Source organism: Urocitellus parryii, chromosome 1, assembly GCF_045843805.1.
Source record: "Urocitellus parryii isolate mUroPar1 chromosome 1, mUroPar1.hap1, whole genome shotgun sequence".
In the NCBI taxonomy this organism is placed as follows: Eukaryota; Metazoa; Chordata; class Mammalia; order Rodentia; family Sciuridae; genus Urocitellus; species Urocitellus parryii.
The window spans coordinates 262,488,184-262,776,541 of NC_135531.1; the positions used below are offsets into that span (position 1 = coordinate 262,488,184).

Sequence of the window (288,358 nt, forward strand, 5' to 3'; positions counted from 1 at the left end):
GAAAACAACTAGGGCAGGAAGGTCATTGCTCACCTTCTTTTACTTCTTCACTGAAGCAAGTCATAAGATCCTCATTGGAGAGATGCCCTTCCAGTACCTAGAAGAAAGAAATATCCTTATTTCTGAAGACACAGGGACTCTAAGAGAAATCTGAACTACCAGACTCACCAAGTTCCCCCTGCTTACTACATTGGACCAGACCCTTTGGTCTTTCATTGTATTTGCCTGTTACAGTTCATCAAACCTAAGCATAAAAATACACAAGTGAACCTAATTCCTTGGGTCTTTATTTCATTATGAAATTTCCTATGTCACATAGTTTACATGAAATTTGAATGTTTTTCTCTTTTTTAAATCTGTCTTTTGTTATAGGAGCCTCAGACATAAATCTAGCAATGGGTGAAGAAAATAAATGTTTTCTTCCCTACAAATGTTTAGCCGGTAAAGATTAAAAAGAAGAGGTAACACTTGTTCACACAGCACAAGCTCTTTACCAAGTAATGTCCTAAGTGATTTAGCTGGATTAAGTTCCATTATCTTTGTAATAACCCTATAGGTTATATTACAATTTTATTCTGAGTATGGTGATTGTCAAGAAAAAGAAGGTGAATAAAAATAAGCAAGCACCAAGTAGACAACATTTTCCAATGTCATTAGGCATTGTTGGAGAAATATAAAAGTAATTCCTCCACCTAAATCAAATGCTGTCATAAGAAGAAAAAAAAGGTTATAACTTGTACCAAAGTTAAAACTAGACCTAACACAACTTCTTACTAAATAGAGAATGGACGAAATGATTACATGGACTGATATTGCCTCCTATTTGGGAAGGGCGGTTGCTTTTTTTGTGTAAGAGGCTTTTTTTTTTTTGAGTGTGTGTGTGTGGGGGCGTTTATTCCTCTGGGGTTCTCATTGAATGATTGGTGCTTACTGCCAGATGACTGCCTTCTGGCATTATTATCCAGTGGCTGCACATCTTGAATCTAGCCATCATTTCCAGGGTATCTGGGAGATTCCCATTGATTATAATAAGCCAAAACACTCTGCAGTTAGGTATTCAGGTAGTATTTTTCAGTAGGATCTACTATCCAATTTATTTTATAGCAAAATTCACTATAAAAGCATTCAGTAAATTAATCTGGTTCCACTATAAGCAGAGTCTAGTGTTATTGTATTTTCTCCTCCAGAGCACCCAGAGGAATTTGTTCATCTGCCATTCATACTATTCCCAATGTTTGTTGTTAATGACATGGCTGACCTCAGGCAAAAACTACAAACAAGTCAGAGTAAAAGTCTTACCATCTGTTTCTGCATACATGTGCCATTGTTTTTAGAAAGGCTGAATCATATTCAGTCTCCCAAATATCGAGATATATATTAAACTCTCTGGACTCTAGAAGTAATGCCTCATAAGATATCTTTAGATACTAAAAGTTGTCATCAGGCTTGAGTTGATCTTGCCATTGCTAAGACTATTGCTAAGTGATAGGTCCTTATTTGACCTGACTTATTGACAGCATTTGAGACAGCAGATCAGTTTTTCCTCATTATTATTATTTTTTTATTCCAACCCCTCAATTCTTGGACATCCTGCTTCTTGGTTTTCCTCCTCCCATTGATAACCTCCTTTCAACCTTCATCTGTGTCTCTTCTTTCCAAATTTTAACATTGGAGGGTTCCCCTCCTCAGGCCCAGGTCTTCTCTTTCTCTCCATCTTCACTCTCTTGATGATGTCATTTCAGCTTCATTGTTGGAAATATCATTAATATATCAATGGCTCCCATATATGTATCTGTTGTATGGATCTTCTTTCTGAACCTTAAGTTCATGTAACCTGTTCCCTACTTAAAAGCCTCCTTTGAATATTTAGTAGGTATATCAAACTGGAGCTGACTAAAATTGAACTCCATGTCTTCCCCAGAAAATATACTGTCCCTGAAATATTTTCTAACTCACTTGAAAGAAGCTTGATTATTCCAACTAATCCAGACAAAATCACTGGAGACACCCCAGACTCCTTTCTCTTATCATACATCAAACCTCATACATCTAACTTCAAAATACATGCAGAATTGAGTAATTCCTGACAACGTCCTATCACCTCCATTGAATTAAAAGATAAATATCATCACATTAGAGTTTTAAAGAATTTATTTGAGCAAAACAGTGATTCATGAATTGGGCAGCTCCAGACTGTAAGTTCATGGCTCCACAAAAAGGATAAGAAGGAGGGCTTTAAAAGCAGAATAGGGAAGCCCTGGGTTTTGCCCCAGCCGGTTGATCTCTCAATTAATTATTTTTACAAATGCTACCACTTTTAGCTATCATTATCTCCTGTCTGGATTACTCTAATGATTGTGTAACTACTTTTCTTGTTTCTGCCTATATCAACTGTCTTGGTTTAGGTTCCTCCAATAGCAGAACAAGGATTTAGACATAGCTTATTGAGGAGGTCACCAGAATGCGTTGTAGGGCATAGTGCAGAGAAAAAAGTAAGGAGAAAAGTCCATCTGAGTGAGTTGGTTGCTCTTATAGACACCCAGGGCTCCATTTTAGTTAGGATCCTTTCAGAGACTGAGAAGAATACACCTCCAAATTGTACAACCCAAGGAGCAAGAAATGTAAGATAAGGAGGTTGACTCATAGTGGGGTAGGGAGGGGGAGCATGGGAGGAATAGATGAACTCTAGATAGGGCAGAGGGGTGGGAGGGAAAGGGAATGGGGAGGGGATTAGCAAGGATGGTGGAATGTGATAGACAAAATTCCTGTCTTCATACTTCATCCAAAGTATGAAGACAGGAATTGGTGTCAACATACTTTATATACAACCAGAGATATGAAAAATTATGCTGTATACATGTAATAAGAATTGTAATTCATTCCACTCTTTTAATTTAAAAAATCAATAAAAAATGAAAAAAAAAGATAGTGAACCCAAATGATTGAATATCTCCAAATTCAAGGAGGCTAAAGCACCATGTCTTCTTTATGGTGGAAGATTGTGGTAAATAATTTGTCCTTTACACTGAAGTGATGTTTTGCCTCAGAACTTTGGACCAATGAGGTGTAGTTGCACATGCCTATAATCCTAGCTACTCTAGAGGTTGAGGCAGGAGGATCCCAAGTTCAATGCCAGCCTGGAAAACTTAGTGAGATCCTGCCTCAAAATTAAAAAAAAAATAAACAAAAACTGGGATTGGGGATATAGCTCAGTGGTGGAGCACACCCGATTCCATTTCTAGTACCATAAAACAAAACAAAAACATTGAGCCATAAAAATGTTACTGAGGTACCCTGTTTTTTTTTTTTAAAACTAGATTTATCTTCTTTCTAGTCCTCATATGACTAACCAGAGCATTCAAGTGTTTGCTACTTCATGCTCACTAATTTGATTGATATGATGTCATTCCCTTAGTAGATGAGCATAATGTTCTATGAAATGTCTATTGCAAAAAGAGGGAGATAATTAACATAGATCTGAGGCAAGACTATTGACTTGAACTGCTCTTCATCCAGGGGAATGTTGAATGCTTTTGATCCTATTTCCTGATGGAAATTTTTTTAAATGTATTTTCAACATCAGTTTTATTAAATTGTTCTAGCATAACATACATATGACATAGCAGCAATACTTAAGGATACCACTTGGTCAATTTTATGGTCGTCTTTTTTTGCTTTCTTCTTGTATTCCTGGGGATTGAATCCAGGGCACTTTACCACTGAGTGACACCCCCCAGCCCTTTTTATTTTTGTCTTTTAATTTGGAACTCACTAAGTTGCTGAGTCTGGCCTTGAACTTAAGATCCTCCTGCCTCAGCCTCCCAAGTCACTGGAATTGGAGGTATGTACCACCACGCCCAGCAGTTGTCTTCCATTATTTGTTGTGTTCCATCTGATTTTTGTAGGGGCCATGACATTGGACTAAATGAGACTATTATAGGGCCCTTCTTTCCTCTGTTTTTTGGACAGAGGATAGCACAAATTTTTGCCTTTCTGACTGAGCTTTTGATTTACTATTTTGACTAGATTGCAGGGGTGGTTTCAGGGAATTCCATTTGACCTTTCTTACTATGGGTCTTTTGAACACTTAAAGGAACTGTTGTAAGATTTCTGCTAGCTGCTAAGAATATCCAATTTTGCATTTATAATTAGGGAAATGATTTCCTGGGGGGTCTTAGACTCATTAGACATACAATTAGATGGACTTGGGATGGGATCCCCATTTGTCACCTGACCCCCATAGATCACCACTTGAATAGGGGCTATAAAGTCCTAGCATCAATGTCATCTTTGACACTTTTCCAGCAGCACTTGAAAGATCTAGGTATTACCCCTTTTCCAGGGTTCAGTGGAAATGATAAAAGGCCCTGAGGTTCTGTTGATGAAAAATTGGTGAAATATTTATTTTATATACTTGCTCTGGCAGTGCAAAGCACTTTGTGAAGGAAACCTGGTCTCCTCCTTCTCAATCAATGAGGCCTACATCTAAGAACTGGCTCAGATGTAGACACCAGGTCAAGGATCATGATTTTCTATTGCAATGAATGAAATCAACCATTTGCTCTTCAGCTTTTGATGTTTTTCCTTATACAAATCAAGCAATAGTTTTTACTGTTTTCTTATTTATCTAACTCCAAGGAATACCCTGGTTGATTAGCCAGTACCACATATCCCTTCAAGTTGGTTGTTTCCTGGATTATGAATATAGCTGGTAGCTGATATAGTAATTATGTCAACCTTACCTTTAATGGCAAAGTAACACATCTGACCTCTGTTATTCCAGAATCTTATCTTTGTTACTACTAGGAAGCTCGTTTTCAAAGTTGTTTTGTCTACTATCAACCTTGGCCAAGAGGTAACTTAGATCATCATTAGTTTTTTTGCCAATACCCCCTCACTGGTGTATTCTTTATGGTTTTAGTACAGAGTGCCTTCCCAGGCCCTTCTAGGTAACAGAATCCATTGATGAGTTCTCTTAGGTAATGAGCATTAAGATGCCTTCCTCAATATTTTGTCAAGACAATGTTGGCACCTCCACCACCATCCATCCTTATCTCCAAACTCCAAGGAGCAATTCAGAGTATATTAGGGCTGACTTCAGACATCCAGGTCAAGGTATTATATTCTAAATCAAAGATGACGATGGTCTCATATCAATACACTTTTCTTATTAAGTTTATACTTTGTCCCCCACCCTCACAATCCCCTTCCTATCCAATGTTTTTGAAATTTATTTCATATAATCACCTGGATCTTGCTGACTCATTGTAGGTTATGAAACTTTTAGGAAAAATTGTCTGTTTCTTTAAATGTATGGAAAATAATTTCCCACTTGAACCATTGTGAGACCTAAGCCTAATCATTTGTCCATAAGCAGTGAGATGAAGTCAAGGTAGATCTCCAGAAGGACAAACATCATTTTGTGACGTATCTGCCCTGGGAGAGATCTGTGTGTGGTTCCCAGGAATCCACCAGCAAAAAGGAGAGGGTTGCTTACATCACCCAAGAATGCTGGAGAGTTAGTGCCATTTGTAGCAACCCATACCTAAACAATGCTTGGGACTTAATCCTGTGTGTCACCATTCTAAGGTTTATTCAAAACAGTCACTCAGAAAGACACAGAAAGATGGAGTTCTGGTTGGTGATGTTACTGCTGTTGACCAGTGACGAGTCCTTGCTTCTCCAATGTTGAAAAATAACACCAGAGAGCATGCTGAGGCAAGGTCAGAGTAGAAATTAGAAGTTTATTAAAGGACAGCAGAAAAGACTTCTCCCGGAGGAAAAAGGGGACCCAAGAGGTGGAATCCGTGGAAGTGCAGTTGTCTCCCCTTTTTATAGTTTTGGTGATGGAATGTAAGGGGGAAGGCTTGGGACACAGGTGGGCCAAACAAGTAATCTGGGCAGGAAGGACTTCATTATCACTTCTTGGGATGGGCTATCTCCAAATCTGTTTCCTGGGTTCCATTAACATTCCTTTGGGGTGGACTTTGGCCTAGGGCCTTTCTGGGACTTGATTAACATTCCATAAGTTGTCCAGTTTCCTGGAATCATTCTCAGCATGGCCTCCATTTTAGATTTCACTGGGTATTAGACCCGATTTACCTAACTACACTGATTACCTAACTTTAAATCTGGCTTCAGTGACAGTACCTTGTCACCAAAAGATATCTTACAAGTAAGTGATAGGCACTTACAATGGTATTAAATAACAGATAAACATATGCCTGCCACTCCAGACATCTGTGCTAAACATTTGATAAGCATTACTTCTCTTATCCTCCCAAGGAAAGAAGGAAAAGTCAATAAAAAGTTCATTGCAAACATATTTGCTCCTAAAGACAAAAAAATTAAGGTGATTGTAATATGGCTTTTTAGTATATTTGAACTCATTTTTGAAAAAAAATTCATAATCTTATTTTTGGTTTCAATTTGAAGATTCAAGCTAGGCTGTAATCTCCTTAAGGGGAGTGTTTTATGAGTCCTCATCTGTATAATAGGTACCCCTTAACCTGGTTCAGAGGGTATACTTCCTTGCTGATTAGAAGAACCAGTTACTTTCACAAGATAAAGGAGGTAGAAGTTAGGCATTTGTTTCAATTTACATGTGATATCAAACTATTTCAACTGATCATTTGAAAATCCTAAGTAGAATGTTTACATGTGCTAGTGTTTGAAAAATCATCATTTAAATATATTTATTGATGATCTACTATTTGTCCTAAATTGGGCCAAACATAAGATATTCTCAGAATCTATGCCAATGGAAATTTCCAATGTAGCTAATCCTATTTGTTTTTCCCTTTGTAGCATCTCTCTAATAAGAAAATTACCTGTTCTCAGGAGATTCTGACAGAATCATTGTCTCCATGGCTGTGATATAAGTTTCAGAACTTATGAGAGAAAAGTCACCTCCTGTGAATTTTAGTTTTTCTTGCTGCATGTTTCTGAATTGTATTTCACTGGATTGTCATCCCTATGGCACACTGCTGGGGGATCAAGGACAGCCCTGGTGTTTTGTACCTCTCTTCTGGCATCGGCAGAAACCTGTGGCTACACATCCCTGAAGGGGGGAAAATTACCGGGGTGACTCTACTTGCAACTTTCCTTTTCTGTCTTGGACTCTGAAAGTCGTAGTTTAGCCAAGTAAACTTGCAGAGACAAGGGTAAGATGGGTGAATATGTCCACGCAAATCAAAAAAAGTCTCCAAAAATTTTCCATCAAATACTTTCAAAGAAGTCCTAGCTATAATTCATTTCTTGCTCTTGGTGTCCTCAAGATTGCCTATTTTCCTCACTGTAAAATGTGCCGGAGCCGGTTATTACTGCTCTTGTTCAATTATGTACAGTTTTTCCCACCTCTTCATTACCATTGGTGGCTTGAAATTGCCATAGGAGAAAAGTTTTCACACCATGGAAATCTAGGAAATATTAAAATTCTGGCCTTTTTTTTTTCACTTATTAAACATTTACCAGCGTACCACTGAGACCCCTTATTTAACAATTGAGTGGTTTTTGTTCCTTGAAACCTAAAACTCATTGGCAAGAATCAAAGTAACTTCTAATCAAAGTTACTTCTAATTTGGTCAATTTACCTACTCTGTGAACCACAGTTCCTCATCCACAAATTGGAAGGATGATGACAACACATTCATTTATCCATATCATTTTGTTGTGAAGAACTCAGAAAACAATAACTTGAAAAGATGGTGTTAAAATTATGAGTATTCATTCTATAAGCAATTTCTATAAGAAATACAAATGGCTGTATTTCTGAAGTCTTTTATTTTTCATGAAATGTACCAGTCAGGATTTTCCAAAGAAATAGAACTAATAGGACATATGTAGATACACAGAAGGATATTTACTATGAAGACTTGACTCACCTGGTTACAAAGTTGAAAATGTTCTGTGATCTATTGGAAAACCAGTGGTGAGATTCTGATTTAAGCATGAAGGTCTGAGAAGCAGCAGAGCAATGGTTTGAGTCAGAAGACAGGAAAATTAGGAGTGGTATGGAATTCACCCATAATCCACCTCTTTGTACTGTTGGAGCGCTAAATGGATTGGATAACACCACTGGCACTAGTGAGAGCAATAGTCTTCACTCAACATACAGATTTAAGTGCTAATCTCTTCTGAAATATCTTCACAAACACAACCAAAATGTTTTTACCAGCTCTCTGGGCATTCATTAGCTCAGTCAATTTGATACATAAAATTAACTGTCACGAGAGCTAATTCAAGTATCAGGCAGGTAATTTTTGCTCTGAGTTACTCTCATAAAACACAAAACTATGAAAGTATTAATGATAAATGAAAGCATTACAAGGTAATTTCATAATAGAAGTGGAGGAATTTTACTCTATATTTGCTGAATTTTACTGTCTTTTGCCCATGATTTAACAAGATCTTAGAAATTTCCATTTTCCCTAAAATCTGTAAGTTCAGAAATCTAAATGTGTTGGCTTCCTCTTCTTCCACCACCATCTTTCCCTCCTCCTCCTCCTCCTCCTCCTCCTCCTCCTCCTCCTCCTCCTCCTCCTCCTCCTCCTCCTCCTGTCTTTTCCCTCTCATTCTTCTTGGCAGTACTGAAGATTGAACCCATAGTCACTGTACCACTGAGATACATCCCTGGCCCTTTTTAATTTTTGTATTGAGAAGGAGTCTTGCTAAATTGCTGAGACTGGGCTTGCACTTGTGATCCTCTTGTCTCAGTCTCCCAAGTTGCTGGGATTATAAGTGTGCACCAACTATCACAATGAACCTTAAGTGTGTCGTCTTCCTTTTCTTCCTCTGTTTTATATTTTTGAGATAGGTTCTCACCGAGTTGCCCAGACTCAAACTTGTGACCTTCCTAGCTCAGCCTCCCCAGTATCTGGAATTATAAACATGAGCCACTGTTCCCCCACTTATCTTCTTTATGGAAACTTGTACCTCTTCGCTGCTAACAGCACTCCCCACCCTTCCCCTCTACTTCCTTCATATTACATAAATTAGTGCCCTTATTCCTCATAAAACTTGGATTCTACTACTAATCTCTCTCCAATGAATCTGCATCTTTTCCTACAGAGAATTCTCCTACCAGTTGCTGAGGAAGGAACATTTTCTCTAGGTACTATATATTCCCCTGAGAAAATATTTGTCATCTTGACAAATCGTTTATCAACTCTATCCTTTCAGGTTGAGTGAATGGAAGAAAAACACAAGATTTATTTGTGGTTCTCAAGTCTCGTTCAACTCAGGGCTGAGCTACTCAGCTTGGGTGAGAGTGTGGACACAGGAAATATTTTCATCTCAGGCATCTTCCTCACCCCGGTCCACCCCTCCCTACCAAGTTTGGAGAGTTCCTCTGTGGTTCTTGAAAGGTGGCTAGTCTAAGCTTTGATACTGATTGATCACCAGCACCCCAGGACAAAAAGTTCATGGAAGAGTAGGTGCAAAGCCCAGGCTGGGTCTTGAATCACCCCAAAGACAGGACACTTATCTCTGTTCTTCATTCCCCCACCCCAACTCTCATTGTCTTTGAGGAATACACTCTGCTTATGTCAGCCCCTTCCTCGACCTCCCTTTGTCCAGGAAGGGGAAGGTCTTGTCTTATTTCCAAGTCTTATTTCCAGGTCTTGTCTTATTTCCAAGTCTCAATTTGTGGAGGAAGAGGGGACAATTTGCCTCACATATTCACTCTACTTCGAGATAATATCCTTCAGAAATAGCTCCGATTTTTACTCTCAACAGAGGCACCAGAACTCCTTTGTTTTCCTTAGAATGCCAAGTGTTAAGTGCTAAATGTTGCTTCCCTCAAATTTGTATGTTGAAATCCTCACTCCCAGAATGATGGTGTTAGGAGGTAGGGACCTGAGAGGAAACTAGTCATAAATGGGATTAGTGCCTTTATAAGATCAGATATGAGAGCTTTCTTCTATTTTCTAACATATGAGGACATGGAAAGAAGATGACCATTGGCAGGCCAGACCCAAGGCCCTCACCTGAACTGGACCTTCTGGGACTTAGACCTTGAACTTCTCAGCCTCCTGAACTGTGAAAAATGAATATTTGTTGTGTAAGCCACCTGTTCTGTGGGAATCTATTACGGCACTGAGTTGACAAGGACATTTGGGGATTGAAGTACAAGTGGTACCTGCCTTGCTTGTGAAAGCTGGTCTGTACCAATTGTCCCTTGGTGGGTGAGGTCCAGCCAGGGCCCAGGGCTGCTTCTGTGTATCCTCCTGAGGAATATTTTTTTCTCTTTGGGTAATTTTATTTTGAGGAATTGGACTGAGGCTGGGGGAGCTAAATGCAAGCAACTATAGCTTCCCAAGTCTGAACTGGAACTTTCCTGTGCAAACTGCCATTTTGGTTTTGTAATCTGAAAGCAGACAAACTCTTCCCTATCTTCACTTTCCAAATTATCTTCCTCAATAGTGACTTTTGTGCAAGCTTCTTTCATATATTGCTTCTGTCTCATAGGAAATCAGAGCTTCTTCAAACAAACAAATAACAAATAAAACAAAACAATGACCAAACATTAAGTTGACTGTAAAATGCTCTTATAACCCACAGCAATTGGGATTATCCTTCTGACTGTCTCATGGCATCTTGTTTGAATCCATATTGGCATAGTCTCTCTAGACCCTGTACATGGGTTGAGGCCTTGTCTCCTTGTAATTCTGTAGCCAGAATTGAAACATCAGCTCTTGGAAATCCCTGTATTACTTGATGTACCTAGATAACTCTTTGAGGTCACAGGAAACAGTTGAGGGCTGAGACCCTAAGTAATTTTGAATGTTCGGCCTTGTCATTTTGATTTTTTTATCAAAACATCCTTCCATCTAGTCCTTGTCACTGAGTGCCTTGAAAATGCTTACATTTTATAGTAATTTGTAGCTTTGTCTTGATAGGAATCTACTGCATATTCCTCCTTGAGCAGCTGAAAAGGATGAGTCAGCCCAGCTCTCTGCTTCTGATTGCTAATCTTCCCACAGAAACAGCTTCACTTTTGAAAAAAGTATCCAGGTAAGCCTGGGTTAACCATCAGTTTCTAGCCTTTTACTACACGAAGTTGTTTCTTAGGCATACCCAACCTCTTTACCTGATGCTGCAGTTGTCTGATTCCTAATCGGATTAATATTATCTTGACCCTTTGTTGTTCATCCAAAGATAAATTACCAATTGCTGTGAATTCTTCACTGCTGAGCTTGGAGTTTAGCTGGTCAGGGTACCTGACCCATTTTCATGAAAATGTCAGGAGCTATGAAGTAGAGAGGGAAACAATTCTATCAGAGAAACAGGAAGATTTAGTTCTAGCTTAAGCTTTATCACTAATCTAATGGCATAACTAAGAGCACATCACTTAATTTTTTGGTGACTCATTTTCCTCATATAATATCTAAGTTGTCGTGAGGCAAAACTTAATAAAGGGAAAGCACTTTGAACAATATAAAACTGTACCAATATGAGGTAATTTTATTATCATATTGCCTAAGTTGTTTTGGTGTTTGAATTTCAGTTGTTATTAAGCAATTGAGATAAAACATCAACTTTATGGAGGAAATATGGAAGAATGAACAGTAGTAGAAAGCTCAATTTAATTTAGGCTTCATATTTTTATTATGTAAAATCACTTAAAAAGAGATGGCATCTTTACTTATAATTTTGTTTAAGAAAGGAAATATATAGCAACAATTGCAAGGAACTGGTGGGCCATTGATTTGATTAGATTTTTGATGTCATTTAAATGTGTTTCAAAAAGAGTTTCATGTTTGCTTCATGCTACAGATATGATACATTAAAAAATGATGACCCCATATAAGCAACAATTTAAAGAGGTCCTCTCTTGAAAAGCATTAATACTGTTGAGATCTTAACAACTTTGCTTGTGATCTCTTACAAGTCACGAAAACAGCAAGGAACGATGTCTGCCCTTGTAATTCATTATGACTAAATAATTTAAAATTCAATTTTGTATTCTTACAGTTAGAAATTTCAACTGAGCTTTTAACCTTTTCCCCCCTTCTGGTTGCTGCTCCAAGTTTGCAAGCCTGCAGTCAAGGTGATCCAGCAACTCCTCTGCTTGCTTAAAATGATTTGAATTCCATTCACAATCACCAGGGTGAACAATCACAATATAAAGAAATCCCCAAACAATCTTGTTTTCAGGCAGCCTTTCCAACTTAATGCCTTGTATCGCTGGGATCAGAATACCTCCTCGGAACAGAATGGTCACGTTATGTTATGCCAGGGCTTTTCTATCAGACAGGTTATGGAAATGGCTTGTTTTTCCAAGTGAAATTTAAAGTTGTTTCCAAATTTGATGTCTAGAGTGCTGGTGTCTGAATGAGGTGAATAATAAAAATATTAAGATGTTTATAATGATTTGTAATAAAGAAAAATTAAGCTTTATTAACAATAAAATGCCATTTGACACTGATGTGCTCACATCATCACCAGTAGCAATTCATATGTACCATTTCCTAACTAGAAACACACACACAACATACAAGGGGCACACCCATGTGTTTTAGTAGGTAAGACTCTGCTGTCCACGTATTTGGAGTTTATTAGGGAATTACTTTCATTTGGAGAATCACATGATCAGCTTTATTTGTAGAAAGACTGCTCTGTCATTTGTGTGAAGAGGGGATTGGAAGAGGGCAAAACTGAAAAGTAGATAGAGAAATTCACACAAGATCTAGGATGCAGAGATAGATGAAAAGAACTATCCAGGTCCTTCTAGTGGGTGGAAGAAATTTATCTTCCCAGGTCCCTCAAGGGCTGCTGACAGGCAGTTTTCAATTCTCACCCTCTACAGAATTGCTTTGGTTGAAAAGATTTGTCTTTCGCAAGGTCATTCTCCTTTCCCATGACATATCTAGTAACTTGTTGATATGAGGAAATGAAGCCCTTTTTCCTTGCGTCTGTAGATGGCAGAATTCGAAGATGGCCTCCAAGAGTCCCGGGCCCCCTGATTGTACAGACACCGTCTTCCAGCTCTTCAAGCAAACAATGATGTAAGTATTGCTATGAAAGAATTTTGCAGATATAATTAAGGTCTTACATCTATTGCCCTTAAGACAGGGACCTTTTGGGGTGAGTCTGACTTATTCAAATGAACCCTTAAAAAGGAAGTTTTCTCCAATTGGTTGGAAAAGAGTAAGTCTGTGATTTAAAGCAGCGGAGGGATTAGACACATCTTTTAGACCCTTATAAGATGGAGGGATCTGTATGTCAAGAAATGCTATAGGCTTTTAGTTGCTGAGAGGTTTCTGGTTGGTGGCTAGCAAGGAAATGAGAACCTATGTCCTAAAATCTTAAGGAATAAATTTTGCTAATAGTAGTAATAAGCTTGGAAGAGATTTTTTTCCTCTAAGTCTCTGGAGGAGCCTGACACCAGGATTTCGTATTTGTGAAACCCTGAGCAAGAGGGTCCAGTCATGAATTGCAAAACTTCTGACCTATAGAACTCTGAGATAAAAAGCAAGTAGTGTTTTAAGCACTAAATTTGTAGTAATTTGTTTTGAAACAAATAGAAAACTACTGCAAACCCCAAATTTCTGTAGGATTTAACCAAAATATACCGACAGGGGTTGGAGAATCCACATGGGAATGGATTCCTATAGTCTGGAATTAAAGAGGGCAAAGCATAAAGTTGTTTATTGATTGAGAGTTCTCTCCAATATACAGAATTTAATACTTGGAAAAGACTCCAGGGTACAGCAATTTTTCCTAGAAGCTTGGAAAAAGTGATGACCCACAATAAATGAGGTATTAAATACCTGAATTGCAATAGTCGATGGTGGAAGAAAGGCTTTAAAAGACTCAGAGAATTGGACATATTTTGCAACTGTCCCCCTCTACAGTCAATATAATAAATCAGAAACAATATTGCATCCCAAGGAAATGGCAAAGAATATTGTGACTCTTTAAGAGTGCAAGAGTGAAGTCCTCCTTCAGATTTTCACTTAATGCAACAGTCTGGTCCCTGTAAAAACTAGACAGATTCTGGAGGATGATAGTTGTCTGTCACAAACTCAACCAAATACTATTGTAGCTGTGTCAATGTGGGATCTTTGCTGAATATATTAACATGCCTGCTAGGGAAATTATATGTAGCCGATGAGCAAGCCAATATATTTTCCCTTTTCCTATCCATAATGGAAGAAGAAAACTTTCTATTCATTTGGAAGAGACAAGAGTATATATTCATAATTTTTCTCAAGGTCTATGTTCAACTCTTCTCCCTTGTTATAGTGTAGTCAGAACACACTCCAAGTAGCTGGACATTCCACAGAACACCACACTGTTTCACTTCTACACAACATTATGAAAGCTTTGTAAGACATGTTAACATTGTTGGCAATCCAAACTGGGCATTGTAGCACATGAAGTAATCCTAGTTAATCTGGAGGCTGAGGTAGTTGGATCACAAATTTGAGGCCAGCCTCTCAACTTAGTGAGACCTTCACACAAAATAAAACTTTAAAAAGATGTAAAGGCTTGCAGCTACAAATTATTAGGAGTACAGACCTCTGAAGCACGCATAGGGTAAATCATTGCATTTTGAGCTTCCTTTTAACTTTTGTTAAAGTTTTCAGAATCAAAATGCAGTTGCCCGTGTCAACCCTAATGAAAAATAAATTAAATGAGGTTAGAAGGAACAGATCTCAAGCAGCATTGCCTGAGAGCAACTATCATAAAAGACCCTCCCTGAACCACAATCTTGCACTAAGGTCACTGCAATCTTACACAAAAATGTCCTTCTGCAAGGACGTCTGCCCAGCAATTGTCTGATTAACCTTGGACTGGCACCCCTGTTATTAATCCTTAAGGCTAAGGATTGTTGTTAAAAATACCTTATGTAACTCATCTTTTGCCTTTTAAAGAAACTCCTCCTTTCCTCAATCTCTTTGAAAACCTGGGTAATTTACAATGACACATGTCTTATTGCAATGTTCAGCAATCCCCAAATAAATATCATTATTCTTCAAAGAATATCTTTCTGAATTTTAAGTTGACATTGATATCAAGGAGGTAACACAATGCTATGTAACCCCTCCCTGGGGAAGATTTCCACAGCTGAAAATACTGATCCACCCATATATCAGGTAACAGGAAAGGCTACCTATTTAGGACAGGAAATAGCTTCACAGCAGTCCAGGCTGTAGTGGTAGTAGCCTACATTTTTGAACATACAATCTCATGTTCCTTGTTGAATTTGAGGCATCAGAAACCTCATCTGTGACAAATTACAATTGAAGCTAGGACAGTGGCTTTAGCAATGGAGTTAGTGTAGATACCTTAGGATATGTTAAGGAAAAAAAAAAGGTTCATTACCAAATGGATATAAAAAGCAGTGCTCTATGAGATGTCATCTTCCAGTATATATTTCCAGTGTATACTTTAATCAATCATTCTCAACCATGGGCAATTTTGTGCCCCAGGGAATATTTGGTAATGTCTGCAGATATTCTTGGTTGTCAAACCAGGTTTTTGCAACTGGTATCTAGTGAAGAAAGGGCAAGGATAATGCTGAATATCTTATAATTTGCAACAACCCCTCACAAAAACATAATTATTCAACCCAAATTATGATAGTTCCAAAATTGAGAAATCTGGCCTTAAATCAATGACCTTTAAATGACACTATTTTCCCAGAGTTTAAATACCTTGGTCTGGGAATCATGATTTACAAGTTGAAGGAAACTCTTAACATAATTGCCATTAACCTACTTGAGGAGGGTTCTAGTTTCATAACTCTAAACTTATGAATTTAGAGATTGGGTTCTCAAAGTGAGAACTCTACTGCAAAGATACACAACAGTCCCGTTGGCCTAGAAGCTATAGCTGCTGGTAGGCTACCTCAGACTCCCAGTATCTAGGGACTGGCAGCAAGAAAATGATTCACTCTATTTACAGGTAAAATTGACCCTAGTCCTTAGGAAGATTTAGGACTGTTTTTACCTGGTGGGCCAGAAAGGAATACAGTTGGCATCTAGATATCCATTTGGACATCTTGCTAATTTTTATGTTCAAAGGGACATACACAATGCTTGGGGCTTGAGAAAGGCTTAGTTACCATAGGATGAGCCCTCTCAGAATAACCACCTGGATCACACCAGCATCAGACGATGGCTAGCTGAGGGTGAGAGAAATGTAGAATGCACGTAGAGAAGAAAGACATCAAGTGTCAACATGGTCTGGAGACAAGTTGTGGAGGTGAAGCTTGTATTTTTGTTCCACTGATCTGCCTCTTATAAGTTATTTCAGGAAAAGTTGCCATGGGATCTTTCAAAGGATGGACTTCAGTAGGTGCTGTGATATGCCACCACACACTTTCTTTAGAACTGAATTTTTTTTCTCCCATTTAGAAATTCCTAAGGCTGAAGAGAATGGCCTTCCCTAAGGCTGTGCTCCTTTCCCAGGCCAATTTCTATGAGTGTGGAGGTGAAAAGGTCTCCTTTCCTTCCTCCAATTTGGTAAGATTCACAGTGGCCATCTCAGCTGCAGAACACCCTAAAGGGTTTGCTAAAGCTCTTCCTGAGGGCACCACAGCCCAACTTCTCCCTTTGCTGAGTCCCACTTCCCTCTCTTTCCCTCAACATGCTGCAATGGAGAGGGCGCTCCCCAATACATCACTTGCATATAATCTCTGACTTACTCTGCTTCCTCAGAAACCCCAACTGTGATAAATTGCAACTGGAGTCAGGGTAGTGGCCTTAGCAATGTAGTTAGCATAGAAATCTCAGGATATTTTAAGAAAAAAGAAGGTTTGTTACCAACTGGATACAAAGAGAAAGGAAGTCGAAAGACTTAATTATCATTTCTAGGTTTACTTGGACAATTGGGTAGTCAATGGTACATTCATCAAGATGAGACATGCAGAAGTAGGAGCAGGGTTTAGAGAAGAAAATGGCCAACTCGTTGCACATTTTTGACACATGTATACTGACAAATGAAACAATATATGTGAGATTATTTGGTTAAGCAAGTTACCATTTTATAGGTCAAAATTGTTAATTATTGGGAATTTCACATGGATCAACCCAATAATTATACATTATCTTCTACATGGGAAAATTTACTATTTTTATTAAAACTTATGTAGGCCATATAAGATTTTTAGAAAGGTAATATCTGTCAGACTCAAAAGATAATCTTTGGGATAATGATATATCATTTATATTTAAGCTTCTGGAGCAAGAATGTAAGTCACATATTATTGCTTTAAGGCACATTAGGGGATCTTGATGAGATTGGGAACTTTGATTTACATCAATTTTCTTGTAGAAGTTGAGACATAATTGCCATAAGTGGAGCCAGGAAAGGTCACAGATAGCTTAGTTGCCATGCCAGAGATTTCTAAAATAGGCTTTTATCTATAATGAAAAGGAATCTAGGAATAATTTGTTATCCTATGCCAATCATTGTCTATCAACAGGCTGATTTGCAGATCCAAAATGTTTATATGTAGTTTTTAGGTGAGATCAAAACCATGACCAGTACCGCAACTTCACCTGCGGACTGAAGCACATGTCACTCTGACATGACAAGTACATCCAATATGCCAAGTTTGCATAATATACCAACGTTGTAGCATTTAGCACAGGTTGATTATGGGCATCTAATATTACTGATGAAACTGATTTGAAATGGTATTAGAGGAGGGAGAGTTATAAAGAGCCTCTGTGGTGCTTCTGAACCTGGGAATTGGCTTTTCATTCCTTTAACTAGAGAAGCAATCACTGTGTGTCAATCTGATCAAAGGCAGGCAAATAGTTGTGAACAATATCATGTTAAACTACTGACCTGGAGAGACTAAAAAATTAGAATATTTACATGAAAAATGAAAAACAATAAACATCTTCTTTTAAAAGGTAAGTTCCCAGGACAGAGTTTGACACCATCCTTCTGGGTAGTTGAGAGTATATAACTGAGATGTCTGGAGAGAAATATTAACACAAATATCAATTGGAAAAGACTAAGTTATTCTGAAGTAACAACAATAAAAACCTGAAAATCTTCATGACTCAGATACAAAGCTGATTTCTTACTTCTATTATAATATGTCTATTGCAAACTTGGAATGTGGGCTCTATTCCCCATTGTTCTTGTTTTTTTGTTTTTTTTTGGTTTTTTTTTTTGGTACTGGGGATTGAACTCAGGGGCACTTAACCATTTAGCCACATCTCCATTCCAGATTTTTTGTTTAGAGACAGGATTTCCTTGCACTGTTTAGGACCTTGCTAAATTTCGGAAGCTGCTTTGAACAAGAATTATAGTAGATGGGGTAGAGAGAGAAGATGGGAGGAGAGGGGAGGGGAGGGGAGGGGGGATAGTAGAGGATAGGAAGGGCAACAGAATACAACAGACACTAGTATGGCAGTATGTAAAAAAGTGGATGTGGAACCGATGTGAATCTGCAATATGTATGCGGGGTAAAAATGGGAGTTCATAATCTGCTTGAATCAAATGTATGAAATATGATATGTCAAGAGCTTTGTAATATTTTGAACAATAATAATAAAAAAAGCAATCCTCCTGCCTCAGTCTCCCTGATCCCTGGGATTACAGGTGTGCACCACAGTGTCTGGCGCCCCCATTGTTCTGAATTCAGAGTCCAAATTGAACAAATTTCACTACTGGAACATGGTAAGTCACCAAAAGGGGAAGGAACTTTGACTTTGAACGATTATGTTCACATTCCTTTTCTCACTACTCACCCTTTATTGTCTAACACAATTTCAAGGTCACTACTAACTCAAGTGGATGAGGAAGCACAAATATAAGATGAACCTGGGTTTGGGAAGGAGACAATGAAAATACTTGATGAACAACCCTAATGACAAACTAAGCCCTCTATTTTTCTGGTCTGTGGTTGATATCAAAGAATTACAGTGTTGCAATAGCTAAATTGTGGAACAAACCTGGATACCCTTCAGCAGATGAATGGATAGGGAAGCTTGGGTATATATACATAATGTAATTTACTCAGCATTAAAAGAGGATAAAATCATGGCATTTGCAGGTAAATGGATGGAGAATATAATGCTGAGTAAGCCAATCCTCAAAAACCGAAGGCCGAATATTTTCTCTGATATGTGAATGCTGATCCATAATGGGGATGGGGGTAGAGCATGGGAGGAATAGAGGAACTTTAGATGGGACAAAGGGGAGGAAGGGGTAGTGAGCGGGTAAGGGGGTAGGAAAGACAGTGGAATGAGTTAGACATCATTACCCTATTACAGTATATGTATGAAGAAATGAATGGTGTCAAAATACTTTGTGTACAACCAGTGACTTGAAAAATTGTACTCTATATGTGTAATATGAAATGAATTGCATTCTGCTGTTATATATAACAAATAAGAATAAGGAAATAATTTAATAAAAAATGAAGGCAAAATAAAGATGGTTTTAGACAAGTGAAAAAAAAGAATTACAGTGTTGGAAGAGGTTACAGAATTGATAAATATGTTGGATGGGGTCAATGAAAAAGATAGAATAAAGGTAGTGGCATGAGGGTAAGACATTGATCAGGCTGTTGGTAGAGATGTGAAAGGACCATTTCTCCAGTACAGGGCATAACTTCCTAGATATTCTTATAAACATTTCTCAGGTATTTTGGCACAGTAACACAAAGCAGACTAACATATTCAAAGAGGAGAGAAGAATCTAGTTTAGGGAAATTAGAGAGTATGACTATAAGCTATGACTTGTGGAATCAATTGTTCTTTTGGTAATAATGAGTAACTTATAATATTTTACTTATGTCTGAAGAGCCTGCATTAGACTTCAAATCATTGCTTAGTGCTAACTTATTAAGACATAATTTTTAAAAATACATAAATTTACAAGTATTTACTTACTAAAAAATGCTATTTTGCATTAATTTAGTATTTCTATTGGTTTTCTGGAGTTTATATATTTGACCATAATTTATTATAATAGTTATTTTTTCAATCAGTCACTGTATTAATTTTTATAATTTTAATTTATAGGGTTTGAAACTACAATAAGGTAATCTTTTTTTAAAATTTTGTTTTATTTGTAGATGGACACAATATCTTTATTTATTTACCCTTATGTGGTGCTGAGGATTGAATCCAGGGCCTCATGCATGTGAGATAAGCGCTCAACCACTGATTGACAGCCCCAGCCCAATAAGGTAATATTCATGGAAGCCTTTGAACAAATTTAGACACATTTTGAGTGTAGTAAATAATTATGTGGAAATGGTATCATTCTGCAGATTATCTACTATTTCTCAAAATTTTTCAAAAAGAGATGAAGATCACTTTCTATCTTCTTCAGTTTTATATTTGATTTTAACAATGAAATTTACCCCAAAGCAAACTTATGTGGTTATAAATCTTACACTGTTAGATTTAAGAATATTTGTGAAAGAGATTGTTAAAAATGTGGCTACTGTATGTGTTGATCAGAGCCATGTCAAAAATTATATTAGAAACTGAATCAGGTGGTTTTTAAATTTTCAAAAAATTTTACAGTCTCTTTTAATACTTGCTTCAAAACTTAAGCACAATATTAAGTTCTCCACTTTATCTTGCAATTAAAATTAAAATAGTGTCCATGAAGCAGATAACAGTAGAGCCATGCCTTAAAGTGGGTAAATGTGTAGTTGCTTTCATCTTCACACTTAGTGTGGGGGATTTTTTAATAAAAGATTGAAAGGGCATCAGACAGGCAACATAGAATGTATGTGTTTTTATAGTCTCTGAATTATTCCAGTATCTAACACAATACCTTATACACATTAAGTCCTAAATATTTGTCAAAAGAAATTTAGAGTTGATAATTATATATTCAAAATTCTTTAATTACACTTTAATGGAAAATTAAAGCCAAATTAGGAGGCTTCATGCATTAGTTAGTTTTCTGTTGCTATGACAAAATATCTGAGAAAATCAGCTTAAAAGAAGGAAAATTTATTTAGGTTCATAGTTTCAGAGGTTTCAGTCAATGGTCACTTGGCTCTGAAGTTTCTGGATATTCTGTAAGGCAGAATATCATGGCAGGAAATACATGGTAGAGCAATGCTGCAGTCCAGCTGGGCAAAATAACCGGGAGGTGACAAGCAACTTGAAGGTTGAAGGGGGAACTGCTTTAATGCAGGGGAACTCAGTGGGAACTGAGCAGGAACTCAAGGTAGGGGGAACCCAAGGTAACGGGAACCGCTTTATTGCGGAACCACAGAGGTATATATACCTAACTGATTACACACAGCTTGACTCAATTAGCATCATCTAGATACAGCAATCAGTCAATAAGGAATCCCCACCAACTTAATGGCTCAGTGGCATTGCCTCACAAACCACTCCTCCTGGCAAATTGCCAGGCGCCATCTTGACTTGGTTGCAGCCCCCAACAGAGCAAAGCTGCTTATTTTATAGGCAGGGAACAAAGAGAGAGAGGAAGGTGGCGTAAGGTTCTAATATTCTCCTCTAGGGCAATCCACCAGTGATTAACTTCCTCCAACTGGGCCCTACCTCCTGAAGTTTCCACCACCTTCCAATAGCTCCATTGCTGGGAAGGCACAATCCTTCAATACACAAGTCTTTGGGAGGTATTTAAAAAACCAAATCATTACACTTAAGTTATTTTATTTATTGAGGCCTAGTTTTTCTTCTATTAGATGCAGAGTCTCTGGTTTAATTCCTAGGTCCTTGATACACTTTGAGTTGAGTTTTGTGCATGATGAGAGAGAGGGGTTTAGTTTCATTTTGTTGCATATGGATTTCCAGTTTTCCCAGTACCATTTATTGAAGAGGCTATCTTTTCTCCAATGCATGTTTTTGGCAACTTTGTCTAATATAAGATAATTGTAATTTTGTGGGTTAGTCTCTGTGTCCTCTATTCTGTACCATTGGTCTACCAGTCTGTTCTGTTTTGGTGTCAATACCATGCTGTTTTTGTTACTATAGCTCTGTAGTATAGTTTAAGGTCTGGTATAGTGATGCCACCTGCTTCACTCTTCCTGCTAAGGATTGCTTTAGCTATTCTGGGTCTCTTATTTTTCCAAATGAATTTCATGATTATTTTTCTATATCTATGAGGAATGTCATTGGGATTTTGATTGGAATTGCATTAAATCTGTATAGTGCTTATGAACATATAAAATGTGTTATAGAGTTGTGTGCCTAGTTGTATGCCTCATCTTGTAAAATTAGTTTCCTACTTCTATTTTCTGAAGGGTTTGTGTAAAATTGGAATTATTTCTTCAGTAAGCATATGTTGGAATTCACTTTGAAGCCATTGTAACTCAGAGGGTTTTTTTTTTTTTGGAACAGATTATAGTTATGAATTCAATTTATTTAAGTGACATAGGCTACTCAAGTTTTCCATTTTTTCTTTAATCAATTCAGGTAATATGTATATTCCTGGAAATTGTTCATTTCATTTAAGTTGTCACATTATTGACATTAAATTATTTATAGTACTTTATGCATTGAGTTTGTAATTTCTAAAGTGATGTTCATCTTTCATTCTTGATATTGGTAATTTTTGTCTTCTTTTTAACTTGTATATAAAAACATAAAAATTATACATACTAGTGAGATAACAGATTATGTTTTAATACATGTAGTTTCTGGAGCCCTTCGGCCATCCTACCACATGTCCTTGAAGTCTAAGGTGCCCCCTGCCCCAGGTCTGTCAGTTCACAAACAAGGAGACCAAAATAGAGGTGGAATTACTTGTGTGAAATCATATTGCTGTTCCCAGGTCCCCTCACCATTTTGAATGGGGGAAACCTGAGGCTCAGAGTGGTTAAGTAACTCACCCAGGGGCACACAGTTTATAGGTAAGTGGAAAAGGTGTCTGGTCTAAAGCCCATGACCATCCCCACTAGGTTCTCCTACCACATGTATCTCTGTAGCTCAAAAGCACGGCAGAGAGGACCAGGCACAGGCACTGTCCATTGGACAGTGAGGTGGTTCTCAGCTTGCCTAAGAGCACACAGCTGGTAAACATGGGAGCCAGGATTCAGAAACCCAGCTCCCTCTGATTCCCAGGCCAACAGAGTAAATACATATATCTTCTCAAACATTTGTAATTTTTCTGGGGTGAAAACTTTCAAAATCCTTTCTTCCAGCTCTTTGAAATATATAGTCTGTTATTGTTATCTGTAGTTAAATTCCTATGCAAAAGCACACCAGAACTTCTATAGCTTCCTTGTTCTAAGCAGAAAGGGATGAAGGGAATGAAGATGGAGAGGTCCTAATTTGGTGATGTCTTCATTTTTGTCTGATCCCTTTTTGGTTGTCACAGTAGTGTGTATAACTTGTATCCAATGGTTGGAGGGCTGGGATACTGTTAGTCTCTCTCAAAACAAAGTATACAGTCCAATATATCAAGAGTATTGAGGCTGAGAAACCCTGATCTAGCTAGAGGTTTATCAATGTTATTGGTTCTTTTCAATAAATCAGTTTTGAAGAATTGAGTTTCATTGATTCTCTCTGGCATTATTCACTTTGTATATAGCCAACTTGCATTTTTATCTTTGCCGTTTCTTTCCTTCTGCTTATTCTAGCTTCAAGTTGCTCTTATTTTCCCAGCTTCTTCGGGTTAAAGCTTATATTGTTGATATTAGATGATTTCTCTTATCTGTTATAAGTATTTGTGGCTATGAATTTCTTTCTAAGCACTACTTCAATGGGTACTAAGATTTTTTTTTTTTTTTTACCTGATGATAATGAAACTGAAATTGAGTCAGGTGAACACACCTGTAGGCAAGCTTTAGTGGGGTTTCCATCTAGGAAGGGAGAGAGCTCCAACCAGAAACCATCAGAATCACTCCCTGAACAAAAATTGAAAAAAAAAAAAAAAGAAAAAAGGAAACTCATTTTACTGGTTACTGGCAGGATGAGAATATTAGTTGGCTTTAGGGGCACTTAACACAAGCATTTTGGCCTGTGCTAAAGACAAGTTATTGCAACTCTCCAAGAGAACAAAAACAGGGCATCCTGAGCTTAACACTGCAAAGCTGACACTATTGAAATCCCCAAGCACCTGGAGTTTTCTGTGAGGCCCTGAACCTTGGGCCACAAGTGCATTTCTTCTTTGTCCCTATGTTGGTCCTTGTCTCACATCTACATGTTTTGCAATGTTGTGTTTTCATGTTCATTGAGTTCAAAGTATTTTCTAGTGATTTCTTCTAAGACTCAGGAGATATTTTGAAGTGTCATTTAATTTCCAAATATATGAGGATCTCCAGACATATTTCTGTTCTTGGCTTCTAATTTAATTCTATTGTACTCAGAGAACAAACTTTCTACAATTTTAATCCTCAATTTAATAATAATTGTTTTATGGGTCAGTATATGAGCTATCTTGGTGAATGTCCCATTTGTGCTTGAGAAGAATGTGTATTATGCTATTGTTAAGTGGATTGTTACATAAATGTCAATTACATGGAGCTGGTTGATAGTGTTACTCAGATCTCTGATGTTCTTATTTCTTTTATGTCTACTGCATCCTGGGAGAATTGCAGAAGACCTAAAAGATGCAGGGATTGTGGCTCCTTCATTAATTCACTATTTTAACTCCTTAAAATCTCAAGTGGATCTGGAAAAATGAGAGTAAATCACTTCAAACTCAAATAGTTGAACTAATTGTTTTTTTGCAATTTCAGAAAAGGTATCTTTATTAGAACAAATTAATATAACTCCAGGTACATAGATGTAGTCGATAATCTAGAAAAATTATCTTTAAAATGTCTGTATCAGAAAGGAGAAACAAGAAGAGTTTTTATTGATATGAAATAAACATTAATGATCTTGTTCCATTACTATGTCAACATTTATACCCTCTGTCATTTTATTTTCTGAAGAGACCTGGACAGTTCAAACATAGACTATCACATTGATCCATTATGCTCATGACATCATATTGGATCTGATGATCACAATGTGGCAAGGTAAGTCCATTTGGAGACTAGTTATGACATGCTCCTTGGAGCTGGAGTGTAGTTCAATGGTAGGTTCAATCCCCAGCATACACACACAAATGAAACCAAAGAGACATATGCTCTAGAGAGTAAGAGAGGAATACTGAAGCTTCAAATTTAATAAATAAAATTGTTAAGGATGCCCTGATCTGAGTCATCCAAGGATTATTGTGTCCTCACAACTTTCATCACTGCCAGAAAGCACAAGTTCTTCAGACTCTGAGGAAGCTTAATTCACACTTGGAAATACTACAATGAACACTTTGAGTGGGACCTGGAACAGGCAAAATGTGAGTGGTTTCAGATACAGCAGGTCCCAGGATACCTGGATACCTGGATACCTGGATATCTGGATACCTGGATACCTGTGGTAGGATAGCTGTGAAATTTACAGCAATAACATAATCACAGAATCCCTAGGGTTCTAGAGCAAGGCCAGGCCAAATAGAATTGTGAATTATGTATTCTTAAAAATATATATATTGACATGCTACTAGCCCTAGTACAAATGTACAGGACAGGCCATGGGATACCTGATATATTAATGATTTGACTGTACAACGTTTTTTAAAGAGCCATAACCAGGTAAGATTTATTTATTCATCCACACAAAGAACTCTTTAAAGAGATTGAGGGAATGTCCCATAGATCTTCTTTGAACAACAGGACCTCACTGACGCTTAATAAGTGCCTTCGTCTTCAGGCATCTCAATAGGAGCTCAAAGTAGAGAAAGACTTTTTATCAGTTGTGTAAGCGTGGCTTTCACCTACTCGGTGAAACATCAGGAAGTGTCCCAGAAGATCCACAAAGTTTTTGAGAAACTATATCAGAAAAAAAACATTACCAGCATAGACTAAAATAGAGAGAGGCAGTGAAAAATTCATGCTCTCTCCCATTTTCTCCTTTTTGAGTAGGAATGTCTCTCTCTCCTATCCTACATCTGTTTTCCCATTCTTAACTGTATGGAGGGCAGATAACTTGTCTTTCTTGTTGCACAAGTTTTGTGGGTTTTGTGGAGGCTCAGACCTGGGAGACAGATCAGGGAGTCTGGCAGTTGGAAGAAGATGGGAGGCTTAGTTGGGATAGTGGACATGCCTTATTTGGAGGCAGCAGTAGCCCCCTCATTAGCTTCAAGCCTTCGATTTCAGCCCCCCCCCTGGTCTTTCCATAGGCCCTTTTTTATATGCAGACCAAACAAAGAATGCACATTGTCAACAGGTTACCTTAGTAGGCACATGCTGACAAGGAACCGTTTATGACCTTGAGTACATAGGCTGAATCAGGGTGTTCATGACCTTAGTTACATACTAAAAACACAGACTGCTGGGAGCTTGGTAAAGGAGCCTAACTACAGCTATCTTGGGCCTGACAGGAGGCTCTTCCCTGCTCTGAATTACTCTGTGGTGTATAGAACAGTAGTTTTTATGCTGTGCCTAGCCCTGGGTTACTCTATGTCATAAAGCAGTAATTCATTTTGAGTACAAGTGCCAAGGAAGAATGACTTCACACCTTGTTTGTCTGAGAAAATAACTACCACCTGTATAGCACAATCATTAGGAACAAATTGATAAATAAATTGTGCTAATAAAAATGTCCACCTGTGAACTGATCAAATTAAACCAGAAGCACACGGATGTAACGGACGTACTCATATCAGAAAAACCAGACCTATGAGCTTATCAAACACACAATAACGTTGAATGAAGCAAGCTCCTCACCTGAGATCCATCAAGGAGAAGCTCCCTAGGACTGGGTATGGCGCCACACACTGGCCTGCTAGTGGACCATCTGTTGAAAGTATCACAAGGTCAACAGGCACCAAACCTCTGGCTCTCTGCCCCTGGGCTTCAGCTCAGCTCCCTGCTTGATATAGCTCACTTCAAAAATGCCTGCCATCTGGACAGATCCGGCCTAGAATAAGTTCTGTGCTCTGATAGCTCTGTGCCCTGAACAAGCTCTTTGACTGGGTCTCAGTCTTATCTGACCCTTTTGCATTCTTATCTGCTCTCTGCCTTTGCTCTCAGTACGGCCTCCTGAATCCCTGTGGTCACCTTAGCCCCTTCTTAGACACCCACACACTTATACACACAAACACATGTGAAGTGTGATATTTGACTTAAATTATTAGTAAAGAAAATTGGAATAAAAGATCCTGTGACTGCCCAGTTTATAACTACCAAGTAACCTCCAAGTACTCAGTCAACTTTAACTAACAAAAGTGATGTAGCTGGTGAATTTGTTATTCAATAAATTGTCACGTTGTGGAAAGACACAAACATGTGTGGTCTGTTAATGGCATAACTCACTCACAAGTGCACAATTATTTTACCCCTAAACTTTCTGGCATTGTCTCACAGTGGAGCTTTTGGGGGATACCTCATATCTAAACCATAACATCTGCATTTGCACATGATTCAGAATAGAAGGTACTGGGCTTTGGTTTCATGCTGTAATTGGAAGAGTTTTACAGGGGACATGAGAGAAGGTGAATATATTTTTTCCCGTGGAAGGAATAGGAATCATTGAAGCCCATAAAGGCTGCTTATAAGACAGATCCCTGTCATTCCTACCTTTCATTACTCATTCTCTTGCCTAATTCTTTCCCATAACTACTCATTTTTATAAAGAAGAGAATATGATAAAATGTCACATCTGAGATAAGGTTATAGAGATCATGACTTCTGTCTTGCTCATAGTCTCTCTCTGGCTCTTCTTGCTTGCTTCAATAAAGCAAGTTAATGTGTTAGAGATGCCTTAGAGAGAAGCCCGTGTGAAAAAGAACTGGGGGAGGCCTTCAGCTTGCCAGCAAGGACAGAGGCTCATGAATAATTGAATAGTACCAACAATTCAAGTGAGCTTGGAAGCAAATTCATTCCCAGCTGATCACTGGGATTACTGCAACCCAGATGACACTCTGATTGCTGCCTGAAAAGTCCTGAAACAGAGGATGCAGCTGATCAGGGCCCAGATTCCTGACTCACAGGAACTGTGGGGTAATACATTGTTATTTTAAGTCACTAAATTTTGTAATAATTTGTTATAAAATTATAGATAACTAATATAATAGCTATCATTGCACAGCTGGAGAGTCATCTATCCAACACCCTCCCTCAATTTATAGCAGAGGAAAATGAATCTCAATGACAATTAAGAAGATAAAATATGCCAGTATTTATGTAAGTGTGATCAGTGATTCCTTTAAGATAAAAAAAGTTTTCAGTCACATTAAAACTTGTCTTTTTTTTTTTAAACAGTGGTAAGTCTTTTAAAGGTTTTTAAAATAAGAATACTGAATTACAGCATCCGAGCTGGAAGGGAATTTAGAGATCAGCTAGTGGTATCCGCTTAGTTTGTGGAGGAGAAAACTAAAAACCTCCTTTAAAAAATTTTCCTTTTGTAATTGCCTTCCAAAATGGTTTGTGAGCTACATGAGAAAACCAGGCACACAGCTTTGTAGTTCACCTTATTTCTAAAACCCAAATAGTACAATCCAATTTAACCAACTACTTTATTCACTAGTCTTCACTTTTGGCAAGCTCTAAAAAAATCAAATCCCCTGTCAAAGGATGAAGATTTGCCACCATTGAGGATAGTCAAAGAAATTAGCTTCAGGCTCTGAAAGCAATTTCAAGAGGAGTTCTAAAACTATTTTAAGCAATGGCAGTACTGCTGGAATAAATGTATCTCCTGTCAGGGCAGCTACTTTGAAAGGGATATAGTAATTTGGATCTGTAATTTCTGCTTTGTTTCTTGAAGAGTAGAAGCATATTATATATCAAGTGTGCAGAAAATGATAGCCATCCATTCCACAGCCAAAACAACAAAAATTAAAATAGAAAGTTTCAGATAGTGCTTCCTTTTTTTTTTTTTTTTTTTTTTTTGCTTAAGAATCTACATCCATGATTCTGAACATGACTCTTTGCCTTTGTACTTACTGGCTATTTGGATCTATGATACTCTTACAGTGAGTTTGTCAGTAACTATTGATGTCATTAATATTTTCCTTCAGCATCATATATAGTGGCAAGATTAGATTTATAGTTACATATAGGTCTAGCATCTCTCAGTCCCAATCCTTTCATTATTTCACATACATCAGCCTTTCTTCATATTCATACATATTGGTTTGGTACTTAGAGTTTAATCATTAGAATTTATAACATCAATCATGAATTTTAAATAAGTTGCTTTTCATTCTGTGAAGTTATTTGTGGTTACCCGGAACATCAATTTTGAGGAATATTCTGTGGCTTCATCTGTTCTCGGTGGGAAAGGATTCCATGTTTTGTCACATCTGCCACCATCAAAGAGGAAAAGTAGCCACATATGTATTTAATAATCCTTTGTGGATTAATGCTTTGCTTCTTATTGCAATACAAAATAGAGTGGATAATGCTTTAATAGATTGTCAGTCACCTATACCTTAGATAAACTAAAAGTTTTCCATAGACTGGAAGGACAGTGCATCCACACTTGCTATGTACTGGGAAGGGGCATATTATCATGACAGAAAATGAAAAGAATGGTTGCAATGATGGTCTGGAGCTCCACATTTCTCAGTTTTATCCTGTTCAGCTCTAATTGATTTTAAGTGTTTCTTCAATTTGGTGTGATTACCTCTTATCATCATTCAGGAACACTGCAAAACCCTGAAATATTCATATTAGGATATTGATTTACTCTCTGCTCCATTGTGCTAAGACAGGTTGATTTCCCATGCTATCACTTGCCTGAAAGGAGGGTGGAATTTATCACAGTCCTAGCACATGTCAGAAATCCTGGGTGGAAGTACTTGTGGTAGGGCTGGATCCTGAATCAGGACATATCTCCTATCCTACTTACATCTGTGGTCAATGCCCAGTGTCGAATGTCCACTCCCTGCCCCATGTGTGGATTCCACTACCCTCTCACCTGTGTCTGGGATTTAGAGATTAGGAAATTGATTAAATATCTTTTCCTGACTGCTTTACATACTGGGTATAAGAAAAGAACAATTGACTCAGCTCTGCTAAAATCTGAATCGGTTCATGGTACTACAGGTTTGCCATAGTATTACCTGTTAGTTCTTCCCATCTTCCCCTTCCCTCTGTCCTCTTGGTGGTCTGTATCTTTTTTTCAAACCTCCAATTGATGCTCCTTTCTTTTTTCTTATTTTTCTACCTCACTTTGATGTAGTCATTCAGAACTAAATAGAGTGCCAACCTCTGAACCAATCTATAGTATATTGCTGTGACCTGAATCCCATTCTCTCAGTTACCAATAAATTGCAATTCATTCCTCACAGCTTCCTGACATAACCTCTGACTGGTTCATACTAAATCTTTACTGTATCCCAGAAATCTAACCTGGTCTCCATTCTACTCTCATGGTGACTCAATATGCCTTTCTAGGAAGAGAGTTATCCTACTTATCTATTTTTTTTTCTTAAACATAATATTCCTAAACTTGGGAGAAAATATATTAACAAGGGACAGAGATTTTTTAAAAATCTTTATTCTAATATAATTTCAGCTTGAAGAAACATGATACTTCTTTATACAATGGCTGAACTTTACTTTTTCTTTCATTCAATTAATAAAAGATTGAAAAACACCAAGTATGCAAATTTATAGAAGTCAAGATTTTGCTTTGGTGTGTTGGGAACTTTTGTGAACCCTTTCTATGAGAAGTAATTGGATGTGTGCATAAGATGAATTGCAATTCAAACCAGTCACTTCAAGCATACCAATTGGCTTAACTAAAAATATAACTAATTCATTACCGGCAAAACCTCAAAATTCAGTATGGAAAAGTGAGGAAGAATAAAAGTAACTGTAACCTCTCATACCACTGATTATTCAATGTATTTATTAAATTATATGTATAGTTGAGTATTAGTGACACAACTCAATATTTTATTTAACAGATTGGAGATATTATGCTGCTAAATGCTAATTTGCACCATGGCTACCACTGTCAATGAACAAAAGCACAGACCATCACAATTTTCCTTGAAAATCCTTTCTAAATAGAGAGCTTATTCTTAATTTTATACCACAATCTTGTTTCCAGTATTTGACATGGATCTCAGGTAGAAGACAGGCTATGAATTATCTGGATAGGAAATAGAAGAGAAAGATATATTGTAGACAGCTTATTCCTATAACATGGAAAGAGAATCTTTATCATCTAGTTAGTAGGAATGGTGTTAGGTTAGAGTAGCAAATTGGTACCTATGTATATCTATGTTTCCAGTAAAAACAGAATCCTAATGATTTTACCTGAGGGCTACATAGCTCCATTGGAAATTGTCTTTTTTAACCAGCTACTTGTTTCTAGTAAGTCTCAATTAGTGCACATTTAAAAATAGTTGCATGACCAGGAAAAGCTTTCAAAAGCATCCAAAATGGCATTTCTCTGTGTCTCAAAATGGAACATCAGTGACCAAAATGATGCTTTAAAGTGAATGAGAAAATAAACACCCTGACAGCTTTTCTAGAGACTAGAAAGTAGGGGAGCTTTAAGAAAGTTGGTTTGCTACTAAGTGATCACACCTCTTCCCATTACACCAAGAACTAGAGCTACTAGAAGAAAGAGCCAAATAAGAAAACATGTAAAAAACAAATACCAAATGTCTTCTTTGATATAATGAGAGCAACTATGAACAGAGCAGGGAGGAAGAGCAGGAGGAAAAGATTAACATTAAACAGAGTCATGAGATGGGAGGGAAAGGGAGAGAAAAGGGAAATTGCATGGAAATGAAGGGAGACCCTCATTGCTATACAAAATTACATATAAGAGGTTGTGAGGGGAATGGGAAAATAAACAAGGAGAGAAATGAATTACAGTAGATGGGGTAGAGAGAGAAGATGGGAGGGGAGGGGAGGGGGGATAGTAGGGGATAGGAAAGGTAGCAGAATACAACAGTTACTAATAGGGCATTATGTAAAATTGTGGATGTGTAACTGAAGCGATTCTGCAATCTGCATTTGGGGTAAAAATTGGGAGTTCATAACCCACTTCAATCTAATGTATGATATATGTCAAGAGCTTTGTAATGTTGTGAACAACCAATAAAAAAATTAAAAAAAAGACTTGTGCCTTCCAAAAGTATTTAGTAAATAATGCAATCAATTTATTTCAATCAGTATTGTATTTTATAATGATTTGGGTTAAAAAAGAGCACTATCTTCAAACCTTAAATTTCAGAAATATTCAATATATTCTGGAGTATGCTAGTTATTTGATCCTTTGTTTAATAAAAGAAAAAAATGTTTAAAAAAAGAAAACATGCAAAGTACAGCTTAAAGATCGATAGCAAGAAGTGGGAAAGACTTCAGGGAGAAAAGGAAATAGCAGGGAAGACAGACTACAGGAAAAAAACAAAAGCAACATGAGTCCAAGAGGTAAAAGTATTAAGACAAAAAGTAAGAAAAAAAAAGTGTAGAATTTGAAAAGTAAAGCAAACTTACAAAATTTTCACTAAAGGGAACAAATATATAGTAAAAATGATTCTATGTAGAAATTAAGATTGTTGCAGCGAATTTATCCTATCAGATATAGTAGAAGCTCTCCTAAAGTTAGTGGACAGATGGACCACTGATCATTCCCTGATTTTAGTCAGGAATTAGGATGTTGTGGGAGAAGCAAAATAGCTGGGCTAGTACAGAAGGAAGAAAAAGGAGACTTAAGATTCTTGTGAAAAATCTCCATTTGAAGTCTTGACAACCATTTTACTAATGAATAACACAATTTTTTTTTTTTTTACTGAGAACAGAAGGGATTAGAAGATGCTCAGTTATTCTCACACAAAGACTCTCCTTTTTGAAATGTGTACTAAATACTGAACCCAAGATAGTCTGAGTAACACCCACAACTCTCCTTCTTGAAGTGTCTCTGTTGGAGAGTTTGTTGTTCACTCTCTCTTTTTGATAGAGACACATTTTGTACTTTATAGCTATGCATGATTGTAGAGTGTATTTTGACATATTATACATACACATAAGTTATTCTAATTAGGACCCAGTTCGTGTGGATATAGTTTCACTGGTGTTGTATTCATATCGGAAAGTTATGTCTGATTCATTCTACTGTCTTTCCTGTTCCCATCCTCCTCCTTTACATTCCCCTTTGTCCAATCCAAGGATTCTATTCTTTCCTTCCCTACCCTTGTTGTGTGATAGCATCTGCATATCAAAAAGAAAGGTCAACTTTCCTTTCTTGTGATTGGCACATTTCACTTAACATGATAGTCTCCAGACCCATCCATTTCCTGACAAAAGTCATAAAGTCATTTATATTTTTATGGCTGAGTAATAGTCTATTGTATATATACCACATTTTCTCCAACCATTCATCTGTTAAAGGGCATATCGCTATGGCTCCATAGTTTAGCTATTGTGAATTGAACTGCAATAAATATTGATGTGGCTACACTCTTTCCTGAACATTTCATATATGAAGAAGAAATGTTCACCTTTCCATTCCCAGATAAGGTACAAGGAAGTTGTAACTGGATTTTACCAAACTCATGTATTCTGCTGCCAGGGTTTGGAGATTGAATATTCTCCAAAGGGCCAGATATAAACGCTTGATCCCTAGGGTGGTAGTATTGGGAAGTGCTATAAACGTTTAGGAGATAGGGCCTCATGGGAAGTCCTTAGGTCATTAGGGGAATGCCCTTGAACGAGACTGTGGTACTCCATCTTTCTTTCTCTTTCTGCTCTAATTTGAGAATGGACCATTTGTGTTTACATGTACTGCCACAAAGAAGTGCCACCCTCACCAGAGACCAAATCAATAGGGTTGTCTATTCTTAGACCTGAGCCTCTGTGAGCTAAGTGGATCTTTTCTTTTTATGAAGTTAGTTTCCGTGGGTATTTTATTGTAGTACTGCAGAGCTGATTAATACATCTGCCTTGAGGAAAGCAGTGAAAAGAAAGGGTCAGACCCCTTTATCTGGTGTGACCTCTGGTGAAATTGTGTCAAAGGTTAGATGGAGCTTCTAAGTAGAGGCAGACTTATTCAGGAGCTAATGATGATTGATCCTTAGTGCCCTCTCACTTGCATGGTTACAAAACAGAAGTTAATATATTTGGGTATGATCTGATTTTTTTATTGTTGCTTCAATTTTCTAATTGTTGTCAGAATGATCTTCATTATTTTTATCATTTTGCATCCTTTTGTTTCATATTCCATTATTTTTATCTGAATTTTCTCAGTTCTTTCTTTAGTAAATAAATTTATATGTGGCAAAAGAGGTACCATTAATACAGTCTGTCTGTATTTATAATTTATCATTTCTTCCACTGGACTATTTTAAAAATGACTATAGAATGGAATTCTGAACAAGCACAACTAGGGCATTTCTTTTGGTCCCTCACAACTATTTCTATGAACAAACTTTATTAAATTCTAAAGTAATCAGTCAATACCTCTGGCACCATTTATCTTGACTTTACTACTTGAGAGGGATTGGCCCTTTACCTTATTATAATTAAAAACAAACAAAACTCAAGTGAGCATAATGATTACTATTTTTAAGGCATTTGGAACTTAAGTGTGTTTTGTGATTTTATATTTTTTTTTTACTTAATGAATCCTCAAATTGAAAAAGCCTCAGGACCATAAGACTTACATAAGTTTCCAGGTGGGATTCTCATTGGAGACTTCTGAAGAGTTAAAAAGTGCTAGTTTAACTCTTCAGAGTAGTTTGAATGATTTAGAAGCCTGCCTTTTGCCAGATGACTGAAAGCATTTTGGTTATCATTTGGACATATATTGATGCCGAAATTGAAAAAGAATGAGGAGTTATGGGTTCTTGTTGGTCTTTATTTTCAATATTGTTGTAATGAAAAGACTTCAAGGACTGTCAACACTGGAATAGAGTGTCCTCAAATATTGGCAGATCTTAGAGCATTATGTCATAGCAATGTAAGGAATTGCTGCCAGGAGGAATTAGGGGCAGGGGAAGGAGGGATGGTAGGCATTCAATACAGGATTTATTACCATTAGAGAATAAAACTAATTTTGTTCTATGAGGTTTGGTAGGTTATGTGGACTAAATTTTTTTTTTTCAACTTGCAATGAGTTTATCAGATCACAACCCCATCAAAAGTCACAGACCATCTTTACTTTCTCAAAATCATTTTTATCAGCTGCTTCAAATTCAAGGTGGTAGCATATGAAAGAGATGTAAGTTTAATTTTATTCCTTCCTTAATTTTCTAAAAATTGGTCATTTGTCATATAAATTCAGATTTCTGGAGAGAGAGAGAAGGATATGGCAAAACTGTATTGCTATAAAACAGCACATGTTCAAAGATGTGGGACAATCGGGCCTTCCGTGACGGCGTGCAAGCTCATTCTTCTTTGCCATGGTCCCCATTTCTTCCCTAATGACACCGCTTCACTCATTACCTGCTTGAAGTCTGAATGCTTCAATTTGTGATTCTTAGTTTAGAATGTCCTATTCTCCTTAAATTAATGAGGTTCCTTGGATATGTGTTTTTACTTAAATGTTTTAATTATAGGGATCAGTTCAACTGCAGCATTTTCCAGAAAAGATACTGAATAAATCTCCATCAAGGAGGCTCCTGCTTCACCATTAACAATGGCTCAGAGCATTGCTCCTCACCTGTTCTATGAAACTTGGGTATCCACCTGCTTCCTTGACTGGACAGTCCAATGCTGTGTCTGCTGCTCCATTTCAAGCATCAGATGTGTCTATTTATTTTAAGGAAAGTGGATTTAGGAGGAAGTAGAGTGGTCTGTGAAGGTGAGTGGGAATGCAGGCAGATGAAGTGACAGGAAGATAGAGGAAGCCGAGAGAGCACAAAGAAACCCTTGAGGGGACGTTTCTTTGCATGGCCCAATTCTTGGGTGCTCTTGTCTATAATACTTATGCATGAGCTATTGCCCTGTATGTTTTACTTCTCTCCTGAAACTGCCTTAATCTTTTATTAAGGGAAATTTCAGACTAAAGTTTGGGTTTATCAAAGGGAAACAGGCTTCCTTTTTACTTTCTTTTGGCACCAGGGATTGATCTCAGGGGCACTTGGCCACTGAGCCACATCCCCAGCCCTATTTTGTATGTTATTTAGAGACAGGGTCTCAATGAGTTGCTTAGCACTCTGCTGCTGTCACTGAGGCTGGCTTTGAACTCATGATCCTTCTGTCTCAGCCTCCTGAGCCTATTTTCCATGCCTGGTGGAAAATAGGCTTTCTTATTTCATGATCTCTGGCATCAGTCAAGAGTAGCTCTTTTAGCTATGTCTTGCTGCATAACAGCCACCTCCAAAACCTAAAGCCATAGATAACAACCACATTATTGGGCTCAAAAATCTGCAGATTGGGCAGGACCTTGGCAAGGATGCTCAGATGACTGAGAGCTAAACCTTCCTGCTGTGTATGTCTGTCTCTCTCTCGGGAAGTCTCAGGGTCTTTCCACATGGTCTCTTTACACAGTCTGTAGAGCTAGATGGCCTCAGGAATTCTCAAATGTCACTTCTGCCACATTCCCCTGCTTACTATGTCTCTAAGGCCAGCAAAGATGGAAGAGTAGAGGCAGAAGATTATGCTTCCCAATGGGAGAAGCATTACATAAAGCATTTGAGCACATATGGAGCCTTACACTGTGGCCTTATAAGCTTCTGGGTTCACTATAACACAGACCTTGGATAGTTACTGGCATTTTGGAAGGATAGCTCCATGGCTGAACTGGGAATTGAGGGGGATGATCCACAACACTACATGAGAACCCTGCAGTGAGACCACTCAACAGAAACAACAAGACCACGCCTTCACATTTCTCCTAAAAGGGGATGAATGCTGCTGTTAGGATCGGGAATGGAGGGAGGAAAATGAATCATTTCTGTGAGACAGCTGAATAGAAATCTGGGAATGTATGGAAATAATTTCAACATCATACTTATTTCAACAATGCATAATTGGGTATCTCAAACATATGGTACAATGCTGAAGAAACCAGAAAAAAAATTCAGAGGAGCCAAAAGAGTAATATAAGTTTTAGACATTAAAGTGGATTTTCTTATTTATGAGAGGGCTAGTCCTGGTCTGACTCAGAGCTCATTTACTCTTACCTGGCATACAATTGGAAGAAAGGCAGTTTGTGGCATTATAGGGAAAAATGAATTTAATAATGAATTACCAGAGACAGAAAACGATGCTAAAGTAAATTCACTGATAGTAATGATAACTCAGGTATAAACCCTAAATGCTAGCCTCTCTCTCCTATTTTCCATAGCCTCTTTGACTACCCATAACCTGGGGGCCAGGTGGTCTTTTTCTATTGGCTCAGATTTATTTCTAGTTCTCAGGTCAATAGAAACTTAAACTCCTGAAGGACTATCTTCTGAGGCTCGGCATTAAGTTATCTGTGGTGTAGATCTGACCTGAAGTTTTCTCTCTATTTTAACAACTGAGAATCCTTAATTCTCCTAAACCCTCTAACTGAGCTTCACTCTCAGTTTCTGTTTTTAGGGGTGTTATTTTGATACCTGGGGTACAAATTCCTCATGGACTGGGGTCCTGCACTCCCAGGGGTTAGCCACTACACATGGATCACTATTTCACCTCATGAAGGATATTTCCCGTGCCCCCTTTCTGTCTGTGGAACTGTTAAGTATCCCCAGTCCAAGCTCCCCCTGTCAGTCTCTCCTCATGTCAAGATAACCTGACCCTTCGCCATGCAATCCTGTCCATTGTCCAGGCCTCAGCTGGAACTGAGGGGCTGGTCAAGTCTTGACCCTCTGCTTGTCAGTGTCAACCGTTTTGGATCAGCCCTATTTACTGGCTTTGAATGCTTCTCTCCTCTTAGTGGCAGGTCCCATGCTGGCTGACACCGATGATGCTACTCTTCATGCCTGCCCCATCTTGCACTGCAGGGTTGGCAGATAGCTATGGCCTGGATAGGACCTCAACCACCCTGAATGAAAGAAGAAAGAAAATAAAGGTCTATGAAACAGATCCAAAATAGTGTGGTATTATTTTGTGATAACCGTTACTTACATTTACTAGGCACATTTCTAAACCTTTTACATGCGTGGGCTCATTTCATCCCATGACAACTTGGTCATGTGGTACTATTACTATTCTCATTGTGGGTGTAAGGACACTCTACTAGTCAGCTTCCCATTACTTGAACAAAATATCCAAGATAATCAACTTTAAAAGAGGAAAAGTTTGTTTTGAGTTCAGGTTTCAGAGATTCCAGTCCATGATCAATTGGCCCTATTGCTTTAGGCCTGTGGCAAGGCAGCGTATGGCAGGGAGTGCATAGTGGAACAATCTTCTCACCTCGTGGTAGGCAGGAAGCAGAGAGAGAGGAGGAGAGGCCAGGGGCCCGATATTTTCTTTAAGACATAGCACTAATAACCTAACTGCCTTAACCAGGCCCTGCCTTCTAGAGGTTCAACCACTTCCCAACGGTACCAAAGGCTGGAAACCATCCCCAGGAGCCACTGGAAGAAATTCAAGACCCAAATTATAGCAGACATTAAGGCACACTGTGGAAGGAACTAGTGTAAATCCAACTATGCCAAGTTGAGGGAAAATAAATTTTAAACATGGTAATCTTGCCCCAGAATCTTGACTCTGACTTTCTAAGCCTTCTCGACATGTCAATATGTCCTAATTTGTAGCATTGCAATGAAGAATTCTTACTGTGTTATGTTCATTTACTTTTCATCAGGTTTTATTTAATGCCCGAGTCCTAGCACATCTTTGATTTAGATCTAAATTTTCACAAGGCGTAAGAACATACAGTAATATATTTCTGAAATATACCAGAAACAATTTTATTTATGGCAGCCAGGAAGTAAAGAGAGAGAAAAAGGAGAAGGTTAACAGAGTTTTTCAAAGTTAAGATGGAGAATAATCGAAAGCAGTATATTAGATCCATATTTAAAAGACAAGTCACCAAATGAAAATGATTTATAATTTTTCCCCCATAACATATATGTAGAATTTAAATATAATTACCAATTCTATTTTACTAAAAATTTGGCCAGGTAACTAAACAAACCTTTCCCCTACACCATATTTCTTTAAAAATGAATTTTAGTTACCTCATATTACGGCATAGTTAGATTGTTACAGGTCATGATTTAATTGTATCAGTCAGGAGTTTACTGCCAAATTATCTCCTTAGCATTCAGAGCCTTTAGGCCACTGAAAATCTAACTAAACAAAACATGCTGTCATAAATCTTTTCTGAGAAAGGGCAGGTAGGGGTAATAAAACCACACACACACACACACACAAAAAAAATAAAAATAAAAAAAGAAGCCACCTAAGACATTTAACAATTTCTTTTTAAGAAATGCACAACAATGATTAAAAGGCAAAGTAGTATATGTAGACTTTTTTTTTACCTGACATCCCTTGAAAATTATAGCCAGATCTTTTGACAAATACTTGAACTCTACTCCAGATGATTAAATGAAAGGCTCAGGGAGTAGGCTCTGGACATTTGTACATTTAAAAATTTCCCAGTGTATTCTGGTTTGCAGCAAGCTTGAAAAATTGACCCAGAGACTGGTTTAACTGGGGCTGCTGGCCTGGACAATTTGAGAATAAAATTTTATTGGAATGCAGCTAAACTGTGATAGATCTTTAAATTTACCCCAAATCGGCTGCCTTTATGGGGGCCCGACTGTATTTGCTTGTTCACAGATGCCAAAAGCTTGAGAAATACTAAAGAGATTTATTTGGGGGCTAAGGACTTTGGATGTCAACACAGAATAGATAACAAAAGGCATGTCAACAAGTCTTGGCAATTCTAATTCTTAAGATTTCAAAGTCTATTTCTTCCTATCAATCTTTTCCCTACCTCCCCATTGTTATCATTCTATTTGTGTTCCTTCTCTCCAATGTATCTATCACTCAAATCCATGCATGACCCTGTTCCAGAGTAAACTTTCTAAAGCACAAATCTGGCCATGTCAGTGTCCTTTCTAATATCTTTTCATAATTCCTCATGCACCCTATTGTTCTTCAGGATCAAGTCCAGATAGGACTATATAATTTGTGGGGCCATTGCAAAATGAGAAGGTGAGATCATTTGTTCAAAAGCAGAGAAACGATGCCATTTAGAGTAATGAAATATATATTTTTTCTTTCTGTTATGTGTCTTTCAACTTGGCATGGTACTTTAATCTGCCATTTAATGTCCATTTCAAAGAGAAAAATTAAAATCTTAAGTGATTAGAACAAAATTTATCATTCATCTTTATCTTAAATGTAAACACAATCATTTACCTTAAATTGTAGAATCATCAAAATTATACAGTTTGTGTTTTATGGCTTGTGTATGTATATGTGGAGATGCACCCCCCGCCCCATACAATTCAACTGCCCTTACTTCACTTCTTGGTATGTGGACATTCCTCTAACACTGTAGTGGCTGCCTGGCTTTTCCTTTCTCTATCATCATTTGCAACATAAAACAGGGAAGTAGCTTCTGTAGGTACGCCTACCTAGAACACCAGTGTCAGTAACAGAGAACCTGGCTCATGCCTGTTAGCTGGAGTCCTGCTGATTCAGATGCAGGTATTACACATCTATCTTATATGTGCTATGAGTCTTGTTGAGCTCCCATGCACTGTGGATCATCCAGAACTCTGTGGTCCTGGGGCATGAAGTATGTGTTATGGTTTGGCTATGAGGTGTTCCCCAAAAGCTCACTTATGAGACGATGCAAGAAGGGTGAGAGGAGAAATAATTGAGTTGTGAGAGTCTTAACACAATCAGTGAATTAATCCCCTGATAGGGATTAACTGAGTGGTAACTGAAGTGGTAGGTCGTGGCTGGAGGAGATGGGAATTGGTGGCATGGCTTGCGGGGTATTTATTTATATCTGCCATGGAGTCTCTGTTTCCTGATGGCCATGTGAGCTGTTTCCCTCTACCACACACTCCACCAAGGAGTTCAGTCTCCCTTCAATCCCCTGAGGAATGGAGCCTGCTGTCTGTAGACTATGACCTCTGAAACTATGAGCCCCTAAATTAACCTTTCTTCCTCTACAATTGTGTTGGTTGGGTTGTTCAGTCATAGCAGCAAAAAAGCTGACTAAAACAGTAATCTACCTGGGACTGGGACAGCAAGAGTGAACAGCTACACAGTCTTTACAGTCTTTCAGGATGGCTTCCTTTCCAAAATCTAAATGCTTTTGAAATTCACATCGTATGCAAATCAACAATTCGTTCCATTTTATTAATGAATAGAATTTGATTATATAGCTATGCCACTATTTGTTCCACTAATTCAAGATCAAATGAGGGGTTGATTTAAGTTGTTTCCAGTTTGGGGCTATTACAAATCCATTGTCTGAACACTTCCATACAAGTCTTCATGTTGATCTGTTTTCGTTTGCTGGATAACTAAGAGTAGAATGGCAGAGTCCTGCGGTAGGTGTATGTTTCCCTGTTTCAGACACTTAACCTTCCCAAAGTGCTGCTTCATCTTCCCACCAGATGTGTTTGAGGGTTGTTAATTCCTCCGTGTCCTCACCTATACTTTTAAAATTTTTTTAAATTTTCAGTTGTAAATTTTAACCATTCTGGTGGGTAGATAGTGCAATAATTATAGTTTTAATTTGAATTTTCCCATAACATTGAATTGAATTTTTTGTTGATGTCTTTAAGTTCTTGCAAATGTTTAGCTTCCACCCTGATAGTTTCTGCTCTCATGGAGATTACAATCTAAATATTTCTTTTTTCAAAAAAAAAAAAAACTTTTTAATTTCTGGACTTTAATATCCTTTGTTATTTTCTTTAAAAATATTTTAAATATTTCTAAGTTAAATAAAAAAACAGTAACAAATCCTCATGGACTCACTTCCTTATCCATGTATAAGAATCACCAAAGCAGGACTCCTTATATTTCATGTATCACCCCCACCATCAATACACGTTTATTTTAGAGCTTATTTGGGATTGTGTCGTTCTCATTCACATATGTATTTCTACTGTTTGGATCAATACCCCAAATACGAGGGGCACTTTATTAAATGATTAAATAGTCTACTTATGTTTGTTATTTTATCTTGTGGTCTTACCTCAAAGATAAACTATTACTTTAAGTTACAAAATGAATGGAATTGAGCTTCTGGCTTTTGTGGCAAATTTAAAGAAGAATATCATAAGCCTCTTTCAAAAACTATCAAATTGGCATCTGTTATCTGACTATTGTCAGAGGAATGGTGGAAGCTCAAAACTATTAAGTTTTTTTTTTTTTTAAGATGAACAATATCTCTTGATTAGTTGCTGAGATTTTTTTTTTTTTTTTGGTTGTGAAGCAGTGCCTCTGGGTAAATCAGCCATGAAAATGACCTTCAGCTGAGGTATATTTCCAGCCCTTAGACGCTGTTTACTGAAGTCTGTATTAGGTTGAATACTGAATAGTCCATCATACCAATAATGGGGCAAGAACGGAATTGCTTGACTCTGGTTCGATGCTACTTTAATACATGAGTCATAAAACTGGCTGTCAGGATGGAATAAACAATCAGAGTAGCCTGTAGCAGAACAGCATTCACAGGCTGTTGATTGGGGCAAAGTGAAGCAGATGCAAGTCAAATTTCTGGAGCCCACTTGTTTTGAAGGCATAATTCACAATGTGACAATGCCTCCAAGAAACTGGTTCTTCTGTTGGTGAAGAGATAAATAAGGCTGCCTGAGAAGGCAGACAGGTAAATACATCTCCCATATTATTCTAGTTTGTTCCCACAATTAATCCAGGAACTCAAATGCTTCTGAAGCTTCTGGACAGTTTTGACAAAATAAATGCCTTAAAGGAAGGACTTGTTGCCCAAACAATAGTTAATGTGGGATGACCATGCAGTGTGTCTCCAGAGAATAGCAACTGGGTGTCTCAGAAAAGCTTCATTAAGAGGTTCTATGGCTTGGTGACTTCCAGCTTGTTTCTCTTTTCCCCCCAACTATGGTGACTCATCCAAGGCGAGGTGTGTGCATTAGTTCAAACAATTCTCTTGCAGAGTTTGGCTTTTCATGTCATGGGCTCTGGTATATCTGACACAAAAACATCATATTTTTCAAAGTAGCAGTTTAACAATTTCGGTTAATCCTTATGTTGTGGTAATATGCCAATAGCTCCATGAAGGCTACAGTTTAAAATAGCAATTATTTTAAAGTATATCTCTTTTGTACACCACTAGTAAATTGGATTATGTCTTCTGAGCCTCCCAGGAGCATTAGCCAAAGCATATCTAAAGCTTTTCCAGTATTATAAATCATCTTTATAGGCTCACAGATATTTTATAATAAAGGTTGGGATTTCCCTAATCTTTTTAATGTGAAATTCATGTTTCTTTCTCTCCATTAATCCTTATCCCGTTTCTGTGACTCCACTCACACATTAAATTTATCTAGGCTATCAGCCAAAGTGGAATGCTTGTTTACCTTCTTCCTAAAGCCAATCTCTTCATCCAAATTACCCACAGTAGATTAGAACTCTATTCCAAACTCACTGCAGAAAAGCTGGTAACTCAGTTATTGTGGATCTTGAATAGGTTATAGGCTTATAAATTACCCACTTGGTTTGTTGGCATTAACTTAAAAGAGAAACCTTTTTTTTTTTTTAGAACACGTTAAATATGAGAAAAATAAGGTAAAATTTCTTTTCATATATTTGAACCAAACTAAGATTAAGACATGATGGAAAAATTATTTATCACTGGCAAGCTATAGTATACATTGTTGGATGTGTACCCATACAATTATACACTATCTTAATTTCAAGAATTCCAGATGCCTGTGAATTTTTATTTATGTGCTTTATTTGACTTTATAGGAACTCTCCTAACCTCATCCCAATTAAACAAAATGACCCAAACAAGTTAATAAACAGAAACTGCCCTTAACCAAGTTATGAATGCCATATTTAAGCTGGGTCGGGGAAGGTAGTAAAGATCATTAGGATCTGAAACACTTTAAAGATGACTCTTTGTACTTAAAAACATAATTACAGAAGTTCACTTTAAGAAAATGCAGAAATGAAGTATAGAAATGATCCCTGAAAATCAGGGGTGGAGGAAGAATAGAGGTATTTTGGACTAGACAGAGGATAATAAACAGAGGGGAGAGGGCACAGGGGTAGGAATGATAATAGAATGAGTTGGACATTATAACCCTATGTGCATATATGACTACATGAGCTGTGTAATTCTGTATCATGTACAACCAGATGAATGAGAAATTATACTCCATTTGTGTGTGATGTGTCAAAATGCATTTGTCAAAATGATGTGTCAAAATGTCATGTATAATTAATCATAACAAAATCATCAAAATAAAAAAAAATTTAAAAAGAAAGTACAGAAGACACCATTTCAATAAATGTAATTTAGGATTTTTGGTAAATATTATTTAGTGGAGATATTATTTTACCTTGCATAAAAATAATCACATTTCCAACAGTTATGTGGTAATTTTCTATTATGTTCTTTTCCCAGAAGTAAAAGAATACTCAACGTAAATGGCTTAACAAAAATAACATGTTATCTCCCAAAATAAGAGGCACAAAGTTAAGGTAGTTTCAGGATTGGTTTGATAGATTAGTAATATCACAAAGGTGTCAGGTCTCTATATTTTAGCTCTCAAATCTCAGAATATTTTCTTGAATCTTAGGTTTATTTTACCTCTTGGATATAAAAGTAGCTGTAGTTTAGGAATGATATATAGGTAATATCATCTGCCCTAAAGGATGGAGAGAGTCCTACTAAATATCTTTTTAATAGGAAGGAAAATTTTTCTCAGAACTTTCCTACTAGACTTTCCCTTGGATCTCTCCTACTAGGAGTGAGTCACGTATCTTTGAACTGGATGAGGAAACTTAAGAAAATTAGGTGTGGCACATTGAGATTCTTTAATTGAAAGACATCTGTACCAGAAAGGAAGAAATATGACATTTGGGAAGAGAAAGAAATATGACATTTGGAAAGACAACTGTCTGCCGATAATTTGTAGCACATTTTACCATAGTTTTGGTATATGTTAGTCAGCTTTCTCTCACTATAACAGATACCTGAGATCATCAATTTATAGAGAGAAATGTTTTGGCTGCTCAGTCTTGAGATGGAACATATTCTCACTTGTATGTACAACCCTTGCTTTCCTGAGTGAATCTCTGTGCCTCCAATTAAAAAAAAAAAAAAGTGAGAGCAGAGTTTTATTTGACCCACAGTTTTAGAGGTTTTAATCCATGATTGGTGGGCCACTGGTCCCCACATCTGAAAGTTTCCACCTGTTAACACCACCATCTGAGGACCAAGCCTTTGGGTACATTTCATATACAAACTGTAGCATAGTAAAATAAAGATAGTAGGAATGAAGTGTTACTTTAGTTTAATGAAACTTTTGTTTTCCATTAAATGATATATATGGTTTTTTTTTTCATTTTAAACAAGAAGTTTATTTAAACAACAAGACGCTTGACTTGAAGGGAAAACTATCTAGGAATCTTTTTTAAGAGTAATTTACCCCTACTTAAAGACAGATTGCACTACATGTAACAGCTACGTACAAAAAAGTTATAAAATTGTCCTTGGTTTTACAATGATAAATGAAAAACATTAAAATTCTCCAATCAAACAAGGTATGCAAGGATTTTTATGTTGTTCAGGGTTTTTTTTTTGTTGTTGTTTTTTTGTTAAAACAGTGAGAGCAAAATAACTTACTGGAATATAAAGATAAGAGCTGAATGAGCATGCCACTAATGGAGGAAGGGGATATTTTCACAGAACCAGTATTTTCCCCCATACCATCTCCATTTGATGTCAATCAAAACATATCATTGGCCATTTAGTTTTAAAAAAATGCAATACGCTTGTGCACATACACCAGTTACTTTATGTACAATAAAGGAATGGGGAAGGAAAAAATGAAAGAATAAAGAAAACTATACTGTAGTAGTCAGGATGTGGTGGAACCAAATTGCCGTTTTCTAATTGAGAATGTATTCTTGGTCTGTAAGAACAGAGTTCTGGAGTAAAGTAGCAGGTTCCCTTTTTAGTAGACACCTCCTGTCTGCCGCTGGAACACATCAATTGTATCTTCATCCTCCATTTCCAACTGTGCAGGTGTGTCTGTTTCATTAATTGGCTGCCCGTCAAATCGGAATCTGATCTGCCTCATCGACAAACCCTGTCGTTCACAATATGCTTTCATTAGTTTACTAAGTGGTCCTTAATCTAAAAACGGCACCACAGAACCCTCCTGCCCCGCCACCTTCAAGTTAATATGATCATTGTTCTGTCTTGACTCCTTCCTCGGGCTTTTCGTGGGCCATGGCGAGCGCCGGAGTCTCCTCGGCTGCTGCTTCACAAAAGAGGTACCAGGTCTGCACCGAAAGAGCCGATATATATGTTTTTAAGAGAGATCTTTAAATTAATTCTAATTAAACCTCTTCAGTTTCTCTCAAATACAGTTTAGAAATTCCCTTTAAATCTTTTTAGAAGGAAGGAAACCTTCTTGTGATGTTCCAAGTAATAAAAACAATAGGATGTGATGAATTGAGAAACGAAATCACACTTTTTTTCAATGGAATGTGGCAAAGACCAACTGGACTAGCGAAATGATTAGGAAATCAGACCCTGCGCACGGACAAAGGCACAATGGAAGCCAATCAGATTGAACAGACTGCAGGGCGGTAATTATATTCCACAGCAGATGCACCACTGAAAACCCGAGAGCACCTGTTCTGTTCCAACCAAAGCTAAATCTTATAGGCACAGTTTGAGAGGCAGAGGGCAACAGTAAATCATCTCTCTTTATTTGGCTTGATTCACTCAGGAGCCACATAGATTTTCCAGGAGTGGAACAACTCCATTCAGGAAAAAGTGGAAACAAAAAAAAGAATCCAGCAAAAACCCCCCCAATTTTAGCTTCTTCTGAATGCATGTTCCTAATCTGAAATATTCTGAAGGCATGTTTCTCTTTTCAGAGTTTTGTAGTTTTAACTGCAAAGAACATAGGTCTTCCCCTCCTCTAAACAATAAACTTTAATGTAAACTATTACTTGGGAACACTCCATCCACATCATGACTGACTTTCTTGTTTCTCTTTGGGCAAGAATGAAAACAACCCTGGAAGATGCAAAAGGGATTTCAGGTGGCTTGTTTAGTGTGTCCCTACCTAAAGAGCACAGTCTAAAGCCTCCAATATTTTCACTAAAGACAGGGATAGCTTCAAAGTTTCCATGAAGCACCCAAACAAAAGCAATTTTGGCTGCATTTAATTGAGGATTAATAGAGAATACAGAATTGATGACACCTGATTAAGGAACTATTCTATTCCCTGAAAGATAAGGTGCTTTTCTTACTAGAACAAGCCCAGTACATTGAAATTTGCTTTAAAAAAAAATAAAACAATCCATCCTAATGAATATACAGAAATGCCATTTTATTAATCTATTAATTTTTCAAGAATAAAGGCTTTTTATATTCTTCATTATCCTAAAAGTCAAAATCTCCATTTCAATAGAGTGTTTTTAAGGGGAAGTGGAGGGAGGATCTAATGAATATTTATATCTAAATCTACCTAGATTTGCTTGGTGACAGGACACAGACCCTTTTTATATGCTTTCAAAAAATGTGTATGGAGACCAATATGAAAACCAAGATTGGCATCACATTCAAATTGCTGGAGCTGGATGCATCCTAACAAGCCATTTCAAAGATCTTCAAACAAGCATTATTTTTCATGGGAACAACTAGCTTTCCCGCCAAGATACAATAGGGCAAAAACAGTCATCATTTCATTGCAGCCTAATTGAGCTGAAGATATTCAGTTTAAGCCTGTGAAATATTTGAGTTCGCAGAGCAGCAGTCATTAAGAACCAGGCGGTTGATTATTTCATCTATCAGTCAGTAAGTCAGCAAATATTTATTGAACACCTAGTGTACACGCTGATGGATATTGGTCACACCACAGTGAACAAATCAAAGGTTCTGCTTTCAACTTCCAGTCTTCTTTCTCTTTTATCTTCTTCTTTAGGGTCCAGTGGAGAATTCGAAGTCTGTTTTTTTGTTGTTGTTGATGTTGTTGTTATTATTATTATTTTTATTTGTTATACTTAGTTGTACATGACAGCAGAATGCATTTCAATTCACCATACACAAATGGAGTGCAACATTTCAATTATCTGGTTGTACATAGTGTAGAGACACACCATTCGTGCAATCATACATGTTCCTAGGGAAATGATGTCCATCTCATTCCACCATCTTTTCTACCTGCAAAACCCCTCCCCACCCTCTCCTCTGCCCAATCCAAAGTTCCTCCTTTCTTCCCATGCCCCCATGGCACCCCATCATATTTAAGTATCCACTAATCAGGGAAAATATTTAGCCTTTAGTTTTTTGGGATTGGCAGAAGCCTGTTTTTTTGAGACCTTCCCCAGTGATGTTAATGAATCCAGAAAAAGATAAATATCCACACAGCTGATATGCTATAAGATATGCTTCAGGATATCAGATATGCTTCAGATTTCAGCTTAGCAAAATATTACACAGAGAACCTTTCTTGAACTCGAATATCACTAACCCTGATCAATTTAAGTCAAAGTATTGTGAACTCTAATATAATGTTAATAGCATTTCCTTTCTTTTAAAGCCTTTAGTCCATTTTGAGTTAATTTTGTAAATGATATGAAGTGAAGATCCAATTTTATTCTTCATGTGTTTATCTTGTTTTTCCAATACCATTTATTAAAGAGACCGTGCTTTCCCCAATATGTGTTCTTGACACATTTGTCAAAAATGAATTCACCATCTATGTAGAGTTCATTTCTGGGATCTCAATTGTGTCCTATTGGTCAATGTGTCTTTTTCATGCTAGTACTGTTTTGATTACTATAAATCTGAAATATATTTTGAAATCAGTATGATGCATTTAGCTTTGTTCCTTGTTAAGATTATCTTAGTTAAATGGGGTATTTTTGGTTACATATACATTTTTGGATTTTTTTTCTATTCCTGTAAAAAATGACATTGAAATTGTAATAGGGATTGCATTGAATCTATAGATTGCTTTAGGTCATATGGAACTTTTAACAGTATTAATTCTTCTAGTCTATGAATATAGAATTTTTTTCATTTTTATCTTTCTTTTATCAGTGTTATAGTTTTCAGTGTTATAGTTTTCAGATCTTTTACTTCCTTGGATAAATTTATTCCTAAATATTTTATATTTTTAAAGGCTCAAAACTCTAAAACTACCAGACAAAAACATGGGAGAAGGGCTCCATCATATTGCTCTGGGCCATGACTTTTGGCTTTAACCCCCAAAGCACAGGCAACAAAGGTAAAAATAAACAGGTGCAGTTACATCAAACTAAAAAGCTTCTATACAGCAAAGAAACAAACTAACAGAGTGAGAGACAACCTACAGAAAGGGAGTAAATATCTACAAACTATACATTGGATAAGTGGTTGGTATTCAATTCATGTAAGGAACTCAAACAACTCCTAACCAGAAAACAACCCAATTTTTAAAAATGGGCAAATAGACATTAAAGAAACAGACATTCAAAAAGACAACAGGTATATGGATGCTCAATATCACTAATCATTAGAGAAATGCAAATTAAAACCACAATGAGATGTCACCTCACATCTGTTAGAATGGCTATTATCAAAAAAAAGACAAAAGGTAAATGTTAGTAAAGATGAGGAAAAAGGGAGATCACTGTTGTGGGGGAACACATAGCTATCATGATTCCTCAAAAACTAAAAGTGAATTTCCACATGACCACTTCTTGGTGTATACCTAAAGGACTTGAAATCTGAATGTGGAAAAGAGATGTTCACCCCCCATGTTTATTGCAGCATAATTCATAATAGCCAAGATATGAAATCAACCTAAATATCTACTGTATTTAGGCTGGAATATTATGTAGACTTAAAAAGAAGGAAATCCTGCTATTTGAATCAACCTAAATATCTATTGTATCTAGGCTGGAATATTATGTAGCCTTAAAAAAGGAAGGAAATCCTGCCATTTGTGACAACATGGGTGAACCTGGAGGACATTATTCTAAGTGAAATAAACCAGGCTCAATAAAGAGAAATATCACGCATTCTTTCTTATGTGTGAAACTTAAAAATCTCAAACTCATAAAAGTAAACAGCATGGTAGTTACCAGAAGCTGGATGGACAAGAGAGAGGAATGGAGAGACATTAAGAAAGAGTACAAAAATTTCACTTAGGAGTAATAAGTAATAAGCATAATAAGGATAGTTAACAACAATGTATATTCCAAAATTCCAAATTGCTAAAAATAAAATTCAAATGTTCCTAACACACAAAAATATAAGTATACAAGGTGATGGATATGCTAGTTAGATTGATTAGTCCTTCCACATTGTAAACATAAATCAAAATATCACTTGGGACCACATAAATATATACAATTATAATTTATCAATTAAATATAAAAAATAAGTTTAGAAAGAAACAATGTTTTATTAATTCAAACTGGAGGAAAGTACAAGACTAGGAAATTAATTCAGCTTGAAATATACCTATAATATAATATATAATATAATATAAATATACCTATAATATATAATATAAATATATAATATATAATATAAATATACCTATAATACCATAATGAAACCTCTGAATGATCTTCATTGTCATGCTAATCACCATCAATTTAGCTACCATTGTTTTTATATGCAAATAGTTAAATGACCAGATAGAAATAGAAACTTGGCCATTAGCCTGATAATTAAGATTATTCAGAGGTTTTTTACTGTGGACCACTGTAGATATGTTTCCAAATATATCAATTTCTCAGTTATGCTCTCCTCAGGTTTAAATAAAAATAAATGGAAGAAAATGAAAACTGGAGACATAGATTCCTTGATTTAATGAGGAAATAATATGTAGATGTTGTCATTAATGCTTTATAAAAATAAATTAAAATGCATGCTTTGTGGTAAGAAGCAAATTATAATTAGCCATAGCCATGCTCCTTTCTAACTTTACTTGGAATTATTTTCCATAACTTTTTTATCTAACTTCTCCTTCACATCTCAGTATAAATGTCAGACTTTGGCTATGATTCTTGGAAAAATCATGCCAGATTTTGTTAATGCTTTGCTGTTTCTAAGAGACCCTTTATTTTTCCAACCCTGAAGCATAGATAGTGTCATAAGCAATTCTTTGTTCACTTTTTTAAAAAAAGAATTAGCAATCTCCCCTGCATCCATATAATTAGGTGCAGATTTTTTTTTCATTATCTCCTTTTTATAATCAGATGATGATTTCTGAGATACTTGACTAAGTTTTATTTTCCTTCTAATTCTGAAACATTTCAGATCCAAGAAAACTGATGAAAATAAATTAGATTCTAAAATGCATTAAATAATTGAAAGTTTAAGAATTAAAATAATTGAGTAAAAATTATCCAGGATGAACTCTTTTGGAAAACATTTACATTAGGTCAATATTTAAAAATTAAAATGATTATACTATGTAGGTTTTGTAGCTTACAAAAAAGAAAAGAATATAAAGCTTTTTAATTTTAATTTATTTTTATTTTTTGGACTGAACCCAGGGGTGCTTAACCACCAAGCCACATTCATAGCCCTTTTATTTATTTTTTTATTTTGAGACAGGTTCTCACTAAGTTGTTTAAGGCTTCACTAAATTACTGAGCCTGGCCTTGAACTTGTAATCCCCCTGCCTCAGCCTCTTGAGTCAATGGGATTACAGGTATGTACCCCAGCACCTGGCCAAGAAAATCACTTTTTGAAGGAAACCTTTCTGAACTAGAGGACTCATTCACCAAAGAGACACAGTGTTGGAAAAGAGACTGACATCTTCCTAATGCCATGACAACAGTATTATGTAGGTGATGGGAATAAGAATTAGTATCTCCTTTGGGGACGAAAGTGAGATGTGAATTAAAAACTAGACTGTGAGAAATGAACACAATTATGAAAACCTGAAGAGTGACCTTCATTGTTTCTAGTTTCTTTGTTCTAGTTCACTGTTGTCACTTTCCATATTGTCATGGTCATTCTTATGGTCAGGAAAATAGCATGTGGTGTTTGGTCAGTGTATTTATACCCTGAATCTGACAACTCAGAAATTATTTGTGCTATTTTTTCTTTTTTTTCATTTTCATTTGCCAGTCTTAGTGAGTGTTACATCCTTTGAAGGACTTAAAACACATAATATCGATCCCAGAAGAAAAGTATCTTCTGCATAGCCTTTCTTTTCTAAGAAAAAGGAGGAAACTGCTCTTGAAGAATGCCATTTGACCTCTGTTTTATTGTCTACTTGGAAACATAATGAGCTATGAGCTGTTCTTAACAAGCAAAAGAAGCTTGTTTTGAGCTAAACTGCGGTTCAAAGACGGATTTGTGCAGACCATTAGGAGGTGCTGGGACTATCGAGGTTGAACCCTGGTTGTGACCTTGCATTACTGGATGGGTTTGGATCTTGGTGGTGGAAGCAGATCTTTAAGGACCTCTCTTTCCAATCTGGCATCGGAGACTGTAATCTGATTTCTTTAAGTCACTTAAAGAAAGTAAGCAAAGAGCTAAGTGAATCTCTCACCTGAGCTCCTGGACTTCCTGTGTATAGTTCCCACAAGTTTTCAGTAAAACCCCCTACAAGTTCTCATATTTAGACTACGAACATTGCCATTACCAAATAGCTACAAATCATTCCATCTCTGTTATATATCCTTCAGTATAAAATTAAAGCTCATCAATAACCTCAAATGATGTGGTTCATCCAATGTTTAAAACACTCCATGGAAGGAAATTCTGTTTCTTTCTTTATCCACACATTCTGGAATTAACTTTTTTCCTGGCAGTGAGTTTTTATCAACTTCAAGCCATATCCAAAGGAATGGACAATAATATAACCAGATGTCAGTAATTACAAAACTTCTGAAAGTATTTTTTTTTTCTTTTTTCTTTGTACCAGAGATTGAACTCAGGGGCATTCAATCACTGAGCCACACCCACAGCCCTATTTTGTATTTTATTTAGAGACAGGATGTCACTGAGCTGCTTAGTGCCTTGAGTTTGCTGAGGCTGGCTTTGAACTCTTGAACCTCCTCCTCAGGCTCCTGAGCCGCTGGGATTACAGGCTTGTGCCACTGGGCCTGGCCTGAAAATATTTTGTTAGTTCAAAATTAGAAAGTATTTCATGAAGGATATTTGTTATTATTAATATTTTATATTTGATATTTTATTGACCCCTAAATAATCAATGTAACCTTATAATTTAAAAAGTGTTCCATATAATTTAATATTTTAGGATACTTTCCATAGTCCTCCTAATAATGATTGACCATATAATTTTTGTGCAGTTTTAAGAATCTAAAGAAGCATTGTTAATAACTAAGCTGGGTCCACACATGTAAACCAGACCAGTCTTGCTTGATAAACCTGGATGGATGCATTTTCTCCCTACACCTAAAGCAACCATCTCGAAGATGAAAATGAGTTAAGTTTCCTTAATCAAGCCAGCAGCTTTCTTCCGCCCATTAGGGTATTTAGAATTCAAGAAAGCAAAAGATAAAAATTAGGAAACTCTGTGTAGTCAAAATTTTCAACATCATAATTTTCCAATGTGCACATGACAGAACTACACTTATGTCATTGATCCACCAAAACTTGGGGTATGCCATAATAACTTTCTGTTCTATAATTTCTGCACAAAAATACATCTACTGTCAAAGTCAAATATGCTAGATAACCCCCTGCTCATCCCACTGTCAAATCTCGCAGTTCCTGAAGCTGATAGGTAAAGAGGTATTGGTTCAAGAAAAGGTGCTAAAACATTTGTTAAATGAATGAACAACTGAAGGTTTATATGAAGTATTATTTTGTTAAAAGCTGAAAAGATTGGCAGGAGGAACCCTTGGCATGACAGTGTGGTAGGGCCATGATTTCAAATGTATCTGAAGGCAGATACAGGATTTCATGAACCCAGAAAGGGACAGATCTGTCTGTGTCCATGTGTGGGTGGTGGGGATGTACCCCACGGACACCAACACCTGTAGGCCAGCTCTAGTGTACTATTGGCACACAAAGATGGAGCCCAGTGACATCAGATATTGCCATTTTCCAAGATGAGAGACCACTGGTGTCCTAGGTTAAGTGTGTAATGGGGTGTTCTTCAAATTTACCATCATGTAAAACACACTGGTTATCAAAAGGTAATAATTTTCTGAAAGTTCTAGATACTTGCAGACACTTGAGAGAAATCGAGGCACAAGTTAAAAAAAGAGAGCTTATTTGGGCTACAGTTGCGACTTGGGAGAGAAATTTCAGGCTGGCTGAAATGTGCTCTGGGATCTTACAGATTCCAAATGTTCTAAAGGCAAAAACCATAAGTGGGGAGGGAATAATGTATTGTGTCGTGAGTTTGGTCTGGTGTGGGCTTGATTGCTATCCAGTCTTATAAGAAAAGAATTGAGTAATTGCATATTGCCCACAGTCACTTTCAGAAAGTGAGGAAAGGGCAAGAAAAGAAGAAATTCTTGGGAAAGGAAAGGAGTAGGGGTGAGATGACCCTGGTGGCTACCTGTGGAATTGGAATGCTCTGCTCTAGTGAAACTAAAGCTCTCAGCACATCAACTTTAGTGTGCAGCAAGTTGTATAGGGTCAAATGTTTATTTGGCAGTAGACCTAACTGAAGCCTGGTCTCCTGTATTTCAGGGTCCCTGATCTGCCTTGATCTGTTTGATTTTAATTTTTCCATAGAAGTTTGATAATACACTATTAAAACTCAGTAGTAACCACATCAGTTGTTTAGAACCCATACCCATGAACAATTTTTTTTTTTTTTCCTGGTTGGTATAATTGGTCATTGACCTTGTTTAGAATTGTTGATACTTGAAAAAACCAAAAACATTTTGTCCTACAGTTGGTTCTATTATTGCTTAAAAGTTGTCTACATTGTACCCCAATTTTGTCTGAACCCAGGTAGACAGATCTCACTTCGCCATCCTTGAGAGACCACAGGAAAGGTGTAGCAGACAGAGGAAAAGAAACACACTAAGAAGTATGATGAAGGAACGTGACTCTCCCCTGACACCCACCCACCTCCCAATCTCCTATTTCATTAGAGATATTTGCAAATTGTTATATTTTACTCTCTGGATCTGCTTTTACATATGCCAAGGTAAGTCACTGTTTTTATTTAAAGAAGAGAAGATTCACTGAGGGTGCTTAAGTAACTGAGCGTTCGATTACCCCTCATTTTATTTGGGATAAATTTAGTCCCCTTTGCACTCTGGGGTCTGAACCCTCATCCACCATCACCTGCTCTTGGAACCAGGGTCTCAGAAACCTATGGCTGATAGTTCAGCCCTGTTTCTGGCCCATGGACCTGCTTCTGTGTTTCTGAGTCCAGTTTTTTTTTTTTTTTTTCAATCTGTCATTTTGTTTTTATAGTAAAGGTGAGTCTTGCAGAGCCTAAATTTAGAGTCACTTTTGCTTCTCTATTTTCTGTTGGCATGTACACGTGAATAGACATGTGTAAGCTAATTTAAAACTCTAAAAAAAAAATCCTAAGTGAAATATACTAGACTCATTATGATGGTAATCTTTAGGGAGTTGAGAAGGGGTCCCTAAATTGGGAATGGTATCAAAAGTCACTGTAATTTTATCTTTTAAGTTTTAAGGAAGACTGTAAAAATAGTAAGTTGAAATTTACTTTAACATTAATGAAATAGAGCATAATGAGAACAAGAGAAAGCATTTTATAAATACCTGCTGCTTTAATGTTTTTAGCTTTTTACTTAGCACAATTTTTATAGTTTTTTTTTCCAGGTACCAAGCCACATCCCCAGCCCTTTTTATATTTTATTTAGAGACAGGGTCTCACTGAGTTACTTAGGGCCTCAATAAGTTGCTAAGGCTGGCTTTGAACTTGCCATCCTCCCGCCTCAGCCTCCTGAGCTGCTGGATTTATAGGTGCGTACCACCGTACCCATCCCACCTTAAATCTTAACCAATCTAATTTATGTGATATAGCTTTAATGAAGTTTTAATATATATATATATTAAGAATATACACTATATTGTTGCACTTCTTGCTTTAATTAAAAGATGTTTAAATTTTAAGAATTGAAAAACCAAACTATAAGTGGCTGAAATATTGCAAGGAGACAATTTATTTTCCATTGCTGAAGTGTACAGAAATAGAAGTCTACTTCTGTGTTGCCATATTTCTTAAAGCAATCAGTTTACTCAGAAAATTCATTTCTCCATGGTAGCTCTTACTGATACATAGCCTGATGCCTTAATGACTTAATTGGACGGTTAGGTAGGATTTAAATGATTCACATCCTATGCTGAGACAAGACCTTCTCTTTAAGAACAGCTCAACATGATTCATATTCTGTGCTATATTTTAAGACAACAAGAAAGAATAGAGAAACAACTACAATAGCAGATGGGACAAATGCTTTAGAAGCTGTTTGGGTACCTATAAGTATTGTAGAACCACCTGGCTACAAAAGCAAAAGAATGTTCATCATGATAGCTTTATATAGCATAGTTGCAGGGAAGAGCTTTTTTTCTGAAAATAATGACCCCGAATAGGCCCAGCTGTTTCTTCCTCTTGCATTAGTTTTTAAATATAAGTTTAAAAATATAAAGGCTGGAGCATAATTTGATTTTCACATCACTGAAAAGCATTATTTGATCTCTCAAGAGTCTCTTCTTTCAGATTCTAACTTAATGGTATGATTACAATACAGGTTTTCAAAAGGCACTAATACCTGGGATCTATATTGAGTCAGTACAATTTATAATTCTGTCTATAGAACCAAAGTTTCATATAAACTCAATAAAACTCTAAAGAGTTGTATGGCTGTTTTTGAGCTTACTTTTTCAGGGAGATATCAATTATCCATAGGAGATAAAACTGGATCTCAACCTTGGCCATGAATTAAAAATACCTGGGGATCCCCCGTGGCCATAGCATACTTTAATTAATTTAGATTTTCCAAGAAAGGGTGGAACTATGGAATCAGCTCAATATCTCCAAGTAATTTCAACTTGTAACCCAAATTCTGAGATAGAATGTACCATAATAAAAAAAGGTGTGCCTGAAATGATTTTCTTTTCCTTTTAAAATGTTATATTGTGAGGCTCAATCTTAGATTATATTGAAAGGGAAAATATGACTTTTAGAAATCATTACTCTTATTCTTTATTAATTTATTCATCCATCCATCCATCCATTTATTTATTCAATAGAACTTATTGAATTCCCAAATGTCCCATATTAGGCTGAGTTTATCAACTTAAATTATGGAAAATATCATTTTGGAAACAAGACTAATTTGTTTTTTTTTTACTCATGATAATTTAATCTGAAGATATAAAGTGACATGATAGTTTTTTAAAAATTGGAATTAAGAAGATGGAAACCATTTTGTCAACTAGAGACCTTGGATTGTGACTCTTCTGTTAAAGCAGAAAACTTAAAGAGAATGAACTTAATGAAATTCACCTAAGGGGATTCTTAAAATTGACAAAATGCAGAAAACTCATCATATGACTGTTATGTTAAGTAAAAAATAGTCATCTTGATCCATAGAAAATTTTCTTTTAGGATTTTTCTTTTGGAGGACACACAATGATATTCCTTCTGGCTTTGTTAGCTGAAACCAAAATATGACACCAAAATGTCAATGAGAGCTATCATTTATGCCACATTGACCATAGAGCCTCTTCTAAGCACTTTCAACATCCATGCAATCCTTATTAAAAACCGCAGGAGGGAGATATTAGTATTATCTCCATTTTAAAAATAGGGAAACCAAGTTATAGACAAGTTAAGTAAAATGTACAAGGTCAACTAGCCAGGGTAATGGGGAGTGAACCTCAAGCCGGGGTTGGGAACTTCAAAACTAAGAGTTGAACTAAGGCAGTTCGGACAAAGGCCAATCTGTAACTCTGCAACTCCAAGCGTGTCTGAGGAGGTGCAGCTGTGGCCACATCACTGAGTTAGAAAGACAGACTCCTGGGCTCCTCCCAGACCTACTCAATATGTGCATTTTAGCAAGATTCCTGGGTGACTCATGTGTGTGCACTTAAGTTTCAGAAGCAATTCTCAATTCTCTAAATCCCCATTTCAAATTGCCTTTTAGATAGGACTTAATCAGTTTCATGAGTGCTTATATATGTGCAGATATATAATGAGTATATGTATTTGTTGTGGTATGTGTTGGTCATAATGAGGAACTCAATCAAAAGCACAGAAATAAGGTGCCTTAAATTATTCTCTAACGAGAGTTCTTCAATTCTTTTGAAAACAAAAATCACAATAATTTTTGCAGAACAAAAATTATTCCCTACTCTTTGACCCACTAAATCAGAAGATGTATGTTTTTAAATAAAGGGCTTTAAGTGGTTCTTAGGAAGAGGATGTTTGGAAACATTGCTTTGGGTTAAGCTTTACAATCAATAAATAATGAAGACACAAAATCTCTACATCTGAAAAACTATATCTTGATAGAAAATGCTATATTATCATGTCTAATGAAATAAGGGTTTGTCAAAGGGAGGTTGGTTTGGCCAGAAGAGCATTTAAAAAGAGCTTCAGAGAGACAAAGGATGGCAGAGCTCAAGGCCTGTGCAGCAGTGTTAAGGAAAAAGGTTTCCTGAGGATGACACAGGATTGGCCTTTTGCAGGAACATCCTATGATGGAGGTGAAACTTGATGACATTAAATATTGGAATCATATAATTAACTCAACTTGCCCCGAGTCTCTGCTCAGCCAGAAACCTTCTGATTAAAGCTTGATTTCCTAGGTAGTGTGATCCCAGGGAGAGAAAATTCATTGGTGATTGGAGTGTTCAGTTCAAGTTTTCATTGTACATCGATAACCTGGCACTCAGATTTTATCCATCAGCGTTCGGAAAATTTAACGAGTTCACCCATGGGAGATAAATCCCCCTTGGTGTCGCTGAGCCGTTTCTGAGGCTGCACAGCTGAGGTATGGCCGAGAATTATGACTGCTCCTCTGGGTGCCTAGGCGCACCTGCCACAGCTTCTATTTCCTCTGATACTTCTCATTTGCCTTTTTGATTACTTTGCCTTTGCACTGTCATCCAAGGTATTTATTGTTGGGGAGGTTGGGGGTGGGGGGAGTGATGGAGGAATAAGTTAGAGGGTTGAAAAAGTTCCAGAAAGAATGTACCAGAAAAGACCAAGGCAATATTTAGTTTATGCCAACAAGGTAGTTTGCATGTGGTAGGACAGAATTTTTAGTCAGCTTTTTCATTGCTGTGACTAAAAGACCTGAAGAGAACAATTTTAAAGGAGGAATAGTTTATTTAGGGGCTTACGGTTTCAGAGGTCCGAGTCCATCGAAGGCCAACTCCATGGCTTGGGGGCTCGAGGTGAGGCAGAACATCATGGTGAAAGAGTGTGGCAGAGGGAAGCAGCTCACATGATGTTCAGAAGCAGAGAGAGGTCTCCCAGACCCAGATACAAATATAAACCCCAAAGCCACGCCCCCCCATGCCCCACCTCCTCCAGCCACATTTCACCTGTCTTCAGTTACATTCAGTTCATCCCATCAGTGGATTAATTCACTGATTGGGATAAGGCTCTCACTACCGGATCCATCTTTTCTCCCCTAAATCTTCTTGCATTGTCTCACACATGAGCTTTTGGAGGATATCCCACATCCAAACCATAAAAAAACAGTAACTAAAGGCCAGGGCATTATTTTAAGAATGGATTTGTGAAGTTTTTTTGACTTTCCTCTCTCTATCCTGTTAGTAAATTAAAGATCTTGCCTGGAAAACTAGACAATAATTTTAAGACCACAGAGTTCTCTTCAAACATAAAGAAAATGCACTTTGCATTTTAAAATTTGCTATTTGTTTGCAGAAAGGAGGTAACAAGTAGAGAAACTTACCCACTTTCTATCCAGAGAATTGAAAGACAGGAGAAGGGAGAGAGAGAAGGTAAGAGGAGAGAGAAGTGAACACAGTGTTAATTTTCTACTCTTGGGGCTTTGACCAGGAAGTATGTGTATCTGTGTATGTTGAATAACTGTTAAATGAGCCTAATGTGGAAGATGAGCTGCCACAGACCACTCTGGGACACATCACATTTCAATAAATTAAACTACACAACATGGTATAGTAAAGGAGGTTTCAGTGTAGCCACTAGCTGAGTGTGGCATGGTCACTGACTCAAGAGCAGTCATCTACCACAGTATGAACTCTGACAGAACTAGGTGACTGCTGAGCTAGGGAGAGCCACTGTACCCACGAGAAAAGGGAAGATGTTACCAACTTCCAACAGCAAGAAATAGTCAGGAAGCACCATTAGACTCTAAACCAATAAAGAGACAAAACCACAAATTATGTCAGTCAAGAGGGAAGACAAGACCCAGGGAGCAGGGGACATTCCTATTTCAGAGACCATCGGAAGTAGAGGCACCATGATTGGAAAACCTGACCCCTTTCTGTCCCCACTAGAAAAGGTAAGAACCCTTGTCAAAAATATCTGGTAACTCCTCCAACTGCCACCTACCTTTCTTTTTCTCTTTCTGCTACTTCCTTGAAGAAGTTAGCTATACACTTCATTTCCATTTTCCGTCCTCCTATATTTTTATTGAATATATTCTTGAGCCTTTCTTCCTGTCATTGCACAGAAACCTCTCTTGTCAAGGTCACTCGTGAATATGTCAAACCAATGGTCAGTTTTCCGTCTTTATTTTAATCCAGCAAGCAGCTGCTTAGACAAGGTCAGCCACTCCCAGCCTTTTAGGAACAATTTCTTTTCTTGGTTTATGTGTTATACATTATTTCTGGATATTCCTTTCAGTCTTAAAAATATTCCTCCTGGGCGTTCTCTTTAGATTTTTTTTTTTTTGTCTGCTTTAACCACATTCATCTCCCTGAATAATTTCATCCAGACTCAGTGGCTTTGATTTCTATCTCTATGCCAAAATCTTCCGTATTTTTTCCCTAGAGACTTTTCCCAAAACTCCAGACATAAAGATCTAAGATCTCTCAAATTAATGCCCTTTAAACTCAGCCCTTGACTTCTTTTCTAAAAATTGTCTTCTTGGTCTCGCTAGTTTATCCTTTCTCCAATAAATGATAATTCCACTTATCCAGTTGCTTGTATTCATTCTTGACTACCTTTTTCTTATATACCCATCACTAATTTGCCACAGTCCCATCAGCTTTACCTTCAAAATATACCCAGGATCTGACCACTTCTTACCATTTTCACAACTCCCAACTTGTTCTACTGCACTGTTTTCCCTAGCTGGTTCTTTCTTCTGCAGGACCCTACTGTCTGTCCTCCATATTTGCCAGAGCAGTCCTTTAGGCATGGCTTGAATTCTATGCTTAAAAAATAATCAGCAGAACTTAGCCTATCATTCTGCTTGTTAGTTCTGCTTAATTTTCCTTGACTTCATTCAGTATGGAAATTCTTTCTATGTTATGGAGAAGATGTCAAATGGAAACCCTAGACTCATCCCCAACCCAGTTTAGCAATACCTGAAATTTATCTCTTCTAAAATTTAAATATTAATTCAGGGATGATGGGCTAAATTGTTCTGAAATATTTAAACTAATAAGAGTGGTTAAGAGAAATAAGTAACTCTGATCACCCTGGGTCAGATGCCTATCCTTATTCCTGGGATGGGAAGAAGTCAGCATAATTGACAGTATCATGGAGAAAATCTGGAATAGAAACAAGGGAACCACAGAAATCAGAGAAGAGAGGTTAGACAAGAATGGAAGGCAGGTAAAAAATATAGCTTACTACTAGATTTGTTGCTTTAAGTCAGTTATCTAATTCCTTTGAGCCCATTTTCCCCATCTAGGGGAAATATATGCTTGACAGTGTTAATTTGAAGTCCAAATGATTTTATGTGTATAAAGATTTGAGAAAAGGTGAAATGATATACTTTATTATATACATGTTAGATATTAAGTCTAATTAAGTCCATCAGTGGCTGATAAATATGAACAGAGGAGACCTTTATAACAATAGTGAAAGTGTGGACGAAAGTTAACCAAAGAAACTTTCACCACTTCTATTTAATACAGTATTGGAAGTTCTAGCCACAGCAATCAGGCAAGAAAAATAAATAAAAGTGATGAAAATTAGAAATGAAGTAAAATGATCTCTTCTTAAAGACGATATACTTCTGCAAAATTTAAAAAAACTCAACTAGAATTAATAAATGAATTTACTAGAGTAGCTGGACATAGAGTCAACATGCAAAAATTCGTTGCATTTCTTTACATTAAACAATGAATAATCTGAAAAGGGAGTTAAGAAAAAAATTACTTATTATAACATCTGCTATGGTCTGAATGTTTGTATGTCCTCAAAATTCACATGTTGAAACTGAATCCCCATTGTGATGTAGACAGGCGGGCAGCTGGGAAGTGATTAAGTCATAAGAACAAAGCCCTCACAAAGGGAGGAGTACACTTGTAAAAGAGGACAAGGAAACTTTTATTTCCCTCCCCAGGTCTTCTTGTTCATTTCAAAGATATGTACTAGAGATAACTGCAGAAGTTAAGGGAGCAGTAATCAGGGGGAAAAGGGTTAGTGGTTTTCTCTCCAAGTGAACACAGACAAAAATACAACTTACCACTAAGTTATTAGTGCATTTTGTGTATCTATATTAACATATTCAAATGTTTTTGGGTGTGGTCTACATCTGGATATGGTGTGTTGAGTCAAATTTATTTTTTGGCTAAATGATTTTAGGCAAGATAATTACATTTTCTTAAACATCAGTGTTCTAGTCAATTAAAGGGTCTATATGAGTTGGAAATTAGCTGTAGAATTTAAAAAGAATAAAATAGGGCTGGGGATGTGGCTCAAGCGGTAGCGCAATTGCCTGGCATGCGTGCGGCCAGGGTTCGATCCTCAGCACCACATACCAACAAAGATGTTGTGTCCGCCGAGAACTAAAAAATAAATAAATAAATATTTTCTCTCTCTCTCTCTCTCTCTCTCTCTCTCTCTCTCTCTCTCCTCTCTCACTCTCTCTTTAAAAAACAAAAAGAATAAAATAAGGGTGGTGCATTTACCCCAATGTTTCACAATGATGTAACACCAGTAAATGGTAGCTGCTGTTATTTTAACTATAACGATGCCTTACTTTGCTTTTTCTACTTGTATAACAGAACTGATTAAGCATAGCTCTATTTTGATGAAAGTATTTGATTTAAATACCATCTTCAGTTTCAATATCCTTGGGTAAACACAATCATAGGCAATACTGTTAATAAAATGATAGTATGTCCAATGCTTGGCATTTTTAATGGATGCACATTTTAATTTAAAATGTCAGTTATCTGCACATTTCCCCCAGCAATTAGCTTTAAAGTTTAATAGTCTCTAAAACTAAAGCAAACATGACTGTGAAAAAAAAGTTAAGGAAAAAAATTATAAAAATATTTCTAAATTGAAATAGACCTGTTTCTTCCTTTAAAGATTTACTGAGCAACAAGAATGTATTGATATTGTACTGGATATTTGAGATACAATGATGAGAAAAGTCTGAGTCACTACCCTTATGGAACTTAGAGTATAATGGGAAAAGAGAGACATGTACAACAATTTATGGAGATGATTCTGTAGAGGTATACACAAAATTGCAGAAAATAGAATGCTTCGTTTCGCATGAGGCTCTCTGGGAAATTTTCCTTAAAGAAATGACATATCAGAAAGGTGGCAAAGAGAAGATTCTAAATATAAGCTGAGAGCAGAGGGAGAAGAAGTCTTCCAGGAGGAAAGTAGTTTGAGAAAAGTCACATGGAACTTGGAAAGGATCTAACGTAAATAGGAATAGGAAATTCATGTAATCAGAGCAGAGACTACATAGGAAAGAGAGATGGAAGAGTTGAGAACAGATTATGAAATACTCTGAGAATCAGTTAAGGACTCTGCATTTCATTTTTCAGATTGTAGAAAACCAGTCTGGATTTATAAGTAAGGAAAGATAGGATTAATCTTGTAATAAATGATGCCAAATGAAATATTCTTTTGTGCCACTACCTTGTGTTGAGAAGCTTTGGTTAATGAAGCAAGCTGACTACTAGGGTAAGAGAGTGCGAGCCCACTCCCTCTCCATCATCTTCACACAGGTTAGCATTTGCCATTTGTCCAGAAGTGGATCAGCCAGGCAGAAAGCATATTTGGAGAAGGTAGTTATGTGTATCATTTTCCCATTCTTCTGATTTTATATATAATATTTTAACATTAGGAAAATTGGGTTTTATAGATGAAGTGAAAATTGCCACATTCCTCAGAGGTAATTCAAATAATGCACATTTTAAAAAAGGAGATTCTGTATGTGTTATCTAGAGTGGAGGCAATCCTCTGAGAACTGGGAAGTCTCAAAACACTTTATCTATTACAGAGAAGCCCAAAGGGAGGTGAGCTCAAAGATAGTTTTTCATGTGTGTTCCTTACTTACATGTAAAAAGGGCCCAAGAAACTCATATATAGTACATCCTAACAGAAAACAAGACGGAGTAGAAATAAATGTGCAGAAATGTACAAAAGCAAAGCATTAGAATTCTAATTCCAAAAAGGAAATCAAAATCCTCCCATCTCCGTGGATTCACCATAATATCTATAACATGGAATCAACCATCATCTTTCCTTTTTCTTTTCTCTGAATAAGATACCTCATGGGAAACTGCCTTGCATTTCAGAAATTTAAACAAAATAAGGATGCTTGGTTACCATATCAACTATGCCAGCTTCTCTTTTGTTTCTCATTCATTTATTTATTCATTTAACCAACAAGAATTCATTGAGTGCCACAATTACTTATTGTGTGTGCAGATATCGCTGGGAGGGTGAGGAAGATCAAAATAGATCTCAGTCCTTGACAAATTCCAAATCTCACGAGGGAAAGAAATACTACCCATTCAAATAAATGTGCAGTTAGAGTAGTCCAGAGACAATTGTGGCTCTCCTGCCCACAGAGAGGTAGATAAGATTATCTGGAATCTTCCATCCATGTCCTGGGATGGCTAGAAGCCCTTCTCAGCATGTCCCAGGGCGTCCCTTCTGATTCTGAGATGAAGCAGTACTGTTCTGCCCCTCAAAGGAAGAAGATGTGAGCGGATTTCTTCCTGTTTCCACAGGACACTCATTCATGTGAAGTCTTTGCAAATGTGATTAATGAAGATTTGATGGTAATAAGGCCTGCCCACAGTAAGGTCACAGAGTGAATAAATGTGAAGAAAGTACTTGGATATTCCTAGTTTCAAAAGTCCATTCAACCACTTCCCTCTCTTGCCAGACTTTCCTCTCTCTTCAGTATTCAAATGTCCATTATCTCACTAATTCCTCTTTCCTCAATGTGCTTTCTGTACTGCTCCTTCCCACCATTGCTCGGAAGGAGTCAAGCAACCAATCAACCAGAACAGAGACAAATTCCAGGAAGCAGATTCCTTTTCTTCTTTGAGAGCCTGGCCATCTTTTTTTTTTGTCTCTTTGGTCCCTGAAGACATCCACATTATTAAAGCTACACTTTTACTCCAAAAAGTTTATCTATATATTATACTCACTCAATGCATTTTGGTATCCCAAGATAAATCATGTTGCCATCTGTTAAGATATGTATTCTTACTCTGCAGAGATGACAAATTACTATGCATGATTTGACAGAAAAGCAGGAGGCACAAACAAATATGGTAGTCGAAGAGTGGGGAGTCAGATTTCAACAGAGAAAGCGGGGCAGTAAAGCTTCTCTGAGAAAGTGTCACATTTCTGAAGACTGTTAGATGGGCACAAAAGGTGAGGGAAGAGCGTCTCCCACAAAGGAACAGCATGTGTGAAGGTCTGGAGATGCAAAGGAGCTTGAAGCATTAGAAAACCTGAAGGAGTTCAGCATGACTAGATCCTAAAGAGCCAGGGGAGATGGCTGGAGTTGAGGACGGAGAGGAAAGCGGGGACAGAACACACGGGACTTGTGGGCCACATGACCTATATTTTTAGTTTCTTGGCTCTTCTCAAAGAAATGAAATGACAACACAAATGTTTTTTTTTTTTCCCTAAACTTGGAGTTTATTGGTTTTTGAAACAGAAACAATTGTGCCCAAAATGGCAAACGTGTACATATACACACACAAGCATGCACACACACACATACACACACAGTACATACAGCAGCTTCCTTGAGGATTACGTAACTCAGCATTGTTATGAAGTCTATCCACAGCCATTCACACAATTCTGGGTCAGCAGGGCAATCAGCTGAAAATTATGTTCATATTCATTTTCCCTCCACAGAAACATTTCCCGAGGAGAAACGTGGACTATGAGGGTTTCTGTAAGAGTTTAAAAAATGTCGCCTGCCAGCAGCACATGAACTCTTAATCAGTTTTCAGGGTTTGTATCTGCCCATCTGAACAATTAGTTTCTGTCTCCACTTGAGCCTTATGATTGGCAAGGCAGGCCAGGAAGGAACTCAGGTTCTGCTTACCACCAGGGTAAACTGTCCCTCTATGGCATCTTGTAGAAAGGCACTTTTTTGGGTTCAGTGTTGTATTCACATGATACTAACCATGAGCCCCCCCCCCCACACACACACATACACACACACACACACCTTGTAGACATTGTGCTCTCAGCTTACTGCCAATGTTAATCTTAGCATTTTACATATCACAGTGGACTCGTATTCATGATGATGTGTATCCTGTTATTTTTTAGAAATAAATTATTTTGTTTGTTCACCAACCTTATCTACCCCAATCCACCTTACTTTTCTTCTTCACTCTTACTTTCCGCCTACTAATATACATGCCTTTTAGGCTATCTTAGGCTATCTTTTTATTGAAAGTAATAAATTAAAACATTCATCAACAGGTAGTCTCGCCTTTGCATAAGAACACATATGTTATGCTCACAGTGTTGAATATACAGAATTCCATTCCAGTAACAATAACATTCATTGACCTCAGGAAAATAAACTTTTCATTTATAACTTTTAAGTCTTACACAATGGCAACTTGCTGGGTAGTATAACACTTGAAAAATGAAGAGATTTTGAGGAAGTGCTGTCTTCTTCAAAACGCATCCATTGGCCATTTGCTGAAATTGAATGAGTCAAGGATGCTAAGACTCTATCCGGTCATCCTGTGAGTCTAAACTTATGGTGGAACCTTGGCTACTGGTATCAGCATTTTCATAGGACTTTTGGTCTTTGGCAAAGTTGATGAAAACCTGTTATTTTTTTAAAGGAAAATAAGGCCATTAGTGCTGATAAACCAAAGGAGACAATAAGGCTAATTTCTGTCTCTCTCTTTTCTCTCTCTCTCTCTCTCTCTCTCTCTCTCTCTCTCTTACACACACACACACACACACACACACACACACACACACACACACACAGAAATGGAAAAGCAAATCAGAAAGCCAGATTTTGTAGGCTCATGCCCATAAGTATATACATATCCTCACTTGAAGTCCTTTTATGCAGTCAACTCTACCTGGAGTTTGAAAATAACACATCTGTGACTGTATTTATGACTGTGATTACATCTATAATAATATCTAATCTAAAGCGATAGCTGAATATCTATAGTTACATATCTGTATCCATATGATTTATATCAATATCTCTATCAAGTATAAACAAGGAGCCCAGTTCAAAAGTCCTAGCAAATGTTTATATAGAAATGTTGAGAGAGATGTCACTAGTTTCAAGGGATAATGCACCAACATAGGATTTGTATAGAAAGCCCATATTCTGTTTAGTTAGCCAATTATTTAACAGGAAGTCCTTAAGTCTATTAGACATCGATTCATCCAAAAACTATTTATCAAGTGTCTAGTTTTTGCCAGGCATGATGCTGGTAGTTGGTCACAAATCAAAGACTAAATCTTTGTGTTAGGAAAGCCATAATTATCTTAAGTCCCTATTAAGATGCCTAAAGCCCCATTAAAAAGTTATTCATAAAATGCAGCATGATACATTGACACAGAGGCCTGTCAGGACTTATTTTCAGACCCTTTTCAGTGACAGACACAATCAAACATTCTACATGTCACGTTGGCTGGGCTGAACTAGTTAAGACAGTGCAGAGGTGTTGATGAATGACCTACTCAGCCTCTAGCTGTTGAATATAAATGTAATTAAGACAGATGTAAGTAGAAGAGGATTCTGCAGTGGCTGCTTTAACTGTGTGAATTTAGTAGACATAAAGTTCTGCAAATTCTCTCTCGCTCTTCTCCCATCCCACCTAATGCAGGAAGCCAATGAAATGTCCTTATTAAACCTATCAGAGAGAGTAAGGACAGCATTCACAGCTATTTTTTTTTTTTGTAGGTCAAAAAGTACGTTTTGTTGCTTCCCATATACATGTAAGCTTATGGACATAGAATAGAAAAATCTTCATTTCTCCTTTAAAAAATAGTTAATGCCTTTCACATCTTTTTCTTTTTTTCAATATCCCAAAATAAATGAGGCTCTTTGCTAAGTTTTTCAGGTGCAAGATTAGATGTTGCTTCAATTAAAATAAATTGAATGTCATTAAAAAGAAATAACCAGGATGCATAATAATTAATATGTGACACTGTGCACATGGATCGTAGCATACCCCTTACCTCTTCTAGAGTGGTCTGACTCACTAGGAAATTTGTGATATTTAAAGCAGCCTTGTTGGTTTCCAGCAGATCAAAAATGTTTGCTACTCCTCCCGCCGTGACTGGCACATGATACTCTAGCATGCTAAGGTGCTGATCCTATGGGAACCAAAAGAAATAAATCATTTTGCAATGTTAGGTAATATTGACTTGATTAGATATTACTTCGTTGAGGGTTAAGAAAAATATTGAAATGCATTCCACTGAATCTGACGCTACTGTGTAAATAAGGGGTGTTTTCAAACTAACAGCTTGTAGAGATGAGATGAAAAATTTTATGAACATTAAAGAGAAAACAAATTAAAAAGTTAATAAAAATTCCAAAGCATTCTGCATTCATATTCACTTCTAAAGTCATAATGTTGCCTGAAAAAAAAAAATTTGCGGAATGGTACCTCACACATCAGCTTATGCTCCGCTCACATAATCTTTCTCTGAGATCAATTTTAGAAATTGCATTTTTATGTTACAATTGTTCTAAAAGGCTGGAAATGAGCTTCTCGATTTCTATTGGCTAAAGAAGTTACATTTCAAAAGCACTGTAGGAGAGACTCATCTAAATGACACCATATTCGTTTTCAAGTCTCCTTAAGATTCTTTTCAGTTTTTAAAATTTTAGTCAACGGTATCACTAGTACTCTATTCTTACTGCCCTGGAGTATCAATAACACCACTTTTCTGAATATTGAATCGGCTAGTATGTCTTTCATTTTTCTCTAAGATGTCTTTCAAATTGAACCTTTCCTCTCTGTTTGCATCATTGACATTATTAACTTGATACTAATCACTCCACATCTGAGTTGCTGTAATAGTCTCCTCAGAACCCTAGAAATGGACACTGATTTATTCTGGCATGGAGCAGCTACAGCAGTCTTTCTAAACACCATGATTGGGATGGTTTCTTATTTCAGAATCTACCCCTGTGGTTTCTATGGATCAGGTCGGGATGGTGTGTTTCAGCCTGTTCCTCAAGATCTCTTTTTCTTCACTCCTCTGCTCAGTGCCTGACCTCCCTGATGGACTCTTTTTGCATTATGCCTATCACGGTTATCCGACCACTTTCCTTATTTCTACCTTTGATTGTTGCTCTGGCCGTTTCCTTTCTAGAGATGTAGAAACCACTGCAGACTTGTAAAGCATGGTCTGCTCAGGGAAAAATCAAACTTTTATCATCACTTCATTTGCCATGTATGGCACTGGTCTCCTGAGGAACAGACCAGGGAAAATGTAATTTCATCACTCAGTAAATAAAGATTTCAGCTCAGAAATTTACCAAAAGAAAAAGTATATGACCAACAAAATTTGTGCATAAAGTATCCTTTAACTTTAAAATTTGATTTAAATTTAAATGATAGAAAATGGGTCTTAATAACAATCATGAAAGCTATTATTTCCTGCAGAAGTTAGCCAAAGCCTGTGGAGGCTGAGGCAAAAGTAATTTGTAAAGATACAAGAATTAATTTAAAGATGCATTGTTTTGTTCTTAAATATCAGTTCACATTAATATTGTGCTTTATAGAGTATGAAGTATCTTTATGGACACACAGATACTCTGAAGCACACTTAATATGAACAAAGAATTTCAAATGATTTATTTTTAAGACCTATTTAAAGTTAACATCAATGTTGTGAAGTAGATGTTGATTTTTGTTTACATATGAGAAAAACAGGGATCAGAGACTCAATGTCTTGTTGGGTATCACCCAGCACAGCTGGGCTCAGCCCATGGCTCTGTGGCTTCTTTTCATTAATCCAGATCTGATTTTTTTTAAAGGACTATTTTCCATTTCATCAACTTCTATAAATTGCTGTTCCAGAAGGAAGTGCATTAATTTTAAGAACACGCTGCATATAATCTTATGTGTCCATCCTGTGGCTACACAATGCACATGTCAGTTAAAAATCAAAGCTATACTTCAACTACTGTGGGACATGAGGATCATACAAATCTTTGTGGGTTTATTTTTATATTTATTAACAAAGGAGTTAACCTCCTCCAGCTATAACATTCTGGAACTCACTAACATTTTTTTTCCCTAAGAAGTGCCCTTGGTCATGTAATACCTGTCATCCCTCAGTTCCCAAACATATGTAACTAGTAAACTGGCACTGTATAAAACTTGAAAACAAATATTGTATGGTCATGAAATTTTTGTTTGAGAGAGAAATAAATGCCTGTATATGAAAGGACTATGTTAACTTTAAATAGGTATAAAAATAAATCATTTGAAATTCTTTGTTCATATTAAGTGTGCTTCAGAGTATCTTATGCAACTTGAAACTAATGTGGTGCACATTCCTTGTGATGTCAGATATTCTGAGTGTCAAAGCTGGCCAAGCGCCACAGGCAGGTTACACTTACTTTTAAGTACGTTTTTGGAAAGTGGAGCTGCATGAACCTCGTGAGGGTCTCCATGCTCACTTTGTTATTCTTCAAGTGAACCTTGACAGTAAATCCACGTCCAAACCTAGAAAGAAAAAGTGCAAAATACAGTATGAGTTACATTTTGCCAAAATAGCTCCCCTGAAATTCTAGATAATGAAATAGGACCCGAGCCGACCATTACAGCCCCATTTCTTATATAAAGACTATCATTTTGCCATAAAAGTTCAGGGCATGTTGCAAACTTGAAATAAGTTCACTGCCTTGGTTTCTTATTTATTTCTACCTCTAAACTAAGTCAGATTCTTTGGGTAAAAGCAACATTAGAAAGAAAAACATAAAATCTTGACTTTCTTTGACATCAATAAATTGGCAAACGATGGCAATTTCTGGGGTTAAATACTTTATAATTTAAAGTAAGAAAAGCTTTGAGAAGTGGGGCATTGGAGATTCAGTATCAACAGTGAAGATCAAAATTACTGGGGGTTTAAAAATAAATACTAAATAAATATGCTGGAATTAACTATACCAAGAGTAGCATTTTTAAACAAGTTAAAACAAACTCCCTAAGAGCAACAAAAGGCCTCATTTATCTTTTTTTCCTTATTTTGGTTAATACTATTTTATAAGACAGTCAGGTTGTCATGCAGAAAGGAATGAAGTATCATCCTGAAGTTTGGAGATTAATAATCATGGATATGTATAAATGCATATACACCCTGATGAATAGAAACTATTAATTTAATTTGAATTTGATGATAATATAATATTTATGCACATTTCTCCATGTATTCCTGATTAAAAGATTTTCAGTGTGTTAAAAGTCTCACATAGCTTAGTGAAAGCCTGGGCAAATGGCAAATGAACATGCTAGATAAAAATCTGTGCCTTCATATACTTGTCAAGGTCTAATTTATTATTCAGTAAACTCTTAAAATAGTTACTCAGAGTATTTCATTTGTACATTATTTGTTTTATATTATTATTAGCTTTAGGCCTTCAAAGATTGGAGTTATTAATAAAAAGTATAATAAACCCTTAATAAAATAATGTAAATTTAAAGTGAGTCAATGATTACTTACAATGATCAGCTTTTTCATACCTGTTTTACTACATGCAAAACAGGTTGCTGACATACTCTTTGAAACTAACTGGGACACCATTAGATTGACAGTCCTACACAATGTGTTAAACAACATATTTGTTCTTTACCTGCTTTTTATGTGCTGCAAAGATCCTATGCATTGGAACCTCCCATTCACCATAATGGCCAGCCTGGTACAGAGGGCTTCACATTCTTCCATGCTGAAAGACAGAGCAGAATCACATCAACATTCAGAGCATAGAAAACTAGGTTGAAGTTCATAAGCACAAGTTTAATCATTTCATTATAGCACCTTAGAAATCTCTCCTGGAGGAGAATAAAAAAAATAGAATCTCCTAAAATATAAATGGGATGTCTTCAGGTAGGGTTTATTAGTGTTTCCTCTAAAACTCAAGGCCATCTCTTTCACCTAGAATGCCCTCTCTATCAAAAACAATATTTCTTTCAAAATCTTTTAGGCTCTGACTCAGGATGTACATTTCCTAAGAAAGGTTTCTAAAACAACCCCAAGCTTTTTCATTATGCCTCATACTCTGGTTGGCTTTTATGTTTTGGATTTATAACTAGTTAACCTGTACTCAATTACATGCTCTCTCATTTCATGGACAATGAGAACTGGAGGCAATCTTACGCATCACCCTGTCTACTTCATGCAAATGTTCATGGAAATGAAATGATCGGCTCTGGTGTGCTGAGGACAAAGTTAAGATATCAATAAGTCTCTTGGTAATAAACAAATCCAATACTTTTTCCACTATAGGATCATTATAATGCAAGGTGAACTTGATCCAAATTACAACACAAGGCCAACCTCATAAGAAAGCCACAGATAAAATGCTTTAGTACCTCTTATATTTAGCTGATTCAGGGGGACTACTTCATGGGAGGAAAGGCCAATGAAATGGTTCCGGAAAAACTGGTTAAGATTAGAACCCAGAGATAGTTGGTGAAGAGACTATTTCAAGTAGAAAGCACAGCTGAAGAAAGGAGATAGGAAAGGGCAGTGTGAGTTCACTGACAGCAGAAATGTCGCAGGAAAAAGAGGCTGGAAATTAGATGAGGCCAGGAGGCCTTGCACACTAAGCCTAAGGATTCTGAACTTTATTTGATAGGGAATAGGGAGCCATCGTTGAGTTAAGAGGGATGTAGGTCCATGGAAAATTGTTTTCAAAAACACTGCTTAGATCTTACACTCTGCCTCATCCCAATATTCTCACCATGAAACCTGCTTGACTTGCCCGTAATCTACAAACATGAAACCCTTCCATACAATTGTGGTGCTGATCATCTAAATAGATGACATGGAACTGCTTTTTTCAGTTATCATTCTAAAATGGTGCCCTTTGACTTTAAAGGTCCTGCCCTCGAATTACCTGTGAGACGTGAGGATGACAGAACATTTGTTCTGTACCTCTTCTGAAATGATCTTCCAGAGGTGCCTTTTCGACTTAGGATCCATCCCAGAGCTCGGCTCATCCTTAATAGGGAGTTACAAGAAAAATTTATCAAATTAATTAAGTTTTGATGAGGTTCTTTACATGAATCACTGCATCTCAATTCCCTAGAACAGAAATCTGTTTTCGAAGTCCTGTGACTAAACTTGTTTTATACTTAATAGGTCTCTTTCTGCTGCCGTCAAAAAGCTCAAAATTAACTATATAAAATTGTCAATCTGTTTAAAAAAAAAAAGTCTCAGTAAAGTTGACACCCTGTGGCTTTACATCCATCTCTTAGGTTTCTTTGGAAAAAAAATTCTGCTTCAGTTACTGACAAGGCAGGAGTTTTACATTGAATTCTACATTGTCACATATATATAGGGAGCTACATCAACAAGATTGCTATCTTGCTCATGAAAGCAGAATTGTGACGGCGAGTGATAACGTGCTATGCGAAGCAGAAAAGAACACAATTTGACATTTCAGTTAATATGTTGGAGGCATATTTTTAGTTTTATGTTATTAATTGAAATCTAACACTCCTTGGAAAACAAAAATAAGATTTGCAGAAGTTACCAAGTAGAAATAAACATTATTTCTCAAAGTAAATGATGCTTTCAAAAGTGTTCAGACACCAAATTCAAAATGCAACAGCAGATAATCTAAATAAGCAATAATAGATCCTGACAGATGATTAAAGAAACAAAATATAGGTCAAGAGTACATAAAAATTTAAAAATGTATCTGAAGTGGAAAATACGTACATGGGATAATCAGTGGCTTATTTTTATAGTAGTATCTTAAATTAAAAAAAAATTTGTAGTTGTCGATGGACAGAATGTCTTTATTTCATTTGTTTATTTTTAAGAGGATCAAACCCAGTGCCTCACACATGCTGGGCAATCACTCTGCCACTGAGCTATAGCCCCAGCCCCTAACATGTTAAATTTAAAGAAAGGAGTGAGTGTTAATTTGGGGAAACAGTAAAAGATAGACTGTCATGGTTCCTATTTTTGAAGGAAATAGCTTACATAGTAAACAAATGTAGAAGGAGAAAACAGGGTCTTTCTCTCAGAACTTATATTTCTTTGGGCTCATTACTATACAGCATTTAAGTAGTGCTTTTAATATTTTAAAATGTTTTACATGTATTATCTCACAAGGGTGCCTAAGGATTGTTGTGTTCAATTTAAGGGACACTTACACAATAGAATTCTATTATAAGCATCGATTGGCAGGGATGCGATGCATTAGAAGCTGCCGGTATTACAGAAAGCTAGGCTGTGCATCATTCTATCTGGGCAATTTCAATGATTTGATCCGCTGTATGACTTAACTCTGGAATAATGTGGTGATTTATAACTGGATTTTTATTGCATAAGTTAATTCTTTTTCAGAGTTTGGAGGTCACTGAATGAAGGGGATCTTCTAAAATAAGGGCAAGTTTGTTTCTCTGAAATAAATCCTTCTTCAATATTGGGCCTGGAGGACAGAATACTATATCTTCCTAGGTGCAATTTTTATTTTCAGGTGATCAATTTAATTTTCCAACTCTTAATTAAAATATGAATGTAGAATAGGTTTCTTGCTCTCCCTCTCCTAAATTCAGACAAAATAGCATGGTATATTATCCATCCCATTTCAGGTTAGGTAATTCATATTTTTAAGCTTCAAAGAAATAAAATCATAGCACAACACATTGTTCTAAAATGTGCCTGTCCTCCTAAGAAACGGAAAATTCCAGGTTATCCCATCAGTTCCCAACAGATAATGATTTTGTCAATAAATGGGAATTAATTTTTTGTCACGTTCCATAACTTCACTTAGTGATTTGAATACCCCGAATTTGTCTCAGTTAATTCCCATTCCCATGCTAATCATTTTCACTGAAACCCACATTGCTTCAGGAGACAAAAAAAAAAAAATGTTTTCTGAGGACCTATGTGGTCATAAGTTCTGTGCTGATATAAATTCCCTTAATTCCATGGTGCATTTTTGCACAATAGCTGGCATGTGATAAGATGTCACTAAATATTGACTTGAATAAAGATGATGAAATTGCTAGCATGTACAAGAGGATATGGTGTTTAAACTACTTAGTAGCCTTTTTCCTAATGAATCTCTTACCAGCAGTAGAATCGAAGGTTTTCCTATCAAGGCCAGCGCAGTGGATAATTTTCTTTTTGTGCCATAACTGCACATAGAGGTAGCTCTGTCCTTGTAGGGCATCAAGTGAAGTCTCCTAAGGAGTTTATGAACAGTCTGTGGATAATAAAAGAAGAATTAGCTTGACCTTTCCCTGCCCAAACCCTTAAAGCATCAAATAGAAGAAAATCGGCTTGTGGAAAGAAAATTTTGTCATGGACAATATAGATGTAGAAAAAAAGAAAACATTTAAATTCAACATAGATTTTTATTTCCATTTTCAAAGACCCATTTCAAAATTCATGGTTTATTTAAAGAAATAAAAAGCAATTCCTCAGAGACTCATTTTCAAATGGGATTCTTTTCCCCAAATGTGTGTGTGTGTGTGTTTACAACTGCAAATTATACTTTATGCTGCATTACCACAGGATTCTCCTATAAAGCTTAAAAGCTTAAAAGAACTAAAAAAGAATTCAAAGGCAGGTTTCTCATTGATTGTCATCACTGCTCCATCTTTCTTCTTACTGAGAGGCGATTTGTCACAAAGGTTTTAAGTCTATTTAAAACTGACCCACTATCAAAACTTTAGTGCATTAGGAATCATGGGTTCTTGTGGTTATTTCTGTAGTTAAATAGCCCTGGCAAATAATGAAATCCTGGTTGGACTTTATACAGCAGGTCTCCAGGGTTGTGAAACAGAGGAAACTGCCCTAAGGGTTAGCCATCCCATTACAAAGGCAAATAGCTGCAGTGAGATAGACTCACAGATTAAAAGTCAAAATGGGGGACTGGGGACACAAATCAGTGGTAGGGCGTGTGCTTAGCATGTGTAAGGTCCTGGGTTCAATCCCCAACATCAAAATATAAATAAATAAAAATGGAAGCTGTTCTGTGTCACTCAGGCATTTGGCAGTTAATTGTAGGTGTCAATGCTTATTTGGACACCAAAGGAAGTACAGGCATCAGCATCCAAGGCCCAACTCATAGCCTAATGCAAGCATGATCCTCTGTTTGACAGTTCTTAAAAGGGTAACTGAACAAACACGGCTGAGGAGTTTCTAAAGCTGAGTTCATAGGTGTGTATGCAGGACACATAGTCAAGCTAAGTCGGGTTCATTGTCATTGCTAGGAGGAAAATGTCACCGTTTTCCAGATGTCAAGTTAGTTTCCTGGGGGGTAGAGTGGACTGAGAAGCAGGAACAGCAATGGTCTTCAAAGGAACGAGTTTTTCACATGTGTACTCACCTCTTTAATATCTTTTTCTGGAATTCCATGCACCCTGGCGTAGAAATACAGATGTTCTTCCACTGACATCAGGTCATCTAAGGCATCTTCCTGAGGGCAGTAGCCAACAAAGGAACTGTGAGAGTCCACGAGGCCCAGCGATCTGAATGGAGAAGATCAAAAGCATGTGAGTTTCAAAAGACCTGTCTTCCTTGGTCCCCAAATGTTGGGAAGGTGGCTCTATTTTGGTCATGGTGGTTGGTAATTTTGATAAAAGGGGATAAAATAATCCCACTATCAAAGTCATACTTTAAGGTGTAAAAATATCCTTTACTTCAATAGCTTTTTTCCCTCCCTGTAAAAGTTTAATAATACAACCACAAAATTGCATAAAACGTTTGATGAAATTGTTTTAATTTTGGTGCTTTTCAGTAAATGAAAGCCTTAGCTTTTCATACCCAGTCTTATTTCTTATCAGAATGTTTCCGCTGGAAGGAATGATGTCCCCAGTCAGCATCTTGAATATGGTGGTCTTCCCTGCTCCATTCACCCCAAGAAGGCCAAAGCACTAGTTTGAGGGAGAAAAAGATGAAAAACTTAAGATACACTGCTATTGTTGTCTCTTTCCCTCTTCCCTAGAAAAATCTTTTCCAAGAAAAATAAGCCATTAGAATTATTCGTGGTGTTTGGTAGTTTGGTAAATCTTTCTCTTTTAAGAGAAATGGGTATGTGTTTTTTTTTCCTTTTGCCATCTGAACATTTGTACATACAGAGGATCTGCTTTACATATTGCAATAGCACCCCTTTCTGTGACACCCATAAAATACCCCACCAGTAAGATATGCTCACCCAATGATGTAATTACATTTATAGATTTGAACTATTCACACAAAAATCACAACTTTACTGAATAAGCTGCTAAAGCTATTTTTTAATGTTTTTTTAATAAATTGGGTACATGAAGTTTGCAGTTCTTCTCAGAAAACTAAAGGAAATAGCCATATTCTTTTTTTTTTTCAAGTTGCCTTCATATTGTGTCTGTGAAAATAGCAAGAATATAAATAGATGCTGTTCTAGGACCTTTTTTTTTTTTTTTCGAGAACTTCTGATTTCCTCATGGTATTTTTTGGAAAGGTCTGGAAATGAAATATTGAAGAGAATACCCTGTCTGAACAGTCTCTCTGCAGGAAAGTCCACCCCAGAGAGAAGAGGAATTTGGGTAAGGAATCGGACTTGCTATAGGATTGCTATTAATGAATCCCCCTGCCAAGAGGAAAGATTCCCAGGACAAGTACTATAGACATGTAAATTACACACACACACACACACACATACACACACACACATACACACACATACACACTCACATATCTCATGGAAATATTCAGAACTTAAGTTTCATATTTTAAAAAAAATTGAAGTTAAATAACTGAAGATTTTTGTAACTTATGCCACTTAAAAGAATAGAAACAAGACAGTTCCTTACCTCTCCAGCAGGTATCCCAATGCTTATGTTGTTTACAGCAATAATCTTTTTGTGAATGAGTTGGTAGGTCTTTGTGAGACGATGGAGCTGGACCAGGTCAAACTCAGCAGCACCATTCTCCACCCTCAGTCTCTCAGCCCGCACATCTTCATCTTCATCTATTGTCTCTGCCACAGGCGAAGAGCTAAATTTTCTGAAGAAGAGTCTAAGAAATGGACCCAGTGATTTTACATCAATGATTTTGAAAGATCAGCACTTAATTTTGATATGTTCTAATGTGTTTTCACTTTGCTGAAAGTATAACATCCATTATTATGCTTCTTTTAAATTTTATCATGTACTCTGTGATGCAAATAACTAAAAAAACTAGTATGAACTCTCTTCACCATATTCACCATGATATTTAGGGAGTGGTTTTGTTTTCCATGCCTTAAATGTTTACAGATCCACTGTTAAAATTCTGAACCCTAAATTCAGTAACAAGGAGATAAAAATGTGTCTTAAGTTATCTCCAAGAGGGGTTCAGAATTATTAGTAAAATCAACAACTACCAGCCCAAGAACAGCCATCATGTTTTTAAAACAATAAACAAACTAACAGAAAAACCCTCCTCTTCCTCTTCTTCACCTCTCTCTCTTTCTCTCAAAATTATGGTAACACAAAACATGAAATCCATTTTCTAAACTAAGCTTTAAGTATACAATATGGTAGCGTTAACTATATGCACAATGCTATAAGCAGATCTATTTTAAAATTATCAATAATAGGGCATCATTCTTCATTCTATATGCTTTTCACTAGCAATGTCTCACTCAGGATCTAGACAAAATTTTAGGGTTATCAGCTCTGCAAACTCACTAAGTTCCAAACCCACCTCAATATCTTGCCTAACAAATACCAAAACCAAACCAAACAAGTAAAATGTGAAAATCCAACACATCAATCCAGGTCTTCCTCATAATATCTCTGTTTATTTTAATGATAGGTCCAGAGACTCTAATTGTGATGTTTTTTCTTTGAATCTTCCCTATTAGAAAATCCATTCAGAACAGTGCCTTATACTGTTCTGCCATGAATCATTTCTATTTCTATCCTCATGGAGAGCTTTTGCTCCCCATCTAGATTGCTACAGGAGCCTCAAGCTGTGCCAGTGTCTGACTGTCCCATTCTGCTCTGCACTAGCTCCACAAAATGGCACCCCCCAAAGCACTATTTGATCATGGCACTCTCTGTTCAAGACATTTAATGAACTACCATTTGTTTTCGGAATAAAGTCCAAATCTCTTCACCAAGGATTCAAGATGCATAATGTTGTATTTCTGAATATATGCCCATAATTTAATTAGTCTTTAAACAAAGGACATTCTGGTTGTTTCCATTCTTTTGCTGTTAAAGATGGTTACTATGATGAGCAGTTTTCTTATATATAAATAATCCTGCATTTATGAAAACACGTCTGTACAAAAATTTACTATAAATAGAAGTGCTGTGTCACTGTAATGGGCACTTCTTTTCATTTATGGTGCTATCCTCACTTTATTTCGACTTGTTTTTCCCAAACTCATTGCCTACATGGCACATACTCAATCCTCTTTCTCATTTCTTCCCATGAAAGTGTTTTCTATCCTACTAAACTCAATTTGTGTTTATGCATGTATTTTCTCTCTGCCACTGAATCTTACTCTTTAAGGATAACAATTGTACTTATTTAATTTTTTCCTTATTCTAGAGCAAACCTTGTAGAAACATAGGAAGGTGAGATAACTACTTATTAGAATGAAACAAATAACAAATTACACTACAAAATTTTTAAAGTTTTTGACCAAAACATTCCCATACTACTAATGGAAAAATGGGCTATTGACCCCCTCCCTGCCTATTTGAAACTGAACTCCATCATGGATGTCAAAAACTGTGCTTTCATTATATTTACCTGAACTTTTTTATTAGCCATTCGTTGATTAAAAGTCGCAAGAGAAAAAACATGGTGCCCTGGGAGACCAAAGCCACAAACATTGCACCAAGTTTGTTCATTTCAAAAGTTTCGCTTGGGTATTGCACTCCATATGCTTTTAAGAAGTCCAGGACTGACTGTTGTTGTGATAGTTCAATCAAACCATAGCCAAAACAGAATTGAGGAAAAATCAGGAAAATTCGCTTCAGGGTTTCAGAAATAAGCTCTAAAGTCTAAAAATGAGAAATAACAAGAAAGCTCAGTGTCAGAACTCCAACAAATGAACAAACATGTAAAGTTAGATGTAGACAAATATTGAGAATTCTGTCTGGATCAGCCATTATTTCTCATGTATGCTGAATTTGCATAAACATATTTACTATAACCAAAGTTTATTATTGAAATGCAAGTAAAGAGAGTGTTTTCCTTGAGGTGACCTAAGGTGTTAGGCCCATGTCTAGAGGCAAAATCACTTCTAGATCTTCCTCAGACTTTGGGAATGTAGGACTAGCCAGGGTCCCCATAAGGGAGGGCTTGGTTCAGAACCTAAGGTGATATCCATTTGGAGAGGGACTAAAAAGGCGAAATGAGATGGGAGGAGTGTCAACATCTCAAAAAAGGAGCAAATGGCTCATTTTCAACATTATTCACACTTGAGGCCAACTACTTCCACCTCGTGAATTTTCCTCCTCCTGGTGTGTGCTTGTTGGTCCCTCAGTTCACTTCATTTCCTCTCTATTCTTTTCTGTTTGTGCTTCTCACTAATCGTAACTCTCAGCTCTGAATGGAAAGTGATGCTTACCATGAAGTAGATTCCAACACGTGATTGAAAGGGAACGGATTAGGTTTTTCCCATATGAATGTTCCCATGAATCCTAACCCACAGTCACTTAACTGAGCCATTCTCCTTGACACCACCATACGATAAGGCTTTGTTAATGAGGGAAATGTCTAGCTGACCAATTGGTGGCATGATTTATGAACTACCACACAATATATCTGATTTCACCTCCATCACTCCATTCAAGACCTAGCCAATGTCAATAGTTTTTGACTCTCAGGAAATACAATAATAAGCATTAACCTAGGTGGAGTTTATAGAGAAGTTTTTAAAGCTGTAGCTTTAATAGAAGCAAATAATATTTCTTTCTATTTATAGAAGACAGAAGAAAGAAAAATCTTTCCACCTTGAACATGTTAAAGCTTCTGATACATTCACTGAACTTGAACAGACTAAGAGGGACCTCACCGGATCATTAGGCTTTTCCTTGGATAGGAAGTATACCACCGACAGGGAAACGATGGAATTGATGCCAAAAAACAGGTTGACACAGACGTAAGTGATGAAGGCCATTCCTGTTTCATGAAAGAGACCAGCCAGCAAGTACATCCAAGAAAACGTGGCATACCTACGGGTTCATCATACAAAGAATTAAAATTACACCTTAATTATCCCATTTTATAAAGCAATAAACACCTAGATGGGTTTCTAAAGTAAAAGCAAACATTAGGGATGAGCTGCCAAGCCTTGTAGCTAGATCTCATTTTCATTCCTCTTTTTGACAAAAAAAACAAACAAACACCCAAAGGATGTTTTTTAAATGATAGCAAGAAGCCTCTTTTTGAAAAGGAATCTCGAACAGTCAGTCCTATATCATTACAACTACAAATTATTCCCCCGTGGGGGTGGTTGTAATCCTTTCCAGGCAAGACTTTTGTTGCTCAGAATTATGAGTTCAATCTGTATAAATCTTATAATTTAAAGTTGAGGGGAAAGAATGGCATCATTGTAGGTCAGCTAAGCAGATAGGACCTGGTGAAAAGCTGGGAAGCTTGTTTTGAGCAAACTTAAACAACACTGGAGGAAATTAAATAACACTAGACACACAAAGGTCTTGTATTAGTGACAATAGCTAACCAAGGGATACTACCCACGAATTCAGAGCAGGGAGACTGCTATGCTAAGCACTGATTATGTCGCCTTGTATTAGCCTAATGTGAAAACAACAATGTTATGTGTGTCCTGTTAGGCATCTCTAAAAAGATAAAGTCTATGTAAATTTATACACCTTATAAATGCTATATGTATTCATATAATTTGTCAAAACCTTTGTATATGCATTTCCCTGGTCATTCTAAAGCCTGTGTTTTTGTATAGATTAGATTATATATGTAAATTGGTAAGTATAACACTTGGCACCCAGTAAGTGCTCTTTAATAATAACAACACTAATTTTCAGAGGCATTACACTTTACAGACTATGGACTAGCAATTGTAATGTATCATTAGTCATCACTCATGTCAAATGAAACCCCAAGACAACTGCAAATTAGCTAATGAGGTTGAGGTCCTATTTGTGTCTAGGAGCATTTGATTCTGTTAGTTCTTTCATTGCTCAATCAGCAGCTTACCCAAACAGCAGAAGGAGGAGAGAAACAGCACCTAGGTTGCTTTCATTGTAGAAGGCAGGTAATTTGAAAATTGCAATGACACCAATGGAAAATGCTACAGGGACCAAGTAGAAGACCTATGGGAATATGTAAAACAATATTTAATACATGGCAAATACCTTTTTTAAAAATCAATAAGCTATCTAGTTTAAAGCTTCAATAAGTTGACCTAGATAGATTTGAAGGAATGAATTTTTATTTATGTTCCTGTTGCTTGTAATGTTCAGCTTATTTTACATTGATTTTACTTGAGAATTTGTCTCCTCCAATATGAGGTAAAACCAGTTTCTCTCTTTGTAGATATACAAGAAGTCCCAGGTGTTCCTGCCTCCAGGCTTTAACACTTGGGATCATTCAGTGACAGAGGTTCAGTGAAAAAGATAAGACAGCCAGGTATCTTGGTATTAGAGGCAGCCCTTAAAGTATTGATTTCAGTTTGAATGCTGCAGCTCTCAGATGGTTGATTTCTAAGGCTCGGTTATCTGTGTGAGACACTCTGTGCAAAACAGCAGGGCAGTGGGACCCACACATTCTTGGAATCACAGGTGTATGAACAAAGAACTCAGTATTCTGTTGGCAAGTAGAAATGCTAAAAGTGGAAGAATTTGAGGCAAGGTGCAAACAGTGGTGGTGGTAATTTACTTTGGGGTGTTTTGGGGTGGAATGGGAATGGAAATCTCCTAAATTGGAATGAGCACCAGATATCAGACCACAGAATCTCAGTTGTAAGTAGACTTTCAAAGAAGGATATCCTTGAAGCTTTCTTAACATGAAAGTGTCTACGAAGTCCGGAGTACTCATTACCATTCTCTTGGATTTGGCTTCTAACAATGAACACATTTCAGACCTCACTGGATACATTAACAAAATAGATATGCGGTTAATTACTCTCCAACTCTTCAACCCAATGATCTTGACAACAACTCAGGCAATTTCACCATAATCACAGGCAAATGCATCCTCATCCTGGGCTTTTGGCCAACACTGGCACGTTTCAAGTCAAGAATAACCATCTGAACTTTGGGAACATTTTTATGCAAATGAGACAGACATCAATAAAATACATTCCTTCTTTTCCCTGATAATCTTCTCTAATGTGTCATTCAGTAGGGACTGCTACTCCGAATTTTTCACGATTACTTGATTAAATTTTTATAATCTTGATTACTTGGCACAATTAGATAAGGCTGTTTTACTGCTCAGCTTCTATTTCTCCACAGTAGTGGTTCTAAGACTTCAGTGTCCTTAAAGTCACCTGGGGGAATCTTGCTTAAAATGCCTACTCTCCACACTCCACTCCCAAGATACAGATTTAATCCATTTGGACTGGGGCCCAGGAACCTACATATTGACAAGTGCTCTTAGAATCTGATATAACCCAGAGATGAGCAAAGGCAGTTTTCTCTGTCCTCCAAACACTGGACTCAAAATTATTTTTTCCTAATTTACTGTCCTTATGCTAATAATTCCAACAACTAAAGTAAATAACTCTTGAATATTAAACTCTGCCAAATGAATCCTATCTTTCTTGCAATGACATAAGTTACTCACCATATCGTAAATGAAGTTTGTTACCCAGTAGCATGTCACACCAATGCCTGAAATGTGCTGCAACTGCTTGGCTTTGGTCTGATGTTCCCTTACGACATAGGTGACAAAGCTGGCGGTGGTGACAGAATAACCCATCAGGATGGACAGTGCCACTAAAATATCGATTAAACTGCTGATTCTATGGTGAACAATGGGAAGAGGAAAGCACACATAAGTTTTGGAACTCTTTTCCTTTCAGGAAGATTCATGACTCAAACCACCAACAAAACAGTACAAGAGTTGGCTATGACACAAATAAGGCCTCCTTCAAGACAGCCAGATAATATCTTTGACATGACTCCACTGTGACCCTGGAATAAATGTAGTTCCAACGCATCTGAATTGACTAAGGATATTTGATAGAAAAACCTCGGTCTCCAAGGGTTACAGCATGTATGCAAGGGATGTATGGATCTGGGGCATAGAAACGGGACTTGCCTGTTAAGCATCGAAGGCAGAATGATGAAGCCCTTATGCACCTGACTCGGAAAAGCAGCAGACGGAGCTCATCTGCAGTCCACAAGCTCTACTTGGCAACCCACTCTGCACCCTTTCAGAAACTTCCTTTTAACCCAGTCAGTGACTTTATATAACCAGCCCTTCTAGACTGACTTTCATTCGGATGCAACTGTGATTTCCAATTAGAGCACTTTTACAGAGTCTCAGCCATGCCAAGGAGAAAGAAGTCATAGCAGAGATATCTACTCACGTGGCCTGTTCCTGATCTTGCACACCTGGATAAGGATGGCTATACATGATAATGCCTGAAAGAGGAGATGATTCATCCATTAGTAACTATTCAGTTCATCAGAAATCCCAATTTTTAGATGAATAATATATAATGCTTTTCTCCTTAGACTCTAATCTAAAGGATTTTACTTTGGGGAATTTTCTTTTAAAGGAAATTAATTTCTCCCCAATCCTGTGAGTGCTATGATTGGTGGCACTTTTGTAAAAAGAAAAGTTGTGTCTTGGAAGGAACAAGCATTTACATTTCTCATAGAGCATGTCTTCTTCTACTACATTAAAAAATTGTTTTCTACTTTCTTCTCCTTTTTCATATGTATGTTTGTATTCAGCAGCACTTCATAAACTGGAATACATTTAAATAAGCAATTCAAAAGGGTACCAATTACATGAGAGTCCCCTAGAGAACAGACCCAACTCTGGAACACTCCTTCTCACTCAACTACTTAGAAGATGCTTCATTCTAGAGTTCTATCAGAGTAGGGGTTGGGCGCTCCAGCCATGCATTTCCATTGAGACAGGGAGGCCCAGAGAGATTCAGAGGTATTAGCTGGCTCCAGAAAGGCAGTCATTTAATTCAAACACAGTCCCAAATTATTGGAATCTCCTAGGGTTTGTTATACTTTCTGAGTTAGAAGCAAGTCTGCCTTCAGTCCCCTTCCTTACAGGACCTTGATTGGCCAGACTGAAAAATTGGACAGACATTAGATTCCCAAAGACCACCACATGAAGACAATGTCTATGCTGTCTGAGCAAATATGGGAAAGAATGATGGGGAATGGAGTGTGAATTGTCTCCTAAATACGTCTTCCTATGGGTTGTAAACTGAGCAAGAACTTGCTCACTTACTGCTCATCTACAATCTGCTCATGGCATTAGGATACTCAGGGGCAGTGCCCAAATATTATAGATGATTCTAAAGACGATTCTCTTCCTCAACTAAATTTATAATTTTTATTAAAAATAATGTGTCATATTTTGAATTTGAGTCCTGCAATGGATATATGTTAAAGAAAAAATATATATGTAGTTAAAGAAACTAACAGCAAAAACCAGTTTGACCAACAATCTTAATCACAACATGGAATGTATTTTTTTTTTTTACCTTTTGTGTAAGTTAATGGGCCCTTTTTTTCTGAGGTTATATTTTCATTAGGGGCTCTGCTTAAACCCTGCTAAATTATAATATAGACAAGGAAAACTTGCCTTTTATTTCTGCTTTGTAGTTCAGAATTAAGAAATATTCTACTTCAGGGCTAGGTTTTAGCTCAGTGGTAGAATGCTTACCTAGCATGGATGAGGCACTGGGTTTGATCCTCAGCACCACATACAAATATAAATAAATAAATAAAAAGGTATTGTGTCCATCTACAACTAAAAAAATTTAAAAAAAGAAATACTCTACTTAATCAGAGGAATCTTTGCAAGTACATTTTCCTTTACTATATAAAATCCTATGGAACCAGTTGTTTTCATACATATCTTTAGCAATATCAAGTAAATGCATCAGAATTAGAATCCTATATCAAAATTGTTTCTGTAGGTCCTACACAAAGATTGGCTGATGGATGCTCACTGAATCAAATCAAATCTTAAAATTTCAATTAATACTTTCCCTACATACAATATATTTACTAAGAAGAAGGCATCTATACTACTGCAATAAAAACAGACACATAGACCAATGGTACAAAATAGGAGACAAAGGAACAAACTATACATCTACAGTCATCTGATCCTTAACAAAGGTGCCAATAACATACACTGGAAAAAAAAAGCAAGCCTCTTTAATAAATGGTGCTGGGACAACTGGTTATATGTATGTAGCAGAATGAAACTAGACCCTATTTCTCATCCTGCACAAAAACCAACTCAAAATGGATCAAAGATCTAGGAATTAGGTTAGAAATTACATAACTCATAGAAGAGAAGGTAGGGTCAACATTTGAGCACATAGGCACAGGCAACAACCTTCTTCCCAATGGGACCCTAAAGCTCAAGAAATAATGCCAAGAGTTGATAAATGGGACAGCATCAAATTAAAAAGCTTCTGTACAGCAAAATAAACAATTAAGAATGTGAAAAGAAAATCTGCATAATGGAAGATCTTTGCTAAAGGATTAAAATCTAGAATATATAAAGAACTCAAAAAACACTAGAACCCCTCCAAATCACCCAGTTAATAAATGAGCAAACAAAATACACACTTTTCAAAAGAAAAAAAATACAAATGGCCAACAAAGATGTGAAAAATGTTCAATATCATTAGCAATAGGGAAATGCAAATCAAAACTATACTGAGATTTCATTTTAAACCAGTCAGAATGGCAGTCATCAAGAATACAAACAATAGATGGTGCCTGAATGTAATCCCAGCGGCTTGGGAGGCTAAGGCAGGAGGATCAAGAGTTCAAAGCCAGCCTCAGTAAAAATGAGGCTTGCTAAGCAACTCTGTAAGACTCTATATCTAAATACAATGCAAAAAATAGGGCTGGGGATGTGGCTCAGTTGTCGAATGTCCCTGAGTTCAATCCCCTGTTACTCATCCCTCAACAAAAAAGAATACAGTAATAAATGCTGGAAAGAGTGTGGGGGAAAAGGAACACTTTTACACTGTCAGTTGGACTATAAATTAGTACATCCACTATGGAAATCAGTATGGAGGTTCCTTAAAAGATTAGGCATGGAACCACCATATGACCCAGCTATACTAATCCTTGGTATTTATCCTAAAGGATTAAAGTCATCATAACTATAGTGACATATGCATACCCATGTTTATAGCAGCAAAATGCACAATAGCTGAACTATGGAACCAGCCTAGATGTCCATCAAAGAATAAAGAATGGATAAAGAACATGTGATGTGTGTGTGTGTGTGTGTGTGTGTGTGTAAATATGATGATAAATATATGTGGTATACACACACACAAATGGAGTTTTATTTGACCATAAGGAAAAATGAACTTATGTCATTTGCATGAAAATGACTGGAACTAGAGACCATTATGTTAAGCAAAATAAGCCAAACTCAGAAAGTCAAGGTCAGATGTTTTCTCTCATGTGGAAGTATAAAGGAAAAGGAAAGGAAAGGTGTGTGTTGGGGACGGATCTCAAGACAAGCAAAGGGACAGAAGTAGAGGAAAGGAAAGAGGGGGAGAGGGAGGGGAGGGGGAAGTGCTGGGGAGTGATATTGACAAAATTATGCTGTATATTGTGTTCATGTCTATAACAACAAATCCCACCGTTATGTGCAACTGTTATGCCCCAATTAAAAAATATGGTGAAGAAAATATTTCGAAGAAGAAAGGTGGCATGTTATGCCATGTCTACAGATGCAAAGCTAAAAGGAGATGTTTCCATTGGCCATAGCTGCGAACACTGGTGTGGAAGGAGCAATGAAGACTGAACACTGGTGTGGAAGGAGCAATGTGTTAGTGCTTTTGAGAAAAAGAGTTTAGTTGTATAATATTTGTTTGAGAAAACAAACAAATCAGGGCTCTTTGGGAAGAAAGACAGAATTTCATGAAAAATTAACCACTAGAGGGAACCACACGAATATAATAGATATTGACATTGCAAAGAAAAGCTAATTAAAACATTTTTATTAGCATGCTAGAATTTTTTAAAAAATCAATTTTATAGCTAAAGTAAAATCCCGATTCATGCAGCATCCAGCGAAGGTTTCTTTGAATATGTAATGTGTTAGGGGCAGGTGGTGGGAGAATAATTGGGTTCACTTTTAAAGACAAGTCCTATTACCATGGTAGGCCACGTCCATACATTACAAAACAATAAAAGTATTTTAGGATGATACAGATTTCTTTTTTTTTTTTTTTGAAGACATGAAACTCGTTACAGAGAGAGTAGAAAACTACCACTTTCATATATCTAATTAAGAAAAATTAATAAGAACTAAAAGTCAGACTATTATTAACCTCTTTATAACTCAACTTGAACCCTACATTTAAATAAAAAAAAAATAAATTTCAGCTTACGATCCATACAAAGTTTATGTTCTAGAATTCTTACTTTTTAAACCCTGTAACTTAAAAACAATGGTAGGAGCTACAACAAGACTGCCAGAGTCTAGAAAGGCTTGGGTTATCTTGTTCTAAGTAAATAACTCTACTTATAAAGGAAACCAGAATACTGCTTTTAAAAAGCGAGTGCCACGGACATCCTCTTGTTCTCTCTAGCTTTGCAATACTCTCCCCTAGTCATTTCTTTGGCTGTTTTACTTTCATTATCTGTCACAATATCTGTCTTTTGCTCTGAATAAAACATCCGACTGAAAGTCAAGTTTTCAACTTTACTTCAAACCAGGCTATACCAGACTTACCCAGCTTCAGTAGTACCATTTCATTTAATTTACCACTTTTGACTATGCCTTTTATTGATGCTCTAGATCTAAAGACTATCAATCTTTTTATTTTCTTTATGGTTCCTTCTGCTAGGAAAATGCCATAGCAGTTGGGGAAAAAAAAAATACTGTTCTCTCTGAAATAAAGACTCTTAATGATTCTGTTGCTGGGATGAGAATTTGATGCGATGGTTTACTTCTACAATCACCAGTCCATCTGGCAGGCCCCCTGATGCCCAACAGTAGGGAGATGAAAGAAAAGGGAGGAGTCAGCATTTCTCAAAGATAGTATGTATCTTTTTTCCTACTCAATAGACTATTTATTAGGCTCCTTCTTTGCCAGCAGATGTGTTACTTAGATTTTTGTTCTTTTTAATTATTATTTTTTTAGGATCAATATGGAAAAATAATTTGAGCAAGACTCAAAAAGATGAAATGGTCCAATGAACAGTAATTGAATTAGAAAAAGAAATAAATCAATTTCTTTTAGATTCCAACACTATTTTAAAAACTATCTGGGAGCCTTTTGGGAAATCCAGCTGAAGTAGACCTGAAGAGTTCAGAGAAGCAGTCTCAAGTCATAGTTTGAGTCTGGAATGACCCCCAAAGACTCATGTGCTTAAAGGAACGCTCCCCAAAGCACCAATGTTCAGAGGTGGGGCTTTCAGGAAATGATTAGATCATGAAGACTTGGAACTCAGCAGTGCATTCATCCTTTTGGGGGGTTGATAATTTGGATGGATCATTGGGAGGTGGGACCTAGTTGGAAGTCACTGGGGGTGGGAGGTACCTTCTTCTTTCTCTCCTTCCCAGCTGCTGTGAGCTAAGCAGCTTTCCTCAGCCATGCCCTTCTGCCATGATGTTTCTGCCTCAGAGCCTGCACACCATGGACTGAATCCTCTGAAACCATGAGCCAAATAAATCTTTTCCTCCTCTCAGTTGTGTTTTGGACACAGTGACAAAAAGCTGACTAACATAGCTAACACAGGAGAATTAGGAAAATGAACAAATAGGAGTCAGACAGCCTTGGGTTCAAATTCTACTTCTGGGAGAAATGATATCATCCTGAAGAGTGTTGAACAGATCAGCAATATTTTATATAAAGCATGCAACATATGGTGAGTGATCCATGGATCGTAATAGTTTGGGTAGGTGTAGAGGATTTTAGTTTAAAAGTTCCATCTTCGTGTTTAGGTTGGTGAATGATATTTATAAACATTAATTGTTTAGAAGTTTTGGCCTATAGATAAGTAAATAGTTTAAAGATATTTTCCTATGAGATATATCTTCTAGGTATGACTACAGACATGAGCAACAAGTTGGAGTTATTATCCTGAGTTGATAAATGAGAAAACTAAATTAACCTGAAGTTAAGGGAATTATCCAGAATGTTCCATCTGGCAGAAGTTACTACTTCTAAATTCCTCTTAAAGACCTGTGATTTAGATGCCATAAAATACCCGCCACTAGGAGGAAGTAGACATAATGTGCATTTTTATAGGGAGAGTAACAAAAGTTGCAGCAGGAGATGCCTTTGTGTAAGTAAGTTTACCATGCCGGGCAGCATCGTATTTTGACATGTTAACTCGCAGGAGGAAATTATTCAGGCTGTTGAGGTAAGCTGGAAGGGAATGATAGCCTTCTGGATCATACCACACCTGTTAAATTCCAAAACAAGGCAAGATCAATATTGTATTCAAATAAATTAGGCTGCCTTTAACATCTGATAGGCTAGCTTGTTCATATTTGAGGAGCAAGGACCAATTTCTCAATAACTTATTTCATCTTAGCAGATTATGAGCTATTCCCCAGGGTGCTGATCACAGACCCATGTTTCCAAATTAAAGATGGGCAGAGGTTAGGAAGACAGTTGTTCTGAGCAACAGCACAAAGGTATGAGCTATTCTAGAATCACAAAAATCTTGATCTTGAATCTTTTCTAGATCTTGAAATAAACTAGAGACATCACTGGTATCTCCATCTCTGCGGCAGATTCATGGGATTCTGAGTCTAGACTTATGTATTCTGACCCTCAAGAACAGTAGTTAAAAACAAATGGCATGTAAATCAGAATAGAAAAAGAAAGAAAGAGGAACATCCTCATCCCTGAAGCTATGTGATCATACCCTTAATGCCCTGCTTCACCATAGAGGATAGTGAAACCCAAAGTGGACTCCATGGAGGAGATGGCTACATTCCACACTGATGCCTATCTGCAGCATCTCCAGAAAGTGAGCCAAGAAGGAGATGAGGATCATCCGGACTCCATAGAATATGGGCTAGGTTATGACTGTCCAGCCACTGAAGGGATATTTGACTATGCAGCAGCTGTAGGAGGGGCTACAATGACAGCTGCCCAGTGCCTGATTGATGGGATGTGCAAAGTAGCCATTAACTGGTCTGGTGGATGGCATCATGCAAAGAAGCATCTTCTGACCGGTCCTTTCAGCTGATCCTGCCTGGAAACATGCCTGCAATGAATGTAAATTACTGAGTTTCTAGGGATTGCCTCAGTTCAGGTCTGAATTCCAGGGTGTTCTTGACACCTCTAGAACATCTCTGAAGATGGACTACAGGCCAACAAGCTTACATTTAACCAGCACTTCCCTATTATAATCACAATATTTGTTTAAACCTCTTCGTCCTCAAATACAGGTACAAATTCGTATATGCCATTTATTCATTGAATAAGCATTGATTAAAATCTTACTATATTTTAAGCATATGTTTATCATTGCTAATAAGCAAATATGTAGAAACTGAAGCAACATATATTTTTCCCCTACCAAGTTTGAAAAAAACTTTGTAACGAATATATCCAGGTGCTAGTAGAATTATAAGGAAAGTGGCTCAACCCTTTGGGAAACTTTGGAAGTGTTAAGTGTAGAAAAAAAATGTTTTTAACTGTTGACCTAGTAACAAGATTCTTGGCAATATGTTCTAAGGAAATCAAAAATCCTGCCCTCAAGAAATTCATATCTTAGGGATAAGACAGCAAATGATTTTATTTGAAAATTAAATAAGTGATTTTCAAAGAAAATTCTGTAAAAGGAGAGTAATAAAGAATGAATGCTAGTAGATATTAAACATATACAACTAGAATAACGAAAACATTGATACCACTAATATTAGATTAGACAGGTAATATGTAAGAGTTTATTATAAAAGATGAATTGCAAGTGAATGAGAATAGAAATGATTGTTCATAAATAATATTGTGACAGCTTGAAGAATTTATACCCTCATCCCCATAATAAACTAACATAAGTGGCAGTTGGATTGAAGAGTTAAATATAAAAAAGCTGATTATAAAAACTGAAATGAATGAATATTTATCAAGCTTCTAACAGGGACTCGTTTTCTAAGCTTAGGAAGTAATGGAGAATATTCTCAAAGGAAAAGATCCAAGCTGACTATATAAAATTTTAAAACCAGTATTACTTTTTAAAGTTTTTGGACCATTTTAAAAATAAAATCTAAACAGACTGAAAAAAAAAAAAGAAAAAGAAAGAAAGAAAACATGTATACAAGTACTGGGACTTTACTGACAAGGTTGACAACCTTGAAATCAGCCTACTAACTTCCTATTCCTGGCTATAACCCACAAGACAGTGAGTGACTTTACCTTCTACATTAATAACAGAATAGTTTAAAAAACTGGTGCACTCCAAATCAAATTGGTAATTCAAAATTGCAAATTTGATTTAGAGAGAAATTATTTCATATTAGAAACTCCATTGTTTTAAGCAAGAATATTTGCTCTGTGTGTGGAGAGGGAGGGGGAGGAAGAAAATGGGATATATTATAGGTCTTATAATATATATCACATAGGGATTTTGTGAGGAGGAAATTAGGTACTTTGTATGAAAGGTGATACTAATACTTGGCATATAATGGTCACTAAATTAAAATTAGTTTCCCCACTTCCTCCAGGACTGTATATGTCTCTTACTACCAAATGAGAAATAGGAGAAGGATAATTTAAAATCCCTATGACAGTCATTGATCATATAGGCAATCATATGTGCCTGATTCAATGACTAGCTGGTTTCAAAGCATAGATTTGATCTAGAAGAAAAAAAATATAACCAACATGATTATTTATCTCCACTGAGTTCTGTTAAATTTCCAGCTTTAATAAGAAGTGAGGCTAAATATATGTATGTACATACATGTACATAAAGAAAATAGTATGTAAAGAAAAATGCATAAAACATTAATGTGTGGTGTAACAAAAAATTACAGGTGGAGCGCACCATTTCAACACCCCATGGGATGAGAAATAAAATTTACTTGTGTCCAGAACTCCTTTTCCCCAGCCCTCTGTGTTTGTCCATTTCACAATCCTTTCTCTTTCCCCAGAAAAATATGGTTGAGTTTTGCTACCCTTAAAGTTTGTGGTAAAGGCAGTCAGCGTCTATTGCATATGAATAACGATTGGGAGTTTAATTCTACTTACTATATGAACCTAAGCGTTTTCACTTCCATAGCTGAATGTTTTGTTGAATGAATTTAAAACTATTTCTAAATTCTATTGCATATCAGCATTGTGGTTGTGGTTTTGGCTATTATGAGCAATATTCCTACACGCAGTTTTATCCCTAACTCCAGGTGCTTATCTGTTCATGTTTCCCTAGGGTACGTACACAGATTGAAATCACGGTGCTATAGGATATGCAAAATACCAACTGATTGTACACATGTTTTGTTTTTACCTCATAAAAATGTTTAAATGTGCCAATTTCCATCTTTATTTGTATGAGATCCTAGAAGAAAGACCATAATTTACCTTGGCAAGTGTTCTATTGGCAGGAACTCCTGTTATATCAAAACGGAGGTCATTAGTCAAACGCAGTCCAAAACTCCAACCTCCATATCTGCAAAGGGTAATAAGAGTTGTACTTGTTTTACTGGATAAAATCTTCATAAGTTGATCTCAATTACTTACATAGGAGCATGATTTTTTTCTTTCCATTAGGAACATATTTCCAGTATGAAATAAATGATGCCTGACATATTTTACATTTTCTTGATTCCTTTTATCATATTTTAGTCTCAAGTGTACATTATAAGTAAAGGTAGAAAGTCCTTCTAAACAATTGCTTATGTGCCATTCTAAAAATGAGAGGCAGTAATCCAATCAATTCCTCCATCTTAACTGAACCATGCACCATCTCAAAAGTCTTACTTTATATACAAACAGACATACAAAAAATTATGGTATATATGTGTAATAAGAATTGTAATGCAAAAAAAACCCAAAGTACATGTATAAAGACATGAATTGGCATGAACATAATTTATATACAAAGATATGAAAAATTGTGCTCTATATGTGTAATAAGAATTGTAATGCTAAAAAACCAGTAAGTAATACAAAATGATAATGTTAAAAAAGTCTTAATTTTAGTGCTTAAAACTCATTTATGGGGAATTAATAATAGAGCAATAAAATATCAGTTATCTTTTTTCAAGAGGCCCAATTTCTTCTATACCCCAAACTCTTTTTCCCTAGTTTATTCTCTGGTGCCATGTTTTTTCTCAGATGTTTGAAGGTGAGTTGAATTTATTTAACTACTTATCAGTTCATGGTATTCTAAAAACAAAAATGTTAATTTTTTGAATCCAAGTAGTAACTTCAAGTGTAGACCAATTTGGATGCCCATAAAATTAGGGTCCACCTACATAAATAATAGTGCAATGCAGCTCACATTTGAATTATCTTCTTGAAAGGGAGGTTTTAGAACTGTTTGTTTATAATAAACCTATTTCATTTATAATAAATATTTTATTGTAAGATATTCAAATATAGAAAATAAAAATATTTTATTGTTTATAATAAAAACTGCATTTATTGAAAACATTTCCTTGTATACCTATGCCTAAAAATTTCTGAAAGGATCTATATCAGAATATTAATAGTGATTATATCCGGGTGGAAGAAATATAGTGTTTTCTTCCTTTTGCTTATCTGTAGTTTAAAGTTATTTTACAGAGAATGTTAATTATTATCTTTAGACGCAAAGGAGGAAAGGAGAACATGACAGTTATTTGAAGCTCAAGAACTTTTCATCCCTGGTAAATGCTTAGGTGGCTTAGGCATGTGGCCTTGCTACACAGGTGGACACTTTGTCCACTCACAGATACATTTTAGGTTTTGAGATATTTTTATTGGAACTAAAGCCAACTGTTAACAAAAGTCATGCTTTCAAACATTTCAAATAGACATGATCCGGTCAACAATTTCTCTTTTCCTTTAAGAAAAACAATAAACAAGTTTATTAATATATTTTGAAGTCTAAAACAGCCAATGCTTTTTAGTTTGCTCAAATTAGTCTTAGAGACACTATTTAATACAAGAGACTCTTTAGACAACACTAAGAGCTTAACCATGTAAATCATCAATAGAAATTTGCAACTATCATCTCCACTGTCTCAAGTTTAGAAGTCAGTTACCATTAAAGTTACTAAGCAATAAATATGTCATAGAGTATTGTACCTTTTTTGGACAAACTCATTTGCAGTTGATATGAGATAATTTTCCATGTGGTGCCCAGTGAGATTATAAATTACTTGGGAAGAATAAGTTCTTCTATGAGGTGGAGAATAGTTAAATTTGGGACATTCCTGGAAAAAGAAATTAAAAATTAGTTTCCTTTCGGCTTGTGCTATGCAGATTAAGTAGATGATGTCAAGGAGTTTCAGTCTTCTGATTTGTCTATCACTGCAACTGGTGAAGTGTGATAAAATTGTCCTTTGACTCTAAAGAACTTTGAAAAAGAGGTCATCTTGCCTATGGCCAGGAAATTAGCATAAATAGTTATTATCACTGTAGAGCATATACATGTGTTTAGGGTTTGTGTAAAGTTAAGGACATAAGTTTAAAAATGTGTGACATTTCTTTCAGTTGCCACCAAGGCAGTGTTTTTGGAGAATAACACTAAACATAAAGATGCCACAAAATTCTCTCAAAAATTCAGAGAGTCAGGTACAGTAGTGTATGCCTATAATCCCAGCAGCTCTGGAGTCTGAGACAGGAGGACTTTAAATTCAAGACTAGCTTCAGCAATTTAGCAAGGCCTTAAGCAACTCAGTGAGAACTGGAGTGTTCAATCACTGAGTCACATCCCCGACCCTTTTTTAATTTTTATTTTGAGACAGGGCCACATTAAGTTGTTGAGACTTAAGTTGCTTAGGGCCACATTAAGTTGCTGAGACTGGCTTTCACCTTTTGATCCTCCTGCCTCAGTCTCCTGAGCTGCTGGGATGTGCCATCACTCCCAGCCTACTCACATTTCTGATGGGAACAAATAGATGTGTAATTGCAGGTCCCACAGGGTATGCATATTTTCCACACCAGTATGTACTGTCAAATAGTTTAAAAATTATTTGTACACAGTAAATTGACATCATGTTTGCCAACACTTGGAATTTTCCTTCTTCATTTTAGCCATTCTGGTGATTGTGGAATGGTATTGCTTTGTGGTTTTAATTTGTATTTCCCTGATGATTACCTGTTCATGTACTTACAGGCCATTTGGATATTCTCTTTGTGTAATGTCTATTTATTTTGCTATTTTCTACTACATAATCTTTTGTTTTGCTGATTTGCAGGAGTTATATATAATCTGAATATAAGTCCTTTATTGTATGTTGATACAACTACAATGTCACCTTCTACTCTACAGATTTCCTTTTTAACTCTCTTCTTTCAAAAATCTTAGGACTCGAGTTTATCCATAGAATATGTCTGATATACATAGCACCAATTATGCAAAGTGACACATTGTTATTAAACAGCTGAAAAAAACTGACATGTAGGTTAAAAATGTTTAAAGTCTATGTTTTTTGGATTAATAAAAATTACCCAGCTTCCAATTTTAAATATTAACTTAGCTGACTTTTACTGTGAATTAAAGAAATATATTAGGAATTGGCTAAATTAGATGAGGGATTAAAAAACTCTGACTGCTAAATGTAAGACTAATTTTAAATATTCAAGGATTCCAAAGGACTCTTATCAGATCCCAGCTCTTACTGTTAGTGGCTAACTTGCATCAAAATGGATTGCAGTCACTAAAATATGTCCAATCTAAAACATGGTAAACCATATGTCAAAGTTCAGGATACAACACATTTGTCACTTTGAATAAAATGTCACTAGATTCCACCTCTGTAACAAAATCGATATCATAATGATCCCTAGGGATTAATAGTGATATTTTCATCAATGTTCTTAAATTTTTAAAAATTTTTCAAAAGTTACTATGATAATTATATAAGCTTATGGAGTACAATGTTTGATTTGGATACATTTACAGTGATCAAATCAGGAACATTTAATTTCCCTAATGAACTTGATTCTCTTAGAAGTTGGGTGAATTAAATATGTGATGCATGCACAAATATAACACAATGAAACCCATTATTCTGTATAATTAAAATGCATTAATAAAAAAGTTTGGTGAACTAATAAGCTTGGAAAACAAAAGTCAGTATTCATAGGATATAGACAGAGTAAGTGAATGTTGGGTAATTTTTCCTCTTTCAGGAAGTGATTTCTTTCTTGCAGTCTGGAGGAGTTGCTTGGAAATATATGGACTTCCACTCTAGACCTACCCATAACTGACTTCCCCACTGACCATTACAGTGGCCGTCACACTGTATTTTCAAATATGACAGTTATGGTCTCATTTTGTCCCGTGAAACATACAGCTTTCCATTTAGAAGTGAACTGAGATCAGAAATTTATTTTTAGTTGGTTTCCACAAAGACCATCATAGAATTTGTTTCCTTTGGAAATTTGTCCTGAGTTGGATCTAAAACAGTGACTTGGAGCTCAAAGTCAATATTTTTGAGCTGCCCAGGTCCATATCTCTGAGCTCCTAGCTTCCATAAAATGAAATTATACGACTCCTTGGTAACCTGGATAGATCTTTCAAGGTTTGATATTTATTCCCTTTTTTTTTCTACTTTGCTAATACCAAATTCCATTTTACCTGGACATTTTCTGAGCAGGAACAAACACCAAAATTAGTGATAGGTTCTCCACTAGTGTTCCATCTTTCCAGACTGTCTTTCTTTAAACACCGTCTGCAAATAAAAATGAAATGTATGTATGTTTATTCTCATATTTACCTAGAAGCATATAAGAAGCACTTGGTATTAAATATAGGTGTGTAGTCTTATGTGCAATTTACCAGTTTTTATACTCCGAATATGACATTTTGTGGTGGTGGGGGTTGAGGGAGAGCATTTATTGATTAAACAGTGTTGGGATCAAAGCACATTAAATTGTCTTGCTTTGGTGGGATGAGGCTTTTTATTCCCTTTATTCTCCTTGCTCTCTTCATGCTCTCTTCTAACACAGGTAGGGGATGCTTTACCATAATAATCTACCAAGCTCAGATTGACATATATACTATTTTGACAGTTTAAATAAACAAATCAAATAGTGCAAAGACCAGGGAATTGGGAGTCAAGACTTAGGACTCAGGGTTAGCTATGCATCTACTATCTAGAGGTTTTTTAAAAATATTTTTTAGTTGTAGTTGGACACAGTATCTTTGATTTATTTATTTATTTTTATGTGGTTCTGAGGATCAAATCCAGGGCCTCGCCCGTGCTAGGTGAGCACTCTACAATTGAGCCACATGCCCAGTCCCACTATCTATAGAGTTCTTTAGGCAAGTTTCTAAGTCCCTTTGAGCCTTGGTTTGCAGAGCGGGATTAATAATGCACAGGGTCATGACTGTTAAATATAAGTGTGTATACAAAAGAGCAGACAAATTATAAGGCATTTGATGGTTCATTATTATAGTACAGCAAAGCCTAGGATCACTCTAAAGGAAATAGATAAAATATGTTAAACACAGATACCCCTGAGAGCAGTTCACAAATAAAGCACACATACATGCACGCACATAAACTGGGTTTGTTTGTAATGAAAGAAAAAGAGCAAGGACCACTTACGAATCCCTGGTGTTCAGACACACATTGTCAATGCCCGGGAAATCCCACATTGCTGAGACTAGTCCTTTTGTGCTTGGGTGAGAATTCCTGCAATATTAAAAAATGGACTCAAATCCATGGTCTTCTACTAGTCTCCCATATTAAATTGATGTTCATTAACAATTTGAAGACATGAAATGATGTCAACTGAAAGACTGTTTACTTAAAAATCAAAGAAAGTCTGTCTCCAGGGGTAAAAGGTCCTAGAAAAAAAATATGCACGTGTCTTATTATTCTTCTAATAGTCACATGCATATTGTTCTTCTAATAGTCACCTGTTGTACATGTCATGTTATATTACATAGAACTGTGATGTTCTGTATCATTTGTCAGAATAATAAAATGTTATGTGCTATATAATACAACAGACTTGGAGGCCACGTACAACATGGATTTCTTGATAATCATTAAAATACATATCTACTGTAACATTACTTTTGCAAAAATTTTAATAAGCTATTTGTTGGCAATTAAAGTTATGTATTGCAATAAGTCAAACTGTCCATTCTGTTAATAGAACCAGATACTGCAGCTCCTAAGTTCTTTATGTTTCTGCTTTCCATGGCATCCAGGAAGGTCCAGCCACACCCCTAGAAGCAGTTTGGGATGTTCTTTTGGTTTATGAAAAGAAACTCACGCATAGAAGGCGGTCTGTTCGTGGGTACCATACAGAGAGGGGGAGATCTGGATCTCTGGATAACTGTTGCTGGAATTTCTCAGCGTGCCCAGGCCCATGGCAGTGGTCACAAAGACGATGGGGAGAACAACCTGGGCAACGAGGCCTTTCCAGTTCCTTCGGGTATGGTGAAACCTCTTTATGAGAATAGCTAGGATCTTCTTCATTAACAGTCCAAACCCGTCCAGCCTCTCTCCTCTTGTCAGGACTTTGTCTGGTTGAGGAAAAGAGATTTGATTATGGTTCTAAGAGCTTTTTTTTTTTTTTTTTTTTTTTTTTTTTTTGCAGTGCTGAGGATTGAACCTAGAACCTAGTACATACGAGGCAAGCACTACATTCCCAGCCCATTCTGGGAAATCTTAATAAATCTAATAATAAGTCACTGCAGAAACTACGGATGGATGATAAGATGTGGTGTGGTAGGAAAAGCTTTTATTTTAAATATTTGGATTGGAGGTTTAACAATTCATTTGTCAGCCTGGGCCTTGAGTCTCAAATTGAGAACAGATTTAATATGCATCTCCTAGAATATATATAAAAGTACTTTAAAAATTATAATTCATGAGGCACAAAATAGTCCTAAATGTATGCATAGTAATTTTAGTGCTTATAAGTCCAATTGTCTCTAATTCTAACTTGAAGCTCAATGAATTTACCCCAAGTGTAGGAAAAAGGAATCCTCTTCTCTGAAGTATAATTCTAGTTCAACCACTTGTTCATCAAATTCTCTTTAGAAATTTGGAATAATTATGGTGTTTTGAAATTCAATTTTTATTTGTGTCTCAAAAAAAAAAAGACCTCACTTAAAAGAACGTTTTCTCCTCACTACCCCAAACACATTTTGAAATGCTCTTCAGATGCTAAGAAAATTCTATGGCTTCTGAGAATCAGGGCAGCTGTGGAGGCCAAAACTGTTGTTCCCTCTACGGAGCTCTTATGGCTAATATTTCCAGCAGCTCCTTCTAAAAAAAAGTAGGCTCAAATATTTCATTCTCATGCCTGCCACCAAGCATGCCTTCACATGTGATAAGATGACGGTATTCGTCAACACTGTGTATATTTTTAATTTTCCATCACAAATTATGCTGCACAAAAATCATGATCTTCATTTAGCTGATAAGAAAAAATACAAAGCTGCTTAATTTAAAATGAATTCCAATTAAACAGAGGGAACAAGTTTAAATGCAAACTCATATCTCTGCAAAAGGGAATTGTAGAAGTAGCTGAATATTTTGAGTTAATTAGTATGCTTTTCTGTTTCTTGAGAAATTACATGTGGATGACTTACAGGTGTATCAAATGGAGTAAATGTGCTTTCTCAAAGATAATGTCAAGGAGGGGAACGTTTTGACTAAAGAATAGTTTCAAATTATGAGACAAATGCAGAGGCAAATATGTAGCATTTACTTCCTGAAGCAGATGACCATTGTCTAATCAAAGTCCTCAATTCCGTGGACTCTACAATTATAGTCCACAAAAGGTGATAAACGAGAAATGTGTCAGAGGACAAATGAGACTCAAATTCCGGAGTTATACAAACATCAGAGATTATCTTTTCTGAGTTTTAGAGACAGGCGAATGTTTAATTAAAAGTTCTGTTCCTAGAGAATTTTCCCCATTTAAGCAAACTATTGAAATGACTACTCCATAATTTATATATCATTTTACTACTTTCTTCCATAAGTAAATAGTGTTTCCAGAGGTATAAATTAACTGTCAGAAAGAGACTAAGTGGCAATAAAAGTTATTTTTTTAGAAGAATTCAACCCCTCAAAATCATGTCAAGAAACATGTTTTTTTTCCAAAGATAAAAGAATTGAGGGGGGAAACCTGCTATTACAGATACTTAGCCATCAAGTCCAACTTAATCAATTCAGAGATATTCCTCCCAAAGTATTTTCTTGGTCCTTGAGGGACTCAGACGAGAGGATGTTAGATTTGCTTTCCAGAGAGGTGCTATAAAAGTGATGATTCTTCCCCTACCCCATTTTTATTGCCTCCACTGGTACACATCTAATAACTGGGCATGAACTACCTTACAAGATAACCTAGTACATTGATGGGTAGTACCAGTTACCAGAAGAATCTTCCCATATTGGCACAAATCTGAAACTGCAGTGAAAACCACTTGCCATGAATAGAAAGAATACCCAGCGCCACCCTTATCAAGGGCATTCTTCCGCATTCTTCAAAGTATTTTTGAAATAGAGAATTTGGTTTGTTCTGATTAATTTTTGTATACTAGGAAGGAAACTTGTGTTTCCTTTGGCAATTTTATTTTCAAATCTAAAATAAAACTTAAAAGTCAAATTTCAAGAAAAAATTCAAAATTGTCCTGTGATTTTCTCATTTCTAGGAATTAAGCAAAATATCTACTTTATATTTTACCATCTCTGTCTGTGAAGTTGCTGCTGCTCACAGATAAATCATCAGGAGTTGAGATGCCATTGGCACTGGAATTCCCAATTTTCTTTTGAGTTAGGTGCTCAAGACTCATATCACTATTTTTTTGTGATTCCTTAGTCAAGTTCAGAAAGACCTAGAAAAAGAAGCCAGATCACTTGATTAGCATAAACCATACATATTTCTTCTAGTTTCTAAGCTTAATTTTGATTGTAAATTTTTATCACATTTATTGAGACAACTATTTCTCATCTGACTTGAGGAGAATATTCTTGTATATAGAAAGATGGGTATTCTGTAGTTGAGGTGACATTTTAAATCAGTCTTCCATAAGAATCGTACAGAAAGCATTCTAAGCTTTTCTGATTTTGTGAAACATTTATGCTAAAATATTTATTTTGTTTTTAAAAAGCTGCATACATTTATTCCCAGGGGAGAGCCAGTTATAACAACTTTAAGAAATAAAGAAATGTCCTCATGTACCTCTTCTACAGTAGTGTCTGAAATGCCATAGCACCCGATGTTGAGGTCGCCCATGCCCTCATCCAGTGCTCTTAGGAGTGACAGGTAGGCGCCTGAGACTTTGGTGCTGAATGGAGGGAGCACATACACGAGCTCTCCCCCGATATCCTCCTTGAGGTAGGCTTCTGGGAGGTGCGATCGGATCATGGCTGTCACGGCCGAGGTGTTACATATTGCATTTGCATCCAGATTTGGACTCTGAAAGTAAAACAGAAGTTAAACACTTTGCTCCATGCACTATAGTGATCCAAGCCCCTAATCAGAGGGCGACGAGTTCATTGAGGTCATTCCAGAGCTGAGTTGGATGCCACACCACCTGGTGGGTCCCTGTCCCACCTGGGGACTCTGCAGTGGTCTCTAAGTCCCTATTTTGCCTGCCTCGTTCTCCCACCCCACGTTGCCCCTTCTCTAAGCTCACAGCCCATCTCCTTCCTTTCTCTTGCTTTACTCCAGTGGAGTCTTTTGAAGGTGTTGCTAGAGCACTTTTGCCTCCCATGCGTCCTGCTCAGGAGCTTTGTCACTGTCACGCAGAGCAGCATGTCCCCTTCTTTCTCCAGTTCCAACTCATGGCTCAACTGTTGCTTTCTCAGAAAACTCTTCTTTTACGGCCCCACTTCACAACTGGACCCCTCGGCATTCCCTCTTTCCCTCTCCTGGTTTATTTCTATAGTATACACAGAAATAAACATACTAAGTAATTTACTAATTACTAATTGATAATACATTTATTTACTTATTGATTGAATCAAATAAATTTCTCTGACTCCACTAGAGTATACACCCCACCGAGGCCACAAATTTTAATAGCCTCAGTTCAGTAATGAATCCTATTGCCGAGCACAGGATTTGAGGGCAGCATCAGGCATAATTTTGCCCCTACTACATGAATTTATGAATGAATTAATGAATATAATAATGAATTACTTTTCATATCTTGGAAGTCACATCAAGGTGATTCAGATATAAAATAAATAGTGGTAGTCAAATCATGCTTAATTGGCATTTCAGTTCTTACACATATCTTAATTCATTTGGCATTTCAGTTCTTACACATATCTTACACAGTATTGTGAAATCATATGCTCTGTGATGTGATGGAGGCATTCTTAGTCAGCATTTTTGTCCTCTAAAAAGTGTAAAAGCTCTGCCTGGACACTGTGGTGCACACCTGTAATTCCAGCAATTCGGGAGGCTGAGGCAGGAGGATCACAAGTTCAAAGGTAGCCTCAACAATCTATCGAGGCCCTAAGTGACTTAGTGATACCCTGTCTCAAAATAGAAAATAAAAAGGGCTGGGGATATGGCTCAGTGGTTAAATGCCCCTCGTTTTAATCTGTGGCACACATACACACATACAAAGTAAAACCTCCAAAGCTCCACTGACCTGTATTAGTCTTCACTCTGTACTCAAGAAGTCTTGATCAGAGATTTATTCATATTTATTCATATTCTCTTCATTTGCTTTTGATAAGCCAGAAAATTTAAACTTCATTTTACAGGTTGAAATGCTAAGGAAGGTAAAAGGCTAATATTCCTTTAGTAACCTTAAGGTGGAGATCAGTTCTTACCTAGACTTAGTTGATATTTTGTTGTTGTTGTTGTTGTTAACTAGGGATAGAATCCAGGGGCACCTAACCACTGAGCTACATCCTAGCCCTTTTTATTTATTATTTTGAGACAGGGTATCACTAAGTTCACCAAGACTTTGATACTTCATGTGCCATGTCCCCAACCACTACCAGCAGCATCACCTGGGAACTACTTGGAAATTTAGCAAATTCTGGAGTCTCAACTCATAACTAGTGAATCAGGGGTAGGACCAGAAATCTGAGGTCTTACTCAAGACCTCCAGGATTCTGATGCTTGTTCAATTTGAGCTAGTATCTTAATGGATTTTAGCAATGAGTAAAGTCAGTGAGAGTCTGCCTCTGTTTTGTATACAAATTAATATACAGTTCCTCAGTGTGGTATAATTTCTCTCATACCAACCTTCTTCTTGGTGAGTGTGAGGTGATACCCATCCCCAAATGCCTCCTTGAGGTAAAACGGGGACCCGCAGCACCGGAGTCCCCCCTGCTCCAGGAAGGCAATTCGGTCACTCAGCACTTCAGCCTCATCCAAGTGGTGCGTGGACAAGATGATTGTTCTGGCTTGAAAATAATACAGTCGAGAACAACAGAGAATGAGAAAGCAAGATACAATTCCCAATTAGCAAGAGTAAATTCTGTGACATGTGAGAAGAGTCACATTTTGCAAGATATTCGAAAAAAAAAATTGACTAGAAGACACTTCTAAAATAATCAAAAGAAAATTCAGAACAGATGTGCTTAAGTATTTTTTTGGGGGGGGGGTATTTTTCATACAGGTTGGCAGCAAATAAGCATTTATGATGCTATCTGGGTAAAAGTCCCTCACTGGCTGTACAGGCACTGGCAATTCTCTAATCTGTGTTTTATTCCTGTGGCTTCATTTGGCATTTCTCTCCCTGTCTCCCCACCACCCCCAACACCCTCTCTCTCCTTCACTTCTTCACTATGAAGAAAGCAATAATTTTAAAGACTTTTTGAATATTCCTCTCTGATTAATCCACTCCACTCTGATTACTCCTTCGCTTCACATCCTGTTAGCACTTATTTAGTCTGTTTTCAGTTTATTTTCATTTGTGTATGTTTGGTATCTCTAATTAGATTCTGAGCTCCTCTAGGCAGACCTTGGAACTTCTGTTGGATTTACAGGCTCTCAAAAAGGCCAGTTAAGTGCCCCACTCACAGTGGGCATTAGATAGATATAAACTAATTGACCTAGAAGTTTAGCTGAGAGGAGAGAAACCTTGGGAAAAAAGACCATGTCAGACGTTTAAAAGATATTACAAACAGAAAAGGCTTCGCCTTGACTTTGTGAATCCCAGAAGGCACAGTTATGACTGTTGAGTGGAGAAGTCACAAGAAAGTACTCATACCGGTTTTGTTCTTGGATATAACATCCCATATACTTCGACGAGAACATGGATCAACTCCTGTAGATGGTTCATCCAAAATTACTACCCTGGATCCACCAATGAGAGCTATGGATATCGATAACTTCCTCTTCATTCCTCCTGACAATGTTCCAACTCTCTTATGACGATGGCTGTACAGTCCAGTGTCCTTTAATGTTCTTCAAAAGTGATGTACAGTGGTTATATTTTACAGATAGGCTACTGGAATATTAGCATTCACTAAGCAGCTATCATGTGCTCAGGAAGATGTTATTGAGAATTCAAAAAGCTTATTATATATCATATAGTGGAACATCCAAAAATTGATATTAAGAGAAAACACAAGGCAATATATAGTTCATTCATTTGACAAATACTCAGAATATCTGCCTATTGTATTGAACAGCTTGTATTTTGTGCCAGATCATGTTTTAAGTACTGGAGAAAAGAAGTGAGTAGGTGAAGTTTCTACTCATAAGGAGATTGTATTCTAATACACATGAGTGTATCAGGAGGGATGGGGTAAATCCAGTCAATAAGCAAGTCTGTAATGTGCCACGTGGTGATAAGTACAATAAAAAAATAAAGCAGGGTATGTGAGATAAGGAGTGCCTGGGGCATGCTGTGTTAGGCATCTATTTTACATGTGGCTGTCACCTCAGAGAAGGGAAGGTTTGAGCAGAGAGTAGAAGAGTGGACATTTGACCAGGAGTAAGTCAAATGGCGGTCTGGAGAGAAGTGCTATTGGTTGATGGAAGAGTCAGTAAGCTGACAGGCCAGCACGCCAGAGCAGAGTGAGTGGGAGGCCAGTGAAGGAAATGAAATCAGAAGGGACACTGGGGGCAGGACATGCAGTGTCTCATAGGACTTAATAATGACATTATTGAGTGTTATGCTGAGCGTGACAGGAAGTCACTTCAGGGTCACACAGGAGTGACATGGTCTGATTTGCAGTTGAAAAATATCACCCTGTCTGCTCTTGAAAGAACAGCTTGTATGTGTGATGGAAGAGTCTGGGGACTGGGACCAGTGTGGTAGCCATAGAGATTAAAAATAGGATTAGGGGCAATATAGAAGTTAGAAGGAAAGAGAGTGAAACAATTTCAGTACAACCAGTTGGTGAAGTTAATGACATTAAATGGATATAAGCAGAGAAGTAGAAAAACTAGAAACCAATTGTTTGTGGGAAACATTTCCTATTGCTATGATCTCTAGAACCTGACCAAGCTCTATATCTGTGCGTGTTCTTGTTGCTGTCGTGACTCACCTTTTCACTTCCTCATGCAGCTGCTTTTTAGTCCAGTGAGGAACTTTGATGGAGCCGTATAAGAGAAGGTGTTCTTTAGTAGTGAGGTAGCTGAACAAGACATCATGCTGCATGCAGACCCCCATGTTCTTCCGAACAGAGTCTAGGTCTGTTTTAATATCTTTTCCATACACAAAGATGGTGCCCGCAGAGGTACCAAACAGTCCAGTCAACATGGAGCTGGAAATGAAGGAATGATAAATGAGGTATGGACCAGGCATTTACACACCACTTCTCCATGAAATGCCCTAGAGGGTCTTCAAAATCAACAGGATCTTTGCCCTCAAGCCTGCATCTTCAATGATCTTAACTATTTCCTTGTGTGATAAATTCATGTACAAGTTGCACCAGCCTGAAATCCATCACTGTGGTAACCTCCTATCTTAGCCTTCTTACTACACTCACATTTCTCTATTCTTACAGTTACTACCATGGAACCAGCCACCATCACCACATGCCTAGCCCATGGTTGTGAGCTCCCAACGTATATGGCTTCTTCCCATATACTTTGGTTATCTGCAGTCCCATTCTATACATGTGACTAGAAGATTCCCACCTTAGATTTTCCCCATTGAGCAATTACTTAATACCCATCTCTTCCTTCCATTATATGCAAACTCCACAGGGTCAGGGAAAGGACTGTCTTCTCACCATTCTCTAACCAGGGCCTTGCAATAAATGCCTTTGGATTAAATAGAGAACCAACAGAATATGCAACTTACCCATAAAAATGTATTGAGATACAAATAGCATATTAATTATTCATATTTAAAATTTTATATCCAGAACAATAAAATGGGGCAGCCTCAGTTTAAATCACAGCCTCTTTAAATGTCTTCTCTATTCTTTTTCCTCACTGGCCTCTTATTTCCTATTAGAAATCTTGCCTTTTAAGCCCTGTATTCTTATTAGAAAGTCAACTCTAGCTTTAAACAGGTCATGCAAATAAGAGAGGCTATATGTTCACTCTTTCCATGACCTTCCTCTATCCCTTTTATTTATGAAAAAATATCATTTGCAGTCTTTTGGCAGTCACCAAGATGACTTACAATGCTTGGAAATAAGATGTGCAACAACTGACACATTTTCTTAAACAAAGGCTAGAGTATCCATAGCACTGACTGAGCAGCTAAGAGCAGTGGAGGAGAATCAAACACACACACACAAATGTAAATGTCACTTTCACACATTTGAATCTGTCCTCAATCCTGACATAGGAAACTACAACTTAAGAGATGAGTGAGAAAAGACAGTCCCTGTACTGCCTCTGGCCTTTTTGATTTATATCTGATAGCGGGTGATTCTTCTGTTTCTTTATGAATCAAGTTAAGGATTTCCTGTGATGGAGCAGCAGGGGCTGTGTGTGTTCACACCAGGATGTGCAAACTCAATCTTACACAAGGACCATACTAGAAATCCAAATAAATGAAACAGACTGGATGGACGAAGCATCGAAGATTAGTGGAGCCCAAGGAACAACCAGAAAGCGAATGTTCCCTTTAAGAGAATAACCCTCAATGAGCTACAAACAATGTCCCTGCCTAAGAATGTGCACTTAATGTTGCAGAACTTCTTATTACCTAAGACATGCCAAGAGTATTTATCTCTGTTAGGAAACTCCTCATTTTGAAATATTTGCACCAAAATTAAACATTTTAAGCTGTATCGAGGAGGCCAAAACTAGGTGGAACAAATGCACTTATCTGGTGGGCCCAATCTAGGCTTTGAGTTCAGAGCTTAGGACCTCTGATTTAGATTCTATTCTATAGGATATAAGTTGGACCATCTTATTTTATCTAGAAAATGTAGTAACTTATTTTTTTAATAAAAAGACATTAATTTACAAAAAGAGCAATATGTTTTATAAAATGATCCCATGATAGTAACTGTTGGAAATAACATACATGGTAGTGGTTTTCCCAGCTCCATTGGGTCCCAGTAAAGAAGTAATGTGCCCTTCATAAAAGTTCAGATTGAGGTTGTCAACAGCGACTTTGGAGCCATAGATCTTTGTGACTCCGTGCAGGGCAACTCCTACTGGGAGATCTTTAGGTTCTGGCTCAATGTTGGAGGGGAACATGTACTCAGGACCTAAAGAGAAATCAAAGGAAGCGTTGAAAGTTCACAAATAAGAACATACAGCCAGAGCTAGACTTTTCTCAATAACAATTAGAGACTATATAAATACAATGTTCTGAGAAAGAAAACCCAGAAACAAGTGATTTATTACAGTTCTTACTTGGTTGCAAAATGAATGAGATGGGAAACCACATTCTCTAAGGTTTATATCTCTAAGGGACCTCTATTGGAAAAAAGCAATTCCAAAATGCAGTTTTATAATCCTAAATTCTCCTTCTTCAATGGATCCTGAATATTCAAAAGCTAAGTCTGAGGCTTTGTTCTCTGTTTGGGCGGGATGATACCAGTTTACAGATAAATGTCTACAAATTGTGATTTTTACAGATGCAAGGCTAGCTTGGATCTTTGGTTTACAGAATCCAGTTCATTAATTACTCCCTATTTCTTCAGGTGTCACCAATAGACAGGTTACCTGGGTCATCCTTACCTCATAAAGATGATACCACTCTTCCAAAGTCAGCAAGATATAAGCTTTGAATTATTTTTTAGCAATAGTGACGGGTTATACTAAATTACCCTTATTTTTTACTTGGTTACTCCTTATGACTGGTGGCAGATGGCTGGAATTAGGGGTGCAGACTGTGGCCAAGGAACAAAATTTTCCTCTGTGTGAGTCTAACTGGACCACAAAGGGATCTACAGTCTTGGCCTAATTAGCACCATATGCTAACCAACAGAGCTAATGAGGCCAGAAAAAGCCACAATTCAATCCCCATAAGAGTTCAAACACATATGTGTAGACCTATTCATCCATGACTAAAAGGATGATAATTTTGCCATTTATAAAAACATGATTAAAACTATTGGTCATGTAATTTTTATATCATTTATCTATGATAATGCATGTTGACCTACTTGTCTTACTGGCAGATGGGTTGGTGTTCTGCATCATGATGTTGGTAAACATAAGACCATTACTTTTCTCATGCTTCACCTCTGCACAGCCAAATCGCTCCTTCCAATAGGAAGGAAGGATTGGAAAATACCATGGAGCTGCCATACCATATGTCCCTGTAATAAGAATATATTAGGAAAAATGATTATTAATTGATTTTTAAGATAACTATCAGGAACTAGACAATAGAATACTATGTATGGTTCAGGAAATAACTTCCTTTGCATTTTTTAATTTTTATTTTAGTTTTCAGTGCTGGGGATTGAACCCAGAACCTCATGCATGCGAGGCAAGCACTCTGTTACTGAAATACACACCAGTCCACTTTCTTTTTATTGATATTATATAAAAACTAAAAGGTAGTCTTAAGATACAAAGTCAAGAATATAATCTCTCTTCATTTTTTTTAATTAAACAGCTTCATTGGGGTACGATTACATACCATAAAATTTACACAATGAAAGTGTACACTTAGGTGTTTTTTTATAAAGTTGTGTAAGCATCACCACAATCCAGTATTATTACATTTCTGTAATCCCAGAAAGTTCTGTGCTCTTCCCCCAGTCCCAGGCAATGGCTGATCTGCTTTCTATCTCTACATACTCATTACTTAGAGCTAAGTTTTATGCAAATGAAATCAAACTGTTTCATTCATTTCTAGCATTAAAATGTACAAATATAAATAAAAATTAATGGAAAAGCACTTAAGCATATTAGAAACAATGACCACTGGAGAAACAGAAAGGGAGCCCAGCTAGTCTTCCACTTGAGTCTGGTCAGTTGTCCTTAGAATTAGAGACTTGGCTTTTGCCTTTTACTATCTCATACATTTTTTAAAAGATATTTTTATTTGTTTTAATTAATTATACATGAGAGTAGAATGCATTTTGATACATCATACATGAATGGAATATAACTTCTAATTCTCTGGTTGTATGTGATGAAGAGTTACACCGGTTGTGTAATCATATATGCACATAGGTAATAATGTCCAATTCATTCTACTCTCCTTCCTACTCCCATACTACCTCCCCTCCCTTCACTCCCCTCTACCTAATCCAAAGTACCTCTTGTTTTTCCCTAACACCCCCTCTTATTGTGAGTTAGCAGCTGTATATCAGAGAAAACATTCCACCTTTGGTTTTTGGGAATTGGCTATTTCACTTAGCATGATATTCTCCAGCCCCATCCATTTACCAGCAAATGCCATAATTTCATTCTTCTTTAGGCTGAGTACTATCTCACACTTTTATTTGGAAAACTTGGGTTGATTTGCCACTGTTGCATGCTTCTTAATTAACCCCATTTAAAAAAGCCTATCAAAGAGGAAATTCAGCAGTACATTATCTCCAAAAATTTTAGTTAGTTTTGGGATTTGAGGATTGTTTTGAAGATTACATATGGTGAAAAAACTGTTAGAACATATACATTAGTTGACTTACAATCATGACAACCATAAAAGGCATATGTCTGTAGGAGCGATGTTCATACCTGGGAAAACATTCCTGACATACCAAGCAACGAGGAAATAAATGAAAGAGTCTGCAAGGATTAGACAGCATAGCCAGCCGAACGAGGTGGTGTCATCCTGGACAGGGGAACTGTACATATTTTCCCACTGAAGACCTACAAAGTGAACACAGATGTTTATTCTTCTGTGACACTTGTCACAGCTGTGAAAGGTAAAACCTAATTTTAAAGAAAGCGAACCTACCAACACCTTGCTCTTCATAGCGTGCGATATATTGGCTTGCATAGCTGAATGCTGTTGGGGACAGCAGGCTCTGGGAAGAAAATAAACAGCATCGATAGTTCATACACTTCACCCAGATGGACCTTAATAGACTTAAAATAAGGGACATTTTTATAGGTAGCATTGATGCTCACTCTGTAAGTACACTTAAAACACACAAGTTCATTATCAAGCAAACTACAACTGGGGGAGAAGGGGAGATGGGGAGGAGGCAGAGTAGCAGAAAACACATGAAGAAAATTAAGACTTGAAAAACATTTGTTACAAGTCCAAAAAATATATTCAAATTTATTAAATATGGCTCAGCAATTTAAAAAGTAGGTCATTACATAGTAACATAGTATTGAGACCAAAATTAAATGAAAATATTAGGGGCCAGAAGATGTTTTCACTTTGTAAATTTATTTCAGGAAAAAGAAATATCATGAATGAACGTTTACTAAAATATCAATTGGTTGGATACTGTTAACTGCCACAAATTACAAATTTAAATTCTGTTTAAATCCAAGGTATTCAATGATGGATGAAAGTTATTCATTAGTAGGTCCATAAACAGCAGTGTTTTAATATGATGAAACTTGCTTCTTCCTCCTAAATTTTAAACTCAATAATCTTTATTCTCAAATTAATTTAGTTCTTTTGAATGAAAAGGCAGAAAAAGATTTCAAAGTTGATACACATTGCCTATGCATTTGTCTTTATACCTATAAGCTATATTTTGTATTAAAAACCATGACAATTATTCATATAAGAATAGTTCCAATATCATAGGCTCCAAAACATTTCTTGATGATTCTAAAACATGATCTATTCCATTTTAATGGTTCTTTTTTTCAGGAACTTTTTAAAACAGCAATACTTGTTATGGCTCAGGAAAGTGTGGGGGAAAAGATTTCTTTTTCATAGTCTTATGCTTGTATTATATGCAACCACGTAGGAAAACTATCATGATTCTTAAGCTTACTTTACTATCAATGAGTTTCTAAGTTTAGATAAGTGAACTTCAAGCTTGAGAAAAAAAAGAAAGGGGTAGGGGGAAACCTATTCATCTCATACACTGGCCATTCAGACAGTTGACTTACCACGAATACTTTCACTACGTAGCTCAACTCATCCTCAACTGTAATCAGAACAATAAATGGAAAGAAAGCAATGACGTAGATGAGGCTTCCAATCAGAGCAGCAATATTGGTGTTGTTGAAGAAAACACTGATAAGATAGCTCATGGCAATAACTGAGAAGCTATAGTCCGAAAAATACAGGAACAAAATGAACCCATTTGTTTTAGGAAGAATGTTGCCAAACTTGAGTATAATGATGAGAATGATGATGGTAACCAGTAAAAATCCAACACTTTCTATAAGCCAGGCAAAAAAATGACTGCAGGAGTTCACACCCATCATCTTCATGTACTGTAAGAAGGAGAAAGTGTTAGCTGCCTCCAAAGATGAATGACTCCTAAGTAACGGTTGTTTTTGTATCATGACAAAATGTCCAAGTCTCCAAATACATGGAATGAGGCATTTTCATAATTAACATTAATCAAGTATTTATCAAGCTTACTATGTGAAATATGATTACTATACCATCCCACCTCAGACTGTATTTTTCCAGAGTATCCAACATGATGAATCATTTAGATGGTGGTTGCATTTTTAAAAAATTACAATTCTAGGTCTGGGGATATAACTCAGGGGTAGAGTATTTCCCTAGCATGTGTAAGACCTTGAGTTCCATTGCCCCAACACCAAAGGCACACAAAACAATTGCAATTCCATTTTATAACTGGTGTCTAGCTAATATCTCCAGTTTAGACTAATTTAGAATAGATCATCAAATTCATGGTGTCTCCTGCAGAATTTTACAGCATGAATTTGACATTTGTGCAGGCATGACTATTTCAAGCTGGTGAAAAACCATGCTGGTTTAACTTCAAGTTCAACATAGAGATGTAGATAATAAAAATCTACATTTTAAACTAAATATTAATGAACAACACAACTATTATTCTTGTTCCTGAGAGAAATAAATGGACCCAATTCCCAAGAGTTTAAAATTATAGCAGCACAATTCACAAAAGCCAAACAATGGAACCAATCTAGGTGTCTATCAATGGAGGAATGAGAAAGAAAATGTGTTATATATTATACATATGATAGAGTTTTATTCAGCCATAAAGAAGAATGAAATTATGTCATTTGTAGGAAAATGGATAGTACTTGAGAACATTATGTTAAGTGAAATAAGCCAACCACAGAAAGTCAAGGTTTATATGTTTTCTCTCATATGTGGAAGCTAGAGATTATAAAGAAAAAAAAGGGGGGAGTATCTTATGAAAATAGAAGGGAGATCAGTGGAGTAAAGGAAAGGGACGGGGGGAAGGGAGGAAGGGAGAGAAATAGGGAATATTGGGAACGATGTTGTCTAAAATTACAGTTAGATTGTGCACATGTATGAATATATAACAAATCCCACCATTATGTACAACCAATTAAATTCATCAATGACAAATATGGAAAATAAAAATTAAAAAAAAAGAATTCAAAACATGGGAGCTTGGAAGGGAGACCTTCTCCATCTGTAGCATTCACCTGGAATGGAGGTCAGGTTTACCATCCTGTTTTCCAAAAAGACATTGATACACCCATAATAAATTCAGCTATCTGAGATGTCCTATGTTTTTCCTTCAACTGACATTCTTCGATAACTCATGATATCCTCAGGGCCAGATGTTCTAGCAAGGCAGAAAGACGAAGCAGCAAGATCTGTTTGTGCCTAACTCAAAAGATTCTGAATGACCTAAAATCCGCTGGACCTTGTTTGTCCTAAATTTGAGGACATTTGGTATTCTGGAGGAACTTGGATATCCTGCTTTCAAGGTTTAACAATTCCTGATTAATGTTAAGTTTGTGAATCTAATATTCCATTTTTAAAAGGAGCAAAAGAAATGTTCCACTAACACCTTTATAACTTTTTTGTTATTGTGGTTGCAGAAACAAGGATTTTCAATGCTCCTTTCTTAAACCTGACTTGTCTAGGAAAATAATAACAATAGGAAATGCACTGGGTCTTTTGCTCTACGAGCAAAAACAGTGATTTTTACCATCTGGTTTTTGCAACTTACCACATTTTGATAACTCTGCTGCTCTTGTTGTTACCATGGAGACGGCTACCTGCCTGCCAACAGTCTAAGCTGTGGGCTTTAAGCTAATCACCGCTGAGAAAAAAACCTGTGACTTTTCCTTTTAACTTTGCCCTCTTCTTCACCTTCTTCTGTCCCTACTGCTTTTCTCTTCCTCAGTCTTGTCCCCCTTTATGGCTAAAACTCAACCTATGCCTCCATAGGAATGGAAGTCTAGGTCAAGGTAAAAAATTTACATAGAACAAAGATTCACTATGTAAAGTTTTCCCCAATTCCTAGGTTTGCTGTTATTGAAAACAAAATTACACTTGAGTGTGAAAAAAAAAGGCCTCATGGATCTTCTTACAGAAATTTTTTCCCTATCCTTTATTTTATTTGAGAAAATTACTGTGTCATGTTTGATGACTGCACTTCAGAGATATTTATCAATTCCAATATCATGATGACATGCTAGCTCTTTTTATTTGTCCTTTGTGTTATTTGTATTTTGAGGTTTTTTACTGAGCTTTGGACTGCTTGAATATAATTAGATGGGGGAGATATGGAACCCATATAATAATACCATAATTTTATGTGTTCTTAACAAAAAATACTCCTCCCCACTCCAAGTGCAATGTATGTGAGTAGAAGGCAATGTCAGTATATTTTTAAAGGTGAATATCAAATATCTAGGACATATTAAAGCCATGACATGAACTGATGTCAAGTGTATGAACAAGTTTTTCTTCCCTCCTGACTGAAAGCTGCAATATAAAACATGTGCATACCTAGAAATATTTTCCACTCAAGAACTTGTTGAAAGATAATCTGGTAAGATTGAAGAACAAGACTAAAGATGTTTATCATTGTCATTTGTAAACTTTTGAGAGTCAAGATGGTATTCCTATTTCTAAGAACATAAAAGTTGGAGACTGATGATTTTACTTTCTATTGAAACAGGCTGAGTTAGATGCTTCCAAAAGTATTTACTATTTAACACTCTAGCACAAAACTTCAGAGTTAAACTTTAGGATTGGATGCAGTGAGAACAGCTGCTATTCATAAGGAGAAAGAGCGATGAGAACATATAAGTCATCCATAAATTATCCAGATTCACTGCCAACTCTGTGATAACAAACAAGACCAAGCTTGCTGACAGAAGATGGCCTACTGAGGATGGATGGCTGTGCTTTCTCAGATGCCATTAGCTCCTCCTCAAAGTGACAGATGTCAAGTGCCAGCTTCGAAATCAAAGAATCACTTGTCCCAAGCCTCCTAAACTTGCCAGAGCAATTCATCAATATCTGATAAACAGTTGCTCAAGGAAAGCCTCTCTGCACAGTGGTCAAAGCTGGCCCCAGCTTACAGCAAAAAAAAAGAGTTAAGAAAGAGATTCTATAAGATTTGGGGTGAAGGTGTTAACACATTCACAAGAGGCTTATATACAGAGGTTGACACTAATACACAAAAAGAAGTCATAATGTTCATATATTTACATGACAGCAATGTTGTCATTCAACAAGTATGTCATGTACGATTCTTAAGTTATAATGACATCTTCAACTTCAATTTTTAAAAATTCTCTTTAACAATAGAAATTTTATTGATTGACTGATAAGATATAAAGGATGTTGTGATCATTCATTACTTAGAATATTCCAAATTCCTACTAGTGGGGTGGATAATGCATATCAGGAAAACATAGAAAATTATTTAATGTGAATCTCCAGAGGACTAAAAATTTTGCATAATTCTTGGTAACAGCTCACAGATATCTTAAATTCCCTGTGTAAATTGAGAGAACTTCAGAATTCTGTCTCCAATTGAATATAAGCACTGAAAGCCCTACGAATGTGCTATTGGATCAAATAGTTGGAGTTAACCCATAAACATGAAAGAGGTAAGAAAAAAGACTCTTCTCTCTGTGTTATAAAATTAGCATTTTTAGCTTCAAGATTTTATTTGTTAAATGCCAGGAATGTAGAACAAAACTTCATTGAAAAGCATTTTTAAATAGTTGTTTTTAAACTACAGGATTAATTTAAAAAATAAACTTAATGGTCATTAATATTTGTGCTAATTTTAAAGGTCAAAGATTCACTAGAATCAGACCATACAACAAGGTCAAAGATTAATGGCTTCCTTGAGCTTGCAATTAACTTGGTTTTCTTGCCCAGATTTTAGAATAATTACAGAAAGAAAGAGGTAAAATATTGATTTGATTTTTCTTTTCCTTTCTGGTTTAATCTGAATGAGAAGGAAGTAGAAAATGGGAAACTTTATACTTCAACTGGATATAAAATTATGGTATTAAAAAGTGATTTCAAGTTTCTGGTACCCTAACAGATTATCCACCATCATCCTCAAAATTCCTGAAAGGTCTATGCTATCAAAATAAGACCATAAGAGTAAATATTGCAGTGATATGGAAAAAGATCCAGTGGAAGTCAAGTCCCAGATGTGTCCAAGTCCCAGATATTCCATTAGCTAGCCCTGCAGTCCTCAGCAGATCACCTCTCCCTTGTTGTGCTCAGCTGTTTCCATCTTTGAAAAGAAGGAGGGTGGATGTGAACCATGGCCAGGGGAAAGAAGTTGAGAAGGGAGCACCATTCTATTCATCATACACCTACAACTTCCATCATTTTGTTTCATAAATGCACCATATTCTTCAAATTTAGGACACCATCAATTTAAAGATGTGCCACATTTTAAATGTCACCAAGAAAGAAAAATCACCGCCAAGTAAATCATGATACCCTATCAAATGTGCCGTAATTTCAAAGGCCTCAAAACATGAAAAAATTAGCATTTAGAATTGATAAAATGTGTATAATGTGGGTGATTGAGTATCTCCTCTGTTCTCAGAGATCTATACTCTAGAAGTATAGTACTGAGTGAAGTCTAGATTATAAGACTTTAGAGCATTGAAGGGATTGGGCCCAAGTGCACATGGATGGTAGAACTGTAACACTCAAAGAGTGCTACTCTGATTCCAAGTTCAGTGATTTTTCCACCATATGACTTTGACCTCAAGACCAGGTGGTTAAAATTTCAAAGTGAATGCCTATCATATGAAGACACAGAGCTATAAAACAGAAACTGGTTCACTGTTAAAAATATGTCTTTCCTATCTTCAGATGAGAAAGGACTCCATTATGCTCTGATAGTTTTGGGTAACACACATAGACATAGACGCAGTCTAACACAGGATAATAAATACAATGTGTGTGGAATATACACACATATATTATACACACTTGTATGTTTGCATTGACACACATCTGTATACATATATTTGTTCTTTCTACCACAAGCAATGTTTTTTTAAGGTAGATATTTATTTTGAAGAAAAAAAGAACTTAGTTTCCATCACAGTTTTTACTTCAAAGTTTTCCTTTTATCTGTGAAGATTTCCTTCTGAATACCAGGAAACCAAGAGAGAGATAAAAAATAGAAACTTGCAATAAAAAATCATGGTCCAGGATATGGGCTTAAATTTCTAAAATGGAAACCATTGCATACAGTCCTGATTATAGCAGGGATTCAAATCGGTCCATGAGATAGTTACCAAATTGTAACTAAAATATAAAAATGCAGCTATGGAAGTCAACCAGAGCTTAAATAGACAATGTCAGAACTGTTGATTCCAACACTGGGACAACCCAGCAAGCCTGATGCTAAACCAACCAAAACTCGAAGCAGTGACTTGTGCTTTATCGGGAGAAATAATCCATCGCCCAGGAGAAGTGACAGGATATGTCTGAACAGTCCAGTGGACAAACAGCTGACTCTGACCTTGTTATTTCAGATTTTCAGCCAGGTCTTGCAATAATCAGTGTGCCCCCCATTTTGAAACGTTTCAGCTTTGTTTTCATGATTTTCCACAATTGAGTAAGAATGGACTCATTATAGGACGGGCAGATAAAACAATTGCTATCTAAATACAATCTAAAAAGTACATACTGTTTTGTCACAAATTCTAAAAAGAAGTAACATATTTTGGATTGGGGTTGATTTTTATAAAGAACATGCCCAAGAAGAGACCATGCTTCACATAGCAAGTCCTACTTTCCACCGCTTTAGTAGTATTAACCCTATTAGCTACATAACATGAAATTCTTAATTTCCTTAAATTAGGGTCATTGGGAAATGGAAAAGAAGGTGACAAGGTATACTGGAAAGAAACGTTCCTTGAGAACCAGAATAAGCCACACGTCTGTATCCATATCTATAGCATGTACATTTGAAGTTGTTTAGTTACCATGCCAACAATTTTCTGCCTTAAAAGTTATTGTTGTTGTTATTTAAACTTCCTTTGTTAGATTCTACATCCTATAGGTAATTTGGGGGCAGAAAAATACTCTTAGGATCATAATTATACTCATTTTATTCAAAATTATTCAGATTGTTTCTCAGAAGTATTTACTAAATGACTTTTATGTTGATTTTTGAGAAAACAGGATAAGCTGCCTTTGTGATTTGTAAAATGTTTGTCTTTCCATTTTACTCATAAGGTATGGGTTAGGTTTTCTGAGTTTGGATAGGCGTGATGAAAATCGTAGTAATTAACTGTTCTATGAATAGGAAAGAAAAACATAATATGAAAACATTCCCAACATACCTCATGAAGCCGGAGGTCTTTCTCATAAACAAGCTTTTTTACAAAAGCAGCTATAAATACAATCCAGGCAACCATGAGCACAATTGGAAGAGAATAAGAGACACTGGTTAGGAAGCTGTAAAACAAAAACAAAAATAATCCAGTGACCAAAATGAATGTCACCCTTGCAGATTGTAGTATGTAAAAAATACACTCCCTCCTACATCGAAATTATTTCCCACTTGGAAATTGAGAATAATAATATGACTCCATTATTTATGAAACAGGGCACTAGCTTAATAGTAGGCCCATGACTTTCCTGCTGTAATGCTGCAGGACGAAAACACATCTCTGGATTGTTAGATAAAGTTGCCATATTATTTAAAATGTGTTTGAGTGCCCTGTCCGAGAAATAATTATTACATAGATGTAATTGCAAAGCTCAAAACTCTTCTGTCTAAACGAAATTCTTATCTAAAAGGCAGATTGAAAATTAGGTGATGATTGGTTTATCTAACTAAAATCTGTATCTTCCAAAATTACTGTATTTATCTACTCTTAGGAAGCTCATAGTTATTATTAAGCTAAATATCCCCAAATGAAATATAATGAAATCTAAAGCATTTGATTTAAAATACAAAGAAAAAACTTGGACTTCTCAAAGGAGCCCAAGGAGATGTTACATAAATAGTGTAGAAATGTCTTTTTTGGTAATGCACTACACTAGAGGGTCACTGGAAGACCTCATTAAGCACCGGGTGTATTCCTGAGTGGCCAGCTCATGACATTTGAAGGTTCAAACTCACGGTCTATTGTGCATCAGAAACACCAGAAAAGCTTATTAAAACACAGATTTCTGGATCCCTCCCATAAGCTTCCAGTCTAGTAAAACTGAAATAGACCAGGAGTTTGCTTTGGAAACAACCTCCCCAGTGCTGCTGCTGGTCTGGAAACCTGGTTTTGAGAAGTACACAGCCCTCCTGCAGCTGAGGCAAAGGCAGTAGTTTTCAATGAATTCTACATGCATCTGTTATGTGTCTTGGGCTCCACAGAAGCTCTCATTTGGAGAAAGGTCCCAAGGCCATTTTCTTTTGTATTTTATCAGACAAAAGAATTACCCCCAGGTTTCCCAAGAAAATGCAAATATTAATGGATCATGACATCACTATCATTCATTATCACTTTAGCATGCAGAAATATATCACCATCAGAGAGATGGGTGTTTTTCAGTGAGGGAGCAGTGGAAGGTTGGGCCATATCCATTTTATTTTTCTGGGTAAACTGGCACGAGATAAGCATTTATAGACCATTTGTCAGATAAATTTCATCTTGGACCAGATCCAGGCTTGATGCAATTTTCTGGCTCTAGAATTAGGAAAAGGAACCCATTCATTAATAACAACTCTCCTATAATGTTCCTTCCAAGTGATTGTGTATTTTAGATTTGGTCTAGTAATAAGGAGAAAATCTGGTCTGGTAATCAGAAGGACTAATGCAGTGTTCACTGCGTATCTTAGTCAAGTTACTTAATCTTTCTGGACTTCAGTTTCATCTGGATATTATGGACTAAAATACCTACTCTCACTTAATAAAACTGTAGGTTGTTTGATTGGACAAATGAAACAATATGTGTGGAAGCATTTTTGTAAAGAAGCCAAACTTTACATGTGCCCTTGCAGCTTATGATCATCCCCCATACAGAATGCAATTACTTTTATTTTTTAAAAAGACATCCAGGCACCCACCATTTTAGGTACTAAGCAGATAACAAAGGTTTGGTGAATATTTCCCCTGTCCTCTGATGTGTGTGAAGGAATAAACAGAAATGATTTCTCAAAAAAGTGGTTGGTCATTAAGAAAGGGCTTGAACATGCAGACTTACTTGTCCTTCATGAAGCAGGGATAAGGAATCGCTTGGACCTGGACAGCTATTTCCTGCGAGTTCCTGCCTGTTTGCAATTCAATGATTGCTCTTTCAATACTATCCTGTAAATAAATAAAGGCCCTGCCATAGATCTGGTTGTGTGATGGAGAATTGTGTGGCCCTGGGGCCCAAATCTTGGTTCTTATGCTCCTTGTGGTCTGGGCGGTCTTGAGGCTCATACGGATGGTATATTTTACGACAGGAGGAAGAGAGACATTTTCAGAGTCATAGCCTCCATCCCAGCTTCTGTTAGAAGGAAGCTTAAAAATAACACCTAAAAATAAAATAGCAACAACAGCAGAAAGGTTATTTTATGGGTGACATTATTCATTGTTCAGAGTATACATCGGGGGCAGCCAAGGAGTCAATGGAGTTAGAATGTGACAGTAGGCTCAGGACCCTGATTTACAGAAAAGACAGTTCATAGGGAGTGTCCATCTCAGAGATTCAAATTTGGGAATTTAAGAATATCATCACAAACTAAGTGAGGAGGCTAAATGTGACCCTCTAAGTTACTTATTATAATTTCTGAAAATCTGCTTTTTTAAAAAATTTTTTTATGTGGTGCAGAGAATCGAACCCAGTGCCTCATGCATGCTAGGCAAGCACCCTACCACTTGAGCCCCAGCCCCAGCCCACTGAAAATCTGTTTTTTAATGAATGACCTTGATACTATGAGATCTTTGATCATGGCCTCAACTTCATATTTTAATCACGTAACTTTTTATTCTTAATTTTACCTACACCAGTGAAATCAGACATGGTCAAAGCCCCTGTTACATAGACTATATGGTTAGTGCTGCACGCAGGGTTCCCATTCGTAAGAACATCAGAGAGAGTGAGGACCTCCTGACTATTTTTCTGAGTTCTAAATGAAAAAGGTAAGGAAAGAATTTGGCCAATTTTAGTACAAAGGAAATCTCAGACCCTAACAGAACAGCACTTACTTCCAAAGAGTTCATTGCTTTTGTAGAGCCTTTTGGCTTCTCTCTCCATTTCATCTATGGTTTTTGCTCCCTGAATACGGTCATATAACACACAAGAGGAAATATTTACTGTCAGGGAAGACAGTGTGTTAAGCTGATCAATGATGTCAATGTTGTTCTCTAATTTCAGCCTGAGAACATCTAAAAAAAAAAAAAGGCAAAGAGATTTTTTTAAAAAATTATAATCTTTAGTTAGCAGTGAGATAAAATACTGATTTTTTCTTGGCATATATTAAACATTACCTAGATTAGAATATGACATTGTAGAGTTTATTCTAAAAATAGCTGTCCTATACCTAAAAAATGTATCTAGCTCTGCAAAAAATTCATTGAGAACATTAGCTAGTTACAAACACAATAAATTTGGGTTCAAAGAAAGATACAAGATAATTTAAAAGTGTATTGTTATAATTTAATTAACAAAGGATTAAGGGTGGATATTTTTTAAAACTTGTACATATAATTAAGAAGAAAACTATAAACTAGAAATGACAGTTTAGGATAAACAGAAATGCCTACTTTGTACCAGGAATACGAAAGTACAAATTGAAACATAGGAAAGTCTTTTATAGAATGTCTAGAAAATATAAACCACATCATCCCCTAAACTGTGAAGACACATTTTAGGTGTTTGAGGATCTGAGCTACATAGAGTTAAGTCTTTCTAATATTGTTTGGTTTTAAACTTTATGTGAATCACCTCTATTGATATCTGTCCCAATCTAGAAAAAATTATCAAGACTTTATTTTAGGTAATTACTCTGGAAGAAAGAGGAATTAATTGTTCTTCAACATTATGATTTCTGAGGAAACCAACAGAGACAAAGGGTAAATATAAAATTGCAAGTTAACAAATCATTTTGCCAATTAAATTTTTACTAACTAGATAATCACGAATACTGAGAAAGCTGTGAATATCGTAAATTCCTCTTCACAGAATCAAACATGTCTTTTACATTGTCGAAAAGATGAGTAAATTTCTCACAGAGAGCAACTTTTTAAATGCATTCAAACATGAAGCAAAATGTACTTATTATTTGATGTAGATACTGGTGGGGGAGGGGCAAATTGTGGTGGAACAGTGGCCTCCAGCGGCCAGTGGAAATCAACTCAAAACCAAAGGATTCTTTAGAAATGCTGGTAGACCAAATCAAAGAAATGGTCTTGGAGCTAAGTACTCCCAAAATTTAAATTATAAAACCCTTTAGATACGAAGTTACGTGTGTGTGTGTGTGTGTATACATTTACATATACATAAATCTCATTGCTACATTTATTTCAATCATCAAATTCTAAACTTCATCTTATATTTTAGAAGTTATGAATGGTAAAGTTTATATAAGAACTTTATATTTTATTCCTGATATTTTATTCAAGCAGTGCCTCACTGAAATGATACTTTTAGAGAACAGATCCAACAATATCTTTTCTTAATCAAACCCAGTTGACTGTCCTAAAATGCACATGATTATATGTCATATAAATGTAACATAATTCCTCCTTGTTGGTTTACTATCTAAGCACTTAGGTACCAGCAGTATGGGGGGAAGGAGGGGCATTTGCTCTGCTACTGCCAAATTCTGATGCTCTCAATCCCTTCCTCATACAGTGGTTGCATAGCAACAGTGAATCAGACACAGCCTGAATTAGATGTCTTGCATCCTTTAGGTTGAAGGTAGGGATGTGGCAGAGGTAATGCAGAAGTTCAGACAGCTTCCTTTGATCCTCTGCAGCCTGGTCCTTTTAAGTGACCATGAGAGGAAGACCCAACCTTGAATACTGATTTTAGGTTTATTTTCCTTAAAGTCTGCACATGGCCTTTGTCTTGCTTTTGCTAACTTTTTAACCTCTTCCAATTACATTCTGTGTTATTCAAATGATACCAAGACCAGGAAACATAAAATGTTAAATGCAAACAGAAACAAATCATTTCATCTTCCCATGTCCTTAAGGACTTGCTTATCATCAAATTATCAAAAAAAATTTTTAAAAAAAGGAAAGGAAAAGAAAACAAAAAATAATGAGCCCTCTTACTTTTAACAACCTATGATTGAAGAAAAAACTGCACTTATTAGAATATATTGCAGTACAATTATTGAAACTAACTATAAATAAGTGATGTCCAATTACTGCTTGTAATTGTAAAAAACTAGGAAGAAGATGAATGGATATATCCAGGATCTCAATTTTCTTTGCATAACTAACTAGAAGCTACATATTTAGGAAAAGGGGAGGAACGTTTTCACATGGGACAACATTCTTTGCAATTTTTACATGACCAGTAAATGAAAGTATTGTGCAACTGGACTCACCGAGTTCATCTATCTGCTTCAGTAGTTCCACAGCATCAAGTCCCACCGAGAACTTGACAAAAACTTGCACAAAGGGGTTCCTTAAAGTATTCTAACAAATGATAATTGATAATCAGTTTTAATCCAAGAAGAAAACATGCTCAATCATTGTCTCTCTAAAAACAACCACAGTAAAATGTAAGCATAGGTGGCCTTATCACTAGACCACCTTGCAAAGGCTCCCATACAAATCCTTGGGAAAGAAGAAGTATACAGCTGGCTAGGATTAACTTGAAAGTCTGGGCTTTGATTTGTCCATAGACACAAACCAGTTAGCATGCTACAGTGGTCAGATATGATCATAATTACAAGATTAAGAAGTCATATGTAATTTAGCAGTCTTTTTCCATACAGCTATTACATAGATTTCTTTTTAACCAGACTATGGTGTAGCACATGGTGGAATTTTGTTCTCCTAAAATAAATAAAAATTTTCAAAAATCATGATGTCTACATGGAATCTGACACCACACTTGGTTTGTATTCTAGTTACTATTTCTTACTTTGAGGTTTTTGGTAAGCATCCAGCCCCTCCCAACACCAGATTGCCTTTCTATAAAATAGGGATAAATGACTCATCTCACCAGAAAAGTCAATGTTTTGTACAATAATAAGTACAGCACTGATGAACATGAAAAAATGTATTGATGTTAAAAACAATTGTTTTAAGATATAAAGATTTTTTCCCATTTTCCAAATTAGAGGATATAACTTCTATGGCTGAAGCATTATTACTAGCACTTTTTACTATGGAATAAGTCCTTTATCACTTATTTTTAAACCATATTTTATGGTAAGTACTATTATTTGTGTTTGTGTGTGTGTGCATGCGCATGTGTGCTGGGCCTTGTGCATGGTAAGCGTGCACTCTCCCAGTGAACTATAACCCCAGCCCTGTATTATTGTCTCTAGTTGACAAAGCTAGAACTAAAGGTATGTCAGTTCTAAGAACATACAATTAATAAGGGCCAAGGGGACAACTGAAGGAGAAAATTCAACTCAGCGAAAGAAATGCTTATTTATCTTATGTGTTAACTTCTGACCTAGTTTTTATGTGATCTAGGCTTACATTGGTTGTCCTTTTAGAGCACAGATTGATACTACTTATAATTCTGTCTTTCTTACCAATATCTTCTGTTTTATTATCATGAAGATGAGTGATTAAGCACAACATATATTATTGGAGCACATGTGCAATAGAATTACTTTGCTCTATCCATAGCTGCTAAGGGTTCTAAGGGTAGTTGGTAGCATTTAGACAGATGGGTATTATAGTTACATGCTGTGATAAGAGTCCTTTAAAATCTATTCACCAGGAACTAACTTGTGCATCATGGAAAATCCAAATCAGAGCATTACGAACAAGCAAAGCTGTGTGTTAGCTGCAATTCAGAAGTGAGCCATTGACTCCATTCTCCCATCACTCCTTGACAATCATATACTGTTTTCAAATGCTTCTACAAACACATCCTCACAAATTTGTCAGTTGGTTATCTCATTTACATACCCATCTTAGAGACTCATAACCCACAGTTCAAGCACTTTAAGTCACCTGCCTAATGGTTTACAATGGTAAAACCAGGCCTTGTGCTAAAATCTTGTAATGTCAAATTCCTGTATATTTACAAAACTAAATTTTTCCTCCAGAATGAATAGCAACTTATTTTGTTATAGAAGACAATGAAGATATTTCCATCAGATAATAATCCCTCTGTGATCATGGTCAGAGAGATTCTGCCAAATTACCATAGTTTAGAGCGATTACAGAGAATGTCCTGTGTTAATTCATTACTTTAACTAACAAACTTTTCCTTAATAAAATAATAGCTGTTTTTCCTCTTCACAGAAAAAAAAAGTATAAGAAAAAGAGCAATTTTCCACTTAGGACCATCCTAGGTCAATAAAGCTCTATATAAGATTTCTTATCTCAAACTCATTTTAAAAAGGCCACTTAAAATGAGCATGCTTAAACTTAGAACCCAAATGGAATAGTCAGTTGTGGAGAAGATGTTTGATGACAAATTTATACCATTTTATATATTTTTATTAAATGTATTATATATCTATTTTTGATATTTATTTTATAACTTATAAAATTCAGGTTGTAAGTAATAAAAACTGAGGGAAGTATTTGGGTATAATTTTTCTGAAAAATTTGTAAGATACAATCATTAATTTCATGCTTAATTTCCTGAGCATAATCATAAGGAAGACCTTTTTTTTCCTTTTCCCCAAATATATTCTAGGGCTACAACAGTTTTCCAGGGGCTTCTTGTTCACATGCAAACCATTCTTACATTATCCATCATTTCTGCCTGATTTCTTTTCTCCAATTGGTCACAGAGGCTAGTTTTGATGTTTCATCTTTAATTTTCAATATCTCTGCTTGTGATTGGAACGTTTCCCTACATTATTTCCCTTATCTTCAGAAAATCCTGACTCTTTTACGAAATTTTACTACTATGCGTATTTGAGTTGCAAATGTCAAATCTTTAACCTACACTAGAGTGAGCATAAAGATTGTTTGAGCAGGTACTAAATTTTGAAAGGGCCAATTTATTAGAACAGTTTTCCAGGTATAATAACGTTCACTTCCTTACATATCCTTGAATATACGGTACTTAGATAACTGGTCTGAAGAGAACATCTTGTGCATGATATGTTAAAATGAATTTGGAATTTGATAGTGCATGTATTACATGTTTCAACAACAAAATTCTCCAGATTTAACGCTCTCTAGATTATTAGTGTGTTAGAAATATTAGTTCAGTTAGGATAGCCAAACATATCTTAAAGGAGAAAAATAAATAGTGATTAAAAAGTATTTTACTTTTTAAAAACTGATTTACATCACTAGTTAGTTGTAGACCAATTTGAAGAATGTTTGATTGCTGAATTAGAGACAGGAGGTGTAATATGGAGGGGCAGATGATTATGGATGTGAGTGACAGATATGTTCTTCTGACTCGGATCTTTCTGCAGGAAAGGAAATTTTAATCTGTTGAATATGGATGCTAAATTACTATTTGTCTATCACATAACAAAGTGATCAAAATCTCAAAGAATTACAATACCCACTATGGTAAATGACAGAACCATCTCATACCTGGAGCATTGGAATTGCCTGGTTCAACAGGTTGAAAGAATTCATGAAAATTGGTGACTTATCCACCCACTCTTGAGATTTCTCTCTTAATTCCGCCAGCTGCCTCAGTGTTACATTAGACTTAATGACAAAGAAACAAAAGAGATATGGCTCATTAGCATTTTTCTATATTTTAAAATTATATCTTAAGGTTGGTTTGTTACATAACGTCAAAGATCAGTTCTAAAAGGTAGCATTAACAAAATACATTGTCAGAAATTTCCTATAAGATCAAAAGTTTTTAAAAAGAGATTTATAAAGGGTCAAGATCATTTCTAAAAATTCTGGCAAGTTTAAGGTTTGCTTCATGTCCATAATGAACTTGCAGCTAAAATGAAAGTATATTTTCTGAATTCCCACGTTTTTTTATTATTGTTATCAATACATTTAACTTACTACTGAACATTCAAGTTCAAGGACATAAGAAAGATATTCTCATAAATTGCTGGTTACAGCAATATATATTACGGCCTTTTTTGGAAAGGAATCTGACAACAGCTATTAAAATAATACAGATCAGTGTTAGAATTCTTCCTAGTATGTGCAAGGCTCTAGGTTTGCTCCCCAGTACTGTAGAAAATTAATTCATTAATTTTTAAAAATTAAAAAAAGAATCAAATGAAACATAACATCCTTCGATCCCTTAATTCTAAACATACATCTCACTGACCTAAAAATACCACTGTGTAAAACCACATGTACAAGAATATTGATGGCCATATTATTTAGTTGTTTACATTAGCCAAAAAAGCAAATGCAAACACAGTAAACAAAATGAATGCCCAACAACTAAGGCTTGGATAAGTGATTCCATGTCCTAAAAAAATTTATCAATCATTAGAAAGAATGTATTGAACTATCCCAATAGAGTTAGAAAATTTCTGCAATGTATTCTTTTGTGACAAAGCATTATATAGAAAAATATTGTAATACAATCTCCTTTTAATAATGCAAACAATGACCACAGAACTCTGCATATGAATTTGCATACAGCATAATAATCTGAGTTAGAGAAATGTGAATAAATTGTAGAACAGCACATATTTGAATGCTAACATACATTTGTCTACATGAAGGGAAAATTAAGATCAAGAGTGAAGAAAGAGGGGAGAAAAATTATATACAGAAAGTAAGCATGTGTATGATTGCATTTATGTAAAATTATGCAGAAACATATAGTCACTTAGTCAAAGAAAATGTTAAATCAAAAAGCAAAATACACTCAGTATTAACCTCTTGTTCATTTTTATATAGACATAAAAATAATGTTACAGTCACATTGGCTAGAGTTCATTGGCTGTAGTTAATGAGCAAGTAATGGTGAGCAGAAGTTTTTTTCACTTTTATTCTATCTTTTTAACATATTAAGTTTATAACTCAAATCATTAAAGTCAACTTTAAAATGAAAGAAGACACTATTATAGTTAAATGGTGTAGATGATAAGTATAGTCTTTTTTGGTACTGGGGCTGGAACCCAGAGATTCTTTACCACTGAACTATGTTCCCAGTCCTTTATATGTTTCATTTTGAGGCAGGATCTTACTAAATTGTTGAGGCTGTTCTCAAACTTGTGAGGTGCCTGCCCCAACCTCTTGAGTAGCTGAGATTACAGGTTTGTAGCCACCTAACCTGGCAGTATACTTGATATATATATATATATATATATATATATATATATATATATATATATATATATATATATATGTCTTTCTCAAAATTTGTCTTTTATATAAATATGAAATATTAAATTATACAAATATGAAACCAAGAATCTCTACTTCAGTGGTTGCTTTTCTTCAAACTAGTTATATATAAAATGACCCAAGTTTTTTTCCTACTATGATTATTTTTATGTACTTTGTAAGTTAAACACCAGTTGAAAAATTCTGTGCCTTTTGAGATAAGTTGAGAAGTCTGAGGTCCTGATTCATCCAACCTCATTCTCATATGTCCACATGGCTCATTTCGAAGGGTGACCACCTGATCTACATTGCTTATTCATATCTAAGGTAGCAGGTGAGAATTATCAAGATTTCAAAAAGTCAAAAGTAATAATAATAGTAGGTAAGATATAGAAAAATCAGAGTCAGCCAAAATAAATTTGAAGTTGACTATTGTAAAAAAAAAAAGCATCTTAATACTCAAAACCAAAATAAGGAGTTATCATAGTCAAACCTTTTCCATTATGGCCTTTGTGACTGGGTTATATGGTGCATATAAAATCCTTCCCAACAACATGGGTTTCAAGAAAGCCCAAATCACAGGTCCAGCAGGCATGTTAATGATGTCTTTGTAAAGGGAGAAGCAAAATGGTGCTGGAAGAAAAGGGAGAAACAAAATCATTAAATAGATGTATTTCCAATCTATTTCCCCATGGTAAATTAACACGGATTATTAGTCTCATATCCCCAAATCCAAGCCTTAGCATTTCTTATATTATTAACAGATGTGAAGCATCTGGTATCAAAGCAAGAAAGCAAATCTTTTTTAGGTAAGAAAGTTTAACCCAAGAAGCAGGCTCAGAATAAGTGATGGCATTTTGCCAAGAGGAGAAATAAAGATTGAAAACCACACTCTAGAATTGCTTCCAACAGATCCATTTCACCAGCATTTAATTTTCAAAAAAATACACACATAAAAAAACTGCTATTAGGATACATAAGACCTTTTCAATAAATGTTTGTTGAATGAATAAAAAGATGAATAAATGAGTCAAAGCCATTTATTCGAAACATCCATACATTATTTGGAAGAGCAGTGCTGATCATATTTTGCATCTCAAGGTTTATAGATCAAGTAAACAGCTTCAATGTGCCACTAAATGTTTATAGTTCTGCTGAATTCATGCAGCTCTACCATATGTGATATCAATTTCAAATGCTAGAAAGTTTAGGAAAAATATTGACCTGATAAATATAAGGCAAGTTTTTGCTATCCACTGGCAGGGAAGTCATAGTTCTAGGACTGGCAGATTCTACACCTTGCATCTGTGCTCTGCATAATAATGTCTTGGTCAACAATGAACCACAATACAGCTATGGACCCATAAGATTATACCATGTGGTGATCTTGTATCCATCTTCGTTTGTATTTGTACACTTTATAATCATTGCACAATGGTGAAATCACCTATTGGTGAATTTCTAAGACTATATCCCTACCATGAAGTGACTTATGACCGTGTAGTGTTGTGATTTACAATCTGCAGCAGATTGCCTGGGTTCAAATAACAGCTCTGATACTTCCAGCTGAGTGACCTTGATAGATTTGTCAGCCTCTCTCTGCCTCTTTTCCCCTTGGCCCGCTGTGAAGAGTGAGCCAATTTATATACTTAACATGCTTGACATGTGGTGAGTGCTGTGTAAGTGTTTTCTATTTTTATTCTTGGGGAAAATTAATACTTTGTTCATCATAAAAAGCTAAGACAGACTAGATGAAGTTCTTAATTATTAAGAATAATTATCATGCTTATTTTGGAGTACACTTACTGGTATGTAAGGGAACTCCATATTTTGCAGCAATTTGCTCTTTACTTAATTTATAAGTCAAAAAATCCTTGGTGTGGTTGCCTTTTGGTTTCTGGGAAGAGGGCAGCATCGCGGTCAAGTAATCAGTGGTAATTCCTTGGGAACACAATGCTTGGGAGATGGTACTAAATGATCCTTGGGGTTTGTTCACTCGGTTGCTTCTGTACATTCCCTGGGAGACAAAAATCTGAGATTTATTAACATTATGTGAGCTATAGATGCTACTAAATACAAAACAGAAAGAAAAAATGATAATGCTTAGAGCATTCTTTGTTTCCATAATTCCTTTAACATGTGCATCCCAAATGTAAATACAAAATGATAAATTCACCAATTTAAGAGGCAAAAAAATGTTGCTGAAGTAGTTTTCTTCTGGGTGATTTTTTTTTTCATGTACTAGATTGGTTGCTGAATGTATAATAACTAATCTTAAATAAAAGTTAGCATGACAGAAAGAATCTTTCAGCCAGAACGTTGCTGAGTGACTTTTCTACCTGTGTTAATGGAGTGCTTCTGGGCAGATGGATTTGTTTCAGGGATTTCATTTTGTCTAGCAGCGGATGTGTGCCGGAAGCCATCTGATTGAGAATCTCTTTCAGTCTTATGAAGAGCTCTATCATCTTTTCTACTGGTTTTTGATCTTTCCTAGGGAAAAACACCTAACAGAAACAGAGTAAAAATAAATGACTTATGTGAGGAAACAGGAACCTCTATGCATTGTTGGTAAGAATATAAAAAGGTGCAGACACCTTGTAAAGAAAACATTTTGAAAGTTAGTTTAATACTGAAACATATTACCATACAACCCCAAAATTCTATTCCTAGGTGTCTACCCAAGGAAGTGTAAACAAAGGTTTTATGCAAAAATTTGTATTGAGTGTTCATAGGAACATTATTCACAATAGCCAAAATGTACAAACCATCCAGGCGAATGGATCCACAAAATGTATACTGTTAAAATGAAATACTATTTGACAATATTAAAAAAGAAAATGCTGAAACATGTTACAACATGTCTGGAACTCACAAATATTATTACTAAATGAAGGAAGCCAGACAGACCATATATTGTATAATTCCATCAATATATAAAATATCTATGAACTCTATATAGAAACAAAACTAGAGGTGCTCTAGGCTAGAGGATAGAAAGAGAAGTAACTGCAAGGGACCTAAGGTTTCTTTTTTGAGTGACAGAAGCATTCTAAAATTAGAGCATGGTAATAGCTGCACAATTCTTTACATTTACTAAAAAGTCTTTGAGTTCCAATAGCAAAAATCCAAATAATTCAACTAAAAAGGGGGCAAATGATCTGAATAGACTTTTCCCAGAAGAAGATATAAAAATGAACAACAAGTATATGAAAAAATGCTCAATATTGCTAATCAGGAAAGTTCAAATCAAAGCTACAATGAGAAATGATCCCAGCCCACTTTGGCCATTACGAAAGATAAAAAATTAACAATGTTGTGGAAGATGCAAAGAAGGAACTCATATGTGGCTGGTAGGAATGCAAATTGGAATAGCCATCATAGAAACCAGTATGAAGTTTTCTCAAAAACCTAAAATAGGGCTTCCATATGGTCCGGCAATCTCACTACTGGCTGTATATCAAGAGGAGATGAAAACAGGATGACAAAGAAACATCTGCACTTGCATACTTATTGTAATGATAGTCACAATATTCAAGGTAGAGAATCAACTTGGTGTCCTTTGATGGAGGAATAGATATGGAAAATGTGATATATTTACACAATGGAATATTATTCAGCCCTACAAAGACTGAAATTCTGTCATTGTCAGCAACATGAATGGATGTTAAGTGAAATTAAGTCAGGCACACATTCTTACTTATACATGGAAGCCAAAAAGTTGATCTGATAGAAGTAGAGAATAAATAGTGGATTAATGGAATCCTGAAAGGATGTGGGTGAGGAGCAGATGGAGAGAGGATGGCTAATGGGTGCAGGGGTGCAGTTGAATAGGAGTAATGACTTAGAATGTTCTGCAGCACAGTGGGGAAACTATGTTGACAGCATAGATTGAATATTCAACAAAAGCTAATAGAGAGAATTTTGAATGTTCCCAACACAAATAAATGATAAATATCTGAAGTAATATACCAACTACTCTAGTCTGGTCATTGCACAGTGATAACATGTATTGAAATGTCACACTGTACTCTGTGCAGATGTATACTTATTGTGTTCAGTTAAAAATATTTTTAAATCATTGAGTTGTGTACTTAAAATGAGTGAATTTTGTGGCATATAAGATTTAAAAGGTTACAAAAGAAATATTTCAGAAACCAGAAAGTTAAGTATTGATTATGTGACACTTCTTGTATGTGTATTTTATTTCTCTAAAATCAAATAATATTCCTAAGTATCAGAAAAGCTCTGTGATTTATCAGGCCTCATAATTTTAATCTAATAATGCTTATCTGTTTCAGGAACTATCATCGAAAATATTTTAAAGTTTTAAATTAATATCATCCTTCTATTCTTTTATTCAAAAAATATTGAGTGCCTGCTAAGCTCCCAGCAGTGGGTGGGATAATGGGTACACTGCAGGGTACAAGTTGGCATCATCCATGACTTGGCTGTGTTTTAATAGGACGAACAGATATCAAACAAGACGACGACTAGGAAATACAGCTGGGAAACATGAGGAGGCAGGAGAGTTTAGCTAAAGAATGATTCATATCATACTGCAATATATACAGCATTAACATAGAAGGAAATTCTGTTCTTTGCAACAAGAAGGATGAAGCTGGAGGACACAATGCTGAGTGAAATAAGCCAGGCCTGGGGGACAAATGCTGCATCACCCACCTTCTGTGTGGACTCTCAAAATGTTCAACTCGCAGAAACAGAGTAGAGTGGTGGCTGCTAAAGTTATAAAGACATGGAGAAAGGGGGTATGTTGGGGAAAGGGTTCAAAGTTCCAGTTAGATAGGAGGAATAATGTTAGAGATTTATCGAACATGATGACCATTGGGAGTAATCATTTATACTTCAAAATTGCTAAAAGGACAAATTTTAAATATTCTCACTACAAAAGAGTATTAAGTCAATGGAGTAATTAGATATGTTACTTAGCTTGACTAAATCCTTCTGGATTGTGTAGAAAACATCAAAACATCACAGTATATACCTAAATGTATGTAATTATTGTTTGTCAATTAAAAATTTAAAAATTAAACAGAATCAAACAAAAATAAAATGATGAAGTCCTCATAATTTTTTTTTATGTGGGGCTGAATCATTTTTATGTGGGGCTGAGTCATCAGAGATCTTTGCAAAGTGGAACCCTAAAAGTGAACAATTATAAGCCACAGGGAGGATGAGAGGAAGATTTCAGGCAGAGGAAAAGTCCTTCATGTACCCAAGGAAGGAAGGCAAAGGCCACTAGGGCAAGCACAAGACTTAGTTGGAGAGAGTCCTGTGTGCATCTCCCTCTCTATTAAGATCTCGCTCATGAAGATGTAGTTGAATCAGCACTGTTCTTGGCATTTGAAAATTTTCAATGAAAAAAGAAGCCCTAAATGAAATTACATACTAGCATTGTAGACAGAGAACAAATGTAACGATGAAAATTAAACAAAATGTATAGGATGCTCCAAGTGCAACTGAAAACGAGTAGAGCAAGGAAAAGAGGTGTGAGTGCTGCGGGTGGGTTGGTTGCATATTAAATGGGGTGGTCTTTTAATAGAGGGTCAAAAGTGAGCAAAGCTCTCTAGCCCTGCAGACCAGTGAGCAGACCCAGTGAGTAGCCAAGACAGGAAAGGTATTTTGTAGATGGGAAGTGTTGGGCAGATCATGGGGTCCTTGCAAGATTGGGGGCTTCCTTGAATAAAATGGGAAGTCACTGAGAGTTGTTAAGCAGAGGGGTGACATAATCTGACCTAGGTTTTAAAAGGGTTACCTTGGCTGCTTGGGAAGTGGCAGGCATGGGGGTGAGAGAAGTAAGCATGGAGGCAGGGAGACCAGTCAGGAAGTCATGGCAGAAATGCAGATGTGGGATGATGATGACGACTCAGGAAGGATTATTAACAACTAGTCCCAGAACATCATCATCCCCTTGTCTACAATGCTTCTACAACTGCCTCTTCCTTCTCATTTCCTTAGTTTGAAGAGAAAAAATATTTTTTCAGGGTTTTTAAGAACATGTAAGTATTTTTGAGGCAAGTATAGATTTGGGTAAATGTGGGTTTAAGTCTCCTGTTTACATCTTTCTTTCAGTTATTTATTTATTTATTTATTTATTCATTCATTCATTTGGTGCTAGGAATTGAACCCAGGGCATCAAGCATGCCAGGCAAGCACTCCATCACTGAGCCACATCCCCAACCCTAGTTATTTCTTACAAAAGTAGTTATAGTGCATCTGCAATGCAATGAGTCATTGCTAACTTCACTAAAATTTGACCATTTGTTTTGTTCTCCTGGAGAAGCAATGGTAGCCTCTAACTTAATGAACAAAACACATTTTTTCCCCTGAACATATCAAAATGCACCCTCCTTTATTTTTACATAAAAAGAACTTTTTTGTGAATCTTTAAAAAATATATAAAGACCTTTATTTTATTCACTTATTTTTATTTGGGGCTGAGGATCGAACCCTGTGCCTCACACTTGCTAGGCAAGCGCTCTGCCACTGAGCCACAACCCCAGCCCCCATTTTTTGCTAATATTTATGTTTATCTTACTGCTTACTTTAAAAAAATGAGTATAAAGTTTATATTTCACACTTTATTAGTAATATATATTAATTTTAGTTCCCAATCTTGAATATACAACCTGAGATTTAATAAGGTGATAACGTTAGCTTTTTTATCTATAAAATGTGCAAATTTGCAATATGTGATCTCTAATAGAGGTTCCATTTGATTCTAAAATAAGCCATAATTCCAAAAGCTGTATAAATGGATCTCATCCCTTATAGTATCAGAGAGTATGCATGTGTATTTTAATATTTTTAAAAGATGGATACAATATCTTTATTTATTTTAATATGGTGTGGAGGATCGAACCCAGTGCCTCACATGTGTGAGGCAAGCGCTCTACCACTGAGCTATAACCTCAGCCAGAGCAATGTAATATTTTGTACTGAACCATGAATATAAATTTCTTTCATCCACAGCAACTTGCCTTGTATGTGAAGTTGTAAATGTCCAAGTAGTGCAGAAGAGTCAGCCCAATGAGGTAAGACTGGTGGGATCTCTCTGGAGGAGGCAGGCTGCAGAATTCCTCCATTGCATCTTCAAGTTTGGGATTGCTGATATTGGCATCACAAGAATGCAACCAGAACACCTGAGAAATAATCTGCAAGTTGGAGGAAGAAAAACATTTCAGCTATGAATCCTTTGAGAATCATCTGTCCAGTTTGAGAGGGTTTGAGGTATTCAAAATCTTAAAATATGACAAATTTCCCTCAAAAAATCAAATAACTTTTTCAAATGTGCTAATTACTGTTAATAAAACTACAGAGAACCCATAGTTCATTGGAAACCTTCTTAAGAAACAAGATGAGAATAAAGAGAAAGGTGTGTGTGAGGGGTGGGGAGAATCTAGAACAAATTCCAGAACTTCTGTTTAATTGATTTGGAGTAAGTTTAAGAAAATCACTAAAAACTCATGTTGCCTTGAACTTTTTAGTCATATTTAATTCAAATTGCATTTTACTTAATAATCAACAAAAGTTATAATCTTGTATAAAATACTGTAAGCTCAGAATCACACAATAATGCAAGTCACCCACCATGGACAGTAATGCTTATACTTTTAAGTATAAAGAATGACTATGCAGAGTAAGATGTCATCTTCATTGCCACCAAGTTGAAATAAACAGAGAAGCTTTGAAGTTCAAGGTTGCAGAAACTTTTCTCTTTCCTCTTAAAAGTAATAAAAATGGTCACTCTCCACTATATATGCTTTTGTTTACTGCAATGAACCTGCTCTTCAGAAGCCAAATACCTTATTGCCCAAATTAGATCTCAGGATCAAGTGAACAAAAGCAGATCAAAAGGAAAAGGTGAATGGATAGCATTTGCAGCACAAAGAAGAAGAAAAGTGAAAACAGAGCAGTTTTATTTTTTTGTATGGGGGAACCAATTAGAATGACACTAGTAAACTGAAATATCTTCCACAGGAAGCATTTGAGGCTTTTTATAAACTTTATCTAATATTGGAGAGTATCTGGGCTGTGCTTAGAAATGACACACTCTGTCACATGTAAGTGTTGAATGGATGAGGCCTTAAGCTCTGCAGCTCTTTTGGAAAATTTCTATGACACTTCCAGACAATGAACTTGGAAACGGGATAAAAGATAAGACATTTCAAGTGGAAAACCCTATTATCGGCATATGAGAAAATGACATTATTCATTTTCACACTCAAAAATGTTTACTACAACCAAAAACTTACCCATAGTTCCTTTGACCACATCTATTTATATATTAAGTCTTGTCTTGGAACTTTCAAAAAGTAAAAATGAATATCCATTTCTATTTTAGATGCAACAAACAGTGAATAGTCTCCATGTTTCTCTTTCCAATTAAGTAACTAAAGTCCGACTTTAATATCCTTATAGTAAGTTCCAATTTACCTCACACAATGCTATTAGGATAATGACTATAATTATTGATGGCATCAATTGTTTAAGAAAGCCATTTGAGGAGGAAAGAAAAAGAGAGAATGAAGGTATCGAGAAGAAGAATAAATAAAAATAAAAGGAAAAGAGTACACAAGAATATTCTTGCTTTAGAATTTCCCTTCTGTCTTCACTGAACAATTAGACTGTCCAGTAGGAAGGGTAGAGAGAAGGAAAGGTAGGGGCAGGTAGGATAACCACTAAAACACAGTGGGATGGGTAGAATGTGTTCCATGTTCTGCATACCATAGAGCAACTATAGTTTACAACAACTTATTATATATTTTATAAAGAACTCAAAGGGAGGAGTTTAAAGGCTCCAAACACATGACAAATGTTTAAGAAGATGGGAATTACCTGATTTGATCATTATGCCTTTTGTGTGTGTGTATGTGTATTTAACACACAGTACCCCATAGATGTGTATATGCATAACGTGTCAATTAAAAATTAAATTTAAGAAATTAAGTAGGCCTACAATTTTACCATTTTCGTGGAAAATTCACCACATTTGCATGCAATCTCTCAGCATTTTACTGATAAGTACTTAACGAAGACTGTGATTTAAACATCTTAAAACTGCATGTAAGTACAAATCATGGCCCACCTCAGCTCTGTTATCAGGAATAGGAATGGCTAGTAACTTGTCAATACTTGTGTTGGACATCACTGTTGTTCTCCTCAGTTCTTCCTTCAGTTCTTCAACATTTCTAAACATTTCTATTAACTGATCTGCAAGACAACACATACACATACACACAACTCACATGTCAGTTTGTAATGTCATTCATTTTAACCACACCATCATGGAGAAGGCTCCTAGACCAAGGCATTTTCAACACACCTGCCTTATCAGAAACAGACTTTTCCTGGTTTAGGCAAACTTAGCAGCTTTAAGATCTATTTCTATCTGATGTAGGCTTGTTCTTATTATGATATCATTAACTCAAGGTAACAGATTGCTCTGGGTTGTAAATTTTTCTAAGGTGTCAACAACTGAAAGTTGATTCGAGGAAAATATGGTTTGCTCCCAGAGTTTGATCACATAATACACTAAATAAATATCTCTCCATTTGATTTAAAACATCACACAAATTCAAGACGCTTTTTAACCTGGGGTGCTAGGGTATTGTCAAGTTAGGACAAAGTTGGATAAACCTGGTGCTATAGAGTATTTTTCCTTAGCTTTTCCTAGCACACTACAGTTTGCTTATAAAGGAGATTCTCAATTCCTATCTCCTTTTAAAATAGAATGTGTTTAATTCCAAATTTTTTTTTAGGTCAGTGATTATAACTATTTTATATCTCGGTCATTCAAGGCACAGTAAACAATATTATGATTTTACTTTAGCAGATTGTGATCTCTGTTCTGAAGATGCCTTTCAATTTATTTTATTAAGTATCCCTGATGCAAATATACCTCCTTTATTTTTGGACTCAGTGCCCTTCCAATTTTGTGGCTGCCTGTTGTCCAAGATGCAGACTGCCTTTCTTTTCAGTATTGAGGTATTATGCAAAGGAGAAATGTATTGCATGGTGCATCATACTCAGAATACTAATAGAAAGTTCCGAATTGAGATTTCTGCAGACAGCAGTGCATCTTTTTATTTTTTAATCAGATTATTCTCACAGAAGCAAATAAATCTCATCTTTGCTCATGCCGCTGACTACCTCATGCACTTTAATATATCAGAGAAACAAAAGGTGAACGGTCTAACTAGTTAAATTTTGAAGATCTCTTTGCCACAAAATCAAATTCCCCTCTTTCCTTTCTCTGCTAGCTTTCTGTGTGTTTGCTTTAGACAAGTAACCACATTTGAAATCCTCAGGTTTCTTCTTTGTAAGGCTAGATAGCAAAGCAGGTTTCGTTGGGAACTTCAAAAAAGCCTTTCTTAAACTGCAGCATGAGAATCACATGCATTCTAATAAGACAACATTTAAAATATGGATGGGGAAACACCTGGTTGTTCAGAAGCATCTGCACTGTTATTGACATGCAGCATGGCCTCTATGGTCGGTATTAACTGTGTGATATTTTCCAAGTAATTCATTTGCAACGCCTGTTCAAGTAACCTGGAACAAAGTAGAAGAAGAGATTCAACTAGGCATAACAATATTTGAAGAAAGGATTTCGCCAAGGGAAAAGACAATAGAAAAACTTACCGATCCATATTTAAATTAATTTTACTTGGATCCCCCATCAGCAAGTCCCTCAGTTTTGCAGATATGATATTGTCATGGTACAGTAAGCTGGTTGCTATTTCGGTGCCCAGCTCTGCTGCTTCCAGAAGTTGCACATGAAACGCACTGTCTTCACATAGACTCCCAAAGCTCATATTAGAGAGCTGGCATGATTTCTCTAACGAATTGAAAGTTTCCGATTCACAAAGAAGTTCGGTCAAGTTTCGAAGCTGAGACAGCTTTCCAAAATGGGGAAAGAGTGAAAAACAGATTAATTACATTATTCTACATATTTTGTAGATGTGAATAAGCAACCTGAGTTGATTTACTTTAAAATATTCTGCATATGGGTTTAGTTTGTTGGCATCTGAAATTAATTTTATTACAAAGTACTGTTTTCTGTCATTCAAGTTTATTGTTCTCTTAAGAATTTCATAAAACCTTCGGGCCTATTAGACCTGTCTTTCTCAACTGTGGATTCATAGGCATACAAAAATGTAGTTTAGAAAAAGAAAAACATGAGAGAAAATAAGTAGTTTGGTTTTATTCAGTTGAAATCATAATTTGATTAATTTTATATTGTAATTTGTATTTTAAATCATGTGCAAAGACAGAAAGTAGGTTTGGTTTGAAACTCTGAAAAGGGCCTTTATGGGGGCTGGGGATATGGCTCAGTTGGTAGAGTGCTTGCCTCAAATGCACAAGGTCCTGGGTTCAAAAAGAAAAAAAAAAAGAAAGAAAAAGGCCTTTTTTTCCTCATACCCACTAGGATGGTTATGATCAGGACACCAGAAAATAATAAGTATTGATGAGGATGTGGAGAAATTATAACCCTTGAGAACTGTTGGTAGAAAAGCAAAATAAAATGGTGCCACAGCAGTAAAAAACAGCATGGTAGCTCCTCACAAAACTAAAAATAGAATTACCATATGATCCAGCAATTCCATTTCTGGGTGCATACCTCAGGGAATGGAAAGCAGGGTCTGAAAGAGATATTTATGCACCCATACTTACTGCAGCATTATTCACAATAGGCAAGAGGTAGAAGCAAATCAAGTGCTCATCAATAGATGAATGGTTAAACAAAATGGTGGAAATACACATATATCCTATGAGATTTTATTAAGCCTTAAACAGGAAAGAAATTCTTTCACATGCTGCAACATGAATGACCCTGGAGGGTATTATACTAAGTATAATAACCTAGTCACAAAAGGCAAACACTAAGATTCCACTCACATGTGGTACCTAGAACAGTCAGATTCACACAGAGAAGAAAGTGGGCCATGGGAGAAATGAAGAGCTTTTAACAGCTTTGGAATTTCAGTTTTACAAGACAAAAAGTGTTCTGGAGATCAGCTGCACGACAATGTAAGTGGAATCAACACAACTGAACTACATAGTTAAAAATGGCTGATAAAAATATATATGATATTTTATTATGATAAAAATTAATGGACAAAAAAATTTAAAAAGACTTTCCTAAGCTGCAGTGTTGAGAATAACATGAATTCTAATGAGACCATATTTAAAATGTAGATGGGAATACACCTGATTCTTCAGAAGTGTTGGCAGTGTTATTGACATTCTCATCTGTCCTCTAATGGGATAAGGGAAACTAAGTGCTTTTATCCTATGGAAGTGTTTTGAAGGGCTTGAAGTCCTAGGCCCAGAGTAAAAGGAGAAAGATGGAAATCAAACAAGTCTCTAAGCTATCGACTCTGTTCCTCTCTGCAGTGCACTCTTTTCTATGTATTCTAAGGATATACTCCCAAGTCATACATCCTGAGGGAAAATAGAATTTGCCTCTGGGAAAGTCAGTTCTGTTTTACTTGGAAGCTACCCTAGAGCTATTCTTTTTAAGAAGGCAAATAATTTTTTTATATTTATTTTTTAGTTCTCGGCGGACACAACATCTTTGTTGGTATGTGGTGCTGAGGATCGAACCCGGGCCGCACGCATGCCAGGTGAGCGCTCTACCGCTTGAGCCACATCCCCAGCGGCAGAAGCTTAATTGTTAGTTTAGATTTTATATATTTATGTCCCATAATCTTACAGAATCTGAAATTTTATACCTTTTTTAATAGATAAATGCTAATGATGCAATATGAATTATAATGCTCTGAATATTTGATATTATAACTCTTTTTTAATATATATGACCAAACTAGAAAAAAAAAAAAAGAAGGCAAATAAATTGGAACAATGTCTAAAGAATGAAATACATGTGTCATTCCTTGAACCTCAGTTTCCAATCAGAAGGTCCATTTTGACAGAAATGTTGAACTTCTCGGTATAGGCATAGATTTGGGAATATTTCATTCCATATGACTTGTCTTTAATGAGAGGTTTATAATAACTAAGTGAAGATCACTTAAATTAGTCATTGATCACCTCAGATAGCAAATATCAAAGGCTCATTTTCCATCATATTTCATACTATAATTGACCTCTGGCTTTGAGCTATCTGAAATAGTTTCAATATGTATGGAAATTCTACTTACTAGTCCTATTTCTATGAGAAAATTTCCATTCTGGAATAGACCCAGTCATTCTCCCAGTTGTGACTACATAGTTGTCATGCTACTCTGTCCTTTGATTTTTTTCAAATATGATGAAACCTCACCAATGAAATGGAGACAAATTTCTATGCAACGTTCCCTGGGTTCCATTCTTTTGGTGTTTTATAAATAAATGTATAAGTGTCAGTGGCTCAACATATCTGTTTTAATTGAATTTTGGAGGTGTGGCAAATCTGAACAATTTCAGTAAAGACTGAAATAAGTTTTTTTTTTTTTTATTGCAGGTTTGAAATACAAGTATGGGAAACTACCGTTTATAGTATAGTCCTGAATCGATGAGATAAAAGTTATAGGAGAAATTGGACATCTAGCCACATTCAGGGAGTAGGCTTGGTTCTCTGAATGGTTCTCTGAAATAAGAGTATAAATCAGAGTCGATAATATGGAATGCACTGAGAAGAACATCCACCAAAGAGCAACATTATGGTCTTTTAGTACTCATCACTATTTACTACTTCATCCTAAGAACAATACATGTATTACATTTTTGAAGGTTAATGGATCATCAATAATCAATGTAAGGTTAGTGAATTATTGCCACAACTTCAAGTAGAGGCCCTGAGTCCTTTATCACAAACAAGTGTTCAGGCCTATAATCGGGCAATGATCCATAACTAACTCCAAGTCCAGCTCTAATAGAATTCCCCCACTGCCTGGCATTCCCAGATGCATCTGAATCAAAATTTGAATTGACCTGACCTCACAATGTCATGGGCATAAAACAGTAAAGTGGCCACATTCCTGGGCTCTTTGTGCATAAATGGAAGGGAGATGGGGGCCTATTCAAAAAAATAAATGGCATTACAATAAAAATAGCATAGCGTATTATCTGTATTTACACCCAATATAGGGAATATCCATTTTTACTCATAGTTTTCCACTGAGGAAGTTCTCATGCCTGTTAAAGGGGCTGGAGAGAGAAAGCAGACAATGACGGGAGAAGAGAACACAAGCTCAGGAGCAGCCGTGTTCCTGCTAGAACGGAAGGCTGGGAGCAGAGGTCACCAATGGCTGGCAGGCATTTGGAATTCTGGAGGTTCTAAAGGATTGTCTTAAGAATGTCGTGAATAAAGTTTTGGAATATGGGCCCTAACTGACCATGGCAATGAGGATGCTGATTAACAGGGTAGACAGAGCAGGGAAGAAACCAAGCCACAGTAGGAGTTGATCTTCATTTTTCAATGACACGTACTGAGCATTTTCCGTGTGTTCCACTCTCTGCCAGATGCTGGGAATACCACAATAAAGGGACAGATCCGATAATGTTCCTCATGGACATGGTCTAGGACTGAGGGGGTTTTGTCAGTTTCAAATGTTATAAATGACAGTGGATTTTCTAATCAAGGGACAAGGATTACAGTTTATTTCTAGAACTTTTTCATGTTTTTGACCCTTCAAGAAGAGCATTACATTTAAGATGTGGATAATGTTGAAAATTGTTCTTAGCCCCAGTCCCATTCCATCAGTATAAAAAAATTGCTAAGAATGTACAGTTTCTATTTCTCTACTGTGTGTCTTGTGCAACCTGGTTACTTCCCAAGTAAAGAACTGCAATGAGTAGCTGCCCAGGAATCACAATGATATCATTAATGTTAATTACTTTAACATTCTCATTTGTTCATAAATTCACAAGTCAAGTCTGCTAGTTTGTGAGGATTGAGATAAAGAAGGCATGATTTCCTAAGAGTTTGTGCTTTAGTGACGAAGTAGACCTTGTGTTACTTCAATGCCAAGTGGTAGGTTCCAAAGGCCAGAAATCTGCCCTTGGAGACTCCTCTTTCTTATGCCTCAATCTCATTAGCTGCCAAAACGTCCTAAATCACTCTTGAAACTGTCTCTTCCTTCTATTCTCTTCCATAGATGCTATGCAGGCCCTTTCTCTGTGTTTAGATTATTGCCACCGTAGCCTACTGAATTTTCTTCCAATCTCTGTATGTCTCCCAGAGAGATCTCTTTTTGATAGAGATCACAGCTTTCAGATCAAATTCTAACTCTCTAAGCAGAAAGAGGTCTTTTCGACCTGGACTTGGTATCACTCCACACTCCCTTTTCCCTGCCTCTCCCATAGGTACATTTTACTCCATGTGGACTCATGACTCTGGGTGACCTATACCTATCTTTCAGGCTCATGACTATGACTTCTCACAAATCCAGTCTCTATGTCTGGGATGCATGACTTTGTGAAGACTGTAAGGCTTCAAAACTCAAAATAAGCATTAGCTCCTCTACAAAATTTCTTCTTTACATCTCTATACCCTACAATCAGAGTTGAATATCCCATCTCCATACACAGAGTTCTGTCCATCCACATACCACAAGTAACTTATCTCACTGGGCTATAATTGCTGTCTGTTTTCCCATCTCCTCCACACTAGACTGTTTATAAGTACATTTGGGTTAGAGATTAGGGAGCACGGATGATAGATGAAAAGAATAAATGGATAAATATTATAGGAGCATATATGAAAAAGTCATTATCCTGGCTGAAAAACAGGGAAAGGGTTATACTCTAATATTGTAAGAGTGACATTTCAACTTGTCCTTGAAGAATGAGTAGGAATTTGTTAGATGAATGCATAAACTTCCTTCTCATTTGCACAAATTAAGATAATGCTAAATTAAGTACATTAGAAATTTTGATTCATGTAGAAGACTAGGTCTAAAAGCCAGGTAATCTAATGAGCATATTTATTTGTAATATACATGGACATAATGTTTTGCATGCCTGCTTAATTATACCATGTTGAGTATACAGCAAATCATCTCGCTTACACTGAATACACTAGTTCTAATTTTACTTTATCCTTGGCTACATAAATCCAATTAAACTGCTGTTCTTATTAGGAAAGCTGTTTCCAAAACTTAATAGGGTTATTTAAGAAATAAAGTGAATTTCATGATAACTTGTGTACTATATGCATGAGCTAAGAAAAGAACAATAAGAAAAAAAAAGGATGAACTTATTTAAATTTAGGAGCTTTAAGTGTTTTTGGTCACTTCTCACTCTTCTTTAATGTCATACATTTTTATATGACTTACTGGTTTCTGCTTATGATGACAGCAATACAGATAAGTGAGTCAACTTTTAAGGTTTTTGTACACTGAAGTCAAAACAGCTTTGAAATCTACTCTTACAGACTTAAGAACCAAAGACATATCAAAGGAGAAGTCATATTATGAATTCTTCTTCAAATTATGAAGCTTAACAAAATAACTATATTACTAGTCATTCCTTTATGCATGTAAATACTATATTAGGCTCTTATGGATCATTTTATATAGATATATTCACCAATTAAAAATGAAGACATTACATAGACCAAACACTATTGTCACCCTTTCTTTTTCCAGCCTAAATCTAGAGCCAAATAGGATTGTTATTTGCAAAGACTTAAAACAAACTAATAGTATCTCATCAAATATCATAGCAAGTGTTGATGAACATTTTTTTCTTTCATGACTTACTTTTGATTCTAGAATTTCAGGAACTGGAGGGAAGTAATCCTCATAGGAACCATTTCGGAGAAAAGATTTTTTAAATCGAATTGTGGACTGCAGAAGCTTCAGATTTTCTGTAGAGGGAAAAAGAGTTATTTTATATGAATCGTAAGGTTACTTGGGAAGTACATTTGAAAGACACCTTTATCCTGATTTATTACTAGGTTTTTTTATGATAATAGCCTAGTTCAATCTAAATATAAGATGAGTGAAAATTTAACCTTTCCTACAACCATGTGGACTATAGAGTTCATTATTTTTAAAATATTCATGGATATTCTGCTTAGAGATAAAAATATTTCCAGCAAAGGTGCTACCTGGTTTTGACTCTCTGTGAACTAAATATGCTCTTATTTCTGAGTTGAATATATTATTCAGTTGAAGCATTTTGGGGAGAACAGGTCATATAATCACTGTGATATAAATATGCCCTTCCAACCTTGATTAATTCATGCCAGCTAAACAAAGACAAGGCTTAAATATGTGTTGTGCTATTTGCTTGCTATCAAATCTCAAAAATATATTTTGGTGTAGGAAAAAAAGAATGTATATTCCCTAGAAAATGTAAGAAAATACATGTTTTTTTTCCTATAAAAATTAAGAATATTTGATTTAATTACAATCTTCCTGGTTGCCCATTGGGCAGAAAATGGAAAGTAAAATGTATGAAGGCAGAAAGTAAAAATAGTCTGCCACAAAATTTCTTTGTTTTATGTCAATTACACCTGTTTTTGGAACTCTGCATTATCATTTCTTGTTACGTTTTTTTAAAAATTATTTTATTCACTTATATTTATTTATTATTTATTATTAAATTATTTATTCACTTATTCACATGGTGCTGAGGATCAAACCCAGTGCCTCACACATGCTAGGCAAGTGCTCTACCACTGAGTCCCAGCCCCAGCCCCCTTGTTATGTTTTAATGACTAAGATTATCAAGGGCATAGAAAATGTTATGAAGGGTTATAGGAGTACCTAAAGATTCTGGACAGTGGGAAAAGTTTATCCAGGTGGCCATTGTGGCATTATCCAGTAAATGGCCATTATATTAAAATTTGTCCAGTTGACCAGATGCCCTAATAGCAGCTACATTAATATAATGGTAGGACTACATCCTCCCTTCAGATATTAAACCCCCATACTGAAACAAATACATATGAAAGGGAAGTTTTTTAAAAATTTTTTTCTTTCATAAGCCAATGTTTTAAAGAACTTAACAGTTAAGAACAGAAACAGAAACGAGGAGCAGAGTTTCACTGTTAAGAAGAGTGTTACCTGGTGATCCCCTGGCCAGATTGTCGGTCACATTTCTCACACAGGCCAAGTAGGGAAAATAAGGACTATTTGATGATATATTTAAGATGGCATCTTCAAAGTTTTCCAGGATTAGGAGCCTATAGAATTTGGAAAGAATATATACATTAAGTCATCTAAACAAAAAGCAAAGCCATTCGTTGAGGTCATGTTAGTTCTGGGTGGCGAGGCTTTGGTTGATGGTATCAGAACACCAGGAATGTGCTCATCCTGCCTGATCTAGCCCAAGTGCCCAAGGGCAGCATTACTCAGGATATGCTGAGCACTTGCTTTTTACATGAGAATAGTCTTTATGTTTAATTATTTTAATATTTATCCTCAAATTAATGTCTTTCTGCTTTCCTTTCAAATTGCTTGCCATCTGAGGACTGCCAAAGGTCCTTGAGACATATGTGCCTCAGAGAACACATATGTGTGCATGATATATAGCCTATTGCTTCAATTGGGAGGCTACCTCTCTATTTTTTTAAATTCTTCCTTTAATGTTGAATTTTGTGTATAGTTAAGATAGAAGAAATGTCAATGTCTGACTTGGGGGTCATCTGCTTTGAATCAAACTGCACAGTATGCAAATCAACTAGTCCTATCAGATGTTTAACTTAGATGTTATAATATTAGTGAGAGACTTACCCTGGTGTAGCTAGTGAATATAGAAAAATGTTTCCATTAATATCAAAGAAACCTCGCAGTGTTTAGATGTAGGTTAACAACACTGAATCCGTGAGGAAGTTTAAAAAGAAAATGATTCAATGGCAGGAAAAGTCTCTAAATGAGCCATGAGAGCACTGCATAGTGGTCATATGAATGACTCTCATTTAAATACAATTCATAACCTCCAGATTAAAAAAAATAAAGCACTTATTCCAAAAGCCTTCTGCTTTTACTTAAGCATCTCCTTCACTAGAGACTCTGGATAATGCTATACCTGGTTGTCTTAGCTTTTAGAAGGCCTCATTATTTATCAATGCTTCCTTATAGGTAATTAATGCCTTTTATCAATTCACAAATAAAGGACAGAACAGTATATTCTTAGACTAAAGAATTTTATTTTCTGGCCAAAATAAAAGAAATCATCTATCAGGGAAATTTCTATAACACATTATAAATATAAAAACCCAATAGGCATGTATTATATAACAAAACTAACCTTGTTGTACAGGCTAACCATATAATATCAAGTCGTGTCTCTATATGGCTAAGTTTCTTGTTGTTCCAATCATAAAATCAGTGAGTCCAGTCAAATCAAGTCAGTTCAAGGTCATAATGATCAATGTACTCACAGCACTGTCCTAAGACAAAAAGCCCTGAGCCAGTGTCTTGGAATATTCAATAGTTTTAAGATCGTTGAGGAAAATGAAAAGCAATCTCAGAAAGAAGACCCTAAAGATAAAATATAAGATGGGATTTGAGAATCCAGAATATAAAGAAGAAGCAAGTGGAATTAGGACCATAATCATAAATTTTCTGCATTTATTTTCTTTTTGGGGAGTTAATCCATTTGTTTTACTTAGTATAATAATGAATATAGGTTTCAAGATAGACTTATGTTCCCTGTGAACAACTTGGAAGAATGATCCATTTAATGTTGTTTCCCACTCCTTGCTCATCCTGCCACATCCCAGTCATAGAACACCTAGCATTTGTCTTTTGTACATCACAGACTTGAGTTACTAGTGACTGAGTGAATGAATACATAAGTGAGTTTTTTAGGAAGCAGCAGAGATATTGGCTATTTATCTGAGAAGAGACCAATGAGGCATCTCTGGAGGGCACATGTGGGGTAGATGGATCCAGTCTCAGTGAGATGGTCCTCCCTTTTCTCTCTCTCTCTCTCTCTCTCTCTCTCTCTCTCTCTCTCCTTACTTTGTCCTTCTCACTACTACCCCTCCTTCTTTTGTGTTTGTTTTGCTCTGGTGCAGTTATTACAGTCCAGAGCCAGTTCCAGCAGGGTGCAGTGCTTAGCAGCAAAATACTGGCCTAACTATCCAGATGGACTGAACCAACAGATTCCCAAGATTATTGTTAAGACTAGGATAAAGAACAGTTGGGCTTGAAGTGACCTTGCAATATCATCCAAGTCCTTCTCTCAGTTTTATAAAGAACATTTGATTGTCAAGATTTTTGAGAGTGAATTTAACGTACTCCAAAAATTAAGATCCCATGTATATGTGCCACTATTTTGGCAAAACACCCCATGAGTCTTTCAAACCATTTAATTTATGTATCCTTGATAGAAAATCTTAACTCCCAAGAGTGCTTACAATAAAAGGTGAGTGGTATATGAGTGGTATATGCTTGACACTCCATACACAGAAAAACAATTAATAAAACAAAAATAATGATGGAGCCATGAGGAAAAAAATATTTTTGAGTAGATTTCTTTAAAAAAAAAAACCTTTTATTCTTTTATCATGTGTCACTGTTGCTACTCTGTGATTATTTTTAAGTAGGAATGGAAAGGAAGTCTGAAGATAAGAAATCCCTTAATTTCATCAATCACAATAAGAACCATCTTAAAAGTATTGAGTTCTTCCTAATAAACTGTCAGCCAGCTGTCAGAGCTAACTTCATTTGCTGTGGAATGGTGGGAAGGCTGAGGCACTGGCACTGTCAAGGCCAGGGAGCTTCCAGGCTCTGATAAAGATACCTGGTGTCAGCAATAAGCATCTACCCAGTTCGACTTAAAAGGTGGTTTTAAGAATTCTTATTTTTGATGGCTATATGGGGAGTGTGTTTCAAAGACCTATGTATTTGAAACATGGCACAGCCTATGGGAAGCTGTCTAAGGACTAAGTCGCTCTGGGAGAAGAACTGGGTCAGCCACCACGGAGGAAGAAGGAGATGGCCCGAGAGACAGGAAGTGCTTGTTTATGCAAGGATTTTGCCTAGACTTTACTCTGAGTCAGAGACCTTTTCATTAAATCATAGCAAGTTTCTAAGCAACTACTTGGATGCTATTTTAGAAAAAAAAAAATTGACTAGTTAAAAATAAGTCCTACTCTTTCTTCTTATTAGGAGTTGATTTATTTTTTAACGGAAACAAAAATTGTATATATTTATGGGATACTATATGATATTTTGATACATGTATACATTGTGTTAGGTTAAACATATCTCCTCAAACATTGATCATTTCTTCATGATGAAAACATACTAGCTTTTTGCAGTATGCAGTAGATAATCATCTATAGTCATCCTATTGCACAACAGCTCCCCCCCAGAACTTCTTGTTCCTAACCAGAATTCAGTACCCATTAATCAACTTCATCCCATGCTCTTTCTCTTTATTTTTATTTGCACAAATATCCATTAGCACAAAAAACATATTTGGAGGCACTAAAGTCAATGGATTTCAATAGTTTAATTTATTAGATTAAAGCAACCCTCATCTGGCCAGCTATCTGATCTCTACGTTTGCCTTGAACTACAGGAATTTACCTCCATCAGCTACTACAGGGAAGTGCTAAATTTCCTCCCATCATTATTACAGTTACTTCAGTAATCTGCTTACATGGATGGTCTTTAGTGCCCATGGTCCCTGCTCTCATTTCCTCCACATATTCCTGGCACTCTCTACACACCCTAATAAAAATCCAAACTTAAATTATCTATCAACATTTTTGTCTACCTGCCTACCAAAGAAATACTGCATTACCTTGATTGGAAGTAAGGAATATTTTGGTTCTTTAAAAACTAAAAGAAATATTAATGTGAAAAATTGGTCTGAATTTTTTTGTCCCCCTAAATTCATTGAAATCCTGACTCCCAAGGTGACAGAATTAGGAGTTGGGACCTATGGTAGGTGGTCAGGTTATAAGAGCAGAGGTTTCACAAATAGCAATGGGAATGGTCATTATAAGTAAAAGTAGCCACGGAGAGCTGCCTTGACCCCTTCACCATGTGAGGACAGAGTGAGATGGCACCATCTCTGAATCAGAAAGCAGGCCCACATCAGACCCAAATCTTCTGGGGCCTTGATATAGGACTTCCCAGCCTGCAAAAGTGTAAAAAAATAAAATTCTGTTGCTTAAAAGCTTCCTTATTTATGGCATTTTGCAATAGTGGCTGGAACAGACTAACACAGATGCTTATGTATTTTTCATGGTGAAATACTTTAAAAGAGTTGGAAACTGACCCCACAGGTCTAAAGCAGCATGCAGACTTGTCACGTTAGATATAGTTACACAACCTTGGACGTGAAAAAGAGGTCCTCGTGTTGTATTATCCAAAAATGTCATTCAATAATTCCACAAGAAGTTTCCCCTTTACTACACTGGAGCTGTGTCCTTTCCTTTGGCAGGTCATAGTTGGTTTTTATATCCCATGGTTTTTAACACTACTAATAGAATTGTGTTTATGAACTGTTTTGATTGCTTATTCAACCAAGTTACCTATCAATTCAGAAACAAAGACTTACTGTGCAGCCAGACTGCTTGGGGACAGTGTCTGTTCGTCATCTTCCCTCCATATGTGTGTTGTATTATCAGAGTCACCTAAAGTAATAATATTATATAGGTAAACATTTAACATGTGTGATTAAAGATTTTTTTTTTCTTCTCAGCAAAAACCATTCCAAGTCACTATCAGGGAAGGAAAGTAAAAAGGGCTAATGGAGAGAGGGGTGAGGAAGGGGAGATAAGGAAAAACGGAGAGGAGAGATAGAGGAGAGGGAAGAGGAGCGAGGGGACATGATCAAAATGCAATATATACCTGTATGGAAATGTCACAGTGAAACCCATTAATTTGTATGATTAATAAACATCCATCACTGTGATTTTAAAAAGAAAAATGAAGCATTTCAAGTGAAATAAATGGGGAGAAAATTTAAAAAAAAATCTAAACCCTTTTTTTTCCAAAAGAATTTTACAGAAGACATTTATGCTTTTTTTTTTGTTGAAAGTATTTATAGGAAATAGGTTTCTGCTGATAAAAATAATCCCAACAGTCAGATGCATGCATTTCTAATAAATTCATTCTCCATGTCTTAAACTACTACATTATTTCCTCCTAAGACTTCTTTGCAGAGATGACTCTTAAATCTCATAGTGCAGATTGACTACAACTTGATTTGTTAATCAAATGAAGCTGATTTTCACTCTTACAGGTCACTGGATATTTTTTCTTTTGGCGGGAAGGAGTACAGATCTTCAGTTGCTTATCATATAGCCTTGGGAAACATCTGCCGTCACTATTCAGTATTCTCTACATTTCAAAAAACAGCCACTGATCATCAAGTGCAGCTATGAATGCAAATTAACTAATGTCAACAGGACTGTTCTGAGTCATCTCAAATATTAAGAACTTGCAGAGTATGGAAGGCAATCACCACATTGGATCTTATGGAAACTGTATGTGAAGACTGAATTCAACATGGAGAGTTTCCCTACAAGTTAAATAGGTCACTTGTTCAGCTTGCTGCAAAGATTATGTAATAAGAGTAAGTGTACAATAGCCTTCATATGAGAAATTTGAAACAAAAATTCTTTAGATGGAAACTGGATAAATAAAAGCACCATAAATTCAACGCTTTAAGTCAGCTCCTTTAGGAAAACAGTATCGCATATTTCAGTTTTCTCTTGACATGACTCATTTCTTATAAATAATCCAATATGGTTCAATTCTTTCCTTTTTAATATTGGCCTAGACTCTTTCTTTTCCAGTCTTCTTTCTCTCCTCTGTCTTTCATGGTACTGGAGATTTAACCTAGGGGCACTTTATCACTGAGCCATATCCCTAGCCCTTTTTACTTTTTATTTTGAAGCAGTCTCATTAATTTGCTTACAGCCTCGCTAAGTGGCCTCAAATTTGCAATCTTCCTGTCTCAGCCTCCTGAGTCAGGGTCTAATCACTTTCAATAGGATACTTTAATACCAGCTTTCATAGTTTTTCCTTTAATAGCTCTTGCCTTCTTAGAAAGCTTTAGGATGTACTACATCCTAATGTAAAACTATGCCATCCATGCGTTTCTGGTGTTGGTTAGTTTATTTTATTTAAATTAATATGTGCATAAAAATAGATTCCCAGAATTTAAAACCTCTTTATCTACCTCCTGCATCATTCATGTGTAAATAATGTTTGCTTGGCTCCTAGTAACTAGTAGAATGGCTTTTTCAGTTTTCCTGTTCAGAAGAGTGGATTTTCCTGTGCTTTGTTCAAGGAGCAGCAGAATATTATTGTTTTACTGATAGAACATGCATCTGCAAGTTCAAGTACTAAGAATGAAGATGCCCAGAATAAATAAACCAAATTTGTTGGTATCCATATATAATCAAGAATGGAGACATAATGAGATTTAAGCGTTTGCAATGTAAAAGTTTCCAAAACTGCTTTTCCAAGATCAAATATTGCTTACTTTGAACTCCTATGTGATGCTTAGCAAGTTGGCATTTGTGTACTCTGTGGTTATGGAGTTTCTTCTTCATTAAGCTATTAAAGTAAGTAACTAATAGAAATTAACTTTATGTTATCAATGATAGACTTGACCTTGAAGTTAAATAGAAAATTTCCCCTCTGGCCACTAAGGACTATTAAGTATCTTGGAAGAACTACTGTACTAGACAGACCTAAATGAAGTGGAAAATGTTACAAACCTCTGATTTTTGAAGGATTGGGCGTGTTTAAAAGTGGAACCCACAGACATCTAGTGTACAGAGACTTTTTTGCATCATAAGGATTGCTTTCTATTTAAAAATGCAATTTATAACATGCTACTTTGCAAAAGGCAAATTCCAATAACTCAGAAAGGTCATCTCTACTCCTGATACTCAGTCTTTATAAATGGAAGTAATAGAGCTTAACAACTGTATCAGGAATCCTCGATGGAACTTAGATCCCTTAGGACAGAAGGAAGACAACCTTCTTCCTAGGGTTGTATTAGCATCTCCCTGCTTTCATGGTTGCTGAGGAGTCTTCTGGAGAAACCCTGAGAGTGTTCATAACTCAGTTTAAATCAGAGATGGACAGGGGAGGAGGAAGTGTGTAGAAATCAGAGTGTGGAGGGAAATTGAGCATGACTAAAAAAGTGCACCTGTGGGTGAAGGTGCAACATGACAGAACCAACCCCCTCGGGCTGAATGTGGGAGCGGCACTGAGGTCTGGTGTAGCATGTACTTGCATGACCCAGCAAGAAACCCTGGATTCAAGTGTGCCTATGTCCCAGAGATAAAATGGGAGTGAGGTCACCCACAGGAGAATTCAAGGGACAGACAGATCCAGGTTCTGACCTCGGACTGGCCACCTGCTGTGTGTGAAACTAGGTAGTGTCCACCCTCTTATGCCTCACTTTCTTTGTCTGTGAAATGGGATGATAGCTGCATCTCATAGGATTATTTTCATAATAAAAGGAATTGAATATAAAGAAGCACTTTGCATTGACACAAAAATACTATTATTTTCCCTATTTGAAAGACTGATATGAGGCCTGCAAGGCTATCTTTACCCTGTCATGTATTAAAGAGGTGCCAAGCAACTCTTCTATGAGTTACCACTCTTATCCAGCTTCACTGGGTGAAAAACCCAAGAGAAAGTAATTTTGCTTCAAAAATACTGCTGAATGCCATGAAAACTAAGCACGGGGTGTGTTGGGAAATGTAATAGATATCCATACTTAGGGCCAGAGACACCTGTGCTGCTAAATTAGCATCACTGGTTCAAAGTTGAATTCCCTGAATGTTTCCCAGAAATTCCTAGGAACATTTTTCAAAGGCCACCGAATTTCTGCTCAAGCAGGTACAGGCTTAGGGTTAATGACTTTTAAAAAGAGATGTAAATGTTTTTGCCTTAACCCCAGACTGATGAAATAGTAAGTGTATGAAATTTAAAAACAAAGAAAAGCTAAGTACATCAAATTTTACAGATAAAAATACATTTTCTGGTGTATCTTCTTGTCACCTTAACCTCCAATGACATGTTTCAATAATTGCCAAAGTCTTTAGCAAATTCATAGACATAAGGCATGGCCATTGTTAAATACTGAAAATTGAGTTTTGTCATTCACAGAGAAGCGTGTCTTGCCACCTGTTTAGTAAGAAGTGCTGCTTACTTGCTTACTTTTGTGACTTCTAAGTCACAGATGAGCTTTTGTCCTTTGGGGGTAAAATCTTAACTTTATCCCTTTGTATTAATTATAAGGTGTGAGTCTGCAGATGAAAAGAACAAGAAAGGTAAAAAAAATGTGAAGTTCTCAAATTTTTAAAATGCAATTATAAAAAAAAAATACAGAGGAAATAATAAAAGTTTGTTAGTGCACTCTTTGGTTCTCTGGCTTGGACTTTTTAAAGAACAAGCCTTCTTTTCTAGTGTTCATTAAGACCATTAAATTTAATAGTAATCAATCTTGCAAGCTAGTCATTTGTTCTATAACTGTAGATATAAAAATCTCTAGACTAATAGAAACTGGTACCCAAGAATATGTTATACTTTTTAGTAAGAATTCTTCAAAGTCTTCTCAGACTTAATTCTCATATGAAAACTGGTATTTTAAGCCAAAATAAGAAAGAATCTGTTTTTAACATGATGCTGGCAGGGAGCTTACTATATAATCCCAAAACAATCCATATTTAAAAGCTGACAAACTCAATTGACAACGCCTAATTCATTCAGGAGAGGTAAATGTTAACCCAACATTTTTCCTGGGAAGTAGAGATTCACTCCCTACAGCCCTGATCCTTTGCATGTATCTGCGCATATCTATCTATGTGTTTCCTTGTGAGTGATAAATAATACTATTCTATGTATGCAAAGGTGACATTTTCTGGCTCAGGAGCAACATGCTACACTTGGTGTCACTGGAATGACAGTGGGTGTGAACTGATCTATTTGTGCTTTGACGTCACTATACATCTTCAAGATGGTTAGTTGAGGGGTATATTTTTGCTAATGAAAGATTCTTTCTGAAAGAAAGAAAGAATTTTTGAAAGAAATCAAAGTTTGCAAATGAGGACCCAAATCTTACAATTCAGTTTAGACCTTTGTTCCCCCAAAATGGTGGTAGGAATCTATTTGTTGAGGCTTACTGCCTGGTACTTAGTTTCCATCCCAAGTATCGACATAGTTTTACAAGCTCAGAGAGATCATTTTTACCAAAATAAAAACCCTAGAAACGCCTAGCCTTTCTCAGCCATTTTTTTTTCTTTTTCACATTTTGACTCAAGATTTGGATTTATCTGTAGCATGTGCATTCACCTAAGAATAATACCATCTCTACGTGATCACCTGAGTTGCACTCTGCTTTATATTCCTAATGGACTTTGTAACACTGAATTCAATACAGTGAAGATGGAAATACAATACCTCGAGCTGGGGAGTCCAGAGTGTACAGCAGATGCTTAACAGACTTCTGAAGGGTTCTGAAACCTTCGTGAGTCTCAACACGTGGAAAAACCTTCTGCAGGACTAGCAGTGCCCTAACAAGTAGAAAAACAATTAAACCAGATTGTGTTTCAAGGCTTGCAGACAGAAACAAAAGGTTATTCAAAGAGAAAATGGCTGCAATACAGAACATTATTCTTACAATATAAAAGACAAGATGCTGCTTTTATAATTTAATTATGCATTTATCTGCTCATGCATGAAATCCCAATCAAATGTTCTTGAACCAGAAGAGAGAACTTTATGTTTCTAGTGTGGAAAGAAAGCTTAAGACTCAAAGACTTTGAAATAAGGGAGCAAAGTTCACATCGGTTTTTTTTTCTTTTAAAACTTATAAATAACTGGTTAAGAAACACAAATTTGAAAAAAAAATGTCTTTTTTAATTAAAGGAAAAATTAAATATTTTCACTAAAAAGCCAGCCCCTCCCCCACCAACAAAAGAGCAAGTCCAGATAAAGGATCCAGTTTCAGGAATTATTATTATTGAAGCATTTTACAAATATTTACCTTTTGCTAAACAAGTGATAATTTTTTGAAAATGAAATGGAGCTTTCCTTACTTAAAGACTGTCCTCTATCTTTTAAGTGGCCCATAGGCACTACTCCAAAGGTAGCTGAAAATTAATATCCATACTAATTGGCACTGTTTTCCCATTATGTGTATGGGTAGCCTATACTGGGAATAGAAAATCAGCAAATCCACTTTTGTTTGAATTCATTTTATATTTCCAAAAATCACAATTAATTACTTAAAAAAAATCTTTTTATCCCCTTCCGGTTATTAGCACATTTTTAAAGAAATGTTGCAACTACAGAAGGATGTCTGAATTTCATAAACACTGTGATTTATACCAAGAGTGAAGGCTGAGCCAATGTTTTAATTAACTTGAGTAATAACCAGAACAAAGGCTTTTGTTAACAATTTGCCATTATGAAGTTAAATGTAGGAAAATAAGCTAACAGTTTTTCCCTGTCAAGCATCTTAGTAAACTCCAGCAATAGATCCAGTCTGTGGATTTGACCTCAGGGTATTCTGTGACATTTTTGGAATTTTTAAAATTGAAATTAAGATTCTTTTAGTTTTGGTTTCCTAGACATGAATTAAAGTTGTTTAGAGAGCTAACCAATAAGTGTGTTCTAGGTTGTTTCTAGTATAATATGAGGATTTCAAGATAAATAGACATGTACTTTATATAAATATATATACTCATATATATTAATATACATTGCATATTATCTCTATATAGTATTATATATTTAATATATGTATATGTGTATATATATGTATATATATACATACATATAAAAATATACATACACACATACACACCCATACTCACCTTTATTGTTAACATCTGCAGTGAAGTACTGAGAGCTCATTTGCTCTGAGCTTAAATTATGTACATAGCAGTAACCTCACAAGAAATATTTTTTTAAAAAAAGACTTCTCTGTGAACAATACCAGTTCATCTAATTCTTACATTTTCTTACCTGTCTGCCTTTCGGAGGACATCAAATAGACTGCTTAGTGAGGTGTCATTCTGAAACACATTTGGAAAGCTAGAGAGGAGCTGCCACAGGGCTGCCTGGTCCTGCACTTGTGAGAAGAAGGACAGTACTTGGACTATTTCTTGGAACACTATCTTCTGATTGTTGGGGTCACTTGATAGCTTAAAAAACAAAATCACAAACCATCAGGTGAGGCTTTAGCATTTGCAATCACATGGCTTACTGTCCTGGAAAGCATCAAAAATCTAGACTGTTCACATAAGCACATCTTTTGAATCTTCAGTCAGTTCGAAGCCATCTATTATTTGAAAAAGCAACTATTTCTACAATTCATAAACATAATTGGATTTTCTCTGTAACTCCAGAAATTGGCATATTAGAAGTTTGGCTAACAAAGTTGTATTTATATAAAATATTTTAAGTTATATATTTGTAAATTAAAATTAATTTCCAAAACCAAAATTAGCTTTGGAGCAATGTTCTTCTCTTTTCTTGGGAAATGATTTAGGAGTTGGAGGCCTATCTCCTCTCTATCCTTTACTAGACCTTTTATTCTTTGGTGAATAACCCTTAAGACTAATACACGTGAATATTAAAGATAAAAAATAGTCTAAATATATTAATGATATATATGATATACATGATTGTAGAAATACATAGATGAAAATGTTTATTATTAGAATTACACATACTTAGTGCAATAAAATATTTCTGAAGTTTCACAGCAATGCAGGGAGCTGTAGTCACAATGAGCAATGGATAGTGAGTGAGCATATGTAATAAATATACTCTGTACTATGAACAAGCAAATAAACAAACACCATAATTTTGTTCTTGCGTTAGATCACAAGATACAGCTAGCAACTTCTGAGGTACCATATTTTCTTTGTTATATTCCCACTCAAAGCAATTTTCTTAGTTCATTCATACCAGTGAAGCTGAGCTATAGACTGTCTTAATTCAAGGTCTTTCATGCTGAGCGTGAGCCTTTGAACAATGCATTTTTGATGACATATTCTATTCTACATGCCTGCCAAATTTATTCAAAAAGGATGTTAAGTGCTTTATACTGGATCGGCATCACTATAGTAGTGACTAGCGTCTATAATCTGGTTCTTTTGGAAACTCAGGTTACTGAATGATAATTTTAAAAAATTACTTAAAATAAAAAAAATCAGAGAATTGAGGGAAAAATTAGCATGCATGTTTCCTTTATTCCTGTTTGTTCCTGTTGATAAAATTCAAAAGAATTCTGAATTCTTTGATATTTTATTATATGTGGATTTTATGAAGTGTTGATTAGTGGTGTCGTATTTTCACTCTTGTCTATTTAGGACTAGCATACACCAAATGTTATTACCATTCTACATTAGAATGTCCTTGGTCTAATGTATAATAGTTTTGGGGAGAGGTATATATTGTTACATCAAAATCCAGGTTTACAAATTAGGCTTGAAGTCAGTGAGAAAAGAAAAAAAGGTTCGATTATTCTAACTTTTCATAGTTGTATAGCTCTGATACTTTGATTTATATGCACTATATCCTGAGTAATCTTACTACAGACATCAGAGAAAAGTCAATCTTGTTTTTCTTTTCCTTTTTTCTTGGTACCAGGGATTGAACTCAGGGGCACTCGACCACTGAACCACATCCCCAGTCCTATTTTGTATTTTGTTTAGAGACAGGGTCTCAGGAGTTGCTCAGCACCTCACTTTTGCTGAGCATGGCTTTCAACTCATGATCCTCCTGCCTCAGCTTCCCAAGCCCCTAGGATTACAAGTGTATGTCACTGTGCCTGGCTAGAAAAGCCAATCTTTATTCAGCATAGAGCAAGCCATAGTTTTACTACTACTATATGTCTACATTCATCATAATGCAATACTTCTAATTCAGTACTGAAATCACATCAATGCTGCACATCTAAATGATAAGTGAACATTACCCAACATTATATGTTGTGTGAAAATGTCTATGTGAGGGTTATGTGGTAACAGAACCTTCCAGCCAATATTTTACAATCCATGTGGGCTGGAGAACAGCTCTTTGATTCCTATTGATTTATTGTGTGGATCCCAGAATGGAAACAGTATATGTCCTCTAATTGCTAATGAGATCTTGAAGAGATTAAAAGATCTGTACTCACCTGAGAGAACTGATCTTTCAATTCCTCAAGAGAAGACTCTAAAAGGGTCATGTTGGAAAGGCAAAATTTATTAAAGACATTTTTTCCTAGAGTGGTCCAGGAGAATGAATAGTGTGGACTGTATCCTGGATAGCTCTCACACATTTCTCTTCTTACATCTTCTGAGGTTGAGTTTTGCTTTAACAGCTAAAAACATGTGCAAGAAGAGCAAGATAATGTTAGTAAATGCAGATGTTAAAATATTCTATTATTCAAGGAAATCAGCCTGTCTTTGCAATAGCCATTTTTAAGTCCTGCATTATTACAGCAATTATTAAAGTAACAATGAAATGCACCAAGTTTACCTGTGGGAAGTTGTGAAGGGACAGTAGAGGTGAATGTGCTGAATTCTTGTCAACACTATGATTTAAATGGCTTACATATGATTTGTTTTACTAACCTTATTCCTGTCTTTAACCAGGAAACCTAAATGCCACAGGTGTTTTTTGACAGAATGTTTCATGCACAGAAATCTTATTAATTAATCCTAGGCACTGAGCAGCAGAAACTCAGGTATCTTAATGCTTCGTGATGTTTCCTAGGATAATGACCTTTGGAAATCTTTATCTTTGAAAGACTTCCAAAAGAAGGAGCTTCAAGGTCTATTCTTAGGATGAACTGTTTGCTTTTAGAAGTGAACACATGGTTTATGTCTCATTTCAGTCTCATAGATGAAGAAGAAAAAGGAAAAAATACATATAAAAATGTATAATCATAAGCATAATTACTAAAAGCAATAATTGTAAGTTCTTTTTATAATGGGATTATTATAATCCCCCTACACTTTCCATATGCAGGTCAGTAACATATGCTGCACAATTTTCAGCTATAACATTGATCACTTTCACCATTACTAATTTGTTTAGACATTTACAGAGCCAACTACATTCAGTTGTAATACTTCAGGGGTTCCTTCTTATGATGTGAGGATCAACTTCATCCTCCCTTAAGTTCACATCACAAAGGATACACTCGGCTTTTCCAGCAACTGAACTTCTAAATATAATGGAACAAGACAGGATCCACTTATTTAGGATGTACAAGAAGTGCTAGGCTTTCTAGTCATCCATCCATATCTCTTTTCTAACATTACACATAAACTCACCCCCAAATGATTTCTCTACTCATTCTTGCAAAAGTTGCAGAAAATGGTAAAGAAAAAGAAGAATCAGAAAGATTGCTGACATAGGCATCAATATGTCATCCTAATTTTTACATCCCTTCTCTGCTCCAACTACTCTAAAAATATATATCTATACATACAGAATTCACTTTGGGCTTATCTTCCCTGGATATATGGCTCTGTGCTGCCTCACAAAATTCCAAAAATCCATCCCATATGAAAAAGAGGACTTGGGAGTTTCAATACAATAAAGTGGTATTTTTGAGAATAGCATTTCTATTCTAGATGTTAATGAATTTATCTTAAGCAAAGCAAGACTGTCCTCTAGGAACCAATGTGGAAGAAAAATAATGGAATAGAATAGCATTTCTTAGTTTACAGACTGGCCCAATTGAGAGAGGTTTTAGAATGTACTTAACTGGGCATATCCAGCTTCCTGGACAAGGAGACCTCAAAAATTATATAAACTAGACTTTCACTGTCTAGATTATACTAAATGGGAAAGTCTACTATTTTGGCCAGATTAGCAGAATTGCCTTGAGGAGCCATGGAAACATGTTTTGGAATCTGTTGGTGTCATCCTTTGGTTTATATACATGACCCATCTTATGGACATGCCTCAGTCTCTCAGAATGTTAATCTAAGGGTTATTGACAGAGACATAATAAGCACTAGTGGTTGTGGTTGGTGGAATGTGAATAAAAGTAAGAGACATGTCTTGTGATTCAGATGGAAGAAATGACTACTATATGGATAATTATTTAAAATGTTCATGTATGTGAGAGAGAAAAAAAGAAGAGGTGGGGGAATATCATTCCTCATGCAAAACCTTCAGAATTATCTCCTCTTCATTTCTGAAGAGCATGCAAGGCAGGACTCAAACGTCTACCATATAGGCCGGTCAAGGAAGTCAAATCTATGAACCCGGATAGTTGAAAGACAACAAGAAGTGGGATTGCATTTAACAGAAGAATATCTGTTCTGCCTAAAGGCACTCAAATTTAATTTCTTAAAATCCCCCTACATACACATTTAGCTCACAGGCCACAAAGTTCACACCTCTTGTAAAAATTATGTTTATTATCTTGCAATCTGGGAAATGTAAAGTGGATGATCACTAGGAAACAGAAAAAAAAATCCATAAGTAAGCTCTCTAAAATATGCTAAAGAAAAGGATTTGCCTGCTTAGGGGAGATATTTTGCAAAACTCTGATTTTTCAAAAGACATTATCAGTATGGATGAGGTAGCAAGTTCAAAGAGTATCATAGCTTCATTTTTTTTTTCTTCTCTACTTCAGAAAGTTAAAAAATCACATATCATGCCACCTTACTTCTTACTAAATGAAACCTTAAGTTCAATTAAGGGACTTACCAGGGAAGTAAATAAATGCCCAGGAATTTAAGGAACCTCACAATATCTTAAAATTAAGCAGTTACTGAGTGCCTAAAAAAAGAAAGTGCCTGAGATGTTACTTAAATGGAAAAGGCACTCCAAACTTCTTCCTATGTGAGAGATCCCTCCAATAACCCAAACACATGTGTTCAACCTCTTTATTATTTGCCCACTAAAAAACTAAATGAAGGGCTGGGGATGTGGCACAAGGGATAGCGCACCTGGCATGCGTGCGGCCCAGGTCCGATCCTCAGCACCACATACAAACAAAGTTGTTGTGTCCGCCAAAAACTAAAAAATAAATATTAAAAATTTTCTCTCTCTCTCTCTAAAAAAAAAAAAAAAAAAAACTAAATGAAGTTACCTTTTCCAAACCAAGGATCTGTGCAATCACTTGACTGCCATTGAAAGTTTCTGTTCCAGCCTCTTCCAAATCAGAACTTGGACTGGGAAGTACCAGAACTGTAGTAGAAGAATATATTAGAATTCTACACGCACAGACACACACACACACACACACACACACACACACGAACAGGTTTACATAAGAATCCATAACAATCCTTTGTAACCTCATATACCCTACAACAAGAATGTGCTTAACTATGTCACTCCGGTGAAAGTTTCACACTGACAAAATGGCAAATCCATGAGATTTTCTCTTCACATAAAATTATGATGGTTTTGGTCAGCTCCTGTTTTTTTCCCCATTCATTCAGATGTCATTTGCTTTCATCCCAGTTTGTGTCATTAAACTTCATCATCAATATTATTGCCCAATAAACTGAATAATTTCTCTGCAGGCCTAGAGGATTTGAGGTGCCTCTACTAGCTCCACAGATCCATCATATCCAACATCTGTTCAAAGGATCTGCCAATGCACATCTGGTGATAATGGTCTTTCTTTTTAATTGTCCAATTGGGATGCTGAAATCTGCTTAGGATCATAAATTCTCTCCTCCCCAAAGTGGTTTCTGAATGATATTTCAGATCAAATAAATGGAATGAAGCAATTAATCCAGACTACAGTATATTCTAATTAAGTAATTCCCAAAGGGTCCTCATCTAGTACTATTTATAATGTGGCAGAGTTTTCTGAGTTTAGAGAATTAGCTAGAAGTGTACATTTATTTATACCATGGATATTCAGTAAGCCAATATGATGATTTTTATGAATTTTGAACACAAGTATTTATTATCCTCATAACAAAGAATTTTAGTATTCAAAGATACCAGTAACCCATCATCAGAAAGGTGTATGCTTTATTTTAGTGCCCATGGGGCTAAAGAATTTACTGTCTGATTTCTCCAGACCAAGGAAATAACATTTGTGTGAAGACTAGCCAGGAGGAGAAACATAATCTGTGGCTACCGGGCAAAGCAAAGATTACTGAACCATAAGACCATGACCTTATTTCTACTGTGATTTAACCTACTCAGCCAAACACCCACAGATCATTCATAACAGAACATTAACTACTCAAAAACATTTGCCACCATGTTCCTACTACATTAACTTCTTTCATTGACTTCATCAACTTGTATGGAAATGCTATTTAATATCCTAGTGTAAAATATTCCATGGCATTGTTAAAGACACTCCTTATTCTTCCCCTAGAGCACATATTCCAACATACAAAAATATTTTGTCCACTAATATAGCCCTAGTCTCTAATGTATTTGAGATACTTTCCAATAATGTTTATTACCAGGATTTATGACCATCCCATAACCATCTAAATGCAGACAAGTAAAGAGTTCAGATTCAATTCTGGGACACAGTACAATTCTCAACATCTAGGACTTTGTTCCTAAAGGGTATTTTGATAAGAACTTAGTTTCTTATGATTCTGGTGAACTTTATATAATTATACCACTGCACTCAGGCAACCATGGGGAATATTCTGATGTCTTAGAGATATTCTAAGCATTCCATCTTTGTTTTCAAAGTTTGAGGTATGAACCCTTTAAATATTAGAATATTGCTGGCTGTTCCAAAAGGCCTATTCTGCACTCTGCAAAAAAAAGAGTCAGCTTACCCAACGATGCATGTCTTCTTTCTGGAACTTGAGTGCTCTGGAGTGATAAATTACTGTCCTTCTCCAGGTTGGATGACTTTTTCAGAATTTCGCTAAAGAAGAAAAAGTAAGAACTCTGTAACTTTACCCACATTAATTTCAGTTAGTTAAAGCAATGCATTATGTGGCAGATTTCAGAGCTCTCTTAGGACTTTCAAATTCTTCATCTACTTTCTAGGATATTAAGGGAAGAATTCACCTAACCATCCACCAATGAATATATAAGATCTTCTAGAAGGTAAGTTTTTATTCAGAGAAAATGACCTAGGGGAAGTTTAAAAATAGTTATTTTCTTTTAATCCTACAGTAAGGAAATGACTGGAATGGAAATTAAAATTATTGGAAGCTTTTATGGGGAAGGGAGGGGGCACGGGGTTAGAAATGATGGTGGAATGTGACAGACATTACTGTCCAAAGTACAGGTATGAAGACACGAATTGGTATAAATATACTTTGTATACAACCAGAGATATGAAAAATTGTGCTCTATATGTATAATAAGAATTGTAATGCATTCTGCTGTCAAATATAAATAAAAATTAATTTTAAAAATAAAATTTTTCTGATGTTTTTCTCTTCAGAAAGTGAAGGATCCCAAATAGAAGAGTCCATGGGTTTTCTGGAGACTGAAACAAAGGTCTATGTATTTGTCAATAATCAAAGATAGATTGCTTTGAAGATTTTCTCAGTTTAATAGTACTTGTAAGATAGATTCAAGGAAGAAGGAAAAGAAACAGCATTTATTGAGTATCTAGTATGTGCCAGGAACTGTCACTGTTGTCACCACAGGCGGTACTAGGTATAAAAGGAACATAACCAGATGTTCAACTGCCCCCAGTGTGTCAATGCAATGATAAGAGCATGTGGTGCCAGCAATCCCTGCACAATATCATCTCACTAGATTTTGGAAGAAAATAATATTAGACCTTCCTACAATTAAATAACCCTCTTTAAAAAAATCATTTCCTGTTTAATTTTCTTTTTTTGAAAACTGGCTACACCTATCAGTAAGTGCCTAAAATAAATGTATATATTTCAAAAATAAAATCAGTACAAACATCTGGATGTACATAATATCCAGAGTTCTGAAAAGTTTTGAATTTCATGTAGCTTTTTTTATTTTAAAAGCATATTAAAGACACATTAAGATGGAGAACACTTCTACTTACCACTGTGGTTCAGTTTGACTTCTGTTTTGGAAACAAGGTTGCTGTTATTTATAATTGGAAAAGTACATTCAATATTTTTTTAGTGTGTTCTTCTTATAAAAATGATATGAAGAGGTAATATTTGTTTCCATTCCCCAGTGTTTTTCCAATATTCTCCTTAAAATATACTGGTTGCTCCAAAAGTTCTGCATTCTAGTGTATATTTGAATTATTCATGACCTTGTCTGTATTCCCCTAAATCTCCCTACATTCCTTATGCTATTTGAATGGGAAAACCCAGATAAAAATAAGAACTGACCTGAACCTTTTCCCTTTTCTCAAAAAGAAGTTTCAAAAGTTTGAGAAAGTTGGGCTTACTTTTTTTTTTTCCAATTCAGCTTGCAACTCTATAAGGAAGACTATTGAATATCAATACATTTTGAAAACAAAGAGGGAAATGGCCTTCTTAAAATTTTTAAGGACTAGGGACAGAAATGAAAACCAAAGGGAGAATAACAAAGATCAAAATAGCAATGAAGGAGCAAAGGAAAATGGACTGAATAATAAATATGAGTGAGGAAGAAAAAAGTAAGAGACAATTGGAAGTTAAGAAAATGTGCTCTTGCAGAAGCAAAGCCCCAACTGCTCCAAGTGGACTATCTACCCATCTTCTCATATTTAGATAACTACTCTTACCAATATTCTTAAAACATCAAAATGGGATAGGCTCATTCTATTCCCAGCAAGCATCTGGCTCATCTGGACTGAGCTCACTCAGCAGTAAAGTGACCACTCCAGAAAAGGAACCATGGAGGTCCCTTTTTCCAGAGGACTTTTCTGGATCAGGAAGTGCCCATGGTTACATGGTTCCCTATATCCTATTCTGTGGTCTTTCTGTGGAAGTGAGAACTTGGGATATCATGCGTTCTTTGCTATCCCTCTTCCTGAAAAATTTCTCCAGTTTCATTTTGCATTTACTAAATATTGTGTAATGGCATGTGTCTACTCCCATTGGACATTAAAACTGTTTTCTTTAAATAAAGCAGAAACAAAACAAATGGACAAAAGAGAGTATGTGAGCAAGAAGGTAAATTTAGTCTATAAGTTGGAATACAACTTATTTTCCTCAAAGATAATTAATTCTATTATTTTTGTTTCCCCCCCACCCCCAGTACTGGGTGTTAAACTCTGAGGTGCTCTAACACTGAGCTACATCCTTAATCCTTTTTAATTTTAAGACAGGGTCTCTCTAAGTTGAAAAGGCTGGCCTCAAACTTGCAATCCTCCTGCTGGCCTCCCAAATCACTGGGAGTATAGTGTGTGCCACCAGGCCTGATGACTAATTCAATTAGTAAAGGATAGAAAGAAGGAAACTAGTCTAATTGAGTTAATGGCATTTTCTGAATTTTCTAATGAGCATAATCATGCTTACAGACAAAGCTTCCTAATAGTGATGAAATAATACCCTCTCCCTTGTTTCACACATTTTTTACATACTTATCTATATCCAAATGTAACTATTCCCACCACTTTTTCATTCTAGACTGTGACATCTTTGGAAGCAGGTATCATGTCTCATTCATCTTTAAGTTCCCAACATTTAGCATAGTACTGGACTATATGATCTGATGACCCATTGAATTAAAAGAGTTTTGGTGGGGTGTGGCAGAAAGAGCTTTAGAGTTAGAAGACACCTTGGAATTGCAGCTCTGATCCCAGGAATCCTGTCCCTCATCTACACATTAGGAATGTAAATACCTATTATTATGGTTTGGAACTGAGATGTCACCCCAAAGCTCCTGTTAAGGTAGGAAAATTCCAAGGTAAGATGATTGGGTTATCAGAGCTGTAACCTAATTGATTCATCCTAGTTTGAATGGGACGACTGGGTGGTAACTATAGTCAGGGAGGGCAAAGCTCAGGGAGGTGGGTCACTGGAGATATATCCTAGAAGAGTTGTTATTCCTGCAGTCTGTTGCCTCCTCTAGACCCCTTCTGTTTCCTTGCTGCCAAGAGAGGATCTGCTTCTCTCCACCACACACTTCACCCATGATGTACCGTGGGCCCAGAACAATGGAGTGTGGCGTTTATAGACTAAAACCTCTGAAACCATGAACTCCCAATAAATTTCCCCTCCTTTAAGTTGACTAAGACACCTATATTACAAAGTGGTTGTGATTATAAAGTGAGATCTGTATACCAAGTATCTCTGTGGACCCTGTGGTCCCAGGGACTCAACCAACATTAGCTTTTCATCAAAGTACTCACAAAAGAAGATGGTGCAGACACAACCTTTACCATCAGCATGGAGCTTAAGTCCAATACTTGTGCACACACGCTCTCAGTGTAGTCCTCCTCAGAATCCTAGAATTCTCAGGAAGTAGAACACCAAGTAGATATACTCCATTATTTTGTAGATCTGGAACTGCCAAGCCATAGCTGGTCAAGTGGATGAGGCATAGGACCTTAACCAGAGTTTTGTAATCCTTGCTTCATTTTGTGGGTGCATTTAATTTCATTATTTATGAAAGGATTTTTCCATTTGTAGTAATAACAATTTTTACCTTCATGAGAAAAGTCTAGAGGGCACTGTGTTGGCTGATAGTATGATTGTTTAGCACATGAAAAGCCATTGGGTACTTGATAATAAAGAATGTCTCTTGAAACACTTTATGGCTGAGGAAGCACCTTTTTTAAATGACCTTGATCTGCTATCCTCATTGTTTACCTGATTCTGCAAACATTCTTGGAAGAGGAAACACCCAAGGATGGCACCCAGACACAAACATATAATCTTATACTGTACCTGACATATGCATTAATTAACTCATTAACTCATAACATTTGTTAAATTCCTACTATACGTATTATAATGGTCAAGTCAAGTAAGAAAACTAAGTTTGAAATATATTAATGGTTAATAACTGAGTAAGGACATGCATAGGGGATGATGGGAATACATGACAGGGGCTCCTGAATCAGATATCATTGGTAATCTTTAGAGAATAAGATCCTGAGAATCACAATCCTAATTCAACCCTTTTACTTCCTGAACATATTCCCTCCTTGCTTTCACTAGAACAGTGGTTCTCATCTAGAGGCTATTTTGCCTGTCTCCCTTAGAGATTATTTAGCAATATTTAGAGATATAATTGGTTGTCACAACTGTGTGTGTGGGTGCTACTGACACCTAGTAGGTAGAGGCTAGGGATGCTACTAAACACCCTACAACACAGAGACAACAAAGAATTATTTGTCCCAAGTATTAATACCATCAAGGCTGAGAAACTCTGCACTAGACTATGACACATAAGTAGAACTATTCAATGGTAACTCTTCCCCATTCCCACTCCCTAGGACCAACCCAAGAGATTTAACAGCTCTGAGAAAGTCACATAGAATCTATCCCATACTGGATATCTCTGGGAAATATATTAAAGCATTATGCAAAACTTAGATGTCCCCTGAATTTGGAATGTATGCTCATCTGATTCCAGAACATTTAACTCTGGGGTGAGTGACTCAAATCACCAAGTAGTCTGTGTGGCATCATTTAACTAATTTTCATGGACTGAGCTATATGTACAGTACCACAGAGTTGACTGATGAGTTCTCCTTTGAGATGTTAGAGTCATGCACCTTGCTCAGTGGTGTTTATCAGGCTCTGTTTTGAATGGGACCCAATAAGGGAAACATCTTGCATTCAAGATTTCCATTATGTTAGGAGGAAAACTAAACCCAGAATAGATTTGACTTCTCAGTCATGTCTACCAACAGTTACATTTGGGAAATGTCACATTTATATATATCATCATAATGGTAGATGTTATGCCTCATACTGAGTCTTAATTTCCTGTGAAAGGGAAAGACTACCTGTATGGGTGGTATGCGTGCACCATAATAAATTTTGTCTATAAAAGGAATTCCTACTGGGAAAGAGGCATATGGCAAATCCAGGAAAGAAAATTTTGACGTTCTTTTTTGTCTCTTAAGGGTTAGTTAATTTTTTATATGTATTTTTCTCTTTCCCCCAGAATTATAATTATGTCAGTGACATCTGGAAAGAAGATGTGAAATATGATGCCCTGAACCTGCTTCTAATCCCAGTTCCAGATGACTTTCATCATTGCTTCTTAACTGCAAACAGTAACTGAGGGCACTGTCATGGTCATGAGGCTCTCCGTGCTTCCAGGCAGCCATCCTCCTTGGCTGTCTCCACACAGTCATTCAGATGGAAATTTTAATTGATTTAATCATCTTCTTGCACTTCATCCTGACCTTAATTCCTTAAGGGTCACCCAGGCTTCAGATATAATCTCTGATGGTCCACATTCAAAACATCTCTCTTTTCAGTGACCCAGTTATAATCAAGATGGAGCTGCCTTAATGCATTATCCTGTCTTAGGATTTTTTTAAATTCTTAGGAAGGGCTTAGGAGTTATATTATGTAACCCAAACAAATACACTTGTAAAAGATTTTAAAGGCACCATGTTGGGCAGATGAGAAGGTGCATATGTGTTAGGAACATGCAGAATGGGGAGGAGATGACACCATGGTGTCTTTCTATGACATTGTGCAGATTATGCTCTGCTAGCCAAGAAATAGGCAGACTCATTGGGCAATGCTTCAAGGAAATATGGTATTTCTCCATTACAATCAGAAGCAAAGCTATCTGCCTATTCTTCTTTGCCTACTATACAGGTGCCTCCATCTGTTTTTCTCTTTCACTAAATTCTGGGATTCTTCCTCCATGGCCTTTCTCAAACATACCTTCTTGGATTCTGGTAGCCACACCTTATCTGTCCTTAATGACCACACCCTTACCAGCTCTGGGAGAACTCTCCTGAAATCTCCCAACCCACACCTACTTCTACTCCAATAATACAAACAACATAAGACTCAGACTCCTCAGACACAAACAATACCTTTAGGAACTTATGTACCTATTCACCATTTGTGCTAATGTTCTGGGCACAGTAAGAGCTAAACAAATATTCATTACATTTACCATGTTATGTAGTCATTTTCCTGCCATCTTGTCTCTCTGTCTCCCTTTCCTACTAGGTTGTAAATTCTTGCAGGGCATATCATTTTCTGAATCTACAGCAACTTGCATAGTCCTAGTAGCACATTGTATATATTCAATGCATTCTAACTGAATGAATGAAGAGCTTGGCTTGAATGGCAGTTAATATATTCCCCCAGCATGTTTTTAGATAAATGAATTTTAATCTTTCTTTTTATACTAATTCTAGCTAAAATGGTTACTAACTGGCTATACCTCAAAATTAAAACAATAAGACACCTAGACATCCTATGTCATCTTTATAGTCAAATGAGGGCAAATGCCTTCTATATCCGCTTGTCTTACATTCGCAGTAACATCTTTAGGTTAATTTCTAAACTCATTTATATTTTTTCAATTTTAAACAAAACCCTAGGCATTTTAAAATTATCTCTAAGTAAAATTGGATTAGCTGTTTTTCAAGTTCTATAGGAGTCGTACAATAGAAGCAGAGGTATGAATTGAGAAAACACAGGTCATGGATAAGTGTCAATGAGAATAGGGAGCAAACCCATAGAGGCAATTTCTCCCCAGGATCTATAGGAATGCTGAATCACTTCTCCAAATAATGACCCTGTGAGCTCTGGGGGATGATCTCTGCCATTCGCCAACTGTGTGAGCAATGGCACAGCCAGGGGCTCCTACTGTTTGATGCATTCTTACATGAGTATAGGGAGGAAAGACAAGGGTTAGATCTGTGATGTCAGATCATCCATTGTGCAAAAAAGCAAGAAAACCATAAATGTAATCATTTCTTTTTTCATACAGCTAGCTAGAGTGGATGCTGAGTACAGTGTTGGATTTTTTAAAAACATCTCATCCTGAAGCTAATGCCTAGAGAAGTATGAATTTAATAACAGAAGGCTAGTGCCAAAAGCAAAATCACATCAAAACACTTGGCAACTGGCCAGCAAGTAGTGACTGCAGTGTGATCATGTCTTTCAGAAGAGCGTTCTATTAAAAGAAACATGGCAGTCATCTTTTGACGAGACCAAAGGTGCCATTTCTTTCCTCACTTACAGAAGAGAAAAGGAAGACTGCTTTGTTTCTTAATGAGGCTATGCTGCTGAATCTTCCTTCACCAAAGGAAGCAATTTAGTGGAATGGTTTACCCAGTAACCACACGCCACTTTCATTGCACAGCTATATAAAACATAAAAGTTAATAGCATGGTAGGAAATATCATTAATACAATTTTATTATTGTACATAATTTTCTAAATTAAGCTCCAATTACTTGTAGTTCTGAAAAAATACAGAATGCACAGCAACATGCAACTTGAGCTAGACAAACTACCTGGAGGTTAGAATGAAACAGAAAAACAGATATGACTAGAGAATAATCACTAGATGATCAAATAAACTTGGACTTTAATCTACTTCCAAAACCAACATAAAGTCTCATCCCACACAACCCCATGAGTTTGATTCTCTATACTGCAGCTTTGAAAAATACTCCTTTTGGGGGAAGTGTATCTGCACGATTCTTAGAGATGTTAACTCTTTCCTTCTTAGTTAGTTCTTGTATCATCCTTAGAGAAAAGGAACACGGCAAGATGCCATGATGCTGGAATGCCCTTTTATTCCCACCCCACAGGAAGCTAGCCAAGTCAAGGGAACAAAGAGAACAGGCCCAGGCCAGTAATTCCTAGAGAAACTAGAAGGACACTGACTTTGTCTCATGTATGTTATTCTTAAGGTAAGTTTAGTGTTATCTGTAGAAAGCTACTTTCTTGCATGTACACCAGGGCACTTGCTCCTTGGGATGCTGGTCAAACGAGCAAACTAATGCTGATGATGTCACTGCTTCTGAAGCCTAACATATAAAACCCTTCTCTCAGTGGTGACTGGTGCAAAACCGAGAGCACTGTGGAGAGGATACATGTCACTTATCCAGCTGGCCACCACAGACAAAACACTACGAGGGATGAAGGTGGCATTTGGTCAACCTATTGCCACTGAGCCTTCACTGTGAGCATTTCTCCTCAAAGCCTTGTGTCTAGTATGCAGTCTCTAGGTATTTTCTTTCATCTCCTGGCAACCTATCACACTGCCCTGGCACAACTGGGCTAGAGACCTGACAATTCTTCATGAGGAACAAAGGTATAGAGAAGAAAGCCCCAGGTGGGGTTGTAATCCAATTGTATTTCATGGACGTGAATGTTGTCCATATTTCCTCTAATACTTGCTTTACAGAATGTTCATCTCTGGTAAACCTGATGAAGGTTTTCCCCTGCTCTTTTCCTCAGCAAAAGTTCTCTTTTTACTCTAAGTATAAGGGTTTTTTGCTCAGGCATGCTGGTCACACCTTCTCCTGTTATTGTTATTGATTTAATATCTTCCCATTAGAACTCTGGCACAAATCACATCTAATTCATCACTCACATGGACCATCAACTCTGGAACAATAGGGAATACCACTCTTCCTTCCATATTACCTTTATGCCGATTGCACAAAAGGTCAGAAACTCTAGCTGGCTTTGGTCTCCTTACAGAAACTTACACTGGTGTTCACTGAGCACTGAGGCAATGTTTGTGTTCACCTAGAGCATGCTATTCTCAAAACCATGGGTTGTATCACTTCTGTACTTAAAACTTCTTAATGGCTTCTCACTTTGTTAAAATTACCAAGCTGTCCCCTATCAGGAGTGGCAACTCAAATATAGGTTTTGAAATTGTCCTGTAACAGAGGGGATGCCCCTCAGGGAAAACTCTCTGTGCAAAGGTGCCCATCAAGATAGCCCAGTTGCTATGGTGATACCCTGTTCAATAGGGGATTCTGTGCTAGCCACAGAGCCATTTAGTTTTTAAACTCCAGTTTCAGATGTAAACTCCCAGGTATAGAGGATTCTGAGCATAGAAAGATAACTACAATGTTACACCAGAGCTGTAACCTTCAAGCCTGCCTGCTTAATAGCAACTTTAGACAATGAGCTTCCTGGGTGCCACAGGAAGCTCCTAGCACTGCAACTGTGAAAGAGCTACAGGAATGTTTCTAGTCCTGTAACTTTTTCGTGCACAAAGAACAATGCCTCCATAGTCTTTAACTTCCTGATTATGACCCCTATATAATACACTTGCTGGGCCAGCTCTGTGTCACTGCTTCTCTATCCAAGATCCGTGTCCTGCCTGATCCCACTTTTCTCTCTAAATGTTTGTGCATCTTTCTTAATCCCCCATCATCCCCCGCCAGTTTTCTGAATTAACAGCCATGCAGATGGCGGCAGTCCCTTACCTTTGAGTCTGTGTGCTCTGTCTCCTGTGTCCCCTGTCAGCACATCCCAGCCACTTTCATCATCCCTCCCTGTGCTCCAGCCACATTAGCTGATTTCGTGCTCCTCTAAATAGTCAGGTTGCCCCACCTCAGGGTCTCAGTTTCTCTGTGTGTGACACTCTCTCCTAGAAGTTCACATGCTGCTGCGGTTTCTCCTTGTCTCTGATGGTCTCTACATAAATGTCACTTTCTGAAAGAGGCCTTCTCCTGCTCTTCCATGAAGTCCCCACCTTTCAACTTGTATTTCTCGACCTAATTTTATTTTCTTGCTGATGCACTTATTTCTATGTCATTATGTTATTTATTTTTGCTTCCCCTTTCATGAGAATGCAAGTGACAAAAGGGTAAAAAAAAATCTATTTTATTCACCACTGTATCATGGTGCTTGGAATGGTGGTTGTGGCACAGAAGTACCTCCATTACTGTCTCTTGAATAAATTAATAATGAAGGGATTAACATCAGAATTGTCCTAAGCACCAGGGATGATTAACTTACTAAAAAAAAAACAAAAAAAAAAAACAGTGCAGATTAGTGATGCAAAAATTTTTTGTCCCAAGTGGTTTCCCATGAAAATTCTTGACATGTTTTTATTTTATGCTAAAGAGTTTGTAGTTGCTCTCTTAAAACTTCACCCATATTATTTAATGATCAAAATCACAGCGATGACATTAAAGGAGAAATTGTGGTACATGCTAAGGAATTTAATATTCATGTTTAGGAACCAAATATCTCTGAGTATACATAAATGTGATCTTTTCTCAAGAGACACTTTAAAAAAATCTCTAGCAACAGAATTATCTCACGGTGGACTCCAAAATTACATTATTGTTTTTCAGTTCTGCAGATAGTGAGGCCCCTGGGAATCTCTTTGGGAAGGAAAATTGAGATTGTGAATGGTCCAGATTACCTATCTTCATTCTTCAGCTGCTTCTCACATCATAAAATAGAGCACACATTAACCTCATTTGAAGGTTGTCATTGAATTATATATACGTTCAACTTTATTACTTTAAATTTTGAGGTCCTTAATTTTCTTATTTGTACTTTCTAGTTTTTATTTCATCTGGAAGTGCCACATAGAGTCACATAAATATGTCATTCTTCCTGGAAATGATGCCCTTGACACTTTCCTGATGCTTGTGATGAAATCGTAGGGCCATGTGTCACTGACAGATGATCTTTGGGGGAAGGAGGGTAGAACTGCCTTGACTATTCATCTTTAACAAAAGCAAAATTTGAATAATTTACTAAAAATAGATTAGGCTCCATCTCACATAATCAAAGTGATTCTAACGTATACTTACCTTGTCTTCTTCATAGTCACATCATCACATTTGTGGACACAGAAAATAAGGTTGTATAGATTTATAGGAAGACCTACACCAGTTTATCTCACAAGTAAAAATTATTTTATCTCTCAGAAAAACTCAACACACATGGGAAGTGCCCCTACCTGTCTTTAAACACTGCATCGTTGATTCCTTTCCTACGAAGCAGATCTAGAGGCCCGTAGGGTGTGTCTTTGCATTTAGAGTCTGTGTCACAGAGTAGGGTTTGTAAGAACGGGAAGAATCCAGTACTAGGAAGGTTTCGAGGTGCCAGGTAACCTGAAATTAATAAATAATAGTTATATTACTATGACACATTTGCCTGGGCAGAGAAAAAAGAATAGTAATAACTGCATTTCTGAAATTACCGATTAGATAATACTATTTGGGTTCTACAAAGTAGCCCATCTCTACAACTAACATTAGATATGGAGGGTGTTTTGCTTAACTTGATTTTTCTAATTTACTAATATTATTTAAAGGCTTAAATATGCTTGCTGCTCCAGGGATCTTTCTTCTGGGATTTATTCTAAGGAAATGATTAAAGGTGTTTCAAGAGTGTTTGCTGAAGTGTTTTTTAAAAAATAAATCACAGTGTATAAATATAATAAAACACAAGGCATCAATGAAGTATCAATTAATATGGGGAAGTTTATAAAATATCATTAAAGGAAAGATCAGAAAACAAAAAAAAAACATTTTAAAACAGTATGAACAGAATTTCATATTTTTTTTTCCTTTTGGCCATATATTAACCTTCTTTTTCCCAGAGCATAAATGTCTACTTTTATAATCAAAGTTGGTATAAGTGCACTCAAGTTTTCACATACTAGGAGATATTTTTTGGTTTCTTCAAAATGTAACATTCTAATTATCCTTTGTGCAATTCTTTTTTCCCCTGTATAAAAAACAATAGGAAGTGATGTGAATGAATATGCAGATTTCCCCAAAAATTAATCATAGGAAACAAGAACAATAACAGTAAAGGGTTTTGTAACCTTTACTTTAACATTTGCTTCATAAAATGTGATGATGAAAGACAGTTGTCAAGCTGTGAAATACAAATCTTTTCACAATTCAATTTGATATTAAAACATTAAATTCTTCCCTTTGGGAAAATATGGAGACAACGAACTTTCTAAAGAGACAGATTTAGAAAATACAAGGGAAATTCCAGACTGAAAGCTAACAAGCAAAACCTTCATTTCCTCATAAATCTGTTAAGAAAAAAAAAAAAGGAATGTCAGTACAGGTCTATCTTCATTTTAAGAAGAAAAGTTTTCTTTGTAATAGAAGGAGTAATATGGCTCTGCACTAATAAACTAGCAAGAGAATAATAAATAAAAATTTGATCCAAGTAGCTTAAATACAGCTCTTCCTAAAGAAAGATAATTGGAAGTAAAAGGAAAGGGGCCATAGGAAAGTTGGCCAGAAGAAAAGAGAATAGAAAGAGAGAGATTCCGGAAAATGCTATATTATCTATCTTCAAGATGGAAGAAGTCACCCAGAGCCAAGGAATGTGGGCAGCCTGTAGAAACCAGCAATGGCAAGAAAACAGATTCTCCCCTAGACAGTCCAAAATGCATGCAGCCCTGCAAACACCTTATTGTTTAGTTAAGATCAAATTCTTCACTTCCAATCTCCGGAAATGTAAAATAACGTGTCTGTTGTTTTTAAGCCACTCGGTTTGTGGAAATTTATTACGGCAGCCACAGGAAAATCATACAGAAATTAACACTAGTATGAATGAAAGATTTGAAATCTCAAAAGAGATTGGAGAGAACTTTGTTTGCCCTCCAAACTATTCACTATTATTTTCTAAGCAGCCTATTTCCAACACCGGAAAGACAGGTGCCCCTCCTGAAATGAAATTTGAGCAAAAATTGCATGGAACCAACATTGATTCCCACCAGTCTTCCCTGTGGTCCCCTGAACAAGCTTGAGAGCTCTTCACTTCATCCCTCTCTGGCATACTTCTGCCATAGTGAAGGGCCTACAAGACCTTTGTATATCTGCAGTAGAAGTTCACCATCAAGGGCAATCCACCTTGTTACGCAGATTCCAGCTGCAGCTGCTCACTCAAGGTCTGGGTCTTCACATGGCTTGTTCCTGCTCTACCTCAAACACACAATGGCTTCCTTGAAGGGAGGTAGACGGAAGGGACCAGATGACCCTCTGCTCTACAGCACTTAACAGCATGATGGTGTGGCTGAGTGAGGTACTGCTAAAAATAATGGAAACTCAAGAATAGCTCCATGGCAACACGAAGAAGGGGAAAGGAAGGAAAAGATGTAACAGGAAGAAGGGTGAGCTTAGAAGAGGTGTCACTTAACATCTGATTTTACCTTTCCTGGCATTGATTAAAAGTTGCAATTTTTTTTGAGGGAAAGTTGAAGAAATTTAAACACTTGATGTGATTATCCTCAGAGAATCAACTTTATAGAAGAATTCATCAGAGGGTGTTTTAAAAAAATAAGCCCCCAGGGTGTTAAAAGTAAGGCAGTCAGTGCTTTGCATACTCTCTTGATGACTGATATTTCATGTGTAATTCCTGGGGTCATGCAAACGGGGTCCTTGCACATTGCAGTTCATGCAGAGTATGTACTACTCACATTATTTAATTTGCCATCATATTTTAGGCAAATACTGTGCCCTCATCAAGTGAGGAGGCCCACTACAACATGGTAACACTGATTTATTAAGCATCTGCTATATTTTGTTTATGGTGCTAGGCATGTAACCGGTATTACATCGATCATCCTTCCTGGACACCCACAGTTTATTTTCTCAGGTACATCAACTTTTCACAGAATCTGGATATCCTCTAGGACTAACAAGTCAGAATTACATAGAACCAAATGTCACTGTAGTTTTCTTGCGAAAAGAAAATGTATTTTTCAATCTTTCACCCAACTCAGTTATATGTGCAAGGAAGTAACCACTCAGAGCAATGGCGGAATTAAACCATCACAGATTTTAAAGAGTTGCTAATTTTGACTTGAACTTGTTCTGTTCTGAAGGTATCTCTGGCACCTTCAGATTCTAAAATAATGTTTCTCTTTATAATCCCAAGTGCTAGGATGAAGGAAAAAGAGAAACATTCCTCTATGTTTCACAAAACTTCCGAGAACAGCAAGCATAGAGAATGCAAATTAAGACTAATCATTGAGTGCCCATGTTTCCAGCCAATGTGGAAACCACCAGCACCATTTACAGGTTAAAAACAAAACAAAAAACTAGACCTCAGGCTCTATGTTAAGCAAGATAAAGTCCTTGGTACCATATTTCTCAAATATCTCATACCCAAGACAACATTCATGCCCAACTCCAGAAGAAAAGCTATTGAAAGACCTGCCAATTTCATGGATGTCAAATTCAGAAGACTCCAACATAGTCTGTAAGTGAGGTAAGATGAATGGTAAGCAAAATCCCAAGCCACTGATGGCGTAGTTTCTCAATAGCTCCAGACAGAGGCAGTGGGCAGCCACCCATGTGTGGGAGAGGCCATTCCTTTAAAATGGATACAATTCACATGATTGACAAAGTCCCATTATAATATTAATATAGACTAATGGAATCAAACCAAACTATAAAACAACTTTAGCAACGAATCACCAATTAACTGAACTTTAAGTTAAATCAAATTCATTTTCCATTGCTGTAAAAAAATGAAACCAGCATTATAAAAAGATTAAGAATTTTTAAAAATATATACTCCATAAACAACTGTGATATTAATCGAGGCATTTATGATTTATCAAAAAGGAAGATCAAATGTGATTCCTTTCGCTTGCTGCACAAAATTCCTTATTCAGAGAAATATTAGTATGACATAATATAAAAATCAAAGCAATGGTTCTTAGAGTGTGGTCTCTGGACCAACAGCATCAGCATCATCAGTGAACTTATTAGAAACCAAAATTCCAGGGACTGGGGTTGGAGCTTATTGCAAGCTCTGCACATGAAGAAAGCCTTGGGTTCAATGCTCATTACTACAAAACAAACAAAACCCCTGTATTTACAAAAACAAGGCAGTTGGCCAGGTTTGGCTCCCAGGCTGTAGTTTGCTGTCCCTGGGAGGATTAGCCCTCCTAACAGCCTTTTCCTTGCCCCCTGCCTCCTTCATTTCCTGTCCCCCATCCTTCTCTTCTCTCAGGGTATCTAATCTGCTTCACGTTGCTTTTCCTCTACTTCTTCATGTTTTATTTTTCCTGCCCTCTCATCAATTCCTCTTTTTACTCAGTTTCCAATTCTTTTCTTCTCCTCCTGCTCCTTCTTTTCCTCCTTCCCCTTCTTTTTCTCATGGACACAGTGAAGAATGCAGTTTTATTCCAACATCCTTCCCAACAAATTCAGGGACATGTTGCTCGTTGGCATTGTCTAAAGAAGTGTTATTTTCTATTTATCGTATTTTTAAAGAAAGAAATGTCACAGTCCTTTTAATAATGAAGCTCCCTCCATTTGACATCATTAGGCCCAGGAAGTATTCTATAAGCTGCCCTTGGTGACATTTGTAGATATTACAGTAATGGTAGAATTGGAGAATTTCTACTGTGTTTCTTTGTGTTTTTTCTCAAAACAGGTCAGAACCCAACCTAGGTGGTATTTTTGTGTTTGCAGGTGAAACGAATTTAGTCTTTACCCCAGCAAAGAGTTGAACGATAATTTTCTTTCTTGGAAAGGAAATTCAGACTAAAAAAAATATGGACTTACTCATTTAGAGCACTATATATTTTTTTCTTTTCAGACATAGGGTCACATGGGCAGAGAAGTATCAGGCCTTCTGATCGTGTGAATGCTAAGTCTCCTTGTGGAACACCACAAGAATTTAACAACAAGGCAAGAGTAAATGAGACAAGCAGATCCAAAAATATCATCTGCAAGTAATTAAATGTTTAAATATGAATAAAGGAAATGAATCTTAAAGTATATCTGAAATAATTTATTAAAGAAATCTCTTTTAACTCCCTTATAGTTTTCAAGCACATTTTCTTCTCAATTAAGATTGTAAATAACATAAACCTGGCCTTTCAAATAACTTCAGAACACTTTATCAGGGGCCCACAGGACTGACCTGTTGTCCTTCAAGACACCTTCCCCTTGAATGATCAGGCTATGCCCTAAAAGGTGGTGTCCTGTTCTGCCCCCCAACCGGGAGGCAAAATCACTACACTGACTTTTCTTCCAGACCTGCTGAACAATGGCTTTGGCACCCATATGACCCAGAATGACCTTAGCCTAGAATTAAAACACAATGAAATATCCTGGCCTAGTTCTCAGCACAATGCTCAGAAACATTGTAAACAATTATTAAACATTAATGAATGAATGAATGAATGAACCCCTGGGAGTCACAGGATTTAGGGCTTTAACATAATATACATCTTCAGGTTATTATTTTTAGGATAAAGTTTCAAATTGTATCCCAATGTTATAGCAAATTCAATGGCTCATATGGCATCATATTCATGTGTCTCATAAAATGGGTAGACTCAACTGAATAATAAAACCAATGATATTCATTATTGTAGCTCTTTTAGATCTTGGTTTTTCTGAAAATCTAATACACATTGACAGCCATAATATCAAAACCTGAGGCTGGGGATGTGGCTCAAGTGGTAGCTCGCTCGCCTGGCATGCGTGAGGCCCGGGTTCGATCCTCAGCACCACATACAAACAAAGATGTTGTGTCTGCCGAAAACTAAAAAATAAATATTAAAAAATTCTCTCTCTCTCTCTCTCTCTCTCTCTCTCTCTCTCTTTAAAAAAAATAATAATATCAACACCTGGATCTATTATCTACAAAATGAAGCCATCTATTATCTATTCAATGATTATTTACTGAACAAGTATTTGACACCAAGGTAAGTGTCCTTCTATTTAAAAAAAGAAAAATTCTGTCTCCACACTTTAAAAGTCCAACTCTGGGTTATCATGGTGTGTGGGATGATGGGGAAGGGAGCCCTCAAACAAACATGCCTGCGTTCAAGTCCATCTCTGTTTTTATTAAATAAAATTCATATAGAAAATCATTGTTTTCCTGAACTGTCAGAAATATTTTTAAAAGTCTATATTTGCAAGCAAATAGTCAAGCTTTGGTCTAAAAGAAATGCTTCATGGTTTCTGAAGGGACTTAATATGTGTCATTTCACAAGAGCCTCTTGACACCCTGAAGAGTAGGCAGGGCAGGTGTTAAACCCATTTGGCAGATGACTTCAGAGAGATCAAGCAATTTGGCTAAAGTCACACCAATAATAAGATTCCAGAGACGGATTCAGAACCACAAGATATACAACCATCATGAAAACATTTTGGGGCTGGGGATGTGGCTCAAGCGGTAGCACGCTCGCCTGGCATGCGTGCAGCCCGGGTTCGATCCTCAGCACCACATACAAAAAACAAAAAAAAAACAAAAAAAAACAAAGACGTTTTGTCTGCCGAAAACTAAAAAATATAAATAAATATTAAAATCCTCTCTCTCTTCTCTCTCCTCTCTCTCTTAAAAAAAATTTAAAAACATTTTGTTAAGTATTAGTATCTTGAAGTGAACAGTCTGCAGATTGGGAAAAAAGGTACGTTTCTGGTTTTGCTACTGAATCATGGGAGGTAAATTAACCTCTCTAAGTCTCTATTTCCACATCTACCAAATTGAGGATAATGGGCCTTGCCTCCTCATGGGCACAGGGAAGATTAATTAGATAAACCTTGTGGTAAGGAGGACATCGAAGGTGAAGGGCCTCAGAGAACCATGATTTGCCATTGCTCATCAGGCTGCTGTTGCACCATTTGTCTTATCTGCCACTCAGTGGCTGAGGCTTTGCTGCCCAACCTGGTCTCCCATCTCTGCCTTGAGCCAATGAATGGTTAGGAGTATTGCACGATGTGTTTCTCTCCCTAGTAATTCATAATGTGTACCTGTATCAACTAGTGTAGAGCTTCAATTACTACATGCTCAGTGGGTGTGGTGCCGTGACGCATTCTCCCTAATTCTCCCCAGGCAAGTCTTGCTTCATAGGAGAGATGCTTTTCCAAGTTCAAATCCATTGGCAAGAATGCAGGCTGTAGGTGGCAATGAGGGCTGAAGCAAAATGCCTAATTCTTAAAGCAGTGAGCAAGGACACGCTATATTCAAAAGGTCGGCACCTACATGCGTTCAATGGCTACAGTCACAGAGAACAAGAACAAACCCTGGGTCATTCGGGATGGTGTCCTGCAAGGCTGGGATCTTTCACCCATCCTCCACATTCCTTGAAGTTAAATAACAGCCAGACAGATTTTGAAAAGTGTGAAAAAAAGTCACCAGCGAGATCATTTTAGGACTCTTGACTATGAAACTATAGGCAAGAGAAAGTGGGATAGATTCCAGCCTTCTTTATATCTTTGACTTATTATATATTTTTTTAAAACAAGGGAATTTTTGGTGATCTGGACTCAGGACCTTGTGGTCTTTTTGGATGTTGCCATTTTGACCCTCAGGCGTACACTTGCATTGATGGTCAGCCAGGGGCTCCACAGTTCCATATTAAGTGTCCAGAATAAAATGTGTCTCACTCCTCTGAATGTTAAGAAGAACCTGCTGCATGATAAGTTCCAAAGGCCATAGTATGATCTATTTAAATTTTAAACAAAAGGTCTTGATTCAGTCCAGGAGACATAACAGGAATACATACATGGCAGATAATAAACTTCCAAGTGGCTGAATCTGGAGAAATTTAAAAATAAGCATCTCACCAATACTATTCAAAATATTCACTCTTGGCAAAGAATGTTGAGATCCATGGCTCAACTTGGGTGAATGAGCTCTGTGGGTTTTATTAGATAGATGCAATAGTGATCAACATTTTGCTTTTCTGATCTTGTGTTTTAATAAACAAAGTTCACAATTCCATCTTTAAAAATCTCCCTGCTTGGCCATTTGTAAACAGAATCTTAGCAACTACCTTTCCCCTCTATACCTAAAGTTATTTTGAATGTGAACTTTAGATCCTCATTTCATTGTAGGATATTCTCTCACTAAACTCAGTCTCCTAATCCTCTTGGATGCATCTAGCCATACCATTTGGCCTCTGGGCAGGGCTGAATTAAGATGGGTTTACATATACTGGGTATGACTGTGTTGATTGGTAATGTCAGAAAGATCTGATACTGGTGGGTTGAGAGCCCTGTGCTGGGCCCACAGTGAGCGCCCACTGTGTTACAGTCCCTGCCTGAAACACTGCCACCTTCCACTGATCCAACAACACCAGCTGGCATCTCGCAAAGGACAGGCATCTTCTGAATGGTGAGGAAAGAATGCAGGAATGGTTAACTCTACTGCAGATCACCCAGGCATCTAGGTAGTTAATGCTCAAAGCCTGCACTGAGAGAAGGAATGGACGCTCTATTCCTCTCTGGTTACTCTCATCTCCAGTGTGATGCTGGGCTTAGGGAAAAACAGAGAGGGGAGCATCAGGGATTTCCATAAACCTGGCTCTGGGGCCAAATGAGTTTAGGAAACTAAACTCTATCTCCCATCTGGGAAAGCCAGAATATATTTGCATATTAAAGACTCAGAGAAGTTTTTCAGAAAAAGATCTGAATAGCTTTAGTTAATTCCATATTTACATATATGTGATCACAAAAGTGTTTTTCATTTTCTTTTCTTTCTTCTTACTTTTTTTTAAGGTAGTACTGGATAATGTCTAAGAATGGATATTGCCTGGGGCACATGTGCTTTAATCCATTCCAGCTGAAAAGGGACTTGTGACTGGGAAGTTGTTTTTCGCCACAGGAAGGAACTTCTTACCTAAGAAAAGAACTTGGTTTCAAGTCACTTGTAATCAGAAATTACTCTAGCAAGTAAAAGACCAGACAGGAGCAGAAGCTTAAAAAAATATTCTTCTAATCCTAGCTTTGCAAATGAAATATTATTCAATGATAACCTTCTACCTTGAGTCAATATCCTCACTTACATCAGGAAAAAATATCTGGACCACCCATCCATCACCACTGTTAACAAGGGAAGAAACATCCTGTGAAAGGAGATTAGCATATTTAAGTTCTTCAGACAAAAGTTATGTTTGGAAATGAAAATGTGATTTCAGTAACCCATTAAGAGAAATGATATAAAGAAAGGAGTATCCATAATGATCCCAATAGAGGTAGGCTACTTACAATGACTTTTCCTAGGGAAATCTGTGTCAGTGATCACAGAAAATGTTGTGAGATGTAGTGTAAAAATAAAAGCCAATGAAATTAGTTGCTAGGATCACTATATAGAGAAAAGAAAGCCCCTAAAGGCAGGAGCTCGGGAGCTGCCTCATCAACAGATGGTCTGTTCACTGGGGAAACTCTGGCTCTGGGTAGGGCTCCTCTCACTCCTCAACAGCCTGTGTAATGTTCGGGTCTTTGGTATTCATATTCTGTCTATTTACAAGTGATACCTGTGACAACCTGCCAGTGGAAAATGTATGTCGCAACCTTTTCTTTCAAGCAGTACTGTTGACAGGTAGCAACCACATCTTCTTGTCAGACTTGACTTCCCTCCTAAACCAAGGATCCCCTTACCAAGACCTCTGCCAATCGGAAAGAGACAATCTGTGTGACCCACGGCCTGCTTTGTAACCCGCAACATATCACTGGCCTCCTCTTTCGCTCAGGGTAGAAACATTTCTCATCAAACTCGTTGTCTCATTAAGGGGGAAAAAAAGCAGAGAAAAATTCCCTGGTGGTATTTTTTTTCTAAATTGTACGGTTCAATATTTATCAGTTTTTTTTTTTTAATTTAAGCAAAGCAATTAGTATTTCCCACTTCTTTCCAAGAAAAAGTTGGGTTTTTCTTTTTTCCTGAAAAGAAAAAATTAGAAAAAATTTAGAAAAGTACAAATTAAAACTGAGAGATTCCATTTTGCATGTATCAAATTGGAATTAAAAAAAAAAATCTGACAACACCAAGTGCTGGGGAGGTTATGGGGCAATGGGAACTCTCATCCTGTGATGGGAAAAAGTAAATTGGTAAAGCTAGTACAGAAAGCATTTGGCCACATTTGACAATGTTTAAAATGTACCTACGGGTATACCTGAGAAAAACATTCACATGTGCACAAGGAAACACAAAGAATATCCACCACAGTGTTAGTGGTAGCCAACTGAAAAGAAGCTAAATACTCATCCAAAGACCATGCATAGATAGACTGTGATGTATCAATGCATAATATGGTATGCAGTTAAAATCAATAAATTCAAACTTCAGAAATCGATGGAGATAAATCTACATAATACAATGCTGAGCAAAACATAATGTTAGATCTAAAATGTATAACATAAAGGATACAATAATGGGATGCCATTTATATAAGGTTTAGAAGCCTGCAAAATAATACCAGGTAATGTAGTCAGGTATATAAATATGCAGTAAAAACAAAACAGGCAGGAGAATGTTATACATGAAATTAATAACAGTTTCCTTTGGGAACAGAAGGAAGGAGGCAGAAATGGAGAGAGAAAACGGGATATGGGAGGCCTACAGAGGGGCCTCAATGACACTCTTAACGTTTGATTTATATTAAACAATAACAAAAATAAATGCTGGAGCCAATATGGCATAGAAATATCAGGGTTGGACGAGGCTGAGTAGTGCGTACATGTTATTTTAATCACATTTTTGTGTTATTTTGGAGTTTTAAATACTTCACACCTTTCTTAATGATGATATACTGGAATCACAACTGGAAGGTTTGAGTAACAGAAGAACCAGAGAAAGCTCATTATAAAGCAATTTTACCTACAAGCCAGTCCAAGGACAGCTTTATAGCAATGCTCTCTAACTTAATAAATCTCATCCCCTTTTTTGCAAATCGTATGAATACTCATTGACCTAGGTGTTTTGTTTTTGTTTTTCCACTGTCCTCCTGGCCCTGTTTATTATGATATGAGCTGGGATCTCTCTTCCTGAGAGGAAGAGCTAATTCAGAGCTCATTAAATGCATGACTCCAAACTGTTCATTATACATTACCTCCATCTTCTCTCCATTGAGCATCATCTGCTATTGTGTTTACCCCATTACCGAGCTTAATTAAGTCCTCTAAGAGTTTCTCATGATCCTTCAAACTTCCTGTTGTTGGCAAATATGTACCATTTATTTGCATTGCTTCTGAATTATTAATAAATATGTTTTTAAATTGTTTCTAGGCCTTTAAAAGTCAACTCACTGTTCGAACTTAATGCCATGCTCTCCATTTACATATTTGCCTATCTTGACTGGGTTTTCTTGGGGAACTCTCCTGGCATCGGACCTTTTATCTACTATTAAATTCTGCCTCAAATTACTTAATGGGAACTTCGTTCACAGAATTATGGGAAGACCACAAAAAAAAAAAAGTGCCAGCTACTGGCTTTTCCTAACTACAAATATTCTGTTAATACTTTCAAAGAATTTCAACAGGTTAGGAAGATGCAACCTACTTTATGACAACTATACCCAGCGAGCCATCTGGGAAGCCATTGCTTTTTCCTGCTAAAGGAAAACTCACTCATTCCTCAGGTGAATTCTCAAGATCTCCCTCCTCGCATTTTGACCAACAGGTGAGCCATTAGCCTGCTGGCGGCTCTTCAAAGATGCTCTCACAAATAATGGCAAGTGATACGGCTTCATTAGGGTTTCAATTTCATTCTGCAGTTTCTTGGGATTTCTAAAATGCCCTTTCCTTCCCCTTCACTCCTGCACTTTCACAGGTAAATCTAAGTCCGTGGTCTCCACCATTTTGTAGGAAATCAATACAGGATCATTCAGCATCCTATCCTCCTGGACTGTGTGAGAGAACACTGATCTCAAGGACTCATCTGGTTTGACCATGTGGATCCTGTGATAACGGAATTCTTGTTACTGTTACAGATCATGTGACCTTCAAATCCCTTTCTATTTGTAAAAGCCCTAGTTCCTATGGAGTCCCAGCTTGCAGGTGTCCCTTTTCTTTTCTCGGGGGTAGATGTTGTTGGGATCTGTGTGTCGACAACACTGACACCGCATCATTCCTCATTTGTCCACTCAATTCTTTCATTCCAATGAGCATGTTTTATGCCCATAACATGGACATTTTGTTTCTGGATGAGAGAGCAGTGACTGTCCCTACCCTTAGGGAGGAGAGGGTTGAGGGGAGGGAGAGAGGAAAAACCATGGGGTTCATCAACCAGTTGAAACAAACCCTGATCTCTCCAGCCATCAGGAACAGAATTGTAACTCATGGAGGCAGTGACCTCTGGGCACTCCTCTTTCCTATTTCAGAACTTCCCTTCCACCCACTGGTCCAAAAATGGACAGAAATTGGGATGTGAACCCGTTTATGATCTAGGCAAGTCCCAGTATTTTTTGCTTCATCCTTTTTGTCCCTTTTTATGCATATTTAGTGGCCTTTGTGGCAGCCTCTTCTGTGTCTCCAGCCAGCAGATGCTTTGATTCTCTCAGCCTAATGATGTGAAGGGAAACAGGAGGCCGTGAAAACGTCTTCAAGTGCTTTATCTTCAGCACTAATAGACTCTAGAACTGCCTGCCTCACACCCTCCTCTCTCCCCAGTTCAACATGTGGAAACGGTGGAGGAGGCAGAGAACTGCACTGTCTCACACAAGAAAATCCTCGAGAGCCTGTGATGGACCTCTTTTTTCAGAAAATGTGACTGACTACATGAAACTAAAGGACTGGACCCTCACAATCATCCTCTTTTTTTCCTGCTCTGAAAGAATAAAGTAAATAAGTGAAAAGACCTTACCAGTCAATATTCAATATCAAATCCTCAGTGCCAGCCCTGGAGAATATTGATAAATAATACAAATGAAACAGGGAAGAGATCTCAAAGCGCAAACTGATCTCCCTTTTTCAAATGTCAGAACCACTGTCATCTCCTCTGGGTCTGCTTGGTATGCTTAAAGGGACAGTCAAGTCTGAGTCAAAACCATTAGTATCTTCAGTTCAATTTCCTCCTTCCCCCTCCATTGCTCCTCTTGTTCTTTATCACTCAAGTCAACAAAATGAGTTGTGAGCTTTTACTTGTTCCTCCTAAGACACTCAGATTCCCGAGAAGTGCCAGACCCTTCTAATTATTTCCTTTGGTGAGACTGTACAGTTCTTAATACTGTGCTACTTAATAAAATGACAAGAGGGAAATAAGCAGAAACTTTAAATTCCAGGCAAGCGGCATTCAACATTAACATAGGCTGATGGAATCAGGGGTAGCATAGAAAGTCAAAAAGAAGAGAAGTCTAGTCATACCAATAGGATTAATACCAAAGAATTGATTTGGGATAGGTGTACTAAGCATGCCAATTACTGTACTTCTAATACATTTTCCTTCATATGTCTTTAATGTATATAACAACACTGCCACTTGGGAATTTTCTTCTTGCTATCTATGATAATTAGGAGAATGCTGCATGGATTTGAAAGTTCTGTTCCACATTTTTTTTTTTTTTGCTTGCTTGTTTACAGGAAAATGGGGTCTATTGTTAATAACATTCATTAATATCATTTAATATAATTATTTAAAATTTCTTCAAAAAATTTAAAGGGGATAATTCCCTTAGGAGGCAAATAAGCCATCAATTTACAAGGATTTACCATAGAACTAACACATATTTTTAATTGATTTTCAAAATGCTTTAAATACAACATTATAAATTGAAGAAACAACTATCCTGCCTGTTTAAGAGACAACATTTACTTATTTACACTTCATAGCTTAGAAAAGGAAGAACTGCGGGGTGAAAGACTCCCTGCAGGCTGCTTGGTCAGTTGGCATAAGTAACACCTCCCCCCTCTCACTTCAGGGCAGATGCCCTGGGAAGCAGGGCTGATCTTGGGTGCGCTGGTCCACTCCATGCCCCAACAAGCTACTACAATCGTGCTTTCATACAACAGTGCTGAAAGGATCAGCTAACCCTTGAGACACATCTGACCTCTCTTTCCTTCTCCTCAGAACTATATCATCTTTTATGTTTTCCAGGTCAGTGCTAAGAAATTCTTCTATTAGTTAATATCAAGTTGGGAATCACTTGATTCATCATTAATTTTTGCTTCCCACACTGTATGATTTTTATGGTGCCAATTTCTGACCAGCAAAATAAAGATATCAATTTCCCTGTTTTAAATTGAGCATATTCATATTCAAAAACTCCAGTTAAAAGTTATATTAATCGAGTCTACTTGCCTTTACTTCTGAGAAAATGAACAAAAAAGTAGATGGAATTTTTCCTCCAAAATTAAAAAAAAAATCAAATTATTACACCCTTACTTGAATTACTACTTACTTTGTAGTTCATCATAGAACAAACACACACAATATAAAAGTACACATCTTTGGAAGAGACCAAGAGATTGCAAGAGAGGATATTCAGGATAAGGGGTAGAAGGTGATTCAGGAAGGAAATATTTAGAATGGAGTTTTATTCTGCTAAGAAATAAATGGGAGACGTTGACATTTCTTACACAAATCCAATATTAAAAAGGTATTGGATAATTTCTTGTTACTAGACTATTGGAATTATCCTTGTTAATAGTGCTACACAAATTAAACATAACTCATGGATACTGTTATACAAGGCCTCAGATGAGAGCATGATTCCCCTACCACAGATCCGTATTCAGTCGGGTGTTATTTAGACATTACACTGAAATGGTTCAATTCTTTCTGCATTTTACACTACTCTTTTATGAGTGGCCCTCACCCTTGAAGATAAAGCTCCAAGTTTAGCACTGAGTAAGAATCCTGCTAGCTTTCACCCCTCCACTGTCAACCAGAGGATATCTGTCCTGCCTACTAAAATGAATCAGTGTGTTTATAGTTTGCAGTAACACTTTCATAGTTGTGCTACAGAGTTCATAGGAACTGAGGCCTGGCACAATCAATATTCCTCATTCAAGCATCGCCTTCTTCTCCTCAGGGCTTCCAGCCTGATGCTCAAGTCTGGGCTGATGGGAAAGAGGATCAGTAGCCTGTGAAGACTCATTGAAGAAACTGATGCATGAATGTTTGAGTCTGTGACCCACCATTTCACAAACAAGCCCTTTCCAATGTCAGTCCTCTTGTCGATTTCTAGAATTCATATAATCTATTATATCTTTTCAAAGAGTTTGCTCAAGGGGTCTCTTTGCCACTTAGTATAATTTTACTTATATATGCAGCTATAAGGTGTCTTAATGTTCTAACCATATTTTCACAAATAGCACTGCATTTGAGCCTCATTCACATAACATGGGAGATAAACATCATTTTCCTTTCTGTGGATTAGGAAATCAAAGTTTAGTGACGTTTGTAAATAAAAAAGTTGGAACTCTAAATAGGACTTGTAATGTCAAGCTGGATATTCTTCTTACTATAGCACTCTGTATATACAGTTTGATTCGAAAACTAATGGAAGTTATCCCCAATTGAAAACTCTCCCCTGAGTTGGCCAAGTGATGTCCTCTCTCATAAAAAAAAAAAAAAAAAAAAAGTAGCTATCTGGAAATCTGTGCATGTAAACCAAATTAATAGATTATGTTACTCGAGATGTTTTAGACATTGGATACCTGGCATATCCATAGGGATTACTCCTGTTAGTCAATAACCCCTAGAGATACATAGCCGAGAAAAATGTCTGTCAATGAACAGTGAAATGTGAGGGTCTGATAGAGAAATGAGGCTGGGAACTATCCTGAGTAGCTGTTGTCCCTGAGTGGGAATCAGACTGATAGGTGGAGACATCAGTGTCCAGGACAAAGGTACCAGAGAGAGTGTGGACTCATCATGGGAGAAAAGGAGAAAGGTCAGGAGTGACTCACTGTCTGAAGGCCCTGATTATGCTTGGAACCATAAGAGATTTTGTGTCAAAGTCCCTTTACACTGAACAATGAGGAAAGAATTTGTAAGAAGTAAAAAACAAATAAAGTGCCACACTCAGTTGCCTTTTGGATGAGTATAATACTGCTTTTCACTCTTTATCTGGAATACACTAACTAGAAGTCTAACTAGAAGTCTTTACCATCATGGTACTCTGTGGGGCAATGAGAGCAAAACCAGAGCTTGGATGGAGACACTAAGACAGAGTGTCTCACATGGTATACCACATGGGGAGTCAATCTGGACACAAAACTATGTGGTACACCATGCTGAGTGCCCTAGCCTTAACTGTTAGGCACATTTTTTCTCTTAAACAATTATTGCAAAATGGAATTTTTCGGTATGGCTTGGTCTTTATAATTTTCATATTTATTATGAAATAATACCTTTCCTGTTTTCTATGTAGGATATATTTGGTCTGCACCCAAGACAGCAATTTTTACATGTGAATCACAGCTTGTGCTTATGATTACGTCATTTCAGACACCAAAAAAAAAAAAGTACAATGACCTTTTCAAGTGTCAATCTGAGTCATAACAGTTGACTGTCTTATGAGTCAAATTAAACAAAATAGTTGCACCTGTTCCCCTGTAATTCTTTAATACCAAAGGTAGAAAACTGGAGAAGGAAAGACAAATGCTAAGGTCAAAGACAATATTCTATATATTCTACTAACTCGAATAGCTGTTAAGACTGCAGATGTTCAATTACCAAGGCCGAATGGAAACTCTTAACTGTCACAAGTGGGGAGCTTGGCCAGAAGCTTCTCATAACTACTAACTTCTAACAGCACAAAGACCCATGCATTCATTTGATCCCAGATACCTACTGATGGTCACAGCTCTTGTGATGGTCAATTGCCTGCCCATCAAGGTTTATATGTATACACACCATATATAGGTGTGTCAAAATATGATTGGGGAAGAAACTTGGAAGATTATTGTGGAGTGACCAAATGGACAATGAGTACCATGACACTCAGTGCCTGAGAAGGAAGCTAGTGCTGTAGTCTCCATCTCAATCACCATGAGGTTTCTGTGCCATAGATATACTAGGTATTCACTGTTTCAAATATAACTTGAATTTAAGTGAACTAGATTAAGGTTTCAAGATATTTTTGGCAACAGGAAATAATGGAGATTGTTGTGGTGTTAACCCACACCTGGACTCAAAGCCTGGTCTCCTTCTATTCTCCATGTGAACCTGAGCAAATGATTACACTTCCTTTTTTCCTCAGGGACAAAAGGAGGTAAGTAAAAGAATCTATCTCTGAGTGATATTTTGAAGGTCAAAGGAAATGTCATATTAAAAGATTTACTATAGTCCTGGGTATGATAAATGTTAATTTTGAAATAAAGATGTAGCCAAAATTAATTTGCTTTAATGTATAACAATTCTGTCTCCTTCAGGTTAGCTTAGGAGGGTAAGATTATACTCCTTATAACTTGGACTGTCATTTATTCATTTATATATTTACACTGTACTTATAAATAATTGCAGTAGAGTTACTGTGCAAGCAGGGGCAGGAAGAGGAGTGAAGGAAGGACAGAAGTGTTCAACAGGGCATCAATGGCTTCTGCAAGCACTTTAGACACATAGGTAATTGGAGAAGCAAGTAATGTTAGCAGACAGACCCCAAATACAAGGGAAAAGACCATTATGTGGAATTTATTTAGAGCATAAAAAGTAATGGTGGCAGAAGAAGTCAGGACCCCTGGATTGAAGGCAAGACAAGAGAGAATGATCATAACTGAGAGAGAAAACAGGGAGACAGCAAGGGATGGGGAAATTTTTAAGCCTTGCCAGGAAACGATTTGCTCTGCTACTCAAGCGTCTGGCCAGAAGCCACTACTGTCTTTAGGAGGGGGCTGGCCACCATCATGGCTGGCCAAAGGATTTAGGATGATCTGTACTTTCTTTTAAGATCAATCAGGGTATAGTGGGTTCCTTGTAGTAGTTAATTTTAACCTATCACCTAGCAACTAACTTTCTCGTTAATCCTAGTCCACCATCCAGAGGTGGCTGTTAATTTGTAAAGTTACCAAATCAGAAATACACCCGTCCAGGGAGAGTTAAGTGAAAATAAGGGCCTCTAGGAAGATGGAAGTTAGGGCAGCACTCTGCAGGAAATACTTCTCCTTGACTTCAGTCAGCTCTGGAACATGCTTCAGTAGCATCAGGGGTGTTAGGAGAAAGTTTCCATCAGAGAAATGAGTGGTGCTTCAGGTTAAAGTGGCCTGATTCAAATACTGTAAAGGCACCTCCACCTTTGCCTGAACAGGGCCTAAGGATATGCAAACCCAGAACCCTAAAACCCTCCAGCATAGTGCAGCCTACAATCCGCATTTATCCCTCTGTCCCACCAGTGACCAGGAGAGTCTGGAGCAGCTGATATGATTACATTGCTGCAGGGCCTCTGCTGCACTTTGCCAACGAAGTCCTTCCTACAAGGAAAAGGAGCTGGGACTTTGTTGAGCTTCGCAAAGTTTCCTATGACCACCTTTGTGCATGCTTGCCAACAAACATTTTCATGTACAGCAAACTGTAAGTCTTGTTTTCATCATAAATATACTAACTACCAATAAGACTGTAGGGGAGGAGACCCACAGAGCTCACTTCCTCTAATTATCAGTTAATTATTAATAGTGTCTATTCAGAAGAACTTAATGATGGTAAATGGTCATATGGGCTTAGTATAATCTTAACAGATTGGGAAGCACTGTCAAATATTTATCCAAATTTCTTACTGTGAATCTTTAGTTTTTATTTAGATCACACATTTCTTCTATGTACTTGCCACTGGACTTGGTCTTCAGAGCAAAAGTAAATATGCAAGTCAAGTCTTACCCAAGTTGGGTATGCAAGCTCTGCAGGGGTGGGGATGTGGAAGGTAGAGTTCAGGAAGATAAAAGGGACACACACATTTCTTTTTTTTTTTTTTTTTGGTAACAGGGATTGAACCCAGTGGTGCTTAACCACTGTGCCACACTCCCAACCCATTTTATTTTTTTGTTTTGAGACAGGTTCTCACTAAATTGCTCAGGGCCTCGCAAAATTGCTGAGGCTGGCTTTGAACTTGTGATCCTCCTGCCCCAGCTTCTCAAGCTGCCGGCATTATAGGAGTGCACTGCCGCACCCAGCACACCATGCTGGAAATGATGATAGGGTCATGTACAGGGTGTGCTATTAAAGTATGAAATTGGATTCCTAATAAAATTTTGTGGCACAGGTAGATGGGCAGGTGGGGGTTAGTTTGAGGAAGTGGTACCTTCCATGAGTTTTGAAGGCACTAAGTTTTGAAGGGCAAGTTGGCACTAGCTGAGAAAATAACAAGAAAGGGGTGAATAATATATGCAAAGACATGAATGTAAGAAAATCCTAGAGGAGTCTGAAGTACAATAAAACTTCATGATAATGCAATAACTTGAATTCAGATACAAAGCAATTTGCTCACCCGGTCATTTCATTATGCTTGCAAAACAGGACTCCTGTATTTTACATGACTGAATGTTCTAGATCCTGCTTATATTTCCACAGCAGCATTTCAAGCTATAGAAAGTGAGCGAAGTGTGAAATATGTGGATGGGGTTGTGATAAAAGATGGTTTTGAAGAATTAGGTAGGGATCAGATTGTGGAAGGTCTAAAGTGTGACACAATAACCTGGATTTTATCCTAAAAGTAATGTTGAGTCAGGAGGATATTAAGGAAAGAAATGTCATGTAAAGATGTGTGTTTAGAAAATAACCGGTATCAGCATAAAAGATAAACGGAAAGAAGCTAGAAATGAGGCATAGAAATCAGATAAAAAGCCACAGAGGTTATGAGAGAAAGGATGAAGATCTGTACCAGAGACAAAGAATTTCAAATGGCATTAGGAAGGAAAAATTGACAGGACTTGGTCACTGAAGGGTGTGGGAAAGAAGGGAATGATGGCTTTTCTGATTTGGATGACTCAGTGGATGGTAGATTCATGTGCCACCATGGCACATCCATTGTGCCATGGTCAGTTCTGGGGAAAAAGAAGATAATGAGCATAGTCGTCTATGTGTTGAAAACTTTCGACAGACCCACATTTCCTTAATTATTCTCCCTCAGGTATTGCAATTAGGTTAGTATAACATAATGAAAAAAAAAAAAACATTTGATTTCAATAGCTGGACCTGAGCTAGATTAGATTCATTTTTTTATGACTTGACTAGGAGATTTGGAAATGAAGCTGTCAGGGGCTTAGTTTGGGTTATTTGTCATCAGCACAAACTAGGACTTTAATAAATGGGAAGAGGCAACACTGATTTTATTAAGGAAAAGGAAATGAGAGTGGAGACACCTGTTCTTGGAAAAAAGATGGTTCTCTCCTAGTGTTGTCAGGCATTTGTTATGGTGACGCTGACCAATGCTGTGATGAGACATTGTGACTCCCTTGTGAATTTTTTCAGTAGCAAAAAGGAGGTTGAAACTTTTTTGGAAACTTATGTGATGTAGTTATTTAATCATTCCATAAGTCATTCATGAATCTTATCTGCCCACCCATCCATCTATCCATCTATTCAATAAATATTTATTAAACATCTGCCAAGAGCCATGCTCACTGAAAAAATTAGGAGAACCTTAGAAATTTTAAAAGGAAGGGATCAAATCATGATCTGATCACTAAAAGGAAACTTTGGTACTTCAGATTTCTGGTATTTAAAGATGGAAAACTGGACATGAGATAGGAAAAACCCAAGTGGAGTAACAGCCACTCTTGGTTGGACTGATTTTAGCTGTGGTTAAAGCTTATTACTTTTTCAGCATTTCTAATTTAATATTAAGAGTATTTTGACCCAGTGTGCTTCTACTGGCCCAGTTTCACATATATATTATCCTGTACATAAGTATAGAAATGAAACAAAAAAGTATATTCTTTCTCAACTTTTAGGATAATTTACATTGACAGAACTAGGATAAGAACCATTCATTTCTTTTTCCCCCAACTACCAGATCAGTGATTCTTAAAGCATGAACTACAAAAAGTAAATGGGTCATAGCCTTTGGGTCATAAGCCACCAAAATTTCTTTAGTTCTAGTCATGTAACTTTACTCTGTTCTTTGATAGCAGCAAGACTTGTATGCTGGTGCTCCAGAACACCTGGTTTCCAGTCGAAGGCTCGGCCCCTTCCTAGCTGTGTAGTCTTGGGCAAGTTACCTAATCATGTTAACCACTTACTGAGCACTCGGTATATTTGCACATACAAACTGTAGGCATCCTTTTTTGTGGCATCATGAATTAGCTTATTACATGCTGTCTTATGAGTTGCATTCTTATTTAATTCCCCCAACAAATCTATCAACTGGGATTAGTTGGGGAACTGAGGAACAGAGAAGTTAACAAAGTTCACAAAGATCAAGCTAGAACTTGCTTTAAGTACCAACATGCTATAGTCATTACACTCTACTTATTTCTCTAAGAGTTTTGATTTTCCCATCTATAAAGTAGAAACCACAACAATGAATCTGTCAGTATCATTACAAAATTGAGAGACAATATTACATATAAAAGATCATTGTTGTGGTTTCAATTGTGGCTATTCTATTATCTAGAGGTCAATAACCAGTAGAGTGCTTTTATTTCAAGCCTTTGTCCCCAAATCCAGGCTCCGCTATATTCTACTAACTCTCTCTTCCCATCATCTTTCAAACTTATTTTTCTCCAATTAAGTTAGTGACAAGACTCACTGTTTTTTATAATTCCAATGACAATGTAACTATTTTTTAATTCAACTTTTCCTTGCCCTGATTTAGCCTTCTTTCATGATTTGATTAATATGCCCAAATACCATATTTCTATCACCAAGTGTCCTTCACTACTAATCAGATACAGATAACACAGTAACTTCCACCCTGGTATCTAAGATGATGAGTCTCTTAGTCCTATTTTTCCCATTCAGACTCACTGTCCAGTAGAATCTAATGAAACTGGGGCAACATTTATTGATCTACATAGAGTCTGCTCTGTGCTTGGCACTGGTGGTATTTGATAGGAAAGACAGTCTTAGGCACAGCCCTCCTGAAGAAGAGACCAGAGAAACAGACGTGAAATGTACAGACACATACTCTAAATAACAATTACAAGGGAGGTGTGAGGTGGGGTGAAAATGAATCTAGTGTGGTGGCTCAGAGAGGGCCCTCAACCAGTGTGGCATCATTCACCTCACGGACATGAATTTTATTCATTCTCTCCCTTCCTTTAAAAAACTCCCCATTCTTCTCCATGCAAATCCAATTATCCTGTCAGTCTTTCCCAGGATCCAACTTATTTACAATATTAAAATTTGCCTAACTTCTCTAGCCTCAAATGATTTTCTTTTTGTACTATAGATTGAACTCAGTGACCCTTAACCATTGAGACATTTTTAAATGTTTTATTTACAGAAAGAGTCTCTATAAGTTGCTTAGAGCTTCACTGAGTTGCTGAGGCTAGCTTTGAACTTGTGATCCTCCTGCCTCAGCCTCCCAAGTTGATGAGATATAGGCATATGCCACCATACCTGAAAACATATTTTCTTTATATGATCTGAGCACATTTGTGGTTATAGGAATCAGAGTTGATTATGTGATAGATTATGGGTTTTAGAGTTACAACAATTTGATTATTGATATATTTAACTAGAAGCCCTGTATTCATTAGTTTCTACATGGTGCTGTAATAAATGAGTGTTTATTTGTGAATGACTGAGTGTTCAGGATATGGACATCAAGGTGTCCATCTGAAAATCTTTGCAACCAAACAGGGATTGGAATCATGGCTCTTATACTTTAAGCAATCATCCTAATGCTTGAAATTAACCTAATCCCCGGGCTTCTTCATTTGCTTTACATTTTATATTTGAGCTAAAATTTGATGCTACTTGTACTAACATTGCAGAAAAACTGATTGCTTATTGTTCTGGAGTTTTGGTTACACTAACATTACCTGTCTTAACAAAGATTTCAAAGATTTCTAACCCCAAAACTTAACCTGTCTTTGAAATTCACTTATTTCTGTTGTTTACCTTCTAGATTATATACTTAATGCCAGATTTCTACATCCAACTAAAGATAAATTAACAAAATAAGGACCTTAAATTTTAGCTCAGAACAAATATAATCCATGTAACAAAGTACTGTACTTATTTTTATTTTATTTTATTATTTTGATTTTCAGAGCTCTACTTATCATAAAACCTAAAAGTAACCAGTTAAAGCTAACAGAATTCATTGAAGATGAGTTAAGTCTTTTTTTTTTTTTTGCAGTAGTCAGGTTCCATTTTGGTATAAAATTTTTCCAGAATAAATTATGTTAAAGTTGTATGGAGAGGGATATAAGATCTGAGGTACAAAATGTAGAACCCTAATCCATTTGTTTCCCTTTTAAATGTCAATACATAATATTATTCCGATATAAGGATTTTCAGTTGATCCACACTTATTGTTCATGCACGTGCATGCAGTGCATGTGCACATGCACACACACACACACACACACACACACACACACAGTACCCATACTCTTTAAAGACTATGTCCGAAACAACCATGTAATAACACAAAGTTCATTTCCCTTTGAGCCCTGTGGGTAGTCATTATTAAACTTTCAAACCACAAGGAGTTCCATAGCTTCTATATCATTAGTATCTAAATCCTGAACTTTAAACATAGTGCTCTTTCAACCAGTAGGGCAAAATGACAACCTTTAGAATAGAGGGGCACTCTGGGCTGTACTCCTATTTTCCATTGACTTGTGAATAAATTTGAACAAACTTCTTTTTTTTCCTCCAGCCTTCAATTATTGTTGCACCAAATTCATCCATTTGTTCAACAAATATTTGGCAGGTGACTACTAAGTGCTAGGCAATATTCCAGAGAGTGATTCTGTTAGCTATGCCAACAGCAAGGTGAGCATATCTAATAGACAAGAGTGATTCTGTTTGATAGATTGCATGGTGAGTAGAAAGAGGATGTGCATAGTCAAACCAAATTAGATCTTGGCTTCCACACTTAGTAAGATCTGTCACTAAAATCTCTGAAAATAAATGACTTTATCTATAAGATAGTCACAGTTCAAATAATATTTAACGAGTGCCTCCATGTGCAGGCACTGTGCTAAGTGCTAGAAAAGCAGCATGGACAAGCAGATGACTCCACTGTGATGGGACAGTGTATTTCAAGCACATTTGCATGCCCTTACTGCATCATTAGTTTATGTGGGGGTTTAAAATGTGTCCACAGAATCTTTGGAAGTTTTTCCTCAAAATGTTGAAGCCTAATTCCTTCACCTTTGAATGTGGGTCAGGCTCAGTGACAGTATAGAATATGGAGGAAGTGATGCTCTCTGGCTTTCATGGCTATGTCATTAAAAGAACAGCTTCTGCCTGCATGTCTCTTGGATTGCTTGGTCTTTGGAAAGTCACCTGCTGTGTCCTGAGGACCATTAAGCACCCTAGGAAGAGTTCCTCTGAAGAGAAGCTGAGTCCACCCACCAACACTTAGCACTTGCTATCCACGGGAGCAATCTACCTTGGAAACAGCTCTCGTCAAGTTGTGAGATGACTGCAGTGCTAGCCAAAACCTGATTGCAACCTTGAGAAATCTGAGCCCAAACCTTATAGCCAAGCTACTCCCTAATTTATAATCCATGGGAACTGGAGGACATTAAGAGTTTATTGTTGTCACTTAATCTGAGAGGGAGGGCAATTTGTTATATAGCAATAGATAACACATAACCTGTGATAGGAACATCTGGGTGAGTATAAACAATTACAGTGACAAGGTTTTCAAATCCCCTTTTATTCACCTCCCATGTGGGCAAATACAAAATTAAATAATTCCTCACATATTTCCATTATTACAGGATAAAATCCACACTCCTGGGTTATATTCAGCCCTACAGAATCCAAGTTGATCTATTGGCCAAAATAGTTTACCCATTTTTAACCAGTTACTCTGAGAATTCCTACCTCCAAGATTTTGATCATGCCTTGTCCACCTACTCTTCTTGTTATATATTCATCTTTTTTCCTTCCAAGCATATTTTCATCCTGGGGTAATTCTTAATTACTTTAATTCATAGCAATTTTTTTAACATCCTGTAGTGTTCATTACTAATGCTGCTCATTTAATACTCATTTTCCTAAGTACTTGTGCTGTTGCACATCAGCATTAAATAATCAATAAATATTTGCATGCTTATCATGTGCAAAGTACCAGAGCAAAAGCTATATTTGCTGTTTTTACTTTAATCACACTTAACTTTTTATTTTTAAAATCTATTGTGGCACACCTTCCAGGTGTGCTTCTTCACTCCACAATTAAATTGTAAGCAACTTGAGGACAGAAAGTAGTCCTCTTTTGATAGCCAAGCCACATCTATACAGATATGAAATTTCAGAAGTATCTTTTTACCATCTCTATATAGGGTAGCAGCTTCAAAATAGTGAAAAGATTTTGACATTCATCATTCTCTTGCTATTTATGAAACTGGAAGTATAGTGTTATACCACTAGAGTGTGAAGCACTTGTTTATGTGAAACTGGGTTCCTTGGGCCATGTAACTTAACCATGAAATCGTTTTGGAGGAACAGCTGCTCAGGAAACTGCAAACACTTCAATCCTTTGTTGTCAATGTGACAGTACTTTCTGAGAGGAGGCTTCCTCCCCTCAACTATCCTGAAAATGTTAGCTTCAACATAAGACATGAAAAACAGCAGGAGATTTCTGATATCTTAAGGATTACAGTGGAAAATCCAGTGCTGACGTGAAACAGAGGATGCTGGCAGCCACTGAAATGCTGCAAAGTAACTCAGGGGAAAGCAAGTTCTTCCCTGAAATTATTCATGGAATTAAATCCATTCCCTGGTTAAAACAGAGAAGAGACAAATACACAAAATACTAGCAACAGCAGGTGATACCTATATTATTTTCTTTTCAGTTGGCTGTAATTTCACTCTCTAAATCTGTCCTAAATTGTATCGATCTCATTTGGACAGTATAAGATTAGAGCATTATGGCCAAACTCGCATTGAAAATTCCACATTATAAAAAGTAATTCTCTATTGTTTTAAAGAAATCTGGCTTTTAAAAATATGGAAAGAAAATGAGGGATTAGCCAGGTACAATGGTGCATGCCTATAATCCCAATGGCTCAGGAGGCTGAGGCAGGAGGAGAACAAGTTCAAAGCCAGCCTCAGCAACTTAGTGAGGCCCTGAGCTACTTAGTGAGACCCTGGCTCTAAATAAAATATAAAAAGGGCCAGGATGTAGCTCAGTGGTTTACAGACCCTGGGTCCAATCCCCAGTACAAGAAGAAGAAGAAGGAGAAGGAGAAGGAGAAGGAGAAGAAGAAGAAGAAGAAGAAGAAGAAGAAGAAGAGAAGGAAGGAAAGAGAGAGAGAGAGAGAGAGAGAGAGAGAGAGAGAGAGAGAAGAAAATGAGGGATTAAACAAGAGGTGTTAAAAAGAACAGAAAGATAGGAAGAACCTGGGGAAGTAGGCTGGGTGCAGTGGCACACATATGTAATCCTAGAGGCTCAGGGAGGCTGAGGCAGGGGGATCAAGAGTTCAAAGCCAGCCTCAGCAAAAGTGAGGCACTAAGCAACTCAGTAAAACCCTGTTTCTAAATAAAATACAAAATAGGGCTGGAGACGTGGCTGAGTGTCCCTGCATTCAATCCCTGGTACCCTCCCTGCACCCCCAAGAAAAAGAAACTAGGAAAGTAGCTATGTCTGAGAGAAATCTATAGACCTTACAGTCCCACAAACACTTTTGAGTAATCAAGGTGTCATGAAGAAGAAAATTGAAGTGGGAGTTACCAAACCAGAGCTCCATGTCCAACCCACTCACCTGCTCCTGTATCTCTCAGCCATTTTCCATACCGCTGCAAAATACCATCTGACCCCAGGGGCCTTCTGTTGGCTGTGTGTGTTCATGTGTATGTATGTCTATGTGCGTACTTGCCAGATGCACAGAAGAGTCTGAGACTACACTGAAATGTCAACAGTTCTATTTGGAGAGTAAGATTATGCAGAATTTCCAATTTATAAATTACCTTTTTTAACTTTTATTAGTGAGCTTGGACAGAAAAATACAAAAACATTTTTAACTGCAGTTAATTGTTTAAAAATTCCCATGTTTTTTCATCCCCTTCAAAAGTCTAACTCTTCAAGTCTAATACTTTTGGTATTGACAAACAGACTCATCTCCCACATTTTTAACAAATATCATACTCTTTTAGACAAGCGATTCCAAATTCCTGGTACACCTCTTTCCTATACCACGTCCTTGCTCATGTTGGTTGCTGTCTGTAAGGGACGCAAAGACCCTAGTTGCCTACCCTGGGAGACTTCTATTCACCCTTCAAGACTCTGCTAAGACCAGACTTTCATGCCAAGCCTACTCTGATATTCCAAGCACTGCTGTGTAAGCTGAGGCAAAGAGAATTCCATGATCCTGAGCCTGATTTTATTTTAAACTTTGATACTTTGTTCATCATGGAGTTTTTGCATTTAGTTTTTGATTTCTAAAGTAATTAAACTGACATATAATTAATCTCAAGCACTGAGTTTTCTTATCAACTTCTCAAATTTTGTGCTACGCTGGCCTCATTGTAACCACAGTCCTGACTCCAAGCAAAGTTGCTAACTCCATCTTTGCCGCTGCCATTGCTCCTGGATCTGCTCCACTGTGAGATTGCTCACATTGCATTATCACTTCTGATATCTTATTACTCTCCTCTAGGCTCGATTCCTTTGAGGACTCATGGTTTCCTTCATCAGCACTTAAGGTATCTAATAGGTATCTTCTGAATGTGTGATGATGGCAAGAATACATGCTGTGAAACTTCAAGTCTCTTAAATGTTCTGAACCTTAATTTCCTTATCTATCCAATAATGATATACATACATATATAATGATATAAATAAACACAAAAAATATATTCTGCACTAAGCTCTTACTATAAACCAAACACTTTCCTAAGTATTTACGAATTTTTAGGTCATTTTACTCTCACAACAACTCTATAAGGTAGGTGCTATTATTAATCCCAATAAATAGATGTGGAAACTGACACTCAGCATCCAACAGACTTGCCCAAGGCTTATGTTTAAACTCAGGCAGTCTGAGTCCAGAGTGTGTGCTCTCAATTTTTTATCATGGCTTCTCATAGTAGTAAGATTGCATTATAAATATAAATATGTAAACATGTAACCAAACAAAGATTTTATGTCTGAAAATGTGCAAATATTAGAGGGCATTGATATTCTGCTCCCTCAATAAAATTCTAACTGACCAGAGAGCTGGAGAATATTGTGTGCTGTGGCATTTCTTCCACAAGAGCTACTTCACTCTAAAAATACATTCGTTCATTTATCAAAGACAAAGGACAGAGTGTGACCTAATCAAAAAAGAATGAGGAAACTTGAATAGAGAGAGCAGCATAAACTGACTATAGGTTGGTGGCCAGATTTCCTGATGCTTGAAAGAATGTTTAACACCTGCCACTTGGGAAAACGTGGTCAGCCAACCACGCAGGCCCTCATCTCCTGTGAAACTCCCACAAGTGAGGGGGAATCTGCCCAAATGATTCCCTTAACTCTGGCTCTTAGCTTCAAAGGGATATTGGAAACATCAGCTGATACCAGCAAACTCAGCAAGTGATGCTATTATACCTGGGAAAGTATTTTAAATAAATAATTATTCATCTTTACTTATCAGGTAGATGTAGATGCTCATGCTCCCTATGAGAGTAACAGGAAGCCCCCTGCTCATTGGGAAAGGAGGATAAGAAAGGGGTAAAAAAGACACTTGACTCCATTAGCTGATTTCTGTGATGCACTTGCCTCTGGGAAGCATAACAGGCAGATCCCCCAAAGCGGGGATGATACAGAAAGAATAGAAAATGAAATAAAAATGAGACTACCTCTGTGTGACCAATAGCTATTCTCCACTCTATTTTTTTCCTTGATGATTAAGCTGCACTGCACTTCAGAGGCTTTTTCTGGCTCTGTGGTGCAACTCTGTGTACTGAGTCCAGGAGGACCTTCATTGAGAAACCCTTCTGCCATGGTGTCTGGCACTAGGGAGTGCCCATGTTCACTGCATGAGTGTCACAGCCGGAGCTGCAGCCAGCCCCATTAGGAGTGGGACAGAGCTATGTTCACCTTCTTCGCCTTCCTCCCATTTATTTCAGACAGCTCTGTGCAGAATGCTAGAGGAAACAGAATCCCCATCTAATCCTCATCTCTATTTCTATGAATTTCACAGAATTTATGTCCATGTTACCATGTGACGGGTCAATACTATTTCCAAAAAAAAAAAAAAAAAAAAAAGTCACTAGTTAACTGATTTAGGAATGAGGTCCTGGTTGCAAAATTTAAAAACTGCACTAACATTTCCAAAAATGTATTAAGCAAGAAGCAGACTATAAAATCTCCCATATAAAAATCTTTCCTAGGCATTCAGAATTCCCAGGTGGACCTAGCTGAGAAGGAGTCATGGGCTTCCTGTTCATTTTCTTTTTCAATATGACATTTTTGATGACATAGTCATATTCACCTGGATCTGAGAATTTAAAATCTGAGAATTTAAAATCCAACTAAAACAAGCTGCCTTCTTGTCTTTACCCACTTCATATTCACATTGAGATTTTGGTTTTGTTTTTATTGCCCACTTTTGGGTGAATTTTGCAATCCAGTCACATCATCTCCATCTTTTAAAATGCATCAAATTCTGACCTCTGGCACTCCTGCTTGCGCCCTGTGTTAGGAATTGTGCTGCATCAGGTGTGAGTGTGATGCTATGAGGTGATTTCTGCTGCCACTGTCATGTCTGATGAGTGAGTCAAGATGGGAGCAGCGAGAATGTCAATGCAGGTATACGCAACACACCAATGAGAGAGATGAAGAGATGATAATTGGAACTGGAGTGATGGGGAAGGCTGCGGGGGGTGGAGTCTTAGATGTGAGTTTACATTCTGACAGCGCTGAAGACAAGACAGGAGCATGTGCATCCCTACATGGTGGGGATGAGTATGGGATGTAAGGGCATCCAGCCATCTTCTCGGAGGCACAGGCTCCTGACTGCAGAACAGGAAGAAGAGGCAGTTGGAAAAATTCTAATTATAAAGGTCTCAAATGATGGGAAAAAAGGAGGAGAAACTTGAAAGGCTCAAAAGATCTTTGAGGAGGATTATTTGATGATGAAACACAAGAAGAATCAGAGGTAGGACTTACACAAGCATGCACACACATGCACACGCTCATATACACAAGACTCATATACACAATACTACTGAAGCAATCAAGCGTGGAACAATGGGATCTGGAGCCAAGAGGTAACCAGCAGGATGGAAAGGAAGAGGTAATTCCAGGATGCATTTCACAAGACCAATTGTAACCTGAAAGCTGGTGGTTATGGGAGGTGAGGAAAAGGGAGAAGTCAGAGATGACTCAGGCATTTTGAACCTGAGAAACTGACTAGTGTTGCTGGAACTCAGGAAAATGGAGAAACTGGATGAGGCAATCTCCAAGCAAAAGATTAGTGGTGATGAATCCTGACCTTCCCAGAACAAAATAATTATCATCATAAGTATAAAAACACGCATGGATCCCACAAACACCAATTGATCAATAATTTCAATTTCCCTTCTCATGTTTTTTTCCTAGATCTGCTGACAAGTAGAAAACCCAAATTCACTTTTATAGCCAGGTTCAACCTATAAGTTTTGAGCCAATAAAGGTAGTAAACAAAATGATTTACTGTGAGTCCCTCAATTATGAGCATTGAATCATGGGTGTGCTAGGGAGCAGGAACACCCAGGAGTCCCATACACATGCACCTGCTCCCTTCCATGAAGACACCACAGGAAAAGTCATCAGAAACAGCCTCACTCCTCTGGTGTCACAACCCTCACCCATGAGAGGCCTCAAAGGCTTTTTTCAAAAGAAGATTACACAATAGTTTCCTCTGAATTATTCAGGTATTGTAAGTAAAACAACCTGTGTGGATTCCACAAAGCAACAATTGATCAATAATTTCAATCTCCCTTCTCACACTTTTTCTAAACCCGTTGATAAGTAAAACTAAACAAAACAAAACAAAAAATTCATTTTTAACCCAGGTTCAATCTATAGCAATGGTAACAGAGAGCATGAGGAAGAAAAAGGAAACGCTGGAAAAATGAACCAGGCCTAGGATCACCTTTGTTGGCACCTATGACCTGAATAAACCAACTGTCTGCAGGTGAGAACTGTCTAATGGACGTTTAGGATCCAGCCCATAGTAACCATATGTACCCTGATAAATTAACATTTCTGTGCCTTAGTTTTTTCCTTTTTTATAGGGGAAGGTGCTAGAGATTGAATCCCAGGGCACTTTACCACTGAGCTATATCCCCAGCCCTCTTTTATTTTTTGTTTTGAGACAGGATCTCACTAAGTTGCTGAGGGCCATCTCAAACTTGAGATTCTCTGACCTCAGTCTCCCAAGTTGTTTGGGATTACAGACATGCACCACTGTGCCCAACTTTTGCCTTAGATTTTTCATCATTAAAATAGTTCAAAGAGATGATGTGATACTAACTAAGGTAATATATAAAAGTACTCAGCACAATAACTGACACAGTAAGGAGTTAAAGAAATATTACCCCATGTTAATTATTTTTCTGCACACTGAAAACAAAAGGTATGCTTTGGGAGTCAAAAGACATGCTAGAAGCTTTAGGTGATCTTGCACTTAACAAAGCCATTTAGTCAGATTTGGTTGGGTGGTGCTTAGTATAACCCTGGGATAATGGAAATTTGAATATAATTCAATTCCATTCTGCTACTAGCTCCTATTTTCTAATGTGGGGTGGGTTGAACTTCTTATCCTCTGAGGAAGCTGGGATGTTAAAAAGTAAGTCTTGGGCTGGGGATGTGGCTCAAGCGGTAGCGCGGCGCTCGCCTGGCATTCACAGGGCGCTGGGTTCGATCCTCAGCACCACATACAAATAAAATAAAGATGTGTCCACCGAAAAATAAAAAAATAAATATTAAAAAAATTCTCTCTCTCTCAAAAAAAAACAAGTAAGTCTTGAGGTATTTGGGGTTTAACTGAGTGTCAAGATGTGCATGGAATAATTTCCATTATACTTTTAGTGATATTTTCACTAGCAATTGAAAAAACATTGTTTTCATTAATGTCACAAAAATATGACTACTTGTTCAACATGGCTGCAGTGTGTGTGTGTGTGTGTGTGTGTGTGTGTCTACTTATCTCCTGTGGCAGGATTTTACTGTTCTTGAAAAACACTGCAATACTTAGAAACTGCTTGCCTGGACTTTCTTGGGTATGTCTGTATCAAAAGAAGACAGACTCCTGCACATTTTGCCTTAGTCTAAACGTATTTGAGGAGGTTCATGTTGTTTGTTTGCCTTTGCTCCCAAGCCTATGGGCTTTAAAGTTTGCCTCTAGACAAGCCACTGCATGCGGAGATTGCAAGAAGTTGGAAGGACTTCAAACTTGGCGCTTTGGCCCACTGCCACCCCGTGTGAACACTCAGAAAGCATAAGGGCCTGCCTGCCTGTCAGGCTGGAGAGGTTTTCTTTACCTGGGATTTGCAATTTGCAGAAGCTAGTTACCTAAGTTGTTTGTTGCAACACAAAAGGAAGGGAGTGAAGACAGATGATATGTATTATACTATGGATTGGCATGCACAGTGACAGGGGTTCACTCACCAAAAATCCAGACTTCTCTAGGTGCCCAGCAGCCAAAAAGACTCAACAGGGATTTTTTCCATCATTAATTATGTTTTTTTTTCTGAATAACTTGTCAAGTTATGCAGACCTGCCAAGCTTTACAGGGAGCAGAATATGCCCATGGGATTATAACTCATTCTCATCATGGCCAAGTTTCAGCTAGGGGTGTAGTCTAAAGTTCTATCTTAATTTTTTTTAATTGCCCAACAAACACTGCAGCCCAGAAAGGACTTGAACTTTCAAACAGGACATGATTTCCATGATGCTACACCAGGGTGACAAAGAATTAGTCAGATGGAGGGTGCATTCTACATAAAGTGCTCATAATGATGATAAATGAGAAATACATTGAAATGCACCTGTTCCCTGTATTTCTTGATTTCATGACAGAGACAAGTAAGAGGGGTTCATATTTTTAATTTCTAATGTTTAGTCCTCTTTTACTAAATCTAAATGAAACAACATGAAAAATGAGTACTAACTCCTAGATGTAATAAATGTGAATCCAGAGGCTCAAAACCAGATACTGGAGCCAGTCTGCCTGGGCTCAGATTCTGGCATCACCACTTATAAAGTGTGCAACTTAGTCAAGTGACTTAGCTTCTCTGTGCATTAGTGTTTCAACTACAAAGGGCATAATTCAGTTACCACCTCAAGAAATTATTATTGTTTATTAGCCAGTTTTAATCTTTCAGCATCATAAATAGAAATGAGAAACAAACAAAAACAAGAACCACTTTGAAAACCAAGTAAAAATACCTAAATTTAAAGTGGAAGTTATTCCCCCTCTATCACCAGAGGAAAAAAAGTAACTGCTTCTTTACTAGTTTTGGGTTCTCTAGATTGCTCTACAGAACAGCAGTTTTATACAATTACAATTCAATGTATGTTTTATACTTTGTTGATAATGAGTTGAAACTGTAGGAATCATTTTTATTTGGCTCTTATTTATCCAAGTAAAAATTTCCAGACCTAGTAAGAATTAGTGTGTGAGGGTAAGATTCAATAGAAATCTACTAGACAAAGAATAAGGAAAGAAGGTCTATAATATGTTTCTGTCCTATGCTACACGATTGAGTTTTGGCAATCTACAATCTCTCTGGGTTCCAGGTTTCTCATCTGTAAGGCAACAGGGTCCTTCCCATTCTGATAACAGACCAATGAACTAATTTTTAGACTGAGATCTATGTAGTCTAAGAGACTATACTTGCAGTGTTGAAACTATCCTGTAATTTTGTTCTCTCCTTGCCTCAGATTTAATCACTTGATGTCTAATTATTATTACAGTATGATAGGTACACAGTAAAAAAAAAATCATTATTCATCTCCTTTCAAATGATGTGCTTTCTATTCAGAGCCCTCTAGATCAAGTCCAGGAGTCACTTGTCACATTGTTTCTCATTTTCTCTTCCTAATTTAGTGGAATTATAAGAGCTCTAAGGCTAAGGATATGGTTTAGGTAGAGAATTTGCCTGGAATGTGTGAGGCCCTGGGTTCAATCGCCAGCGCTCTTAATAATTTTTTTTTTAAAAAGAGCTCTCCATGATTTTTCTCCATATACCTCTCAATATTAGAAGGTAGTACCGATAAGTTTAAGACTATCCATTCCCAAACTTTGTATTTCTCTCTTCAAAGTTACACAAGAGGAAATTGAAAAACCTGTTTAAAAAAATAAGAAATTGGTGCAAATGAGCTGTTGAAAGGAGCTATTAAAGTCCTACCACTATCGTTAGCAAACTCATCATTAGCATTGTAAACCAGAGCATTTCAGAGCATTTGTCCTACTTCCATGTTGAATCTATTATTTCTGAAGTCCATACCTTACTTACCAATCTTGTAAACTTAAGATAGAAAAGAACACATAGATTCCAACAGCACACAATGAGATCAATCTGTCTTGAAGAACTGACAGGGGAACACACACACACACACACACACACACACACACTATGAAGAGAATAAAATTGTCCTGTTTTCATAGCAACTTAACAAAAGCTGATCAACTTTATATAATGACATGTGCAAAAGTCCTTTAGAAATAAGGTGCTATTCAAATGTAAGAAATTATTTATTATAGCTCTAAGAGTTTACAAGCTCTACACTAATCGAGTTGATATTTCTTTTGAATTGCCCTATAATGTGTGATTCAAGTAGACTCTGCCACAGCTCTCCTCTTATGTTTTTTAGGACTGGGTAATTGAAAAACACTGCCCTTATTTTTAAAATCACTAGCTTGCTGTTGTCTTTACAAAGTAATTCAGCATTGTATTCTTTTACATAACCAATTACTATAATTCACTTGAAATACAAACTGTTTCACAAAAATTAACATATAATGAACATTTTTTTGAAACTTGAAACAAATCGCCTGACTTTTATTCCTCTACTTAGAAAACTTGTTCCAAAGGGATAAAAAAACAAAAGCAAATGCAGCATTGGTCAAATCTCTGGTTTGGAAAGCTCATTTGCTCCAGTTCTGAGGTCGTTTTAGAGTCCTCTCGGCATTTCCATTCTGGATCTAAAAGAAAATAATGAACCGAGTTGGGCATCCTGCCCATTTTATAACTTGGCAATGATTAAATGTTACTGAAACAGCACTAATTAGAAAACAATCTTCTTTGAAACTAAACGTGTTGACACATTTACAACACTCAAATGGCTGTGAAGAGAGAAGAGAGTTTTATAGTCCTCTGAATTTCATTTGTCCAGTTGATCAAATACAAGTCTGTGGTTTCTACTACAAAAGTACAGAATGATCTAGCCTGATACTGCTACTGGCTTATGCTGCACATATCAGGGTGAGATTTGTGATATAAATAATAAAAGAGTCAAAATTTTATGGAGATTTAAATATTCTGGTTCCAGTATGCTTCAGACTTTTCTAGATATTACAACTTTTCTAATATTACAAATGTAACTTTTATGTTTGAAAACTGGAAGAAAAACCATACAAACACCTTCAAGTAGTTTTTTCAAGTGGAAAAATACTCCAAGAAACAAATTTTAGAACAAGACACTGAAGTGATACCCCAGCAAATTTTAAACAGCATCCCAAAGTGAGGGAAACAAATAAATCTCATCTACTTACAAGTTGGTTTTGCTGTTGGAGGAAATTTGGTCCGGGTAATAGCCAAAATTATGAAAATAATGACTGGCCATAAGATCAAGACAAGTGTCCAAAGCTGCAAAATAAAAAATCATAGGAAAAATTGTTAATCAAGTTCTTGAGTCAACAAAACAAAACAAAAACAAAACCCTGAGTACAAGAGGTATGTTACATCATAATATACCAAGGTGGATATTTGACTCTCCATAAATATGGTTATTAAGAAAGGAATGAGAAACTTTTAAAAATACAAGAGACTTTACAAGAATGATTGCTCCAGGATTAACACCTAGAAATGTTCTTCTGAAGTTTCCTTTCTGGTCACTTGTTATGACTATCCCAAGAGTGACTATCTTAAAATTCAAATATGATTGGTAACTTCCTTACTTAAAAATCTCTGAGACTCAGGAGGCTGAGGCAAGGGGAACACACATTCAAGGTCAGCCTCATCAATTTAGTGAGGTCCTATGCAACTTAGCAGGACTCTGTCTCAAAAAAAAAAATGGTTAGGGATATGGCTCAGTGGCAAAGCATTCCTGAGTTGAATTCCCAGTACCCCCCTCCCACACACAAAAAAAATTATATGAGTTTCTCAGGTGCTTCTTAGATAAGAATAAACATTCAAAACAGGACATATGAAACCCAGCATCATTTCAACCCAGGCCTGTCTTACTACTTCCAATATGAATATTCTGTGCTCAGCCACAAATACCCGTATGTGCCTTAGAAATGGCTCCATAAATAATGTTGAGCAAATCAGTGAATTAATAAACTAACAAAATGAATAATTGAGTCAATGAGCAAGTAAGCCAACAGGAATTTGAAGTTCTCTGCAAACCTCCCTATGCCACTGCAATATTCTGTATCTGCTTTCACAATAGAACTTCACATGTTAGAGTCAACATTTTTTTTGGGGGGGGGAGTGGAAGGGGGCCAAGGGCAGGGAGTGGTTCCCAAAATAAACAAGCAGCTCTTATGATAATAACAGTTTCTTTTTCACCCCTGAATTTTCACTACCTGGTACAAAATAAATGCTCAAAAAAATGCATACTGCATGAAAATTTAAATTTCTATTAGAGATTTTCACTTTAAGGTGCATTAGCAGCCACTATTTCTTCTTATGTAGACACGATTCAGTTTGAAAGTCACTAACTGCTTAATATTTTATATACCTATAAAATCGGCTCCAGAGCAGTGAAAAACATATTCACAAGAACATTAACTGTAATACGCAAACAGTTACAGTGCTCAAACCAAACGATAGAGAACATACCCAGCCCCTATTAGATAAAATTAGACTTGGAACTCTGCTTCTGTTACTTCTGTGGTCACACTTGCTATCTTTCCTCTCCTACTTTTCAGAGAATTTTGGCTTCTGCCAAATCTCTTTCTGCCTGGGGCTTTTCGATGCTCTGAAGCAAGCCAAACCCAATCAATTATTGATCCTTCAATAACTCCAAGCCTAAACTTTCAACTAAAATCCCCAACACGTGTCTAAGACCACTATTCTCTTTACTAGTAGGCTTGTCGCCAACTTCTTAGACTTTGAGTAGAGGGACCAGTTTTAAAAAGTAGAAGAAGTTCAGTGGAGATGGAAGGAAGTTTAAGGTGTTTGGTTTGATCTTAGCTGAAATGCTCCCAGGTAGAACAAATTGCTTGATATGAAACAGCATTTCTCAGACATTTGTGAACATGGAAATCATTTGGGATTTTGTAAGCATGAAGATTTGAATTGAGTAGATTTTAAGTGGGGCCTGAGATTCTATACTTCCAGCAAACTCCCAGGGTAGGTGATGCTGCTGGTTCATGGACTATACTTTTGGAAGTAGATGTATGCCACCTTACCCAACTAGCAGGATTGTTTATAAGGTCCTGTGATGTTTTTGTTATAAAGTTTCTTTGAGATCCTCTAGTGGATAGAATTCAGGGTATATTAAAACAAACAAATTTGCTTTTCAATGCTTTGATAGTTGAATTTCAATATAATTTGTTATTTTTAATCTTACTTTTTTTCATTTTCATTTTTGAATTTAAAAACATTATTCTTAAAAGGGCCATAGGTTTGACCAGATTGCCAAACATATCTATAGCATCAAATATATTAAGAATCCTTGATCTGACCCAACTCACTTGTTTTATTCTCTGGGTGTGGAAAGCTAGCATAACTTGTCCAAACTCACATATGCAATTAGGAAGCAGACAGGGGACAAGGATCTGATCCCAAGATACATAGCCAGGAATTTTTATAATTATTCTGCTGCTCTAAGAAGCAAAGAAGAAAGCATTACAGAGAGTGTATTGAAAAAATATGAGTGCCATAGAAATAAAAGCTGTGCTATTACTCCAGCCTAGTTTCTGAAATAGCTGAAATTTAGAGTCTCTTTTTCAAAGATCCTGGATAAAAGTAGATAATATTTTATGGATCTTATTTGAAATGTAGACTATAAAGAATTAAGGTTAAAAAAATTAACACTTGTAGGCTTATCAGTTTGGTATTTGAAGACATAGTTATTCCTTAAAGCAAGCATTCCTCTGAGTAGGTTTAGTGTCCCACAGCTGCTATTAGGCATGTCTATTCCTTTTCTATGGGAACCCTGTGAGAATTCAGAGATTGAGATCAAGTCTACCAACCCAAATAAGCAACCACGTTCAAATGAAGGTCATATACTATGGGATATTTTTAAGTTATTTTTTGATTGATCTAACTTCTTATATTTTAATGAAGATTTTTCATAAATTTTGAAATTAGTTTTAGATATCTTTTAAACCCAGACAAAAATGCAGTCTAAATCAGAAAAGTTTAAGGCAATTTAGGTTTTGTTAAAGGCAAAAATCACAACATACCCACAAACGAATCTATCATCATAAGCTCTCCCTGGGATTTTAGGTTAAAGTGAGTTGAGAACTTCACTGTATACTAATTTTAGAGGGATAATAAGTACAAAGCTCTCCACACTATGATCTTGTGAATGTTAAGTTTGACAAATTAATCACAGAATAAAAAAAAATAAATAAACAAAATTTAAATTTTCATAGCTGCAGGATTGATCTTAACACCAATTCACATATTATCATAAGAAACGTAGAAAGATGCAATGTAAAGGATCCAAATACCAACCAATGAGTTATGACTTTTTAGTTCACTTGTTTGGAGAAAGGGCTAATATATTGATTTTAACTGTATAGACCTAAGAGCTACATAAACACGTAGAATAAAGCAGGTTTTAAGGTTTGGTATATTTGCTGATATTTTAATTATCTCACACTACCTCTATGCCTCATTTGCATTTCATTCCCCTGCATTCTTGACATCTAAGGGCATATGCACACTGAATACTTCACAAGACCCTTGGTGGGCTAATCTTTGTGCTCTTTGATTTTTTCAGGTTTATATTCTACTGACATATCCCATTCTGTTCCTTCTCTTCTCCTTCCCATCCTGGACAATTCAATTCAGAAGTCCTTAGGTGACTAAAGTGGGAGGATTGGAAGTCTAAGGTCAGCCTCAAAAACTCGGCAAGACCCTCATCAACTTAGAGAGACTCTGTCTCAAAATGAAAAACAAAAAGTAATGAGGATGTGACTCAGTGGTAAAGTGCTCCTGGGTTCAATTCCCAGTACAAAAAAAAAAAAAAAAAAAGAAAGAAAGAAAAAAGAAAAAGAAAGAAATAGATAAAAAAGAAGAAGTCCTTAGTTGGGATCCAACAAGGTAAACTTCCACACAAGGACTGGGGCAGCCACAGAGGCCCAGGGAAGGAAGTGGACCTCTAACAGAGTGAAGAGGACGCGGCAATGACATGGACAAATGTGAGTGACAGAGCCCAAGTGGAATGAAGAAGATACCAGTGCAGGGACAGAGGACAGAGACAGCAGCAGGTAACTGGTTTTGTATGAAGTTGACCAGAAAACCCTCCACCAGAGGAGCATGCTTCTCACTGTCCATCAGGGGAATTACAAACATGGGGAAAAAAAAAAAAACTAGAAAGAATTCTGTGGTGTTGGGTGAGAATCAACAATATGGGCATAAACTCCACATTTCCAAAATATATAAAGAGGCTTAAATGTAGGTAAGTGCACATTCCTTATTTCCTACTTTCCTATTTTCCAGTTCCACAGGTTCTGCCTCATTTTGTACCTTTTGTCCCAGCCCTGATAACACTCACTCTTCCAACAAACTCTAGTTTCTTTTAGTGACATCTGGGAAGTAGGTGTGACCATTATTATTGAGATGTCATTATCTGTAGGCTTGACAGAGTTACAGAATAGATACAGAATATGGGGAAAGATAGACGATAGACAGACAGATAGGTAGATAGATGGATGATTCAGGTAGATTGATGGGTAACAGAGATGCTGCTTAGAGATTGCCAAAGAATGATGAGAACACATCCATGTACACAAATGCCAGCCTCTGGTTAGATCTGAGCATCACAAATTTGACCTACCAGCCAAAGTATTAAAAGACAATTTGATAATAAAAAGCCTAAGTGAATAAAGTAGAAGCCATAAGTCTATGCAGATATGAATAAATTCAAAAGCAAGCAGAAGAATTGAAAGCTTAGTAAGTACATAGTCTCAAAATACTTTGCCACAAAATGGGGCCACTTGACGTCATGTGCCATCTGATGTGATGCAGTGGGCGGAAGATAGCATTGCCTCTGTGACGTTCTTGATATTCTGATATTCTCGGCTCTAAAAATGAAGAAACAACAGATGCCATACAAAACAACTGCTCTTGAATGTTCAAGAATACCGGGTTGTAAAATTCAAGGAAACGCCAAGAATGTGTTACATGCTGGACGAAACCAGAGGCTTGAAAACTAGCAGCAGCACATGATTCTGAACTTGAGTGGCCCCAGTTCTGGCAATTGGTAAAATTTGAATTAAGTTTGAGGATTTGATGGTGGTATTGGTATGCTAGGTTGTAGGGAATGCACACAACAGTGTTCAGGGCAATGGACACCATCTCAAAAGGCTTTAGAAAAAAAAATATTTTAAATTTGAAATTCTTAAAAAAAAGGTTTAGATGTGATTTGAAAGATCTGTGCATTTCTTTTGGAAAATCCAGACTCAATTTTAAAAAATAAAGCAAAAGATTAAAGAACTGGAGAAGAGTTAAAAACAAATAAGCTTCATATCCAAGAACTCTACTACTGCAGGCAGGTGTTAAATTTGGGGGAATTCATGATGATACCAGGGTACATTTCAGGAATGTTGCAGTCGATGAATTCATCTGCCCAAAATTATGAGTTTAAATCTTAAGCAACTCTTTGAATCCATCAAATATAAATTCACTCTAAAATTGCCATTTAGAACTGATCTGGAGTGCCCATTAACAGAATTAAATTACCTAGTAATATTTGTGTCTGCATTTGCAAAGAACTACTGTGCCGAATCTTTGAAACTCTCACAAATCTAATTTTCTGAAAAATCTGGGCAAATCATGCACCATTACCCTGTCAGACCCTTTATTCTAATTTCTGCAAATCCATTGGGTTCAATTTGTGTCTGCCATTGTTATTCTTTTCTAATCAGTTTCACTAAAACATAAATAAGAAAATAAAGTCCAGGGAACTTTTATATTAATAAATATTATTGCATAGTTTAAAATTTGAAGAAAGCACTTTAAAATATAATTTGGAGACTCCATAAATTTAATTACTATATCTTGATCTTCCTAGAATATGGGTGACAAACAAACTAAATTAATGGAGGTTGCTGTCTATTGCTCACAAATTTTGTTCTTGGCTTCAACATGACCGATGCATTAAAGAAGGACACTTGATACACTCCACATAGCCACATTAACTGTTTTGCCCCTATAGGAATATACGTTTGTGTCCCTTGCATGGGGAGGTGGGGGAGTGGGGGGGGGGGTTGAACTTGATTATGTCAAAAATCAATGACACTGACTGTAAGTACAGTTACCAAATTTCAATAGGGTTTATTTGCCCAACACTGAAAACAAAAATAAAATGACTTAGCTAAAGAGTTTTCATTCCCCTCAGTGTTATCATAATCTTGGAGTCTTAAGGAAACTTAAGAATGCAATAGTCATCTATATAAGGTTTGCACCGTCATTAATACACAGAAAATTGTTGAGCACAGACTGTGTACCAAGCACTGAGGATAGAAAAATTGAGGTTTTCAGTCTCTCGAGGAAGGGAAGCAATTTTAAAAATCACGACAGAATGTAATGGATAAATGCTATGAGGCAGGAAGTACATAGAGTGTGAGAGGAAGACAGATCAAGGAAATGTGAGTTTAAAACCCGACAGATGAAAAAGAGGGTGAAGAAAAGGTATGCATGTTAGATATCTTTGCATGTGAGAAGGAAGTAGAAGTCTTCAAGCAGAAGAAACATATGGATGAAGACTCAGAGATAAGAAGGAATATTCCAGGTATAGAAATAAAGACAAAACTTCTGGTGCATCAAGAGGTAGGGAAATATTGCTATCATGTGGCTGTCCAACCTCTATTTGAATGCTTCTAGTGACAGGAGGTTCATTACCTTGTAAGACTACATCAGTGGACAACTCACATTGTCTGATGTTTTTGCTCATATTAAGGTGGAATCTTCTTCCCATGCTACACTCATTTTTCTTAGTTTGCTTTCCCCTTCCACACGAGAGTTCTGCAAGTATTTGAAGAAAGACAATCTCCTTTCCTCCTGGGTATCATCAACAATTCTCTATTAAATCTTGTTTCAGAATATCTTCCCCAGGATGAATTCTTGTTGCTAAGTGATCTTTTTATAATTTAGTGTCAGAATTTGATGTCATACTCCAAATGATAATAGCTAATATATATTGACCGTTTAAAAAGTGCAATATGCTGTTGAACACTCAACGTGCATCATCTCATTTAACGTAACAAGCTCATTTTCTCTCCCAGATGAGAAAATCGAATCTTGAAGAAATAAAATAATCTTTCCTTCCAGAAACCACTAAGCTATATAGAGCTGGTGTTTAGACCTAGAGCCTGGCTTTAGCATCAGCACAGTTAACCATTAAGCCATAGAGGAAAACCACTACAGCAGAGACTGCTGGCTCTCCTTGATCTGAATATTAGGCTTTTATTAGTTCAGCCTTGGGACTAATAAAATAGTTTTTTTAATTATTTCAATGTTAGAGAGCATTGAAAGTCATTTAAAGGTCTTCCTGGAACTGAGAATTATTACTTTTTATTACAAAATTGAAAATAAAAATTGCCCAACCTTCCATACCATAAAGTCTCTTCCTTCCTCTGATATTTATTTTTTCCCATATAAGATAGCATGGCTGTTATTTGATAGCAACAAGAGGATTCCAAGGTTCTCATCTTGAAATAAGAGCTTGGTACCTTAGATCTGGAATCAACCTCAGTTTTGCCCCCCAAATGAGAAAATACAAGTGGCTTAGTACTCTCCTTCAGTTCGGTTTTCTGCTCTTTGACACTGTCTTCCATAAATATAGGACTCATCTGAAAACTAGGACTAAGATTTTTTTTTAATTTCATGCTCATAGCTTACAATGCAATTTTAGAGATGGGTGAATTTTCTGTGATGTCTATGAAAACAATACAATGTATATTGGAAAGTAAGCCAATTTATTTCTCTATCTCCCATTTCTGAAACACCTTCATCTCTTTACGTATTATTCATTGACTCAATTTTTTAAAATCCATGTGTCCATTATGTGTCCAGCATGATAATCAATAGATAGAACTAAAACTGTTGAGCAATTAAAAGGAATAAATGGTCCAGATTCAGAAGAGATAAATGTGTTTCATTTGCCTACTGGAACATTTGACCACACAGTAGAGAGAACTGTGCAGGACCTAGTTTATTTCAAACTGGCTTAGAATTAAATTTGGAATTAGTATTTAATACTAAATTGTTCCAAAATAGAAATTAATATACAGACCAATCTGCTTCCAAAATTTGAAGCTAAGACTTTCTTCCTCCTCTTTTTTTTTAGTTACTGTGAAAAGAAGTTGTTTGAATAAGGTGAGGATTTGGAGAGAAGAGTCAAGTTTAATTCAAAATGTCAGAGATAGCAGGAGTGTCCATGAGAGCCTTTTCTAGGATCAACTGAGTTAATGTGAGAGGCACTAGCAAAATAGTTACAACAGAAAATAATCCACTGACATTAATTATTTCATTCAGGTCAAAAATTCAGAATTAGAGTTCACTTCCATCAAGATCTGAAGTCCCTCCATGATGGGTCTTTTCAGGACCTATTTTCTTAGGGAAAGACAAACCTATCTTGTGTTATCGAGCCTTTCAGCCTGCAGCTCTTTGCTGTCCCAGGACTGCTGCCTGTCATCAGCTAGCATCTCTTTAGGAGAGCCTCCCTATTGCGAAGCATCTCCTCTGGATTGTGTCTTCATTTTACCATTATTTGTAGAGCTAAATTACAAGCCCAGCAGGGTAGCAACTACATCCAATTGATTTTGTATAACACCTAACATTTCTCTTGGTACTTTAAAAAAAAAAAAAAAAACTCTTCTTTACTATTCACTTTTTTCCAATATAATTAACAATTGATATCACCACAGATATTTTAAAATTGCAATATCTACGACCTCCTTAGCAGATATGGTCTCTTCTTTGGTGGGATGTACTCTGAGCAGGGATCAGAGAATATTGTGAAAGGAAACTCAGCTCAGGAACAGTAGAAAAGAGGTAATGCAAAGAATAGACTCAGGATTGGGGAAGTCTGACTTTGATCCTTCAATTCATGATGTGACCTTGGACACATCCCTTGAGTTCTTAATTGTAAAATTAAGTCAATTAGATAATCCAAATATTCCAGAATTCTAGTCTTTGATTTTATAAAAGGAGAGATATTTACTTCAAGAGTCATTTTGAGAGAGGTCAACCTCAAAAATTGTAGCCGGATTCAACATTATTTGTTCTATTTATTTCTGACTATATCACCTTTTGTCATTCTTTTCTCATTTTTCTATTCCCGCATATACTTTTACAATAAATATACTTCCTCCATAACCCTCAGTCTACCTTAACATTTTTATATTTTTTTCTTTTTCTTTTTGTATATTATGTGTTTCTCCATTAAAAGATCCCCAACTGTCCTTCACAGACTGTTCTGCCTACCACCTTGCTATGTGATGGAATCTGTTTCAAGTTGTCATGGTGATGATGCAGACATTTTCCCTTAACATTCATTAGGGATAGTACATTCCCTGTGTCACAAAACTTAATTTCTATTTGTCTGGATATAAAAGTTTATTTTTAAAGTACAATTTCCAGGATGACATATAAATATCAGATAAAAATGTGGTGCATCTTAAGCGACTGCTTGATGGGTACCCAAGTCTAGTTCCTACACAGGGATTAGCTCCTCTCCTTAAATTTCCATGCACCTCCTTTTCACATTCCTGTCTTCTAATTTACCTCGATTTTCCTCTTTTCACATTTTAAAAATTCTATCTTCCTGGTGATCTATGATCCTAACTTCAAGACCTCTTCCTTTCTCTAAAGTGTGAAGTTTCCTATCACCTACTATCCTTTCCACCTGTGTCTTTGAGTCTCCTTTCCAATACTGAAATGGAACTAGCCCCAGGCAAATCTGTGATGAAAGCAAGGTCTCTTTCTTTACCTGCCTGTTCTCCACCCAGAATTGCCCTTCTTTCTCCTCCTTCCACACCATATTCTATAGGTGTCTCTTGTCCCTCTGAAGGGTCCTAATGGATTCTTGTCCCTCTGGAGGGTCCTAATGGCCTTCTGAATTTTACCAAATCCTGGGTTTTTTCTAACCTCATTTTCTATAACTAAGATTTTTCTGTCCTGAGCCCCATTCTCTCAAAGTGCACTTAAGATTGGAATCATTCCACGTTCCAGAATTAACTATTAGCTCATTTATTCCCCTGCCCCAGGAAAAGTGTAATTTCCAGATGCTTTTTAGGGATTTTTGCTACAGGGGAACGATGTATCACATATAATACATGTGTTATCATGGACAATTATTATGGTATCATGGGAAACATTTAGCATATCTGATTACATCTCCTTTAAGTATGTCACCAGGTCTGGTGGAAACTGAAATAGAGAAAAATTCCAATGCATCAACAGATACCCACTACTTTATATATAAGAAAGGAACTTCCCATCATAATTTCTAAGAATAAAATTTCGCAATGAAAAAAAATTATTCATCTGAAGTTCTTGGAGTTCTTCTTTTTCTAAAGTTCTAGGAATTGTAAGGAACACATACCACCTCAAACCCTGTTTGTCAGCAATAACAGCAATAACAGTCCTCAGTTCCTCCATGCTTTTATTATATATCTATATCTATATCTGTCTATCTATATATGTTGTTGATAGACCTTTATTCATTTATATGTGATGCTGAGAATCGAACCCAGTGGCTCACACATGCCAGGCAAGTGCACTACCGCTGAGCCCCAGCCCCAGCCCTGTTTTGATTCTTAACTATTAGATTTTCATCACTTCTGAACTTTTTGTCAATTTCTTCCTCACTCTCACACCCTTCCCCCAGATTTCCTTTCATCATTAATCTGAATAAAATGACACACACATTGCCCCAAATCCCTCACTAATATATTTGTTAAGTGTTTCACCATTTATAAAGCAATTTTAAATATATGAGCTCACGTAGGTCCTTCCACCCTAGAGGGTAGATGCAGCAGACCTCGTGCCTATTTTACAAGTGGGAACCTAATGCTTAGAGAACTTGTCATATGCTATGTAAGCCATGGGCGGAACACTGGCAGGAGTCCAACTCTTGTGCTCCGACTCTTTCCCTGCCAAATGCTACCCAGAATGAACCACGTGATAATTATGGGGAATTTGTCTTTTATGCTCTTTTTACAGTTAACAAACAAAAATGTTAATGATTTTATAATTTTATATCTAGCACATCTAAGAAATCACATGACACCTTATGATTTTTAACCCTGCCCATCAAATTCACAAAGGTGAATGACCATCTAACTCCTTCTCTTACTGCATACATCAGAATACTGAGCAAGCCTGAAGTGAGATAAGGTACATAGATAAACGTCGGTTTCTCTGATGCATATTATTTGCATATTATATTACACAACTGAGGCTGGAAATTCCTACTTTAAAGTGAAGCATATTGAATGTCTTTTTGGATTTCCCTGGTTTCCAAATGTTCTTCTGAATATATGACAATTCACAGAAACAAATTCCTTCCTCAGTCTCCTTGAACTCTATCAGGTGAGACTCTAATGGCTAGCTTTGTAATTTAAAAAGCAAACATTAAAGTAAGAGCACAAAAACAATGTTACAATGACCAAACATAGAAGTAATTTGGTAATAGTCTTAAAACATCACATACACCGGCACCCACTAGTTTGGCCTTTCCAGTAAATGATTTTGAGATACTGGTTTCTAAAATCTCTTCCATATTAACAACCTCCAAACTATTTCTTTTCTATATCTTACTTTTCAACCAAACTTTCTATGGCTTTTGATTTTCTAGTACATTTCTTCTCATTTCAAATGATTTTCAAATGGTACTTTTCTTTCATTCATCCCATTTTAAACAAAATTCATTAAGAAAAATTCTGAAGGCATTTTGGCCTGAACCCAGAATTCAACACTAGTTCTAATTCAACAAGTAACAAGGCACATCCTTTCCTTTGCCCAGGGCATGTCCTGATTTACTCTTTTAATTTACTGAAATCAAAAGGCTGTTTTGGGGGCATGTTAAGACTCGCCCCATTAGCTAAAAGACAGATGGAGGGATGAATTCTAAACATCCTATTTTCTGCTTTGAAAAATACCTTTTGACTCTTCTTTTTCCCTCTCATTAACATCACATTTTGGGATTGCCTGGAATGTTGTCCTGTGCCCACAGCCCCCCTACCCTTTTTTTTTTTTTGACTCACCGGCTGCCTTTTGACCCCTAGCCAATTTTTCCACACCAGGATCCGAAGTTGACGAAACTGGGAAGCCATCCTTCAAACACCCTGAAGGAGAGAGAATCCTCTCTCTTCCTCGACTCCTCAAAAGAAGAATTGTTGCCCCGTCCAACCTGCTGCGTGTCACTGAGCCAGGAGATTTTTCACGGCATAGCTTCTAGTGGGAACGGGGCTCTGAAACCCACAGTTCTTCTCTTCCTGATGGATCTTTCCTTTCAGTGGAGCTTTGATGAGGAAGCACTTCTCCACCAACTCTTCTTCCACAACGGGACCCAGATCAGTGTTTTTCAGCAACTTGTGCTTATTTTAAAATGACATCCAGTTGCTGCTCTTTGCATGAAGTCTAGACTCAAAAGAGAATGAGTGTCATTCAGATAATGCCCCACTGTAAAGAAAAAAAAAAACCAGGTGAACCTACACCTCCTCCTCTCCATGAAATTAACTACCTATCCACACCTTACAGAGCCTGTCACCTGCACTGGACGCGTCATAAGGAATTAGGTGGGACCCTTGCCAGGCCAGTAGGACTTGTCCTACATTCTCTTGCCTTCTTTCCTGCGCACACTGCCTGCTCTGGTAGAGGCAGGATACAGACGGCATTTTACAGACTCAGGGCCCAGTGACTCTCATAATATTTTAAGTGTCATTAAGATGTTTTAAGTCAATAAGGCCAGAGCTCAACTGAAAAAGCTTTCAGCCTGAGCCCACTGTTAGATATACTAGGAGAATATCAATCTTTAACCTATGAATTTAATGCTTCAATTTGGGGGAAGTGACTATGTTGGCTGGATCCCATCTTCTATCACGATGTACTAGATCAGAAATAATACAGTAAATGAAAGGTGAGCTGTAGGTGACATACAGTGGATCCCCTCATTTTGGCAGTTAGGGTTAAAGGAAACAGACTGACCCCAGATATTTCTGTGACCTCTTCTACCGAGGATGCTCTCCTTTCCTAGAGCTCTACCTCTCAAAATTATCCCCAAGTTGATGTCTCCCATGAAGTGTTTTTAGATATCCTCATAAAATATATTCTCTCTCTTTTGAATACAGCATAATTTTTGTTGTTATGTCTCTGATAAAACTAATATTTTTTGCCTCGTGCCTTTTTTTTTAATCTCATTTTTCTCACCAAATTGAAAATTCTTTGAGGACATGGCCTCTTCTGTATCCTAGTACTTCACAGATGGCCAGTGCCTAAAATATCCTACTGGATTTAACTGAATATTTGAGCCAAGGCTGGTTTGGTGAGGTTCCCATTTGATCCTCACACCTTTCCCTGCCTGATCCAGACTCAACTTGCAAACTCAGTTACTAAGTATTGTTTGAGTTCTCCTTTCAAACATGGAGTAAATGCTGCCTGGGCTCCAGGACGACTGTGCAAAGTTGATGGCAGCTGCCTGGGCTCCAGGACGACTGTGCAAAGTTGATGGCAGCCAGCCTGGGGCTGACAGAAGCCATGATGGCACATACCCATTACCTCAACTCCAGCTTCATCTCTACTGTGCTGAGTCTCTCCAAACCCCATCCTGCCAGGCAGGCAGACCTGAATATCTGGATGGTATACTTAATCTTTTTCTGGATAAAATTACAAGTAAGGTACTCCTTGGACAAGGGACGGTCCCAGAGATAATGGCACATGGAAGCACAGTAACTGACATTTGCCTGACTTTCCCAATCTTTGAGGATGACTGGGGCTCCTGATTCCCAGCCTCCTTCCATTACTATCTATCACAATCTACCACCCACTAATGGTTTGATTAAAAAATAAACATTACTTAGTTGTGAAGACAAGGTGGGATTTGGAATGTGATTCTGCATGCAGAGGGACATGGCAGGCTTGGTTGCTATTTTCAGTCAGGTTACTGCAGGGTAAAAAGTATTGACTCACACGTGGCGGATGCAGGTGAGAGGTCAGCTCAGAATGAACCACATGGTTTCTCCCAGAAGCTGCTTGTCACAACTCCAGTATAATCACAGAATTGTTTTGTTTTGTGGTTGTTTGTTTAACTTCAGTTCAGGCCGTCTTTGTCCTCTTGACCGGACACCTTCATCCACCACCTCTAATTTTCTAATGAAGATAATGTGTTTTATTACAACTCATGACTTCCAGGGAGATCTATTTCTTCAGAGTAATTTCCAAGCTATACATTAGGTGTTTCATATACATGAGATATTTCTTTGCATTTGAAGGCAGTGGCATGGGTCCAAAATCATCACACATATTTCCTTGGAGACCGAGCAATCTTTCTCAAAATATAATTTGAAGTAGCTTCCATTAGGGTGCATAGATAATCAGACATTAAAATTTTGCCCCGTTCTGAATGTCAAAATATTGGTATCTATATGACTATACCTAGTATCTTTCTTAAGTTTGCAAATTTCTTTTAAGGAGTAATTTTCAGAGATGTTTCAAACAAAAGTCATTGCCTAACATGAATTGTGGAGGCTTTGCTTTCCACATATTACAAATCATGCATTCTATCCTGAACAGAACCTGAAGTAATTAGTAGATCAACCAAAAGGAAACAGGAGAAATAATGTACGAGGAGATTAAAACTAGTGGCTGCCCAGAGGAGAATGTGTCTTTGTACCCTACTCCTCATTCTAGGATGCAATGCCATTGGCAAATATCTTAGGAATTCTCCTAGAGGAAAAGAAGGCAATTGGTAACCAAAAATATCTGTACACAGGATAAATTAAATAGCTGCCGAAAAAGATTTAAAAAGCAAAATGCCATATTGAAAATCAAACAGAAACAAAGTTAGAACAACACAATGTATGTTTAAAAAAAAAAGCAGCAGCTTGCTTACCAGTTAAGCTGTTAAAAGTTTTTTGTTTTTACAGTAGTACTGAGAAGTTGATGCTACTCTACTCAGCAGGACTATGTTGCCATGCCATACACACTACTCAGTCATTCCAGTGCTCTGCCAAGAGGCCAGCAGACCTAAGTTGTTTTTAAGGATAATTTCCAGGTCTTAATCTATAACATCCACCTAAACTCCCTTTCTCTGCTGATGGTAACTGTGCTCTTTGGAGATCAGCAGGTGCATCCCTTTGTCAAGCAAGAAGCCACCACATCTACTTAAGTTTCAGTAGGATTTGCTTTGGTGCACTCACTTTGCCAGCTGTAAAAACTCAATTGCTTTATCATGGAATCTTATGATTCTGGAATTCTACCTTCCTGAGCTCTAATAATTACAAGTTTTAAGAACAGTTCTGCCAGCCCAAATTTGACTAATCCATGCCTGAAACTCATATGGAACATGCATAGTCATCCTTTGGAGTTGTTGTTATTTAGACCCCACCAGGTCACTGTACCTCCTGAACAAGTTAGAACAATGACTCTCCCAATACTGCCCAAAGAGAATGCCAGAACCACATGAGCATTCGACATGGTGGCCCTTGTTAGTTCCCACTCACATAGAATGTTCCAGGACCAGGCAAGAGGGTGTCAGACCAACCTTAAATGGGGTATTAATATGGCTGAAACACACTAATTTGTTTTAATAGTATTTATTAAAGATCTCTAATAGTAATAATGATAATAATAGGAAAGGGAGAGAGGATAGAAGTAGGAAAGACAGTGGAATGAATCTGACATTACGTTCCTGTGTACATATAAGAATACACCACAGTGAATCTCACCATCACATACATCCACAAGACTGGGATCCTAATTAGAATAAGATATACTCCATGCTTGTATAAATATATCAAAATAGATTCTACTGTCATATACAACTAGAAAGAACAAATAGTAAAAAATAACAACAGTAATAGCAAAATAATCACAAGACTACAAAGCTCAGATCTGTTTAACTTGATGCCATACAGTAGGACTCCAGCACAGGTCCTGCTTCTTAGTAAATGGTCAATTAATGCTCATTGAATAATGATTAGTAAACATATGCCAAGCAGTTATTGAATCATCAGAGGAGCCCTATCATCGGAAAACTGTCACTGTCCTCATTTTCAAAGGAAGAAAGTGACATTTGGGAGATGCTATAACTTGCCTGAGTTCTCCCAATTAGAAGTGGAATCAGTGAGAATAGCAGATAGAAAACCCAAACCTGTCTGCACTTTAAATCCCCGTGCCACTCTGTCTCCAGTCCCAGGCACTGCACTCCAAGGGAAGAGCTGAGAAAAAAAAAAACAAAAAACAAAGGAACTTCAGGGGTTTTCTTGCCTCTCTATGGACCTACAATACACTTGTGGATAGTTTTTAAAAGTACACATAGAAAAAAATGATTGACTAAAAGGGTGCACAAGAATAATTGCTGGAGGAATCCGGGAAAAGGAAGGCTCCTCTTTTAGACACTTTGGTTGAGCATCAAAGTACTTCACAGCCTGACTTTTGCCAGCTCCTTCAGGGGTGTCTCTCCACCCTCGGCTATCCCTGCTGCCATCTGCTGTTATGCCACAGATGAGGACTGTTCGCTTTCAGGCTTTGGTCAAGCTGTTCCCTCTGCCCAAAATGAAATTGTGCTCAATGACTGACTCAAGTGTTACTTCCTCTCTGAGGCCTTTCCCAGAGCTTCCACCCACCACACCTCCACCCGCAGCTGAATTAATCACCTCTTCCTCTCTTTTCCCATAAACCTTTGCTCTTGAGGATAGTCAACTCCTCATTACTCTCTGTGATAGTTAGTTTGTCTCTGTTCAGACTACCAGCCCCTGACATGCAGGTACCACGTCTTACGGAACACCAAGAGCTGAGGGTGAATTCTACATCCTTAGAGAATGATGAGAATTCATTCAGGCCTTGCCAGACCTAAAAGTTGGTTTGAGGTAATAGAAGATAAATAATAGAAGCTGAATAGTTAGAGAGTTAAAGGATGCCACACAGAGGATTTAGAATGAAAAGTTCCTGGCAATTCCTCCAAAAAGACAGATTATGATAAAACTGACACTGGGGAAAGACATAACATTTACTAGAATGAGATATTAATTGAAGTTGAGTCCTTAAAACCCTTATTTTGAATGCTAAAAATAAAAATCAAGTGGAATTGAGTTGATAATGAAGTAAAATAGTTTAGGAATTTTAATGGCAACCAGAATCATAATTTTACTTCCAAACTGGTTTTTACCCACAACATCAGTGACAAGTTATTTTTTTTTCCCCATTAGTAGACTTTTAATTAAGGTGCTATGGGTTGCTAATCTCATACAGAATCTAATCATTATGATAAACCTGTTGGGCCAATGTTATCTCTATAGATGAGAAAGCATAAACCAAGTGATCTCCTCGGGTCACATGGCTAATGATTTGAACCCTGGTCTCTGTGTCTTCAAAGTCTGTCTTTTAATGGGCCCTCATACGGCAAGCATGGGTAAGAAATCATGGCAAGTGCATGCATTAAACCCAGGTGGAAATGTACAATGTGTTGGGAAATTGAAGCTAACTCATGGCAAACATAACAGCAACCTTCTTTTATAAGGAGGGTGGAACTCCACCTGAGGATTAAGATAATGAGGCACCAATTGCTAATACCTCATTACCTAAGATCCACCTGTGATGTAAGGTGCTGATAGCTGATGCTATGAAGCAGGTAGGTGTGAGGAAGATTTAGGATTTTCAAGTGCTTTATCAGCACTGAGACACTTCAATGAAAATGCATACAGTGATTGTCTCCAGACACAACTGGTAAAAATCTGATCCACAAAACCAGAAAGCAAGATATAGTTTAAAGGAGTTTAAACAAAACTCACTCCAAGCTAAGTTCTAAAGAAACTTGTTCTCCCAAAATGGCGCAACAGTCCAAAATTCTCATCACAAATAATACAGTCATGTCAGGAGAGCCAGTTTGATAAATCAACTGATTATCTTACTTACCATTGAGTCATGTGAGCATGGGAATTTCAAGGTGATTTACAATCTTACAAAGAATTACTCACCCACTCAATCAGGATGAGTAATAATTTATTTGGTTAAACTGGTAAAGTATATTGAATTAGTTAATTTTACTACATGTTTTGCAGTAGTCTTGTGAGGATTAGTAATAATGGAAGTCTGTAAAACTTGACAAGTTTTTTTTTTTGGGGGGGGGGCCAACCACTTAAAACAAATGGAAAGATTTCAGATAAGGTATTAAGAAAGATCAGTGTCTCAGGGCTGGGGACATAACTCGGTTGGTAGAGTACTTACCTTGCATGCACAAGGCCCTGGGTTCAATCCCCAGCACCACCAAAAAGAAAACAAACAACAATAAAAAAAAAAAGAAAGAAAAGAAAAGAAACATCAGTATCTCAGTTTTCATAATGTTATAATCAATATTTTATTTCAGAGGAAAAAGTGAAAATGAGAAACACTATTGTCTTCTTCTCAACTTGTGTTTTTGCTCCAAAAACCTTAAAGCAGTTAAGACACGAATCTATATATTTATCTATTATCACTTCTTTCTTTATGGAAAAAAAATGCAGTAAACCAATTTTTTGTGTGTGTTTTAGATTTTGGTAACAGGACTCTTCCCGGAGCAATTAGAAAATAAATTTCACAAATATGAAAAGTTTCTAAATTTAAATGTCAGCATGCATTCTCTTGAAAGCAACAGAAACAAAAGAGGAGTTTCCTTACATAAAAAAGAAAATGATCATTCCTACTCTGTTAAAATTTCAATCTTCAGTATAGGAAAAATATCACCTACCTCTGTTCCCATAATGTTGAGCAACATAGAGTGTTTTTATATATTTTCTACACAATTACTACTGCAGTACTTTGGAAGGATAAAACTGGGGGGAGAAGCAACTGGCCAATGATTTCAATTCAAATCAATAATAAAATATTTTGGTTGAAAAGTCTAATGACTGAAACACTAATTGATCAGTCTGCAGAGAAGTAAAAATCTTAGTTTTCTTAGTTTTCATGTTCCCTTTTATGGCCTCCTGGAATACCACTTCTGTTTTATCAGGCCCCCGAAAAGCAATATTTTGGAAGTAGAGGAAAAGGAAAGATGTCATAGAGAAATGAAAAGAAACAACTGATTGTCTTGTGTATTGTTATCAGATAGTTTCACTTCTGAACAAGAATAGGTATTTTTAAAATAAGATAGAATAAAGTCACAAGGCCACACTCAAAAATATCCTTTTTTGTGTGTGTTTGTAGAGACATACATATATACTCAGTATATATTCTTTACAAAATATGTAGCTTGAGGTACCAAGTGTGTACATAAATATGTAAAGAACAATCACAAAATTTTAGTCATTGTAGAAGTACATATAGATTCTAAATGTGGAGAGAATGGTATATAATAAAAATGAAACATCTGGCTCTCCAGCTGTGTGGTTTAATGATTGTTTTAATGATAGCATGAAACGAACACAATATGTGGCCATCATATCAGTGAAGTCTTGCTGTAGAGAATCAAACACATATTGAACCAAATTTTGTAGCACATAGATTCGCTCTCAGTATTTTTCTGAACACACGAACCTAAAATCAACCTGAGTTAAATAACTGCACATGTATTCACTATTTATTACGATTTTGAACTTAATTTTACATAGTAACCCTTTTCCGATGGGGAAACACTCCCATGTAAAACAAAGTAAATGTATTTTCATCTAAAATAAAATTTGATTGACAGCACTGAAGTTCATTGTGCCCATTCTGTTATTACCTGTGCTTTCTTCCTGAACCTCTGCATTGTTTTGAAAGCTGGTTGTGATCTATATACAGACTATAATAAAAAAGAAATTGTTCAAAACTCTCTGAGAGGCTTGCCCAAACTTTTCCACCATTGAGACTCTTATGGGAAACATAATCCCTTTCTCACCCCTAGCTTGACCCTCAACTCTTTAGCCTTCCTGTAATGAAAGTTCATTGCTTGAAGCAAGCAAGTATTTTGTGTAGCACAAGGAACCCATGAAACGAGTTCTGTCATGCCATGGTTCTGTGGCCTCAGGAGGTCATTGCAAGAAGGTATTTTGTTATAACAACTTCATTCCCTGAACTAGAGGCCATGTGAGAAATGAAGACATGTTGAAAGAGAAGGCCCTAACTTACTACAAGGGGACAGAAAGCTTACAAGGGTTTATTTAAAGGAAAATTGTCTAACAAGGAAGCAGAGAATGTGGGGAAGGAAGAACAAAGGGAGATGGGTGTTTAGCACTCTAGCATTTCAGAGCAGGTCCACTTCAGAGGCCCAAGCACGTTACCTAGAAGGTGGAGTCAGAGTTATTCCTACTCCATAGATATGTTGGGGAATGAAACTAAGAAATCAAGCAAATGTGAATAATCTAGATGTGAGCTGAGTCCTCTCTGCCCCCCAGTTCACGTATCCATACAGATGGTTTGGGTTAACACCCTATATAACTCAGAAACTCAACTTACAGGAGACACATAGTAATTGAAAACAAAACAGGAAATCAAAACCACACACAAAGTCTGTGGTGGGCTTGGAGCCTTTATTGGTTGCAGGTTGTAGAGTCTCTGGCTTTTCTCTCCCTCTTCCATCTCCTATTTGTCACTCCATTATTTTTCCTCTCTTTCTGGAACAATTGAATTCCTCTCCCTTCTCCTGCTTTCTCCTCTGAGCATTGATGTCTCCTGACTTCTAGGCTCCAAAGAAAGGCATTTACACCCAAGCTCTTCACTAGAAGAAAGGCCCTTCTGTTTCTCTGACAGCTCTGGTAGCAGCTCCTAACAGTAAAATTCACCAACTCCTTTCTATTAATTACTATTATTATTGGCTAAAATAATGCTTGATCACTTGGAAACCTCCATAACAATGACAATCAAGGAAGATAATGCTATTAATTCCACAGCAATTATTTCAAACTCAAAGCAATATTCAATTACACATCAGGACACATGAAATATTGTCACTTTCTATTTTTTTCCTTATCCTCAAAGCAGTTTGACTTGTTAAATTCCTTTGCAAGTTATAAGAGTAACATTTATCTTTACCATGATATATCATAACTGAAATTTTCCTTGGGTTTCAATATATGCATAATATATATGCTCAGATTCCATATTATTAACATCGTATAGTAAGGATTCCTGTGGGATCCATGATATTTTCTCAGAGATCCATAAATTCTTTTTTGAAGATTTCATATTTTAGTGTTTACATATTTGCAATACCCATTGATATTTATGATATGCTTTGATACATATCATATTTATTATACCCTTTGATATCCTATTATACCCTTTGGTACTTTCATATTTATAGTATCTTCTGGTATCTCCCATATTTCTGATACCCTTGATACCCTATGACACCTTTTGATTCCTTTCACATCCTTGATAACTTTGTTATTCTGTGTTTTTCTTTGATACCCTTTGATATCATTCATATTTATAAAAATGCTTTCATTTTTACGATAACTTTTGAAAATTTAAAGAAGCATATTCTACTTTATCTGTACGGCCCCATATGAACAATGAGGTAAAAAGTGATTATTCATGGTAGAAATATTTAACTTTTCAATAAATTAATAAGATTATCTAGTTTTTTATATTCTAATGTGCAAATTACAGCAATTGTTACACATCTGTGATTATAACCCAAACTTAAAGACTATTGTTAAATTTCTTTGCAAATTATACAACTAATACTTCTTTTTCTCATGATACTTCATAACTGAAAATTTCCTAAGGTTTTAAAAAATACATGCATACATATATGCACATGTATGTATTTGTATACATTTATACAAATATGTGTATATACCTACATATATACATGTATTTGTTTACATATATGACATATATACATATATACCTCAGACATACATATGTAATATATGTCTATATGTGCTCAGAGTATTATTAACATGATATATTAAAGTAAATACTACTTTCATTTCAGTGGATCAGTGAGAAAAGGAGGTGGAACTGATACAGATATTATACATTCTTTGTAGTATTGAACAAGTGCATATAATTTTTTTTTAATTTGTATGTTGAGCACTGAGGTGGCTAGCAGATTGCTGAAGGAAATCAGCAATTAGTAGCTTGTTCATGACATTCTAAAAACTATTTGAGCATAAACCAAATTTTATTGGTTACATTTCAAGTCCAGAAAATATTGCTCTTTATAAAGTTCTCAGTAAAGTCTGAAATAGCAAACAAAGCCTAAGAGTAATGAATGAATGACTGAATATGAGCATGAACTTCCTAATTTATAATATACTGCCTATACTGACTCTCCCATACTTAAAAAGATAAGCATATTCTACTTTATCTGTACAAAAATTAGCTAGATGTGGTGGTGCATGCCTGTTATCACTGATTCAGGAAGTGGAGGCAGAAGGATCACAAGTTCAAGTCTAACCTCAGCAACTTAGTGAGACCCTGTCTCAAAATAAAAAATAAAAAGGTCTGGGGATGTAGTTCAGTGGTTAAGTGCCCCTGGGGTCAATCCTCCTCACCAAAAAAAACAAAACAAAACAAAATTAGATCATGAGCAATATTGTGAAATTCTGGAGACAAACACTGAGACCTCTGATGATCTTTTGATATGTCAACATGGCTCAGTTCAGTTTCCAGTTATTTAATCAAAGAATAATCTAGGTGTTGCTGTAAAAATATTTTTGGAGATGTTATTAAAGTTTATACTCTGTTAACTTTAAGTAAAGGGCATTACCTAGGATTATCTGTGTGGCCTGATTCCCCTGGAAAAAAAGGCTTTGAGAGTAGAACTAAAATTTCCCTGCTAAAGAAGAGATTCTGCCTCTGGCTAGAAGCTTCAGTTTCAGAGTTTCAGCCTGCCCTCCCTGATATGCTGCCCTACCAATTTGGGGCTTGACTAACCCCCACTATTGCATAAGACAATTTCTTGCAATAAACTTCTTAATGTATGTCTCTTGATGGTTTGTCTCAAGTTGAACCTTGATTGTTAGAAGGCCCCAATGATCTAATAACATGTAGATATTCAGCAACCACAGGAATTGATATCCAATCTACTGAATTGATTTCAATTCAGTAGAAGTTTGTAGTTCTTTGAAAACTAACACTTATAGAGGGGGAAAACTATTGCTTTTCAAAAAGTTTTTAATACAGCCATGTCTCTCAATATTTTGATGAGAAAAGGGCACTTGTATTAAATAACTTTAATACATTGTATTTAATTTTTATAAATTAATATTTTCATCACAAAACTGAGAAAGTTTCAAAATAATTGCTGCAAACATTACTGAATGAATTGTAATACTAGAAAAATTATCATGGCAAATGGTCACTAATAGTAGGCATCAGTATGATACCCCTAATTATCAGACAAAACTGTCTTACGAGTTATGAATTCACTCTAGAAAAGACCAATGATGATTCAGAATGAACTTGGATCCATGACATCCCACATGCCAAATCTCATTGGCCACTTGGCTCCCGAGACTTTAAGATCATAGAGCCAACCCTAGTAAGTCTTATAGTCATCTTGGAGATGATCACAGGAGGTGAGGTGAAATACAAAATACTAAGCATTTATCCCAAACACACTGAGACATCTTAGAGAGGTTACATAAACTAGACAAGATTATTAAACTACAAATTACCAAGTTTGTAGGATTTTTTTTTCGTTCACATTATCTAATAAAGTAAAATCTTGTAAAGAAGACCTGGTTTAGAGGAAGGAAAGAAGTCACATTTCATCTGCACATTTAATTGCAGTGTAATAGATTTTCAACCTGGGTTATGCAAGTATTCTGGGCTCATTGACTGAAAGGGTTGGGATTGAGTGCTGTTGGTTTTGAATAATTTCCCAAAAACGGTTCCCCTATTAGGGCTGCAGGATAGATCTTTTATTTTATAACTGTAAAAGGAAGAGTTTTGTTGAGGATAAGTTAAAACAGAAAAATGGTGAAAGAGAATGCATGGCATCTGCTTCTTTTCATGACCTGGATTGAGTTTGCATTGCTGAGGTAGAAGATATGAGGGCCCAAAATGATTGGAAATGTTTGCTAAAGATTTTGTGAAAGTCTAGGTATGAAGAGATTTTCTTTTATGCACAGGTGATGTATAGGTAGCATAAAATTAAAATAACAAGACTACTAGTCCTGTCAAACAAAGGGTGAGAGCCATTTATAAGCAGAAATTAAGGCTCTGAGCATTCAGACATAAAACCTCTGGCAAAGAGAAAGAGGAAGGGGGAGAAATCAGACAAAGGGTTCCCAAAAATCCAGTACAATCCCTCAAGACAGATGTAGTTTCATAAGATTTAGCACTGATTCCTTAGGACAAAATGGGGTGCAAATCAGAATTCACAAAAAGCTTTATGTAATAGAAATGTCTTACAATTGGCCTCATTATTTGACCCAAATCTGTTCAATGAGCTCAGGCATTGGAAGATAAGGAGTCAAAGTGAATGAAATTTCAGACATCCCTGAAGCTTCCTGTGATTAATGGTGATGTCATCACGTATGTTATCATTCTGCCTAACCAGAATTGCACTATCAGTAATATGAATATGACAAAGTATTTGGATTTATTATTATTAATTGGAACTCTCCTTCCAAATATTGGTAAAATTCCAAGATATAACTTGAAGTGAAATCTGTTCATGTGCTTGTTGTATTGCAATTCTGTGCCTGAATTACAAAGTTACTGAAGTACAAAGCATATTTATTAGAGCAAGAGAAAAATGTTGCTACAATGATATGCTTTAAAAGCCCTGATCTAATGTACAAGAACAGTGATTAAAAACATTGAAATAGTTAAGAAAATAAGGAAAAGATATTGACAATTAATATGAAAGTAAAGAGATGCAAGCTTGCTTCCTTTAGGTAGAGTATTGTAGTGAGGAGCCTCCAAGATGGCACCCAGTGACCTTGCCCTCCTGGTATTCATGCCTTGTGTAGCACCTTCCTATTATAAATAGAACTCTAAACAATAATTTCATTGTATAAGATTTCTGGGACTATTTCAAAATGAACATTGAAGCTTCCAGTCTTCCTTCTCTTGGATTACCTTTTCTACAGGAAGATGGCCACCTTGTTCTAAGGACACTCAAACACCCTGTGGAGAAGCCCAAGTGAGAGGAAATGAGACTTCTAGGCAAAACCCAGGACCAGTTTGCTATAATAACCTGTGTGAGCCAATTAGAAAGCAAATCCCTCAGGTCCACTCAAGGTTTCATAGGACTAATGCCCTTACCAACATGTGGACTGCAATCTAAAGAGAAATTGGAGCCAGAATTGCCAAGATAAGCAACTCTGAGTTCCTAACCCATAGAAACTGTGGGAATACTGAATGTTTATTGTTATTTTAAAATACTAAGTTTTGGGGTAACATCTAATGCAGTAATCTGTATCTATTACAAATTCAATACTTCATAAATCAAGGAAATTTTAAATTAGGGAATAATATAAATCATAATAACTGGGTAGTTTATCCTAATTCTAATCTCTTAGAATGGCTTAATCCACTATACTTAATAAGTAATTTTTTACAACTGCACTTAACCTTCAGTTACTTAATTATATTTAATCTCAGTTTTTCAAGAAAAAAATTACTGGTTTAGAATTCTTCGTATTCTGAGAGGAAGAATTAAAATCAAAATGTCAACTTTGCTTCTTCAGAATTTAATCAGAGAAATAAACCTCCCAAATTGTATTTCAAAATATTCATGATAAATAATCTTTGATCCATCACAATAAAAACTATGAATAAAAGAAAACATTTAAGAAAAGTGAGATTCCCTAAACATTTTATTCTCATTAATCAACTGGAGAACAATAAACAAAGACTTTAGAAAAACAAAAACAAAACTTCCCTGTAGTTCAGAGTCTAAAAAGACTAAAATGTAAACAAAAAGCTATAGACTGCCAACAATGTTCCATAATTGAAGAAGAATAATTGAGAATTGACGTAATAAATCCTAGGACCAAAGTTTCTTTCCAGAAAATATGTTGCTGAACATCTTTTCCCTAAGATATATCATCTTGTTAGTTATGCAAGAAATCTCCCAAATTATGTTAGTTATATGAATATTATCTGATTTAAACTGTTAGTGATATTGTTAAATTGTTATGCATATGTATATGTGTGTGTTCATGAAGTAATCAGAATAGCACTGTACAGCAAAAGTATTGGCGATAAAGAGAAAGATACTGGGTCCCTCTCATCTTTCTTCTCCCACAGAGAATCCATGAAGCAGATAACAGATTTGGGAATCACATGGTCATGTTCTTTTTATAAGATGCCAAAGCAAAAGGAGCTGCTTTGGGATGTAACATACTACCTAAATCAATTTCAGTAAAAGCAGAAAAACCTTTAGAATTGCACTTTGTTGTTAGCAGCATCCATGTAGCAAGACATTACCAACCAATGATGGTTTGCAAAGAAAGCACTTTATGGACTAACAGGAGCAAAAGAAGTGAGCACTCAGGTACGTCTTGAGACTGCAAGCACTTCTCACATGCTGCGGGCTCTGAAGATTCATTCTAATCCAGGGGTAATGGATTATTCACTTCAACTGGTTTGTTGGCAATGAACAACTGACACACAGGTAGTAGTAAGAATTTTCTGTTAACTTTAAAGATGAGTTACATTATGCGAGTGTTTAAAAAACAAATGTGTTTCAAGTAGTAGAGATGGAGCAGAGCAAAAGGTTTCAGAGACCTAGACTTCCCCATTCGTGAGGCACTTACAATTGTGAACATAGTGCTCATTTCCTAATGTTCAGTCCCAATTTATTGTCTTTTATTTGTCATTTATTTGCTTGCTTATTTATTTGGGGTCTGAGGATTAAACCCGGGAGTGTTTTATCACTATACTATACCCCCGCATCCTTTTTATTTTTTTATTTTGAGACAGGATCTCACCAAGTTGCTGAGAGTCTAGCTAAGTTGCTGAGGCTGGACCTGAACTTATGAAGCTTCTGCCTCAGTCTCCAGACTTACTGTCTTTGAATAACTTTTTAACTTGAAAGACAATAAATCTGGAGACTGAGGCAGAAGCATCACAAATTTTTCGATTTTAGCCTTATGGAAAATTTATTTTAAAAAATAGTGTTCCCATGTAACTTTCACCAATGTTGTATAACCACAGGACAGTTATGAAAACCAGGAAATAAACACTGGCACAATATAATTAAGCAAACTGCAGAGTTTATTAAATTTCCCCATTTTTCCATTAAATCCTTTTTTCTGTTCTAAAATCCAATCGGAAATCCCACATTGCATTCAGTTGGCATTGTCTCTGTGGTCTTCTATAATTAGTTATAATTCCTTGGTCTTTCTTGTCTTCAAAGACTTTGAAGTTTTTGTGTAGTACTAAGTTATTACTAATTTAGCTGATCTGTATAATATGCCTTAGTCTTGGTTTGTCTCATGCTTACATGATGGGAGAGAGCTCTGGATTCTTTCAGGGGCACAGAGATAATATGCAATTCTCAGGGCATGTTTCGGGGGTGCATGATATACCAGGAACCTTAGTGTATATGAGGCTTCTCCATTGTCAAATTACTATTTTGGAAGACCTCCTTTAGATGAAAGTACCTCTTGATCCTCTTATGATTTTACACACATTTTTTTAACCAACTAATTTTAGCATCCATTAGTGGTTCCTGCCAGAAGCAATAATTATTGTAGTATTCTAGTGGTGTTTCTGTATTTACTAACTTCCTTCTACAATTACTAATTAGAATTCTTCTGTAAAGAAGGAAGTATTATCTCTTGTCCACCACTGCATATTTATTCAGTTATTTACTTATATCAATATGGGCCATTGTTTTTCAGTCTCTGTATGATAGGAGCAGGTTATTTTTATGATTTTTTTTCAGAACAGTTTTAGGTTCCCAGCAAATGTGAGAGAAGAGTACACAGATATCCACTATATCCCCTCCTCTTACATGTGGAGTTTTTCCTATTACAGATTTTCCCACCAGAGTGCTACTTTTGTTATGACTGAAGAACCTACATTGACACATCATTATCATCCAAAGTCAAAAGCTTATGTTAGGGTTCATTCTTGATGATGTATATTCCATGGATTTGGACAAATGTATAATAATACATATCCACCATTATAATAACATGTAGAATCTTTTTACCACCCTAAATCTTCTCTGTGTTCTCCTTATTCATCCCCTCCCTCCCTGAAATCCCTGGCAATCACTAATCTTTTTAAAGTATTCATTAACTTTCTGAAGGGCATCTTGGTTGCTTTCAAATTTTTGCAACTACGAATAAACGTGCCATGAACATCTGTGGGCAGGTTTTTGTGTGGACATAAGTTTTAAATTACTTCAGGTAAATACCAAGGCATGCAATAGCTGGGTCAAATAGTAAAAATATGTTTTGTTTCATAAGAAATTGTCAATATATCTTCCAAAGTGTCTCTACCATTTTGCCTTTTCCCCAGCAATGTATGAGAGTCGCATCTGCTCACATGTTTGTCAGCATTTGGTATTGTCAGTGTTCTGAATTTTACACATTTTAAAGTGTGTAATTCTATATTATTTTGGCTTTTTAAATATATATATTTTCATTTTTGTAGGTGCATTATAACTATACACAGTAGTGGGATTTATTATGCCTTATTCGTACATGCTCATAATTTTAAATTTTCATTTCCCTGAATTAAAAAAAAAACACATGTGGAACATCTCTTTATGTTTACTTGTGATCTCTGTCTTCTTTGGTGAGGTGTCTATTAAGGTCTTTAACACATTTTTTTTAATCAAATTACTTTGTCCTCTTATTTTTGAGTGTTAAGAGTACCTTTTGTGTTTTGATAATAATCCTTTATCAGATATATCTTTTGCAAATATTTTTCTCCTGATCTGTTTCTTTTCTTCTCTACATCTTTTGCAGAGCTGGTGTTTTGATTTTAATGAAGTCAAGCTCATCAACTCTTTCTCTCATGCATCATGCCTTTTGCTTTGTCTCTAGAAATTTATTGCCAAACTCAAGGTCATCTAGATTTTTTTCCTGCTATTCTCTAGCACACTTATAGCTTTGCCTTTTACCTTTAGGTCTGTGTTCCATTTTCAGTGCATTTTTGTGAAAGATATAAGATTTGTGCATAAATTCACTTTTTTTGCATATGGATGTCCTGTTGTTTCAACACCATTTGTCAATAAGTCCATCTTTTCTCCAACATATGGCCTTTTCTCCTTTGTCTACACTGTAGAGTTATAGTGGATTTATATTTATCCCCTTCCTACCACAATTACTAAGTAGAGTTCTTCTATAAGAAAGTTGTTAGCCTTTTTCCACCAGTTGTATACTTATATCAATAGAGACTCAGGGATATTTATTTATTTTTCTTTGGTAAGATATCTCTTAAGTCTTTCAAAACATTTTTAAATCAAATTTGATTTCAATTAAATTTAACTAAATTTTGTTGGTTTTAAAAAATCAGAGTTAAAGATCCCTGTACCAGGAAGACTCAACATGAATGCTTAAGTCAAAATTTCTGGAACCCACTGTAGTCCCAATCATGTAACAACATTCTTTTTTTTTTTGTATTTAGATTCTTTTTAAAAATTTTATTATTTTTTTTATTTGTTCTACTTAGTTGTACATGACAGCAGAATATATTTCAATTCATCATACACAAATGGAGTACAACATTCCAGTTCTATGATTGTACACTCTGTAGAGATGCACCAATCATGTAATCATACATGTACCTAGGGTAATGATGTCCATCTCATTCCACCATCTTTCCTACTCCCATAATCCCTCTCCACCCTCCCCTTTGCCCAATCCAAGTTTCCTCCATTCTTCCCATGCCCCAGTCCCATAGATCCACATTCACTAATCAGAGAAAACATTTGGATTTTAGTTTTTAGGAATTGGCTTACTTTGCTTAGCATAATGTTCTGCAACTCCATACATTTACCTGCAGATGCCATAATTTTATTCTCTTTTAATGCTGAATAGTATTCCATTGTATATATAGATATCACAGTTTCTTTATCCATTCATCTGTTAATGGGCATCTAGGTTGGTTCCACAGTTTAGCTACCGTGAATTCAGCTGCTCTAAACATTGATGTGGCTGCGTCACTATAGTATGCTGATTTTAAGTCCTTTGGATATAGACCAAGGAGTGGGATAGCTGGGTCAAATGGTGGTTCCATTTCAAGTTTTCTGAGGAATCTCCACACTGCTTTCCAAATGGGTGGCACCAATTTTCAGTCCCACCAGCAATGTATGAGTGTACCTTTTTTCCCCACATCCTCTCCAACACTTATTATTGCTTGCATTCTTGATAACTGCCATTCTGACTGGGGTGAGATGAAATCTTAGAATAGTTTTGATTTGTATTTCTCTAATTACTACAGATGTTGAACACTTTTTTCATATATATTTGATTGCTTGTATATATTCTTCTGAGAAATGTCTGTTGGGTTCCTTGGCCCATTTATTGATTGAGTTGTTTGTTTTTCAGTACAAAGTTTTTTGAGTTCTTTATATATCCTGGAGATCAGTGCTCTATCTGATGTGTGTGTGGTAAAAATTTGCTCCCATATTGTAGATTCTCTCTTCACCTCAATGATTGTTTCTTTTGCTGAGAAGAACCTTTTCAGTTTTATTTATTTAATCAATTTATTGATTCTTGATTTTATCTCTTGTGCTTTAGGAGCCATGTTAAGGAAGTCAGGGTCTACTCCGACGTGATTAAGATTTGGGCCTACTTTTTCTTCTATTAGGCACAGGGTCTCTTGATCCACTTTGAGTTGAGTTTTGTGCATGTTGAGAGATAGAAGTTTAATTTAATTTTGCTACATATGGATTTCTAGTTTTCCCAGAACCATTTGTGTAACATCATTCTTTACAGAGTTATTTCTTAAATAAAGTGTGTGCATGTGCATATGTGTATGTTCTATCTAGACTTTCTTAAAGATGTTTAATAAATGTTTGTCAAATGAAATTGTAACTTGTAACTGCTTATCAACTAGCACTTATAAATTAGTGGAGGCATAATAAGTAACTATGTCAAATAAAGCTTATACTCCTGCCAATAAACATTATTCAGCTTACATTTAGCGGGTTCTTATTCCATCATAAGTATGTGTGATTAAAGAACATAAAGTTTATCTCTAGGACACAATGTTAGCATCACATTTCATGGTGCTAATCTTCTAAAGCTTCTTGAAGATTTTAGACAACAAGCAGTCAATGTTACAGGCTGCTGATTAAAATCAATATTTAGGGGAAAATATTACTATTACCATTAATTTAATTTTTAAAACAATTTATACACTTTACTTTTTATCATATAACAAGAACAGAGAAAACTTGCATTAGAAGGTCAAAATTCATGTGCATCATTTTCCATGGGACCAAACTATGTCAACTCTTTGAAAACCCACCTGTGTATTATGTTAGACACCTAGTATTTGCTGAATCCATAAGAGATAGGGCTGAGAACTTAGAGAATTTAAGTTAAAACTTTTTTTAAGTAACATAGAAAGACTAGTGAAATTAAGTGGAAAATATACAAAATATGAACATATATAAAAATGTAAAAATTGAGGCCAAGGGTTAGCTTTGTGCTTAGAATAAACTTATGGAGGTGTCCAACACATCTAAAACATTATTCTTGATTCCAATGCAACTATCAGTGCTCAGGGACACCTCTGGTGAAGGCAGTCACCTGCACAACTCAGGAACTGAAGCCTTGAGAGGAAACTCAACAATTAACAAGGCTACTCAATTTTTTCATGACCTACAACAGTTCACTATGTCTCCCTCACCTAAATTCTTAAACTCCTCCTCTGCAAAATTGAAATGATGATGCCAAATTGTTTCTCAATGTCGCTGTGAAGGTTATCCAGTAAGAAACCTGGCATTTTAAAAGACAGAATGGGCTCCCCTGTAATAAAGTCAAATGTCAGTGCCTGCTCCCGAGAGATGTGGTGGATTTTTCTCCTCTGGGAGACTTTATGCAGTCGTTTGTCCTGAACATTTTCAGCATCTATTTATCTGAAAGGAGAATTTTGGATTGAATTCTCGACATTCCTCACAACTCTATTCTCTTATTAATTAAATGCTACATTCCTGTAACAATTCTCAATAAGGCCTGATCCATGATATGGCATCTACCCTCATCCACGCTTATCTTTCTAAATCATCCTCTAGATTACAATCAAAATAATTTTTTTAAAGCTGTAGTCTAAAGATGTCACTCCTTTTTTTTTTAAGGCCTTGAATGGCATCTCTTCATGTTAAGGATGAAAACAGAACTGTTTAATAGTCCCCCCAAACTCCAAGCTTCATGCCCTCCTCCTTTGGAACTCTCTCCGCCTTTCTCCTTTCAGAGCCTCCTCATGAAACCACCCCCCAAATCAGTCTCAGAATGTTGCACGTACTTCTTTTCTGTCTTCTTCAAGTTCTACTTACTCTTTATGGGGGTAAGAGAAAATGCCTAAACTAACATCAATAGTGCTGTTCTGATCTTCTCAATAGTGCTCATTCTAGTTGCAATTCCCATTCTGTGTGTGATCATTTCATTATCATCTGTCTCTGTTCCCAGACGGTAAACATTGGAATCCTGGACGTGTTGGAATCACTTTGTAGGACCTGCATGGTGCCTGACACAGAGGAGGCCTTTGGTAAATTTTTGTTGAATGAATCATATTTGCTTAGGCCATTATTTTCAGAGCAGATAAAGATGGTCAAGTGACTCTGGACTTGAAGAAGCTCTTCTTTTGGATGATCTCTGTTCACATTAAAAATAAACAAAGCAATACATTGGTAATAATGCTGATGGCTATGCAAAGTCTTTCTGTCAATAAGCTACTTGGAGAAAGCCAACTTCTTTTTGAGCCTGCATCTCTACTGAGAATACAAACTGCCCTGATCTTGGCAAGAAATAGAAATGTTTTATTAGGTCTCAGAACTGCCCCTCAAAGGATGGGAGTCTAGCCTGTTAGAAGGTGTAACCTGGTGGCCAGCACTGGACATTGTGTGATAATGCTTTTCTCTGTGCCATTTAACGTTCTCTCGTGGGGTAATACTAGTCATTTTTGCTTCCTATTGCTAAAGTCCTCTGGGTACTTTGTTGCTTTAAGGGCAACAGAAAACAGCTGAAATTCTTCTCAAAACATATTTTGTAGTATACGCTTCCCGTTTCTATAAAAACGAAACCAGCCTTTAAACATTAACACATCTTTGAAAATATAAATTTATTAAAAGGAAGCAAACATTTGAGTGAGACCACCTCTTGGGGGAAATCCATGGGTTTCATGAATTAAAGGACTTCAGAGCATCTTTTTGAAGTAGAATAAAAACAAAAGTAGAAATATGTTGGTTAAAGCCCCAGACACCTGGGAGGAAGGAGTCCTGAATTCTCTTTGAGTACAGAAAATATTCTTTTGCCCTGGAGCAAGGTAACGTCTTTGAACCTCTGTTATTCTCTTTGATACTATGAATTTTATTCTTTCACTCTCTGTGTCACCCTGATGCAGGAGTCCCCCCTAATTACTCAATGGGTCGCACCTAGAATATAACCTACTTGAGGGTAGGCTCATATTCGAAGTAAGGACACCTTTAGCAAAATTGTAGGAACAAAAGAGAGAGTCGATTTATCATTTTAGAGTTAATAAATCATTGATAATTGTGTATGTAATCATAGGTACTGTGCCAGGAACCATCTTAAGCACTTTCCATGTGGATTAAGTACTTTACCTTCTAGATTGTAAGTGAAGGCTCAGCAATGTACTCACTATGAAGAAAGCACAGGCCTCTGTTGTTGAGGGCCACTGTCCCTTGTCACAGTTTCTAAAGGGTGTACAGGGAGCATCAAGTGGGCAGGCACATCAATCTTGACAAGAAACCGTGTGACAACTATCCCAGCCAAACTGCCTACATCCTCATATCACAATGTGTATGGCATCAAATCTCATGGTTTTAGAGAAACTAGAATGAATAGACAACTTGGGGGTTGATAAGATCTGCTGTTCCCAGCCCACTCCCTTCACCAGCACCTTTCCCCTGCTGGACCCCCCAGAACACTTGCAGGCAGTTTAGTATCATTCGATAGGAGATGGAAAGGTTCTTTTCAGGGAAACTAATGCATCTGGAAGAAATTTTGGGGGGTGATCCTGGTGAGAAAGCTAGACCCTGCCTACAAAGATACACAAGATGTCCAACTGTGCCCCCAAACAGAACTCCAAGTTGTATTTTCTTTGCGAATGAACCATTAGAGATAACCAGGCACCACAGAGAAGTTTTCATGTGGAAGATGAAGACTGAACAGACGGAGAATAGAGAAAACAAAAATAAGGGAGGGTACCAAAGGAAATTCGAAAACACTGAAACTGATTTCATTGAAGGCAAGAGCAGATACCACAGTAATCTGAAAGGAAATATAGCCTTCATAAAAGTAAAAAAGGATACTACGCTATCTTGTTTTAGAGCATCAGGGAAAACAAGAACTCTTGAAAACAAAGTGATACAGAAATAAACATTTCAACAGAAGCATTGGAAAATAGACTTTAGAAGTGAAACAGACATTAAAATTGAAGAAAATTTTTATTTACTTAATGAATCCAGAAAGTCCAGCTTTTAAATTATAATAGTTTCAGAAATAAGGAGCAGTTAAAAAACAAAAGATAAGAGGTTACCAGAACAATTAAGCAAGACTGTTTTCCAGAACTAAAGGCATATGTTTCTAGGTTTAAGAGGACCCACTGTTAAACCCACATCACGTCATATCTAGTTCATGAATAACAAGGATTAAAGCTAGATCTTAAAAATTATCAGGGGCTGGGGCAGGGCCTTAGCAGGAGAACGCTTGCCTAGCATATGTGAGGCCCTGGGTTCGATCCTCAGCACCACATATAAAAATAAATAAATAAAACAAAGGTATAAAAAATCAACAGAATATTCTCTTAAAATCCTTATTTTTAAATAAAGGCTCAATAATCAGTATAAAATTTTAAAAAAATAAAAGGATTATTATAGCATCAGACTTCCTAATTGTAAAGCTGAAAATGGGAAACAGCGGAAGAACGCATTTGAAATTTGGAAAAAAAAAAAATTATCCTAGAGCATGAGCCCAGTCAGACTAATAAGTGTAAACACAGAATAAGGATAAGGAGTTGGGAACGTGGCAGAGAGCCTGGAGAGTTCCTCCTTTGGAACTCTCTCCCCCTCTCTCCTTTCAGAGCCTCCTCATGAAACCAGCCCCAACTCAGGCTGGAGAGCCTCCTGTGGGGAGGGAGGCAGGGGGTCCTGGCAATGCAGAGGAGCCTGCAGGCAAAGCAGGAGGAGACTCCAGGAGGGCCATCTATCTCCAGGAGGATGCTGCCAACAGTGACATCTGGGTACCTTTTAAATGAGTCATAGGAGGTTGTGAAAACACCATAAAAACAAAAGGCAAGGATTGTTTAGGAAACTAAGGGTCCAAATTCAAGATTTAGCAGAATCAAAGCACTGCAGAAAGCAAGAACTGCAGGCATGGCAGCCAGAGGAGGGGAACTTGGGACCCCAGCTCCTCAGAACAGCAGAACTAGATTTTATTTTATACCTGGATATGACCTAAGATTTGCCTTACAGTTAAAAGAATCTCTAGGTGGAGGGAGGAATACTCAGAATGAAGATCTTTTTTTGGCCATAAGGGCAGTGGGCGGTACCTGGGATTGAACTCAGGAGCACTCCACCACTGAGCCACATCCCCAGCCCTATTTTGCATTTTATTTAGAGACAGGGTCTCACTGAGTTGTTTAGGGCCTCACTGTTAACTGAGGCTGGCTTTGAACTTGTGATCCTCCTGCCTTAGCCTCCTGAGTGCTGGGATTACAGGTGTGCGCCACCACACCTAACTAGAATGGAAATCTTGTAAAAGCAAAGCTGAATTTCAAAATGGGCATTTGAAAGCGGCACAGATAGCAAACATTTTTGAATGGCCTCAAAGTTTGCTTAGTAGAATATTAGGGCATATTGCTTTAGCAAGGATGTGTATTGATGTGTGTGGGTATGTGTACTGGCAAAGACCACCTCTCTCGTAGTATGAAGCAAATAGAAAATGTGCTGTCTGAAACTTTAAAAATCGAGAAACTAACACCAGAAGCATGCAATTTAGAAATTGGAACACCAGAAGAAATAGCTTATGGAATTGAAAGCGGTTGCCTATAAATAGCAGGAATTGGGAGTTTTTACATTACAAGTTAAATACTTATTATTTTTAAATTATATTCAGTTAGTAATGATTACATGAAAATTTTAATGGGTACACAGAAGTAGAGTAGTCTGAGAAGAGGTTCGTCATTCTGTCCAGGTATCCCTGGGTGGCATTCCTTACCTTGCTAAATTTATAACCTTCAACTGCTACTGTGCACCTTGCAGGCTCAAAAACTTAATTTCACCTGCACATAAAAAGCAGGCCCATGTCGGGGAGAAGCAGTGAAACTCACTTTAATTACGCTTATGAGATGAGGTATATTAACTTAGAATGAGACTTCACTGCACCGGTAGACAGAGCCCATGTCTGCATAAATGGTGCATTCTCTTTCTCTGGTAAAGCAGCATGTTCAGGTAAATAAGAATCATTGGTTTATTTAGGGAAATGACAAATGAGGTCCCGAAGCCCATGTGGTCAGCACCAAATCTCCCTCTAGAGCGACCTACTTTGAAAACTACATAATTAGAGGGTTGATTGGAATCAAAGCAAAAGGAATTCAATAAAGTGAATGTTAATGGCCTCGTCCTTAACTGTTCGAACAATTTTGCACGGGAGTGTCATTATCTACTGCCTTGGATATTCAGAATATTCTCATTCTGAGAATAAAAACCTGATGCTTAGACAATCAGTTTACTCAAAGTCATACAGATAGCTGGGATTGGAATATAGGTTTGTCTAATTCATAATATTTTACACAATACTGCCTTCCCAAAAATAAGTCAAAAAATGGGGTACCCAAGGACTAACTCCACTGACTGAGGCACTTTTTTTCTTTTCTTTAAAAAAATTTTTTTTGCCAGGTTAGACCTTTAACAATTCCATATTCTAAGTTCAAAAGTGTTAAAAATGTAAAAAAAAAAAGGGCAATTAATATTTAATGAATGCCTACTATATGAATAAGACTTTGTGCTAGCAATTTTTCAATTCCTATCTCAGTTATTTTTACATAATTTGTTATTAGGTGCATTTATAAGTCCTTACCTATTTTCATATATTGTAGTTTATCACATGTAAACAGCAGTTCTTTTACATTATTAACCAGACTTGGAAATTTTGCATTGCCAAATTTGGGGGATTTTGTTGGCATTTTTATTTCTACAAACTTGATTATATAAAAACATGTCCAAAAGGTCTAATGTATCTCCAATGAGTAATGCTGCAGTCATTTCAGAAAATGAAAATGGAAGTAATAACACATCATATTCTATTACCACCACTGCTCTACAGCCAGATTTTAATGAGCCCAGCTCTGTAATCTGCCGGAACATTTATAGACCTCACGAGGGGCACTCTCCAGCTCCAAGCTAGAAGCAGGAAAAGAGAATGGCTCTCGCTCGTGCAAGAACAGCATGGAGCATGGTCCTCTGTGGGCGAGCTCATCAGTTTTGCCACTTGTGGGGGCAGGGACCCCACCTGGACAGGCGTGGAGCTGGCCAAGTTTGCCACTAGACATCAAAAAGTGTGTAAAATCCACCCAATTTTCTCCATCTCGTGAAAACAAGTAAACTGCTTTTTCACACCAGCACAGAAAACTAATATGATAAAAAGAATCCAACTGTATACCTTGGGAAGATGGGGAAAGGCAATGGAAAGACAGACAACAATTAAGATGGTGCCAGAAATTCCTCCTGCTACCTCTCTCGGTATGCTGGGTTTCTGCCTAAGAAGAACCTGAGTGGGAGACGTGAGTCTGTTCTTGGTCTATCTCAGGCCTTTCACATCTCTCCCGGTGTGAGAATCAGATGCCCTAAACAGAATTCTGGCACTCAGATGCTGAAGATGGTTCTCTTAACACATGGCCCCAACACACAAGCCAGCTCCTTATCTGGTGTTCAACAGAAGATGAAAGCCACTTGTTCCAAAGCTGAGGTGTTGGGGAACTGGCAGAGCTGGGCTCAGCTGTAAGACGGTGTTGTGGCCTTCAACTTGGCATCATTCTAAAGGAATATTTTGGAGAAACTCTGACTATAAGAAATTTTTCCTTTCCTTCTAACCTGGGAAATAACTCAGATTTAAGATGCAAACCAGCTATACCCACTTCTAAGCAACATAAAGACAGGGCAAACCATGAGTGCTAGCCCAGTCTCATGAGGGAGGAAGTCAGAAGATTTTGAGATGTCATAAGGATGAAAGTCATAAGCAGGACATGAGGTCTTCTACTGTAAGGCTCAAATACTGTAAGTCTGAGGTACAACCCATTTCAAAACCCAGAAGTTCCATCTGGTTGAGAGATGGTAGGTCAAAGACAATTCCCGGAGAGGATTCAGATATAGTTCTTAAAACAGGACTAAAGGTGTTGGCAGTCCTATCTGTTAACTGGTTCAAAAATGCAAACAGTTTTTTTTATAATTTTAAATATTCTCTAGTTGTATCATGGCATAATCTAAGGGACATTATATTTCAAACTCTTGAGAGTGGGCTATAGGGACAAGAGAGAAATTTTGAAACTATCCATTTGCTCTCCATAGCTTCAGATGTCTACTTTGCCACAGTGGGGACTTCCTCTGTTCTGATATGCCTCTCTTTTATGCATCCTTTTGGCTAAGCAGAAGTAAGTCAAATACTTGCTCATGGTCCTCGGGTCCTTGGTATTTGTCCAGATATTGGCAATTTAATACAAATGCAAATATATTCAAATGCAATATTAAGTGCAAAATATGTTCTCGTGATTTAAATAATGTATATCTCACTATATACCTATTGGTGTGGAAAAGCAAACAAATACAACCTCGCTATACCAAGCATTATCAGAGGAATTTCTGCAGCTCTCATACATCAATGGTGGACACACAAGAATGTTGCAAAGTCTGTGAAGAGAAAATTTGACAGTTTCTAAGAAAATGAAACATATTCATATCCTATGACCAAGCAACTCCACTCCTAAGTATTCACCTAAAAGAAATGAAGATGCATATCCACACAAATACCTGTACGTGAAGGATTATTCCAGTAGCATTATTCATATTTGCCCCAAAGTAGAAACAACCCAAATGTGCTTCTGCAGGTGAGTAAAAGAAAAAAAAAAAAAAAAACCATAGTACATCCTTACGACAGACTAGGAGTCAGCAATCAGAAGAAACCAACTAACAATAGGTGCACCAACATAAGTGAGTCTTGAATACATTGTGCCAATTGAAAGAAGTCAATTGTAATTATTCCACTTGTGTGGTTTTCTGGAAAATATAATATTTCAGGGTCAGCAAACATATTAGTAATTGACAAAGGTTAGGGCTAGGGAATGGTTTGACTATAAAGAGTCAGCTCAAGGAAACTTTTTGTGCAGGAGCACTATTCTATCTCACAAATGTGCTGCTAAAGTTATGTGACTGTGAGAGTAGTTATGAGCCAAAGATGAGCAGATGGAAAAAAAAATTTGGTGGCAGGCCAGGCCTCAGGGAAAGATCATCAATCAGGAAGGAATTCTCTCTGAGATGGTCTATCCATCAGTACAGGAACCTCTGGAAAAGTGGAAGAAGTCCTTTATTGAAGAATCAGCTACAACTTATTTTTTAAAAATTTTATGAACCATTTTGGAATTGTTCATTGATTTCTGTCTCTGGAACATAGGCATGGAAAGAATTTTCATGTAACAAATGTGTGGAGACAGTGAGCAGAACAAAATGTCCATGGAATTAATTTTAAGTGACCTTTGTATTTCTTCAGCACTCTGTACAATCCTTCCATATAAAATAATTTTAGTAAAAATATTATTCAAATGCAATATAAAATAGGCAAAATATTTTTTTAAAAGTCCTCCACTGTTCTGATCTCTGGGGGTAGTTCTATAATTCACTGTGGGACAGTTGGTGGGCCCAAGAAGAAGGGACAAAAAGAAAGTAGAATTCAGGTGGGGACAGGAGCTGAGAGCCCTGCACAGCCTCACTAGGCTAACTTGGACTGATTACTCAAGAGAATGAAGAACTAAACTGGAAAGGCAACTTATAGGTCATGTGGAAATCCCTCTAAAGCTGTGAACTGTAAAAACGAATCCAGAAATATGTTTTTATATTTATTATTTGTTTATTTTTGTACTGGGAATCGAACCACTGAGCTACATCCCCTACCCTTTTTATTTTTTATTTTGAGACAGCGTCTTGCTAAGTTGTTGAGGCTGACCTTGAGCTTGTGGTCCTCTTGCTTTAGCCTCCTGAGATGCTGGGATTGCAGGTATATGCCACTACTCCTAACTCAGTGTTATTTATTAAATTCTAGAATCTGGTCTTCTGCCTTTGAGTCTAGTGTGTTTTGTTTTTCAATAAATCACACTTTCTATTATTTCCAAAATGAGAGAGTGTAGATATAAATGTAGTTTAAACACTATGTGACATGCTGGGGGAAGACATGTACATTTCGATGCTTTATTAAAGTAGTAAAACGCAATCCTTTCTAAACAATATCATGTTACTAATAACTGTAATTTTATAATTTTCAGAATTCAGCCAAGTGAAAAAAATTCCATTAACAGTTCTTAGGTATTCTGAGTAACTTTCTCTTACCTCTAGTAACTAGAAACTTATATCCACAACCAAAAGCCCAGAGGCATGAATACTGTGTCACATTTGTACGTAGAAATATCTGGAGGACTCTTTGTTTGAGTGGGTCTCTGCTTGGTTTACTTGAAAGAAGATATGCCCTCTGACCACAACCTGTTCAATTAATTTTGTAACCGAATTTCAGCTCTTGGTATGCATTTATTCATTTCTTTACCTCCACTCCCCAAAAGTGCATTGCCTCTGGAGACAAGGAAAACAAGGTCCCATCAGAAAGGGTAAGGCATTAAGTTCTGAGATGGCCTGCCCCTGTGAATGCCCCTGGCCTTGGACTTGTCATTCTTGAGAGACCATTGAACTATTAAACTATTGAAGGATGGGGGCAGAGAGGAGAGAGAGAGAGATTCAGTCCGACTAAGAATTGATAATGGATTTTTTTCACTTGGTTGAGTACTGAAAAATACAGTTATTAGTTACAGGACATTGTTCAGCATGGTTTGACATATATAATTTTGGTTCATTGACCAAATGAATGCATTTGCTGATCAATACAAATGCTTTTTATTGACTGGCTTTCATTACATGCTCCTTTGTCCCTGGAATTCTGCAAGAACAAAACATCATGAACAGACCTGTTGCATAATAGTCATATAACAGCCCCAACTTCCCAGAATTATCTACTGACTATCCTGGAGTGAGCACAGAAAAGTCTGACCTTGTTGGGTACCTATAAAGATCAACATCAGGAAAAGTTGCTCCACATTCTTTTGTTTTCACCCTTCCTCCCAGCTCCATACATGTATGTGAGCAAATGACTGCTGAAACTCAATTGAATAAAGCAGTAATTTAAAATGATAGATGATGTTGATGGAATTAATTACGAGTGGTGGATTTAATGGTAGAAGAAGGAAGCTGAAACTCAGGTGCAGAGATGTTCTTGTACATTTGTTTAATTTATCTTGTGTGTCTCCCCACATTAGAATGTAGGCTCCAAAGATGACTCAGCCTGTCTATCTTGTTCACAGTCATCTCTCTACCATCTAACATTAAATGACCTTATTTGTGAATTGATCAATCCATGAGGTAGACATCTTTGGCCAAGAGGAAGTTCAGATGTTTAATAGGTTTCTATACAAAAAAAGAAAATAATGTTGTAACATTTTTCAAAGAGATTAATGACATACAAACAGAAGATATTCTCATTATATCATTTCTGGTTGGGAGTGTTCACCTTTGGGATACATTGACGGCACTCCATTTGCTTTAAGACCTTAGTGACAGGTGTTTTTTGCCAATAATTTTAAGACTCGTTGCATCACTTTGAGTATTAGTAATTCTACATATGAAATCTCCTGGCATTTTGACAGAAGGCCACCCACCAAAGTGTGTGAATTATACATGCAAACAAACTTGAATTAATATCAAAGGCAAAAAAATATCCTTTTCTCAGAGGGCAAGAAGGGAATTCATACCAGTTTATCATTTAATACCCTGGCAAAGGGCTTTGCTAGAAGATTTTTAATGTTCTTTTCAGTATTCAATCATACAACTGTCTGAAGAGGATGTTGTGATTTGGATAATAATTTTCTCTAACACATTTACATCCCTAATTTCTTTTTGAGTCGAGTCAATCAACATGCCATTTGGGATGCACCTGGAGGCAACTTGGTTGAGTTTTTTTTTTTTTTTTTTTTTTTTTTTAAAGTAAGAACTACTCACATCCATTTGCACTTGACTGTAAAAACCTCCCAAAGTCTCTTAGCTCTGCAGAGAAAGAACAAAGGAGACAGCCATTTTCAGTCAGTGCTTTGTGGTTTCTATGTTCTAAAGGCTGGAGGATAGAAGAGAGGATGCTCTCGACTTCTTCGAGGTCACCCTCTAGCATGGAGAGAAGAGGCTGTTTTCACATGGTCACACAGCCACCCTTTAGTCTGGGAGGATGGGCCCTGGCAGCCATGTTTATGCATGGCGCTACCTCTTAGAAGCTTCCCTGGTCTTCCAACCAAGTGGCAAGTGAAAAGTGGGGAAAACATCAGCCTTCAATGGCTAGTGAAATGTTTAGCCCCCAATTTCTCCTTCTCAATTACATTTCCTCTCCTTTCCTTCACATCCTGGATCTTAGACTTTCTACCCAGCACTTGTAGCAGGAGTATGCACAGAAATGTTAACTGAGGCTCAGACTGGATATGCAGAGAGCTCATTAGGGAGGCAGGTGGTAGGTGGCAATGAAAATAAAAACACCAGGCCTGTGTCCAGGTGTCCACTTCCTGCTGCGAAGAGCGCAACACCACGGACTGGCTAAGGTTTAAAGAAAGGAGGTTTATTTTGCCTCAAGGTTCCCGAGGTTCAGATGAAGGAGTGGCAGACGACCACAGCCTTCCTGCTGGCTGAGTCCCAAGGCAGTGCAGAGCATCCCATGGTGAGAGAGAAGGAGCACAACCTGTGCATCCTCTGGTCTCTTCCTTCTTATGAAGTCATCAGCCTTCAACCCCGGGAGCTCTGCCCCATGACTATCTAATGTGATTCACCCTCCAAAGGCCCCACCTCTAAACGTCACAGCCAGATTGAGTGTCCACCCTCTGAACACCTCACAATGGCGATTAAACCCCAACATGAGTTCCTGGAGGAGACAACATAGCAATGCCTAAACTGTCCTCCTCACCCATCCTTTCATTTAAGATACCACTCAACGCCCATACTTCCGTCTCCCTAGCAGTCTTGGATGTTGCTACCCCACCGTTCTCCGTGGTTTTTGTTCCAAGTCTGTGCTGGGCACTGTACTCTCGCCAGCACTTTGGTTCTCCTTTCTTCCCCCTGGCTCAGACCCGCTCCACCTTAGCCTTCCCCGATCCTAATCACTCTTCCAGAGCAACCTCAAATGTACCCTTCGCCTTTTATTTCTGACCCTCACTTAAGTGAACCAAAATGAATACTAAATTGCTATGGGGATGTGAGAACACACCCGAGGGCATGAACCCAAGAAGCACAATGCTGGCTGCCCTGCTCTTCTGCAGAGAGGAAAGAGAAAGGCCTGGGGAGGAGGGAGATAGACATCCTGACAGAAACAGCCAGTAGAGACAACCGATGGCCATGTAGCCAAAAGATGATTCAAGAATAGAAAAACTGCAGGGTACCGTGGTACAGGCCTGTAAGCCCAGCAGATTGGGAGGCCGAGGCAGAAGGATCATAATTCAAGGACAGTTTGGGCAAATTAGTGAGACCGGGCCTCAAAACAAAATAAAAATAATAATAATAATTAAAAGGCTGGGTGTGTATCTCAGTCGTAGTGCACTTACCTAACATGTGCAAACTCTGAGTTCCAGCCCCAGTATTGCACTATATATATATATATATATATATATATATATATAGATATAGATATAGATATAGATATAGATATAGATATAGATAGATAGAGAGAGAGAGAGAGAGAGAGAGAGAGAGAGAGAGAGAGAGAGACTACTTTCAAGTTAAAATTGTTTGCATGGTATATATTGTTTGTAAGAAGATATGCCCTCTGACCACAACCTGTTCAATTCATTTTGTAACCAAATTTCAGCTCTTGGTATGCATTTAGGTTTTGCATCAACTTGGCTAGGTTACAGTACACCAGAAATTTAGTCAAATACTAACCTGGGTATTGCTGTGAAGGCATTGTAAAAAAGTAGAAATTTGGTGTTCACAAATTCAGTATTTGTAGTAACATAATAGAGTGCAACTATAATTAATATCTACAACCAATTTCCTTTGGGTATAGGATATCCCTTTTGATAATATGGGTGGGCCTCTCTAATCAGCTAAAGACCCTTCCAAAGTTGAGGTTTTGCCTGGGGAAGAAATTCTGCCACAAGCCTGCAGATTTATTCCTGACTGAGTTTCTAGCTGTACAGAACACATATATACATATGCAGTAAATCCTCATTATTCACAAATTCCATATTCACTAAGTTGCCTACTTGCTAAAATTCAATCAATATTCACAATTCTCTTGTGGTCATTTGTGTTCTTTTACAGAGTAGTAAAAGCTTAGAGTTACCCCCAATACATGGCCCATCTGAGGTCAACTAGGCAAGAGTCTGCCTTCTAGTTTCAACTCTCATACTATAAACAAGTCTCCTTTTGAGGCTATATTTAGTGTCACTTTTTTTGTTGTTACATTTTTGTGCTTTTCATTGCTTTTGGTGTTTAAAATGGTTCCCTACTGTGATACTGAAGTATACTCTAGTGTTCCTAAGTGCAAGAAGACTGTGCCATAAATTACACAGAAAATTCACATGCTACATAAGCTTCATCCAGGTACGAGTGGCAGTGCTTTTGAACATGAACTCAATGTTAATGAATCAAGACATATATTAAGTATCTTTAAACAGAAACCCACATAAAACAAGGATTATGTAGTGGTGAACTGAGGAAAATGTTATGACCAGAAACTTTAGGAATTCAATCTTATGTTCTCCATCATATTCCCTATCATTCATAGGAACATAAATTCGGTATTCACTAATTGAGTATTTGCAGTAACACAACAGAGTGTAACTATAATTAATATGAATGACAAGAACTGACCATAACTTTGCTTAGGTTGTAAATGACCCCCAGTGCTCCTAAAACAAACTGGAAAGGAAGTGAAAGAGGTTAGCAAGAGAAAGGAAAGCCAGGCACAGAAGCAATTTCAGGCTGCAGTATGAATGGACTTCAATGACCCAAATAAGGCTAGATCACAAGAGTAAAGCAACCATGGGACCAGAGATGATGTGACAAAGAGCTATCAATATGGCTCCAGGCAGAGGAATCACTCTTGATCTTTGTAGACCTGGCCCCAGCACCTCACCAAGGGCCTGGTGTATAAAAAATGTTGGATCCATGTAGAATAGCACCCCATCCCACTGCATTTCACTGGGACTCCTGTTTACAAACAGGAAGTTGATTAACCATTCTCAGGAATACTTTCTTCATACTTCTCTAGAGCAAAGTTGTTAAAAACTGTTTGTGAAAAGGAAGAGTTTTGAAAACATTTCTATAATTATTTGAAAGATAATTCCTTTTCTAGAACTATATGATAAATTGAAATTTTTTAGCCTTTGAAATTGAAAGTTTTAGAAAACTTTGAGATCTTATCCTCATTGTAACTCAGGGAAGAAGTCATATATAATCAAAACAACTTCAAGGAAAACAAAATGTATATTGCCAAATCAGAAGCTCTTACAATCTTTATCCTCTCCATCTATCTACCTATCTCTCTCTCTAGATGTCTTTCTCCTTATACACACATGCAGGCACAAAGACACACACACATACACACACACACACACACACATTGTTACGGTTTGAATATGAGGTGTCCCTCAAAAGCTCTTGTATTAATGCAAGAATGTACAGAGATACAATGATTAAATTATGAGAGTTGTAACCCAATTGGTGGTTTAATCCATTTGATGGATTAATAATTTGTAAGGATTACTGATTGATAACTGTGGGCAGATGGGGCTTGGCTGGAGGAGGTGGGTCACTGGGAGTATGCTCTTGGAATTGTACCTTAGACCCCTGGCTTCTCTGGGATTTCACTTTGACCCCCTGACTTCCCCCACCCCCCGCCCTTTCTGGCTTCCATGTGTGGAACAGCATTCCTCTGTCATGACCTTCTGCCATGATGTTTTACATCATCTCATCCCAGAGTGAAGGGGCCAGCTGACCATGAACTGAACCTCTAAAACCATGAACTAAAATAAACTTTCCTCCTCTAAGTTGATCTTGTCAGATATTTTGATCACAGTGGCAAAAAAGCTGACTAACACACTCTTCCCATAAAAACAATTCTGTACTCACTATAAAATTCAAATACAAGTAAATACATATCAGGCTATCAGGGAGATCTAAGCTATACTTTTAAGTATATTTTTTGACAAGGTATATACAAAATAAGGAAAGATCCTTTGTAAAATGAGAGCAAAGAGATTTGTGGAGCTAATGCGTAGGATGGTACTTGATGGTACGTACCTGTCTTCTAAATAAACATTCCAGCTTTATGTAGCTTCCACAGCATGAAATTCTTGATTTTTTTTTTTCTTAATGTAATGGATACATTTTTGGCAGGCAAGAAGGATTGGATTACTCCATCAAGCAGTTGAGGAGTTGCTCAACTGTCAGGGAGCGGTCCCTACCATCCATAGAGTCAAGTCTCAACTCCTTAATATAGCATGTAAGATCTTTCACCAGCGGTCCTCAACCTGTCTCTCCAGCCGTATTTCCTGCTCCTCCTCCTTCTGTGAAGTTTCTGATAGAGCCACCCGAATTATTCATGCTTCCTTCAGTGGAATGGGCCATTCTCTGACATGTCTGATCATCTTTCCACTTCCTGTTTCTCCTGCCAGGCACATCGATGCCCACTTGTGGCAAACTCTTACTCCTTCATCAGAAACCAGCTAAAGTTGGCTGTGCAGCAATCCTTGAATCTCGTACTTTAAGGCAGGAAGTCAAACCTACTCCTGTGCTCCCAAGATTCCTTGCACATTCCCTCTGCAGAACTTTCATCCTACTGTATTGTAGTTTTTGTATGGTGTGTCCTTCAGGACAAGGACTGCATATTATCCACCTTCGGACCCAAGGGGACCCAGCACTCAACTAGTTTTCAATACGTTAATATGTTATGACCTTTCTGTTTGGGGGAACAGCAATGACATGAAATATTTGAACAGATGTAGATAGTAGGTGAATTACTTGTTATTCTAAGAATACTTCAGAGCATTGTAGAGTAGGCAACAACAACAAAAAGATTTCTCCCAAAGGAACTAAGGATTGAAAGGTTAACACACAAAGAAGTGTGGTGATTCAATAAAATGTTGTTGGTCATATTTAAATATGTTTAAGTTTTGCCAAAATGAAAATTTGAAAGGAAGTCTTCGCTTGAGACTTGGACAATTAAGAAGATGCTGGAGGAATAGAAAGAAGCGTAATTTAAATTGTGTCTTAACTGGAGAAAATTGTGGGGGTATGAGGAAGGAGTCTACCAAATGGTTCATGCCTGGCAGATTCAATATGAGATAAAGAGTAGGTGTACTAACTACAGAAGAGGCCAAGATATGGAAAGTCTGGAGCAGCTAACACTCAGAGTTCTAGTTAAGCAGGTGGCTAATAGACACCAGAAACTCTGGAAGATGGAAAAAGGGTATCAAACCAGAGGCTAGAGTTCAAAGATAGGAATCCTGCTCTTTCAGAAGGCTGATAATGCAGTCTCAGTGTAATGGATGTATGAAAAAGGCTATCAGAACAGAAACTTGGGGCTGGGGCTATAGCTCAATGGTAGAGCATGCACTTAGCATGCATGAGTCCCTGGGTTTAATCCCCAGCACCACCACTAATAATTATCATCATCATCATCATCATCATTATTACTATTATAACAATAAAAATAACCAGCTAAAGCTGAGAAGACAGAAACACAGAGTCTTGAATGGGGGTACACAGTAGACCATTTATTAAGGCACCATCTTAAACGCAATCATTACACCAAGGCTCAGGGCCAGCATGGAACTGCCAGTAGAACTGGGGAGATTCTGAATCCCTGGAGCCCTTCCCTGAGAGCTCCCACAATTTCCCTGATCAACCATAGGATTAGCCTCAGCCAAAGTGGGGCCAAATGGGCATCAGAGCAAGAGTTTAGGTGAGAACTGAGGGGGGAGGCAATGGCCAGGAAGGTCGAGATGGGATTGAGGGCACTCACAGGTAAGGTGAGTGTTCTCTTCCCAGGCTGGTGAGTATCTGAAGTAGGCAAATGTCACAACAATAATGGGTGACTCGTAATGGGGACAGAAGGGAGGAAAGAAGGTCTGAACTGTTTAATGAATTCCAGGATCTCCAGAGGAAAGAGGATTGAGTTATTGGGAAATGGGAGGGAGAAAGAAACACTTCAAAGGAAAGCTTAATTGATTCCTAGTTGAGCTGAAATGGTACATCAAAGACCACAAGAGAATGGAAGAGACAAAAAAAAAAAAAAAAAAAAAATCAAGGGCAAGACTTGCAGAAAAGGAGCTGAGGACACACCAGTGAAGTTTGTTTGACACCACCTTATGACCCAGAAGGTATTTTGATCCTGTGTAACATATTTTAAACAGTATCATAAAAACATGATCCAGTTTCATCAAAAAGGTATTTTCGGGCATTTTGTGCCAATAGTACTCCTGCAAGCATGATAAATGTCCTAAGACCCTGTGGGCTTTCTGGAAGAAGTGTGGCAAACACCAATCCTACAAACAGATCCAGGACAAGGTGGACCAGGATTCTCAGCATGCCTAAGGAAAACGGCTTTAGGACAGGAAGCAGAGTAGCTGTGATGGGCAGACCAAGCTGATTTTCTGGAAAAAAAAAATAAAGGCTGAAAGTACAAAGAAGATTGTCCTGAGACTGAAAGCGTTGAGGCCAACGGCAGATCTCGGAGAAAGCTGGCTGTGACGAGATGCAAGCATTCTGAATTGGGAGGAGATAGGAAGAGGAAGAGCCACGTGACCCAGTGTAAAACCTCATCTTATTTTATTATAAAGAAAATAAGATCTCGAAGTTATGTTCACTTGTTTGGTTGCAGTTGGTCTTTTGGGAAAGAATAAGATAGAGCCATCAAAACAATTCCCCTTAGGAAATTTGTGCTTGGTGGTTAAAAAAAAAATCAAGTATTTTCTGGAGCTCATTCCATTAAGCCAATTTGATTCTTTGATCAATTTTTATACAGCACAGTTAATTTTTCATTTTTATATGTAATGTAACTGATAATCTTGATTATGAAGATTGAGTCTTTCAAACTAAATACTACTCTGAAGCTATGATTATTCTATTGGATTTCTTAAGAATATCATGTTTTTCCAATTACAGCTTCTCTATTGTTATTTTTCCCTGGCAGCTCTTACTTCTAATGAGCCCAATTTCCCCAAGTCAAATTTGGCATACCAAAACTCTGTCAAGAAAATTTGATTATGATCATGGTTTTTGTTTTTTAATAGTTTTAGTCGTACATGGACACAATACCTTTATTTTATTTACTTTTATGTGGTGCTGAGGAGAGAACCTGGTGCCTCACATGTGTGAGGTGAGTGTTCTACCACTGAGCCATGACCCCAGCCACCCCCACCCCCCGCATGGTTTTTAGTCAGTGAGAAACCTTACCCTGTAATGTTCTAGTTTTTTTTTTAAATGCTATTTCTACCAAATTTAACTTCATGTAATCTTTCCCAATGTGCTTCTTACATAAGTTTTTAACCTTCAACAAATTTTATGATGTGCCATTTTCATCATTATAAGTTTTACTTGGGGGACTTGTTAACCAAATATCTTCATTATAATATCTATACTATGCAGAAACAAAGAGAATAAAAAAGATCCCCAGGAACTGCTCTTATCATATTATTGTTAGTGTATATATGTAGGTATACATTCTCTATATATCTATACATAGATACAGATAGGGATATAGATATATATTGTGCTTGGTACATAGCTATATATAATTTATATAATGTATATAGTATGTTTTCCTTACATAAAAATGAAAAATAATATATAAAATAAACACACACACGTATTTGCTAATTTTTGCAAAAAGAAACATGGGAAAAATAAACTAGAAGCTAATAATTATTTATATGGCTACATGGAAATGGGTAGATGGACAAGAAATGTTTCTGACTATACATTTTATTTAAATATTTACTTTTTAGTTCTAGGTAGACACAATATCTTTATTTTATTTTTAGTGCCTCACGCATGCCAGGCTGTTAGGAGCCACAGCAAAAATATTGATACAGGCACCTTTGGATTTAATGACTGCCAGCCAGCAATTCACATTCATATGGTAATTGGACTCATGCTGTTTAGCTGGGCCCATTTCAGGACTCAGGTTACTCATGTCACTCTTATAATGGGAGAGTTCCCATTGGTTGGGAAAGGATGGTAGGAGGGTGTTCCGGGGGAAGGGGAAGTCCCCCGGCTCAGGTAGAACACACGTGTGGTGGACCCACTTGTTAGGGGACGCACACGGCCTCTCTCTAAATAAAACTTTGTCTCAGTTTGACTGGCTTGTGTTTTTGTGCCCAACCGGGTTGTAAGATTGCAAGCCCACTTGCACTGACAGCTCAGCAGGGAATCGCTCAGCAGGGGTGCCGCAGGCAGTGTTCAGCTGGCGATAGCAGCGGCAGGAACGGGGCTCAGCCAGCTCGCTCGGCCCGGGCCGAGAGAAGCCTGCGGCATTTAAGGGGTATATATCCCCCAAAGATAAACTTAAAATAACCCTTTTTACTCTAAACTTTCTAAATTTGGATTCATCAGGACTTATTGCTGCGGAAAGACATATGTATCCGAAAAATGTACATAAGCCTAAGGTACTTTGGAAAGATATTCTAACAGGACAATGGAAAGGTCCAGACCCAGTAACAGTCTGGAGTCGGGGCTCCGTCTGTGTTTTTCCACAGGAGGAACAGCAACCAATTTGGATTCCAGAGAGATTAACTAAAACAATTTCTACAGAAAAAGAAGATGATTTGACTCAAATCCATAACAGCTGATATCCAGAGTTCCAGCCTGGCTATTCTTACATCTGCGACAGTGATTTACCACGGTGCCTTTTTCAATATCTATTTTATTATTTGCATTTTTCCCACATCATAAAGTTCTATTTTATTTTATTTTATTTTATTTTACCTTATTTTTTAAGCTCATATAAACCTAGGTTAATGTTTTTCTGATCAGTTTTATTTTTTGACTGTGTTTTATTTTTTTTTTTTTTAACTGTAAAGTTTTTAAACATTGCAATGGAGATTTCACCTAGCTATAGCTACAAGGCCTTTATTTACTATTGTCTTATATGTTCTATGTTATGTATGCACTGTTTTGTGTTGTATGTCTGTATGTGTGTATGTCCATATTTCATTTACAAGGAGCGCTCATGTATAAATAGATACAAGTATTCAAAAAAAAAAAATTAGTCACGTGACTTATATGGTTTAATTTACTTTAGGTAAACAGCTGTTATTAAATTTTGCATTTAAAGGTGGTTAACAGATGTGTTTGTTTACTTTCACCTTTCCTTTTCATTATATTTCATAATTCTGTTCAGGATAATGTCTCTTTAGCAACATGGCCATAATTCCCATCTCCATCCCAGTGCCGGTGAAGACTAAGACCAAACTACAACTTTTATGATAGCTATCACTATAAACTGTATAAACTGATACATCAATCAAAATAACTCAATAAGACTGCTCAATCAAGGACTTAATTTACTTTGGGAGGAAATGGACATATTGATAGACTCCTCCACTTTGAACTGCTCAATCAAGGACTTAATTTACTTTGGGAGGAAATGGACATATTGATAGACTCCTCCACTTTGAACTGCTTACACAACTTGTCTGGACTATGTATCACCTGTATGCATTGTGCTCTATTTGTTGATACAGCGAACTGGTAGTGCTAAATATCTTAGCCGATGTGTCACCAGTGTTTCCATAGGAGCCGTCAATTGGCTTGGTGTCGTGGCAATTCTGCGTCTTTCTCCCTTCTGCTAATGATGGTCTAAATTTGGGGGCCAACAGAGGTGAGGCAAGAACCTCACCCCCCCACTGGCACCAAGGTTAAATTTGGGGGCCAACAGAGGTGAGGCAAGAACCTCACCCCCCCACTGGTGCATAGGCCTATTACACAGGTATGGCTATATACTGGACCGGTAGTCAGTGACGGGTATGATTCGGTTACAGTGGTATCAACCTAAGCCAGGAGACTGACGCAATAAGGTCAGTTTTCCCATGACGGGTAAGAACCATATGTGAATTGGACATACCTAACAGGCACGGTCCCTAGCCACATTTGCCTGTTGTTTATTTAAACAGAAGGGGGCAGATGTTAGGAGCCACAGCAAAAATATTGATACAGGCACCTTTGGATTTAATGACTGCCAGCCAGCAATTCACATTCATATGGTAATTGGACTCATGCTGTTTAGCTGGGCCCATTTCAGGACTCAGGTTACTCATGTCACTCTTATAATGGGAGAGTTCCCATTGGTTGGGAAAGGATGGTAGGAGGGTGTTCCGGGGGAAGGGGAAGTCCCCCGGCTCAGGTAGAACACACGTGTGGTGGACCCACTTGTTAGGGGACGCACACGGCCTCTCTCTAAATAAAACTTTGTCTCAGTTTGACTGGCTTGTGTTTTTGTGCCCAACCGGGTTGTAAGATTGCAAGCCCGCGTGCACTGACAGCCCAGCAGGGAATCGCTCAGCAGGGGTGCCGCAGGCAGTTCGGCTATAGCAGCGGCAGGAACGGGGCTCAGCCAGCTCGCTCGGCCCGGGCCGAGAGAAGCCTGCGGCACCAGGCGAGCATGCTACCACTTGAGCTACATCCCCAGCCCCCTGACTATACATTATTAAAGCACATTTCTTCTTTGCACCATATACAAAATAAAATGAAGAGTATGAAATAGCGAATCCCAAGGTTGAGTTAAAACAGTAGCAAATTAATCAACAAATTACCATTCAGAAAAAAATATTTATCAATTTGGATATAAATCCAAATTAATTCACCAGAAAATTAGGAGCAATTTCTCTCAGATGACCAACAGTAAATTTAATTCCACATACATCTGTTCATTTTGTGGGCTCTATTTTAGCTCTATTTAACTGTTCAAGCTTTTGTTAGAAAAGCAGAGGTCTAAATGTCCTTCAGTGATAGAAAGGCAATTCAGTTCAGGAACTTGTCAAAACTACAAACTGTTTTCTCATAATGGGAAAAAAGACTAGCCCAAGATTTTCCCTAAACAAAATGGTAGATTGGCTGGGTATGTTGGGGACTTGCCTGGTATCCCTTTGTCTCGTACCCACAAAGGAAAAATCTTCACTTTTTTAGAAGGTTGAAAGATAAGTGAGCTTTGATATTAGGGAAAGTCAACAAAAACCACAGCGAAAAAATGAGTGCTGTTACGAATCTTCATAATCAAGAAAAATAAATAAATAAATAACATCAACCTCACCAGAGTAGGCCTCATCAAGTAGTCTCATGAGGATTGGGGATGGGACTCTGGCAGAGGAATTGCCTGCCAAGTAGGAAGACCTGGGTTTGATCGCTAGCACTTTCCCCACCACTGACAACAAAGTCAACAATAAAGCAGCCTCCCAAACATTCCAAGCAAGAGGTAGGAAGGGATTTCTAAGGCTTTACTTTTACAAGATAAAAAAAAAAAAAACAAAAAAAAAAAACAAGACCACTGACCAATGAGAGAACAGTTGAGAGCAACTATCTTGGCAGTGGGACTGCGGGAGGGTCATATTGAACAAACCAGATAGATTATTAATCCTGGGACAGTCTCCAGAAGAGAAATTTCTTTCTTCTCACTAAGTGGAACCTGTGAAAATGTAACCCTGAGAAAGTGTAAAATGCCACCTAGCCATGAGTTAAGTGGGCAGAGGGTAAGGAGTAAATAAAAGGAAAGGTAGAGTGTTTTGCAAGATCCTGACTTTTATTCAGGAGTTAAGTTTCAAAAAGTCTATGCACAGATTCATTTTTACATATTAGCTTTTATCTGAGCTTCATTTATCAAGAGTATAACACTGTTTTAGGCAGTTACTGCAGGACATTTTACTACTACCAACATTTTTACACAATGACCCTCTCTTGAACTTCACTTGTATTGATTTTAAATTTAGTCCATAATAAAGCTTCTAAACGTGGAGGATTAACTACAATATCATTTCAATTTTAATAGAAACAATTGTGTAAATAGTACCTAGCTGGCTGTGAAACATAGATTGCTACATTTTTCTAAAGTTTTAAACTCTATCCTTTCTAATGATTTCATCCTTGCTGATCATTTCTCCCTACAACCTTTTACATTTACAACCTGATCTCACACAAACACAATCACACAATGCTCGTAGATGGCTGTATAGTGGTTGGTTGGCTGGTCACGTTCATGCTTTAAAAGTTAATTTGAAAGTTCAGATAGGACCTATATGTACCAAATTGCCAGAATAGAAAAATTGCTAGGTAGTCAAAACGGCTCAGAATCTTTAATTGTCTGTAAAACATATTTTAATGCAGTTTATTATATGTAACAGGATGCTCAACTCTCATTAAAATTGTTTAATTTCAGATACTTTAGAAATGATTATCGATGCTGCGCACAGTGGCACATGCCTGTAATCACAGCAGCTTGGGAGGCTAAGACAGGAGGATCACAAGTTCAAAAGCCAGCCTCAGCAACGAGGTGCTAAGCAACTCATCTTTTATTTCTCTTTATTCAGAGAAATAAAATACAAAATAGAGCTGGAGATGTGGCTCAGTGGTCGAGTATCCTGGTTCAATCCCTCCCCCTAAAAAAAAAGAGAAAAGAAATGACTATCAAATGAAATACTGGAAAAAAAAAACTCGACCTTGTATTCAAATCAATTCACCTTCTATTTCTTCATGTGAAGATTTAAAACAATCATATTTGACCCTTGGGCAAACAATAAGGTATATTTGAGATTGTTAGAAGGACAGATCCTATCTCATCTAACTATTATATTTTACATGCAATTAGCACTTTACATCAAAAGTACTATGAGCAAAGAATCAGAAAGGTTGAGAGAGAGAGAGAAAGAGAGAGAGAGAGAGAGAGTGAGTTTGATTCTGGAATATTTCACAGAGAAACAGTTGGGCAGATCCAAAATAAAGTATTCATATATCTTCACTTCTAAAACCTAACTTCTACTGCCTTACAAACAAGTGATTAAGACAGTGTACTAGCACCCCCTTATTCATGGGAATACATTCTAAGGTGTTGAGTGGGTGCCTGAATCCATGGATTCATTTATAAATACAATACTCCCTATGCATTCCTATCTATGATGAAGTTTAACTCATAAGTTAAAAACAGTAAGACTACAACAATAGCTAATGTTGAAATGGAATAATTAGAATAATATGTTGTAACAAGAGTTATTTCAAATTTATGAACTCTTTATTTCTGGAAACTTCCACTTAGCATTTTCAAATGTAATTAACTGTAGGTAACTAAACTGTGGAAAGTGAAACCTTGGCTGAGAGTTTCTGACAGTTTCTGAATTATCCAGGCTTTTTTTTTTGCTCTTCCTCACTCTTTAGCCTACTGCCTGGCTTTTATTATTTGACTACTTGATAACGGCCACTGAAAATCCTTTAAAACCCAATCATTGGAGAGTAGCCAGAAAGAAGAGCACGATTCAGGAGAGCTAATCACCCTCTTCACACAGGTGCTCTCTACCTCCATGGAAGTCAAGAGGTCAGGATCCGTGGGTAACCTGGGGCCAACAAGGATGTACAAGAAGCAAAGGAATAGAAAAATGAGCACAGTTGGTGGCTCAGAGATATTGCATGAGGGACAGTATGTGAGGCCATTCCCTCCATGGGCAAACTACAAGGGCTATTCATGCAGTGCCTTCCATGAAGTTCTCCCTTGTCTTGCGACAGATTCCCTTCTTTTCCAATTAGATTATTCTAGAACGTGAGGAAGAGGAAGGGAACTGACTCCTCTAGAATCTGTTTACAGATAGAATATTCTTTTCTGTGTAAACTAGTGTTATGGTTTGGATGTGTGATGTCCCTCAAAAGCTCATGTGAGACAATGCAAGAAGATTCAGAGGAGAAATGGTTTGATTGTGAGAGTTTTAACCCAATCAGTGAATTAATCCTAATAGGCACTAACTGAGAGTAACTGAAGTGGTGGGGTGTGGCTGGAGGAGGTGGGACTTGGGGGCATAGCTTTGGGGTATATATTTGTATCCTGGAGTGGAGACCTCTCTCTCTCTCTGCTCTCTGATCACCACGATGTGAGCTGTTTCCCTCTGCCACACTCTTCCACCATGATGTCCTACCTCACCTCAAGCCCTGAGGAATGGAGCCAGCCTTCTGTGGACTTAGACCTCTAAAACCATGATTCCTCAAATAAACTTTGACTCCTCTATAATTTTGCTGGTCAGGTCTTTTAGTCACAGCAGTGAAAAAGCTGACTAAAACAACTAGTATTCAAGTGGTTTCTGAGTTTGTTGCCTGGGAAGTTCATTCTCCTTGGCTGGTGGAGAAGCTTTTGGAAGACAACGAGGAAGAAGTGAGGGTGAGAGGGGGAACCTGCCTGGACCATCAGCATAGTCACATTTTTCCTCACGATCAATCAGATAATGAACAGAACAGGCCAACATTCTCATACAAGAAAGACTCTGACGTTGTCCTATGAGTTACCAAGAGCTTGTGTCTGGTACAATTTTCTCTCCAGACTATCACATGGTTAGGGTAGTACTGGAGAGTTGGAACTGGTAGGACACACCTTAAATTACCTCTAAGAGATTTTTGAATTCAAAGCTCCTCAGGACTGAGAGTTGGGAAATTGTTACTTTACATGAATGTTTTTATTTACTGAGGAATAGTACTTATCATAATAACCAAGTAGGCGGGCTAAAGCAAGAAAGCAAGTCGCAACAGCATGCAAGAGATGTAAAATACTTAAAAAGGGGTTCATGACAGTATTGGGGAGGTTTAAGAAAGAGAGATAGAGTTGGGTTTGGGAATGGTGGCACATACCTGTAATCCCAATGACTTGGGAGACTGAGGCAGGGGGATCACAAGTTCAAGACCAGCTTCAGCAACTTAGCAGGACCCTGTCTCAAAAAATACAAAGGGCTGAGGATGTGACTACATGGTTAAGCGCTCCTGGGTTCAATCACTGGTACCTGAGACAAAGAGAAAGATCAGTGAACATGTTTTTACCATACGTGGTAAACTGTCTTCAGAAAAGCAGCATCTGAGCAAGACCTGATGAAGATGGGCTGGAGAGGCCAGGGAACGCTGGGGAAAGAGCACAGTAATAAATGATAGTGGAGTCAGTAATAAATGATAGTGGAGTTGAGAGTGGTACTGTGTGCAGTGTGGTTGAGGCAGGATGGGCTGAGGCATGCTGGGAAGGTTGGGATGTCACTGGAATTCCATGTAATCTGGGTGTTTAGGGCCCCTCATGTACTGTGCAGTATTTGTGTGTGATCTCCCTCACTGGTGGAGATCTGGAAAGAATATCAGCCATCAGCTCATGGGCTCACTTGCTTGGGGAGTAGTCTACTGGTCAGGTGCCTCCACCTGGGGGGCACACTGGGGACCAGTGTCTGTCCTTCCCTTATGAGACCTATGTTGTCAGATGCCTGGGAAGGGGAGGGAAAGAAAAGGAGAGAGAGGAAAAGTAACAAATCAGAATATGAGTTTGTATTCTGGGTGCATCAGGGTCCTTCAAGTTGCTGTGCAGCATTTGTGATAGCACAAAGAGTGATAAATTGGGCCGTCACTCCTCTTGTTCTTAACCACATCTTATTCTGTAAGTCACCCTCACAATCAGTTCATAATCCCTACATCTAGAATCTCAGTCCTCTTCACTCTCAAAGCTCCACCCCTTTCCCTATAAGAAAACAACCATTTTCATAGCATTTGCCAGTGCTGGAACCTTGGTCTTCAACTAAATACTAATGATTAACCTCTCCTTTGTATAGGGTCTTCTGGCCTTAAGAGTGGGTGGGTGGTGGTCTCTTGACATGGACAAGAAGCTGAACCAGCAAAGGCAATAGCTGGCTCCCTCCCAAGTTACCCAAGGCAAACACATCTCACTCGAGCAAACACTGATTTTCTTCTAAGAACAACATGATTTAGTCTCCTATGAAAAATCGTATTTCTCTTTGTAACCCGGCTTTCAGTACCCTGCTTACAAAATAACAACCCAGGACTTATTATGGTAAGAAGTATGTGACTACTTCCTGTGGCTGTTTAGATGTAAGGACCACAGCCTTAGTTGATAATGGCTCTCTCTGGTTGAAAAAAAAAATCTCCCAATTCTTCCTGGTAGCAGCAGGAAACCAGGTCTCTGTTCCTCTGTTCACAGCCTTGACTGAGAAAGTTGTATGTCACTCCATATAAAAAAAAGAAAATAACAATCTAAAAAAGAGCAACCATCAGAGCTTAGCTTTCGATGTATCTTAGAATAATAATAGGACGGAATGAAATAACAACAGTACAACAACACCACAATATAATAAAGGAGCTGGGAGAACCGATCAGAAACTGTCTTGAAGTTCCCAGCTGAGAAGCAATGAACACAAAGCAGGAGGAAAGTCAGAGACAGATTCAAAGCACACTGCAGGAAGCTCACACCTTTGCAACAAGTGAAACAGAAGGGAGAGTGGGGAAGTGCCAACATAGCAAGCCTGGTGACCATGTGAGTGGTTGTCCCAGAACAGAAATAAGAAAGAGGAAGAAAAGAGGAATGGTCAGGGCCAGGGCCATGGGTTGGGGGAGAAAAGAGTCCGTCACGAACACATGAAGTTTCAGAAGTTCACAGGCATGCTAACCTGTCTCAGTTTCTCAGTCCTTGAGGCAACAGAGACTTCTCAGAAGCAGTTTAGAAAGAAGCTAAGAATATGGGCTTGGAGTTCAACAGATGTTAATTTGAGTCCGACTCCATTTCTGCCTACTTGTGTGGCTCTTGGCAAATTTTCTCTCTTGGCTCCATGTCTTCATTTACAAAATGAAGTTAATACTACCCGTGTTAGAGAAATTTTAAGTGAGAGGAATGAATGAGAAAATTCAACTAGACCCCTTTGAATATCTCCTGACATAGAAAATGGTGTATAAAAGTTACAAAATGTTCCTCTTTATATTGCTGTCCTCAGCAGTGAGTTAAGATAAATGTCAATATAAAATTTCTAGATTATTCCATGTAACACAGGACCACTTCCTCTTTGTTTGCTTTCATATCTTGATTCCAAGTTGACTGAGTTTGCAGATTGTCACAGGCCCTCTTTTCTCTGCAATGAGAACACCTATAGATGTTTAGCAAAACTCTTTTTTTCTAGAGAGATCAAGAGAATTGTGTACACTTTGCACTTTGCAATGTATGAAAATGAGGTTAATTCATTTTCTCTTCTGGTGCTGGGGACTGAACCCAGGGCCTGCAACATGCCAGGCAAGCACTCTTCCCTGAGCTGCATCCTCAGCCCACCACACCTTTACACCCAAAATCTTACTCAAAATGGTTTCAGCTGAACATATGTTTATCAAAGGCCATCTAAGAATCAGGTACCTTGGGTGAGTAAGGAGTCTCCTCCCTAATGGGTGTATGATGGCAAATCAATGTGCTGTGCTGGGGTGTAAGCAAACAAGGTGTACCAGAATCATTGGAACACATCTAGGGCTTATAAATGAGTGTTCACACCTGGGTGTTTGTTCTTGTGCCATTAGAAACAGATTATCTACTTTAAAGCAAGGCAAAATCTCTTAAAGTTAGAATACTCATTGGCACCTTAAAATTAAATGTAGACCAAGCAATTAGTACACAAATTATAGATACTCTATGGAGCACCATTTATCCATTCAACATTTGTTGAGCACAGAATCTATGGAAGACAGGTAGCACATCTACTGGATTCCAAGAAAACTCCCCTTGAAATTTGGCTCTGACACTTTCTAGTTAGATTCCCATATCTCTTGATCTAGTTCTCCCCTTTAAAATGAAAATAAGTCCTCTCACAAAGGTGTTACAACTATCAAACACTATAATGTGCTTAAAAGTTCCTAGAACCATGCCTACATTAAATAAATATAATTTATTCAATTAACATTATTAATATTATTAAGTTAATATAATGGCTAGCTATTAAATAAATGTTTAATATATGGAAATCATTGCAGTCATTATGACACATGTCAAGTACCAACTTGCATAATAGACAAATGTACTGTCCTCAAGTGACAAATGTTCCCATCCATAGTGACTCACAATCTTATGAAAAAAAAAATGCATGCTATGGTCATGCAAGATTGGTCCAAACTTCTGCAAATTTAAAAATTGAAGTGAATTAGATTTCATAGTCCTAAAATATACAAACTTCCTAAGAATGAACTTGTCTTAGAATTAAAAAAAAATTAATGAAATTCAGTTCTAAGAATGATCAAGTTGTAGGTACAAAGTTAGAAATAGTTTCAACTTTCAACAAATACTACTAAAAAAGAGGACTTGTTAGCTAAGACCCTGTTGAGGAATGACAATACATGTGGCTTGGACAAGGAAAGGATCTGCTTGTACTGCGGTGTCATGAGGGGTCATGATAACCTGATCTCGGTTCCAAGACAAACTTCTGTGCTTGAGTCATTTCATTTTTTCTCCCACAAGTTTGACCTTAGGATACAGGAAATGTAACTTTTCCTATCCATCCTATAGATATATAAAAGAACTATAAAAATTCTGAGCTACTGCTTATAATTGCTTTGCTATATATAACAAACCCAACATTTAGATGTTTAATATAGAACTAAGTAAATATCAAATATTAATATTTCTTATAAATGGGTCATTAATCTCCTTTATAATAAAAAATTCACAAAAAAATCAATATCTCATTTCCCATTCTCACTCTATATAAGGAAGTAAAGTTGTAATTTACACTGTGCTATTTTTAACATCATATTATATGCATACCTTTTCTTTCCTCTTTGCAAACATTTGAAGATAGCTCCATAATCATAGTGTGGAACCTATTTCTGTGGAGCTTATCTTCCAGATACTAATAAGCATTGGCAATGTGCTCCATCTCAGAAGAACTGAGGTTGGTTTTGCCACCATATGAAGGCAAGTAGAAGACCTTAATTCTAGGATATGAGTAATTCACCTCATATATGAATGGCCAGTTATATGCCAAGGACTGCTCTAGACACTCAGAGTTAAAAGAAAATAATGATGATTACCAAAGGGCTCTTGCATGGTTGTATAAGGAGACACATACTTACAGGTAGTGGTAGCACAAGACTGTGTTCCCTGTGTCCACACAGATGAGTGTCCTCTTATTGTGAACACCTGTGGTTTCTGGTTTGCAGCTCTTACTGGTTCGTAAAATAACGGGCAAAAGCTTTCTACCCACTTTCTACATAGATTACACCATTTTAGAAATAAAGATTCATTTTGATTTTTAGTGATTCAAACTGAAGTATCTATTCTCTCTAGATTTTCTTATGTTTATCTCTAGCATCATCTCATCAAGGAATTCATTCATCCTCTGACTGCAAAGAAAAAATTTAAAATAATGACATTATAACTACCTGGACTTAAGTCTGAAAAAGTCTGAAGACTCTTTATAGCATCATCAGATTTAATGCTGTGTCTTTTCCCATTATAATTTGAATAGTGGAGGGAAATGAAGAGCTAAAATGCAGAAGGAATCAAAGGTAACTGGAAATTAGCAAAGCTGGTTGTATTCCTGTTTCAGACACGGGTTTGCTTTGTATTTCTGGGACACTTTGCCTTTGATCTCCCTGTTGTAAAATGAGAAAGAAGGGTAGCTTTTCAGCTGAAATTCTATGGTTCTAGAATTCTTAAAAAATAAATAATAAGGCAAGATCCCTGCTCCTGACTTTCGGGCGCTCTCCGTACCATGAGGAATGTCCTTTCTAGTGGACAACATGATAAACCCCTGTGCCAAGAATAACCCTGATGGTTTTAAGTGCTTCTCAAGAGTGAAAAGTATCAAGGAAAATGGAAGGGCATTGGGAGCTGGATATTGTCAATAGTACTTGTACTTAACTGTACAGGGCCAGCAGAGCGGCAGAAATAATGCCAAGAAAAAAGTCTCTCTAAAATCCTTCACTAAAGGGGCTGCACACCAAGAAATGTGATCTAGAATCATCGGCATCTTGCGATGGTTGGTTTTATGTGACTCAAATAGACTTTAGTATTCAGTTATTCAAGAAAACACTGACCTAGGTATTGCTGGGAAGGTGTTTTATATAAGTTGTTAACGTGTACATTCAGGTGACTATAAAAGAGATGATCCTTGATAAACTGGGTGGACCTCATCTCATCAGCTAAAACGCCTTCAAGCAAAACTGAGGTTTCCCTGAGAAAGAAGAAATTCTCCCTGTGGACTGCAGGGTTGGTTATTGCTCAGAAGTTTCTGGCTTGCTCAACCTGGCCTATGGGTTTTAGACTTGCCTCCCCAGACCCTACAAGCCTTTAATCCAACTCTGTGAAATAAATTTCTGCCTATGTATGTATGTGTGTCCTATTGGTTTATTTCTCTGATAGAACTCTGACATAGAACCTTGTCAAGTGTGTGTGTGCATAGATGTATTTATTATCTATGTATGTACACATATCTTTGATGTATATCCATGAAACATGTATATATACACATTATATATTATACTTTGTGTATTTGAGCACATCTGAAAGTCTATTACTTATAAAAACGTTTCTTCAACTTTGGTTCAATGAACTAAATCTGAACTAAAATTGTCGATTTAGAACAAAATCTAACATGTATGTAATACTTAACATGTGTTAGGCATATATTTTATACGCATCAGTTTAGTTAATCCTCACTTCTACTGTATGAGAAAGATACACTATAGTCCCCTTTAACAATTAGGGAATCTAAGACAGAGTGAAATTGAGTGATTCACCCAGGACTATCTGGCTGGAAAAGTACAAAATCCAGATTCAAATCTAGGGAGTGTAGCTAAGAACCAGAACTCTTAACCACTTTGCTATATTAATTCTTGAAATCTGTCCCAAACTTCTTCCAAATAGTTCTAAATGGCATTCTAGCATTAGGAAGTCTAGAATGGGCAGCTGAGGATAAGCCTGAGATCAGATTTCATTGCTGGAACCAAAACCTGCTTGACCTCTAATCACTCTGGTTAGTCCCAAGCTCATCAAAGAGAGATCCACGATTTCTAAAAGGAACAGGGTCAGACAAGGTAGGTAAGGAGAACCTTTATCCATTATGAGCAGGTCACACTACTCATGGTTTTTCCTTCATATTAGATATCAAACCAGAAACAGCCAGAGTCTGGGAATTTGAAGAGCTGGAGTGGCCTTTGGAAAGGCAATGAAATCACTATTATGTTTGAAGATATTACTACTAATAAATAAGTTTGAGATATTTTGATTTTCCAAACTTTCCCATGAAAGTTGTAAGAAGGAGAACCCTTCACACTCACAGTGAAATATCAGTTTATAAAAAAAAAATGTAGCCAAGAAGTCATCCGTGGTCCTGGTCACCTTTTCCATTAAAATGCAGATGAGATTGGAAGGTCTCTGATCATATCTCATAAATTGTCCACCCTCCTCTCCACAATTTCCCATCTGGCTTCTGTTCTAAATGTGATCAGTTCCAACTCTTTATCACCAGTCTGCCTCTTTTATCATGATTGTACAACTTAGAGTGTGTCTGCCTTTCTTGCCATGATTTACCTGTACCTGACTTGGAAATAAGCAAGAGAGATCACTGTGGGTCCTTCAGTGGAGATCTGGGTATGGTCTAGTGGGCCCTCTGGGAATGACCTGATTTCATGTGGGTGTGCACTTTTGATCATCTTTCTATTAATGAGGCAGTTTTATAACTCTCTAGAGATTTTAGGAAACTGAGAGTAATGCAAAGAATTCTTGTCCAAAGCAAGGCAAAATTTTGCCCAGTAAAGACACAATTTATTTTTGCCTAACATAAAATGTTACTGTTCTATAAGAAATTAAGCGGTTTTGCATCATATTTATAGTTGTTTTAAAAATTCTTATTTGAGAGAACTGGGAGAAGACTGTACATGACTGCAGTCCAGCTACTCGGAAGGCTGAGGCAGAGGGGCAGGAATCTGAGGCCAGTCTAGGCAACATAATGATAGACCATGTTGGAAAAAAACAATTTTTTTATTTGAACTGGTCTTGATGTCATATGATTTACTGCATTCATGAACTGAATAAAATATTTGATGTATGTTCATTTTACATTTACATGGACATCACATTGCTAATTTCAAAACTTCCACTGTAATACTCTGAACACTTGCAAATGGGAATATTTATATTGAAGAAACTCAAAGATTTTCATTGAGCCTGAAGCATCCTCCATTACCTTTTGCCTGTTCTCACCAACTCAGGCTCCAGCCTCTCACCATGTTAAGGATTCCATATCCTCTTGTTTGCATTGATCTACCCCAGCCCTGTGCTAAGCACTTTCTCACACATATGCCTTTCCTTCTCCCCTCAAGAGACTTGAAATATATATATTCTAAAAAACAAATCAATCTTGTTTAAGAAGAATCCTAGTGCCAATTTTGTTTACTTTGGAAGATATCTTGGTAAGCAAGATTTGATAAGATTGGGAAGAAAAATAAACCTACATATCAACTTGATTTTTTTTAATGGATAAAAAATCTGAAGCCCAGAAATAATTTATTCATACATGTCCAACTGCTTAGTTGATTCATTATTAGGAAAAATATGGCTTTTTTCCACAATATATAAAATGTAGACTTTAACTAGAAAATTCAAATTAGGTATTAAAATTGAGTTATTTCGGTCTCATTAAACCTTTTGTAGTGGAATCAGGGGAAGTTTTAATTAAAGCACAAATTAAATACTGTGTATATAGTAATGTTCGATCCAACTGCAAATTGGTTCTTCATAACAGAGAAGGTATTTTTCTAGGGAGAAAATGTTATAAATATTCACATTAGTAAAATAGATGTGTAACATAAACACTATGAATTTCCCAAAAACAATTGTATAAAACATTATTGCTTACAATATTTTTTTTTGAGGGGAGGATATCTAAAGGGAAAGATTTCCAAAAATTCCACTAAACATTTAGAAAAAAACAATCTCAGGTTGATGGAGAAAATATTAATAGTTGTAGTAACTTTTAAATAAACTTCACTTCTAGAAATTTTCAAAGTAATATATATTGTATATGTGACAATGAGATGAGTTTCTTATTAACTATGTATTTCAGATATTTAGTCCATTCACTAATAATAACAGCTCACATTTGCTCTTTCAATTTCATAAATATTTATGTGACCTGCTCTTTCTTCAGTCTTCACTAAGACTGAACCAAGAATATCAAGTCATCATCTTCCCTCTACCTATTTTTCTCCTCATCTCATTGTCACATATACAATATATATTACATATACAATATTCAATACATATTATGTTTTGCTTTTTAATTTTGCTTTCTATTTCTTTCCCTAGAATAAATGTGCTCTCCCAAAGAGCAGGGTTTTTATTTTGTTTGGGGTTTTTTGTTGTTATTGTTGTTGTGCTGGGGATTGAACCCAGGTTTCATGCATGCTAAGCACTACCAATTTGTTACACCCCCAGCTAAGGGCTGTTTGTCTTTTTATTGACTTCTGTATACACATCACCTAGAATAATGCCTAGCACTAAATAGACACGCAGCAAATTACTGTCAACAGAGTGAACATTGCATTCAGCAAAGGCAGAACACAGGTTTTTAAGTAGACATGGCAATTACATGAAAATTGACCGTGAGCTAGGCCATACAGGTTGTCTTGAGAAATTTCAAAGATGTCAAACACATCACATTTTCTGAATATAGTGGGATTAAGTTAGAATTACTAACCAAAAAGTTAACTGGGAAGAAACACACACACACATACACACACACACACACACACACACACACACACACACACAGAAGCTGGCCCCCTAGTGATGCTGTTGGTCACAAGAAGACAAATAAAGACCCTGCCCCTCTTCTCCCTCTCTCAACCCTCCTCTCTTTCCCACCAGTAATACTCATGGGCTAGATGCAGTAAGAGACAAGGAAGCCAAGAAAAGCTTGGGTGTGGTCCATCATGGCTGGCCTCCCAGGGCACCTGATGTGGGGAAAGGTGGAGAGAAATCTTGAGTGATCATGGAAACTTTCCAGCACAAAACAGTGTCTCCCAACAACAGGAAAATGTAAACAAGCAAGTGCAGTGCTTAGTGACAGAATTAAGGATATTCCAGGTCAGAAACAAAACAAAATGTTGGTTGTCTTACTTTTGTTTAAAATTGTATTTGAAATCCTCACCAGGATATTATCATAAGGAAATTTTAAGTGTAAAAGTCAGAAAGGAAGAAAAATGACATTACTTATTGATGACATGGTGGTGTCAATATGAAACTCAAAGGACTTATAGATTAAATATTAGAACTGAAAAAGAAACTCTATAGAAGTTGTACATATAAAAACATTTTGCTGGGCATGGTGGTTCATACTTGTAATCCCAACAACTTGGGAGGCTGAAGCAAGAGTATCACAAGTTCTAGGCCAGCCTCAGCAAATTAGTGAGACTTTGAGACTCTCTCAAAATAGGAAATAAAAAGGCTTGGGAATGTAGCTCAGTAGTAAAGTGTCATTGGATTCAATCCCCAGTACCAAAACAAACAAATGAATATTTTAAAACATTGTACTTTTATGTAAATAATTTACAAGAACAACACTAATATTGAGCTGTAATTAATCTCAACAAGATGGAAAGATGTCTATGGAGAAAATTATAAAACATATTAAGAGACATTAAAGTTAGGCCCAAATAAAATGGAAAGGCGACTATTTTTCTGGGTAGGAAAAGTTTCTTTTCTAAAGAAGTCATTCATCTCAAATTGATACAGAGATTCTCTACATTTCTGATTAAAATCTTTAAAGGTTATTGTGGGGAAATTTAAAAACCCATTCTAAAGATTTATATAGAAGAGATTAAATTCAAGATATTACTGAAGAATAAAAGCAAGTTGAAGAAACCTGTCCTACCAGATATCAAGTCTTATTACAAAGATATCTAATTAAGACAGTGTGGTATTGGCATGAGAGTAGACAAACAGACCGACACAGATAATATGATAAAGTTGGCCTGCAGAAATGGAGAAAGGCCACTGCAGGAAACAGTCTCAGATGATTGAGCATGTCTGTATAGGAAAAGTAAAATCTGGTCTTCTATTTTGAACCATATGAAAATCAATTTCAGGTTGATGAAAGATTTCTAAGGCAAAACACACAACGTTTAGGAAATTATATGAGACTATCTTCATGATCTTAGAGTAGAGAGGGATTTATTAAGCAAGATCTCGTCATCAACCTTAAAGAAGCAAAATTAAGATTTGGTTCAACAAATGGCACCATTAAGAGAGTAAAAACTAAACCACAAATTAAACAAGATATGAAGGCTTGGGAGCCAGAATACCTAAAACATTCCCAAGAATCAAAACAACAATAACAACAACAACAAAAACCAGATGGATTGAAAACCCATCAAAGGAATGGAAGATGGCTGAAAGAAGCACAAAAGGACAATGAACATGAACAGGTGCCCTGCCTTATGGAAATTAAACCCCAATGAATTATCATTCCACTCAGATAAGGTGGGAAAAAAGTAAAGGTTAGTCAATCAAGAACTACTGGGAACTCCCATCCAAAGATGGTTAGAGACTAAATTAGAAAAAAGGAAATATCTAATAAAAGTAAATACTTGCACATATAGAAATACAGTATTTCTGCTCTTGGATATATGGTGGAGGGCTGCATATTCCCGGCTGTGAGCTGTGACCTACTCATCTAAAAATAAACAGAATCAAGTGAAAATATCACAATGCATTGCAACCAGTAAGGGTATGTATTGCTTTATGACCTTTTTTCACATATATACTTGTATGTGAATGTGTGTATAAGTAAATTGTGAAGACAAAGATTTTTTTCTGCACATCTCAGGCAAAATTTTGAACATCATTGTCTAAAGAAAGTCAAGTGTAAGTTTACTGCAGCACTATTGTTAGGTTATGATTATGATGACAAAATCCTGGAAGCAACACAATATTCAAAGCCAGTAAAGTGGGATAAACAAATCATGATATATTTATGTAACATTATGAGAGACATTAGTAAAAATAATAATCTACTACAAACACCAACATGAATGAATCTGAAAATCAGAATGATGGGCAAAAAGTAAACCCCAGAAGCACATATGCTGTATGATTTCATTTACACATAATTCCAAACTAAGAAAAGTGTGTTGTTTAGAGGCACATAAAAAGTAGGAAAACTATAAAGAAAACCACAGCAATTATAAACATAAAATTCAACATAACAGTATGCTCACTATATAGTATATTCAGTATAGAGTACATGCAGTATGTAGTACATTCAGGGCTGGGGCAGAAGGAAATAGAATCCAGGTCATGCTTCCAAGTATTCTAAGGAGCTTATCATGTACTATTTCCTAGTTCATGTTATTACTGTAATTTATACAATGTATGTTATGCATAGCTGTATGTGCATGATACATCACATTAAAATTTAGAATAAATTTCACTTATATTTTTTGGTTTTTTTTTCTTTTTGCAGTTCTAGGAATTGAACCCAAAGCCTCTCCTATGCTAGGCAAGCGTTTTACTACTGAGCTGCATCCCCAGGCTTCCTTTACATTTTATTATGAGAAAGGATCTCACTAAGTTGCCCAGGCTGGCCTCAAACTCAGGATATTCCTGCCTCAGCCTTCCAAGTAGTTAGGATTATAGGCACAGAACAATGCCTAGCCTTCTCCTACTATTTTATTTAACATTAAATTTCACCCAATAGAAGTTTAATATTATAAGAAAACAGCATTATGGCCAATGTATAAAAGGTTTAAATCAATATATAATTTGCTTAAAAATGACTCCAAAATTTAACATAAAGTTAGAGATCATCAGCTGTCCTAAACTAGAAAGTCTTGTATCCTCCATCGATAGTGGCTCAAAGACTTAACTAATGAGAGGTTACCAAATTTACTTCAGTCTCTAATTCATGTAAAGCCACTGGACCCTAGGCCTACTATCACACTGAAAGTTTTTCTCTAGAGAGATATTCAGGAACATAAAAATATTATTTGGATGAATGATTATAAAAATGAGGGGAAAAACAGAGTTCATCTTTTTTGAGTTCAATCTTCATATAGGATTGTCACATAAATAAATACAAAGGCAATCTCTAAAAAGAATAGGTAATATATGCGGCCATGAAACCATGTCCCTGGTATTTTCTTAAAGTGAACAACATAAGTGTCAGAATGGTTAATTTCTTGTCTACTGGTATTTCTGGTATTGTTTAAATTTTGTTTTGTAATGAATCTATACTATTTTGTAATTATATGTTATATAAGAATTATATTATATGTGTGTATTACATACATATGTATGTGTGTATGTCTATATATATACATATATGTACAAAACTTAGATAAAGATGATAACATGAGATAATCTATTTCCTAATATGAAATAGTGAGAAAATAAAATGGTGGCAGAAGTCTTCAGTTTAATAATAATCATAACAATAATCACAACTAGCAATGATTTTTCTGAACACTGAAGAACCAGTTCTAGTCTATGAAGTAATTTGCTTTGCCACACTTGTAAACACTGACCCAAATATTCTTCAAAAATGCGAATAGGGACACGACTTACCATCTTGGCATTCCTCATTGGCAGATAACGCACTGTCCCTCCCTCTCTCCCACACAGTGAGTGCTTTTTTTAACAATATTATGTGGACACATGAATGAGTTCTAATTTGATTAGTTGGACTGCAAGTCCCTCTGGGTGAGCTTATAATCCTGAATATATAAATGGAAAATATTTTATCTACCCTGACTTGTATTTTCCATTTAGTCCTCATCTTCAGTAATAATTTATTGAATATAAAATGCCACAAAATAAAATTATTAAGACTTTTTCTTTCCCTTGTAAATTCAGCTTTAGGAATAAGAAAAGCTCAGTCTCAATCCTATAGAAATGTATGCAATAAAGTTGCAAACACTAAAGAAAAACCAAAAAAAAAAAATTTTCTCAAAGTAGATTTTGTGATGATTGGGCCAAATAAACCAAATCAGTCAGGATTGTGTTTAAGATTAGAAAGTCGTCTATCTCTAAAACCTAGAATATTTCCCAAATTTACAGACTTGGTTTTTTTTCATTGAAAGTATCACTCCCCTCCTCTACCCATTTGTCACTGAGGACAGAAAGTTTAAACATTAACTCCAAATCAAATGACATGCTTCGAAATCTAAAAAGGTCACAAAATATTCTTCTTGGAAAAAAAAAAGCCACCCTAAAAAAGGCATTCCATGTACCTTAGGGTAGACAGAGAAGATATGAAAGATGGGCATGAACTATAGTTGCCATAAAAAGCCCCATTGGAGATATCTCCTCCTATTTCTCCTTGAAATTTCCCCACTATTCCATAGTGTTTCCTCTCTACACTGTTTGATAAACAAAGCTCAGGAAATAACTGAGTAATGTCTCAGTCGACTGAAGTCCATTTCTTGTCTACTGGTATTTCTGCAGCAGTTTTGAGTGACAACTTCATGGGCAAGAAGAATAACAAGTCCCTATCCCAGTGTCCCTGTGCCAAGCAGACTCTACCTAAAATTCCCTTGCATTCCATTCACACCTTGCAATCTATGTGAGGTTTTTTTTCTTCTTACAGATAAGACATGTCATTAGGGAAGGTAGCAATTTAGCATGCATAGCATCCAGAGTGCTATTAGCTCACATCCTGTGGCACTGAGGCCAGGATGTGATTTCAGTGGGATGAAGAAACCAAGGCAGAGTGATGTTGATTTAGGAAGACTGGAAGGTAATACGGCACCATGGAGCTATCACTCGTTCACAGTCCCTTCTTTTCTAATAGGAGTTGCAGCACAGATAAAATCCAGATGTTGGTAACAATAGCTGGAAACTGGTACTAGACGCATTAGACTGAATTTGACAAGATCATCAAAGTCCCTAACTCAGTCCCATATTCTAGACTAGACACATGGTGCAAAGTCAACATACTCTGAGAATATTCAGCAATATTTATTTCTGTCTGCAAATCCCATAACAAGACACTTTTCTAATTCTAATGATGTCATGATAGAATTGTATTTCAATGACCTGTGACAAAGATAAACTAAGGAGATTTCAGATTTCTTCCAGTTTTGTATTCCTTGTTTATTTTGTCAGCTGCATTCATTTTTATCTGCATTTTTCTGGCTCTAAAAGAGCAGGAGGGCTGGTTTGATTGACAGCCATCCTTGGTGCAAGATTTCCTCCTGACTGTTAAATATGCATCTCATTCCTTGTAACACATCGTTTCCAAGCTCTCCAGGACACAGCAGTCAGAAAGCCAGAAGACTACTTTCATCATTAGTCAACTTGCTGGAAGCTTTAGCAGGATGTTACAGAGTGAAGGAGCCATTAATATTGAACTTAACTTTTTGAGAAAGTTTGAAATGTAATGTGGTTTACTACACAGCTTGCATTAGAGTACATGGCAGAAAGTAACTTAAGAAAATAAGGCAGAAAAAAAAAAGAATACAATGCAGAATGGATACATATTCAACACCTTCAAGTTTAACCACGCATAAATTAATTGCTTTAAAACAGGTTATTAATGGAAACAAAGCACAAAGAAGCTCTTTTTGTTTGTTTTTCAATAAATTTGCTTCACTATCATGCAATTGTTCCATTTTAATTAAATGGTAAACTAATTGAATTGTTCAACAAATGAGTCTTATTATTGTTTTGAATTGAAAAGACTCCATTTAAATATACCTACTGAAAACAACAACAGTTCAAAATGTTGTTTTAGTATTCACACAAAAAATAATAATGTGTGTTTTAATCGTTGCTTCTCATATTGAACAGGTATTTTATTTACCTTTTTAGTTAAAACTGGGACGATGTGAAGAGAATAAGACAATGACAGTATCCATAATATAGTTCAGTATTTCCCTCAATCAATTATACACATTATTTTTAAATTTTATGAATATATTCAAGGATGTATGTAAATACAGAAATATGCATGATTTCATACATTTCTTCTTGTTAAGCAACTTTCCTCATATTTTCTTAAATGATTTTAGAATTAAGTTCAAGCTTTTAAGTCTTGGGGACACTGTTTAGTAACTTTTTCAGTAATTCACTAAATTTACCTCAGTCACACATGTATTTGTAACTCACTAAGTGCCAATGATGTGCTGCTATAGAAAACATAAGGCTTTTTACTCTGTGTGAATTTCCCAAATGTGGGTTTTCCAAAGCCTATTTCTATTACTCACATTGAATATGTCTGTTAAGGACTCAGGTGGCCACATTCCCCTCCTAATATTCATGAAAAAAATGTTTTGACTTCCTCAGAACTCCTCATGTTCTTTGGTTGGCACCATACATTTAGCTTTTATTCCTGGCCCTTTGTTCCTTCAATAAAGCAAAGTTAATTTCATTTTAAAGAACTTTCCTTTGGTTCTGTCCCTGCACAGTTTTTGGTATGAAAGTGTCCTCTCTCTATAAAATGATAGCGCCAAAGGATGGTGGTCATCATTTTCTCTCCTATCTTCCTTGTATGTTAATTTCCCCGACATTTTTGTTGGTGGTAAACTATTATCACTCTGGCCAATTCAGTCTGGGACACAGAGCTTCCTAGCTTTCCTCCCTCTTTGAAGTATCATTGCCAAATTCTGTGAGGCTGTGATTTTGCCTGAGCTTCGACACTGAACCATGTGCTCTTGAAAGGCCATCACATTTATCCCTGCTTCCCCTGTGGAATCCAGCATCACACTTAGGGAATCTCTGAGGATGCTGGTTGAATATAGCTATGTTCTCATGGAAGATCCCTGTGATGATTTTTGACAGAAGAGGTAATCTCAGCAAATTTGGCAGAATGCATTGTGAAGGAAAGGTCATGGTAAGTAGCTTTCCCCATTCCTCTTTTCACCTCTGAAATTAAGTTTCAAATTGCATTAATGGCTACAGATAAATGCTGTTGCTAATATTTAACAGTCTCCCAAATCACTGTCTCTAATCCGTGTGTGATACATTTTGTGAATCATGAAAATTAGCACATCAGACAGAGCTTGGATAAATTCTGGATTTTTTTTTTTTTTTTTGCTGTGAAAGAAATTTAATTTGCAGAGAAATTGCCATAGTAAAATAACCAAACGCTGAACTTTTGCCACATTTGCTTTGTGTGTAAGGACACTGATTGTATTTGCGTACGTTATATGTGTATGTACGTATTACTTTTGCTGAATCATTTGAAAGTGAACTGCAGTTACATAGCCCTGCATCTCTAAATGCTTCATCCTCCTAAGCACATAATACCCTCTTACATAGTCACAGGAGAAATGACAAATTCAGGAATTAATATCATTCTAAGACCATTATAGAATTCCCAGATCATATTCAAATTCCATCATATTTCCCAATAATATATTTTGTAGCTTCCCCCCCCCCCTATGAATTCAGGAACCAACTGGATACCACACATTGAATTTGGTCATGTGTTTCCTAGTGTTACTGCATCTGAAGGGAAGCCTCTGCCTCCCCTCTTCTTTCACAACATGGACTTTTTCAGCATACAGGCCAATTCAATTTGGGTTTCTGCTTGTTTACTCGTGTCTAAATCAAGATTGTCCATGGTTGCCAGAAATTCTACATAAGTTATGCTAGATCCTCTCTGTTAATCACAGTATGAGGCATAGGGAGTCACTTACTAAAGATGCTAACTTGGATCACTTAGTTAAGATGGTGTCTGCCAGCTCCTGGGACTTTCATTCACATTTTGGAATCTGTAAGTGGAACATCAGGATAAACCTCCAAAACTCCTAAATAGAGATGAGTCTGTTTGATCCAACCTGTTATTTTCTGGAATAGATTCTTCAAGTCATTTCAGTCTATCATCTACTCCAATGACTACCCCAAGACTGCTCTGTCCAACATTAGCAATGACTGTTCTATTGCTCCTGATTTTTCAGGGTTTTTTTTTTTTTTTTTTTTGGACAGTTCTCAGCAGCATTCAACACTACCATTCCTTTCTTCTAGAACTCTCTCTTCCCTCAACAGCCTCTTGCTTTTCCACTACCCATTACCTTGTCTTCTCTTCAGGTTTTGCCCTCTCTAGTTGGTCATTAACTACTAAAGTTCCTGAGGGCTAATTATAAAGTTTGTGTTTCTATATTCTTCTTAGTATTTAATCTCCACACAAATTCATTCATGCACATAGCTTCCATTACCATCTATACATAGCTACCAATTTTTAACTGCAGGACTCGAGTTGTAGCTCAGTGGTAGGGCACTCACCTACCATGTCCAAAGCCCTGAGTTTTATCCCTAGCACTATATTTAAAAAAATTATCTGTAATACCAAACTCCTTCTATAAGCTCAAATTCCAAATATCAATTGCCTACTTCATAGCTCTACTTGAAAAAAATCACAAAGCTATCTTGAACTCAAAATATTGAATTGGTCTAACTCTGTTGAAAATCAACTGGACCATGCTTATGTGGATTTATTTCTGGATTCTCTATCAGTTCCAAACTGTTTAATATTGTAGCTTCATAGTAAAGCCTGAAATCATTTACTGTAAGTCCTCCAAATTTGTTCTGCTTTTTCAAAAATTGTTTTGGCTACTCTAGGTTTTTTAAATTTTCATATAGATTTTAGGATAAAGTTGTCAATTTGTTTTAGAATATCTTGCCAGGATTTTGACTGGTACTGCAGTGAATCAATAGGGGGAGGTCTGGCATGTTAGTAAAATTGAGACTTCTGATTTATAGAGAGCAATTATTTCCCTTTGTTCAGATATTTCATTTATCAAAATTTTATGGCTTTTAGTACATGGTTTTTCATATCCATTGTCTACAGTTATAGGACTATCCAAGTTTTCTATTTCTTCTTGGGTCCATTTTGGAAACGGCTACCTTTGTAAGGAATTTGCCTATGCTGAAGAGAATCTGACCTTGTGAAAAGCTCCCACATATTAAGCTGCTGCCAGACAAGAGATTCACTTTGATAACATTGTGTGAGGACAGTAAAAACTGTCAGCATCATAGCCTATCTGTTAGGTACTCATATATTATTTGTTGTGATTTACAGAGAAAACTTGAGCATATCAATCTTAGGAAATAGAGTGACATCAAATTCTAATTTTATGCCAGGTAGACAATTTAAGTCATAATTTGTTCAGGCTCTAGTGTACACATCTATTCAACTGCCAGTAATAAATAAATAAAAAGGAGTGGCTTTCTTATCTATTCTTTTCCAGTTTTAACAAAATACTTAAACAGAATCATATTCTTATCCTCAAAAGGTGCCGTCACAGGGTAGAAATAGAATGATGGATTGTAACTGGAATCATTGTATTTATCTGAGTAGATGTGGTCCTGTTTCTGTCTGTTACAGGAGACTGCAGTAACTTTTAAAGAACACGAAGTTAATGAGTGATCAGTGGCTAAATATGAGCCTCATAGAAATCACTGATCTTTTCTTTCAGGAAGAGATATGTCTGTATCCTGGTTAGTTTATGTTTGGCATGAGTTTGATTCTATATTATTTTAACCTTCTAACAAAAAAATTATGAACTGTTAGTAATGTTGCACAGAGTTATTAGGTTTGTGGTTTGGAAGAAGAAATTTGATTGCCAACCCTTTAAAACCATGGCCAGGCCAGGTGCAGTGTCACACTCCTGGAAACTCAGTGACTCAGGAGGCAGAAGGATTGCAAGTTCAAGACCAGCCTCAGCAATTTAGCAAGGCCCTTAGCAATTTTGTGAGGCCCTACCTCAAAATAAAAAATTAAAAAAGGCTGGGGAATATAGCTCAGTGGTAAAGTACCCCTGGGTTCAATCCCTACTACCAAAAAGTAAAAATTAAAAAAAATAAAACCCTGGCCAGCTCAGTATAAACTTGGAATTTTAAAGAAATGTTTTATTTTAATCTGTGACCATTA

The 288,358-nt window shown here is 36.8% G+C and overlaps 2 protein-coding genes and 1 pseudogene across 3 annotated transcripts; 1 reads left to right on the top strand and 2 right to left on the bottom strand.

Annotated features, from left to right (window-relative positions):
- Positions 1 to 45,987: 45,987 nt before the first annotated feature.
- LOC113192257 (small ubiquitin-related modifier 2 pseudogene) lies at positions 45,988 to 46,267 on the bottom strand (annotated as a pseudogene).
- Positions 46,268 to 67,098: 20,831 nt separating this feature from the next.
- On the bottom strand, positions 67,099 to 224,205 carry Abca12 (ATP binding cassette subfamily A member 12). Of its 2 annotated transcripts, none has more exons than XM_026402361.2 (53): positions 224,137 to 224,205; positions 212,239 to 212,332; positions 176,676 to 176,829; positions 165,696 to 165,787; positions 164,021 to 164,118; positions 161,102 to 161,287; positions 158,941 to 159,119; positions 157,372 to 157,484; positions 152,498 to 152,573; positions 148,042 to 148,160; positions 146,731 to 146,837; positions 140,666 to 140,922; positions 140,463 to 140,575; positions 139,110 to 139,234; positions 137,002 to 137,175; positions 132,343 to 132,507; positions 131,810 to 132,020; positions 130,497 to 130,636; positions 128,282 to 128,401; positions 125,137 to 125,227; positions 122,786 to 122,965; positions 121,797 to 122,112; positions 119,936 to 120,050; positions 113,276 to 113,605; positions 112,155 to 112,224; positions 111,932 to 112,066; positions 110,410 to 110,556; positions 109,311 to 109,497; positions 107,368 to 107,586; positions 106,083 to 106,279; positions 105,113 to 105,273; positions 103,085 to 103,321; positions 102,587 to 102,737; positions 100,160 to 100,412; positions 99,484 to 99,570; positions 98,511 to 98,604; positions 96,011 to 96,138; positions 94,301 to 94,388; positions 91,064 to 91,169; positions 85,112 to 85,166; positions 84,364 to 84,541; positions 82,774 to 82,889; positions 81,611 to 81,770; positions 80,341 to 80,594; positions 78,408 to 78,612; positions 77,380 to 77,489; positions 76,943 to 77,084; positions 75,680 to 75,814; positions 73,490 to 73,593; positions 72,224 to 72,316; positions 70,991 to 71,096; positions 68,590 to 68,727; positions 67,099 to 67,206 (listed from the first exon to the last, which is right to left on the bottom strand). In XM_026402361.2, the coding sequence occupies exons 1-53, from the start codon at positions 224,203 to 224,205 to the stop codon at positions 67,099 to 67,101; spliced, it is 7,788 nt and encodes a 2,595-aa protein (XP_026258146.2). The 2 variants fall into 2 exon arrangements, with proteins under 2 accessions (XP_026258146.2, XP_026258145.2); XM_026402360.2 differs by having other exon boundaries at positions 110,401 to 110,556.
- LOC113177066 (histone deacetylase 8-like) lies at positions 91,530 to 92,160 on the top strand. The gene is made up of 2 exons (XM_077802341.1): positions 91,530 to 91,552; positions 91,664 to 92,160. Exons 1-2 carry the CDS (start codon positions 91,530 to 91,532, stop codon positions 91,962 to 91,964), a joined length of 324 nt encoding a protein of 107 aa, XP_077658467.1. The 3' UTR covers positions 91,965 to 92,160.
- Positions 224,206 to 288,358: the final 64,153 nt, after the last annotated feature.

What these genes read in the sequence shown, in the direction of transcription:
- LOC113177066 (XM_077802341.1), top strand. Translation starts at nt 91,530, where the DNA reads ATGTATTCTGACCCTCAAGAACA. An exon ending in TATTCTGACCCTCAAGAACA is followed by an intron (nt 91,553 to 91,663) that starts GTAGTTAAAAAC and finishes TTCACCATAGAG; the next exon opens with GATAGTGAAACCCAAAGTGG.
- Abca12 (XM_026402360.2), bottom strand. Translation starts at nt 224,205, where the DNA reads ATGGCTTCCCAGTTTCGTCAACTTCGGATCCTGGTGTGGAAAAATTGG. An exon ending in GAACAGACCGCCTTCTATGC is followed by an intron (nt 99,571 to 100,159) that starts GTGAGTTTCTTT and finishes TTAATATTGCAG; the next exon opens with GAATTCTCACCCAAGCACAA. An exon ending in CCAATAGAACACTTGCCAAG is followed by an intron (nt 91,170 to 94,300) that starts GTAAATTATGGT and finishes GGAATTTAACAG; the next exon opens with GTGTGGTATGATCCAGAAGG.